This window comes from Trifolium pratense, linkage group LG4 (assembly GCF_020283565.1).
Source record: "Trifolium pratense cultivar HEN17-A07 linkage group LG4, ARS_RC_1.1, whole genome shotgun sequence".
Classification (NCBI taxonomy): Eukaryota; Viridiplantae; Streptophyta; class Magnoliopsida; order Fabales; family Fabaceae; genus Trifolium; species Trifolium pratense.
This window is the reverse complement of record NC_060062.1, coordinates 54525839-54728562: the sequence shown is the minus strand read 5'-3', so window position 1 is coordinate 54728562 and position 202724 is coordinate 54525839. Positions and strand designations below refer to the sequence as shown.

At 36.3% G+C, this 202724-nt stretch overlaps 14 protein-coding genes, 1 long non-coding RNA gene and 1 pseudogene across 19 annotated transcripts; 5 read left to right on the top strand and 11 right to left on the bottom strand.

The window, feature by feature from the left end:
• Positions 1-58055: 58055 nt before the first annotated feature.
• LOC123921885 (guanine nucleotide-binding protein subunit gamma 2-like) lies at positions 58056-59252 on the bottom strand. Its single transcript, XM_045974588.1, has 4 exons — positions 58852-59252; positions 58657-58709; positions 58497-58541; positions 58056-58333 (listed from the first exon to the last, which is right to left on the bottom strand). Exons 1-4 carry the CDS (start codon positions 59053-59055, stop codon positions 58246-58248), a joined length of 390 nt encoding a protein of 129 aa, XP_045830544.1. The 5' UTR covers positions 59056-59252; the 3' UTR covers positions 58056-58245.
• A 1769-nt stretch (positions 59253-61021) lies between these two features.
• LOC123923245 (ribosomal RNA small subunit methyltransferase H-like) lies at positions 61022-65091 on the top strand. Its single transcript, XM_045975929.1, has 5 exons — positions 61022-61500; positions 62611-62853; positions 63119-63187; positions 63497-63692; positions 64569-65091. The coding sequence occupies exons 1-5, from the start codon at positions 61132-61134 to the stop codon at positions 64979-64981; spliced, it is 1290 nt and encodes a 429-aa protein (XP_045831885.1). The 5' UTR covers positions 61022-61131; the 3' UTR covers positions 64982-65091.
• Positions 65092-68472: 3381 nt separating this feature from the next.
• On the top strand, positions 68473-79787 carry LOC123923081. Its single transcript, XM_045975719.1, has 8 exons — positions 68473-68557; positions 68701-68785; positions 69458-69688; positions 69836-69944; positions 78750-78795; positions 79064-79158; positions 79364-79422; positions 79515-79787. The coding sequence occupies exons 1-8, from the start codon at positions 68554-68556 to the stop codon at positions 79627-79629; spliced, it is 744 nt and encodes a 247-aa protein (XP_045831675.1). The 5' UTR covers positions 68473-68553; the 3' UTR covers positions 79630-79787.
• A 1777-nt stretch (positions 79788-81564) lies between these two features.
• On the bottom strand, positions 81565-86275 carry LOC123924140 (pre-mRNA-splicing factor cwc-21-like). Of its 5 annotated transcripts, none has more exons than XM_045976916.1 (4): positions 85994-86264; positions 84693-85281; positions 83365-83714; positions 81565-81979 (listed from the first exon to the last, which is right to left on the bottom strand). In XM_045976916.1, the coding sequence occupies exons 3-4, from the start codon at positions 83694-83696 to the stop codon at positions 81778-81780; spliced, it is 534 nt and encodes a 177-aa protein (XP_045832872.1). In that variant the 5' UTR covers positions 83697-83714; positions 84693-85281; positions 85994-86264; the 3' UTR covers positions 81565-81777. The 5 variants fall into 5 exon arrangements, with proteins under 5 accessions (XP_045832872.1, XP_045832876.1, XP_045832875.1 ...); XM_045976920.1 differs by having other exon boundaries at positions 84693-84972; positions 85994-86263; XM_045976919.1 differs by lacking the exon at positions 84693-85281 and having other exon boundaries at positions 85994-86261.
• Positions 86276-92784: 6509 nt separating this feature from the next.
• Positions 92785-99860, bottom strand: LOC123924735 (protein arginine N-methyltransferase 1.5-like). Its single transcript, XM_045977702.1, has 20 exons — positions 99845-99860; positions 99680-99739; positions 99426-99505; positions 99261-99336; positions 99073-99162; positions 98298-98370; positions 97848-97939; positions 97726-97761; positions 96852-96920; positions 96212-96280; positions 96060-96113; positions 95880-95954; positions 95452-95544; positions 95266-95369; positions 94906-94954; positions 94730-94816; positions 94459-94564; positions 93791-93878; positions 93324-93417; positions 92785-93223 (listed from the first exon to the last, which is right to left on the bottom strand). The coding sequence occupies exons 1-20, from the start codon at positions 99848-99850 to the stop codon at positions 93137-93139; spliced, it is 1488 nt and encodes a 495-aa protein (XP_045833658.1). The 5' UTR covers positions 99851-99860; the 3' UTR covers positions 92785-93136.
• A 1296-nt stretch (positions 99861-101156) lies between these two features.
• Positions 101157-102622, bottom strand: LOC123922942 (ISWI chromatin-remodeling complex ATPase CHR17-like). The gene is made up of 4 exons (XM_045975598.1): positions 102334-102622; positions 101762-101940; positions 101415-101633; positions 101157-101324 (listed from the first exon to the last, which is right to left on the bottom strand). Exons 1-4 carry the CDS (start codon positions 102620-102622, stop codon positions 101157-101159), a joined length of 855 nt encoding a protein of 284 aa, XP_045831554.1.
• Positions 102623-104636: 2014 nt separating this feature from the next.
• On the top strand, positions 104637-106903 carry LOC123921052. The gene is made up of 2 exons (XM_045973451.1): positions 104637-105083; positions 105207-106903. Exons 1-2 carry the CDS (start codon positions 104683-104685, stop codon positions 105889-105891), a joined length of 1086 nt encoding a protein of 361 aa, XP_045829407.1. The 5' UTR covers positions 104637-104682; the 3' UTR covers positions 105892-106903.
• A 4239-nt stretch (positions 106904-111142) lies between these two features.
• LOC123921053 lies at positions 111143-134870 on the bottom strand. The gene is made up of 4 exons (XM_045973453.1): positions 134742-134870; positions 134565-134666; positions 131501-131821; positions 111143-111419 (listed from the first exon to the last, which is right to left on the bottom strand). Exons 1-4 carry the CDS (start codon positions 134742-134744, stop codon positions 111351-111353), a joined length of 495 nt encoding a protein of 164 aa, XP_045829409.1. The 5' UTR covers positions 134745-134870; the 3' UTR covers positions 111143-111350.
• Positions 134871-134954: 84 nt separating this feature from the next.
• Positions 134955-139818, bottom strand: LOC123922941. The gene is made up of 6 exons (XM_045975597.1): positions 137717-139818; positions 137332-137643; positions 137138-137243; positions 136344-137046; positions 135847-136236; positions 134955-135151 (listed from the first exon to the last, which is right to left on the bottom strand). The coding sequence occupies exons 1-4, from the start codon at positions 139816-139818 to the stop codon at positions 136849-136851; spliced, it is 2718 nt and encodes a 905-aa protein (XP_045831553.1). The 3' UTR covers positions 134955-135151; positions 135847-136236; positions 136344-136848.
• A 33-nt stretch (positions 139819-139851) lies between these two features.
• Positions 139852-141739, bottom strand: LOC123921054. Its single transcript, XR_006813899.1, has 3 exons — positions 141661-141739; positions 141254-141343; positions 139852-139952 (listed from the first exon to the last, which is right to left on the bottom strand). It is a non-coding gene; the product is annotated as an uncharacterized LOC123921054 (long non-coding RNA).
• Positions 141740-142006: 267 nt separating this feature from the next.
• Positions 142007-144086, bottom strand: LOC123922940 (wall-associated receptor kinase 2-like). Its single transcript, XM_045975596.1, has 3 exons — positions 143213-144086; positions 142877-143041; positions 142007-142740 (listed from the first exon to the last, which is right to left on the bottom strand). Exons 1-3 carry the CDS (start codon positions 144084-144086, stop codon positions 142007-142009), a joined length of 1773 nt encoding a protein of 590 aa, XP_045831552.1.
• A 1252-nt stretch (positions 144087-145338) lies between these two features.
• LOC123921051 (wall-associated receptor kinase 5-like) lies at positions 145339-148377 on the bottom strand. The gene is made up of 3 exons (XM_045973450.1): positions 147207-148377; positions 146692-146859; positions 145339-146556 (listed from the first exon to the last, which is right to left on the bottom strand). Exons 1-3 carry the CDS (start codon positions 148102-148104, stop codon positions 146267-146269), a joined length of 1356 nt encoding a protein of 451 aa, XP_045829406.1. The 5' UTR covers positions 148105-148377; the 3' UTR covers positions 145339-146266.
• On the bottom strand, positions 145496-146229 carry LOC123922938 (putative wall-associated receptor kinase-like 16). The gene is made up of 2 exons (XM_045975595.1): positions 146225-146229; positions 145496-146126 (listed from the first exon to the last, which is right to left on the bottom strand). The coding sequence occupies exons 1-2, from the start codon at positions 146227-146229 to the stop codon at positions 145496-145498; spliced, it is 636 nt and encodes a 211-aa protein (XP_045831551.1).
• Positions 148378-150447: 2070 nt separating the features above from the next.
• On the top strand, positions 150448-156370 carry LOC123923953 (annotated as a pseudogene).
• Positions 156371-162571: 6201 nt separating this feature from the next.
• On the bottom strand, positions 162572-163366 carry LOC123923954 (pre-mRNA-splicing factor cwc-21-like). The gene is made up of 2 exons (XM_045976705.1): positions 163306-163366; positions 162572-163071 (listed from the first exon to the last, which is right to left on the bottom strand). Exon 2 carries the CDS (start codon positions 163051-163053, stop codon positions 162718-162720), a length of 336 nt encoding a protein of 111 aa, XP_045832661.1. The 5' UTR covers positions 163054-163071; positions 163306-163366; the 3' UTR covers positions 162572-162717.
• Positions 163367-163604: 238 nt separating this feature from the next.
• LOC123922937 (uncharacterized protein DDB_G0283697-like) lies at positions 163605-168055 on the top strand. The gene is made up of 4 exons (XM_045975594.1): positions 163605-163665; positions 163903-164252; positions 165608-167422; positions 167459-168055. Exons 2-4 carry the CDS (start codon positions 163921-163923, stop codon positions 167790-167792), a joined length of 2481 nt encoding a protein of 826 aa, XP_045831550.1. The 5' UTR covers positions 163605-163665; positions 163903-163920; the 3' UTR covers positions 167793-168055.
• Positions 168056-202724: the final 34669 nt, after the last annotated feature.

The window sequence follows — 202724 nt, the reverse complement described above, 5'->3', positions numbered from 1 at the left end:
CTAGTGTGGCCCTCATGCTTCGGCTGAGCAAGAGGCTTTGTAAGTGGATCAGCAGCATTGTCAAGTGTTGGTACTCTGCATATTTTCACATCTCCTCTATCAATTATTTCTCGAATAAGATGATAGCGCCTGAGTATGTGTTTGGACTTTTTGTGAGATCTAGGTTCCTTAGCTTGTGCAATTGCACCATTGTTGTCACAAAATAATTCAATGGGATTCACAATGCTAGGGAATATGCCAAGTTCAGTAATGAACTTCTTTATCCAAACAGCTTCCTTTGCTGCATTTGATGCAGCGATGTACTCAGCTTCGGTTGTAGAATCAGCAATTGTATCTTGCTTTGAACTCTTCCAGCTTACAGCGCCACCATTTATGCAAAACACATAGCCTGATTGCGACCTAAAGTCATCCCTATCTGTTTGGAAGCTAGCATCAGTGTAACCAATTACATTTAGCTCTTCTTGGCCTCCATATATTAGGAATGACTCTTTAGTCCTCCTTAAGTATTTAAGGATGTTCTTGACAGCCACCCAATGAGCCTCACCAGGATCAGACTGATAACGGCTTGTTGCGCTTAAGGCATATGAAACATCTGGTCGAGTACATATCATGGCATACATGATAGATCCTATAGCCGATGCATAAGGGATCTTACTCATGCGGTCCCTTTCTTCCTTAGATGAAGGAGACTGTGTCTTTGAAAGACATAGGCCATGTTGCATAGGAATGAATCCTTTCTTGGAATCATGCATATTAAAGCGTCTTAACACTTTATCTATATATGTACTCTGGCTGAGGCCAAGCAGTTTTTGTGATCTATCTCTATAGATTCTTATTCCTAATATATAGGCTGCTTCACCCAGATCTTTCATAGAAAAGCAATTCCCTAACCAAGTTTTAGTTTGTTGCAAGGTAGGGATGTCGTTTCCTATTAGTAATATGTCATCTACATATAATACTAGGAATGCGACTATGCTCCCACTAACCTTCTTGTAAACACAAGGCTCATCTTCATTTTGAATGAATCCGTACTGTTTTACAGTTTCATCAAAACGAAGATTCCAACTTCTGGAAGCTTGCTTCAATCCGTAGATTGATCGCTGTAATTTGCATATCTTTTTGGCTTCTCCTGGAATGCAAAAGCCTTCAGGTTGTGTCATATACACATCCTCAAGGAGACTCCCATTAAGGAAGGCAGTTTTTACATCCATCTGCCAGATTTCATAATCATAGTATGCAGCGATGGCAAGTAAGATCCGAATGGATTTGATCATCGCAACTGGTGAAAATGTTTCATCATAGTCTACCCCATGAATTTGTTTGAAACCTTTAGCAACCAATCGCGCTTTGTAGGTCTGTACCTTTCCATCCATGTCAGTCTTCTTCTTGAAGACCCACTTGCATCCTATGGGTTTAATCCCATCAGGAGCTTCCACCAAGTTCCAAACTTGATTTGTGTACATGGAATCCATTTCAGATTTCATGGCTTCAAGCCACTTCTCAGATTCAGGGCCAGTAATGGCCTCTTGGTAAGTCACAGGCTCATCTTGATCCATGAGTAATACATCACCTTGTTCCGATATGAGATATCCATATCTTTCAGGTTCTTGACGTATCCTGTTGGACCTACGTGGTTCTTGTGTTATATGAGCAGGATTCTCTGTCACAACATCATGTGCATCCCGCTCTTGTTCCTCCATTGGTGTGTCATTACTTTGTGGATCGTGAATTTCTTCAAGATCTACTTTCCTCCCACTGATTCCTTTGGAAACAAAGTCCTTTTCTAGGAATACTCCTGTTCGAGCGACAAACACTTTGCCCTCAGAAGGATTGTAGAAGTGATATCCTTTTGTCTCTTTTGGATATCCCACAAAGAAGCACTTGTCAGATTTAGGTTCAAGTTTAGTAGAAATTTGACGTTTTACATAAACTTCGCAACCCCAAATCTTTAAGTAAGACATATGTGGTTTCTTGCCACTCCACATCTCATATGGTGTCTTTTCAACCGTTTTAGAAGGAACACGGTTAAGTGTATCAGCTGCTGTTAATAGGGCGTGTCCCCAAAAGGAGTTTGGAAGATCAGCGTGACTCATCATAGACCGCACCATGTCCAACAATGTTCGGTTTCTTCTCTCAGACACACCATTCCATTGTTGTGTTCCAGGAGGAGTGAGTTGGGATAAGATCCCACACTCTTTTAGATGGTCATCAAACTCTAGGCTTAAATACTCACCTCCTCGATCTGATCGAAGGATTTTGATTTTCTTTCCTAGTTGGTTTTGTACTTCATTTTTAAATTCTTTGAACTTTTCAAAGGATTCGGATTTATGCTTCATTAGATACACATATCCATATCTACTGTAGTCATCAGTAAATGTGATGAAGTATTGAAAACCTCCTCTAGCATGTGTGTTCAATGGTCCACATACATCAGTATGTATGAGAGCCAAGAGATCACTTGCCCTTTCACCTTTACCAGTGAATGGGGTCTTTGTCATTTTTCCCAATAAGCAAGATCTGCATGTTTCAAAAGATTCATAATCAAATGAATCCAAGAGTCCATCTTTGTGGAGCTTGGAAATGCGTTTCTCATTTATATGGCCTAAACGACAGTGCCAAAGGTATGTAGGATTTAACTCATTAGGTTTAATCCTTTTTGTATCAATGTTATATATTGGCATTTCAAGATCAAGAATATATAATCCATTACTCATTTGAGCTGTGGCATAAAAGATATCATTTAAATAAATGGAGCAACAATTGTTCTTTATTATAAATGAAAAGCCAAGTTTATCCAAACAAGAAACAGAAATAATATTCCTGCTAATGGCAGGTACATAAAAACAATTCTCTAACTGTATTATTAAACCAGAAGGTAAAGTCAAATTAAAAACTCCTACAGCTAATGCGGCAACTCTTGCTCCATTTCCCACTCGTAGGTCGACTTCACCTTTAGCCAATCCTCTACTCCTTTGCAGCCCCTGCACATTAGTACAAATGTGAGAACCACATCCGGTATCTAATACCCATGTAGAAGAAGTAGATAAATTAATTTCAATAACAAAGATACCTGCTGAATTGGAGCTCTCTACTCCATTCTTTTTATCTTCCAGGTATTTTGGGCAGTTCCTCTTCCAATGTCCAGTCTTGTTACAGTGGAAGCACCTACCCTCCTTTGCAACTCCCCCAGTGGGCTTCAAGGCTTTAGGGGTAGGTTTGGGTTTGGCAACTTCCTTGCCCTTCCCTTTGACTCTCTTCCCTTTGTTGCCCTTCCCTTTGTTTCCATTGCCAATCATAAGAACATGGTTGGACTTCCCTTTTGTTTTCATGTTCTGCTCAGCTTGCCTCAACATGCCTAGTAGTTGTGGCAGAGTCTTCTCCATGTCCGACATAGTGAAGTTCAGAACAAACTGATTAAAACTCTCCGGCAACGATTGCAAGATCAGATCAGTTGCAAGCTCATTTCCAAGTGGAAATCCCAATTTTTCTAAGTTCCCCACGTACCCAATCATCTTGAGCACATGTGGACTTACTAGAGATCCCTCAGATAGCTTGGCTGAAAACAGGGCTTTGGAAACCTCAAACCTCTCAATCCTGGCTTGCTCTTGATAGAGCGTCTTCAAGTGTTCGATCATATCGAACGCATTCATGTCCTCATGTTGCTTCTGAAGCTCAGAGGTCATGGTAGCCAGCATCAGGCACTTTGCATCCATGGCATCATCAAGACGCTTCTGATAAGCATCCCTTTGTGCCTTAGGAGCATTGGCCGCAGGTTCATCCTCAGGGTTAGGTTGGGGTTCCTCAATAGCATACAGCTTTTTCTCGTGCATGAGGAATATCCTCAAGTTACGATGCCAATCAAGAAAATTTGTCCCAGACAATTTCTCTTTGTCAAGAATGCTTCGCAAAATGTTGTTTGAAGTATTGGTGTTTGACATGGTGATCTACAATTGTAAAAGTGAAAATATAAGTATTGAACAATTTTAATACACATTTAATTAGGCCTTTAATTAAACATGTGCTCTCACTATTTTACTCAAAACAAATGACCCTCGACATTTGATTCGGAAAATCCCGTTGGAAGATTTTCTAATGAGAATGAGATCCATATTTCACTTCGTTTTAAGTCAGCGTTGGGCTGATTACACAAAACTTAGTTATTTAGGTAGGAAACTCCTTTCCAATTGTACCTCATACAACTCTCATATCCTTTCTATTGGGTGAATAACGCTTATTCTAATCCATCACATGGAATAACCCAATACTTGCTTCTTGTAACGACCCAATTTTCATATTATTATTTTTATGTGTTAAAATATTTTATTAACGTGGAATTTTAATTAAGTTAATAACTTGAGTTATTTATCGAATACTTTAGTTATTAAGCGAGTAGAGTGAGTTAACGCGTTATTGGGCCAAGCCAATTGGGCTTGAGGCCCAATGGGCCTTGAGTGTGTGTGAGGGGGCGCCCATTAAGGGCAAGGAAGAGAGAGAGAAATTCATTTCTCATGGTTCTTGTGTTCTTGAGAGGAGAAGAGGAGAGCTTGGGAGCTAGAGCAAGGGGAGAGCTAGGGATTTGAGATCTTCGTCGTGTTTTCTTCGAATCCAGGTAAGAGAGTAGATTTCATATTCGTGGGTGACTCGAGGAAGGGGAGAATGTCGATTTCTCCTCACCCGAACTTCCTCCACCCCATTTTCGTTTTAGCTTAGAACGGATTTTCTTGATGGAAATCGTTCCTAAGGTTCTTAATATGTTTAACATGCTTTTAACATGATTAATGAACGGATTTAATGGTTAAAAACGAGTTTTATAACAGATTAAACTCAAGAACTTTGTGTTCTTGAGAGTTTTGATGAAAAAGTGTCAATCTTTACTTTTTCGATGTTTATGACGTAGATCTGAGAAATGAACTGTCCTTTTGTGTTTATCCATGTTTGTTGCACTTGAATATGAACTTATTTGGGGTTTATAACATGAAAAATGGTTTATGTGAGAGTCTTGAGAGTTTAGAGTTTGAAATGAGAAATGTAGAAAATTGTTATCTATGAGGTCTGAACCTTTATGTGCAATTTTGACCTCTTTTCGTTGTGAACTGGTTTTAGTGGCCAACATAAAAGTTGTAGCCCTGTTTGTTAGCTTTCCAACGAGTATATGTGCGTCTCCATTGGACTTTCGTAGCCCAAGTTATGATCGTTGCAATGAGAGGCTGTCCTGCAGAAATCAGAACCAGTTCATTCTGCAGAGAATTCGCCCCAGGCGAAATATATTTCGCCCCAGGCGACAATTAGTCAGTGAGCAACCAGTAGAATTTCGCCCCAGGCGAAATTTGTTTCGCCTCAGGCGAAAATGTTGCAGTTTTCACCAATTTTTCATCTGCTATCTTCCTTTGCATGTATTTTCAATCAGTGTCTTATTCTTACATGATTGTTGATGCTTGTTGATGCTTGTGGATGCTTGTTGATGCTTATAACGATTGTTAATCATATATGAAGTATAAATGAAGTATATTAAGGTGTTAATCAACTTAATAAAGAAGGATATTAGAATTATGTTATTCTAATAAAGAAGTATATCGAATTATGTTATTCGATAAAGAAGGATATTAAGGTATAGTGTTATCTTAATAAAGAAGTAATGTTGGATAGTGTTCCACATTAGTAAATGAAGAGCTTAATGCTAATTAAAATGATTGTGAGTGAATTCATGAAAAACATATACATGCATTCATGAATATATGTGATATTGGATATTCCAATAAAGAAGGATATCGAATTATATTTATCCGATAAAGAAGGATATTAGAGGTGAGATACTCTGATAAAGAAGATGGTACCACATGCATTAGAGGTGTCTAGAGGACATAGCATGAATGTGAAGCATTAGATTGCATTAGGGATTATGTGTGCATTTTATGATAAATAATGTTTGACACGTACTTGGTAAATGTTGATTGTTAATCCGTATGTGAGGAGTAGAGTCCGTCATGACTATAAAATGAACAACGCAGGGTCCGTCATGACCATAATCTGAACCGTGTATTTGTGGTGTTAGATTACATTAGGAACTTTATGTGTATTCCTATTTGTAATTGAGTTATGTGTATTTGTTGATGTTTTGGTATTGTCCGAGACGACGTGAAACTATATGTTTGGTGTATTTTGTGGGTGATTGATTATGTGATAAATGAAGTATATGCATGATATATGAATATGCATGAATGATGGTGAGGTATATGTATAATGTATGATTATGCATGTTTTTATGAAGAAGTGTTTAAGTACCATTTACTTACACTTATATTTTGAGTATGTTTCCTAACTCTCTTTTATGTGTTATGTGCTGGACCGTTGGGGGTCCAGATTTACAGGTTTTGTGGTATTCGATGTCGAGTCGTCGACGAAGCTCCGCTCTGATTGTGACACGGGAAAGGGTTTTATATTGTATATAAAGTCTATTGTCTAGGTTGTTTTGTATAATCAATAAATATATTATTTGATTTAAGATTTGTATAAACACTATTTTTACTAATTAATTACATTAGTATTATTTTGATAGAGGAGTGTAATACTCGAACCGATATTCAATAAATTAAATGTGATTTTCCGTTGCGTATTTTGAAAAAGATTTTACTAAAGGTAGAAATATATAAATAATGGGTTTGGGTGTTACAATTGGTATCAGAGCCCCGTTGTCTTCGGACTGTGTGGGTTATGTGTCGATCAGAGCAGGTCTGTGCAGTCAGACCAAGTGAGTATTGTGTGTCAGTCGTGTTTGTCTAACAATTTTGTGGTGTTTGTTTTGTGAAATCACTTTTGTTGTTCATTTAGGAACTATGAGTGATGTGAATTGGATTAAATTATTCGTTCTTTTTCTGAGTAATGGTGTGAGTGCTATACTCCTATGTTTATAATAGTTGTATATGCGTAGAGTTTAACCTTTTTGTAGTTTAAACTTGATGGATTGATGCTTATTGCTAAATTGTTGATGATCCGGCATGATGTAAAACTGCATGTGAAGATCCGGCATGATATAAAACTGCATGTGGTAATGATTTGAAATAATTTTAAAAACTAATATTATTTCTTGAAGATTTTGGTGAAAATATAGAGTTATTTTCTTTTGGGTAAGTGGAAATTAATTTTCAAAATGGTGAGAAGAGTAGGATATTAATGTGTCCTGGTATGTGTTTGTTATATGTTTGTTTATAACATGTGCTAGATGATTACTAGGCATTTGAATTGCTATGCGTTTTATGAGTAAAAACATGAAGATCTCATAATTCTATGTTGTAATTGTGATGCATGATTCTAATTTGTACTTTCAAGTATATAATGATGTTCTATGCTTGATGTTTTGGATTTTGTGGATTAGTGAGTCGAGAAAACGAGAGTTTAGTGAGCGTAAGTTCAAAACCGTAGCAGAGCACCCAGATTTTTGGATGTGCTCGCTAGGCGAAGAATGAACCTCGCTGAGTCTCGCTAAGTCTTGCTATATCCTGTGAATGTTTTTGACTTGTCTCGCCGGGAACTCGCTAGCTTTTGCTAAGCGAGGGAGCCAGACAAGAATTTTATTTTTGTTGATGTCGTGTCCTAAGTGGATTGGATGTGAGTTTCTTGTCTTCTTGTGTTTGTTAGGACTAGAATAAATGTGAGTATGAATTATTGCTATGCAATGTTCATTTTTCTTGTGTTGTTTTGATTTCCTAACTTTGAGAAGTGAGGGAAGTATAGGTCACTTGAATGCTTGCATGAATTTGTGTTAGTGTTTAGGTATCGTGGGTTAAGTTTTGTCCCCTGTATGCGACATGCGTATAAACGATGTCGATACTAGTTTCTTCTTAGGAAGAATATGTTTAGAGACGATAGAACCGTTAGGTGTGAGCACCGGAAGTTCTAGTGGAAGAGTGTAGGTGGGTTTGAGATAAGTGGGGGAGAAGGTTATATCCCTCCGAGATGTTTCGATCGTGAGAAGATGAGATGAGTAGAGATGTTCTTGAAGCGGAATATTCAGGAAGTGGTGACGTTGTTCGAAGTGGAATGGATGGGAGCAACAAGTTGTGAGAAACTACTAGAAGAGAAGTTGTCGGACCAAGTGTTTCATCGTGGGGCGTTAGTGAGATTGGTTAAGTGAGATGAAGAGAATTCGAGACGGATGGAGATCGTGTGTTGCACTAAAAGTTTGAAGGCATCATTTTTGTGGACCAAGGTTGAAGTACCTGTTTGATCGGAAGGAGTCGAATATGAGGAAGAGGAAGTGATTATGATTCTTGAGAGGTGATGATTTTGAAGTAAGTTGTCATCCAAGTGGATCGGATGTTGTAGCGGATTCTTGAGTAAGAAGTTTTACGTGAGTCGTGCATTTGGTAGTAGGTTGAATTGGTTGAACAATTTGGAGTTCTAAGTCTAGTGTGTGAAGTAATTTTCATAAGAGATGTGAAGATTAGTGAACCGTTGGTGTTCATTAATCGATGAAGGGAAGTAGGCTTTAAGGTAGACGAGAATGGAATTGAGAAATATCATAATAGGATTGGTATGTTTGTTGAATCGTTGGAAGTGAGGATTGTATGAGTAGTCGAGTTTATTCGAAGATGGAAGTAGGATAACAATTCGGAAGATTTTGTGAGAGGCTTGCCAAAGAAAGGGTAATTGGATTTGGATAATGACAGGGCAATTTGTGTCGAAGTTGAATGAGATCCTAGAAGTGGAGATGAAGCTAAAAGAGAGGTATTATTTTTGAATGATGAAGAATAAGAAAGTTAGCCGTTGGAGAACGTGTTGAGAGTGAGTGATAGGAGGTCATGTTGGAAGTGACTTGTGTTAGGTGAGAGTTTGCGAAAAGGATTACCGCACATATGAGTAGATGTTGTGTTTGAGCACATATAGTAAGGAGTTGAAGGTGATGCCTAAGGTAAGTGTCAGAGAGCATTTGGTAGTGCCCACAAGATAAGAGTGAGTAAGTATTTGCTAAGGAATTTGGATTCATGGAATGGAAGAGTCGGTAGAGACTAGTTTTGTTAGATGCATCGTGGATGTTGATGAGGTATGGTCACAATCGGTGACAATGAAGTAAAGGATTTTAAATTGTTTCATCATGGATGATGAAACGGTAGTAACTTGGTGCATAACTTAAAATGTATTTGGACGAGAATTTTGGAAATTTTCTAGAGATGTCATATTGGGATTAGACAAGGAGTCATGAGTAAGAATACTAAGACAAAGGTCGATTAGAATTTAATGGATGGGATTAGATCGTATGACGAGTATTTGGAGCTTTGTGGATTTAATTCGATGAGTGAATAAACGGAGAAGAGTGTGCTTGTTGCAATACAAGACGATGGGGAACATGGATAGGTGGAGTGTGAGAGAATTGAAGATGTTGTTGGAATCAACGAGATAGAGGTTATGATCGTTTGGAGAACCAATTTTAGGTGGTAGCCTAATTTTGAAGTAGCGAATTGCTAAGGGATTAAGGAGAAGTGGTATTGGAAAATGTTGCGTTAAGGAATGCAAATGTTGGTTGAGAGATTACTTGGGAACGGAATAGTCGTGTTGGGATTCGACTCAATGATTGGAGATATGTGAGAAAAGGAATTTGACGGTTAGAGACGGTAGTTTTTAGCATGTGTCAATGAAGTTTGAGAATGTTGGTCATCAAGTGATTGTTGGAATTGAACTATCAAGTGATAAGTTGGAATAAGATTCGAATATGAATAAGTGATGTAACACGGTTAAGTGATCCATGAGGGAATCAGAGACTTATAGGATTTGTGGAGTTATGGAGTTGTGGAAGTATCTTTCGGAGAGTTCGATTAGTTGTACCTGTTTTGGGGTAGAGTTATGTGTACCGTAGAATGTGAGTCTATAGATGTTTCGTGCGGAGTGGACGTTTTAGCGGTTTGATAAGAATGTTTTGTGCCGATATCATGATTGTTGAATATTTATCGACAAATTGAGGAACTGGCCGTCCTTGATCTCTTGTTGATAAATGGACAAAAATTGTGTTGGATGGGATAAACTAATTTTGTCAAACTTAGTAATGTATAGCGTTTTGAGCGTTTGGTAGGAGGGTCGGATACAGGAGTTATCCGGAGTTGTTTTAGTTGCGTAATTTTCGAGGGCGAAAATCTTTTAAGTGGGGGAGAGTTGTAACGACCCAATTTTCATATTATTATTTTTATGTGTTAAAATATTTTATTAACGTGGAATTTTAATTAAGTTAATAACTTGAGTTATTTATCGAATACTTTAGTTATTAAGCGAGTAGAGTGAGTTAACGCGTTATTGGGCCAAGCCAATTGGGCTTGAGGCCCAATGGGCCTTGAGTGTGTGTGAGGGGGCGCCCATTAAGGGCAAGGAAGAGAGAGAGAAATTCATTTCTCATGGTTCTTGTGTTCTTGAGAGGAGAAGAGGAGAGCTTGGGAGCTAGAGCAAGGGGAGAGCTAGGGATTCGAGATCTTCGTCGTGTTTTCTTCGAATCCAGGTAAGAGAGTAGATTTCATATTCGTGGGTGACTCGAGGAAGGGGAGAATGTCGATTTCTCCTCACCCGAACTTCCTCCACCCCATTTTCGTTTTAGCTTAGAACGGATTTTCTTGATGGAAATCGTTCCTAAGGTTCTTAATATGTTTAACATGCTTTTAACATGATTAATGAACGGATTTAATGGTTAAAAACGAGTTTTATAACAGATTAAACTCAAGAACTTTGTGTTCTTGAGAGTTTTGATGAAAAAGTGTCAATCTTTACTTTTTCGATGTTTATGACGTAGATCTGAGAAATGAACTGTCCTTTTGTGTTTATCCATGTTTGTTGCACTTGAATATGAACTTATTTGGGGTTTATAACATGAAAAATGGTTTATGTGAGAGTCTTGAGAGTTTAGAGTTTGAAATGAGAAATGTAGAAAATTGTTATCTATGAGGTCTGAAGCTTTACGTGCAATTTTGACCTCTTTTCGTTGTGAACTGGTTTTAGTGGCCAACATAAAAGTTGTAGCCCTGTTTGTTAGCTTTCCAACGAGTATATGTGCGTCTCCATTGGACTTTCGTAGCCCAAGTTATGATCGTTGCAATGAGAGGCTGTCCTGCAGAAATCAGAACCAGTTCATTCTGCAGAGAATTCGCCCCAGGCGAAATATATTTCGCCCCAGGCGACAATTAGTCAGTGAGCAACCAGTAGAATTTCGCCCCAGGCGAAATTTGTTTCGCCTCAGGCGAAAATGTTGCAGTTTTCACCAATTTTTCATCTGCTATCTTCCTTTGCATGTATTTTCAATCAGTGTCTTATTCTTACATGATTGTTGATGCTTGTTGATGCTTGTGGATGCTTGTTGATGCTTATAACGATTGTTAATCATATATGAAGTATAAATGAAGTATATTAAGGTGTTAATCAACTTAATAAAGAAGGATATTAGAATTATGTTATTCTAATAAAGAAGTATATCGAATTATGTTATTCGATAAAGAAGGATATTAAGGTATAGTGTTATCTTAATAAAGAAGTAATGTTGGATAGTGTTCCACATTAGTAAATGAAGAGCTTAATGCTAATTAAAATGATTGTGAGTGAATTCATGAAAAACATATACATGCATTCATGAATATATGTGATATTGGATATTCCAATAAAGAAGGATATCGGATTATATTTATCCGATAAAGAAGGATATTAGAGGTGAGATACTCTGATAAAGAAGATGGTACCACATGCATTAGAGGTGTCTAGAGGACATAGCATGAATGTGAAGCATTAGATTGCATTAGGGATTATGTGTGCATTTTATGATAAATAATGTTTGACACGTACTTGGTAAATGTTGATTGTTAATCCGTATGTGAGGAGTAGAGTCCGTCATGACTATAAAATGAACAACGCAGGGTCCGTCATGACCATAATCTGAACCGTGTATTTGTGGTGTTAGATTACATTAGGAACTTTATGTGTATTCCTATTTGTAATTGAGTTATGTGTATTTGTTGATGTTTTGGTATTGTCCGAGACGACGTGAAACTATATGTTTGGTGTATTTTGTGGGTGATTGATTATGTGATAAATGAAGTATATGCATGATATATGAATATGCATGAATGATGGTGAGGTATATGTATAATGTATGATTATGCATGTTTTTATGAAGAAGTGTTTAAGTACTATTTACTTACACTTATATTTTGAGTATGTTTCCTAACTCTCTTTTATGTGTTATGTGCTGGACCGTTGGGGGTCCAGATTTACAGGTTTTGTGGTATTCGATGTCGAGTCGTCGACGAAGCTCCGCTCTGATTGTGACACGGGAAAGGGTTTTATATTGTATATAAAGTCTATTGTCTAGGTTGTTTTGTATAATCAATAAATATATTATTTGATTTAAGATTTGTATAAACACTATTTTTACTAATTAATTACATTAGTATTATTTTGATAGAGGAGTGTAATACTCGAACCGATATTCAATAAATTAAATGTGATTTTCCGTTGCGTATTTTGAAAAAGATTTTACTAAAGGTAGAAATATATAAATAATGGGTTTGGGTGTTACACTTCTAAAGTCATATAATCTTATTATATTTTCTTTAGTTAAGTTAGACCCGTTAAATAGCGATCGGATAAATAAATTACCTCACCGCAACTTATCAATATTGACAATGCACTTCGCGTTGGCAAAACCTACATTGATCGATATTGATCTTGAAGGGCGCTATTCGTTGGAAAGCGATAAAACTTAATATTAATTCCTTTGAGGGCTTTTATAATTAATTTGATCTCACCTTACCACGGCTTACATACAATGACGTCACTCCATACATAACATGCATCAACATACATAATATAATAAAATGATATGGTTATGGCCCCTAGCGTGATTGTTCCCTCAAGCCAATGAGAGAACCTATGCTATATCTAAGAACGACCTATACTTCTCCAAGATAGATCTTCATTGTTGTCCTTCCTGTCCTATTTGCTAATCTTATATTACATCACTACAAGAAACTCGTGTTCATACGAGGGAGTGAGATGAGAAAAGAAATTACATCAAGAAAAATATAAGAGAGGCACGACACGCAGGCCGTATTTAAAATCCCAAATAAAACGAAAAGAAGAACTAAGGCCATAACCATTCATCATGCAACTTAAATAACAATAAACACACAATTTATTATTATTACATTAGTCCAATTAATAAAACACCATGATTGATCACCTTAAGCTAAATTTCGATGAACACTTCATCATTGAATCCTAATCGCACCAACACTTGATGCTTCAGATATAAACCCTAGCCGTACTCTGTTTTTATAACAACACAACCCTTGTATTGTTACAAAATTAATACAGTAATCATTCATCAAAACGTTTCAGGATTTTGTTCACCATAGACGATTGGATATATGATGCTTCACCAGTTATCGGTTCCGAAGCTCACGCTCACAATCATCCATGCTCACAACAATCACTTAAAACTTTCAATGAACAATATGTTCTGTTTATATAACAACACTGTTGGATATTTGAATTGGCTTAATTTTGCTAAAACAAATATACTAACAAGATGTTGGAAAACATGTTACAACATCATATTTATTCAAGGAAATCTCGCGCATTTATGAGAGCATCTGCTATATATGGAAATCCACTTAAAGAGCACGCTCAATGGAGATTTGATCTGATCAGGAGTTTTAAGGATAAGACAAACTTAATGAAATAGCTGGATGACTTATCCTATCATATAAAGTCCTTTAAACACTTTTGGAAAGTCTTGATATATCCTTAATGAAGATTGAAAAAGTATCAGATCATCCTTTATGATTCTTAAGGAGCGTCTGAGCATTTGTGAAGAAAGAGGAGCGTGCCTGATCATTATATATACGAAGACCAAGCTCAAGACTAAGTATCTCATTGAAAAATATTAGTTACACATATTGAGTCTTTGTTGAGTCTTTTATTGTTTGATTGTAATTCTTGCTTGTGGATTCTATAACACGAGTTAAGAAGTAAGTTTATTATTTTAAGGTGACTCCTAAGCTTTGAAGTACGGAGTTTACCGTGTGTGATTCACTTGAAGCTTTTAAGCAAAAGTGAAGTGCTGTCTTGGCAAGTTGTCGCCACATCTTTCCTAACATTGTATAATCGACACAGGTTGTGTTGTGTGAGTGGAAGTGAGATGGGATCTCATGTCTAGGAGTTCCTAGGCAGAAGTTGCATGAGTAGTGTCGAGGTTATAAGGCGTAAACCAGGGGTTTGCTGGAGGTCTTAGTTTAAGGCGTAAATCCTAGGGTTTGCTGGAGGTCTTAGTAACTAGAGCTATTATAGGATTTCCTTCCTGGATTGGTATCCCCCAGAGTAGGCAGTTGGCTGAACTTGGTTAACAATTACTTGTGTCATTTATTTATTTACTGTCAGTTTTTATATGTTATATAAGATGTGCCAACAATAGAAACAACATTAATCATAAAGTAGTTGTTAGGACATCTTAGGCAACATCATTCTAGTGATACCAGAATTTCAATTGGCATCAGAGCAGGCACCCTGTTCTGTTATTTTGGGTGAGCTCCAGGGAAAGTACTTTCTGGTACAATGGATAAAGAAGGAGGGTCAGTGTCTAAACCCCCTTTACTGACAGGTCCTGAGAACTATGATTATTGGAAATCTCGTATGGAGGCTTTCATAAAATCAATTGACAGCAGGACATGGAAGGCTGTGTTACGTGGATGGGAACCACCAATGGTTCTTGACAAAGATGGCAATAAAACTGATGTTAAGAAGGCTAAAAGATTTGATATGAAGGTGACAGCCATTGAGGAGGCTCATGATCTCTCAAGCCTAAATTTAGATGAACTCATAGGATCACTTCAGACCTATGAAATTGGTTTGAACAGAAGGAATGAAAAGAAAGATAAGAATCTAGCTTTTGCGTCAAAAAATGCTGCTGATGATTTACAAATTGAATCTGAAGGTGAAGAAAGCTTAGCTGAGTCTATGGCTATGCTTGGGAGACAGTTCAACAAGTTGATGAAGAAAGTGGATCAAAGGCACAAGCCAAATGGTCGATTCAACAACAACAAACAGTCCAGCTTTCAGAAAAAGACAAATGAAGATGAAAGAGGAATGAAATGCCATGAATGTGAAGGTTTTGGCCATATCAGACCTGAATGTCCAACCTTTCTAAAAAGGCAAAAGAAAAGTCTTGTGGTTTCATGGTCTGATACAGATTCAGAGGAGGAAGAATCTGCCAAATTTGTTAATGCTTTAACAGGAGTGTGTGTATCTGACTCAGAATCATGTGATGAGGGGGTAACTTATGAGGAACTAGCTGCTACTTACAAAGATCTTCATAAAAGAAGTATAGAAGTTTGCAAAGCATTGGAGAAACAAAAGAAGATCAATGGCAAACTGCAAGCTGAGAGAAATGACTTACTCATGAACATTAATAATCTCAACATTAAGGTTGAAGATCAGGGTAGTCAAATTCAACAGTTGGAAATGGAGAAGTCTAACCTCCTGTGTAAAGTTGCTGAACAAGGAGAAGAAGTGACCAAGTTAAATGCTGACTTGGATCAAGTCACAAAAGTGGCTAAAATGATGACCAAAGGCACTGATGCCTTTGAGGAAATGTTACAAAGACAAAACTACGGGAAACCTAAGCCCATTGGTTTTGAACATGAAAGAATAAAGCAACAGATGAAGTTCAACAATGCCACTATACATACTCCAATCAACAACACATTTGTGTCAGGAGGATTGTCGCAACATCTTATGGAACATCCTGTGCCCAGGTTCTATAACTGGACATGTCATCATTGTGGAAGGAAAGGACATATTAGGCCTTTCTGCTATAGGCTGCACGGATATCCAAGGAGAGTTCATCAAGAATTCTATACTCCTGTCTTTCCTAATGTTACAACAAGACAGGAATGGAGAGAAAAGAAGAAGACCACAGGTCTAATAGCTCATACATCCTTGAGAGCTTCTTCAAGAGAAACCTGGTACTTTGATAGTGGTTGTTCTAGACACATGACAGGTGTTGAACACTATCTTGAAGACTTGAAGTCATATGCTACCAGTTTTGTAACCTTTGGAGATGGAGCCAAAGGAGAGATCAAGGGAGTTGGTAAACTTGCAAACCATGGCTTACCAAAGCTAGATAATGTGCTGCTTGTAAAAGGGCTTAAAGCTAATCTAATCAGCATAAGCCAACTTTGTGATCAAGGCATGAAAGTTAACTTCACAAAAGCTGAATGCCTAGTTACAAACGAGCAAGGAGAGCTATTGATGAAAGGAGTAAGGTCAAGAGACAACTGCTATCTCTGGATCCCTAAAGAAGAAGATGTACCAACATGTCTTATTAGTAAAGAAGATGAGGTAAAGTTGTGGCACCAAAAACTTGGTCACCTGCACCTCAAGGGCATGAAAAAGGCAATAGCTAAAGAGGCAATCAGAGGTCTCCCAAAACTCAAAATTGAGGAAGGAAGTATATGTGGAGAATGTCAAATAGGGAAACTGACAAAGATGTCGCATCCAAAGTTGCAACATCTTACCACAACAAGGGTACTAGAATTGCTGCACATAGACCTGATGGGGCCAATGCAAGTGGAGAGCCTTGGAGGAAAAAGGTACGCGTTTGTCATGGTAGATGACTTTTCAAGGTTCACGTGGATTGAATTTCTAAAAGACAAATCTGAAAGTTTTGATGCATTCAAAGAACTTTGTCTTCAACTCCAAAGAGAAAAGAACTCTGCTATTGTTAGGATACGAAGTGATCATGGTAAAGAGTTTGAGAATGCAAGCTTTCTTGAATTCTGCATCTCTGAAGGAATCAAGCATGAATTCTCAGCTCCAATCACACCTCAACAAAATGGTGTTGTTGAGAGGAAAAACAGGACAATACAAGAGTCAGCCAGAGTGATGTTGCATGCAAAACATCTTCCATATCAATTCTGGGCTGAGGCTATGCATACTGCTTGTTATATTCACAATCGTGTCACACTCAGAACTGGAACTTCTACTACACTATATGAACTGTGGAAAGGCAGAAAACCAACTGTCAAACACTTTCATGTGTTTGGAAGTAAGTGCTATATCCTATCTGATAGAGAGCACAGAAGAAAAATGGATCCTAAAAGTGAAGAAGGGTTGTTTCTTGGATATTCAACAAACAGCAGGGCCTATAGAGTTTACAACCAGAGAACCAAGGTAATAGTAGAATCTATCAATGTTGTGATAGATGATTTGACATCTGCTAAAACTTCTGACACTGAAGATGATGTTGCAACAACTTTGCCAACATCTGAAGAAGCTGTAGCAGAAAAGGAATCAGATTCAGATGATGAATCAACCATTCCTACACCTCGTCCTGTGAGTAAAGTTCCTTCAATAAGAATACAGAAGAATCATCCCAAGGATCTCATCATAGGAAATCCTAATCAGGGAATTGCTACAAGAAGGACAAATGAAGTGGTTACTAATTCTTGTTTTGTCTCAAAAGTTGAGCCTAAAAATGTAAAAGAGGCTCTCACTGATGAGTTTTGGATAGAAGCCATGCAAGATGAATTAACTCAGTTTAGAAGAAGTGATGTGTGGGATCTTGTTCCTAGACCCAATGGTGTTAATGTCATAGGCACAAAATGGGTGTTCAAGAATAAGTCAGATGAAAATGGTGTTGTAACAAGAAACAAGGCAAGGTTAGTGGCTCAAGGGTACACTCAGGTTGAAGGACTTGATTTTGATGAAACATTTGCGCCAGTTGCAAGACTGGAATCTATTAGGCTACTTCTTGGTATAGCATGCATCTTCAAATTTAAGCTGTACCAAATGGATGTCAAGAGTGCCTTTCTTAATGGGTACCTACATGAAGAAGTTTATGTGGAGCAGCCTAAAGGTTTTGTAGATCCTGTTAATCCTGATCATGTGTACAAGCTGAAGAAGGCCCTTTATGGACTGAAACAGGCTCCAAGGGCCTGGTATGAAAGGCTGACAAATTTTCTTGTTAGTCAAGGATACAGAAAAGGAGGCCATGACAAAACCTTGTTTGTTAAAGAACAAGAAGAAAAGCTGATGATTGCCCAAATATATGTTGATGACATAGTATTTGGTGGAATGTCTGAAAAGATGGTGCAACATTTTGTACAACAAATGCAATCAGAGTTTGAAATGAGTTTGGTAGGTGAGCTGACATATTTCCTTGGTCTGCAAGTCAAACAAATGGAAGACACCATATTTGTTTCTCAAAGCAAGTATGCGAAGAATATGATCAAGAAGTTTGGAATGGACACTGCAGCACACAAGAGAACTCCAGCTGCTACACATCTGAAGCTAACCAAAGATGAGAATGGCATTGATGTTGACCAAAGCCTATACAGGAGCATGATTGGCAGTCTCTTGTATCTTACAGCTAGTAGACCAGACATCACCTTTGCTGTGGGTGTTTGTGCAAGATATCAAGCCAAGCCAAAGATGAGCCATCTTGTACAAGTCAAAAGGATTCTGAAGTATATAAAGGGCACCAGTGATTATGGGATTCTGTACTCCCAGACAAAGAATTCTACTTTGGTAGGGTATTGTGATGCAGATTGGGCTGGAAGTGCTGATGATAGGAAGAGTACCTCAGGAGGATGCTTCTTTTTGGGTGATAACTTGATCTCATGGTTCAGCAAGAAGCAGAATTGTGTGTCTCTATCCACTGCAGAGGCTGAATACATAGCTGCAGGTAGCAGTTGTTCACAGTTGATGTGGATGAAACAGATGCTGAAAGAATATAATGTCGACCAAGATGTCATGACATTATATTGTGACAACTTGAGTGCAATCAATATATCAAAGAATCCAGTTCAACACTCAAGAACCAAACACATAGACATCAGGCATCATTTCATCAGAGACCTTGTTGAAGAAAATTGTGTGGAACTCAAGCACATTGGTACAAGTGAACAGCTAGCTGACATTTTTACAAAGGCGCTTGATGCTAATCAGTTTGAATTTTTAAGGGGCAAACTGGGAATTTGCCTGCATGAAGAAGCATAGCAGTTACAGCAGTTGAGGCGTGCAAAAGGAAACTGTTTTCTTTCCCATCAATCAATGCACGCTAATTTAGGGAAATCATTACAAACTTCCCTTAAATGTGTCTGTACACGCCATCAATATACTTCCACTCAAATCCTAATTTTTTATCGTGAACCCTATTCTTCCACTTCCAACATCAACTTTCATCCATTCAACTTCCTAAACCTCAAAAATCGTCATCCAAACATGTCTGAATCTTCCCAAACTACAAAGTCCGGTCGTTCTACTCGATCAAAAGCAAAGATCGAACCCTCAAAAATCATCAAGGATGCTGTACCGGTTACAACTGTTCGTGCTTTCAAACCTAAAGTTCAATCAAGTGTTGCTGAGAAGAAAGGGAAGGAAAAATCAATTGAAAAGAAAACTTCAAAAGTAAGTGATGCTATCTCTCCATCTGGTAATAAATCTGAGAAAGGAACTTCTAAAAGGAATAGAAGGGATTATAAATCTAAGTTTGCTCTTTCTATGTCTGATTTGGTTTTTGAATCAAATGTTAACACATCTGAGAAAACAACTGAAGAACCTCAAAACCCTAAATCTGTGTCTGAAGTTGTTGAAACACTTATTTCAATTGCTGGTAACCCTAGTCAAGAAAATTTGGGATCTGATGCTGAAAAGAGAGATCTGAATGATATGCCTGTTGATACTGAGATGAAAGACACCCCTACAGAGGTTGACCCTGATATTGCTAACAAATCACCATCAATTGCTGAGATGATGGCTGAAAAATCAATCCCTGTTGTTACTGAAGAAGTTGCCATGCAAGATGTTGAGACATCTTTGAATGAGAATGAAGAAGTTGAAACTGCTGAGGAAGAACCTGTGAAGGAAGTTGCTGCTGAAAAAGATGTTGAGACAACTGTCACAACATCTGAGTCCACAGATGAAGAAACTGGAACTGCTGATGAGGGTACTTCTGATAATGAAGGGGACACTCAGTCTGAAGAGAGCAACCAGTCCTTACCCACAGAAGAACCAGAAATTGAAGCTGACAAATCTGTGGAAGTTGAGAAGGAAAAAGAAAAGGATGTAGTAGATGTTGATGATTATGTCACCACCAAGACTGCTGTAAAATCAACTGGTGGTATAACAAAAAGGTTGAGAAGCTGTACAGGGAAGGCTGTGGCCACTGCAAGCAAGGCTCCTGCACCAAGAGTAAAAACTAAAGGTGTTGGACCAGTTAAAGGTTGGAGCAAAGTTATCTCTCCTCCCAACAAAAAGAAGGAGACCCTGAAAAGGAAGAAGGAGTCATCTAGTGACTCAGACTATGATGCTGCTGAAGATGTTGCTAACATCTCATCTCCCAATCCTAAGAAGGCTACTGCAAAGAAGGCTCCTCAAGGTATTGAAGAAGCACCCTGTGATAACATCTCTTTTCATCGCGCTGCCTTTGCACTGAGTGAAGGTGTGAAAACACAAGAAGGGGGGGTTGAATTGTGTTTTAGCTAAGTTAAAACTTTTTCAAGTTCTTAACTCAACTAAGTTAGCAGCGGATAAATAACACAATTAATAATAAGATAGAGAGAGAGAAAGATCACACAAGCAATTTATACTGGTTCCTCTCACAAAACGAGAGTAGTCCAGTCCCCTTGCACTTCCAAGGGAGTTCACTATAATCACACAAGATTACACCTGCTCAAGCACACAAGCAAGAGACTTCTCAACAATGCTCAAGCACACAAGCTTAAGACTTCACACTTAAGCACACAAGCTTAAGTTTTCTCAAGTAATAGTAAAGTATATGAAAATATACAAATGCTCTTAGATGAACCTAAAGAGAACAAATACAAAATAGTACAGAGTATTTGACTAAAGTGCAAAAGCACTTAACAGCGGTTCAGAGCTTGTATATCACAAAGTTCAGAGGTTGTTCAGCGCACGTTCAATCCTTAATAATATATATATATTGTTGTAGCTGATTCTTCTAGTATATATACCACTAGAAAAGAGTCGTTGTAAAAAGAACCGTTGGGGTTGATAATCTTTTGTCTTCAAGCAGTCTGTCTTGATGCAGTTTGGTTGTATCCAAAACTAAGAAAGAGTTTCAGGTACTTTGACTACAGCAGAGAAGACTTTCCTTATTCAGCTAACAAGTCTGAAGACCCACGTTCTCAAAAGAGGACAGACAAAACAAGAGTAGCTGAACTGATCAGGCTTGAAAGGTCCTTTTCTTCATTGGTAGAAGAGTTGACTTGCAAAGAGAATCTTCACAGATCTCAAGAAGCTCTTCAGAGTTTGATGAAGCTTGTAGTCAGTCAAGAAGTTCTGAAGTCTTCATCCTCTGAATGTTGTAACTTCTGAAGTCTAACATCTTCTGAGCGCGTGAACTTCTGAACACACATCTTCTGAAGGTTTATTCAGAGCATTATATCTGCACACTTAAAATAAATTTTTAGTCCTTCCAATTGTTTATTAATACTTTGTTATCATCAAAACCTTTATAGATTTAGGGGCAAACATTTTTTAAATCAATTTTGTTCCAACAATCTCCCCCTTTTTGATGATGACAAACATAAGTATTAATTGACAATTGTTGTTAAATTAACTTATCATGTTTCTCTTAGGTTTATGAGGTTTGCAAGCTCCCCCTAAGATTGATACTCCTTAAAGCCAAAACTTTAGGTTATATCCATGATATTTTAATTTAGTATAAGATTAAGATAATCTGATCGCTTGTCGTTTCGCGATCAAAATAAATTTTAATTAAGAAAAGTAGTAACAAGGTAGTTAACCTTGGTCGTCTCACAAGGACCTCTAATTTAATAATTAGTAAAAATAAGAACAATGAATAACACAATTAAATATGAGGTTTTGGGTTTGTTTAGATCGAAAGAGTATTAAAAATTCAATTGATAAAAAGACGATCAATCCATTGGTTTTAGGAAAACTTCGTTATGATTCTATCCTCGGTTCACATAAAATATTGTTTATATATTCATGCCTTGGTTGGTTTATAAGACCGATTATACAAGCGATAAACAGTTTATACGAATTCATTCGATTAAGCAAAGAATGTGTTCAACTAACCATGAGTAGTGAACAAGCGTCACTTAGAACACGGTTTGTATCATGACAGATTTCGACCAACCCTTTTTTGCTAAGCGCCAAAAAACCTATATCAATTCCTATTCGAACTAGTCATACAAGCGATGAATCAATCCGAAAAGTCTCACAATATATAACTCAAAATAGAGATTAAGCATCACTATATTCGAGTTTCATAAATAAATAAAGAGCATGAATTGATAAGAGAAGACAATAAATAAATAAACTGAATTACTATTAAGAATTGAACCTCAAGAAGTCATGAACGATGTTCCCGTATACCAATGGATCAACCTAGGGTTGCTAGTTCTCCATGAGAATGTAGCAGCCTTTCTTTTCTATTTTTTTGTGTGAAATCAGAATTATCAAACCCTAGCTGTGTTTTTGCTTAAGTACTCATAGAAAATTGGGCTTAAAAAGCTACGGGTCGAAAAACATAAGTTTGACCCGAAATTACATTATTTTCATAAAGTCTGGAACATAAACGTAAATATTTGACTGCGTTGCGCTCCGAACTGGGTTCTGGCCTTAACATGAAAGTTGTAGCTCTTTCTCTTGTCTTTCCAACGCATATTCGCACACCTCAATCCGATACTCGTAGCTCAAGTTATGAGCTGCAGACTGAGAAGGATCAATATGTCATTAAATACGAAAATTGGTCAAATAAATTCATTAAGGCTCAATTGTGACCCAAAACTTAGAAACATAATAAAAACTCGATATTATTGTAGAAAGACTACTAATATGCTAAATTATAATACTAGAAAATATGTGCCAAAATGCACTGATCAAATTCCCCCACACTTATTCTTTTGCTCTCCTGAGCAAAACTCTAGAACAAAGCATGCTACAATCATCACAAGCAATCAACAAATTCTAGGATTCAAGCTTCCAACCGTGGACTGTATTTCAAAGATTGACATAACCCTTGTATATCAGCTGTCAACGATAACCCTGCGTGTGTGTGTACTGCCTATTACTTTTCAACCAGAGTCATGACATGATCCTTCTCGAAAATACACAGTCAGGATACTAAGCTAGCTTTTCCTTTCTTACAATTCAGAGTATGGGTCCGGATTTCAGCTTGGGGGAAAACTGCACTTTTCATGTTCTCACAGGCGATTTGTTTTAGCGCAGGGACACCACTTAAGTTCATTTTAGTTATGCTTTAGGTGCTACTCTACCTTTTCACCTGACGGGATCTCGTTTGTTGCGAGTCCAACCTGTTACTCCGAGTAGAGCACCCTACACAACATTTGTTCCTCCAGTTTTAGGCACAGGAACTCCACATATATCTTATTGTTCCTCCAATTTTAGGTACAGGAACTTATATTATTATCTTATAGAAAAGCCATGTAGTGTCCCATCATTTAATCTAGCCATGATCCTGCAATCAAGTAATCTATCTTTTCCCCCAAACTTAGTCTTAGTCATACTTCTGCATCAAATTCAGTACTCAAATAACTTAGGCTAATGACTGTGTATTTTAAAGATTTATCAAGCCACTACTAAGTTTGCAAGTTTTCAGCAGTTGTGCATTAAGGTGCAAAGATTATCATATCCAACATGAAAACAAGAATTTCAAAAAAAAAAAATTCACCAATCCTACAACTATACTACTCTAGCCCAAGAACATGTGACTACTCATAACAATTGCAAGCATGCCAGAACTGTTTTTATTCTATTTTTATTTTTTTATTAAATAACTAAATGTAAAATGTCCCCCCCCACACTTAAATCAGACATTGTTCGCAATGTAACAATAAGCATAAAGTGATAAAAGGAAGGAACACACCCGAGGGATCAAGGTGGAATTGTAGTTGTAGCTTCCATGTCTGGTGGTTTTGGTGGAGGCCTTTCCGTACTACGAATGCACGAGACAAGAAAAAACAAATAGCAAGTGAACTTGGATATCAACAAAAAATCTGGTGGCTTAGGAGGAATAGCCAGCACATATGGTAAACCTGCACTAACAAAAACATGAATATCAGAAAATCCACATTTAGCTTGTGAGTCAGATAAATTGGGTGGAAGAGATGCACAAATGATGAAGGATGGCTGCTTGTTGTGCGGCTTAATCAGAGGTTCCACCAACAATCTTTTTGCTATAGACAATGGTTGCTTCCGACTAAAATCCACACTTTTTGTGTTAACTTCAAGAGTTATTGAATTTGTTGGGATTTCTGCACAACTGGTTGCCGGAATCAAAATGTCTTCACCTAAAATAGCTGCATTGATCTCATGACAAATATTACAAACACCACATTCACAAGCAAAAATTTCAAAAGATTTATCTACTTCAAGAGAAGTATATAATTCATCCAAATCAAAATTTTGTGGTGTAATATTCTCTTTCATGCATTCACTTGAGTTTGTGTTATTTATTTTATGTTCATCAACAGAAACAAGTATTGTTTCAATGGGCTCACCTGGAGTTTCATCAACACTTGTATCACATTGCATTACCTCTAAGAGTGCAGCAGGTTGTACATCATCATGCAACATCTTCTTCTCTTGAATTAGATGGGCATTGGAGACTATTTGCTCAACTTGGATTGCTAAACTTTGAAGAGAGGATTGCATCCATTCATCCATTTGCTTATTATGTTCAGCCATCTGCTTTATCAATTCTTCCAAACTAGGTTGTGGCTCAACCACCAATGAATCAATTTGCTGAAACTGTGGATGTGACCAAATAGGCTGCTCAGCAGGATATGAATTTTGTTCTTGATAGTATTGTCCTTGAAAATTACCTACAAATTGCGTCTCACCACAAAAAGTATCTAAAAATATAGGACAATCATCACTTATATGAAAACTCGAAGAACAAATATTACACATCACAGTTGGAATATAATTTTGATAGCAAGATTGTTGTTTTCTTGCATCCAAGCAATTTATGATATAAGCCAACTGGTCCGATGAATCTCCCATTTTTTTATTGGTTTTTTTTTTTGTCTAAATAAAATGAAGAAAAAAATAAAAAACGAGTCAAATAAAATCTAAAAAAAAATTAAAAATAACACCTAAAATCTTTAAAAATCAAACAAATCTAAATATAATTTTTTGGGATTTTTTTAAATGTATGGAAAATTCAAAAAAAATAAAAAGTGGTCTAAACGAAGGAATTTCGCAATTTCAGCCTCAATTTTCGTATCAAAGATACGAAAGTTTTGTGCCTTGATTTTGTTCCGATTTGTGGACCAAATTTCGGATCAATCTGAGATATCAACCGAAAATAAATTATTTTTCAGCTTCACTGCAAAACTCAACGTCAGAACCTGAAGCACAACAAAAACTCACAAAACAAAAAGTGTTAGTAATGTTAGTTAGTTCTAAATTTTACTAATCCTAATCAGAGATCCCCGGCAACGGCGCCAATTTGATCGCTTGTCGTTTCGCGATCAAAATAAATTTTAATTAAGAAAAGTAGTAACAAGGTAGTTAACCTTGGTCGTCTCACAAGGACCTCTAATTTAATAATTAGTAAAAATAAGAACAATGAATAACACAATTAAATATGAGGTTTTGGGTTTGTTTAGATCGAAAGAGTATTAAAAATTCAATTGATAAAAAGACGATCAATCCATTGGTTTTAGGAAAACTTCGTTATGATTCTATCCTCGGTTCACATAAAATATTGTTTATATATTCATGCCTTGGTTGGTTTATAAGACCGATTATACAAGCGATAAACAGTTTATACGAATTCATTCGATTAAGCAAAGAATGTGTTCAACTAACCATGAGTAGTGAACAAGCGTCACTTAGAACACGGTTTGTATCATGACAGATTTCGACCAACCCTTTTTTGCTAAGCGCCAAAAAAACCTATATCAATTCCTATTCGAACTAGTCATACAAGCGATGAATCAATCCGAAAAGTCTCACAATATATAACTCAAAATAGAGATTAAGCATCACTATATTCGAGTTTCATAAATAAATAAAGAGCATGAATTGATAAGAGAAGACAATAAATAAATAAACTGAATTACTATTAAGAATTGAACCTCAAGAAGTCATGAACGATGTTCCCGTATACCAATGGATCAACCTAGGGTTGCTAGTTCTCCATGAGAATGTAGCAGCCTTTCTTTTCTATTTTTTTGTGTGAAATCAGAATTATCAAACCCTAGCTGTGTTTTTGCTTAAGTACTCATAGAAAATTGGGCTTAAAAAGCTACGGGTCGAAAAACATAAGTTTGACCCGAAATTACATTATTTTCATAAAGTCTGGAACATAAACGTAAATATTTGACTGCGTTGCGCTCCGAACTGGGTTCTAGCCTTAACATGAAAGTTGTAGCTCTTTCTATTGTCTTTCCAACGCATATTCGCACACCTCAATCCGATACTCGTAGCTCAAGTTATGAGCTGCAGACTGAGAAGGATCAATATGTCATTAAATACGAAAATTGGTCAAATAAATTCATTAAGGCTCAATTGTGACCCAAAACTTAGAAACATAATAAAAACTCGATATTATTGTAGAAAGACTACTAATATGCTAAATTATAATACTAGAAAATATGTGCCAAAATGCACTGATCACTTACTTATGAAGTTTATTTTAGTTTCAACTAACTTAGTCTCCACCTTGAAATACGTAAAACAACTTAAAAGTAACAACTTTTAACTTAACGGATAAAAGCGAGATAAAAGGCGTGGTTTCAGTTTTGAAACATATCACTTATCAATTAATGCGTAACTACTCCCCCTTTTGTCATTATCAAAAAGTAAAAAAAAATTTATATAACCAAGACAGTCAAAGAAGAAGAGTGATTGTTACAAAGGTGAATTTATTTCAAAGACAGAAAACAACGCGCTTAAAAGGTTATAAAAAAGGTGAACGAGTTAACATGCCTGCTTCACGGAAAAACAAGAATAAACGAGTAAAACAAGAGAGATTAGGAAAAATGAAAAGGTTTAGTTTACGCATTGCAGAGTTTCGGAGAAAGAAAGAAGACGAACAACGCGAAAAAGATGAGAAAGATAAAGAAGACAACAAGAAACCACAAGATGCTGAGATAATAATCATCTCATCAGATTCTGAAGCTGAAGAGAATGAAGATGATGCTGACTATGTTGAGTTCTTGGCTAGCTATGTTCCAGAAGAAGAACAAGAAGAAGAAGAAGAAGAGCAAAACCCAGATCCTATAGAGATTTCATCAGAGGATGCTGAGGAGAAATCTGAGATTTCTTCTGAGTATTATCCATCTGATTAGGATTAGGTTGTCTTTTTCTTTTTCTTTTTTTTTTACCAATGTACTCAACATGGTTAGATCAATAATAAAGATTTTCGATTTAAAAGCATCTTGTGTTCTTATGATCTTATTTATCAAAGAAAATTTGCACAACAAAAAAAAAAAATAAAATAAAATAACAAACCACATAACCAGAATAAGAAATTTTTGCAGACAAAGTAAAGACAACATAAACAAAACAGCTTGAAATAAAAACCAGACAAATAAAATTGTTCAGAAGGTAACAAGAAAAAACAAAACACAGCTTAAAACAAGTGCTTAGAGTCCTAGGGTTTATTAAGGAAAGCTAAGAGTTGGTCAAATTTGTCATTCAGCGATCCCACATTGGAAACTAAACCATCCACCTTGGTTTCCAATGTTTGGTGAGCAGCTCTTTGCCTTTCCAAACCTTCCTGCTGTTCCCTCAGGGCTTCTTGAAAGATCTGCAACTGATTAACCACCACAGGAGCTTGATCCTGAACCAAAGGCACTTTTTCTTCAACCAAAGGTGCCTTGCCTTTATCAGAGGGTTCACCTTCCTCTGGATAGTCAATCATCAGCACATCCTCTTGATTCTCAAAAGCAAGCACATCATCCTCTGAAAAGTCCTCGGGTTGCAACTCATTTGCCAACTGGGCAACTCTTGCAGCAGCTTCTTCTAACCTTTCAGACTCAGACCTCTGAGCTTCAAGACTCTGAAACAGCTTGGAGTCTATCCAGATGACTTTGAAAGCGTTCAGACGTTGTTCAGCAGCAGCAAGAGCTTCCAGCTTAGCACGTTCAGACTCAGCATGATTGAAAGTTGTAATCCTCTTCAACTCAGCCCTAGCCAGACTTTTCCTCATGAAGCTTATCACATCCAAGTCTCTTCTTCCAACCACAGCCTTAATTTCCTCAGCAGCACCATCCAAAGCATTGCAAATCCTTGCCTTAATGCTTGAAACTTCCAAATCCACATCAGAAGGACAAACTAGAAACCTGTCCTTTAGCAAAGATAATCTAACCAAGTCTTTATGCAATTGAGTGGATAGATTATTGAATGGGTTAGATGATGAGGGTGAAGGATTGGGAATGGTAGAGATATTGGTTGATTCATTAGCAGGATTGTCAATAATGACAACTTCTGCCTCTGAAGGCTTGGGGGCACAAGTATGAATACGCTCAGGAGAAGCATATTCAGCACTTGGTTGAGGTTCAGGAATTGTTTCAGGAATTGGATTATCTGTTGGTTCAGGGTTAGATGGTTCAGGATTTTGATGTTGTGGGGATGCAGGTTCAGATGACAGAATTGGAGATGGTTGTTTAGTGGGAGAAGCTTTGTCAGGGTTTGGAGTGTGTGATGTAGGTTCAGATGGTGATATGATAGGTGTTTCTATTTGTGGTTGAGGTTGAGGTGATTTAGGTTTTGGAGGTGATGAAGGTTTCTGGGTGAAGGTTTGGTTATTCAGAGGATCTGGACTAAGATGTTTTTCTAATTCTGATAGGGGATTATCAGAGGTTGGAGTTTCAGAGGCTGGTAAAACAGTTCTGAGAGGTTTGGTGTAACCTATTCCAATCTCTTTTGCATTAAAGACTGAAGGTGTGAAAACACAAGAAGGGGGGGGTTGAATTGTGTTTTAGTCAAGTTTAAAACTTTTTCAAGTTCTTAACTTAACTACAACGGCAGCGGATAAATAACACAATAAACACGATAAGAGAGAGAGAGAGATCACACAAGCAATTTATACTGGTTCCTCTCACAAAACGAGAGTAGTCCAGTCCCCTTGCACTTCCAAGGGATTTCACTATAATCACACAAGATTACACCTGCTCAAGCACACAAGCAAGAGACTTCTCAACAATGCTTAAGCACACAAGCTTAAGACTTCACACTTAAGCACACAAGCTTAAGTTTCCTCAAGTAATAGTAAAGTATATGAAAATATACAAATGCTCTTAGATGAACCTAAAGAGAACAAATACAAAATAGTACAGAGTATTTGACTAAAGTGCAAAAGCACTTAACAGCGGTTCAGAGCTTGTATATCACAAAGTTCAGAGTTTGTTCAGCGCACGTTCAATCCTTAATAATATGTATATGTTGTAGCTGATTCTTCTAGTATATATACCACTAGAAAAGAGTCGTTGCAAAAAGAACCGTTGGGGTTGATAATCTTTTGTCTTCAAGCAGTCTGTCTTGATGCAGTTTGGTTGTATCCAAAACTAAGAAAGAGTTTCAGGTACTTTGACTACAGCAGAGAAGACTTTCCTTATTCAGCTAACAAGTCTGAAGACCCACGTTCTCAAAAGAGGACAGACAAAACGAGAGTAGCTGAACTGATCAGGCTTGAAAGGTCCTTTTCTTCATTGGTAGAAGAGTTGACTTGCAAAGGGAATCTTCACAGATATCCAAAAGATCTTCAGAGGTTGATGAAGCTTTAGTCACTCAAGAAGTTCTGAAGACTTCATCATCTGAAGGTTGTATCTTCTGAAGTCCAACATCTTCTGAGCGCTTGTGAACTTCTGAATTCACATCCTCTGAGCTTCACTCAGAGCTTATATGATGCTTATATCTGCGCACTTAAAATAAATTTTTAGTCCTTCCAATTGTTAATTAATACTTTGTTATCATCAAAACCTTTATAGATTTAGGGGCAAACATTTTTAAATCAATTTTGTTCCAACAATCTCCCCCTTTTTGATGATGACAAACATCAGTATTAATTGACAATTGTTGTTAAATTAACTTATCATGTTTCTCTTAGGTTTATGAGGTTTGCAAGCTCCCCCTAAGATTGATACTCCATAAAGTCTGAACTTTATGTTTTATCCATGATATTTTAATTTAGTATAAGATTAAGATGGTTTGAAATAAAACAAATTTCATATCTTTCTTCAGAGTGAGAGGTTTGCAAGCTCTCCCCCTAAGTCTCATAAGGCTAAGTTAAAATTGCACTCTTAACTTATCCTTACTTATGAAATTTATTTTAGTTTCAACTAACTTAGTCTCCGCATTGAAATACGTAAAACAACTTAAAAGTAACAACTTTTAATTTAACGGATAAAAGCGAGATAAAAGGCGTGGTTTCAGTTTTGAAACATATCACTTATCAATTAATGCGTAACTACTCCCCCTTTTGTCATTATCAAAAAGTAAAAAAAATTTATATAACCAAGACAGTCAAAGAAGAAGAGTGGTTGTTACAAAGGTGAATTTATTTCAAAGACAGAAAACAACGCGCTTAAAAGGTTATAAAAAGGTGAACGAGTTAACATGCCTTCTTCAAGTAAAAACAAGAGAAAACGAGTAAATCAAGAGAGATTAGGAAGAATGAGAAGGTTTAGTTCACGCATTGCAGAGTTTAGGAGAAAGAAAGAAGACGAACAACGCGAAAAAGATGAAAAGAATAAAGAAGATAACAAGAAACCACAAGATGCTGAGATAATAATCATCTCATCAGATTCTGAAGCTGAAGAGAATGAAGATGATGCTGACTATGTTGAGTTCTTGGTTGGCTATGTTCCAGAAGAAGAACAAGAAGAAGAAGAAGAAGAGCAAAACCCAGATCCCATAGAAATATCATTAGATGATGCTGAGGAGAAATCAGAGATTTCTTCTGAGTTTTATCCATCTGATTAGGATTAGGTTGTCTTTTTCTTTTTCTTTGTACCAATGTACTCAACATGGTTAGATCAATAATAAAGATTTTCGTTTTAAAAGCATCTTGTGTTCTTATGATCTTATTTATCAAAGAAAATTTGCACAAACAAAAAAATAACAAACCACATAACCAAAATAAGAAATTTTTGCAGACAAAGTAAATACAACATAAACAAAACAGCTTGAAATAAAAACCAGACAAATAAAATTGTTTAGAAGGTAACAAGAAAAACAGAACACAGCTTAAAAGAAAATTGTTCAGAAGATAATAAAGAAACTTAAAACAAGTGCATAGAATCCTAGGGTTTCTTAAGGAAAGCTAAGAGTTGGTCAAATTTGTCATTCAGCGATCCCACATTGGAAACTAAACCATCCACCTTGGTTTCCAATGTTTGGTGAGCAGCTCTTTGCCTTTCCAAACCTTCCTGCTGTTCCCTCAGGGCTTCTTGAAAAATCTGCAACTGATTAACCACCACAGGAGCTTGATCTTGAACCAAAGGCACTTGTTCTTCAACCAAAGGTGCCTTGCCTTTATCAGAGGGTTCACTTTCCTCTGGATAATCAATCATCAGCACATCCTCTTGATTCTGAAGAGCAAGCACATCATCCTCTGAAATGTCCTCGGGTTGCAACTCATTTGCCAACTGGGCAACTCTTGCAGCAGCTTCTACTAACCTTTCAGACTCAGACCTCTGAGCTTCAAGACTCTGAAACAGCTTGGAGTCTATCCAGATGACTTTGAAAGCGTTCAGACGTTGTTCAGCAGCAGCAAGTGCATCCAGCTTAGCACGTTCAGACTTAGCATGATTGAAAGTTGTAATCCTCTTCAACTCAGCCCTAGCCAGACTTTTCCTCATGAAGCTTATCACATCCAAGTCTCTTCTTCCAACCACAGCCTTAATTTCCTCAGCAGCACCATCCAAAGCATTGCAAATCCTTGCCTTAATGCTTGAAACTTCCAAATCCACATCAGAAGGACAAACTAGAAACCTGTCCTTTAGCAAAGATAATCTAACCAAGTCTTTATGCAATTGAGTGGATAGATTATTGAATGGGTTAGATGATGAGGGTGAAGGATTGGGAATGGTAGAGATATTGGTTGATTCATTAGCAGGATTGTCAATAATGACAACTTCTGCCTCTGAAGGCTTGGGGGCACAAGTATGAATACGCTCAGGAGAAGCATATTCAGCACTTGGTTGAGGTTCAGGAATTGTTTCAGGAATTGGATTATCTGTTGGTTCAGGGTTAGATGGTTCAGGATTTTGATGTTGTGGGGATGCAGGTTCAGATGACAGAATTGGAGATGGTTGTTTAGTGGGAGAAGCTTTGTCAGGGTTTGGAGTGTGTGATGTAGGTTCAGATGGTGATATGATAGGTGTTTCTATTTGTGGTTGAGGTTGAGGTGATTTAGGTTTTGGAGGTGATGAAGGTTTCTGGGTGAAGGTTTGGTTATTCAGAGGATCTGGACTAAGATGTTTTTCTAATTCTGATAGGGGATTATCAGAGGTTGGAGTTTCAGAGGCTGGTAAAACAGTTCTGAGAGGTTTGGTGTAACCTATTCCAATCTCTTTTGCATTAAAGACTGAAGGTGTGAAAACACAAGAAGGGGGGGGTTGAATTGTGTTTTAGTCAAGTTTAAAACTTTTTCAAGTTCTTAACTTAACTACAACGGCAGCGGATAAATAACACAATAAACACGATAAGAGAGAGAGAGAGATCACACAAGCAATTTATACTGGTTCCTCTCACAAAACGAGAGTAGTCCAGTCCCCTTGCACTTCCAAGGGATTTCACTATAATCACACAAGATTACACCTGCTCAAGCACACAAGCAAGAGACTTCTCAACAATGCTTAAGCACACAAGCTTAAGACTTCACACTTAAGCACACAAGCTTAAGTTTCCTCAAGTAATAGTAAAGTATATGAAAATATACAAATGCTCTTAGATGAACCTAAAGAGAACAAATACAAAATAGTACAGAGTATTTGACTAAAGTGCAAAAGCACTTAACAGCGGTTCAGAGCTTGTATATCACAAAGTTCAGAGTTTGTTCAGCGCACGTTCAATCCTTAATAATATGTATATGTTGTAGCTGATTCTTCTAGTATATATACCACTAGAAAAGAGTCGTTGCAAAAAGAACCGTTGGGGTTGATAATCTTTTGTCTTCAAGCAGTCTGTCTTGATGCAGTTTGGTTGTATCCAAAACTAAGAAAGAGTTTCAGGTACTTTGACTACAGCAGAGAAGACTTTCCTTATTCAGCTAACAAGTCTGAAGACCCACGTTCTCAAAAGAGGACAGACAAAACGAGAGTAGCTGAACTGATCAGGCTTGAAAGGTCCTTTTCTTCATTGGTAGAAGAGTTGACTTGCAAAGGGAATCTTCACAGATATCCAAAAGATCTTCAGAGGTTGATGAAGCTTTAGTCACTCAAGAAGTTCTGAAGACTTCATCATCTGAAGGTTGTATCTTCTGAAGTCCAACATCTTCTGAGCGCTTGTGAACTTCTGAATTCACATCCTCTGAGCTTCACTCAGAGCTTATATGATGCTTATATCTGCGCACTTAAAATAAATTTTTAGTCCTTCCAATTGTTAATTAATACTTTGTTATCATCAAAACCTTTATAGATTTAGGGGCAAACATTTTTAAATCAATTTTGTTCCAACAATCTCCCCCTTTTTGATGATGACAAACATCAGTATTAATTGACAATTGTTGTTAAATTAACTTATCATGTTTCTCTTAGGTTTATGAGGTTTGCAAGCTCCCCCTAAGATTGATACTCCATAAAGTCTGAACTTTATGTTTTATCCATGATATTTTAATTTAGTATAAGATTAAGATGGTTTGAAATAAAACAAATTTCATATCTTTCTTCAGAGTGAGAGGTTTGCAAGCTCTCCCCCTAAGTCTCATAAGGCTAAGTTAAAATTGCACTCTTAACTTATCCTTACTTATGAAATTTATTTTAGTTTCAACTAACTTAGTCTCCGCATTGAAATACGTAAAACAACTTAAAAGTAACAACTTTTAATTTAACGGATAAAAGCGAGATAAAAGGCGTGGTTTCAGTTTTGAAACATATCACTTATCAATTAATGCGTAACTACTCCCCCTTTTGTCATTATCAAAAAGTAAAAAAAATTTATATAACCAAGACAGTCAAAGAAGAAGAGTGGTTGTTACAAAGGTGAATTTATTTCAAAGACAGAAAACAACGCGCTTAAAAGGTTATAAAAAGGTGAACGAGTTAACATGCCTTCTTCAAGTAAAAACAAGAGAAAACGAGTAAATCAAGAGAGATTAGGAAGAATGAGAAGGTTTAGTTCACGCATTGCAGAGTTTAGGAGAAAGAAAGAAGACGAACAACGCGAAAAAGATGAAAAGAATAAAGAAGATAACAAGAAACCACAAGATGCTGAGATAATAATCATCTCATCAGATTCTGAAGCTGAAGAGAATGAAGATGATGCTGACTATGTTGAGTTCTTGGTTGGCTATGTTCCAGAAGAAGAACAAGAAGAAGAAGAAGAAGAGCAAAACCCAGATCCCATAGAAATATCATTAGATGATGCTGAGGAGAAATCAGAGATTTCTTCTGAGTTTTATCCATCTGATTAGGATTAGGTTGTCTTTTTCTTTTTCTTTGTACCAATGTACTCAACATGGTTAGATCAATAATAAAGATTTTCGTTTTAAAAGCATCTTGTGTTCTTATGATCTTATTTATCAAAGAAAATTTGCACAAACAAAAAAATAACAAACCACATAACCAAAATAAGAAATTTTTGCAGACAAAGTAAATACAACATAAACAAAACAGCTTGAAATAAAAACCAGACAAATAAAATTGTTTAGAAGGTAACAAGAAAAACAGAACACAGCTTAAAAGAAAATTGTTCAGAAGATAATAAAGAAACTTAAAACAAGTGCATAGAATCCTAGGGTTTCTTAAGGAAAGCTAAGAGTTGGTCAAATTTGTCATTCAGCGATCCCACATTGGAAACTAAACCATCCACCTTGGTTTCCAATGTTTGGTGAGCAGCTCTTTGCCTTTCCAAACCTTCCTGCTGTTCCCTCAGGGCTTCTTGAAAAATCTGCAACTGATTAACCACCACAGGAGCTTGATCTTGAACCAAAGGCACTTGTTCTTCAACCAAAGGTGCCTTGCCTTTATCAGAGGGTTCACTTTCCTCTGGATAATCAATCATCAGCACATCCTCTTGATTCTGAAGAGCAAGCACATCATCCTCTGAAATGTCCTCGGGTTGCAACTCATTTGCCAACTGGGCAACTCTTGCAGCAGCTTCTACTAACCTTTCAGACTCAGACCTCTGAGCTTCAAGACTCTGAAACAGCTTGGAGTCTATCCAGATGACTTTGAAAGCGTTCAGACGTTGTTCAGCAGCAGCAAGTGCATCCAGCTTAGCACGTTCAGACTTAGCATGATTAAAAGTTGTAATCCTCTTCAACTCAGCCCTAGCCAGACTTTTCCTCATGAAGTTTATAACATCCAGATCTCTCTTACCAACTACAGCCTTAATCTCTTCAGCAGCATCATCCAAAGCAGTGCAAATCCTTGCCTTAATGCTTGACACTTCTAGGTCCACATCAGAAGGACAAACTAAAAACCTGTCCTTTAACAGAGATAATCTAACTAAGTCATCATGAAACTGAGTGGATAGATTACTAAAAGGGTTAGTTGATGAGGGTGAAGGATTGGGAATGGTAGAGAGGTTAGGTGTTTCAGTAGCAGGGTTGTCAATAATAACAACTTCTGCCTCTGAAGGCTTGGGGGCACAAGTATGAATACGCTCAGGAGAAGCGTGTTCAGCATTTGGGTTAGGATTTGGTTCAGGGGTTGATTCAGATGATGAGATGTCAGAGGTTGATTCAGGATAAATGTGTTCAGGGGATGGTTCAGGAGCAATTTGTTCAGGGGTTGGTTCAGGAGCAATTTGTTCAGGGGTTGGTTCAGGAGCAATTTGTTCAGGGGTTGGTTCAGGAGCAATTTGTTCAGGGGTTGGTTCAGGAGCAATTTGTTCAGGGGTTGGTATATCTGGTTGAGGTTCAGATGGTGGAATGTCAGATGGCTGTTTTTGTGATTGAGGTTGAGGTGATTTGTGGGTTTCATGAGAAAGAGGTTGATTATTGAGAGGGTCAGGGCTGAGGTGTTTTTCTAGTTCAGAAAGTGGGTTATCAGAAGGTGAGATGATTGTGGATTCAGGAAGTATGGTCCTAAGTGGTTTTGTATAACCTATTCCAATTTCAGCTTCATTAAAGATGAACTTAGTAGATGTACCTTTAGGATCAGGGACACGTTTCTGACGCAGCCTAGTATTGAGAGTTTCTTCGTCAGACTCAGTTTCGGATTCAGAGGATTCACTCTCTTCACTTTCTTCTTCATCATCAACAATGATAGGCTCCTTTGATGATGTTGCAGCAGCTTTTCCAGTCAAAGCTTCATGTTCCTCTTTGTTCTTTGCTCAGCAACAGCTTCTTCTACCTTAACCTTCTTCTGAGCCAGAAGATCTGGTTTATCTTGTTCAGCTTTCCTCTTAGGTTTCCTTTTTGGATTATACATGTTTACAGGAGCTGGAGGGACCATACTCCTATCAACAGTATATCCTTCTTTTCTCAGAACTTCCAGATAGTCTTGGATGATGTGCTCAGCATCCATTTCAGAAATTACTGGATATCCATCCACATACAGACGATCTTCAAGACTAGCTGTAAACTCTTGTGGAGGTGGAACCACTTTGGATGAGATGAGACGCATCTTGGTGAGAAAGCTGGCATTCAGAATCTCAGGAGTGAATTTCTTTTCAACAAGTTCTGGATGGAACTTCTTCAGATTCTCAACCACATGACCTTGATATAGAAGGTCTGAGAGTAATCTTGGATAGGCTATAGCTGTCTTCCTCTGAGATTTGCTTAAGAAGATTGCCTCACAAATCCTCTCAAAGAAGTATTCTCCCAGATTCACCTTCATTTCTTTCAGAAGAAAGTAGATCAGATGACGATGAGTCCAGGAAATTGTATCAGTACCACCAACTCTTGGACTGATAGCAGCTAGTATAATCTTGAATAGCACTCTGCAGACGTCAGTCAAACCCTTGACTTTACCCTTCAGTTTCAAATCTGTACACATCAGAGCCAGAAGATCATCTCTGTACCTTGTGTCCTTCTCAAAAACATCCAACTCTATCCCAGAGTTATCTAGACCAAGCAACGCATTAAAATGAATAGGTGAGAAAGCTAGGTTCATACCACAGATGTTAGACCTAATTTGTTTTCCAGTGAATTCCAATAAACCCATTTCTTTCCTAGATTTACCTTTTAAACTAGGATTTCTCTCAATAGCAGCAAGTTCTTCTTCCTTAGCTTCATGCTTGTCAAAGACCTTAGCTTTCATCCAGAATTTCTTCAAGAGATCTGGGTAAATAGGACCATTTAGCATGCTGAAGTACTTATCCCAACCTTGAGCGGAGAAGTAATGTTTCACATCAAACCCATTTGCCTTAATACTGTCAAAGTCGATCATCTTTTCAGAAAGAAATATGAGCTCAGATTCTGGAAACTCCATCTCGTTCCCAACGATTTGAAGATTTTTGAACATAAACGGTGGAATCTTTGTTGAAGAAGATGACGAAGGTCCGGCCATTGTTGGAGATTAGGGTAGGGTTTGGAAAACTAACGAGAGAGATGGAAAGTGTGTTGGAGGTTTAGAGAGAATATGAAAGTGTAGGTTGTGAAAGTGAATAGTGTGCAAGTGTATTGTGTAAGTTTATTTAAATGAGTACAGTTAACATGAAAATAGCAAATTTGGGAAGTTACGCTAATTGACAGAAAGTTGAATACCAAAAATCATCATTAACCACCCACTACCTGACACACGTAGACCACGTGCAGAAATTTACTCGGTAACTGCTATTTTAATGAACAACTGTTCAGCAGTGAATACTAAACGTTTCCCACTTAAATAGTTCAGAGCCTCTGAGATATTTAAAATTCTCTATCAGAGTTAGGTACTTCAGAGCTTGTGTTTCAGATGATCTGAATCATAAGTTCTGATATACATAACCTCTTACACTTTAAAAGCCCCAAAAAAAAATTTTCATTCAGAGATTGAAAACATGTTCAGATGTTTCTTTATAAAATCAAATCTTTCAACAGGTAAGGCTTTAGTAAATATGTCAGCCCATTGATTTTCAGTATCAACAAACTTAATATCTATAATGCCTCTCTGAACATAATCTCTGATAAAATGGTGTTTGATTTCAATATGTTTGGCTCTAGAGTGTAGGATAGGATTTTTAGATAAATGAATGGCTGCAGTATTGTCACAATATAAAGGAATATTGTTACTGCTTACCTGATAATCTTCTAACTGATATTTTAACCAGAGTAGTTGTGTACAACACTTAGCTGCTGAAATGTATTCTGCTTCTGCTGTAGACAGAGCTATAGTAGTTTGTCTCTTACTAGCCCAGGAGATAAGGTTTTCACCAACAAATTGACAATTGCCACTTGTGGATTTTCTTTCAATTTTATCTCCAGCATAGTCAGCATCACAGAATCCATTTAGCACATAATCATTGGATTTCTTATAGAGAAGTCCAAGATTAGTTGTTCCTTTCAGATACCTAAAGATTCTCTTTACAGCTGTAAGATGAGATTCTCTAGGATCTGACTGGAATCTTGCACATAAGCATACACTGAATAAAATATCTGGTCTAGAGGCTGTCAGATAGAGTAAGGAACCAATCATACCTCTGTAGACCTTTTGATCTACTTTTCCTTCATCATCTGACTTGCTCATGTTGGTAGTTGAATGCATAGGAGTGTTCATTATCTTGCAGTCATCTAGATTGAATTTCTTCAGAAGTTCCTTGGTATATTTTGATTGATGAACATAAGTTCCTTCCTTCTTCTGATTGATTTGAATTCCAAGAAAGAATTTCAATTCTCCCATCATGCTCATTTCAAATTCATCCTGCATTATCTTAGAAAAGTTCTTGCACAAGGAAGCATTAGTTGAACCAAAAATAATATCATCAACATAAATTTGAATGATTAAAATGTCTTCTTTGGTTGTTTTTCTAAAGAGTGTGCAGTCAACCTTTCCTTTTTCAAAACCCTTTTCAAGAAGGAAATTACTGAGTCTATCATACCAAGCTCTTGGAGCTTGTTTCAGACCATACAGTGATTTCTTCAATTTAAAAACATGTTCTGGGTTTGAGACATCTTCAAAACCAGGAGGTTGCTTAACATACACTTCTTCAGAAATAAAACCATTTAAGAAAGCACTTTTAACATCCATCTGATACAAAGTTATTCCATGATTAACAGCATAAGATAGAAGTAACCTGATTGCTTCAAGTCTAGCAATTGGTGCAAAGGTTTCAGTATAGTCAATCCCCTCTTGTTGACTATAACCTTGTGCAACCAATCTAGCCTTGTTTCTTACCACTTCACCTTGTTCATTCAGCTTGTTTCTGAATACCCATTTTGTTCCAATAATGTTCTTGTGTGAAGGCTTAGGCACTAGAGTCCACACATCATTCCTTTGAAATTGATTCAGCTCTTCTTGCATTGCTACAATCCAAGCATCATCTTTCAGAGCTTCATCAATCTTTGAAGGTTCCATCATTGAGATAAGACCAACTAAAGATTCCTCATTTCTCAGTTGAGATCTTGTCTTCCTTGGACTGTCCTTGTTGCCTAATATCAGTTCCTCTGGATGTGATGATTTGTATTTGAAAGTATTTCTTGGGGGCTCATCATCTTCAGACTCATCAACATCAGGTTCAGCAGTTGCTTCAGTTCTTTGTTGTTCAGAGTCTGTAGGAACTATTATGTTCAGAGGTTCTTCAGAGAATGGATGTTCTGAGTAGTTTGGAATATCTGAATATTGATCCTCTGATACCTGAAATCTAGACAAACCTTCCACAAGCTCTGACACTTGGTCAGGCTCTTTGTCATCAAATTTGACATGCATAGTTTCTTCCACAGTATGTGTTTCAGAAATATACAGTCTGTATGCTTTTGAGCGTTCAGAGTATCCTATAAAAATACCCTTATAACCTCTAGCATCAAATTTCTTTAGATGGACTTTGTTATTTAAGATGTAACACGTACATCCAAACTGATGAAAATAAGAAATATCAGGTTTTCTTCCTTTGAACAATTCATAAGCAGTTTTGTTCAACTTAGATCTGATATAGATTCTATTTTGAACATAACATGCTGTGTTTACAGCTTCTGCCCATAAAAACTTTGCTACATTTGTTTCATGCATCATGGTTCTGGCCATTTCTTGCAGAGTTCTATTCTTCCTTTCTACAACCCCATTTTGTTGAGGAGTTCTAGGAGAAGAGAATTCATGCAAAATGCCATATTTTTCACAAAAGTTTTCAAAAGGTTCATTTTCAAATTCTCCACCATGATCACTTCTAACTTTTAAAATAGTGTAGCCTTTTTCATTTTGAATTTGTTTGCAGAAGATGCTAAACTCATCATAAGCTTCATCTTTTGTTCTTAGGAATTTTACCCAAGTCCACCTACTGTAGTCATCAACAATCACTAATCCATACTTCTTTCCATTGATAGAGGCAGTGTGAACTGGCCCAAAAAGATCAATGTGAAGAAGTTCCAATGGTCTTGAGGTAGAGACAATGTTCTTAGGTTTAAAAGATGATTTTGTAATCTTTCCTTTTTGACATGAACCACAAAGTGTGTTTGAGTGATATTTGATTTTAGGTAATCCTCTGACAAGGTCAAGCTTACTAAGCTTAGAGATTAACCTCCAGTTAGCATGGCCTAACCTCTTATGCCAGATCCATTTTTCTTCACTCAAGGTCAAAAGACACATCATTTTTTGTTCATTCAAATCAGAAAGATTAATTTTATAAACATTGTTCTTTCTCAGACCTTTGAATATTATGGAGTTATCAGATTGTTTAGACACAGTACATGATTCCTTATTAAAGACAACTACATAACCATTGTCGCAAAATTGACTTATGCTCAATAGGTTATGTTTGAGTCCATCAACTAACCAAACATCATTAATAGATAGGGAAGAATTACCTACTGTACCTGTACCTATTATCTTTCCTTTTTGATTACCTCCAAAGCCAACAGATCCTCCTTCTTTCATAGTCAGCTTTGAAAATAGTTGTTTGTCACCAGTCATATGCCTTGAACATCCACTATCCAGATACCATGAGTGTTTCATGATACTTCTTTGAGTGGCAGGCTGTATGAGAAACAACTTTAATCATTGCGATAGAACTCTTCATCAAGGTTAATGATAAAGTCATCCCAGTATTCTTCCTCTTCATTTATCAAGTTCTGATTGTTAACTTGAGAATTTGTCAGCCATTGGTCTAGGACATAAGCCCTTCTTCCTTTGCATAAGACTTGTTTCCACACTCTAGGTAGGACATATCCTTTCCTAGTTGGTAAATCTGAATGGTACATAATTTCAGCTTTTGGTACCCATCTTCTGGGTCCACGCTTGTTAGTCCACAAATGCTTATTATGTTGTCTAGTGTTGGAGAAAGATCTTGGTTTGGAATAATACCCTTTTTGAAACTTTTTCTTTTGAAATCTGTTATTATTCCAGGATTTGGATTGTTTATGATTCCAGGGTTTGTATTTATCACCAATCCCATGTTCTGATTGATTATATCTACTGACTCTATAATCATAAATAATCTGAGTCCTGTACTCCTTCTGAGATTTAAAATTTTTTCTTTTAAAAACTTCTGATCTTTTAGATTGACTAGCTTCAGGTACTGAAGTTCCTTTGGATCCAGAATTTGAAGTCTCAGATGTTGAAGCTTTCAGAACTTCTGAACTGATGTTCTCAGGTTCTGAACAACTTCTATCTTCTGAACTTTTCTTTCCAGATCCTGAGGGACTTGGTTCCTCTGAGCTGTCAGCTTCTAAATCACTCAGATCATCATTGTCATTTTCAACCATACCAGGATTCTTTCCCTCTTCACTTGGTGGAACAACATAATAAACCCAAGATTTTCCAACCTTTTTGGCAAAGGTCTTTAGCTTTGAATATGTTCTACCATATTCATAGCCAAGTCCTTCTCCTCTATGTCTTAAAACATTATAAATTCTATTAGCAGCTTTGCTCTTCCCAAGGTTGAGATGCACAAACTGTTGAAGAGCTATTTCCTGCTCATCAATAGGTTTGTGACAAACAGCACAACCCTTTTCAAAGTCATTTACTCTATTCAGAGTTTCTTGATACAGACCTTGAAAATGTTCTGCTTGTTCAGTCAGAGTGTTAAGCTTTTCTTGTAAAACTTTTTGTTTACTTAACACTCTGAGATGTTTCTCAATGACCTTGTTAAGTGCAGTTATAAGTTGAGATTTAGAGCAGTCAGAAAATACCTCATCAGTTACTTCAGAATCTGATTCTGATTCTGATTCATCGTCTGAGTCTGCATCTGAGTCAGCTGAAGCCATCAGGGCTAGATTTGCCTCTTCTTCTTCCTCAACTTCTTCCTCAGATGATAGCTCTTCAAAAGTAGCCATCAGACTCTTTTTCAATTTGCTCTTGAATTGTTGCTTCTTTGAGCTGTATCTTTTGCTTTTGTCTTTAGCAGACATTTCTGGACAATCAGCAATAAAGTGTCCTGGCTTCTTACAGTTGAAGCAGTTCTTCTGATCATCCTTTTTGCTGACAAAATTTCTGGAGCTGTTACCTCTGAAATTTCTTTTGTTAAATCTGTTCCATTGCTGAAACTTGGTGAATAAAGCAAACTCATCCTCATTCATCTCATCCTCTTGACCATCAGCAGAAGATTCTTCTTCAATATCAAGAAGCTGAGTCTTAAGAGCCTTAGAAGTAGTCCTAGTTGACTGTAAAGCCACTGACTTGGACTTCTTCTTAGTTTCTGAGTCAGCATCCAGAACCATCTCATGGCTTCTGAGATTGCTTATCAGAGCTTCAAGACTCAGAGTCTTGAGATTTTGAGCTTCCTCTATTGCAGTGACCTTGGGTCTCCAAACAATAGGAAGACTTCTCAGAATCTTCTGAACATGGTCATAGGTGGAATAACTTCTCTTAAGAGCTTTAAGACCAGATACAAGGATTTGAAACCTTGTAAACATAGTCTCAATGTTTTCATCTTGTTGCATAGTGAATAGTTCATATTGCCTTATCAAAAGACTAGCTTTAGCCTCTTGAACCTTTTCATTACCATCATAGGTAGCACACATAGAATCAAAGATAGATTTAGCAGTAGACTTGTTCTCTATTCTGACATAATCCTCATGTCTAATAGCACCAACAACAATGTCCTTTACTCTATGATGCTTAGTGTAGGTCTTTAAGTTAGCTGGTGTGAGTAACTTTCTATGCTCAATGGACAATCTTCCATGTTCATTTAAGTTTTCAAAAGTTACTCCCAGCTCAACCAAATCCCACAACTCATGATCAATAGCATTAATATTGCTATACAATCTTTCCTTCCACCACTCAAATAATGATGCATCACCATTGAATATAGGGGCTTTTCTATTGCCACTATGTTCATGTGATTCATTACTTAAGTAGTCAAAACCAAAAGCATTTCTAGGACCACCACCAGCTCCACTGGCCTCACCGGCTTCACCGGTTGTTCTAGTACTACTATCGTCTCCTCCAGACATAGTGTTCTCACAAGATCTTTACTGTCTCACTGTTAAGTGAAAGTAACAAACCAGGCTCTGATACCAATTGAAGGTGTGAAAACACAAGAAGGGGGGGTTGAATTGTGTTTTAGTCAAGTTTAAAACTTTTTCAAGTTCTTAACTTAACTACAACGGCAGCGGATAAATAACACAATAAACACGATAAGAGAGAGAGAGAGATCACACAAGCAATTTATACTGGTTCCTCTCACAAAACGAGAGTAGTCCAGTCCCCTTGCACTTCCAAGGGATTTCACTATAATCACACAAGATTACACCTGCTCAAGCACACAAGCAAGAGACTTCTCAACAATGCTTAAGCACACAAGCTTAAGACTTCACACTTAAGCACACAAGCTTAAGTTTCCTCAAGTAATAGTAAAGTATATGAAAATATACAAATGCTCTTAGATGAACCTAAAGAGAACAAATACAAAATAGTACAGAGTATTTGACTAAAGTGCAAAAGCACTTAACAGCGGTTCAGAGCTTGTATATCACAAAGTTCAGAGTTTGTTCAGCGCACGTTCAATCCTTAATAATATGTATATGTTGTAGCTGATTCTTCTAGTATATATACCACTAGAAAAGAGTCGTTGCAAAAAGAACCGTTGGGGTTGATAATCTTTTGTCTTCAAGCAGTCTGTCTTGATGCAGTTTGGTTGTATCCAAAACTAAGAAAGAGTTTCAGGTACTTTGACTACAGCAGAGAAGACTTTCCTTATTCAGCTAACAAGTCTGAAGACCCACGTTCTCAAAAGAGGACAGACAAAACGAGAGTAGCTGAACTGATCAGGCTTGAAAGGTCCTTTTCTTCATTGGTAGAAGAGTTGACTTGCAAAGGGAATCTTCACAGATATCCAAAAGATCTTCAGAGGTTGATGAAGCTTTAGTCACTCAAGAAGTTCTGAAGACTTCATCATCTGAAGGTTGTATCTTCTGAAGTCCAACATCTTCTGAGCGCTTGTGAACTTCTGAATTCACATCCTCTGAGCTTCACTCAGAGCTTATATGATGCTTATATCTGCGCACTTAAAATAAATTTTTAGTCCTTCCAATTGTTAATTAATACTTTGTTATCATCAAAACCTTTATAGATTTAGGGGCAAACATTTTTAAATCAATTTTGTTCCAACAAAGACATACTTAGTAGACTTACCTTTACCTTTAGGAGTAGGAGCAGGTCTTTTCCTCAAACTTGCAGCCAGAGTCTCTTCATCAGATTCAGTCTCATCTTCTGACTCAGTCTCTTCAGATGAGCTGGATACTTCAACAACAACAGGCTCTTTTGAAGCTTCTTCAGTAGCCTTGTTAGCAGATTCTTCATGTTTTCTCTTAGTCCTTTGCTCAGCCGTAGATTGTTCAACTTTAACTTTCTTTTGAGCCAAAAGATCTGGCTTAGGTAGATCATCTTGAGCTACAGCCTTTCTCTTTTGCTTCCTAGAAGGGTTATACTGGTTTGCAGGAGCCTTTGGAACCATACTCCTATCAACAATAAAACCTTCTCCTCTGAGCACTTCTAAGTAGTCCTGAATTACATGCTCAGCATCAGCTTCAGAAATAACAGGGTAGCCTTCAATGTACAGACGATCTTCAAGCCTAACAGAGAATTCTTGAGGAGGAGCAACAGGCTTAGATGCAATCAAACGCATCTTGGATAGAAAACTAGCATTCAGAATCTCTGGATAAAACTTCTTCTGAACCAATTCTGGGTGGAACTTCTGCAGGTTCTGAACCACGTGACCTTGATATAGAAGGTCTGACAACAACCTGGGATAAACTATAGTAGTTTTCCTCTGAGTCTTACTTGCAAAAATTGCTTCACAAATCCGTTCAAAAAAGTAATCTCCAAGATTAACTCTCTTCCTTGTCAGAAGGAAATATAACAAATGACGATGCGTCCAGGAGATTGTATCAGTCCCTCCAACTCTTGGACTAATAGAAGCAAGGATTATCTTGAACATCACTCTGCACTCGTCAGTCAATCCTTTGACTTTCCCTTTCAGCTTAAAGTCAGTGCAGATGAGATGCAGAAGATCATCTCTATATCTGGTATCCTTTTCAAAAGCATCTAACTCTATCCCAGAGTTAGGTAGACCAAGGAGAGCATTGAAATGAATTGGTGAGAAAGCCATATTCATCCCACAGATGTTAGACCTAATCTGAACACCTGTAAATTCCAGCAGACCCATTTCCTTTCTAGTTTTACCCTTCAGACTAGGATCCCTTTCTATTGCAGCAAGCTCTTCCTTCTTAGCTTCATGCTTGTCAAACACTTTTGCTTTCATCCATAATTTCTTCAACAAATCTGGGTAGATAGGACCGTTAAGCATGTCGAAGTACTTATCCCAACCTTGTGATGTAAAGTACTGCTTAACTTCAAAACCATTGGCAGACAAACTATCAAAGTCCACAATCTTCTCAGACAGAAAGCAGAGTTCAGATTCAGGAAACTCCATCTCGTTCCCAACAATCTGAAGATTCTTGAACATAAACGGTGGAATCTTTGTTGAAGAAGATGACGAAGGTTCGGCCATTGTTGGAGATTAGGGTAGGGTTTGGAAAACTAACGAGAGAGAAAGAAAGTGTGTTGGAGGTTTAGAGAGAATATGAAAGTGTAGGTTGTGAAAGTGAATAGTGTGCAAGTGTATTGTGTAAGTTTATTTAAATGAGTACAGTTAACATGAAAATAGCAAATTTGGGAAGTTACGCTAATTGACAGAAAGTTGAATACTAAAAATCATCATTAACCACCCACTACCTGACACACGTAGACCACGTGCAGAAATTTACTCGGTAACTGCTATTTTAATGGACAACTGTTCAGCAGTGAATACTAAACGTTTCCCACTTAAATAGTTCAGAGCCTCTGAGATATTTAAAATTCTCTATCAGAGTTAGGTACTTCAGAGCTTGTGTTTCAGATGATCTGAATCATAAGTTCTGATATACATAACCTCTTACACTTTAAAAGCCCAAAAGAATTTTCATTCAGAAATTGAAAACATGTTCAGATGTTTCTTTATAAAATCAAATCTTTTAACAGGTAAGGCTTTAGTAAATATGTCAGCCCATTGATTTTCAGTATCAACAAACTTAATATCTATAATGCCTCTCTGAACATAATCTCTGATAAAATGGTGTTTAATTTCAATATGTTTGGCTCTAGAGTGTAGGATAGGATTTTTAGATAAATGAATGGCTGCAGTATTGTCACAATATAAAGGAATATTGTTACTGCTTACCTGATAATCTTCTAACTGATATTTTAACCAGAGTAGTTGTGTACAACACTTAGCTGCTGAAATGTATTCTGCTTCTGCTGTAGACAAAGCTATAGTAGTTTGTCTCTTACTAGCCCAGGAGATAAGGTTTTCACCAACAAATTGACAATTGCCACTTGTGGATTTTCTTTCAATTTTATCTCCAGCATAGTCAGCATCACAGAATCCATTTAGCACATAATCATTGGATTTCTTATAGAGAAGTCCAAGATTAGTTGTTCCTTTCAGATACCTGAAGATTCTCTTTACAGCTGTAAGATGAGATTCTCTAGGATCTGACTGGAATCTTGCACATAAGCATACACTGAATAAAATATCTGGTCTAGAGGCTGTCAGATAGAGTAAGGAACCAATCATACCTCTGTAGACCTTTTGATCTACTTTTCCTTCATCATCTGACTTGCTCATGTTGGTAGTTGAATGCATGGGAGTGTTCATTATCTTGCAGTCATCTAGATTGAATTTCTTCAGAAGTTCCTTGGTATATTTTGATTGATGAACATAAGTTCCTTCCTTCTTCTGATTGATTTGAATTCCAAGAAAGAATTTCAATTCTCCCATCATGCTCATTTCAAATTCATCCTGCATTATCTTAGAAAAGTTCTTGCACAAGGAAGCATTAGTTGAACCAAAAATAATATCATCAACATAAATTTGAATGATTAAAATGTCTTCTTTGGTTGTTTTTCTAAAGAGTGTGCAGTCAGCCTTTCCTTTTTCAAAACCCTTTTCAAGAAGGAAATTACTGAGACTATCATACCAAGCTCTTGGAGCTTGTTTCAGACCATACAGTGATTTCTTCAATTTAAAAACATGTTCTGGGTTTGAGACATCTTCAAAACCAGGAGGTTGCTTAACATACACTTCTTCAGAAATAAAACCATTTAAGAAAGCACTTTTAACATCCATCTGATACAAAGTTATTCCATGATTAACAGCATAAGATAGAAGTAACCTGATTGCTTCAAGTCTAGCAACTGGTGCAAAGGTTTCAGTATAGTCAATCCCCTCTTGTTGACTATAACCTTGTGCAACCAATCTAGCCTTGTTTCTTACCACTTCACCTTGTTCATTCAGATTGTTTCTGAATACCCATTTTGTTCCAATAATGTTCTTGTGTGAAGGTTTGGGCACTAGAGTCCACACATCATTTCTTTGAAATTGATTCAGCTCTTCTTGCATTGCTACAATCCAAGCATCATCTTTCAGAGCTTCATCAATCTTTGAAGGTTCCATCATTGAGATAAGACCAACTAATGATTCCTCATTTCTCAGTTGAGATCTTGTCTTCCTTGGACTATCCTTGTTGCCTAAGATCAGTTCCTCTGGATGTGATGATTTGTATTTAAAGGTATTTCTTGGGGGCTCATCATCTTCAGACTCATCAACATCAGGTTCAGCAGTTGCTTCAGTTCTTTGTTGTTCAGAGTCTGTAGGAACTATTATGTTCAGAGGTTCTTCAGAGAATGGATGTTCTGAGTAGTTTGGAATATCTGAATATTGATCCTCTGATACCTGAAATCTAGACAAACCTTCCACAAGCTCTGACACTTGGTCAGGCTCTTTGTCATCAAATTTGACATGCATAGTTTCTTCCACAGTATGTGTTTCAGAAATATACAGTCTGTATGCTTTTGAGCGTTCAGAGTATCCTATAAAAATACCCTTATAACCTCTAGCATCAAATTTCTTTAGATGGACTTTGTTATTTAAGATGTAACACGTACATCCAAACTGATGAAAATAAGAAATATCAGGTTTTCTTCCTTTGAACAATTCATAAGCAGTTTTGTTCAACTTAGATCTGATATAGATTCTATTTTGAACATAACATGCTGTGTTTACAGCTTCTGCCCATAAAAACTTTGCTACATTTGTTTCATGCATCATGGTTCTGGCCATTTCTTGCAGAGTTCTATTCTTCCTTTCTACAACCCCATTTTGTTGAGGAGTTCTAGGAGAAGAGAATTCATGCAAAATGCCATATTTTTCACAAAAGTTTTCAAAAGGTTCATTTTCAAATTCTCCACCATGATCACTTCTAACTTTTAAAATAGTGTAGCCTTTTTCATTTTGAATTTGTTTGCAGAAGATGTTAAACTCATCATAAGCTTCATCTTTTGTTCTTAGGAATTTTACCCAAGTCCATCTACTGTAATCATCAACAATTACTAATCCATACTTCTTTCCATTGATAGAGGCAGTGTGAACTGGCCCAAAAAGATCAATGTGAAGAAGTTCCAGTGGTCTTGAGGTAGAAACAATGTTCTTAGGTTTAAAAGATGATTTTGTAATCTTTCCTTTTTGACATGAACCACAAAGTGTGTTTGAGTGATATTTGATTTTTGGTAAACCTCTGACAAGGTCAAGCTTGCTAAGCTTAGAGATTAACCTCCAGTTAGCATGGCCTAACCTCTTATGCCAGATCCATTTTTCTTCACTCAATGTCAAAAGACACATCACTTTTTGTTCATTCAAATCAGAAAGATTAATTTTATAAACATTGTTCTTTCTCAGACCTTTGAATATAGTGGAGTTATCAGATTGTTTAGATACAGTACATGATTCCTTATTAAAGACAACTACATAACCATTGTCGCAAAATTGACTTATGCTCAATAGGTTATGTTTGAGTCCATCAACTAACCAAACATCATTAATAGATAGGGAAGAATTACCTACTGTACCTGTACCTATTATCTTTCCTTTTTGATTACCTCCAAAGCCAACAGATCCTCCTTCTTTCAGAGTCAGCTTGGAAAATAGTTGTTTGTCACCAGTCATATGCCTTGAACATCCACTATCCAAATACCATGAGTGTTTCATGATACTTCTTTGAGTGGCAGGCTGTATGAGAAACAACTTTAATCATTGCGATAGAACTCTTCATCAAGGTTAATGATAAAGTCATCCCAGTATTCTTCCTCTTCATTTATCAAGTTCTGATTGTTAACTTGAGAATTTGTCAGCCATTGGTCTAGGACATAAGCCCTTCTTCCTTTGCATAAGACTTGTTTCCACACTCTAGGTAGGACATATCCTTTCCTAGTTGGTAAATCTGAATGATACATTATTTCAGCTTTTGGTACCCATCTTCTGGGTCCACGCTTGTTAGTCCATACATGCTTACTATGTTGTCTAGTGTTAGAGAAAAATCTTGGTTTGGAATAATGACCTTTTTGAAACTTTCTCTTTTGAAATCTGTTATTATTCCAGGATTTGGATTGTTTATGATTCCAGGGTTTGTATTTATCACCAATCCCATGTTCTGATTGATTATATCTACTGACTCTAGAATCATAAATAATCTGAGTCCTGTACTCCATCTGAGATTTAGAATTTTTTCTTTTAAGAACTTCTGATCCTTTAGATTGACTAGCTTCAGGTACTGAAGTTCCTTTGGATCCAGAATTTGAAGTTTCAGATGTTGAAGCTTTCAGAACTTCTGAACTAATGTTCTCAGGTTCTGAACAACTTCTATCTTCTGAACTTTTCTTTCCAGATCCTGAGGGACTTGGTTCCTCTGAGCTGTCAGCTTCTAAATCACTCAGATCATCATTGTCATTTTCAACCATACCAGGATTCTTTCCCTCTTCACTTGGTGGAACAACATAATAAACCCAAGATTTTCCAACCTTTTTGGCAAAGGTCTTTAGCTTTGAATATGTTCTACCATATTCATAGCCAAGTCCTTCTCCTCTATGTCTTAAAACATTATAAATTCTATTAGCAGCTTTGCTCTTCCCAAGGTTGAGATGCACAAACTGTTGAAGAGCTATTTCCTGCTCATCAATAGGTTTGTGACAAACAGCACAACCCTTTTCAAAGTCATTTACTCTATTCAGAGTTTCTTGATACAGACCTTGAAAATGTTCTGCTTGTTCAGTCAGAGTGTTAAGCTTTTCTTGTAAAACTTTTTGTTTACTTAACACTCTGAGATGTTTCTCAATGACCTTGTTAAGTGCAGTTATAAGTTGAGATTTAGAGCAGTCAGAAAATACCTCATCAGTTACTTCAGAATCTGATTCTGATTCTGATTCATCGTCTGAGTCTGCATCTGAGTCAGCTGAAGCCATCAGGGCTAGATTTGCCTCTTCTTCTTCCTCAACTTCTTCCTCAGATGATAGCTCTTCAAAGGTAGCCATCAGACTCTTTCTCAATTTACTCTTGAATTGTTGCTTCTTTGAGCTGTATCTTTTGCTTTTGTCTTTAGCAGACATTTCTGGACAATCAGCAATAAAGTGTCCTGGCTTCTTACAGTTGAAGCAGTTCTTCTGATCATCCTTTTTGCTGACAAAATTTCTGGAGCTGTTACCTCTGAAATTTCTTTTGTTAAATCTGTTCCATTGCTGAAACTTGGTGAATAAAGCAAACTCATCCTCATTCATCTCATCCTCTTGACCATCAGCAGAAGATTCTTCTTCAATATCAAGAAGCTGAGTCTTAAGAGCCTTAGAAGTAGTCCTAGTTGACTGTAAAGCCACTGACTTGGACTTCTTCTTAGTTTCTGAGTCAGCATCCAGAACCATCTCATGGCTTCTGAGATTGCTTATCAGAGCTTCAAGACTCAGAGTCTTGAGATTTTGAGCTTCCTCTATTGCAGTGACCTTGGGTCTCCAAGCAATAGGAAGACTTCTCAGAATCTTCTGAACATGGTCATAGGTGGAATAACTTCTCTTAAGAGCTTTAAGACCAGATACAAGGATTTGAAACCTTGTAAACATAGTCTCAATGTTTTCATCTTGTTGCATAGTGAATAGTTCATATTGCCTTATCAAAAGACTAGCTTTAGCCTCTTGAACCTTTTCATTACCATCATAGGTAGCACACATAGAATCAAAGATAGATTTAGCAGTAGACTTGTTCTCTATTCTGACATAATCCTCATGTCTAATAGCACCAACAACAATGTCCTTTACTCTATGATGCTTAGTGTAGGTCTTTAAGTTAGCTGGTGTGAGTAACTTTCTATGCTCAATGGACAATCTTCCATGTTCATTTAAGTTTTCAAAAGTTACTCCCAGCTCAACCAAATCCCACAACTCATGATCAATAGCAGTAATATTGCTATACAATCTTTCCTTCCACCACTCAAATAATGATGCATCACCATTGAATATAGGGGCTTTTCTATTGCCACTATGTTCATGTGATTCATTACTTAAGTAGTCAAAACCAAAAGCATTTCTTGGACCACCACCAGCACCACTGGCCTCACCGGCTTCACCGGTTGTTCTAGTGCTACTATCGTCTCCTCCAGACATAGTGTTCTCACAAGATCTTTACTGTCTCACTGTTAAGTGAAAGTAACAGACCAGAGCTCTAGATACCAATTGAAGGTGTGAAAACACAAGAAGGGGGGGTTGAATTGTGTTTTAGCTAAGTTAAAACTTTTTCAAGTTCTTAACTCAACTAAGTTAGCAGCGGATAAATAACACAATTAATAATAAGATAGAGAGAGAGAAAGATCACACAAGCAATTTATACTGGTTCCTCTCACAAAACGAGAGTAGTCCAGTCCCCTTGCACTTCCAAGGGAGTTCACTATAATCACACAAGATTACACCTGCTCAAGCACACAAGCAAGAGACTTCTCAACAATGCTCAAGCACACAAGCTTAAGACTTCACACTTAAGCACACAAGCTTAAGTTTTCTCAAGTAATAGTAAAGTATATGAAAATATACAAATGCTCTTAGATGAACCTAAAGAGAACAAATACAAAATAGTACAGAGTATTTGACTAAAGTGCAAAAGCACTTAACAGCGGTTCAGAGCTTGTATATCACAAAGTTCAGAGGTTGTTCAGCGCACGTTCAATCCTTAATAATATATATATTGTTGTAGCTGATTCTTCTAGTATATATACCACTAGAAAAGAGTCGTTGTAAAAAGAACCGTTGGGGTTGATAATCTTTTGTCTTCAAGCAGTCTGTCTTGATGCAGTTTGGTTGTATCCAAAACTAAGAAAGAGTTTCAGGTACTTTGACTACAGCAGAGAAGACTTTCCTTATTCAGCTAACAAGTCTGAAGACCCACGTTCTCAAAAGAGGACAGACAAAACAAGAGTAGCTGAACTGATCAGGCTTGAAAGGTCCTTTTCTTCATTGGTAGAAGAGTTGACTTGCAAAGAGAATCTTCACAGATCTCAAGAAGCTCTTCAGAGCTTGATGAAGCTTGTAGTCAGTCAAGAAGTTCTGAAGTCTTCATCCTCTGAATGTTGTAACTTCTGAAGTCTAACATCTTCTGAGCGCGTGAACTTCTGAACACACATCTTCTGAAGGTTTATTCAGAGCATTATATCTGCACACTTAAAATAAATTTTTAGTCCTTCCAATTGTTTATTAATACTTTGTTATCATCAAAACCTTTATAGATTTAGGGGCAAACATTTTTTAAATCAATTTTGTTCCAACACTGAGGTGGGACTATATCTACCAAAGGAGATTGGCTGTTGAAAGGGAACTGACCAAAGATGCTCTCAAATGTCAAGACATTTTTTACTACATCAAGGAAGCTGGTCTGATGAAGACAGTTTGTGACTTCAGTCCCTGCTATGAGCTGCTGGTGAAAGAGTTTCTTGTGAACATCCCTGAAGAATGTGATAACCCACTGAGCAAGGACTACCATAAAGTTTTTGTCAGAGGTAAATGTATCAAATTTTCTCCTGTTGTCATAAATAACTACTTAGGTAGGTCTGTAGAACCTAAGGCTGAATTAGAGGTTGCCAATGATGTTGTAAGTGCTGAGATAACTGCTGGTAAGGTTAAGGTCTGGCCCACAAAGAAGCTGATACCCACTAGTAAATTGAATGTCAAGTATGCCATCCTCAATAGGATAGGGTCAACTAATTGGGTACCAACTAAGCATGCAACCAATGTTGCTACCAACCTGGGTAGATTTATATATGCTGTAGGAACCAAGTTTGACTATGACTATGGGACCTTTATTTTTGATCAAACCATTAAGCATATTAGATCAACTGCTGTGAAGATGCCAATAGCATTTCCATCTTTGCTATGTGGAATTATCTTGGCCCAATATCCAGACATCAAGGTTGTGACTGACACACCCAAGAAGAGGGAATCTGGTTTTACTTTTCACCACAAGCTGTTTGGTAATCATAATGTCACTGATCATGTTGGAACATCTGCTGCTGGAGCCGGTGTTATGACCAAAAAGGAGATTATTGCTGGTTTGAAAATTCAATGTCAGGACATTGATAAACAGCAGGCTGAGCTTGAGGAGAGGAAGAAAGTGTTCTTGCAGATGATTGAAGGCTTGGAAGCTGATGAGGTCCCTGTCAAAGCTAGTGCAAATGTGGCTGCTACAGGTGATCACAACAATGCAGATGAGGATGAAGGATATGAAACTGCTACAGATGAGGACGAAGCCTCTGATAGCAGTGATGATGAATGATTTTGTAATCTTTTTAATGTTTTACTGCACTTTGTTATTTGGTTTGTGGGTGTTTGTGCCCTGGATTTTAGCACCTTCTGAGTGCATGGTCTGTACTTTGTTTAAATTCTGCACTTTGGATACTTTACTTTCCTATTTTGGCACATTTTATGGCTAAAAAGGGGGAGTAGCATTTTGGTTTGTTTGTTTCTGCTACATATTGCTGTGTCTTTTGTTATGACATGTTTTAAGTAGCAGTAAGCAAGTATTCAGGGGGAGTAAAAAAAAATTTTACCCTGAGATGGTGCACAAGCTGATGAAGTCAGGGGGAGTTTGCTACTGAATGGATGCTGCCCTGATTGGACGAGCAGGTGCTAGAAGATGTGCTCCCATATGTCACAACACCTTTGATGACATATGACATATGATATGATTAATCATTTGCTCTGATACCACGTTCTATTTTTGCTCGAGGCTATTTGATGATATCTCCGCTGCTGCTGCCTCTGATGCATATATTTTTCACCTATGTGAAATTTTGTTTAAATGATGCTCTAACATTCCTTCTTTTGTGTGACCATGGTGATTTGAAGGATTGCGCTTTTTATATCTCTCAAAGGTAATGGCCTGAAATTGTTTTAGCCAAAAATTGTCAAAGGGGGAGATTGTTGGATATTTGAATTGACTTAATTTTGCTAAAACAAATATACTAACAAGATGTTGGAAAACATGTTACAACATCATATTTATTCAAGGAAATCTCGCGCATTTATGAGAGCATCTGCTATATATGGAAATCCACTTAAAGAGCACGCTCAATGGAGATTTGATCTGATCAGGAGTTTTAAGGATAAGACAAACTTAATGAAATAGCTGGATGACTTATCCTATCATATAAAGTCCTTTAAACACTTTTGGAAAGTCTTGATATATCCTTAATGAAGATTGAAAAAGTATCAGATCATCCTTTATGATTCTTAAGGAGCGTCTGAGCATTTGTGAAGAAAGAGGAGCGTGCCTGATCATTATATATACGAAGACCAAGCTCAAGACTAAGTATCTCATTGAAAAATATTAGTTACACATATTGAGTCTTTGTTGAGTCTTTTATTGTTTGATTGTAATTCTTGCTTGTGGATTCTATAACACGAGTTAAGAAGTAAGTTTATTATTTTAAGGTGACTCCTAAGCTTTGAAGTACGGAGTTTACCGTGTGTGATTCACTTGAAGCTTTTAAGCAAAAGTGAAGTGCTGTCTTGGCAAGTTGTCGCCACATCTTTCCTAACATTGTATAATCGACACAGGTTGTGTTGTGTGAGTGGAAGTGAGATGGGATCTCATGTCTAGGAGTTCCTAGGCAGAAGTTGCATGAGTAGTGTCGAGGTTATAAGGCGTAAACCAGGGGTTTGCTGGAGGTCTTAGTTTAAGGCGTAAATCCTAGGGTTTGCTGGAGGTCTTAGTAACTAGAGCTATTAGTGGATTTCCTTCCTGGATTGGTATCCCCCAGAGTAGGCAGTTGGCTGAACTGGGTTAACAATTACTTGTGTCATTTATTTATTTACTGTCAGTTTTTATATGTTATATAAGATGTGCCAACAATAGAAACAACATTAATCATAAAGTAGTTGTTGGGACATCTTAGGCAACATCATTCTAGTGATACCAGAATTTCAAACACAACACTTGTATTGTTATAAACCCTAATACAACCACCATTCATCAAAACGTTTCAGGACTGCTAGTTCTAGATGAACGATCGGATATATGATGCTTCACCATAAACGGTTCCGAAGCTCACGCTCACAATCATCCAAATTAAACGCCAATCACTCAAACATTCGAATGAATGACACGATCAATGTATCACATACACCGATGCGTCGTATCAGAAATATATATCACATATATATTTTTAAAAACCGATCAATCAAATTTTATTAATCCTTGTTATTCTTATTATTAATACCGATTCAAAACCATATTAATAAAACAGTAATAAAACAACAAACCGATTCATGGTTTCACAAGTGGCTCTGATACCACTGTGGGAAATCGATTCATAAACACTTTTATAAACGCAGCGGAATTTTAAAATTAAAATTTCCCATCAATGGATTCTTGTGAATGAGCATGATCAGGTCTAGAATATTACCTTTGAAGAACAAATTTGTGGCCGCCTTTCTTGATCACAAGCACCGCACTTGCAGCACCTCCACTTAGTCCACACGAACAGGAACCTTCGATCTCACAGTGCTAGCTGTTCTTGGATGAAGGCTGAGGGAATTTTGTGCGGTTTAGGGTTTAGAGAAATTCAGAATTTCTCTAAATTCGGTTAGGGTTTGTAAAAACGTAACTACTGAACTTCATAAGGCTCTATTTATAGAGTTTCTTATGAGGTCTTTAGTTTACACGAAATTGGGCTTCTTAAGCCTAATAACCGTTTGTCACTAACTGCACCCCCGCAATAAGTCTTACTTATTTTTCCCTTCTTAACTGTCCTTATGTGTGTGACCCTGTAGGTTCTTATGACGTTGGCAATAATATTAATCGTAATATTATAAACAGTGAGCGGTATCTAGCAACACATCACTGTTACCCAAGTCACAGGAATGTCACGTGATCTGACTAACCTTTCCGTGATAAATATCTTGTGCACAATTACCCTTTTGTCCTCATGTCTATATTGAACACAAGGCATAGTATGTCATCCTTGTCTAGTTCAATATTGGGCCCATAGACATATCTCCCGTTATGTAGGAGGGACAAATTCCATCTAGGTCACTCATGTCCCTCAGCATGATTCGTGGGATACCCATCAACCAACTTTATAATTATCCAGTTACGGATAACGTTTGAATGGCAACAAGGTATTACACTCCTGCATCTAGGGTACATAGTGGTTTCAGGTCGAAGGGTGGGATACACCTTTTATCACTATGAGAAAACTTATGACATTTCATAACACTCTATGTAGTATTCTCATGGTGGGTCAATCCGATATAAAGTTACCCTTAACATTTATATCTATGTGAAGACTTGATAACTCATTATCCATGATCAGTGAGATATGATCATCAGTCTACCAACATAATAGTCTTTATGCTTTAACGTTATCCCATTTCACAATAAAGCTTGACTATGGATATGTTTAAGAATAGTGTTCTTATATTTAATGGAATCTCACGATTAAGTCACACTTAACGTTCCATTCAATGAACTTACTACTCTAGGGACTCTATTATTATTTAACACATAAACATAATAAAGAAAAGCCTTTATTTAATAAGTAAATTATCCAATACAAGTATCATGCAATTATAAATAATTGGCCTCTAGGGCTTACACCAACACAAGTAAAATATCATTTGCACATAGGACTAAAAAGATAAACTTACCCTTACTAACTGTGAAGTATATGCATTGATCTATTTTTGTATGATTCGGTATTCGATCTAAGGACCGACTAATCTGAAGGATATAAATCATACCCTCCACTAGCCAAAACTTTTGCTATGCATGCATTGATCTACTGCTTAGTTCATCAAAACAAGAACTGAAAAATAAGAATGCAAAAATCTACCTCCCTTTGAAGTCATTGTCATCAATATCTATAACTCACAGGTAATATGGAGTGAATGAACTAATCCTCAGAACTATCGAGTTGAATGATCCACTAAAGAGGAACTTTGATACTTCTATTGCATTTTTTTTGACAATGTAAAACTTAGCATAGAAAGCTGTTACAAACTTTAATTACTTTATCATGTAGTAAATTATAATTTTGCTTTTCTTGCAGGAAAGTTTTAAATTATGAATGAATACATAGATCACCCAAAGAAAAAGAAAAACTATAAAACAAAATTTCTAAATCCATAGCTTATGATTTCGAGAGTTGTGAGCTCCTCCAAACCATCTATCCCAACCAGAACCAGCATCAACTGAACCTTGAATCCTGCAAGCATTTACATGTCATCAATTCATAATCTTTCTTTCTTATAAACTATCCGCTATAAGCTCAAATTTTGTCTAGTCCAAACAAAGTCGTAAAAAATACACAACATTGCATCCTTAAATTGTAATGTGAGCATGAAAAGTCAAGAGGATCTTAATTTTACCATGGAAGTAGAGGATCTGGATTGGATTCAACACTTGAAATGACACTGCAAATTGTTTAAAAGCACAATGAATGGACCATATTGAATGATATGAATAAAAGTAATGAAAATAATAGTAACAATCCATTTTAGAAAGTATTTGTTTTATTTTTGTGCTTACTCCTTGCAGATTGTGGAACATTCACCTATTGTTTCAAGTTTTTCCAACTCTTCCTGCATCATCATAGGTTCAAACTACTATTCAATATCAATTTCTTCTAAATTAATTATGCATATTATAAAAAAAATAAAATTAGATATACCAATTAGAAGCTATATATTTTAGTAAAATATAAAGAAGAAAAATGAGGTTGACCTGCAAAATATTGATTTGGTTATTGAGGTTAGATATGGAAGCTTGCAACCTATGTTTGCCATAGAAACCAGGAAAAGAAACAGTTCCAACTTGTGTAAATGGATGAAGAGGAACCTTTTCTTTATTTTCTATGATGAATTCATCTGATTCTCTTCCATTTTCTACATCTTCTGATGGTATTTCTATTGATTGCTGCCTATCCATGATGGATTGCACCACCCTGCCACTAATTAGTGATTATTGTTAAAAAAAGGTAGGTGATTCTACAATCAAACTCAAAACTCATCCTCCATAAAGCAATTGAGTCAATAATAATTATAAGATGGTCAAAAAAGGAGGGTGGAACATGAGACTTCAAGTGGGAGTGGACCAAATGATATTAAAATAACCAATTATATGAAAAAGAGGTAGAGATGAAGGGGACAAGGGGTGACATGATAATAGGGGTTTGGATTGTTGTGTGGAGGGATGGAAAAAAGGAAGGAAAAAAAAAAAAAAGTAACCGCGGATCCACGGATAAAATCTGCCACAGACATATGAAAAATAGTTTAATGAATATTCATAGATAAAAGTCTTTTAACATAAAATTTAGGCTTAATTAGTAAAATGGTCCCTTAAAGACATTTTTGGTTTCAGATTGGTCCCTTAAAGAAAAAAAGGTCCAGATATGTCCCTTAAAGAAAAAAAAGTCCGAATAAGTCCCTTAAAGACATCTCCGTTAATCAGTTTGGTCCCTAAAAAGAGGTCTAAATAGGACCAAACTGATTAACGGAGATGTCTTTAAGGGACCTATTCGGACTTTTTTTTCTTTAAGGGACCTATTTGGACCTTTTTTTCTTTAAGGGACCAATCTAAAACCAAAAGTGTCTTTAAGGGACTATTTTACTAATTAAGCCTAAAATTTAAAGGCCTAAAGCCTTGTTTGGCCCTTGAGCCAGCGCCCTAATTATATATGACACCGTATATATTTATCTTTATCTCTTTTATGCTTTTTTTTTTTTTATCTTGTACACTTTACATGACATAATATTTAACAACAAATACTCGATGTCGAAACATCGTTTCATAAAGAAAGTGTGGACCATGAAAAGATGAGTATGTGTTAATTTATTTTAATAAATTTCAACACTACGGATAATAAAATCAATGAAATTTTGTGATTGATTATATTTAGTAGACGACTAATAAAAATAAATGTTGAATCCCGTGAGCTTAATTCAGTTGGTAGAGACATTACATTTTATATGCAGGATCGAAGTTCGAATCCTGAATACTCCACTTATCCACTTTAAAAGTAAAATTTTCAGTTGCTATGATACCCTAAAACAAAATAAAAATAAGTGTTGCATTTCATTAACTATCAAATAAACATAGTAATTAACAGCAATTTCATTTTGCCAGCTATCGTTAGTTGGTTAAGTGGTGATTGACACTGAACTTTGTAAGGAAGACCACAGTTCGATCCCCCGTAACTGCGATCGGGAGAAGAACCACTTGATGTCAGAACTTACTCCGAACCATCTTAAATTAAACCGGTGGTGAAAGAAAAAAAAATTCATTTCACCAAAAAAATAGTATATAATCTATAATCTATAACAATATATAAAGGGGATAAGGGAGTTTGGGCTGGATTTTTTTTGATCCATTTTGCCCTTAACTTCCTTTATGATTTTTTAATTATTCCATAATTGTCCTTAACTTCCTCTTTTTTTTTTTATGGTTTTTTCATCTATATCTATTTTATACTATTCTATAACAATATATAAAGGGGATAAGGGAGCTTGGGCTGGATTTTTTTTGGTCCATTTTGCCCTTAACTTCCATTATGATTTTTTAATTATTCCATAATTGTCCTTAACTTCCTCTTTTTTTTTTTTATGGTTTTTTCATCTATATCTATTCTATACTATAATATATAAAAAGAATACATGAGTTTTGGGGTAGAATTTTCATAATACCAATATTATCCTTACTTTTTTTTAGTAGCAACAAAAATCTTTTATTAACAAACTCACCATAACATAAGGCGTATCTTTTTTTGATATATAAGTTAGACACAAGCAGGCGCGGACCCGCTAGTATTAATAATAAGTTAATAACAACAATTTGAAACATAATTGACCACAATATTTTACCAAAATGAGTTTTCCTTATTTATTTAAACTGTGGTTTATGCCTTGGGTGAATTTGTCTTTTTACACGATTCTTTCTCTACCAAATGAAACACATCGAGTTTAGTTTAGTTTAGTTTAGTTTAGGTCTGTAGCAACGAACAAAACAATGGCAACAGTTTCAAAGATATCGTCACTGTTATCATCATCCAAACCTAAACCTAAACTCATTTTTCATCATATCAATTCTTTTCTTCTCTCTGCTTCAAATCTCAGATCCCTTAGCACCACCACCACCGGCGGCGGAGGAGGTATGAAAACAACAAAGACGAAGAAAACAGAAGCAGCACTTGCAAAGGAAAAAAGACGAACTCGTTCCGATAAACAACTTGACGAAGATACAATAGTTGAACTTTACAACAATAATTCGCATCTTCATATTCCTGTTTTGCTTTCTGAAGTTTTGGATGTCTTCTCAAATTGTTCGTTAACTTCTTTTGTTGATTGTACTCTTGGTGCTGCTGGTCACTCCACCAATGTTAGTATCATCAATTTCTCAAATTATATATTTTGCTTAGAGATAAGTAGGAGATAGATATAGGGTCTGTTTGGCTAAACAGCTTATTATAGCATATGTGCTTATGGACCCGTTTGAATTGACTTACTGTTGAGCTTATCTGAAACAACTTACGAAAATAAATAATTTTTTATGTATTATTATAAGTTTTTCAAGATAGTTTATGAAAAAACAGCTTATAAAGACACAATTTTTGTTAGTAAAAACTTAAGAAGTAACATAAAAGTTTATTTATTTGCATAAGCTATTTTCATAAGCTTAAAAATAAGCCAAATCCAAACAGGCCCTATGTGTATAACTATAAGCTTACAGAAGCTATTTTTATAGCAAAAGATAAAATGAACTAATGAAGACAAATTGTTTTTGTATACCACGGGCTGTTTTCATTAGTTATAGTATTGGAGAACTTATAAAAATAAGCTGAAAAAAACTTACAAAAATTGTTTGTTTTCATTAGTTCTCTGAAACAGTCTCACAAAACTTATGTCGGTAGATGAGTTCAAATAAGTCAATCCAAGTAGGCCCTTAACCTTATCAAAGGAAATTTATGACTAGTTTACTCAAGTTTAATTAAGTACTATGCATTCACATTGTAAAACACAATTATACTATAGGAGAAATATTGTAACAAAGTGACACTATGGTGAAATCTGACCATAATGTTTTACATTGCATAATCCTTAAACTTGATTTACTTTGTATGATCAAGTGATTGAGCGTGAGTGGCTAATGAACTTGAGTTAAATTTGAATCGATCTGGAGTATCTGAGTTTGATTCTTGATTGAAACAATTATTGGCTAGAATTTGTTTACCTCTCGACCAAACTTCAAATTACTATTATATGACCCCTTTTCCCTAGAAACTGAAGGATTAAGACCACAGATTTTTTTTACTTTCTATATCCTTATAGCTTTAAAGATTTAAATTATTCCGCTGCTCTCTATTTCTCTTCGACCAAATACTATGTAAAAGTAAAACACTTCATTTTCATATCTGTTGATTTTTTTATTACTTGTGCTTATGTGCTGAACTCACCCTTCTCCTTGTTATTGAATGAATGAATGGAATAGGTGATTAGAGGTCATCCAGAGTTGAAGTATTTTGTTGGGATGGATGTGGACCCTGTGGCAAGTGACGTCGCTAAATCACGCATCAGTTCAGTTTTGGACGATAGGAAGTCTAGTGTGAAAGTATTTACAGTGTTAAGGAATTTTAGACACGTCAAGTCTGTGCTTAGAGGAACGGGCGAGGAACACTTAGAGCCATCGTCTGTTAATGGCATCTTGATGGACCTGGGAATGTCATCTATGCAGGTTCATTTCCAGCATTATATAGGATACATTGACCTGCGCTCTTGTGTTGTGTCGTATTCATGGTTTTAAATTGTAATCGTGTTTATTGCTTGAAGACATATTGAACTACTATGTTTTGTGTTTTGTAGAATGTAGTTCAATTCAAAACCATGATTATGTCTAATCTTGTGGTGCTGAGATTTGTGGTTGAGTGTTTTGAATCTTTCATTATGTCTTGATAAAGAGAAGTTTTCTTATTGTTTGTTCCTTGTATTTTTTGTTTTAGGTGGACGATCCTCAAAGAGGATTCAGTGTGCTTAATGATGGACCACTTGATATGCGCATGGATCCTCAGGTATAATTTACCGCATTTCAGAGTTCAATGTAATACTTATATTTATGCTCTTTGTAGGAAGAATAGATATGATTGTATTTTTTTTTTTAAGCGATATGATTGTAAATTGTTTACCTGTAGAATAGTAGTGGCAGTAAAAAATGTCGGCATCATGTGAATGTTGTTTAGTGTTGTATGGTGCCTTACTTTTGAGTGGTGGATTGTTCAAGTAAATAAATTACTTGCGGAATCATATTTTTTCCACCTGTTTACTGCAGAGTAATACATGATTTTTCTTTCCTATTAAACTGATGGACAGGCCTATGACAGGCAAGCCTCAAAGCAGAAGACATATTAAATTCTTGGCCAGATTCTGAAGTGGGCCGTATCCTAAGGGATTATGGGGAAGAAAGTAATTGGCGTACTCTGCAGAAGAAAATTGTCCAAGCCCGTTTACAAGGTGGATTACATTCCACCACTGATTTGCTGGATCTTATTCGGCGTGTGACTCCTGCTGCAATGAAAGGCAAGTCCGTCTTCAGTTTCCTATTGTAGCTCTGTTTTTTTTAAGGACTATAAGCATAATTTCTCATGCATATGCCATTTCTGATCTAACTGCATTTTTCAAATTTATAATATGGTATTCACATTCCAATCCTACTCAAGATCCCACAAATGTCTATTACATTTCATCCCAATAAAAGTTCTTACTTGGTACTATTGTCCCCAATTCTCAAAGACTGTAACTACCATAGTTGGGCTTGTGCTATGACTATGACTTTACAGATGAAGAACAAGTTTTATTTCATAGATGGTTCAAGCAAGAAATCTTTGGATGAAGTAGAAGTCACACTCATCTTTTCATGGAAGCGGTGCAATACGGTTGTTCGTTCTTGGTTGGATCATTCCATATTGACTAAAGTTGCAATAAGAGTTGAATGTACTGATGATGCATCAGAGGATTGACATGATGTTACAGATAGGTCTCTTCAAGGGGATATTGTCTGCATTTCTCAACTATATGTTGATCTTTCCTCTTTGAAACAAGGAAATATACCTTTTATTGCTTTTGAGAAATGTATTAGTTGGATTCTCATTCCAGATGAACGAGTATTTATGCAGGGTAAGGAGAAAGGATAGAAATAACAGAAAATACATACAATTAATGGACAATGACAACAAACATTCAGTAACTAATTACAGATCAAAATCAAGTAGATTTTATATCATCTAATACATTACACGATCTAACATGTTAATTTTCTCTTCAATATCATTGTTGACATACATATTGCTGTCATTTGAGGGATTCATAACTCAAGCTTTGTCTCAGACCGCAATTTTTTTCATGGATAGTTGTGATTCTTGTGATCATAAACAAGTTTTGATTACATTGCAACAGGTGGACGACAAGGTTGGATAAAAACAGCAACCCGTGTATTTCAAGCATTAAGAATCACTGTCAACGATGAACTGAAGACTCTTGAGGACTCCCTGTATTCTTGTTTTGACTGCCTTGCACCTGGGGGCAGACTTGCTGTCATATCTTTTCACAGTTTGGAGGACAGAATTGTGAAGCAGACATTTCTTAATATAATTAAAAGGAATGATGACATTCCCCAAGGGGAGAGCTGCAATAGTGATCTTAGGAAGATAATTGATGAAATCAAAGAAAAAGAAGCATGGATAAAACAAGTACTGCATGGATCAGATGGAATAATTCTCACAAAACGACCAATCACGCCGTCGGAAGAAGAAGAGAGCTTGAACCGCCGATGTAGAAGTGCAAAGCTCAGAGTTATTCAGAAGCTTTGAAGATAAAAGTTGAGATTGCTGTTTGGAGTAGAGCTCTTAGAAATCTATGTATTTATAAATTTGTTTGTACCTTCACTGTCCTATATATTCAAAATTTTCATTAGTAGGAATTTTTTTAAAGGCTTATAAATTACTTGCAAATTTTTAAAGAAGAAAAACAAATTACCTGTTTTTGACTCGTAAAATCTGGCTCAAGAAAACATTTTAGTAACTTTTTTTTTGAAAGGCTGAAGAAAACAATTTAATAACTTAACTACGAACATATATCAGTTAATGTATAAAATATATTAATTACCGTGTGTGTGTGTGTGTATATATATATATATATATATATATATATATATATATATATATCACTCAATTGGTAGCTATTATTGATATTATTGGAGGGTTCAAACCCCGAATTCCACTTCTCCACATTATAAGTGTGCGATGTAACACCCAAACCCGTTATTTAATTAACTCTGCCTTTATAAAATCTTTTTCGAAAATACGCAGCGGAAAAATTGAAAATCTAATTTATAAAGCGCTGGTTTGAATATCACAAACTTCATTCAAAGATAATACTAATACATTTATCTAGTAAAATATTCGAATGAACTAAAAACAAAACCTCGCATCGAACGATGCGTTATTAGTTATACAAAACGGATACTTTTCAAATGAAAGCTTAAGACCAACAGAGTATACTAAGAGGACTACATGCATATACATATAAAGACCCCTTTTTCCCGTGTCTCAATCAGAGCAGAGCTTCACCATTGCACTCGAACGATGCTAACACATAACCTGTCAACCTGGACCCCCAAAGGTCCAGCAATTACACATAGCAGAGAGTTAGAAAACATAAACATAAATATAAGTGTGAGTAGTATACTACACACTCCACACGCTATCATGCATTTCTAACTCACGCACATACATCGTCAAATACGACTACCAATTATTCATTCATTTACAAACACACCAATCATATAGTTTCACGTCTTCTCGGACACTACCAAAGTGTTCATTTATAGTCATGACGGACTCTACACTTGTTCATTTTATAGTCATGACGGACTCTACTCATATACCAAGACATGGCAACAATCACAGTATTAAACAATTAGTAAATACCAAAGCTTAACACATACGGAAAACACATTACACCCCAATCAGATAATGTCACATAACAATTATCAAATACATGTGCATTTACCCTAATGCATCTAATGCCAATTATCCAATGTCATGTCATCCCTAGACACGACTAATGCATGTGGTACCAATTTACATTGTTCAGATTTCAGTCATGACGGACTGTTCAGTTTTCAGTCATGTACGGACTGTTCAGATTATAGTCATGTACGGACTGTTCAGATTATAGTCATGTACGGACTCTACATCAGCAGTTTTACATCATGCAGGATAAGCGTCTCACCAACGGTGGACCAAACCAGTTTTACATCTTGTTGGATGCTGCTATTCACCCCATTTAAGATGAACCCAGTTTTACATCTTGTTGGATGCGTCGGAACTTACCGAACCACCTTATCTCCCTTGGATAAGCTCAATAACAGTTTTATATCATGTAGGATATGGTTATCATCAACCATCTCTCCCATAAAGAGGAGTCACACAGTTTTATATCATGTTTGGATATGGGCTCCAGATCTCGGATAACATAATCCCATCTTCGGCCACTTTTCATAAACATAGTCCATTTTCATCAATTATTGGAATTCACATGATTCCCATAACACAATTATTCATGAATGCATGATTACTTTTAAACACATCAAATACATGACGCTATCTAGCTCGAAGCTATTCATTCACTGATGCGGAAACACAATTCCAACATCTAACACATTAGGATAACACAATATCCTATCACTCCAATCATAATTATTCACATGATAATTATCTGCATAACCATTTTTATACACATAAAGTTTCATTTACACTTATGTCATGAAACACACATCATTTCCTTAACATTGCAAATTAATGCTAAAACATAAACATAGTCACTTGAACTACAAGTCATTGCATACGCGTGCGAATCATATAACGATTAACAATAAGCATTGACAACATCAACATGTATCAACAAACATGTAAGGATACCCTTAAACCATGTTACAAGTGCCTAATTGCACTTAAAACAATTATCAAAAAGTTGCTGTCACAGTGCTGTTCGCTAAGCGAATCCGTAGCGAACCCGTAGCGAATCCGTAGCGAACCCGTAGCGAATCCGTAGCGAACTACATCAGAGGGTTGCAGGTACATGGCGAACAGGTAGCGAACTTATTCGCTAAGCGAATCCGTAGCGAACCCGTAGCGAACTTATTCGCTAAGCGAATCCGTAGCGAACCCGTAGCGAACTTATTCGCTAAGCGAATCCGTAGCGAATCCGTAGCGAACTACACCAGAAATATCTGTTCTTGAGTTTTCTAAGGCGGTTTAACATTGAATCAACTCAAAAATTCATCTAGACATGTTATAAATTCTTATAAACAGCTCATTCAAGCATATATGGTACCAAGGAACATTAATCATCCCTTCCAAACATCCAAATACATCAAACAATCAAAATCATGCCAATTTCTTGCAAAATAAGCAAAGTTGCATAAACATGCAAATCATTGATCAAACATCTACATATTCCCATTTTCAACTCCCCAAAGTTGTTTACCTCATCTACCATGAGTTCACTACACATGTTAGGATCAAAAGAATCCATTTTCCATTAAGAAAATCACCCACAAAACCCACAAGAAAATAGAGTGGAAAAAGTTTGGGAATGGAGGAATCGACATCCTCCCCTCTTCCGAATCACTCACGAATATGTAATCTAACTCTCGTACCTTAGCTCGACGAATCCACAAGCTTGCTCTTCTCTTTCTCTCCCACGAGCTCTCCCTCTCCCTCATGAGCTCCTTGCCCTAGCTAAGCTCTTCAACTTCTCATGGATTGCAACTTATGAGACTATTCATTGGTTTGACTTGCTACTTATAGCTCTCTCTATTCTCATGGATCAAAGCCCACTTGGCTTAGGCCCAATGCCTATTCCACGCCCAAAGGCCCAAACAACATAACTTCTCGCTCATTAACTTACGTTCTCGTTAAATGATTATTCGCCGCTTAATAATTTAATTATAAATCACGCCCTCGCATAATAAAATAATTAAATAACGAATACTAAATTTTGGGTCGTTACATGCGAGTCTAGCCACACAGTAAAATGCATGTTTAGATTCATGATGAATTCAGTAGAATCAGACGCATTATAATTTACATTATAATTTTATGCAAAATCTCGGGGGTTCTTCGTAATTTCAACAAATTCACCAAGATTCCAAACATTCACGTAAGTAATATTTTTCAATGGGTTAGATTGTTAGAACAGGATCAAATTATTGTGGTGAATGTGAATAAATAACCATGTTTTTGTCTCCTTTGAAGGGAATAAATAATACTTTCAGTGACAGAGACAATGTCACAGTGGCATTTATTTCAACAACAGTTCCTTTCTTTGTCTTCATTTCTTCCAAACTCCCAACTTTACCAAAAATGGATTAATTTTGATGGGTAAGAAACAAATCTTTTCTTTTTCTCTTTTCATACACCAAAATTTCAAGATTTTTCTCATTTTGAGCTATGTGATTCTTTACTTTTGTTAAATTCTTGTTTCCTTACCATTAATCTCTGTTGCTGGTACTTTGTTTTTGCAGCAAAAGCAATCCCTTTGTGTAACAAATGGTATGGACATGGACAACACTTCTGGACCACACATTCCTTGCAAAATTTCAACCACCGGTTTGTTTCCTCAACTTGCTTACATTCTACAAATAATATTCTTAGCATTATTACATTTACATATCATTTTTCACATTTACTAATATGACTCCATCTACATGTAGTAGTTTCTTTTCATACATATATAGTAAATTCCCATTTTTTTTAGTATACAAGAAAAATAAATCGGAACAATTTTGTCACCGCGTGAACATTGTCACATCTAGTCCAATTCAATTCAGCTAGGGACTAAGTTTGTCTGGTTTAATTTTACAAGTAGTAAAAAAATGCTTTTATGTTTTTTCCAGGGACTAGATTGGATTTCACGTTTTTTCGAAGAATTACATTCGGTCTTCACTCTTTAATATATTAAAGCATGATTGTATTCACTTCAATTTTTTTTTGGATAGGCGAATATTAATAAGTTGGCGATCACGTTAATTTTCTGAGTTTGAACCCTTAACTTCTCTCCTAAAATTTCTTGAATGTCCTTTAGTTCATCAACCGAGCTACCTACTGTATTCACTTTTAATTATTATTATTACTAAGTTGTCACATTTCTTTCACTTTGTTTCCTGTTTTTAGATATTTGTATACATCATTATTTGTCCAATAGTGAGAACTTCTTGTAGCACTTTTTATGTGTACATTTTCTAAGAGTTGTTACTTTCGTTCATAAATTTGATTTTTCAGGAAAAAAATGGACATCAAGGTTAAAGCAATGACTTCTTCGGATTCAAATGTAAAGAAAGCAAATATGTTTGCTACCAAAAAGGAAAGAATTAAATTGCCAACATATGATGATGTTATTGGAGGCAAGAAATTCCACATCAGTGAATTTTTAAACCAGCCTAGTGGAATTGCAGCTGTTTTAAACACACAGGCCTTACAATCATTTCAATCTCTTGATGCTAACACATACAGGTTTTCCACATCTTCAATTCTTTTCTAGTGGCTTAAATTATTCTAAACTGTTATGAACTCTAGCAATTAAAACTATCATATTGCACTTATGCTGTGGAAGAAGTCTGAATCTGAAATGAAGTACCGATTACATGTTGTAATGTGTAGGTGCGAACTTCCTAAACTTCGACTTTTGAACTTTGAAGCTGCTCCTTTTATAGATCTGCGGGTTACCTCAACTGAAGAAGATTGCTTGGTTGAAATGATTTCTTGTAAGGTGTTCCCTTTATAGGATTTGACACCTTTATTTTTTCTTTTGGTAAAGTAATAGATGGAATACACACATACACACGCACGCACACTGTAACACCCAAACCCGTTATTTAATTAACTCTGCCTTTATAAAATCTTTTTCGAAAATACGCAGCGGAAAAATTGAAAATCTGGTTTATAAAGCGCTGGTTTGAATATCACAAACTCCATTCAAAGATAATACTAATACATTTATCTAGTAAAATATTCGAATGAACTAAAAACAAAACCTCGCATCGAACGATGCGTTATTAGTTATACAAAACGGATACTTTTCAAATGAAAGCTTAAGACCAACAGAGTATACTAAGAGGACTACATGCATATACATATAAAAACCCCTTTTTCCCGTGTCTCAATCAGAGCAGAGCTTCACCATTGCACTCGGACGAGGCTAACACATAACCTGTCGACCTGGACCCCCAAAGGTCCAGCAATTAACACAAAACAGAGAGTTAGAAAACATAAACATAAATATAAGTGTGAGTAGTATACTACACACTCCACACGCTATCATACATTTCTAACTCACGCACATACATCGTCAAATACGACTACCAATTAATCATTCATTTACAAACACACCAATCATATAGTTTCACGTCTTCTCGGACACTGCCAAAGTGTACATTTTATAGTCATGACGGACTCTACATTGTTCATTTTATAGTCATGACGGACTCTGCTCATATACCAAGACATGGCAACAATCACAGTATTAAACAATTAGTAAATACCAAAGCTTAACACATACGGAAAACACATTACAATCCAATCAGATAATGTCACATAACAATTATCAAATACATGTGCATTTACCCTAATGCATCTAATGCCAATTATCCAATGTCATGTCATCCCTAGACACGACTAATGCATGTGGTAAAAAGGTGTCACACCAACGGTGGACCAAGAACAGTTTTACATCATGCTGGATAAGCGTCTCACCAACGGTGGACCAAGAACAGTTTTATATCATGCTGGATATGTCGGAACTTACCGAACCATCTTATCTCCCTTGGATAAGCCAAATCAGTTTTACATCATGTTGGATGCTGCTATTCACCCCATTTAAGATGAACCCAGTTTTACATCTTGTTGGATGCGTCGGAACTTACCGAACCATCTTATCTCCCTTGGATAAGCCAAAACAGTTTTATATCCTGATGGATATGGTTATCATCAACCATCTCTCCCATAAAGAGGAGTCACACAGTTTTATATCATGTTTGGATATGGGCTCCAGATCTCGGATAACATAATCCCATCTTCGGCCACTTTTCATAAACATAATCTATTTTCATCAATTATTGGAATTCACATGATTCCCATAACACAATTATTCATGAATGCATGATTACTTTTAAACACATCAAATACATGACGCTATCTAGCTCGAAGCTATTCATTCACTGATGCGGAAACACAATTCCAACATCTAACACATTAGGATAACACAATATCCTATCACTCAAATCATAATTATTCACATGATAATTATCTGCATAACCATTTTTATACACATAAAGTTTCATTTACACTTATGTCATAAAACACACATCATTTCCTTAACATTGCAAATTAATGCTAAAACATAAACATAGTTGCTTGAACTACAAGTCGTTGCATTCGCGTGCGAATCATATAACGATTAACAATAAGCATTAACAACATCAACATGTATCAACAAACATGTAAGGATACCCTTAAACCATGTTACAAGTACCTAATTGCACTTAAAACAATTATCAAAAAGTTGCTGTCACAGTGCTGTTCGCTAAGCGAATCCGTAGCGAACACGTAGCGAACACGTAGCGAACACGTAGCGAACACGTAGCGAACACGTTCGCTGTAGCGAACAGGTAGCGAACTACATCAGAGGGTTACAGGTACATGGCGAACAGATAGCGAACCCGTAGCGAACACGTTCGCTGTAGCGAACAGGTAGCGAACCACACCAGAAAATATCTGTTCTTGAGTTTTCTAAGGCGGTTTAACATTGAATCAACTCAAAAATTCATCCAAACATGTTATAAATTCATATAAACAGCCATTCCAAACATATATGGTATCAAGGAACATTAATCATCTCTTCCAAACATCCAAATACCTCAAATAATCAAAATCATGCCAATTTCTTGGGTTTTAAGCAAGTTTAACAAAACATGCAAATCATTGATCAAACATCTACATATACCCATTTTCAACTTCCCAAAGTTGTTTACCTCATCTATCATGAGTTCACTACACATGTTAGGATCAAAAGAATCCAATTTCCATTAAGAAAATCACCCACAAAACCCACAAGAAAATAGAGTGGAAAGAGTTTGGGAATGGAAGAATCGACATCCTCCCCTCTTTCGAATCACTCACGAATATGTAATCTAACTCTCGTACCTTAGCTCGACGAATCCATAAGCTTGCTCTTCTCTTTCTCTCCCACGAGCTCTACCTCTCCCTCATGAGCTCCTTGCCCTAGCTAAGCTCTCAATCTTCCTTTCTCATGAAACATAATTATGAGACTATTCATGTGTTTGACTTGCTACTTATACTACTTTCCATGGTCATGAACCAAGCCCAAATGGCTTAGGCCCATTGCCTCTCACGCCCATTAAGCCCAAAACAAAGGTTCTCGCGTCTAATAACTTATGCTCGGCTAAATAATTATTCGCCGCATAATAATTTAATTATAAATCACGCCCTCGCGTAATAAAATAATTAATTAACGAATACTAAATTTTGGGTCGTTACAATTCTCCCCCACTTAAAATATTTTCGCCCTCGAAAATGGCTCGACTAAGAACAACCTCGGATGAACCCTCTCATCCGACTTTCTAATTCCAACTTACATTCTAACCAACGGGTTTCCTCATACTACTTTAACCAAAACATACAAAATACTTCATGCAAATTCGCCCATGATGGCGGCAAAGCAATCCTATACGTCACTTTTCCGAATCATTTTACTTCCTTCGGCATTCCGTTATACCATCTCCGGTCAAAATAACACTTCTTCCGGATTCACACCAACCATCATTCAAATTCCAAACAAACCAAGTCTGACAAAATCAGTTTATTCCAATCTACACAATGAAGTTTACTACCAACAATAGATCAAGGATAGCTAATCCCTCGATTTGTCGATAGATAGTCAACAATCGTGACAACGGTATAAATCATTCTTATCAAACTACTTAAAACTTCAACTTAACATCTTATGGTACTCGCAGCACCACTCCAAAACAAAACCACTTAACCCAAAATACTCCGAAAGACCCTTTCGTTGCATACTTCACAACTTTTCAAATTCCATAAGTTCTTAACTGCGTCGAATCTCACTCCAACCATTCATTCGGTAGCACAACCTCTACGCTCATTTGTTGTCCAACTTCTCAAAGTTCTTAACACATTCCAAAAATATATTATCTCCAACCGTCAAATTCTTCTCCTTCGCAACTCCCAAATCGTTGCGTCGAACCCCATCATAACTGTTTTATTTTCCAAATAATCCCTTATCCAATTTCTGACTTCCTTAACACGACCTTCCCGATATCATTTCCCGTCGAAATATTCTTATCCAAAATATTACCTTAAGTCACTCGTCGACTCACTATCATCCCACCGTTTACGACGAAAATATCCATAATCATTTATTTTCTTCCCACATGGTATTACTATACTACTCCAACATATACGATGTTCCCAACATCACTTAGTCTCCACCGACTTTTCCATTCCATAAATAATTTTCCAATTGCTACAAAACATCTCTGATACTTACTTCAAGCATCACTTCCAAATTCTCAACACACATTTTCCAAACACAACAATCACTTATGTGTGAGATAGTCCTTTCCGCAAATTCTTACTTGACATAAGTCACTTTCTTACGTCTCTCTAATACTCGTGCTTGACACGTTTCCAAAGGCTAACTTTCTTATTTCCAAACATCCAAAAATGATACTTCGCCCTCAGTTCCATCTCAACCTCCTAAGGTTTCATCCAGCTCCGACACTAATCGTCCGATCATTATCCAAATGAAATTATTTCTTTCTCGACAAGCTCTTACAAAATCCATCAAATTGTCACCCCACTTCCATATTGAAATAACTCTACTACTCATACCATTCTCTACTATGGTATCTCTTAATTCCATTCTCATCTACTATGAGTACTCACTTCTTTTCCTTGGTTATACAACACTAATGGTTCTCTAAATTTAACATCCATATTCTAAGCTTCTCAATCTTTCCAAGAAATGACTACTCAATTCCAACACACTCAACCGCTATAAATCCTTCCTAGGCTCTTCTCGATCGCTTAGTAATTCCATATTCAATCTCGGTGACTATCCAAAAGTTGATTTCCAAACAACCACGATCTCCGTCTTGTTGATTCCAACACAACTCTCATCAGATTCCTCTGAAAACTTTTCATCAACAAAGCTTCCATCTTTATCACTCTTCCTCCTCTTTGAGGATGAACCATCGAGTGAAAGACAACCAAACAATGGAACATTCTTCCTACGAGTTCCGCTAGAAACACCACCAGTCCCACTTATTGTAGTCGGGTTTTCAGTTCCCTAACCACACCTTCAATCCTTGACATCAATCTCCCACTTAACTTAACCCTCAAGGTATCCATCATTCGCATACTCGTCGTATGATCATCACTAGGTTTTCTTACCCTCGACGCGTACGTCTTCTCCGTTTCCCAGCAACGGTTTTCACTTAACATTCAATCTGCTCCATCGTTCCCCAATGGCCACATTCTCTCTACGGCTAAACAACTTCATTCCGACTCACTCCGAAATGATCATCTGATACTTCCTCCAAAGTATTCTCCAAATAAGAACTCCACATCGAACAACGCTACTCAATCTTAAACAATCCACTTCAAGAACATCTCTATTCGTCCTTACTCCTCGCGTTCGAAACATCTTGGAGAGACAAAATCTTCTCCCCCACTTATCTCAAACCCACCTTTAAACTTCCACTAGAACATCCGGTGTAAGCACCTAACCGTCCTATCGATTCCAAATCTATTCCTCCCAAGAGAAATCTAATACCGACAGCATTCACATGCATGTCGTATGCAAAGGGTAAACATAAGGTAAGATATCTAAGCATCTACTCAAAACCCCGGTGCAGTCCTCTTGACATACACACCACTGCAAAATACGTAAACACACTATTCCCGTCTATGCTAACGTAACAACCTACGTAACAACTAGCATACATAATTACTACCACATATCTATACATATATTTATAACTAAACTATATGTAAGACAATGAAACATCCATGTACACAAGACATCGAGTCAAGTACATGTATTACATTTCGTTTGTTCGCATACTTACAACATCTACTCAAACATGTATAAAACATAGCATGTTCTCAAACAAGTTCTCATCATGAGAATACATTCACATAGTTCAATTAAAGAACCACACTAAGTACTAGTAAACAATCTACCACATGTTATAAACAAACATATAACAACACACATTAGGATCTACTTACATCCTACTCCTTTCTCACTCTAGTTGAAAAATTCATTTTCACTTACTCAAAAGAAAATAATCTTATGTTTTCAACAAAATCTTCATCACATGCAGTTTTACATCATGCTGGATCGTCAACAATTAGCAATAAGCATCTACAAACCAAAAATTCAAACCACACAAATTTCTAAAACTTTAAGCATAGAAATACACAACCACTACTTGACTTGATAACTTATAACAATGATAAGTATCAATCGCATCAAGTACACACAACAAGAAAAGACAGACACAACTGGCACACACGCTCACTCGATCTGACTGCACAGAACGGCTCTGATTGACACGTAACCTCACAGTCCGAAGACGACCTGCTCTGATACCACTTTGTAACACCCAAACCCGTTATTTAATTAACTCTGCCTTTATAAAATCTTTTTCGAAAATACGCAGCGGAAAAATTGAAAATCTGGTTTATAAAGCGCTGGTTTGAATATCACAAACTCCATTCAAAGATAATACTAATACATTTATCTAGTAAAATATTCGAATGAACTAAAAACAAAACCTCGCATCGAACGATGCGTTATTAGTTATACAAAACGGATACTTTTCAAATGAAAGCTTAAGACCAACAGAGTATACTAAGAGGACTACATGCATATACATATAAAAACCCCTTTTTCCCGTGTCTCAATCAGAGCAGAGCTTCACCATTGCACTCGGACGAGGCTAACACATAACCTGTCGACCTGGACCCCCAAAGGTCCAGCAATTAACACAAAACAGAGAGTTAGAAAACATAAACATAAATATAAGTGTGAGTAGTATACTACACACTCCACACGCTATCATACATTTCTAACTCACGCACATACATCGTCAAATACGACTACCAATTAATCATTCATTTACAAACACACCAATCATATAGTTTCACGTCTTCTCGGACACTGCCAAAGTGTACATTTTATAGTCATGACGGACTCTACATTGTTCATTTTATAGTCATGACGGACTCTGCTCATATACCAAGACATGGCAACAATCACAGTATTAAACAATTAGTAAATACCAAAGCTTAACACATACGGAAAACACATTACAATCCAATCAGATAATGTCACATAACAATTATCAAATACATGTGCATTTACCCTAATGCATCTAATGCCAATTATCCAATGTCATGTCATCCCTAGACACGACTAATGCATGTGGTACCAAGGTGTCACACCAACGGTGGACCAAGAACAGTTTTACATCATGCTGGATAAGCGTCTCACCAACGGTGGACCAAGAACAGTTTTATATCATGCTGGATATGTCGGAACTTACCGAACCATCTTATCTCCCTTGGATAAGCCAAATCAGTTTTACATCATGTTGGATGCTGCTATTCACCCCATTTAAGATGAACCCAGTTTTACATCTTGTTGGATGCGTCGGAACTTACCGAACCATCTTATCTCCCTTGGATAAGCCAAAACAGTTTTATATCCTGTTGGATATGGTTATCATCAACCATCTCTCCCATAAAGAGGAGTCACACAGTTTTATATCATGTTTGGATATGGGCTCCAGATCTCGGATAACATAATCCCATCTTCGGCCACTTTTCATAAACATAATCTATTTTCATCAATTATTGGAATTCACATGATTCCCATAACACAATTATTCATGAATGCATGATTACTTTTAAACACATCAAATACATGACGCTATCTAGCTCGAAGCTATTCATTCACTGATGCGGAAACACAATTCCAACATCTAACACATTAGGATAACACAATATCCTATCACTCAAATCATAATTATTCACATGATAATTATCTGCATAACCATTTTTATACACATAAAGTTTCATTTACACTTATGTCATAAAACACACATCATTTCCTTAACATTGCAAATTAATGCTAAAACATAAACATAGTTGCTTGAACTACAAGTCGTTGCATTCGCGTGCGAATCATATAACGATTAACAATAAGCATTAACAACATCAACATGTATCAACAAACATGTAAGGATACCCTTAAACCATGTTACAAGTACCTAATTGCACTTAAAACAATTATCAAAAAGTTGCTGTCACAGTGCTGTTCGCTAAGCGAATCCGTAGCGAACACGTAGCGAACACGTAGCGAACACGTAGCGAACACGTAGCGAACACGTTCGCTGTAGCGAACAGGTAGCGAACTACATCAGAGGGTTACAGGTACATGGCGAACAGATAGCGAACCCGTAGCGAACACGTTCGCTGTAGCGAACAGGTAGCGAACCACACCAGAAAATATCTGTTCTTGAGTTTTCTAAGGCGGTTTAACATTGAATCAACTCAAAAATTCATCCAAACATGTTATAAATTCATATAAACAGCCATTCCAAACATATATGGTATCAAGGAACATTAATCATCTCTTCCAAACATCCAAATACCTCAAATAATCAAAATCATGCCAATTTCTTGGGTTTTAAGCAAGTTTAACAAAACATGCAAATCATTGATCAAACATCTACATATACCCATTTTCAACTTCCCAAAGTTGTTTACCTCATCTATCATGAGTTCACTACACATGTTAGGATCAAAAGAATCCAATTTCCATTAAGAAAATCACCCACAAAACCCACAAGAAAATAGAGTGGAAAGAGTTTGGGAATGGAAGAATCGACATCCTCCCCTCTTTCGAATCACTCACGAATATGTAATCTAACTCTCGTACCTTAGCTCGACGAATCCATAAGCTTGCTCTTCTCTTTCTCTCCCACGAGCTCTACCTCTCCCTCATGAGCTCCTTGCCCTAGCTAAGCTCTCAATCTTCCTTTCTCATGAAACATAATTATGAGACTATTCATGTGTTTGACTTGCTACTTATACTACTTTCCATGGTCATGAACCAAGCCCAAATGGCTTAGGCCCATTGCCTCTCACGCCCATTAAGCCCAAAACAAAGGTTCTCGCGTCTAATAACTTATGCTCGGCTAAATAATTATTCGCCGCATAATAATTTAATTATAAATCACGCCCTCGCGTAATAAAATAATTAATTAACGAATACTAAATTTTGGGTCGTTACACACACGCGCACGATAGGATATATTACAATCGCTGAAAATCAAAATCAAAATTATATGTGAGAATGTTTGATAGAAATGCTATTGTACCTTAGTTTTATTGAACATGCAAAATTTCAACATTCTTATTCATTTATCCCATTTGATTTTTGGATACTTTACTATGTTTTTCACAGTTTGAGGGTTCACAAGTTGTAGAAGAGCAAAACGACCACTTTTCAGGTATTTATATTGTGTCCGTAGTATTTTTTTTTAATAAACATGTTAATGGTGTGATATATCCACTACTTTTTGCGATGAATAATTTCTACCGGAGAACTTAGATGGCCACCTTTACTGGCATCTTCCCTCCCAATCACATTTCTTCATCTGCAAAGCTCGAACGCGAGACCTTGCTTAAGGGATCCGAGTCCACATCCACTGGGATCAATGTAATGTTGATATATTGTGTCCACAGCAATGTTTGTTGATAATTTCCACGGATTTGCAGCATTCATGAAAAACCACATGACATGGAATGATGATGATGATGATGATACTGAATCATTTTTGGAAGTTGATGTCAATTTGAATCTCACACTCGAGGTTACTCTTATACTCAAACTAAAAAAAATACTATAGTAATATAATACTGTCACATTCATACTTGATTCCTCCTTAAGTCTTTGCTATTTCAACTTCTTATCTGCATTTAAATAAAATGTTACCTTACCATATAACTAAGCTTCAGTATGATATTACAGTACTTTTCACTTTCCTTTTATCTAAAAAAAAATATTCTGTTTTGCAGATCTACACACGCCCATTTACTATGATGCCTATTTCAGCTGTTGAGGGTCCTGGAAACATGTGAGTTATTTAATTCATAATCTTACAACTAACTCAATGTAAGAACTTGTTTACTCAGATATTATAATATAGAATTGTTTGGCTATGTGCAGAATGATGCAAGCTTTGGTGGACAAGCTTGTACCATTGCTACTTCAGCAAATGTTACAAGATTATGATGAATGGGTTCAAAAGCAATTGTATTCTGTAAATCAGTCTTCTAGTTAGGGAATATTTGTTTTAGCTTATTTTTATAGCAGAGGCAACAGAAGAAGGGATAATCTTTTCATGTTTATGAAAAAGAGAGAAAAATGAATAGTAAGTATTTGGTTTCTAAGAAGTCTGTATTAAGACCATCCATGTAATGTAACATTACTCTTTTTCAATTTTTTTTATTTCTTTTTTGTGGTCACAATACATTTTATTCCTTTTTTTTTTTTTTTTGTATCAATGACGGCTTAAAGCCCCAAAAAGAGAGATTACAAGGGGATCAAACGAGGGGAACTATGTCCTATACCATCAGAGGCAATAATATGCCTAACCTGAATCGGACAAACATCAAAATAACCAACATTACAATCTAACTCACATCCTATATTAGCCATAGCATCTGCACACTGATTAGCTTCCCTGTAGGAATGAGAAATATGCACATTCTAATTCAAAGCCAACAATCTTCGAATATTCTTCACCAACGAGTAACCCATACCACTCCTTGTCGTACCTGTTCTGATTACATGAGAAACTGCTAAAGAATCAATGTTTAATTCAACCTCATGGAATCCTAACATCCTAGTATACTTCAGCCCTTCTAATACTCCTCACAATTCCGCCATGAAAGCACTACAGTTACCAACAAACTTGGCAAATCCACCACACCATTTACCCCGGCTATCTCTAATGACACCACTGCATCCCGCATTACTCCCAGTGTCATTCTTACAAGCTCCATCCGTATTTAACTTCACTCTCCCTTCTGCTGGAGGCTTCCAACCAATCATATATACGAACTTCTCGAGGTACCTTCACTATAATTCTACTAGCCATACTTGCTTGATATAATACTTTCAATATAATTCATCACATGGTATACCTGATTTGATGGTCTACTACAAATACGATGACAAGCCGTCGCCCAAAAATCCCCCCCCCCCCCATAAAATATCATTGATCCACAAATGACAATATACCCGTGGTATCCACACCGGGTGTTATAAACTAAAATTAGTATAAAAAAAAATCGAGATTTAGTCCATAATTTAGACAAAATACATTAACTTTATGTGATCAACTTGCCAATTCTCTTTGTGCATTCACACACTAGGAAAGAATATAATTTCACGCCATTGAATATTAGTACTTTACATTTGAAGAAGAGGAGTTTTTAACTTATGATCCCCAAACACGAGATATCTGGATCTGCAAACAAAAGTGCTCAAAATCGATCAACTTTTCCTTTTATACCTTCATAGTTTGTTACACGCAAATTAACTCTTACTTTCCCCGTCAGAAGAAACCTATATAGTTTGTCACACGCATATTAAGCAATACTTTTCTTGTCAGGAGATATATACCTTCATAGTTTGTTACACGCAAATTAAACAACACTTTGCTCGTCAGAAGAAACCTTCATAGTTTGTTACAAGTTTTTATCACTTTGTTACATGTCTTGATTGATTTAATGTTTATGTTTTTATAAACAGAGCATAACATGTGAATTAAAACGTAAAACTATAGAACTATAAAAGGAAAAGATACGGTCGATTTAGCACAATTTTATTCGCACTTTTTTTTTGTTGGCATATCATTTTCCACAATTGCACGGCATGCATAGCCTGGAGCCATATGCCTATAAATACATCACTGAGTTCTTAGTTAGGACTCACACATTACAAAGTTAATTACATCAAAGATCATTAAGTTAAGCTAGTTAATTATCAGCAATTAATCATATGTAGAATATGGCTATGATTGTGTTTAAAATTGAGAGTTGGACCTCACTCAACCCTACAAAATCGGCTTGTAAGGTGAGGATTGCCTCACTTATAAACAGATATTCAGGTCATCTACCATCACCAGTGACAGGACCAGAGTCACTGACATTTGATTTAAACGGTGGAGGACCGTATGTTAGTTCCTCAGATGGAAGAATTTTTAAATATGTTGATCCAAATGAAGGTTTCATTGAATATGCTTCAACTTCACCAAACAGGTAAATATATAAATCATTCATTATAGCTTAGCATGATCCAAAGCCTAATATGAGTTTTATAAAGTGCTAATATTTTGTGTTCAGGAACAAGACAATCTGTGATGGGATTGCAGACTTCTCAGCAGCTCAAGTAATTAAGCATAGATTTTTCTACAACAATGTTGCTAAGGAATCTTGCAGTGCCATTTCAGAATATGTTTTGCATCAGCAAAAGAAACATCTTTCCCTTCATTGTCAGGCTCCTCATCATTCCCTTCTGCATTTAATTCATTAGCTTCAGATGAAACTATGCCAAGAGCAGCTTTCAATGTTTCCATCTGCCTTTCCTTTCTAGCAGCAATTTGATGAGTCTGTGTATCAGAAACCCTGAAAATCCACAAAAAAAAAATTATTGTTCAGCTTTCAATGAGGATATGTATATTTCAGTTTTTTGTCATGAAAATAATTAATTCATTAATTCATAAACTGCCCCAAAAATGAATATGAACCACTTAATTCAAACCCATGGACAAAAACAATGTCATGCTGACCAACAATTCAGAGAGAATGGACAATTCAACAAGCAGTGTAAAGATCAAATCATCAGTCATACTCATACATGAACTAAAACAATCAGTAATCAGTTTCGCCAAATATTCAAGATTAAGACACAAGTTTCTATAATCATATGGAATAAGAAAGACTAGATAGCTGATATACACACAGAAGAAAGAGCGAGAAATTTAACTCAATTAGGATTGCAATTTGACTCATTTCTATCAGCTAATAATCATGTACAACCTATTCCATCAGTTTAGGTAATTTACATCTAAAGCAGATCCCTCATGTTTGGGCAGTCTAGGCTTTCCAGCGAAATTAAGAGTAGAAAAATTGTCCTTCCTTTTTTAGATCATAATTTCCTGAACATAGGTTATTATTTATCTTCTTTTTTTGGTTACATAGGTTATTATTTATCTGTAACTGTATTCTGACTACAAAACATTTTCTTCAAAATCTACATAAAGAAATCACAACCTAATAAGCCATCATCCAGGTTTAGCAAAAGATTATCATGTCAATGATAGGTCTGTGAAGTTTGTTTATAGGAGGAGGGGTAAAAAAGGGAATGAGGAGCTGGTGGGGACAGAGGGAATAACTAACAGCACACATGGCAGTCAAGAAGTGGAGGGAAGCATGGGAGTGAGTGAAAGAGAGGTGTTTAAAGGAGGAGGTCACGCATGATGCAAGAGGGATTGGATTGGAGTGGTAGCAGCGACTGGGAGTGAGAACCTTCCTCACACCAGTAGTGGTATTCTCATCTTGGGAATATTGTTTTCCTATTTCATGTAAATGTCATCACTGCAGGGAGTGATTATTCCATCCATTGTCTTAATATTATATAGCTATTGTAAGAAGTTGACACTTAATATTCAGATATTATATAACAGTAATTCTATCTTGAGCTTTCCATCCTTCTAGAGTCTATTATCATGTCAATAACAACAGCAACGGTGTATCTAGGATCCTGCTCTAGGGGGTGCATACTATTCAACATTAATTAATAATTATATATATATAATCTCCTACAACAACAATAACACCAATAAAAATAATTTCTCCATAATCAAAAACAAAAAGCTATGCACAACAAAAACCAATTAACAATTAATACACTTCAAAAATTTTGGTAAAGCAATGACAGAACCAACAAATTCATCAATTGGAATCATATGTCATACTCATACACAAATATCTAAAATCCAAAAACTCACTTGTCCAAATTAGAATCATTTTCGTCAGCTGCAGCCTCCAAGCTATTGCGAGCCTCCTCGAGTTTCTCAGCGATCTCAGCATCAGTATAACCCTGATCAATTAACTTGTCTTCAAGAATAACAAGTTTGAGCTGAATCTGACGCTTACGATCATGCTCAAGAATCTCTTTGTTAGCCTTTCTGGAAACACCAGCAGTACCCTGATCTCCTTCAAAGCCCTTCATATTCTCAGCAACCTTGGAAGTTCTCGGCTTGACGAAGAACTTGTTGCTCTGAATGTAGCCATTGGTACCAGACCCTCTTGGAGTTTGTAACCCTATTCCGTTATACATATTGTGACAAAGCAACAACTGCAATTGAAAACCCAAAAAATCATATAAGAAACCCTATTATCAACTTAAATTCACAGATCTTAAATAAATAAATATATATCTGATGCAATTAACAAATTGAACGGCAAAATGAAAAAAGATGAGAAACCCTAATTTAAATGACGGCAATTAACGGATAAAAAGCTGAGCGTAGAAGAAAAAGAAGAATATGTCTGAATCTGTGATCCGAGACAAGAAAACGAAGAGTAGTAATACCTGTTATCGATGTGGAAGAAGAATTATCGCGACTCAAAGAAATAGAGAAGCCACAATGTTGTTGATACTTTATTTATGATGATGATGATATTTGATTTGATATTTTATCATATACTTATGGCTTAATTAGTTAAATGGTCCCTTAGAGTGTGTTTGGATGAGGAATTCTAGAAATTCAAGGGATTTAAAATAACAGACAATTCAATTGATTCAATTAAATTCCCTTCATTTTCAAATTTTATTGTTTGGATAAAGCGATGAAATTGTTTGGATAAATTTTTATTAAGAATATTTAATTAAGTTTGCATCAACTCTTGCAAACCCTAAACCTAACCAAAACTTGCAAATTTACCTTGGACCAAATTTAGGAGAGACTTTGTTTTCTGATTTTTGTTAGTTAGGGGCATTTTAGGTTTTTTGATGTGGTGTCAAATTTTTAGATATGGGTATTTTAGGTTTTTTCAGGGCACATTGGCGTCTTATAAATATATAGATTGTATGTACAGAACTTATATACAAATTGATAATTATAATCTCATCCAAAACATACAATAAACATATGCCTGAAAGCAAAATGCAAAAACCATATGAAATTATGCATTTACAACACTGAAAATACAAATTGATCATTATAATTGCTTAAAATCAAAAACCGATGAAATCACAAAATGCAAAATCAACCCAGAGAAATTGACAACACACAAAAATGAGATAAATCGGAAAAGGGAGAGTAGAATTTACCAGAGATAGATCAAGTTTGGAGAGAGTAAAATCGAGTCAGAAAACAATCTTCAGAGAGAGGGAGAGAGAGATCGATTTGGAGTTAGAGAGATCGATGGAGATAAAGCGATGAAGTTGGAGTTGTTGAGAGAGAGCGATGAAGTGTCTGTTTGGTTTGGCGTTTTCAAGCCCCAAACGCAAGTTACCAACTGCAGAAGCTATTTGAACCAATTCTCACATGTTTGGATAACTTGCAAAATAAATTCTCTGGAAAGTGAATTCTGCCTCAAACGCGAGTCACCTTAAAGCCACAAATTGGAGCTTCGCGTCAAAGGAAAATCAATTCTAACTTAGTATTAAAGATGTATGTTTATATATGGGAATAAAAGAAGTAAACAAGGGAGAAGTGAGGAAAAAATTGTGAAGAAAGTAGAAACAGAGAAGGGAAAAGTGGTGGAAAAAATTCTGAAGAAGTAGAAGAAGAAAGAAGTAGCGGCTGGCTGACAGCAGTGGCGATTCCAGTAATATTAGAGAGCCTAGGCAAAATTTTGGAGGGAATTTTATCAACCAAATTTCTAGATACAATAATATTTAAAAGACAAAGTTGTTTCTGCAATTCAAAAACATATTTAAATTACATTAGTACTTCTCTTTTTATGCAAAAGAAAATATTCTTCACAATATACACTTGTAGTATGCCTATTGTAAGGCTTGGTCAATTATGAAATCAACATAATATAATGTAATTTCCCCTAATGAAAGAAATCCATAACAAACAACTGTGAGAAAGAAACTGATATCTGATCAACGAGACTACATTTCAAACTGAATACAAATATCACAAGACTATCTTATTCTTATTTAATATTGTGTATAAGATCAAACTGAGATCAAGAATACAAGGTTTGTCATCAGCTTATAAAAGAAAGAAAGTGCTTCATCAACAAAGGTGATTTTGATCCATCAAAGTGAACACAACACAAATGTCCACAATTAAACAAAGTTTTAGTTGCAGTTACGATGACAATAATATCACAAAGCAGAAAATCACCAAGTTAGTTTACAACAAGAGGCATCATGAAATCAAATAGTTTTTAGAACAAAAACCCTTCATTCTCACTATTTTAGAACAAAAACACTATTGCAGAACCAACCAAAACTACTTATTTATATAACCAAAACAGCTTATTTATATAATCACTTAACAATCAAAACAGCTTAATAAATTTAAAATTCAAAACAACACCAAATCATCAAACAAAGATTCTAGATTGAGAAGGTTAGGTTGTTAAAAATTAATTGCAGTATGTTAGTTTGCTTACCTGAAACGAGACGAAGAGAAAGAGTGAGTGCGGTGCGGTGTGGTGCGGCGCGGTGAGCTGAGCAGTGGTGCGGCTGCGGCGGAAGATTGAACGGCGTTACGGCGAGGTGAGGGAGAGAGATTGAGAGCAGTGAGAGAGGGATTGAGAGCGGCGGCCGGTGGCGGTGGGTGAGAGAGGAACAGCGATTTTGAGAGAGAGGGATCGAGAAAGCGAAAGCAAATTCTAACTCTTCCTTTTTCTGTTTTTGTTTTCATTTAAAAAAAAAAAATATATATATATATATATATATATATATATATATATATATATATATATATATATATATATATATATAAGAAGGGCAGCCCAGGCACGTGACAGGCATGCCCAGCGGTATACTCGCCACTGACTGACAGGAAAGAGAGAGATTAGGGTTGTAACAATTGGATATTCTTATTTTATGAGATGGGTATTGGGTTGTATAAGCCCATATTTTATTTTGGCTTAAATGCAGTTTTGCCCCCCCTGTTTTGATTAAATCGGAATTTTACCGCCCCTGTTTTAAAACGCGGACTTTTACCCCTGTTTTATAATTTGTTGGATTTTGCCCCCCCTAAAATTCTGCTTTCGAGTCACAACTTTAAAGTTTCGCACACAACTCAATTTTGATCAATAATTTACCAAAAGGATACCAAAATGACCGTAATCGAGTTATCTTTCCACATAATCAAACCCCACTGAATTTGGAGTTACAAAGAGAGATTAATTACCGTTTTAGTCAAGGTATGTCCCCCAAAATTCTGCAAAAAATCTGCTTTCGAGTCACAACTTCAAAGCTTCGCATACAACTCAATTTGGATCCATAATTCACCAAACGGCTACCGAAATGACCGTAATCGAGTTATCTTTCCACATAATCAAACCCCACTGAATTTGGAGTTACAAAGAGAGATTAATTACCGTTTTAGTGAAGGTATGTCCCCAAAATTCTGCAAAAAATCTGCTTTCGAGTCACAACTTCAAAGCTTCGCATACAACTCAATTTGGATCCATAATTCACCAAATGGCTACCGAAATGACCGTAATCGAGTTAGCTTTCCACAGAATCAAACCCCACTAAATTTGGAGTTACAGAGAGAGATTAATTACCGTTTTAGTGAGATTAATTACCAGTTTGGTGAATTATTGATCCAAATTGAGTTATGTGCGTAGCTTTGAACTTGAGGCTCAGAAGCAGATTTTGTGCAAAATTTTGGTGGGGGGCAAAATCCAACAAATTATAAAATAGGGGGGGTAAAATTCCGCATTTTAAAATAGGGGGGTAAAATTCCGCATTTTTCAAAATAGGGGGGTAAAACTGCATTTAAAATTCCGCATTTTTGAAGCAAAGTCAATATATTATTACTTTTCACAATTTTTGCTACTAATAATAATAATACTGTATTTTGCTTAAAAAAAAAATAATAATAATGTATAATAATAGTAAGGGTAAATAGAGTTTTATCCCCTGCAAAATCGGCAAGTTTTGCTTTACCCCCCTACAAAAGAATTTTTTTGGATTACACCCCTGCAATATCAAGATTCTATGCTTCATCCCCCTGGCTGCACAACTTGGCATGAAATCTTTATTTTTGGTGATGTGGCAAGCATAAGTGGCTTTTTATTATAATTTCTATTTATTTAATTATTGTTATGTTGCCAAATAAATAACTATCTCTTCTTCTTCATACATTTTCTTCTCAAACAACAATTTATTCCAAAACAAAAATTCACTTTTTCAACTGCTGCATCAATCTATTTAATTTAAAACAAACAAATCTGAAAAATCACAGATCTTCGAAATCTAAACCCAAAAAATCGATAGCCATGAACCAACAAATCCTAGAAGGGAAATCGAAACCGAAACTGAAACAGAACCCTCCATTGATTATGCAAAACTCAGCCTCTTGTGCCTCGTGTTTTAATGAAGGATTTGGAGACCAATTTAATTTTTGGGTACATGAATTTCTGAGTTTGTGTGGTGAGGATATATTTTGGATTGGAAAGAAAATGGATTTATGGTTAGTGGGGTTAGTGGTGTACGGTGGGAGGAAGAATGAATTAGGATGAGAATTTTTTTTCTTTTCTGGGTTATCAAAAGTAAGATTAGGGTATGATGATTTTTGAGAATATGAAGGAATTATGTTGTTGTTCTTGTTTGGATTGAAGAAGATGAAGGAATTATGAGTTTGAAGAAGATGATGAGGAATGATAAATATTTGTTTGGATTTGAGAAGATAAGTTTGATAAAGGATGATGAATGATAAATATTTTTTTTATAAGGATGATGATGAAGGGTAGTTTGAAGAAGATGATGATGAAGGATGAATATGAAAGAATTTTGTTTTTTTAAAAAAAAAATTCAAAAATAATTAAAGGCCAGGTAAGCATGCCATTTAATCACTTTAGTCTAGTCACATGCCACATATGCTTGCCACATCAGCAAAAATGAAGATTCCAAATCCAAGTGGCACTAAGGGGGCAAATTGAGAGAATCTTCATATTGCAGGGGGGTAATCCCAAAAATTTTTTTTACAGGGGGGTAAGACAAAACTCTCATATTTTGCAGGGGGGTAAAACCCTATTTACCCTAATAGTAATTACCTATCTGTGCCAAAAAAAAATTAATTCCTATCAATTTTTTTTTATAATTACTATATAGTTTCAAAATTTTCACATTTTTAGGTGTCATGATTTTATTAGAGACAGATTCATCTAGTTCGATACCTATATAGTTTTATTATAGAGACCGATTCATTCTACCAGTTTAATCCGGTTTGCCGTGCGGTTCGACCAGTGACTCAGTGGTTCGACCAATGAACCAGTGAACCAGTATCCTCTCTGGTTCGATGTCCGATCCGGTTTTTAAAACACTGATTCTAAGCGATTAATTTTTAGTTACATGGAAACTTACCTATTTACCCTTAAACTTCTTCTTCTTCACATCACTCAGATTCAAAGTCATATGGATCTGTCTTTCCCCTTTGAAAGCTTGAGGTCATCAAACAAGTATTTAGAAATGGAAAAATGGTGTGTCGGGTATAATTATTTCTCTTCTTCTTATGTTACCCTTCACTGATTTTCTACTGGTTTCTTTGTTGTGGTGCGGCTGCTACAGTACTTTATTCTAGGTTGATGAAGAAAAGCAAGCAGTTGGGCTCAACTTTGACCCGGTAGTGGCCCATTTTGCTCTTAGGTTTTTTATTTTATTTTTACACTGGTGTGCAAAGAAATGGTTTGGTTTTTTTATTAAAAAATCATAACTATAATACAATATGCATTTTAATAAAAAAACATATAAATAATTAAATTTAATATTACAAAAATTAAATTAAACATGATTTTAAATACACATGTGTAAGTTTGTGTAAAAAAAAATGCACATGTGTAAGTTCATTTTGTTAAATATGCATTCAAAATCAATTTTAGTTCAAACTATCCAAACAACATAAAAAGTTGAGAATCACTTTAAATTTCTGTATCCAAACATAAATCAATTATGTTCAACTCACTTTTAACCAAACTCAATTCTCTCAAACTCAATTCTGTCAAACTCAATTATCTTCGCCGTCAAACCAAACATACACAACAAGTATATGGGCTAATTGTTTTTGCCACACCCAGCCCAATTAAATTGTGTATATATATCTTTTTTTTTGTCTTATTTATTTATTTATTTATATGTTATTATATTTTTATTATTGTGGAGCTGTGACTATTAGTTTCTTTTGAAAAAATATTAAAGCCACAAACAAAACAAGTGTTGGTAAAACATGGCCCAGACTGCATTTAAAATGATTATTTATTTATTTTATTATGAAGACCCAAACTATTTTTTTATTGATTTGTTATTCATTTATTTTAAATACATTTAAAACTCATTTTGGTAATTACATATTCAAAAGCAATTTTAATTTAAACTATCCAAACAACATGAATTTGTGAGAATCACTTTTAGTAAATGTATCCAAACATAAATCATGTTTGGTTTAACTCACTTTTAATCAAACTCAATTTTGTCAAACTCAATTCTCTCAAACTCAATTCTTGTCACCGCCAAACCAAACACACACGAAGATTTTCGTGAGAGAGAGAGAGAGAGAGAGAGAGAACGCGTGTGAAGAATGACAAGGAATTTGCAAAATTTTCTTATTTTGGGTGGAATTGTAAATTCTCTGGAATTGGTCTTTTAAAATTACCCCTTAAAATTCTGTCAATTTAAAAATTCTCTCCTTTTTTTTATCCAAACGGTGGATTTTGACCCAAATCAATTTAATTACTCTGGGAAATTACTTTCCCACCCTAAATTGATTTATCCAAACGCACTGTTAAAGACATTTTAGGTTTCATAATGGTTCTTTAAAGAAAAAAAGGTTCGGATTGGTCCCTTAAAGACATCTCCGTTAGCCAAAAAGGTCCTTTCCGTTAAACTTAACCCCAAATGTATAAGGTGGACTAACACTGTAAATGGTCCACCATAGACCTCATTAACATTTTTAATTATAACCATTTGATCTTTTTCTTTAAATCTAGACCTTTAGATCTTGCAAATCTATGACATCTAATAATGAACCACCCACACTAGATTTGTTTTACTTTTCTTCATCTTCTTCCCCTTCTCCTTCATCTTCATCACTACCGTATTCATAGAAACCTAGAATTTTTTCTTCAAATTCATGAAAATCACCATCTTAAAAATCCAGAAAAAATCAATAAAATCGGAACTTAGAAATTTTCTTTCATTCATAATTATTCAAAAAACTTAGAAATTAAAACCTAAAATATTAAAACCCAAAAATTTGATTGAAACTATCATGCTTAGGAACCAACTACGGCTCTGCAGAACTCCTATTGCACGCCACTCATTTTTCAGAGAGAAGCCAATTCTTAGGAAGCAATTTAATGACTTCAGGAGGAAGAACAACATACCTATACTCATAAGTATCATCGAAATACTTCCCAGGGCATTGGATCTGACCCATCGTTCAAAACTATGGTTTGTGAATAGCTTGATTTTAATTTGATTTGTCAGAAATTGAGAAAGTGTTGGAAACACCGGGAACAAATAGCAAAAAACCCATAAATTGTTCATGTGAAGTTGAATAGTTATGGGTTTAAAATTTCCAGAAATTTTCTTCATTATCAGATTTTATTGGTTTTAATTTTCTGGGTATTGTTTGAGAAACGAAAATTTCTAGGTTTCAGATTTTTTTATTTTCTGAGATTTTTGTATGAGGATAATGATGAAGTGAAGAACAAAGGAAGGGGAGAAGATGAAGGAAGGAAAAAAATTGGATGTTGGTGGTACACCATTAGTAACAGTGGACTTGTCCAAAATTAACAGTTTTTTTTTAATTGACGGAAATGACCATTTTGATTAACGGAGATGTCTTTAAAGGACCTAGACAGAACTTTTTTTCTTTAAGGGACCAATATGAAACCAAAAATATCTTTAAGGGACCAAAATACTAATTAAGCCTATACTTATTTATGGTTCACGTTAAATAGTACACTATTTAACATTTTCCTATTGAAAACTATTGAAAAATATAAGTGTAATTTTTTTTTGACTAAATATAAGAGTAATTGACAAATAGTACAATTGACAAATTTTATCCTTAAAACATTAAATGAACAGTTGATTAGAAACGTTAAATCTGATGAAATTAAATATCTATAAAAAAAACGGAGGTAGTAAATTAGTAATGAACATATATTTGGTTCATCCTCATCTTCATCATGTCCATTGTTTTGTTCATCCTAAATTATAACAACGCTCAAATATAAAAATGACAAGGTGAGTTCTCTAACAAAATTCTTTCCATATGTATGTAGGAGCAAAAAATCGAATCCCCTAACAACCTACTTAACGGGCCATAAGAGATATTTTATAAGTTGTGAGAAATTTCAATTTTTTTGACAATAGAAATCTCAATTAAATACCACAAAATTTATTTATATTTTTTAAAAGTCAATATCACAAGATTTTTTTAATCAAAGTTTTTTTAAAAAATTTAAAATCTTAATTCAATACACCCTCCTAAATTTTATTTTCAAATAGAACATTTTTTTAATCAATCTGGTGTACCGTGTACTATTTTAAAAAGATTCTGCATGCTAACATGCAGCCTTTTAAGTATTTGTCAAAGAAGTTTAAAATTTGAAGTTTTATGTTATCATTTTTAACACTTGGTTAGCATATGCCTTTTACCACTTGATTATGGGTTGGTGGAATTCATAAATTTTAACCAATTAAAAAAGAATGGTTAATGTGTTCTTGTGGGATAGTGGAAGTAATAATAATAATAATAAAGGGATTATTTGGTTGTCATGCGAGAGGCTTACATGTCCCAAGGCTAATAGTGGTATGAGGTTCCTTAATTTTCCAGGTTTTAATTAGGCTATGGTGGCGAAACTAGGCTGTAATATTGTTCAAAATCCTAATACTTTGGTTGCAAAGCTAATTAAGGCAAGGTGGCGTATCAAAAGTGGTGATAACATCAGAGTTATGCAGGATCCATGAGACTACTATGCACATCATGACACATTCGCAACATTTCAAGGAACTTTGGAATGTGTAGTTTGGGTTCAAAACCTGGGACCATGAGCTACTTGCTTTACTTTCTTGCTATCTTGTATTTGGCATTAGAGCAACCAATAGTTTTTAAACAATCTACTGTGGTTTACCATGCTAAGAAGAAGACCCGAAAAACTGTAGAAATGAAGGCAAACAAGCTGATGTAACTCAATGCTCACAATATCTATCAGTTGATGTAACACACACAGACACAGATCACCTTAAAATAGTTAAAAAATTCAGGAGTAAAAGATCAAACTAAAAGAAAACTCACCAAACTTTCCTAGAAAAATCCATATTTATTTACAACTTTACACAGCGTACATAGAATGATCATCTCGACAATCTTATAACGCGGCATGATTTTATAAAATGTACTGACAATAAGAGAACTAACTCAGATGCTATGCTAGTTCTGAAAAGCAGATACATGATTTCCCAAATTGAATTGATACCGATACTAGTTCCAAAAATCAATTTATTGTCAGCTGTGAGGACTGAGGATGCTATGACTACCTGTTTGCAGACTGCAAATTATTGAGGTAAATTCAATTATGCCATACACAGTCTGCACGTGCATTACAGTTGTGAACTAGAGATGTAGAAGGAGATGTAACACCCCACTCATACCAAACCTGTTTTAGATTCCACAAAATATTGAAATGCATGAAATAGAGAATAGATGCAAGGGTGAACAGAAATATGATGGAAAACAACAAATGATCAAAAACCAACCTTTGTAGAATCACAACAGCGCCAGAAATGTACTTCTAGGGTAGAGCCACGATGCACACAAATAGGTTCCCTTAATGGAAAATACATTTCATCCCTGCAGAAAAGAACAACAAAGTATAGGAGGGTTAAAAACCGTGTTCATCCTCGCAAGTCACAAATCGTAATACAAGGTGAACATATAAAAAAAGTTTTGATCTTATGTTCTTGCGGTAGTAGATTTTGTTTCAAAATGTTGAGTTTACGAAGCAGGCCAGTAGAGGAGTGTGGACAGTTCTACGATAATATCATATGGTCTATAAAAACTGATGTCATGCTGAGAGCTGTGTGGCACTCTCTTACTGCATTTTAGAAAATATCTTATCCTCTGATCAACCACTTCTATTTTAAATTTTTAATACTATAATTATGAGTATTTTCTTATTCCAAAATAATAAACTAAATAACTGGGGGACACAAAGGTAATATACCAAGAGAACACGTCTGGCGTAGCTTTAGAGGGTTCAGTTCCAAGATGCACATCCTTGTAAAGAGTTGCATCAAAGTATCCAGCAAATCCTATAATCAAATCGCACGAGTGGATAGTATTAGTATAGAAATAATAAATATGGATCAAGGTATAAAAGAGCTGCACAAACAGATGACATCCAGAGCACAGTATAGAATTACTATGCAAGTCTGTAAAAAACACAATGGTATGTACCATCCATAAACAACATAGCAATTAGATTAAATTTCATTCCACGAAAATTCCAGCACTTAGACTAAATTTCATCACTTAAAATTCCAACACTAGATTCTACATTTGAAAGTCGTAAACTAATCAACAAAAATGAAAAACTCATGATTTACTTTCAAGGGAGGTTCCCGGGTTTGAAATCATAAACTTGTCATCAGAACTAAATCACTTTGGATTTTGGGTGGATGGGTTTTCGGATTCAACCCAAACTACGAGAAAAATCAAACAACACGCTTTGGGTTGAGTTGGGTTGTCGGGTCGACCTACACCCATGAACATCCCTCACTAGTGTTGCCAATATGGACCAGTTCCCCATTCCACCCAATAAGAGTAGATTTATGGATAAATCAGTTGCATGACGACTTATTGAGTCAATAAGAGTAGATTAACCCTGCATACCATGTACCATTGTTGACTCAGGGACATCAGGCATCACAAATTGCAATTTCCTATACCGCCGGTTGCTTTCTTTGATAGAGCGTTTTGGATGAGTAAAGGTAAACAGCTAAACAAAGCAAATATAACCAAACAAAATCAGTAAAAAATACATAAACTGGTTATTTTAAGAAAACTAGTAAGCAAAGTATAAATCTCAAATAACATAAAGATTAGATCAGCGGATAGATTGAAGTTAAAGCAAGATCAATAAAACGAATGAGAAGCTACTAACAGGTTGACATGGTGCAAGGCGAGCAACATTGTGCATCTTTGTTACAAAAGCAGTTTCAAAGGTTAAAATCTGTTCTTTTGCCTTAACCTAAAATATAACCCCAAGCAATTAAATTAAATGAAGCATATTATTTATATGCAAAAAATAACTTTGACAGGAGAATACAGGAAATATACTGCACTATATAACTTCGAAGATTTCACTGGCTGGAGGAAACTTGTATACCTGAAAAAGGCAATAAATCCATCAATGTTACATGAATATTGATTATCCAAACTTCATTAACCATTTAATGGCAGTTTAGTATAATACAAAATAGTCCAAGGGTTATCTTGAATATTATTCAAAATGGTTCATCCAGTACCTCTAAATTGGGTTATTTACAAAATGAGTGACAACAATAAAAGCGCATCATGGTTGAATCATAAGGACCTAACATACCTTGGTGTAGAATGAAGAAACACGAAAGAAAACAAATTAAGAAATCCTTTTAACACAGACAAATCAATAACATGGAGTGAAAGGAATTTACATACGAAGATGGTATTGAAATTCCATCTTTTTTTAGAATCCTCTGGGTTCCGTCAAGGATTTCAGAAGCCAGCTCGTTGTCACCAAAACAACCTAGTAATTCACCAACCTAAATTCAAGACAACTGCAATCAAACACTATTTATTTAAAGAATAAAATTTAAGCAAGTGATCGTGACTGTACAAACATACCAATATGTCAGCTTTCTCCGGGGCATTCCAGTGTCCCGCATCAGTTTGGATTACGGTAACAATATCATTCCAACCCATTGATTCACGCTGTTTCTGTTCCAACAGAACGAATGTTATGCCTATGATTATACCAAAGATTCTCCTAAATACAATGAGGACTGAAAAAGGACAGAAAATTGATTTATATACGTAATGAAGTAACATTAAAGACGAAAGGGACTCAAGAAAATGCAAGAACATGACGAACAAAGTAAGGTTCATAATTGTGCATTTCCCCAGAGATTGACCTCTGATTTTTCTCCTAATATTTTCTCTCATTTTTCTCGGGACAATTTCGTAAACATGCAACATCCTTCATTATTGTATCATATAACATCAGGAATCAATCACCTTAAGCATAACAAGTATGAGCAATATTTAAAACTAACATAAAGGGAAGCGAGTGCATTTAGATTCCTGTCCATAGCGTAAACTTTCAGCTTCCTCCCAGTTTCATTAGCAGCCTACATATGAAGGTGATATATAAAAGTCACTCCAAAGACTTGTGATGATATTATTATTACCTAAATCCATATTTGCCACATTCTAAGACAATAAATATTAAACACCTGTAGTGATGTCCGCACAAGAGCCCCACGACCTGCACCAACAACAACCAATACCTAACAAAAAGAAAAACAAAACATTAGGTATGTTACACAACATCCAGAGCGGATCACAAAATATGTGTAAAACACAAAAATCAATGAACAAATCTTACTGTGGTAATCACAGATGCCTCTTCATCTGGAACCCTATCCAACAAAGCTTGACAAATTGCTCTTTTGTACTAGAATAAGAAAAGCTACTGATTAGATACAAGTTCATTTTGAACTAAGGGGAACCAAATGAATTTTAAGCAGGAGATTCAAAGTTCAAATCCTAGGAACTAACATAATCAACGACTTGCTAACATTTTAGTTTAAAACAAACAAGTTCACGCCAACAAAACCAAAGCTGTTATATGTCGCATCCTTCAGAACAAGAAACAAAAAAAGCAACAATTATCATGATAGGTACTAATGTCACGCATTTTTATTTTTTACCAAGTAAGAACATGTTTCTATCATTCATGAGTTTATCACAAATCTAACACACAAAACACTCATAAATTTAAAAAACCTTTTGCAATTACCACTATGAAATACAATGCATGTAGATCACAACTCAATACATCTGTGCGGTAAAAGAAATCAGACAAAAGCAACTCAAAAATATGACAGCAGATTAATCAACGATCAAGCCATAACCATTTCATAAATCAGATTTACTGTGTTGTCCAGGGGATGGCAATAGTGAACAAATATACATTATTTGCACAAAGTTGAGAGTGTCTTGCATATGTTGGCAAATTGGCATACCTCCATGTATTTCTTCTCATCTTTCTCTTGCTCGCTATAGACCATAGACTGCGAAATTTCCTTAAAAGGCTGACGATGAATTATAAAATTTCAAATTAATAAATTAAAAGGTGTTTATGACATGTAGCAAGGCAATATAGTGCAATCACAAAAAAGAAGCATAAAGAATACAGGAGCAAAGAATTTTTTTAATTGTGATCTTAGAATATCAAAAGACTGCAATACATCTTTTTTTTTGGTCAAGTAGCATAATGGCTAGAAATTCACCCCTTGAGGTGAACAAGTGGGAAATCCCGGGTTCGAACTTCAGCCCCTGCATATATAATGCCATGTCCCTATCAACTGAGCTATGCTCACGAAGACAACGACTGCAACATATTTTATTCTAGCATAACCAACAGGAAAATAAACTACACATTCTCATTTTATGTATGGATTACTAAACTGAATGACTGAATCCACTTAGCACATGGACAGGAGCATAATATACGTGCTGCTGGATAAGAATAAAATAATATGCGATAAGTTTAAATCAAATCTCAACCATTGAGAATCTTACTCTCGGTAAGTAAGAAATTTTCGCAACATCAATATCAAAACTGTTATATTCCAAAGTTAATCCTTAGGAATTAGCTTCTCTCATTTGTTTTCAAATTCAAAATGAAAATTAACACTGCGAACATATTTGAAACTAATTCTTAAACTTGAAAAGTTAATGCCTAAACAACCTACAATAAGTGGCCGACTTGTTGCTATGTTTCTTCCACAAAATCATAAAATAATTTCACCAATTATGAATAAATGGAAACATATTTTCCTCTCTGGAAATCTACCAAAAAAAAAGGCATTGCTCAGTGGCACAAATGATACATACCTGTAAGATTGGATGTAAAACATCCCTGAAAGCAACCTGGCACAGAACACTGAAAGCGTCAAGAAAAAGATACTAGTACCCAATGCGGTGATTTTCTATTTGATACACGGAAAGATAAACACCTGTGAACGTTCTTGCTCAGAGAGAGGGTCCATTTGTTGGTATATAGATCTAACTTGATCAATATAAGGTAGTAGACGATGTATCCGTGAATCTAACATGTAAAAAAGTAGCTCATTACAACAATGTGTCAAAAAATGGCTCATTAAAACAATATGTAAAAAACATTACCTATCATGTTATTAATTTTAAATTGTAGTTACAAAAGTAGAGTGATATGACAAAATAGTTTATTTTTATTCTTTATCAATATATAACTAATTTGCAGTAAGAGTGCATTGCATGCATATCTTTTAAATTCATAAAATAAATCATAACAAAGCATATTTTGGCATTACTAAGTTGGAGAGACTGACAATGATTTTAACGGTGAATTGTCTTCTAAAATCATTGGTAACCCTTTTACATGATTTTGGCATCAACACTTTTAAAGAAAAATCAATAAAACATACCTTCAGCAGAATTAGTTTCTAAATGAGATTCTTCATCTTTGCTGCAATTAAGTTGATTTTCGGATATAATGATCTGGATACATGTTTCAGAAAATTTTGTACACTTAATGCCGTTTGGTTCAAACAATGAGGAGAAAGGAGGAAACTTTTAAAGGAGGAGAGGGGAAGATAGGGGAGAGTTTTAATGAGATAGACGAAAATTGATTGAGCCATTCAGGAGAGACGATGAATTCTTTATTTAAGGCAATAGTACTAATTAAAATGTAATTAATTTTGGAATTTGGTTGAAGTAGTTAGAGAACAGAGTGTCGATTTTAATGATAAAATGGTATTATTTGCCGAAACACTCATATTTTATAGTTAGTGAAATAGTTAAGTGGAGTCGAAGTCAAAAGATAAGAGTATATTAGTGGAAAAATATAACAAATGTTTTATTGATAATCTAAAATGGCAGTTATTTTGAGACACTTTTTATGAAGAGATAGAACTTATTGGTATAACATCACCAATACATAATGTGTGTTTAGGCAACTATGCATTAGGCTATAAATTTTATAGTTTTGAGAAAAATTAAAAATTGACACATTATGTAATGTTGAGAAAGATTAATATTGGGCCATGAATTTATATTTTTGAGAAAGATTAAAAAGATAAAGCGTAAAAAACATATTTTAGGCGAGAATGAAGCAGTTGTATAGTCCCACAAACTTTTACATGATCAACCTCAATAAAAACATTTACAAGAGATATGTGATTCAAGGAATTAGGATGTTACCTGGGTATAATGATTCAAGAAGTAAGTAATTAACTTTTGTATACCCTCTGAGAGATGCTTCGGATTATCCCCATCTCTAGTAAGAAATGACTGGTGAAAATTCAAATAAAACAATTGTTTACTAGAGAACAATATGTAGCCCCATACATGTTAGATGAATCCTTAAATAAATCACTAGAGGTCCTTACATCTGTGTGTATTATAAAGGCAGCAACAGGCTCCCCATACCAATGATTTAGTGAGTTGTCTGAAGGCATGGTATTCCTATAATAATAAGGTTCACGAGTTAGTTGAGCATCACAGGTCAAAAGGAACAAACTGAAAGATCAGGGTAAAATTTCTGAAGTACTCACAAATTATCAAGTGTAACCAACAATTTACTATTGTGATCAGATAGCAGTCGAAACGAATTCCATATTTTCCAATAATCATCCTGAAAATCAGGATTAGAGAAATGGTCAAGGACAAAAGAATATGATTATATATGTTATCATCATAATAATGTTGAGTTACAACCATTTGTTTGTGACCTGACAAATTACTTCACTAATCATTAAAATAACAAGTTAACGAACCAATGTCCACCTCAGTTTGCATTTTTACTCACCTGAGTTTGAAGGGTTTTAGAGTCATCATCTGGCTTTCCCAATGGAATCCTAAGCCACAGCTTTATGATGAAGTTACAGATACAAAAAGAAGTATAAGAACGGTGAAATGGCATTTATATAGGATAAACAAGTATTATGAAGTTCAAGTATTATGATAGTGGCACCTGCATCTCCTTTAGGTGTTCCCACTAGTACAGAAAACACTTTTTACATCTGGCCAAAACCCCATTTTACATCTGGCCCCGGTCAGAGGTAGACGTACAAGAAGTAGTAAGTTTACGCTTTTTACATCTGACATTCGCCAGATGTAAAAGTGTCCCCTTTTACCTCTGTTCTCGTGTTTCAGCTGACCAATTTTTTTTTTTTTTATAATTAAATTAGACCTTTTACATCTGACCAAGTCACCAGATGTGAAATAGTAACTTTATTTAATTTTTTTTTCTTCAAAATCCTGCGTTTTTTTTTTTATATTTTTAAATCCTATTTTGTAATTAAAAAAAACCAAAATAGCATTACAATTCAACCAAAATACAATTACATTCAACCAAGTCATTACAATTCAACATTCAACCAAAATACAATTACATTCAACCAAGTCATTACAATTCAAATAAAATACAAAGTCTTACAATTCAAGCAAAATACCAACAATCCAAAATGTTATAACATTCAAGCAAAATACAAGTCATTACAATTCAAAACATCCTAATTAATGTGAATCCATTGTAACTAGCTAGCTCCTAAACCTCATCATCGGAAACATCATAATCTACCTCGGGATTGTACAGGTCAAGAAAACAAGTAGCCCAGCTGTTTCGCAATTCATACATCTCCTCCTCGGTTAATGACGTGGGATCATCGAACACCTACAATACATATACATGATCAAGAATGAAGCATATGAGAAGTGAGAAGGCTAGGATTAAAATGATGCCATTATAATTCCAAATACAAAACACAGCTAGGAAACTACAACAGCTAATGCAGCTAGGAAACAGGGAAGGAAGTGTTCCAAGAAGACAATTGTGAGAAATGTCAAGAATTTCTAATTGTGGAAGGAGGTCCTACACAGCTAGGAAACTACACAGCTAATGCAGAATGCAGAAGTACTAATCAGGCAAATAGGCAAATACTTATATATGCAGAATGGGTCGTAGACACTAACGTTCGGCCCGACTAATGCAGAATGCAGGAAACTGCAGAAAACATTGTAATGAGGTGATGAAAGAATGAATAGCAAGTGAAGTAAATCAAAACTAAAGGATTAAATAAGAGCTTACTCAAAAAGATGTGGTGCTATAGGGCTGGTTCTCTACTTTGAAAGAAAACAAGCAAAATGTATGACTAATGTATAGATCGGATTTGTATAAAAAATAGACCAATAATTTTTAATTGATTTGAACTGTCATGATAGGTCCATAAATTGTTAAATATTAATAAATAAACTTGCTGTAGTTAATAAACCGGACATTCAATCTAACAGTTTAGATTTGCAACATGTATGTAATCATGATGATGGAATATATGATGCATTGGCAACAAACTTACCGAGCTTACATAGTGATCCATCGTTAATTGCTTCCGCTTCTTCAGAGATGGACTCTCTGCCTGTCTTGGCAAGGGGCGCTTTGATGGGGTCGAACTCTGAAAGGTTTGTAGAACTTCAACTTAAAAACAGTATATTTCAATATGATTCAAGAAATTCATTAGGTAAAAAAAGGGATTCAAAAGAACCTTAGTGGCAAGTTTCTTTTCTTTACGAGCTTGTCTCTCCCTTTCATCATATTCTTGATTTTCCTTCTCTACCAGCCGAATGAGGGTGTCACATCTCCTTGTTAGTTCCTGAGTTGTGCGTGACTTTACAAACCAATCAAAACGAAACAAGGGTGACATTCGAAATGCCGCCTTCAATTCATCCCAATTCCCATATCCAAGTTTGTGAGTCATGCATATCTGAAAATTTTGTGCCACAATAAAATAATATTAAGAATTTTCTGTTAAAAACCAGACAACATAATGAATTGGGGATAAATGAATTCAATAAGAATAGACTAAAAATGAAAATTAAATAAAATCCACACCATGAATCGATCACATTCTTCATTGTATAATTTCCCTTTGTTTTGTCCATATTGTATCTTCAACTCTAGCCAAGGATTCTTGTAGCGGTCCAACTTCTTCCCAATAGCTTTCATGATCTCATCTTTCCGAGCTATTCTTGACTCACCTCTTTCAATGTTTTTTATAATTCTGTCATAATCTACATCAATCAAGCAAAATACATAAATCAGAAGACCCATATTTTTTAAGATATGTGAATTTCAAGTTTTGGTTGGTAAATCAACACACATAAAAAAGGAAATATGTAGATGCATTGTAGCTGTCTCAATAAACACTACACAGTCCATCTCAACATATCAGAGTTGTTGGCCAATCAATCAAGCAAACTAAAGCTACTAGGATTGGGCAAGGATTTTGGATAATTTGCATAGTCTTCACATTTCATAACCACAATAGTACACCAAGAAGCGAGTAAACTGACTTTATCACACACAAAAACTTCCTTCAAAATACATATCTATACTCATCTGGATTCTACAAATTAGTTTTACTACTGCAAAATATTCACATTTTCATGTTCATGGCAACTTACCATTCAACTCCTTGTATCGCTCTCTGAAAACTTCTGCATATCTTTCTACTTCTTCTTCTGTCTTTCCTTCCATCTCAGAAGCAATACTTTTTATCTTATGAATTTCTAGTTTTTTATTTCCACAAAGAACACATGGACATCGAAAATGTTCATTACTTTTAGGAGGAAGATTTTTTTCATCATTATTTTCGGGAGATGGAAGATTGATTTCAGCAAATCGAATAAATTCAATCACTCCCCGTTCAAACTCGGCACTTAATCTACTAGCTTTCATCCAACTACGATCCATACGTATGTTGTGAAATTAAGTTAAAACATGGTAACACCAACTAAAGTATTGGTTTCGTACCCGATGGGAAACCAATCACTTAAATGAATCAATTGCAGATGAAAAAAAACATAAATCAATTGCAGTAGAAACAATTCTAAGAGCTAAAACCAAGTAACAAACCACAAACCATGTAAAATCACGAAAGAAATCACAAAGAAATCAAGTAACAAACCAAGTAATAAACCACGAAAAAATCAGAACAAAGGGAGATTTTGCAACCAACAAACTGAGACAACAGAGAACAGAAAACACAAATTAGACCTTCTTCTATGCGTGAAAACAAATTCCTCACCACACACTTCCACCATAATCATACCCATCTCCCATCAAAACCACATAACCACGTAACAATTAAAAAGGAAAATATTTAAAAAGGATTAAAAAAGAAAGAAGAGTACCTGAATCGATGTGAGAGAGAAAAACAAGCTTCGATTCGTGAGAGTAGAGGCCGGAGAAAGAAAGAGAAGCTTTGATTTGGAGTTAGGGTTCGTGAGAGGGGACGGCGCTGGTGGTGAGTTGAGAGAGAGGACGACGCTGGTTCTTGCGAAGGTGAGGACGGCTCTGGGTTGCTGCGTTTTGGGATGCGAATTGAAGGTGAGGACGGCGCTGGGTTCGTGTACGTGAAGGTGAGAGGGGTTTTGGTTCTTCGTACGTGAAGGTGATAGGTGGGTGTTGCTGGGTTTATTTCTTTTGATAATTGGGAGAGAGATATATCAGATACATTATATTACCTTGTTCCAAAAAAATTTTTTTTTTTTTATTTAATCTGACTTTTTACATCTGTGGTTAAATATGGTCAGATACATACATATTTTAGATAATTTTCACCATAATTACAAGATTGCCACCGCGTTTAGTTATGCTTCTGGTACATTGAAGTCAGATGTAAAAAGTCTTGTCTATTTATTTTTTACATCTGTGGATATTAAAGCCAGATGAAAAGGCTACTCCATATAGCCTTTTACATCTGACATATGCTCGTCTGATGTGTAATATGTCATATTTGTACTAGTGTCCTGTAGAAACTGGTTGGCGCATCTAGCATAATTTGTCCAGGTATCTCCTTTTGGAGTCGGAAGAATGCAAGCCTTGAGCACATTAAAAAAAATTAGAAAAATCAATTTGGTAACAAACAAGAAGCAACTTTACATAATATCGTGTAATCCAATTTGGTAACAAACATGAAGCGATTTTACATATACACCACAAGTCTTTGATTGAACCAAACTCTAATACCAACTTGAGAATAAAGTTTTTGGTGCTGAATAGCTTAAAAGATATATTTCAGCTTAATATTATTTATAATCAAAACTGTATAAGGAGAATTCCTTAACTAAGGCGATAAATCTATCAATAGACTAAACCAATCATATATCAATCCTAATAAAATCAGAATTATATACTATGAAAATACCTAATATTTACAAAGAACGGCATATCTTAATAATACAAAATTAAATAGTGCATATCTCAAGTCTCAACAAAACCAAACATAATCTTTGAAATTTATCCAATGCAGTCACCGATTTACTTACTTCTAAGTTGAAGATATCATCCTTCATGTATCTCTCGATGCATAATTTGTGTATCACTTCAGCGAAGCAGGTTAGGGTTACCTACACATCCACTCTCAATTTCAATCATAAATGTATTCATTGAAATGATTGATTTATTCCACTAGATCATCCAATCTTATATTGATTTTAATAACTAGCTTATTGTTATTGATCATTCATATTTCTTTGTTATAAATTTCAAATAACTTATAATTGATACTGTACAAGTCCTTTTTATCAGTTTAAGGATACTGCATTGACATTATGCAACATATGCTGAAGAATAATTGCTTAGATATGTTAAGAATAATGGTGATTAGTTAGTAGTTTCTATTAGTTAGTTAGAGTTTATATGAGTTTGTTATAGTTTGTTATTAGGTGGTTAGTTAGTTAGTTAGTTAACCCCTAAATTGCTCTATATAAGAGCCATCATTGTACTATTTTCATCATCTTTTATCAAATATGAATCCTTATGATTTTTACTATCTTGAAGACTTTCTAAAGTTTTCTCCATTTTCTCCAAACCATGGAAATCTTAACATGGTATCATCGCCTCGGTTTCGATCATCGAGAATCCGTCCCGCTTCCGCCATTGTACCGATACCGGAGAATCCCTCCATTGCTTACCACAAAGAAATTTACACTGTACTTTTTGATCCACCTTCATTTCTAATGGTTCACTCCATTTATTGTCACTTGTGGAAGAAATCGAAGATGGAGAAGAAATTCTTGCCACTTCCACCACTTCGAAAATCACCACAAGAATCTTCAATTCATGTTCAAGAACTTTTGAGTGATTCAATTCCAGAGGCAGAGGGGGAGATTTCATCACCATCTACCTCTGTTCTTGTTTCATCTACCAGGTTTGGTAATTTTCATTCGGAAATTGTTCTGATCAAATCGATTGAGTTTGTGAAACCAGAGATCAAAGACTGCACTGTCAAGATCGGGAAAATAACATGTACTCTCGTTGATTCAAGCTGCAGCATCGAATCCGCGTTTTCCGCTTCAGAAGAAAATGAGAAATTGAAGAATCTGGATCTGTTGAATCAAGAGGCGAAGGTAGAAGAAAAATTGCAGAAATTCAAGCCACAAACATCGAATCATAAGTTGTTATCTGAAATTTCTTTTTCTGCAATTGATCGTTTCGTCGACGTCTTCATCGAACAAGATCTGGTTTCGCCAAGATTGGAATCAATTGAACACAGTCTTGCCATCATTGTAGAGGTATTGGAATCTCGCAATTCAATTTTTCCCGTTTCTGCTGCAAATCACTTTGAGCATCTCGATCTCTATGGTATTCTCGACACTGTTTTTGATCCCGGCGGTGTGGTTACGCCTCTCTCTGTAAAGCTACTTTATGGTGCGATGATATTCGTCTCACCGTCAACCTTTGGTTTGCTCATCGTGTTCGTTGTTGAATTTTCCGTTGAATTCATCGTCCTTGTTTTCGATCCCGGCGGGAATCGTCACCGATCACAGTTAAAGTCTCTAACTACTATCCTCACTTCAGAAGAAAAGCACACACAGGTCAGTGATTCAGAATCTCCATCGTCCTTCATTGACTCTGAACTCAAACTGGCTTCTGAACTCAAGTTTGCTTCACAACTCAATCTGGCCTCTGGTATACCTTCTGATACAACTTCAAACTTTTGCATCTATCATCCGTAATTGGATTTTATTGTAGTCTTGAGTTTGAAATTTCATCCATGTTTTGGAATTTTTTTGGGAGCAGCTCTAAGAATTGAAATAGTTGATGATATTTGTTGAAGTTGATTAATCAGTTTTGGTTCTGTTTGGCGCTTGGTTTTTTTTTTTTCAAACTCATACCAAGGATTCTCTTGCTATGAGTTTAAGGGAGGCTATTACAATATAGAAGTTAGTTCTACAACATTGTTCAAGTTTTGTTCTGAAGGTTTATAGAGTTGAAGCGTTATCAGGTTCTGAATGTTTTTGGTCAATCAAATGGTTGTTGAAGGTTTGGCTTTTGTATCACTGTTATTGATACTTTTGGTTGCATACAAGTGGCAGCACCAATTGTAGAGTAAAATTTGTTTGAATTTACTACTTTCCAATGTGGATTTTAGCTTACTGGTGTTGGATTGTTAGATGTGTTTGAGAGGAATTCAATTTGGAGCAGCAGATTTTAGTGATTGGCAATTTAATTTGAAGCCTCAAACTCTCTGTTTCATTGCTTGAGGACATTAGAGATATTATTGGAATGAAGGGCTCTTGGTTAGAGTTTGTTGATTATTTTGTAATGATCTCAAGCTTGTTCTAGAGGCAAATTCATATTATGATGGAATGCCCCTACTACTTCTTTGGTTTATTTTGTTGGCTAAGAATTGTGCACAAGCTGCCATGAATTGCTACTGTTGCAGTTTATTTTGTGAGGTTACTGAGATATGCCAAAACCTTGTTACTGCTATTAAGGTTTAGGAGAATGATGAAGCTTGGATTCTTTTCATGTTTGAGCCCTGGATCGCATGGTTGGATTCCTATTGGACGTGGGTCTCATGTTTGATGCAATAGAATTTTAGTTTGTATTTTCATTGTGATTCAAACTCAAATTGGAAAATTTTCCAATGTTGAGTTTGAGGGAGGATGTTAAGAATAATGGTGATTAGTTAGTAGTTTCTATTAGTTAGTTAGAGTTTATATGAGTTTGTTATAGTTTGTTATTAGGTGGTTAGTTAGTTAGTTAGTTAACCCCTAAATTGCTCTATATAAGAGCCATCATTGTACTATTTTCATCATCTTTTATCAAATATGAATCCTTATGATTTTTACTATCTTGAAGACTTTCTAAAGTTTTCTCCATTTTCTCCAAACCATGGAAATCTTAACAAGATATCTATAGCTCAATTCGCTTATATCTTATTTTTTGTTCCGTTTTAGTCTCATTTAGTACCATGAAATCATCAATTTAGTAATTAAACTATCACATTGACTTCAATTTAGTACATAAACTATGTCAATATATAATAACTTAATAAGTAGTCCCTAGAGTATATAAAATCCATCAATTTAGTCTCTGCTATTAAGATGTGAGGGACTAAGTTGCTGGTTTTTTTATATACTTAAGGGATTGAATCGACGAATTTCATATAGTTTAAGGACTACTTATTATATTTAGATATTTTAGGGACTAATTTGGAGAGAGTGTGACAATATAGGGACTAAATTGATGGTTTATTCAATTTTAATTGAAGAAATGGAAGAAAAACGGGACAAAAAATAGTTATGGACCAAAGTCAAACCACAAAATAAATTAAGGAGCCAAATGTGCAATTTAGCCAAAAATATTTCATGATTGGACTTCTTTACTACATTAATCTTAGTCCGGTTAGTCAAGATATTTATAATAAATGACTGGAATCTCATGTTCAAGATTTTTGAAGGCTTTATGACATGGAAATATTTCAATGATACATCATAATATTTATTGTAACGACCCAAATTTATTATTCACTATTTAAGTGTTTAATTATTTGGTGACGTAGTTTTTAAGTAAGATAGTAACTTTAAGTTATTTATCGAGAGTTTTAGTTAACGCGCGAGTTGGGCCAAGCTATTGGGCTTGAGGCCCAATGGGCCTTGTCTCATGAGGGGGGGGGGGGGGGGGGCGCTATATGAAGCCCGTTGAGAGAGAAAGAGTTCATTTTTCATGTTCTTGTGAAAGAGGAGAGCTAGGGCAAGAGCTTGGAGGAGAGATTCGAGGAGCAATCTTCGTGAGTTCGTCGATCTAAGGTAAGAGAGTAGATTTCATATTCGTGGGTGACTCGAGGAAGGGGAGAATGTCGATTTCTCCTCACCCGAACTTCCTCCACCCCATTTTCGTTTTAGCTTAGAACGGATTTTCTTGATGGAAATCGTTCCTAAGGTTCTTAATATGCTTAACATGCTTTTAACATGATTAATGAACGAAAACTATGGTAAAAACGAGTTGTATGAAAGATTAAACTCAAGAACTTAGTGTTCTTGAGAGTTTTGATGAAAAAGTGTTTAATCTCTACTTTTTCGATGTTTATGATGTAGATCGGTGAAATGAACTGTCCTTTTGTGTTTAGATATGCTTGTTATACTTGAATATGAACTTATTTAGGGTTTATAACATGAAAAATGGGATTTTTGGGTGGATTTATGCTCAAACCCGAAAACAGAGCTCCTGTGGCTGGCATGCTGGCTGGGCCAGCCTTGCAGCGAGGCCTAGCTTTCTCTGGCTGAAGCCAGTAAGCCTCGGGTTCCTGCTAGTTTTTCTGGCTTTCACTGGCTGAAGCCAGTAAGCCCCGGGTTCCTGCTAGCTTTTTCTGGCTTTCTCTGGCTGAAGCCACCATGACAGACTAGAACTTATTTTGTTGATGTTTTAAAGTGCAATTAGGCACTTGTAACATGGATTTAAGGTATCCTAACATGCAATTAGGTGTTTATAACCATGATTAATTGTATTGTGATGATAGTTGTTGATTATATTTGTGGAATATGATTGTGTTGATGATGTTTGTTTAAATGTCAAAAGAAGTATATTAAGGTGTTAATCAACTTAATAAAGAAGGATATCGAATTATGTTATTCGATAAAGATGTATATTAAGGTATAGTGTTATCTTAATAAAGACAGAATGTTGGATAGTGTTCCACATTTATAAATGACGAGCTTAATGCTAATTAAAATGATTGTGAGTGAATTCATGAAAAACATATACATGCATTCATGAATTGTTGTTGTATATTGGCTTGTCCAATAAAGACGGATATCGAACTATATTTGTTCGATAAAGACGAATATTAGAGGTGAGATACTCTAATAAAGACGATGGTACCACATGCATTAGAGGTGTCTAGAGGACATAGCATGAATGTGAAGCATTAGATTGCATTAGGGATTATGTGTGCATTTTATGATAAATGATGTTTGACACATACTTGGTAATTGTTGATTGTTAATCCGTATGTGAGGAGCAGAGTCCGTCATGACTATAAAATGAACAACGCAGGGTCCGTCATGACCATAATCTGAACAATGTATTTGTGGTGTTAGATTACATTAGGAACTTTATGTATATTCCTATTTGTAACTGAGTTATGTGATATTTGTGGATGTTTTGGTATTGTCCGAGACGACGTGAAACTATATGTTTGGTGTATTTTGTGGATGATTGATTATGTGACAAATGAAGTATATGCATGATATATGAATATGCATGAATGATGGTGATGTATATGTATAATGTATGATTATGCATGTTTTTATGAAGAAGTGTTTAAGTACCATTTACTTACACTTGTATATATTTGAGTATGTTGTCTAACTCTCTTTTATGTGTTATGTGCTGGACCGTTGGGGGTCCAGATTGACAGGTTTTTGTGGTATTCGATGTTGAGTCGTCGGTGAAGCTCTGCTCTGATTGTGACACGGGAAAGGGTTGTATTTAGACTATAGGGTCTTTATGACTTTCGATATTTAATTGTAAAACTATACATTTTGATAAATGATTATTTTGTATAAACATTGTTTTTACTAATTAATTACATTAGTATTATTTTGATTGAAGAGTGTAATGCTCGAACCATGACTTTTATAATAACAAACTTTGATTTTCCGCCGCGTATTATAAAGAAGGATTTTACTAAAGGTAGAAATATATAAATAATGGGTTTGGGTGTTACATTTATCACACAAGGTATTGACCATTCTTCTAAAGTCATTGTTTGGCCATAGAATTTAAAGAATGATATTCTTATTAGAAAATTTCTTCTTTGCTAAATTACCGTTATTTATTTTGCTTTCTCTTCCTTTGATTATTCCATCACATGACTTGAATACCAAGGTGATATCAAACTTTTGTATACAATAGTACACTTACACTTCACTTTACTTACCATTGTTGGACTGAAAACCTCCCTCAAAATTGATGTGCTTGAAAACAACTATTCCTTACAATAATAGAACACTTCCATCTCTACTTAAACAACAACTAAGATAAAAACACATAACACATTAATTATATAAACACATTACATTACAATTACAAAATGATTTGGATTATTCATATGAAATGAAATATGCATGAAAAAACTTCTAAAACAACGAAATGGAACTGCATTTTGTCACATCCCAATCATCTTCCATCATCCAAGTCAATCAATACCTGAACTTTTAAGCTATCGATTCCCCTCTACATTTAAGATCATTGTTTCCAATTCCATAGCCACTTCCTTCATGCTTGGTCTTTCCTCCCCTCTTAGTCTCAAACACTTTGCTGCAAGATCAGTTACCTCCTTGATCTCTTGTTTGTTTTCTTCATTCAACATACCATCTTCAATAATTTCAAACACATTATCCTTTTTGAAGCAGGGCAGAAAATATGTAGCAAGATTTCTTCTCTCTTCTGGCCTACCAAAACTAAAAGGTCTCTCCCCTGTCAGCAGCTCCACAACAACTACCCCAAAGCTATAAACATCACTTTTTTCGGTCAATTGGTTTGTTAGCATATACTCTACTACAAAAAAATGCGCCTTTTAGCGGCGGTTTTTCACCTATTTCGTGGGGGTTTCCAACCTCCGCAATATGTTTTCTCGAAAACCGCTGGTATCATGTTCAATCTGCGGAGGTTATTGTGAGGGGGTTTTAAACCCCCACAGTTTAGTTTCTTTAATTTCTGGGAATTCTTAACCTCCAGAAAATCTATGTTGGATGAATTTAAAATATTTATTTTCTGGGAGTTTTTAACCTCCGTAAAACCAATACTGGATTTTGTTTTTATATTTAATTTTTTATACTTTCATGAACGTTTATTTTTAGTTTTTAATATATATATTGTAAGCATATAATAAGTTATTTCACTTTCTACCAAAAAAAAAAAATTTATTTCACTCATATTCCAAATAAATATATAATATATAACCATAATGACATAAACTTGGTTCAAAACAACATAAATATATAAATATTGTCTAATATCAAATGTAACTTAACAATTCATAATAGCATAAAATTCATCCTCACAAAATATAGAATTAATATCACTCTTGACCACCCTTCCAAATCAAAAACACATGTTAAAATAACCCAACAAAATGTTGTTTGATAAAACTATAATATGTAATAATCCTAATTATAATCTTGCATCAGATATTGCTTCCACCACTTGATCCTCTTGCATTAAACGGTGAATCAGGCTCACTTGCAACGTCAGGCTGAAAATAAAAATAACAATTTAATTAGTTAAAATATTTGACAAAGCTTCCACAAACAAACACAGTTACAACAAACCAAAATGAAATTCAATTTTGCATCTGCCATTTTTTCTAGGATTATAAACAACAGAACAACACACCAAAAGAACACTACAAAAAGCTCCCTAGCCACTTACATGCAAAAAGAAGATAACTAGGCACATTTGCATGTTACACACCAGAATAATATATACAACTAGACACACTTACATGCAGATGAACTCATGAACCCAAAGCTATTCAACTATCTTAAATATGGTGACATATATATAACTAGACACACTTACATGAACCCAAAGCTACAACTAATTTAAATATAGTCACATTATCCATAACATAATGAGGCTTGTCTATGGCAACCCAAAGCTACAACTAATTTTGAAATTCTGGCACACTAGTAACACGATGTTGAACACGATGCTCCAACACTGTATGTTTGATCCGATGATCCAACACTGTGTTCAACACTGAACTAGACGAACAATAAGGAAATATAAAATGCACGAAACAGAATAACACAGTTATTTGTTAACCCAGTTCAGCATAACAGCCTACTCTGGGAGATACCAATCCAGGAGTGAATCCACTATGATAGTATTAGTTCAAAGCCCTCAATAAACGCCCCGTTTATGACTTCTCACCTAATCACCACCCGTGCTATATTCTACCTAAGTCACACCTAGGTATGAGAACCTCCGCTCAACTCCTCTTAATCACAGCCACTGTGATCGTACACGTTACAGTTTACAGATGAAGACACACTTCTTAAAACATCCACCAATTCCGTACTTCAAAGCTTAGGAATGGTTCATACACACTATCTCCTTGCTTAGAAGCTCTGGAGATATTACAACACAGTAACACACAGTCCTTAATCTTGCATCAATGTAATACAAGAAGAGGAACACAATTAACAACACTAAAACCCTAAACACACGCTTTGTAAAACTCAATTACGGCTTCAGTGAGTTGCACAAGGGTTCAGTCTTCCTTTATATAGCACGAGCTAGGTCTTGAATTGGGCTTCAAAAACGCAGCAGGTCCAGAAGTTACTTCAAGGAATATTCTTGTATCAAATGTTTTGTTTCCTAAAAAAGTTGATTTGTTTAGAAACAAAACTAGGTCATGGCCGCCTTCTAGAACATCAGGAAAGGCGCTACTTAGTGCACAATACTTCAGGTCAAGGCAACCTTGTAGAAGAAAAATATATTTTCCACAAATATATTTTCACCAAATATTTATTCCTTCCATAAGTATATTTATTGTCCATAAATATATTTATTGTCCATAAATATATTTTCAGTAGCAATCTCCTTGAATATATTTTCAATAATAATCTCCTTGAACCATAAAGATTTATTTGAAATAAATCTTTTATATTTTCTACAACAATCTTCACAAAATATATTTTAGAATCAAATCTTTTATCTCTTAATATTGAGGAACAAATAACACATAAATCGCTTACTGAAGATTCTGGAAACACCTGTGTGTTGGCACACAAATTAAAAGGCGTGGATTAATTCTTCAATCAAATCTTTCAAAGATCTTACGCAAAAATATATCATTCGCGAAAACAGAGCGCACTGGATGTGGTATCCAATGTTGAAGCATTAATGTTGTATCCAATGTTGAAGCATTCTATCCAACATCTTGCTTGAATATTTGTTTTAGCAAAATGAGGCCAACATAAAACACCAACAATCTCCCCCTTTGGCAATTTTTGGCTAAAACAACTTAAGATCATTTCAACCAATCTAGAGAGATACATCACCTACCTTTCTTCAAATCAACATAAGCACACAGTCATGAAGTAAAGTAGAACATCTTCAAATGCAGTTTTCAATAGAACTTCTCAGATGAAAATAGCAAATAAGAATAGCTGTATCGCACAAGAATAACAGAGGCATGCAACAGCGGAATAGTGAACACAACTCGCCTCACAGGAAAACGCCAATGGAGTGAAAAATATTCTCATAAAAAGAATCACCGGGGAAAAATAAATTCCTCTCAGGAATCAAGATGTTCATTTTCAACAGAGCATCAGGTAACGTGATTCAGCATCGATTACCACAACACATAATACTACTCTTCACAGATTCAGCAGACAATCAGCAGTACATCAGGCAGACTTACTAACTCTCCCCCTTTTTAGTCACAAAATATGCCAAACAGAAGCTTCATGCACGAAGAGTATCACAGAAATCCATAGTGCAGAGTATCAGAGCATAACAGATCCATATATTAGTATCTAGCAACCCGTAGTCTTGTAATAGCAGAAGCATTTCTTCACATACAGAAATGTAGCAGCATTGCTATACGTAACATATACTACACTCCACAACAGGAAGGGCAAATGTCTCAACATTAAGCACCACATCATAAAACATCAGATAACTACTCCCCTTCAAGACATGCATAACAGAGTATCAAAACATCACACACCACTTGTAACACCCCGTTTTTCAAAGCATAAAAAGGGGTATTATTATTTTTTTTTAAAACAACACGCTTAAATAAAATGGCGCGCGTGAACGCCCGCAGCTATCTCGGCAATTCGTCATTCAATAGAAAAATAAATATAACATCAACACATTATATTACAGGGCTTCCTCGAAGCAAAGTGTGTACCTGAATAATTTACATACGGCGGATACATTAAGTTCATCAACCAAAAGACACGAGTTATGAACCGAATATATCACAAGGCCAAAAGGCACTAAGCATGTCTGAGTATAATGTATAAGACATACAGTCATCCAAAATACAAACTAGGCCCTAAGCCTACCAAAATGTAGCCTAACAAGCGCTACTCCCTACACTCCGGGATAGTCCACGAAGTCCTCGCCGTCCACACGGCCTACGGTCTCAGATGGCGCTCCATCGTCTAGGGGTGGGAGGAGCCCGCGATATGGCATGCAAAATAAGGGTCACCAACTGGAAACAAGTAATAAAATACCGAATACACATACCAGAATAGAAAGCGGTAAACACTTATCACATCCTCACACCAAGAAGAATAAATAAAGTGCACACATAATCCTAATGCAATGAACGCGACAACCACCACTGGTTTCGTAACCCTCTAACACAACAAATGCGACAACCGCCACTGGTTAATCACATGCATAACTCCCGGAATCTAACCACACTCAGACAAAGTACCAAACACCGGGTGAAGTCACTCAGACAAATCACCGACACTATCAACTGAGGTACAACCACTACAGATCGAATACCGACTTTAACAACTACGGTACAATCACTACAGATCGAATACCGACTAGAACAACTGCGGTACAATCACTACAGATCGAATACCGACTAGAACAACTGCGGTACAATCACTACAGATCGAATACCGACTAGAACAACTGCGGTACAATCACTACAGATCGAATACCGACTAGAACAACTGCGGTACAATCACTACAGATCGAATACCGACTAGAACAACTGCGGTACAATCACTACAGATCGAATACCGACTTACCGGTATAGTCACTCAGACAAATACCAAGCTCCGCTCACCAAGAATCCCGTAGGATTAAGTACTCCACTCACACAACCACACCTCGTGGTCCACTCCTTCAACCACTTATTGAACCCCATAAAATCCCTCAACCATTTGGGTGGACCCACTCTCGCAATCACACCCCGTGGTCCACTCCCGCAACCACCTCTTACCATGGACGCATGAGCATACGATACCCTTACCTATACCAATGCAACCACAATACATATATTATCACAATCATATGTAATCTCCCAACAAGCATGTCAACACATATATTTCATCAAATACTATGTCAGACAAGTAACCTCATGTATTCATCACGAACTCATATCGAGAATACATAATACAAACATGCCAAGCACTCACAAATAGTGCACAAACAAACACACAAAGCATTCACAACAACAGGCATACAACTATGCTATCGACGGAATTTAATACGGAAGTAAGAAGGTGCCCTTACCTCGGCAAGCTTCCAATTTCAAACAACTTCGAACAATTCTACACTTTCGCGCGCCCTAAAATAAGCAGCGTACAATCCATAAGTTTCTCCCAAAATATTTTAACGAAACTAAACCTATCCACAAAGGTCTAGAGGTGTCTAAGGCACTTCCTAACACTCTCGGATAATGATTCCAAGTTCTCCCCATAGTGATTAAAAATTCCCGAAGTTAAATGCACTATTTCTTGCTACGCGAAAATAATTTCGTTTCAAAACAAACTATGAAACACATTTAGTTCCAACCCAAAGTAATCAATTCCACACACTAAAACCATTTGAAAGCAACCCATGAACTCTTCAAAAAATTTCACAAAAATAAAAGTTTACTCGCATCACAAGTTACAAGTTTTTCCTTTCAAATAAAAACCCTATAACCATTCTTTTAAAACCTATGATCACTCACTATTATCATGATCATTTTCTTATCATTGTGGACTTAGAAAATTTTGAAACTCTTGATCCTTTAACAAGGGGGTGCCACGGCCAATCAACAAAAACAAGGCCAACACTCACAATTTTTCCATTACAAAATCCTAGTGATAATCTACTAGTTCTTAAAGTCATTTAATTGATCAATCAAACCATTTTAAGCATCAAAACAAAAGTTTCTAAAAATATGTTCATAAAATCCTCAAGAACACACTCAAAATTATTTTTCCTTGTTTCACAAAATTAAAGCCATAATCTAACATCCATTTCTCTACTAAGCTCATAAACAACACCAAAAAGAAAAGCACAAAACAATTTTTCAAAGTTATGATCATTTCAAATAAGTTTTTCAAACCCTAACAAAATATTTTATGAAAATCTTAATCACCATGGAAATCACAACATGCCAAGCTTAAACAAGCTTAAATACTACTCCTAAACACTTCCCTAGAACCACAAACAACCAAAACTAATTTCTAGAAAACTAATTCTCAAGAACATAACCCAAAAATTCCTAGAATCATGAGTTTTTGTTGGATATGCCTTGAAATCTCAGTTACAAGAAGTCAGAAAAATCTTTGTTGAATCTTTTTTCATCTTTGGTGTTTTGAAGATTTTTTTGGGAAAAAAATATATTTTCTTGGAAGATATTCTGACTTGGATTTGTTTTATTTTAAAACAGATTTGTTACTAATTTTTTGGCATATATTTTTCTATAAATAGGGAGTGCTTTATTCATAGAAAAATTGAGAGAGAGAGAGAAAGAGAGTAGAGATGTAGAGACAAGGATTAGGGTTTGCCACCACACAAGGGCTAGAGTCTTAGAGAGAAAAAAAGGTTTTTTCTCTTGGTACAACTCTAGGGTGGGCGAACTATCTTTGTGGTACACCTTGGGAAACACTTATCAAATTGAGTCTCTTGGCCACGGGAAGAGATTCGGGTTTTGGGTAGAATTAGGATTAATTCTTGTAACCCAATTGGGAATTTCTTTGTAGCGTTACTCTTTGATATAGTGGAACGGAGGGGCTGCTCTCTCCCCCAGACTAGGTCATTATTGGACCGAACTGGGTAAACAAATATCGTGTTCTTTCTTCTCCTTTATCTTTTTTATCGGTTATTATTATTATTGCTTATTCCACTTAATTATTGGTTGCCGTTCTATTGCTCCACACATCAAGTTCTTTTATTGGTGTGATTTTATAGACGAATTCACAACAATTGGCGCCCACCGTGGGGCAATCGGAACAATTTGAAGTGAGCACCATGGTTTCTAAGTGGGATATCGAGGGACTTTCCGAAAGCAATTTGGAATTGTGGAAAGTGAAGATGGAAGCAATTTTAATGTTCGGGATGATGGATAAAACATGGAGTGTTGTTATCTGGTGCCTCGAAGATAAAAGGTTAATGGAGATCGCGAAGAAGGTCGGCCTGGAGAGGCGGTGGTAATAATACTCAACATCAGCCTGGAGAGGCGGTGCTAAGAATACTCGGGTTACTTCTGAAACAACAACTTTATTATTATGTAGAGGTGCTAGTGGAAGTTGAGAACCGGTGGAGTATTTGGGTCATGGACTTTTTGATGCTCCTATCACATGTGTTCAAAGAATGAATACTTTGAGACTCTAGAGCTAGTTGAAGGTGGAGTCGTTCATCTTGAAAACGTAAAGCTTGAAGGTTCAAGGTATGGGTTCAGTTTGTCTTACGAAGTTTGACAATCGTGAGTTTCTTTACACGATGTGAGGTATGTTTCTGAACTTAGATGCAAAGATAGTTGGTATGCATCTTTAACTAGTGGTGACTCTCATAATGTGGTTGAGTTGTGGGACTTCGGGTGGACCTGTTAGTGACATGAGTTTAGTTGGACTAGTGAACAAGGTTTACTATGTGTTGAACTGAACTGGAATTGTTGGAGACTAACAATAGCTTGAAGTATGTTTCAGAGGAGTTGAATAGGTCTTGCGTGTTACAAGGTGGAGATCATGGTGGGTATACTTTGGTGGAAACTCAGTTTGAGGTGGAGTCTTCCAATAGTGGTAGACAATCAACATTAGCTCTTGGCTATCTAATCGGAGATAGGGAGGAGAGTGGTATTGTTGAACCAAAGGGGATGACCATGGAGACCTTGTGGATTATGTTTCAATTGTGGCTGAAGAAGTGCAAGACCTTGAGAGGATCTTCAGGGAGAGAATTGAAAGCAACATGTGATCAGACTTGGTAACTTGTGAGACTGCTGGAGGTAGTTGGATACAAGGAGAGTTTGATGTTGCAGCTTGTGGAACCGCCTAAAATTCCAAGGTTGGTTTGGAGCCAAGCAAAACTTCGAGAGTACGGAAGGCATTCCGGGGTCGAAGAATGGTGAAGGCTTGTAGGGCTATCGCAAAAAATCCATGGATAGTCGGAGGCAAGCGATTCTTCAGGAGGACGGAAAAGGCACAATCCGGGGGCTGAAGAGGGATGGTGGAGCTTGTTGAGCTATCTAAAATTCCGATGATAGTTGGGAGCAAGCGTTTCTTCAGGGAGGTACGGACTTGACCAGTTCGGAGTCTGAAGAGGGTGCGGTGAATCTTGTGGGGCTACCTAAAATCCTATGGTAGTGGGATGCAAGATCTTCATAAGAGCGGAAGGCATTCCGAGGATGAAGAGGGAGGTACAATCCGGTGATCTTGAATAGAAGATTCAAGATGGAGAGAGCAGCACGGTGGTTGATGGGATCACCATCGATTTAAAGGCAAGGTGGAGAATTGTTGGATATGCCTTGAAATCTCAGTTACAAGAAGTCAGAAAAATCTTTGTTGAATCTTTTTTCATCTTTGGTGTTTTGAAGATTTTTTTGGGAAAAAAATATATTTTCTTGGAAGATATTCTGACTTGGATTTGTTTTATTTTAAAACAGATTTGTTACTAATTTTTTGGCATATATTTTTCTATAAATAGGGAGTGCTTTATTCATAGAAAAATTGAGAGAGAGAGAGAAAGAGAGTAGAGATGTAGAGACAAGGATTAGGGTTTGCCACCACACAAGGGCTAGAGTCTTAGAGAGAAAAAAAGGTTTTTTCTCTTGGTACAACTCTAGGGTGGGCGAACTATCTTTGTGGTACACCTTGGGAAACACTTATCAAATTGAGTCTCTTGGCCACGGGAAGAGATTCGGGTTTTGGGTAGAATTAGGATTAATTCTTGTAACCCAATTGGGAATTTCTTTGTAGCGTTACTCTTTGATATAGTGGAACGGAGGGGCTGCTCTCTCCCCCAGACTAGGTCATTATTGGACCGAACTGGGTAAACAAATATCGTGTTCTTTCTTCTCCTTTATCTTTTTTATCGGTTATTATTATTATTGCTTATTCCACTTAATTATTGGTTGCCGTTCTATTGCTCCACACATCAAGTTCTTTTATTGGTGTGATTTTATAGACGAATTCACAACAGTTTTAACCAAGCAAAAGAAAGGAGAAGACTAGTTACCTTAAGTGAAGTGATTCCCTTAGCAAGTCTAGGTTCCAAAGAGCTTGAAAAGGAAGGATTTGATGATGAAATGAAAATTTGGTGAAGATATGAAAATGGGGGATGGCTTCACGGTTTGGAGAGGAAGAGAAATGGAAAAATTCAGATTTTTCTAAGTCCCCAAAGAAGCTAAACCTCCTTACTATACATTGGTCTTGGTCATTCCTAGCCATTGGATCAAAAGTGCAACTAAAGCCATGAAAAACCCTCACCATTGGATCAAGCAAATCCCATCCACTTTAGATATTCTCATATGGTTCTAAAAGTCTTCGCCTCACAGACGAGTCACGCTTCGGTTACGGACCAAACTTGCACAGACAGAAAATCTAAAACCTAAAAGTCCTCCGTAAACGATTTCCAAAACTTATCGCCGAATCTTTTTCCGCGACTGTAATTTTCTTCCACACTCTTGAAAATTATTCTCAGGACATATCCTAACTCGCGCAGATATATAAAACTTCCATCTAAAATTCTACGGAATTCAGAAGCCATAAAATTTTACAACAGCGGGTAAAATTCCTACTCGTTTTTCCAAAAACAAGAATAATCCAAAACTCGTCGTTCTGACTTCACAGAGACCTTCTCATTCCTGAAAGAGGATTACAAGCCAAAAGTCTGTGCCTTTCAAGCGCACGAGCACAAAACAGACTCCATTTCAGCAAAAATCCCATTATTGCGACGATACTCACAAAAACACTTAACCAAAAACCCTAAATTTCTTAGCCATTACTTATTTTCCTCACACAAAAGGTACTGTGGAGTTTCGGGTCTTACATTACTACCCTCCAAAAAGAAGTTTCGTCCTCGAAACTAAAGATACGAGTAACAACTCAGCTAGTTATTACCATCACCAGCACAACAAAATCCCTCAGGATTAGGTATAGTCACGCGGATGCTAACACCGGGTGAAGCCACACAGATGCTCTCACCAACAACCCGGCACAAACGTGCACCAACCACAACTCTCAACGAGTTCACCACTCAAAATTAGCCACACAACCAGGTTCACAACCCCAAGTTCCTCAAATGTCCTAGAGTTCACACAAAAATTTTCCAAAGTCACCTCTTTCGCCTCCGCGACACAGCCTATTCCACTAGGTTCACGCGAAGCAGTGACTGGCTACCCTCCAAAAAGAAACACCGAACTCTCTGTGCACCACCAAAGCTAGCAAAAACTAGTCAATTCCAGTCAACACGACTCCGTCTACTATCAACAAGAGATTAAGGATGATCAGTTCCTCAATTTGTCAATAAATAGTCGACAATCATGATGGTGGTTTAGACCATCTTTACCCAACTTAAATGATGCTTCGTTCCACTTGTGCTCAATGTCCTCCGTGGTACAAGGGTTCCACAATTCCTTCGAGGTTTTCCTTAATGCTTTCCTCGATCTCTTACGATTTCGACCTTGTCTTCGTAAGACACAACGCTCAAAACACGGCACTCAAACTCTCATGCTTCCACTCATGAGACATCCATTGAGTATAATCCAACAGTAGTACAGTGCCACCACGGCAGTTACCACCAAACCGTTACATTCCGAAAGAAGTTGTCTTCTCTATAGAAGAACTTCACACTTGACTGATATCCATAAGTTCGCAACTCAATGAATACGTCGAACCGTATGCTCACCTTCGAATCTCTTTCCAAACACGACTTAAATAATACCATCCCAACCTCCTGGTTGGTGATTACAACTCCCCATTTGTCTTGGCACTTGCCAAACTATACCATCTACTCCTCTTGGACTCCCTTATACAATCTCAATTTCCCAAAAATTGGTTTCTTACACGTCCACATTACTTCCCAAAAATAAACCTTAGGGTACTCCTTACATTACTATTGTTCAACCATCCATGGTGACAATATCCGAATTCCTTTACAAGAATGACGTCCACTCGTCCACACTCAACATCTTCGAGTGACCACATCCAACGCTACTTCCAAGAATCCCTTGTAGTTCTGATTTGTTCCACCATCTTTCTTTCTCACCATTAGGACTGATGCTCCTCACGGGGACACACTTGGCGTAATAAATCCTTTTTTCAATTCCACAGAAACTTCCACATCCATCCGACAAGTGTTAAAAGCAGTCACATCACGTTTGGTTGAAGTCACACACTAACTCATTCGGGGGTCACTCCCACGAAAGACTCACTGCTACTAACAACGATTCGCGAAACCAACGCGACTCTAACTCTAGACTGACTGACCTCAGACTGTTAACTCATGTACACACTTTCCCTTTGAAGATCTAATGCCGAGCTCTGATACCAAAATGTAACACCCCATTTTTCAAAGCATAAAAAGGGGTATTATTATTTTTTTTTAAAACAACACGCTTAAATAAAATGGCGCGCGTGAACGCCCGCAGCTATCTCGGCAATTCGTCATTCAATAGAAAAATAAATATAACATCAACACATTATATTACAGGGCTTCCTCGAAGCAAAGTGTGTACCTGAATAATTTACATACGGCGGATACATTAAGTTCATCAACCAAAAGACACGAGTTATGAACCGAATATATCACAAGGCCAAAAGGCACTAAGCATGTCTGAGTATAATGTATAAGACATACAGTCATCCAAAATACAAACTAGGCCCTAAGCCTACCAAAATGTAGCCTAACAAGCGCTACTCCCTACACTCCGGGATAGTCCACGAAGTCCTCGCCGTCCACACGGCCTACGGTCTCAGATGGCGCTCCATCGTCTAGGGGTGGGAGGAGCCCGCGATATGGCATGCAAAATAAGGGTCACCAACTGGAAACAAGTAATAAAATACCGAATACACATACCAGAATAGAAAGCGGTAAACACTTATCACATCCTCACACCAAGAAGAATAAATAAAGTGCACACATAATCCTAATGCAATGAACGCGACAACCACCACTGGTTTCGTAACCCTCTAACACAACAAATGCGACAACCGCCACTGGTTAATCACATGCATAACTCCCGGAATCTAACCACACTCAGACAAAGTACCAAACACCGGGTGAAGTCACTCAGACAAATCACCGACACTATCAACTGAGGTACAACCACTACAGATCGAATACCGACTTTAACAACTACGGTACAATCACTACAGATCGAATACCGACTAGAACAACTGCGGTACAATCACTACAGATCGAATACCGACTAGAACAACTGCGGTACAATCACTACAGATCGAATACCGACTAGAACAACTGCGGTACAATCACTACAGATCGAATACCGACTAGAACAACTGCGGTACAATCACTACAGATCGAATACCGACTAGAACAACTGCGGTACAATCACTACAGATCGAATACCGACTTACCGGTATAGTCACTCAGACAAATACCAAGCTCCGCTCACCAAGAATCCCGTAGGATTAAGTACTCCACTCACACAACCACACCTCGTGGTCCACTCCCGCAACCACTTATTGAACCCCATAAAATCCCTCAACCATTTGGGTGGACCCACTCTCGCAATCACACCCCGTGGTCCACTCCCGCAACCACCTCTTACCATGGACGCATGAGCATACGATACCCTTACCTATACCAATGCAACCACAATACATATATTATCACAATCATATGTAATCTCCCAACAAGCATGTCAACACATATATTTCATCAAATACTATGTCAGACAAGTAACCTCATGTATTCATCACGAACTCATATCGAGAATACATAATACAAACATGCCAAGCACTCACAAATAGTGCACAAACAAACACACAAAGCATTCACAACAACAAGCATACAACTATGCTATCGACGGAATTTAATACGGAAGTAAGAAGGTGCCCTTACCTCGGCAAGCTTCCAATTTCAAACAACTTCGAACAATTCTACACTTTCGCGCGCCCTAAAATAAGCAGCGTACAATCCATAAGTTTCTCCCAAAATATTTTAACGAAACTAAACCTATCCACAAAGGTCTAGAGGTGTCTAAGGCACTTCCTAACACTCTCGGATAATGATTCCAAGTTCTCCCCATAGTGATTAAAAATTCCCGAAGTTAAATGCACTATTTCTTGCTACGCGAAAATAATTTCGTTTCAAAACAAACTATGAAACACATTTAGTTCCAACCCAAAGTAATCAATTCCACACACTAAAACCATTTGAAAGCAACCCATGAACTCTTCAAAAAATTTCACAAAAATAAAAGTTTACTCGCATCACAAGTTACAAGTTTTTCCTTTCAAATAAAAACCCTATAACCATTCTTTTAAAACCTATGATCACTCACTATTATCATGATCATTTTCTTATCATTGTGGACTTAGAAAATTTTGAAACTCTTGATCCTTTAACAAGGGGGTGCCACGGCCAATCAACAAAAACAAGGCCAACACTCACAATTTTTCCATTACAAAATCCTAGTGATAATCTACTAGTTCTTAAAGTCATTTAATTGATCAATCAAACCATTTTAAGCATCAAAACAAAAGTTTCTAAAAATATGTTCATAAAATCCTCAAGAACACACTCAAAATTATTTTTCCTTGTTTCACAAAATTAAAGCCATAATCTAACATCCATTTCTCTACTAAGCTCATAAACAACACCAAAAAGAAAAGCACAAAACAATTTTTCAAAGTTATGATTATTTCAAATAAGTTTTTCAAACCCTAACAAAATATTTTATGAAAATCTTAATCACCATGGAAATCACAACATGCCAAGCTTAAACAAGCTTAAATACTACTCCTAAACACTTCCCTAGAACCACAAACAACCAAAACTAATTTCTAGAAAACTAATTCTCAAGAACATAACCCAAAAATTCCTAGAATCATGAGTTTTAACCAAGCAAAAGAAAGGAGAAGACTAGTTACCTTAAGTGAAGTGATTCCCTTAGCAAGTCTAGGTTCCAAAGAGCTTGAAAAGGAAGGATTTGATGATGAAATGAAAATTTGGTGAAGATATGAAAATGGGGGATGGCTTCACGGTTTGGAGAGGAAGAGAAATGGAAAAATTCAGATTTTTCTAAGTCCCCAAAGAAGCTAAACCTCCTTACTATACATTGGTCTTGGTCATTCCTAGCCATTGGATCAAAAGTGCAACTAAAGCCATGAAAAACCCTCACCATTGGATCAAGCAAATCCCATCCACTTTAGATATTCTCATATGGTTCTAAAAGTCTTCGCCTCACAGACGAGTCACGCTTCGGTTACGGACCAAACTTGCACAGACAGAAAATCTAAAACCTAAAAGTCCTCCGTAAACGATTTCCAAAACTTATCGCCGAATCTTTTTCCGCGACTGTAATTTTCTTCCACACTCTTGAAAATTATTCTCAGGACATATCCTAACTCGCGCAGATATATAAAGCTTCCATCTAAAATTCTACGGAATTCAGAAGCCATAAAATTTTACAACAGCGGGTAAAATTCCTACTCGTTTTTCCAAAAACAAGAATAATCCAAAACTCGTCGTTCTGACTTCACAGAGACCTTCTCATTCCTAAAAGAGGATTACAAGCCAAAAGTCTGTGCCTTTCCAGCGCACGAGCACAAAACAGACTCCATTTCAGCAAAAATCCCATTATTGCGACGATACTCACAAAAACACTTAACCAAAAACCCTAAATTTCTTAGCCATTACTTATTTTCCTCACACAAAAGGTACTGTGGAGTTTCGGGTCTTACACCACTCATGCAGAGCACATTCAGAACATATGCAGAGCACATACATCAGATACTATACATCACATACTGCTATCGTGCCTACAACAGATGTTAGAGCATCTGTCAGCACATCATGCTCACTAAATAATACTACTCCCCCTCAATATCAGAGATGAGCAAAAATTTAATCAAACATTTTTACTCCCCCTCAAAATCAAGGATGAACAAAAATTTAATCAGGCATTTTTACTCCCCCTAAAAAAAGTGCATATCAGAACAAAGTATCCGAGTACCACATGCATATCAAAACTTACTCCCCCTTAATTCTTGCAGAGCAACCATAAGTACTACGACACATATCAGATGTTGCAACATCAGATAGCACATCAACATACTGCACACTACTAACTACCAACTACTCCCCCTTTTTTAGACAAAATAGGGTCTTCATAGAAATAGCAGAAAAACCAGAGACATAATGCAGAATATCACAGTCCAGATGCACACAAGGTGCTTAAATTTAGATCATAGCCTACACATGGAAAATAAATCCAAAAGAAACATTACACAGAGGCACTGTCTTGGGGAATCATTTCCCTCATCTTCAACCTCAGAGTCTTCTTCCTCATTATCACCACCTGCATCAACACTCAGATTCTCATCAACACCTGCATCAGTTGCTTCTAATGCAGCTTCTTCAAGCTTCAGAGCATGAATCATTCGCTCAAATTACAGCTTTCTTTTCATCCAGCTAACTAGAGGTTGTAAGTTGTAAAGCATATCTACTACCTCCATCACAACAAACACATAGTCAACATTCACAAAATAGACATTTCCCCTTGTTTGCACAATATGACAAGGGCATAAGAAAACATTGTTCCAATCTCCCATGAACAGTCTTTGGCTGAGGTTCATCCAAGAAGTCAACCTCATCAAGATCAATCATCTCTTGTTCTTCATATACTGTCTTTTCAGACTCAGTATCTTTATCATCAAGAGAGACAACTTTCTCTATACTTTCCTCTGTTTTAGAGTCTTCAATAACATCAGCAGGAATATCATTGTTTTCTTTGTCCTGCAATTCATCTTCAGTAGCAGCCTCAAAATCACAGCTATCACCAAAAAAACTCAGTGATAGTGGCAGCATTTGGATTAGGCTGGACAGAGGATGTTCCAACATCCTGTGCAACATCAAGGGTAGTAATGTTCTCCTTGATAGAAAAAGTAACAAGCTCAAAAACAGAATCAGAGATGGACTTATTAGATGGAGCCACATGATCATTCACAACTACAAATGGTTGTACAGTAGCATCAACAGTATTATCAGAGTTTGACATGGTGATCTGATTGAAATAAAATAGTTTTTTATTGAATTGAACTTCAAACAGAGCACAATCAGTGGGACAATAGGTGAAAGAGAGTTGATTGCATGTTATGACACAGTTATGGCAATTTTGATATGATTGCCCGGAATTAGCGTGCATCACTGGTAGGAGCGAAGTGAAAAATGTGGTTGCACGCTCAAAACTCCTTAACTGCTACAATTCCTTATGCAGGCAAATTCTTAATTTGCCCCTTAGCCTTTCAAACTCAACAACATCCAATGCTTTACTGAATATGTCAGCCACCTGTTCTTCAATAGCAACATGATCAAGCTTCACAATATTTTCTTCAGCTAAATCCCTGATAAATGGGACTTTGTTGACACGGGCAGGTTCTGATTTAGGATTAGTAGATTCATTGTTAGAACCTGAAACTTCATCAAATACAATATCATATGACTGTTGAATGGATGATTCAACATCTGCTGTTTTAGTTGATGGTGCATCATCAACTACCACATTGATTGATTCCATGGTAACTTTAGTTCTAGAGTTATAAACTCTGTAAGCTCTGTTGTTTGTGGAGTATCCAAGAAAAATTCCTTCCGATGCACATAAATAAAAGGATTTTGCATTCTCAAATTCTTTGTCATGATCACTTCTTATTCTTACAATAACAACCTCTTTTTCTCTTTGAAGTTGTAAGCATAAGTTTCTAAAAGTTTCAAAGCTGTCTGATTTTTCTCTAAGGAAATCTATCCAAGTGAATCTAGAAAAATCATCTTCCAAAGCAAAAACATACCTTTTACCACCAAGACTTTCAGTCTGCATAGGTCCCATAAGATCTATGTGTAATAGTTCAAGTGCTCTAGATGTAACCGGATGTTGGAGCCTCAGATGTGCCACCATGGTTTGCTTGCTTATTTGGCACTCACCACATATAGTTCCTTCCTCAATCTTGAGCTTAGGATTACCCCTGATTGCTTCTTCTTCTATGGCCTTCTTCAAACCTCTCAGATGTAAGTGACCAATTTCTTGATGCCACGACTTCACTTTATCCTCTTTGCTTAAGAGACAAGTGGACAAGTGGTTTTCTTCTTCAGAGACCCATAAGTAGCAGTTGTCCTTTGACATCACACCCTTCATCAAGAGTCTTCCTTCTTCATTTGTAACAAGACATTCTGTCTTTGTGAAGTTTACTTTCATGCCTTGATCACACAACTGGCTAATGCTGATTAGATTAGTTGTAAGGCCTTTCACCAATAGAACATTATCTAGATTTGGCAATCCATTGTTGATTAGATTCCCAATTCCTTTTATCTCTCCCTTAGCTCTATCACCAAAGGTTACATAACTTGTGGCATAGGATTTTAAGTTGGCAAGATATCCTTCCACTCCAGTCATGTGTCTTGAACATCCACTGTCAAAGTACCAATCTTGTCTAGATGATGCTCGTAGTGATGTGTGAGCTATCAGACATACATCATTCTCCTTTTCTTTCCACTCTTTCTTAGTCTTCACATTTTCTGGCTTTGGTGCAGGTGACCGGAAATTCTTTGGGTAACCATACAATTTATAGCAATAAGGCCTTATGTGCCCTTTCCTACCACAATAGTGACATCTCCAGTTCCTTCTCCTAGATTTAGGTCTTGACCAATTATTCCGATGTGGAGGAGGATGTTGAGGCATCGATCCAGTCTGTGCAGGAGGCTTAGGTTTGGGTTTTAACCAAGTGTCGGTTCCCTGGTGTGTGGGAGGATGTGGTGGTAAAAAACCAGCACTGACAGGAAAAGTCTTCTCGATGGGAGTACTGATTGTAGCTTTGTTGTATCCCATTTGTTGATCAACAATCTCATAGTCAAAGCCAATTGGTTTCTTTCCTGCACTTTGTTTCAATAGCATTGCTTGGAATTTTTCTTCTCCTGATCCATAAACTCTGACTTGTCTTCTAGCATGCTCCAAGTCGACATTTAGTTTTTCAATCTCTTTGTTGAGAGCATCAATTTTTGCAAGATGGTCATTCTTCTCAGCCTGTAGTTGACAATTCACCTTCTTTTGTTTTTCCAATGCTTTGCAGAATTCATTGCTCCTGATGAATAAATCCTTATAGGTAGCCAGTAGTTCTTCATAGGATGTTTCATCACATGATTCAGCATCAGACTCACACACACCTGTCAGCGCATTGACATGTTTTGCTGATCCACTTTCAGTTTCCTCCTCTGAGTCATCCTCATCTGACCAAGTGATAGCAAGACTTTTCTTTTGTCTCTTCAGAAAGGTAGGACATTCAGCTTTGATGTGTCCATATCCTTCACATTCATGACACTGGACCCCTTCTGACTGACTGGTTTTCTCATCACTTCTAGCCCTTCTTTGATCATTGGTCTGTTTGTTGATGTCGAGCTTGATGCTTGGCACATTGAACTTAGACTTTTTGTCCATTCTTTTCAGGATTCTGTTGAATTGTCTTCCTAGCAAGACCATTGCTTCTGACAAACTTTCATCACTCTCCAGATCTGATTCTTCATCTTCTCCAGTGTTGGAGGCAAAAGCTAAACTTTTATTTTTCTTTTCTTTTCTTTGATTCATGCCTAGCTCATAGGTTTGAAGTGAACCTATTAGCTCATCCACTTGAATGTTGGCCAGATCCTGAGATTCTTCTATTGCTGTCACTTTCATGTCAAACCTCTTAGGTAGAGATCTGAGAATTTTGCTCACAAGCTTCTCATCTGATATGGGTTCTCCTAAGGCATCAAATGAGTTTGCAAATTCTAAAATATTCATGTGAAAATCATGAATGGTCTCTTCTTCCTTCATACTTAGATTTTCAAAGTTTGTGCGAAGCATCTGAAGTTTAGACAACTTTACCTTGTTGGTTCCTTCATGTGCTTTCCTAAGTATTTCCCACGCATGTTTGGCCACAGTACATCTTTGACAAGTCTGAACATGTTGATGTCCACACCATTGAAGATGGCATTTAAAGCTTTTGAGTTTCCCAGAGCTAAGTCATCCTCGTCTTTAGAATAGTCTTTTGTAGGCTTGATTTCATCGGTTTTCTTTCCATCCTTATCTTTGACAACTGGGGTTCCCAGCCATTTTCTACAGCTTTCCATGTTCTGCTATCAATAGATTTAAGAAAAGCCATCATCCTAGCTTTCCAGTAGTCATAGTTCTCAGGCCCAGTCAGCAATGGTGGTTTAGAAATCGTTCCTCCTTCCTTGTCCATCTCACCAGAAATTTCCTTCCCTGGAGCTCACCCTGAATTTCGAGCAGGGTGCCTGCTCTGATGCCAATTGAAATTCTGGCACACTAGTAACACGATGTTGAACACGATGCTCCAACACTGTATGTTTGATCCGATGATCCAACACTGTGTTCAACACTAAACTAGACGAACAATAAGGAAATATAAAATGCACGAAACAGAATAACACAGTTATTTGTTAACCCAGTTCAGCATAACAGCCTACTCTGGGAGATACCAATCCAGGAGTGAATCCACTATGATAGTATTAGTTCAAAGCCCTCAATAAACGCCCCGTTTATGACTTCTCACCTAATCACCACCCGTGCTATATTCTACCTAAGTCACACCTAGGTATGAGAACCTCCGCTCAACTCCTCTTAATCACAGCCACTGTGATCGTACACGTTACAGTTTACAGATGAAGACACACTTCTTAAAACATCCACCAATTCCGTACTTCAAAGCTTAGGAATGGTTCATACACACTATCTCCTTGCTTAGAAGCTCTGGAGATATTACAACACAGTAACACACAGTCCTTAATCTTGCATCAATGTAATACAAGAAGAGGAACACAATTAACAACACTAAAACCCTAAACACACGCTTTGTAAAACTCAATTACGGCTTCAGTGAGTTGCACAAGGGTTCAGTCTTCCTTTATATAGCACGAGCTAGGTCTTGAATTGGGCTTCAAAAACGCAGCAGGTCCAGAAGTTACTTCAAGGAATATTCTTGTATCAAATGTTTTGTTTCCTAAAAAAGTTGATTTGTTTAGAAACAAAACTAGGTCATGGCCGCCTTCTAGAACATCAGGAAAGGCGCTACTTAGTGCACAATACTTCAGGTCAAGGCAACCTTGTAGAAGAAAAATATATTTTCCACAAATATATTTTCACCAAATATTTATTCCTTCCATAAGTATATTTATTGTCCATAAATATATTTTCAGTAGCAATCTCCTTGAATATATTTTCAATAATAATCTCCTTGAACCATAAAGATTTATTTGAAATAAATCTTTTATATTTTCTACAACAATCTTCACAAAATATATTTTAGAATCAAATCTTTTATCTCTTAATATTGAGGAACAAATAACACATAAATCGCTTACTGAAGATTCTGGAAACACCTGTGTGTTGGCACACAAATTAAAAGGCGTGGATTAATTCTTCAATCAAATCTTTCAAAGATCTTACGCAAAAATATATCATTCGCGAAAACAGAGCGCACTGGATGTGGTATCCAATGTTGAAGCATTAATGTTGTATCCAATGTTGAAGCATTCTATCCAACATCTTGCTTGAATATTTGTTTTAGCAAAATGAGGCCAACATAAAACACCAACAAATTTAAATATAGTCACATATATATACCTAATATAGTCACATATATATAACTAGACACACTTACATGAACCCAAAGCTATAACTAGACATTCTTCAGCTCACTGGATTCAGTGACCCTGTTTATGCTGAAGCAATAACCCAATTTAGACCTGTCTTAATGTGACTGGGAAACTGTCATTTGTTTCCTTCTTGGAAACCAGAGACATGTGATTCATCCGAAAATGATTGAATCACAGTTAGAGTACTACTCATTACTCACTGTAACTTTTGGAGTTTTTTTGCTTAGGCTATAAATAATCAGTTGTGTTGTGTCCATACAGGATGGCTCTGTTTTGTCTCAGGTCAAGCCACACAACCTGCTAAAATAATCACAGGATGGCTCTGTTTTGTCTCAAGAAATTTTTCCCATTCATAAAACACACAAACACCACCATGTCTTGAAGCTACAAACCATTAGACGGACCTATGTTTAATTGCATGCACAATATCACAAAGCTTAGCTAGGAACAAAGATATAAGCTAATAAAAGAACTTACATTTGATGAACCCAAAATGTTAGCCACTTCCTGAGGAATGCTTCCTTCTTTCATCATAAGATAAGCTTTACATGCACTTTCCAACTTTGTGTACTCTCCTTGCCAGTAATTAGACGATGATGTAGACGGAACAGTCGAAGAATTACTTAAATGTGAAAGTCGGACTACGTTGCTTGTAAATGTATTTGTAGGAGTTGCTGCCATACCCAAACATCGCATTCTTCCAGGATGCTCAGGCCCAAGCACTCTACCGACAACATCATTAGGAGAAATTACAGATTCATCAACACTGCTTTGAGTCAAACCCACTTCAATTTGTTCCTATTAGCATATATGTAACACCCAAACCCGTTAATTAATTAACTCTGCCTTTATAAAATCTTTTTATAAAATACGCAGCGGAAAATTGAAAATATGATTATAAAGCGCTGGTTTGAAAACTACAAGCTTCATTCAAAGATAATACTAATACAATTAATTAGTAAAATGTTTGAATAAACAACACAAATCTTCGCATCGACACGATGCGTCATTAGGCATACAAAACGGATACATTTTCAAAATGAAACTAAACCAAACAGAGTGTTCTCAAAGGACTCTATATAGATATAAAACCCCTTTTTCCCGTGTCTCAATCAGAGCAGAGCTTCACCATTTCACTCGGACGAGGCTAACACATAACCTGTCAACCTGGACCCCCAAAGGTCCAGCAAATAACACAAAGCAGAGAGTTAAAAAACATAAACATAAATATAAGTGTGAGTAGTATACTACACACTTCACACGCTATCATACATTTCTAACTCACGCACATACATCGTCAAATACGACTACCAATTAATCATTCATTTACAAACACACCAATCATATAGTTTCACGTCTTCTCGGACACTACCAAAGTGTTCATTTTATAGTCATGACGGACTCTACACTTGTTCATTTTATAGTCATGACGGACTCTACACTTGTTCATTTTATAGTCATGACGGACTCTGCTCACATACCAAGACATGGCAACAATCACAGTATTAAACAATTAGTAAATACCAAAGCTTAACACATACGGAAAACACATTACAATCCAATCAGATAATGTCACATAACAATTATCAAGTATATGCACATTTACCCTAATGCAATCTAATGCCATTTACTCATGTCATGTCCCCTAGACACAACTAATGCATGTGGTACCATTTCCACGTTGTTCAGATTTCAGTCATGACGGACTGTTCAGATTATAGTCATGTACGGACTGTTCAGATTATAGTCATGCACGGACTCTACATCAGTTTTACATCATGCAGGATGCTGTCAGTTTTACATCATGCAGGATGTTCGTCACCCCATTTAAGATGAACTAACAATTTTACATCATGTTGGATGCTGGCCAACTTGGACCATCTCATTCAGTTTTACATCGTTGCTGGATGGTGTCAGTTTTAGATCATGCAGGATCATCATCAATACAGTTTTAAATCATGTCGGATCTCGGTTATCATCAACCATCTCACTCATAAAGAGGAGTCACACAGTTTTATATCATGTTTGGATATGGGCTCTAGATTTCGGATAACATAATCCCATCTTCGGCCACTTTTGGAAAACATAGTCCATTTACTCTATTGGAATACACATGATTCCAATATCACAATTTATTCATAAATGCATGATTACTTATAAACACATCAAATACATGACGCTCTCTAGCTCGAAGCTAATTATTCATTGATACGAAAACACAATTCCAACATCTATCACATTAGGATAACACAATATCCTATTACTCAATTTATAATTATTCACATGATAATTATCTGCATACTCATTTTTATACACACAAGGTTTCATTTACACTTATGTCATAAAACATACATCATTCTCTTATCATTGCAAATTAATGCTAAAACATATACATACTTACTTTAAGCTACAACTTATTGCATACACGTTTATCAATCATATAACGATTAACAATAAGCATTAACAGTATCAACATGTATCAACAATCATGTAAGGATACCCTTAAACCATGTTACAAGTGCCTAATTACACTTATAAACATCAACAAAATTGCTGTCACAGAGGCCTTCGCAGAGCGAAGGCTCAGCGAGACATGGCGAACCTCACCAGGAAGTCACCTGCTCATGGCGAGCATTGGCGAGCTTCAGCGAACATGTTCGCTATAGCGAACTCCTGGTCGCTTAGCGAACTACACCAGAAAAGAATATCTGTTCTTGAGTTTTCTAAGGCGGTTTAACATGGAATCCACTCAAAAATCCATCTAGACATGTTATAAATTCTTATAAACAGCTAATTCAAGCATATATGGTATCTATGAACATTAATTAACACTCACAAACACCCACATACATCACACTTACAAATTCATACCAATTTCTTGCATTTTAAGCAAGTTTAACAAAACATGCAAATCATTGATCAAACATCTACATATACCCACTTTCAACTCCCCAAAGTTGTTTACCTCATCTACCATGAGTTCACTACACATGTTAGGATCAAAAGAATCCATTTTCCATTAAGAAAGTCACCCACAAAACCCACAAGAAAATAGAGTGGAAAGAGTTTGGGAGTGGAGGAATCGACATCCTCCCCTCTTTCGAATCACTCACGAATATGTAATCTAACTCTTATACCTTAGTTCGACGATTCCTCGAGCTTGCTCTTCTCTTTCTCTCCCACGGGCTCTCCCTCTCCCTCATGAGCTCCTTGCCCTAGCTAAGCTCTTGAACTTCTCATGGATTTGTAACTTATGAGACTATTCACCCAAACTTATGCTACTTATAGCTCCCCCAATGTTTACTAACTCTTGGCCCAATAGACTAAGCCCAATTGCTTCTCACACGCCCAAAAGCCCAAACAACATAACTTCTCGCTCACTAACTTATGTTTGCGTTACTTAAATATTCGTCGCTTAGTAAAATAACTAAATGACAAATATTAAATTTTGGGTCGTTACAATATACAAGATCACCAAGTCAAAGAATAATATAGTTAAAATACATGCATCCAAAACAATAATTATTCAATTTAAACTTACCACTGTACTCTTTGCTGCATCATTTACTACTGACCCATCCTTTTTTTTATGGGTTTCAATATACAATTTTCCACGGCTAGGCTTCTCTCCAGTTTCCAAAAACTAAAACAGAAAATATGTCAAAATTGGTAGTAAATTATATTTGGTAAAAATATGAAGTTAATTTAGTAAAACTACCATCTCATGTCTTTTTCTTGAAAGAGGTTTAGAACCACCAGTATGAGGGATCACTTGTTTGCTTCGATTTTCTTTATTTTTTCTACAACGCTCCTATTAAAAACAAATACAAGTTAAATAATTAATCATATGATTAACAACAAGCATAATGTATGTTTGATTAAAGTCGCGATATGATCAAAATAATCAAGTTTTACCTGCGTTTATGGTTTCAAACGGTAGTTAACAAAATGAGCCCATTGAATTGGGTCTATACCTTTAGGAACATTACTTATGATTTCATCTCGGGATTTTGATGGATCATAGAAGGTAACCCACAAATTTTGTCTATGTGTAGCCCACTTCTTTGAAATGCTAAGCTTGCAATATCTCTTTGCAAGAGCTTCAGTAGTCATAAATTTAAATCGAGGCTTCAAAATAAATAAAACAAATTCAGATTCTAGGCATTTAAATAATTATTTTAAAATAATGTAAATGAAAAGATATAAATGTATATTATTAATACCTCCAAGATGTCTCCAAAGCATTCATCAAAGAACTTAGGTGGCATGCCTGTATGTTTTCCAGACCACCTTTCAAAATTAATTGGAAAGAAATTGGAGTTAATTGCTAATGTTCCCATATATCCCACAAGCAAGCCTTGTGCTTCACCGTATGCAGCACCTTGCTCATCAAAGTGAACAATTACCCGTTCCCCAGTAGGTAAGTCATTCACTTGCCAATACTTAAGTCTTAACTTTTTCGTAGCTCCTTGTGTGTGTAGCAATAAAATAATTTAATTTTTAAGAATATCATTAAGCTTAAAACAAATGGAAAATGCATCATTTACAACTTTCTATTTCCATCCAATGAGTGCACATTTTTCAAACTATCAAAGAGTCAAAAAATAATTTTTTATACATGCAAAAATAAAGTAAGAATTAGCAGGCAGTATATCTATTGACTCTGCACTCAATGAGATCAAATGTCATTTGACTAAACATAATATAACAACAGTAATGGTAAAAGTTTTTCCCCCTTGTTGAAAAATAACATAAATATCTAAATCAATTTTTTGAAATTAAAAAAATATAACAAATGAATAAAATATAATATATGTACGTACCTATTGCTTCAACCGTCCACCATTCTGCAGATTCGCGCCCAACATATTGCCTAGGTGTTGGACCTTGAGGTGCAGCTTGATGCAGAGCTACCAGTGTTGGTCCTGGATGTGTAGCTTGATGCGGAGCTACTGGGGTTGATCCTTGAGGTGGAGCTACCGGTGTTGGACCTTGATGTGCAGCTTGATGCAGAGGTGTTAGTCCTTGAGGTGGAGCTACCGGTGTTGAACCTTGATGTGCAGCTTGATGCGGAGCTACTGGTGTTGGTCCTTGAGGTGGAGCTACCGGTGTTGGACCTTGATGTGCAGCTTGATGCGGAGCTTCTGGTGTTGGACCTTGAGTTTGAGGGGTTGATCTTAATGGATTTGGGAAACGCTTTCTCTTTCCCATGACTGCATATTCATGAAAATGAGAAAACATATGAGGTAATACAAAATGAATAAAATTAACAACTTTAAAACAAAATAACCACAACTTTAACTATATCAAAACTGTTTACCTTTAACTAAATAACAAAATAAAATATACTAATCTACTCAGACATGTGCACATTTGTTTCAAAGTCACCAACCATATGGTTGGTAGCCAATTCTACATACTCTTCATCAATGTTATTAAAATTCTCAAGTTCTTGCTCTTGATATGGGACATTTTCATAAACTTCCTCTTCTAATTCTTCCCCCATTTCATACAAATCTCTTGGCTTTAAATGCACAGCAACATTCCATCCTTTATTAACCGCATCATCTACATAATACACCATTTGTGCTTGAGATGCCAAAATGTAGGGATCATGTTCTTCACGATCCCCATTATGAATCAATCTATCAAAATTTACACAGTTAAAATTCCAACAATCCTTTTTAAACCCTCTGTCTCGTGTAGTATCAGCCCACTTGCATTTGAACAGAATAACCTTGAAATGACCATAGTAGTTAATCTCAAAGATATCTTCCAACTTCCCATAGTAAGGCAACTCTGCTTGTCTAACGTTCCTATCAACACTACTTGAAACACAAGATGTGTTGGATGTTAAAAAAAACACCACTATTTTGTGTTTTCAATCCTTCCTCTCGAGCTAAAGTTCGAAATTTGAACCCATTAATGTTGTAAGCAGTAAATCTCCTTGCTTTGTCCAAAGGACCACGCGCTAAAAATTGTAGATCAGCCGACATTGTAGTGACTATTTCTGGTTTCAAAATCTAGATTATGGCAATTGTATTAGTCAATAAATAAGATAGGAGCTCGTCAAATGATCACAAGTAAACATGAAAATAGATTTTAATCACTTACCAATCTTTGAAACCAACCAACAAACTCTTTATTTACTCTTTTTTCAATCTCTGTAGCTGAAGGTCTTCTTGACCTTGAACTTCGCTTTATGAATTCTCTAAATTCACTACATTAGTTTTGTATATTGCAATTAATACATGTGACTTGTATATTTAAAATAGTCCAATAAAAAAAAGTTCATTCTTACTACTCACTCAACAAATGGTGTGACTGCTGCACAATTTAATAGAACATATCGATGGACTTGTAGTTTTTGCATTTGAGTTAATGTGAACATTGAGGAAGCTCCTACTGGTTTACCAAGTCGAGGGAAGATGGAGGATGCAGAGGAAGACTCGTCCTCATTTAAGTCATCACAAACACGTCTAGGTCTATTGAATCGTGTCTCGATATCTTCAATGTACCGCGAACAAAAAGTGAGAGACTCTTCTGCTAAGTAACCCTCGGCTATAGAACCTTCTGGCTGAGCCTTGTTACGTACAAATGATTTAAAATGACCTAATTCCCTGTAATAAATCAGTGTATACATGATCAATACATATCACCAGATAATTTAAATTGTCAATGTAATTATTTTACCTCTCTATGGGATACATGTATCGATAATGCACCGGACCTCCAAGTTTCGCCTCCTCTGTTAGATGGACTGTTAAATGAACCATAACTGTGAAGAATGATGGCGGGAATAACATTTCCAAGTGACAAAGTGTAATAACAACGCGATCTTGTAGTTTTTCAAGGTCGGAAAGATTCAAACTTTTCCCACAAAGAACTCTAAAAAATGAACAAAACTCCACCAACACTTTTGTAACATGGTTTGGCAATAAATTGCGAATGGCTAAAGGTAGAAGTTGTTCCATTATAACATGACAGTCATGACTTTTCAAACCAAATATCTTTTGTTGTACCTCATCAACACATCTAGAAATGTTACTTGAGTAACCATCTGGAACTCTAACATTTTTTAATGTGTTGAGAAACAACCTTTTAGTATCACGTGTTAGTGAAAACACAGCAAGGCGATATCTCCCCTTTTCATCAGGCCAAAGATCATGTCTTATATCCATATCTATCAAATCTTTTCGAGCATTGAGATTGTCTTTTGATTTAGACTTATCATGGAGCAAAGTATACAAGACATTGTCACATACATTCTTTTCAATATGCATAAAATCTAGATTATGACGCAACAAATTATACTCCCAATATGGTAATTCAAAGAATATACTTCTTTTATTCCATTTCTTAGGTTCTTGTTTCTTTCTCTTACCCCTAACATCCAATGTTTCTCTTCTCACAAATGTAGCACCATCATCTTCCAATTGGCTTAAAATGTCAGATCCAGATCTTTTTAATGGTGGATTTCGTTCCTCTATGCTTCCGTCAAAGCGAACACGGTTCAATCTAAATCTACGATTTCTGCTCAAAAAACGCCGGTGACCCATAAAACACCACTTTTTACTCTTATGGAGACGACGAGGCTCTGTATCTATATTACAAGTTGGGCAAGCAAAACCTGTATGCGTGTTCCAACCAGACAAATTAGCTAGACCGGGAAAGTCACTAATTGTCCATATAAGAGCCGCCCGCATTCTAAATCTTTCATTCATCGATGCATCAAATGTTTCCACACCATCATTCCATAGCTCCTTTAATTCATTCACAAGGGGTTGTAAGTAAACATCAATATGATTTCCGGGTGCCTTCTCTCCGGGAATGATCATTGATAAGATGAATGAAGTGTGTTTCATACACATCCAAGGAGGGATATTATATGGAATCAAGAACACTGGCCATATGCTATACCTCGAACTCATGGTCCCAAAAGGGTTAAAACCATCACTAGCAAGGCCCAAACGAACATTTCGATGATCAGAGGCAAATTCAGGATGCTTCAAATTAAATGTCTTCCATGCCTCACCATCCCTTGGATGCCTTATTAGCCCATCCTTGTTAGTGTCTGAAGCATGCCATTTCATATGTTCTGCGGTCTTAGAGCACATAAACAATCTTTGCAATCTTGGTTTTAGTGGAAAGTAACGTAGTACCTTTGCAGCTTGCTTCTTCTTCTTCATGGGATTCCACCGAGATGTTCCACAATACTTGCATGCTTGCAATTCTTTTTCGTCGTCTCTCAAATATAACATGCAGTCATTTGGACATGCATCTATCTTGGTATAATCAAGACCAAGCTTTTTGATGGTTTTCTTTGCCTCGTAAAGTGAATGAGGTAACTTTGCTTGTTCAAATGCATCTCTCAACAAATCTAATATCATAGTCATTGCTTTGTCACTTAATCCACACAAGACCTTTATATGATATAATTTGATTAAGAATTCAAGTTTTGTGTACTTGCTTCCTTCTTGCAATATTTGACTCCCATCATTGAGAAACTCACGAAAACCACTACCATTATCGCTTGTCCCTTCCCCTGTGTCTATCGGGTCTGATTCATCTAAATTAGCTGCATCTTGCCTATAGTTACCAAACGCATCATTGACCATTGTTTCAATCAGATTTTCTGAATGAGATGCTTCTTGCACAAAGTCTTCATTTCTAGAAGACTCTGGAACTCTTTTCTCACCATGAAGAGTCCATATGACATAGTTTTTAGGGAAAGGTTTGTAAAGTAAATGATCCCTAACTACACTCCTAGTTTGCGGTGTCAAAAACTTGTACATTGGGCATGGACAATATATTGTATTTCAAACAACCGCATTCTTAAATGCAAAATCTAAGAATTTATCTAAACCAATTTCGTATTCAGGTGAAGTATGCAGCTTAGAAATCCAAGACTTATCAATATTCATGATACCTGAACAAGTTTGCAATGATAATTCATAAAATTAGAAATCCAAGACTAAATAATTATTTTTCAAAACTATAGTTACTTATGTAAAACTGTACATATGCCTTATATATGAGTTTAAATAAGATTAGTGATGGAATTTTATTTAAAAACCCATTAATGTTGTCATGAGTTTGATCATGTGAATGGTGTTTGCTTAAAATATGTTTATTTGTTGATTTTGATATCTTGTATGTTCTGTTTTAAAACGATGACACTAAAATAGAAGATTCTTTGTAGGTTAAACTCACATGATAAGAGTTAAAGTCTCTATTAGAGAGAATTGAGATTTTATCTTTTTTGAATTTTGTAACTGTATTTCTTGTTAATAAAGAATCTATTTACACTGACTGAGGGATTATCCTACACCCCTGTAAGGTTGTAACTAACTGACTGAGCAGTGTTTAACTGCTCCTATCATTAGCAAAAGGATATGCAACATCTAAGGATAGTTGTGGTGCCTCTATTGAGGTTTATGAGGGTGAGCAAGTGTTGCAGACAACAATCTGCTTGGTTCTTTTATTCTAAGATGAGAGATTCCTAAGAAAGGCTAAGGTAATGAATGAATTAGATGACTGCATCTACAAGCTGACGAATGCTCTAAAGAATGAGGATGTTAAATCAAACCTATCATCTCAAAAAGTTAAAAAGATCAATCTTGCAATTACAAAGGCTACAAACTTGCTTGATAAGAACAAGCACCATAATGAACTATATGTTCTAGAAAATCATTTGAAGGGGCTTGAAAGTATGTTGGAAGACATTGAAATCAAGAATGGCTAGTTTTCTTGTAACCTGGTTTTATCCAAAAAGGACAAGATACTCAATTAGTGGCCTAAATTTGACACAATATATGATATAAGGATTCTCTATGCCAAAACATAGGTTGATTGAGCTTTGACCTTTGGGAATTAGAAGGGTTCAAAGGGTTTTTTTTTTTAGAAGCTAAAGATTTATTAATAAAGCCCACAAGCACAAGAAGTGCTACATGGGTTAGAAACATACAATGGAACAACTAAGTCCATGAGGCACTACAGAAAAAACTAAAACCAACAGGGCAGTAAGTGAGAGCTGCAACAACCAGTCCTAAACTATAGCAGAAAAATATAAAAAACAGTTACAGCAAGAAAAACACAGAAAGGGAAAAAAGAGTGATTTTTTTTTTCCTCATAGTTACCTAATAATTTAAGGAAAACCAACCATTAAGAACTTTGATCAAACAGTTGACATGCACTCAATAAAACTAAAAAATAAGTGACAATGATTACCTCAAATGATTCTTTCTTGTTGTTACTCCCTTCCTCTAACAATCAACTTTCAATCAACCAACACTATATGCACTTATTCGTCTAACCAGTCTACAAAAAGAACACAAAAAACATTTCAAATCTTTTCAATGACAAATCAATTCATACGAAGAAGGAAAGCCTAAGTTGATAAATCATTAAAACCCTAAGTAGAGAAATTATAGAAATCCTAATGAAATTTATTGAAACCAAATAGAAATCATAAATTGAAAAGGAATTGAGGTTAACAAAATCAAACAACAGTGTTGCGTTTCCTTTTCTAACGAAATCGAACAACAGTGTTGAATTTCCTTTTCTAACGAAATTGAACCTGGAAGAGTACTGTGAGCAGGGAGTGAAAACAATTGAACCTGGAACTGATTACTAACCATGAAGCGGCGCCGACCGAAAGACTTTTGATGAGCGGTTGTTCTTCTGCGTGTTACTAACAACAATGTTCTCTTTTTTTTTTGTTTTTCTTTTTGTGGTTTAGAAAAATATAATGAAAAAAAAACTTGGGAAAAGAAATGAAAATAAAAAAGTGGGAAAATAAAAATAAAAAATAAAAAAGCGCCAGAGGGAAAATGTATAGAGCGGGGAGTGAAAAGAATTGGAATTAATTGGAAGTATACTGCGGGGGTTCTGGAAAACCTCCAGTAACAAATTGCCAGTAAAAGGTAAATTTGCGTGTGTGTCACTTTTGTAGTATTCTGCGGGGGTTTGGAGAAACCCCCACTAAAAACCCGCCGCAAACAGGCGAATTTTTTGTAAGTAGCCAATAGTTCCTTTCACCATTGTGGCTATTTCAGATTGGTCAAGTGGTACTAATTTTGAAGCTCCAAAATCAGATACTTTGGCAGTGTTGGTTCCATCTAAGAGAATGTTAGCACTCTTGACATCTCTGTGGATAATGGGTATTGAAGCAGCTGAATGTAGATATGACAAAGCTCCAGCTACCTCTGTTGCTATCTTAAGACGAATCTTCCAAGTTGGATTATTCAATTTATCTTTGTGTATAAAATCAGAAAGAGTACCATTGCTGACGAATTCGTAAACCAACAAAGGAACTTCTGTTTCTAGACAACACCCCAAGAGTTTAACCACATTCCTGTGATTTATTTGGGAGACAACATCCACCTCATTAATGAATTGCTCAATTTGGCTTTCATCTATTGTTTTCGACATTTTGATAGCAACAATTCTATTATCTTCTAGTTCCCCTTTGAAAACTGTACCAAAACTTCCTCTACCTATGATTAAGCTCTCATCATAGTTGTTAGTGGCTTTCGTTAGCTCACTTTCTTTGAAAATATTAGCTATTTTAGATGACGAGTCTTTTCTTTGGAGAAGTTTCTGTTCCAAAATAGAACCTCCATTCTTCCTAAAGAATTTCCCTTTCAATTTGGTATGTTTCCTCTTTTGGTATAAGGAGTAAATTATCCACACATTAACAAGAAAAAGTATTGCTCCTGCAACCAAAATATATTGAACCCAATTTTTGGAATGTTCCCCAAACTAATATCAGTAACATATATTTAATGAACACATTAGATTTGGAAAAAAAAAATGTACATAGAATAAAATTAGGTGTGTTTTGCTGCTTACCAATAACATATAAATATGCTTTTCTATCAGGTAGTTTGCACCCTCCTTCCTTTGTTCCATCACCGGTTTGCCCCAAAGGACAGAAACAAGTGTAATTCCCAGCAGTGTTGATGCAATTTGCGCTATTTTTGCATCCATGTAAATTTTTTGCACATTCGTCAATGTCTGAAACACAATAAAAGTATAAAATGTGTTTCGTACTTGACATTTTAAAATGAGGCGCTTAATTAGATGAAGGAAATTCAATAAAACATTGAAATTACGAAGCTTAATCAATTAATTAAAGTACAAAAACAAAACAAATAAAATATTATACAATTATGCTCTGTTTGTTACCTGTGCAGCCTCCAGGAAGGTATGGATTTCCTTCAAAACCTTCCAAACACTTGCATCTGTAACCTTCATAATCTGGATCATTATCGACACATTCACTATTTTCCCTGCAGGCATAGCTATCTGTAGTTTTTGCTATTTGACATGATTCATTTGTAACGGCCCAGTTAACAACCATGGGAAAAGTTTGATTAGTTAGATTATTTATATGGTCTACAGAAAAATTATAGGATCCTTGTTTTGCAATAAAGGAATAGCTACAATCTTCCTGGGTGGTTGTTTCTGTTGGGAATTTAAATGTTTGTATAGTGATATTTTTCATAAGTGGAGGAATATCCACTTGGCAACACCCTAAACCTGTGCATTTTCCAGTGTTATTCCCAATTACCATTTTATGGTCATAATTATGACATCTTGTTAAGCACCCTATTGAATAAGTTGCATTCTTGAAATTACTGTTGAGAATTCCATAACCGTCGCAACTAACGGTTATGAATTTGTTTTCCGTGCTTGAAATTGTGAAAGAAGAAACGTTGAGAAGAGGTTCATTCGCTTCTTCAGTATTATTACTACTACTACTGTTAGTACAGACGCGTGAGACGAAAAATTTCATTACCATTTGACTTTGGGGATTTATGTCTAGGACTGGGATCATTTTACCATAGGTTAATTTTGATTTTATGCATTTGAGCTCAAATTTAGAATCCATGTAACAGGGTGTATTATCTTGTGTTGTTGAATGTCCCATGCCAAATGGATATGGAACTAGTATATCTCCACAAGTGTTATTGCAGCCTGGTAGGGCTTGTTGGGGTTCATCAGATGCAACTGCTTCTACCAACAGGAAGAATGCAACAAGCATTATTAATGGATACATTGCCTTAAGTTTCGTTGCCCTGAATTGAATCACAAATTAAGTGATAGAAAAATAATTGGCCTTTTAGAAATCTCACAATTTGAGTAATATATTGTGGCATAAGAATTGAATCACAAATTTTTCTATTGAGTTTTGGTGTGTATATATACTATCATATTTTAATTTGTTTTTCTATTGAGTTATCACTTTTTGTCCCTGATCTATAATGGACCACTTATTTAGGTGGTCCATGTTAACATTTGCCCGAAACTAATTATTCCAACGATAGGCAAGAAGTGTCCTTTTTCTTTTTTTGGTTCAATGACAACATTGTGTCCTTTTTCCTATAAAATAATTAGGGTAAAATGTACTACAATATTGTCTTTTGATTTGATGGGGTGGAATACACAAGTGAATGTTGGTATAACTCAAGGCGAAACATAAAAGACATTGATTGAATTTTTAATTTGTGGTGGATCAATTTGACTCTTGCGGTGAATAATTTGAATTTAATCGATTTGGCTCTTTAGAGCAAAGCTGTGTTATATCTCTCGGCCAATGTGCAATTTTTTCATGAAGTGTCTCTTCACTTGAAGTATCTTATGTCATCGAGGGGTTAATTTTAGGGAGTTACTTTGGTCATTCTACTGGTTACTCAAACACTGTCCGCGACTTAGGTAGAGGACGTCTTTTTTTCCCAAAACGCCCTATTTTTACACATCCGTTGCTTAAGTCGCGGATGTGCAAAAATAGGATGCACGAGTAACCGGTAGGGTTATAGGTAGAGAAGTCTTTCGGAGGGCATCCGAAGTGGAACTACCCAGTTGTAGAATGCTTACGCTGCGAAGATGTGTCTGTAAATTTGGGAGGGAAGAATGACCAAACAAGTGCCATTGGTTTTGTTTCAGATTTTAGGACATGGAAATATTTCAATGATACATCACAATATTTATCACTCAAGGTATTGACCATTCTTCTAAAGTCATTATTATTGTATGATCATTCTTTGGCCATAGAATTTAAAGAATGATATTCTTATTAGAAAATTTCTTCTTTGCTAAATTACAGTTATATATTTTGCTTTCTTTTCCTTTGATTATTCTATCACATGACTTGATTACCAAGGTGATATCAAACTTTTGTATAAAATAGAGCACTTACACTTGACTTTACTTACCACTGTAGGACTGAAAACCTCCCTTAAAATTGATGTGCTTGAAAACAACTATTCCTTACAATAATAGTACACTTCCATCTCTACTTAAACAACATCTAAGATACAAACCCAGAACACATTAATTATATAAGCACATTACATTACAATTACAAAATGATTTGGATTATTCATATGAAATGAAATATGCATGCAAAAAACTTCTAAAACAACGAAATGGAACTGCATTTTGTTCAATCATCTTCCATTATCCAAGTCAATCAATATCTTCATAGTGCTGATTCCCCTCTACATTTAAGATCATTGTTTCCAATTCCATAGCCACTTCCTTCATGCTTGGTCTTTCCTTCCCTCTTAGTCTCAAACACTTTGCCGCAAGATCAGTTACCTCCTTTATCTCTTGTTTGTTTTCTTCATTCAACATACCATCTTCAATAATTTCAAACACGTTATCCTTTTTGAAGCAGGACAGAAAATATGTAGCAAGATTTCTTCTCTCTTCTGGCCTACCAAAACTAAAAGGTCTCTCCCCTGTTAGCAGCTCCATAAGAACTACCCCAAAGCTATATACATCACTTTTTTCCGTCAATTGGCTCGTGAGCATATACTCTGGGTCTAAGTAACCAATAGTTCCTTTCACCATTGTGGCTATTTCAGATTGGTCAAGTGGTACTAATTTTGAAGCTCCAAAATCAGCTACTTTGGCAGTGTTGTCTTCATCTAAGAGAATGTTAGCACTCTTGATATCTCTGTGGATAATTGGTATTGAAGCAGCTGAATGTAGATATGACAAAGCTCCAGCTACCTCTGTTGCTATCTTAAGACGAATTTTCCAAGTTGGATTATTCTCTAAATTTGTGTGTATAAAATCAGAAAGAGTACCATTGCTGACGAATTCATAAACCAACAAAGGAACTTCTGTTTCTAGACAACACCCCAAGAGTTTAACCACATTCCTGTGATTTATTTGGGATACAACATCCACCTCATTAATGAATTGCTCAATTTGGCTTTCATCTATTGTTTTCTACTTTTTGATAGCAACAATTCTATTATCTTCTAGTTCCCCTTTGAAAACTTTACCAAAACTTCCTCTACCTATGACTAAGTTCTCATCATAGTTCTTAGTCGCTTTCCTTAGTTCACTTTCTTTGAAAACATTAGCTATTATAGACGAGTCTTTTCTTTGGAGAAGTTTCTGTTCTAAAATAGAACCTCCATTCTTCCTAAAGAATTTCGCTTTCAATTTGGTATATTTCCTCTTTTGGTATACAAAGAAGGAAATTATTCCCACAATAACAGGAAAAAGTATTGTTCCTGCATCCAAGATATATTGAACCCAATTTTTGGAATGTTCCCCAAACTAATATCAGTAACATATATTTAATGAACACACTAGATTTGAAAAAGAAAATGTACATAGAATAAAATTAGGTGTGTTTTGCTGCTTACCAATAATAACATATATATATGTTTTTCTATCAGGTAGTTTGCACCCTCCTTCCTTTGTTCCATCACCGGTTTGCCCCACAGGACAGAAACAAGTGTAATTCCCAGCAGTGTTGATGCAATTTGCGCTATTTTTGCATCCATGTAAATTTTTTGCACATTCGTCAATGTCTGAAACACAATAGAAGTATAAAACCATGTTTGTTAGTATCCTACAATTCATCCCATTCTTAGCTCAGATTCAATACAAAACTGATTTCAATTTATACAAAACTGCTTCATCTAACATGGTTCCTATATATTTTGAATAATGATACACTATGATGAATCACTATCTAAAATCGTAGTGAGTGTGACCAACCACATTTAAAATGTGTTTCGTACTCGACATTTTAAGATGAGGCGCTTAATTAGATCAAGGAAATTCAATAAAACATTGAAATTATGAAGCTTAATCAAATAATTGAAGTACAAAAAAGAAAAGAAAAAATAGTATACAATTATGCTCTGTTTGTTACCTGTGCAGCCTCCAGGAAGGTATGGATTTCCTTCAAAACCTTCCAAACACTTGCATCTGTAACCTTCATAATCTGGATCATTATCGACACATTCACTATTTTCCCTGCAGGCATAGCTATCTGTAGTTTTTGCTATTAGGCATGATTCACTTGAAATAGCCCAATTAACAACCAAGGGGAAAGATTGATTGGGTAGATTATGAATATGGTCTACAGAAAAATTATAGGATCCTTGTTTTGCAATAAAGGAATAACTACAATCTTCTTGATCCTGAGATAATGTAGAAGTTGGGAATCTAAATGTTTTAAGAGTAATATTTTTCATAAGTGGAGGAATATCCACTTGGCAACACCCTAAACCTGTGCATTTTCCAGTGTTATTCCCAATTAGTACCATTTTAGGATCACAATCATAACATCTTGTTAAGCACCCTGTTGAATAAGTTGCACCATTGAAATAACTGTTGAGATATCCATAACTGTCGTGACCAACGGTTATGAATTTGTTTTCCGTGCTTGAAATTGTGAAAGAGGGATCTCCGAGAAAAGGTTTATTGGGTTTTTCAGTATTATTACTACTACTATCAGTACAGAGATGCGAGACAAAAAATTTCATTTCCATTTGACCTTGAGGATTTATGTTTAGGACTTGTATATTCTCACCGCGGATTAATGTTGAGTTTACACAAGTTAGTTCAAACTTTGAATCCATGTAACATGTTGTATGGTCTAGTGTTGTTGAATTTCCTATGCCAAATGGATATGGAATTTGTATATCTCCACAAGTGTAATTGTATCCTGGTAGGACTTGTTGGGGTTCATCAGATACAACTGCTTCTACCAACATGGATAATGCAGTAAGCATTATTACTGGAAAATGCATTGCCTTCAGTTTCATTGCCTTGAATTGAATCACAAATTAAGTGATAGAAAAATAATTGGCCTTTTAGAAATCTCCCAATTTGAGTAATATATTGTGGCATAAGAATTGAATCACAAATTTTTCTATTGAGTTTTGGTGTGTATATATACTATCATATTTTAATTTGTTTTTCTATTGAGTTATCAATTAGGTCATCGTTAAGTCGTAAAAAATTAGAGTTATGAGTTTTTATTTCTTTAGAGTATTGTTAACGGTTACTAAAATATTTGATAACTTTTTGTCCCTAATCTATAATGGACCACTTATTTAGGTGGTTCATGTTAACATTTGCCCAAAACTAATTATTCCAACAATAGGTAAGAAGTGTCCTTTTTCTTTTTTTGGTTCAATGGCAACATTTTGTCCTTTTTCCTATAAGATAATTAGGGTAAAATGTACTACAATATTGTCTTTTGATTTGATGGGATGGAATACACAAGTGAATGTTGGTATAACTCAAGGCAAAACATAAAAGACATTGATTGAATTTTTAATTTGTGGTGGATCAATTTGACTCTTGCGGTGAATAATTTGAATTTAATTGATTTGGCTCTTTAGAGCAAAGCTGTGTTATATCTCTCGGTCAATGTGCAATTTTTTCATGAAGTGTCTCTTCACTTGAAGTATCTTGTGTCGTCGAGGGGTTCATTTTAGGGAGTTACTTTTGTCGTCCTACTGGTTACTCAAACACTGTCCGCGACTTAGGTAGCGGACGACTTTTTTTTTCTTTCCCAAAACGCCCTATTTTTACACATCTGCTGCTTAAGTTGCGGATGTGCAAAAATAGGGTGTGCGAGTAACCAGTAGGGTGGCAAAAGTAGCTCTCTTCATTTTATGAGGTGGAGACCAGTTTGGGCCAGTTTGGTTCGGGACCAAACCCTCAATCTGGTCCAACTCGCGGGTGGTGAATTGTGGTCCAATTTAAGCGGTTTATTTTATTTTTATTTTGATTGGATTTGATTTCAATTTTTTGGGTTGGCCGGGCCAGGGAAAACGGGTTGTCAAGACCTAAAAATTCAAAATATTTCACAAATCCAAAAATTAAAAATTCGATAATTCAGGAAAGGTGAAGAGAAGAAAATAGTATATCTAAATGCGACACTTAAAATTATGTAGATCTAACTTAAAAGTTACAAAACATAATAAAAACACATAACTCAAACACAAATATGAATTTGTGACCACCGCCACAAATTAATCATATAACTCTGCTAGTCTGCTTTCATGTAAAACATAGGACTCGAACAAATGCATAATTTATATATATATATATATTAAGAAATCTTAATATGTGTCTTTATGACATATATTAATATACCCATATATTATGGATCAAAGTTATATATTGATAAACGTAAAAGCTAAATAGTGACAAATATTTTAGAACGAAAGGACTAATAATCTAAAATTCGTTGAGACAAGTAAAATTTTTGACAATTATTTTAGAACAAAAGGACTAATAATCTAAAATTCGTTGAGATAAGTAAAATTTAACAAATGATTGTTACCATGACAAGTGCTAACATACCACCCAAATAGGTGGTCCACCATATACCGGTGTAAGAAAATTATGAAAAAATCTTATAACTGATAACAATAGGCTAATGTTATGGTCGACCACCTTCACAAGTAGTTCACCATAGACAAGTGATTTACCGAATATGAATTTTACAAAATTTATATCATATAGATCATTCATAAAAAAATTTAGAAAAATTAAAAATAACTTGATATGTTATCGATACCCATCAAGATTTACGGTATTTAATAAACCGTTAATCTTAATGTGTCTCAATAAGATATCAAATGATTTTCAATTTTTCTATGAATGGTCTAATATGATATAAACTTTCAATCCAACCATAAATTTTATAAAATCCATATTCATTATAATGTTATTCATGACTGGTCCACTATGAACCGCCTAAGTGGTCATTGGAATTTAGCGTCAACAATACTCTTAAAAAAATTAATATTTATGATCGTTGTAATTTATTTTACAAATATATTTTGAAATTGAGTTTAATTTTTGTGCACCGTCGGTGTAAATTTTTTTTATACATACATTCAATGACGTGTTGCCACATCATTTAATGAATGTGACACATCATGTATTTTTAATGACCATACATGATGTGTCGGTATATTATTGGACGCATGTGCAAAATAACTTTACACCGACGGTGCATATAAATTAAATTCTTTGAAAATTTTTTTTTTTTTTTTTGGTGTACTCAGTTAATTCTTTGAAATTTTGTATCGACGTGGTAGCCACGTCAACATAATAATCCGATACGAAACCCAACGAGATATTTTGTGGCGAGCTGTCACTACCAATGGATAATCATTGATTACTCAGTCGCTTTCAGTTCGTTTTCGTACACACAACCTCCATTTTCGAACCCTCCAGAATAGAATCTCTCAACTATATATAAATAAATAAATAAATTCCTCTCAATTTCGATTTCGTCTTCAATCAACACACTTCAAAATCCTAAAAGCGCGTACGTGAAGATTGGAGCTCCGATATTAGAACATCGATCGCCGATTCCGTTCCAGAGTCGAAAGTTCGTTGTTGTTCTGTCATAATTCAATTTCCATTTCTTCATTTTTACTCTTTCTGTTTTGGATTGTGAAATTGTTTTGAGTGCGATTATTGTGTTTTCTGTGACTTTCATAGCTTCTTTGGATTTCATTCTGTTGTTAGGTAACGTAGCTTTGGTTTGATTTTTATGATAAGTTTGAATATTCTGATTGTGATGTTGTTGTTTGTGAATTTTGTGCAATTTTGGAATTTTTTGCTTGTTTGTTGTGGCTTTTTTTGTTTGATTCTTGTGTTTGCTTCATTTTATGTTATGTTTATATTTGTTTTTGTGGTATATAACACAATTCATTGCTATGTGTGTTCCAAGGCCTTAGGTTGTAAGCCTTGAAAATTTGATTAGGAATTGTTAAGCATTTGATTATGAGAAAGATTAAGGAAAACTATGACAATTGGTAGCTTTCTGGAATGTTTGAAAAATAGGACCGATTGGTTCAACTGGTTAAAGTTTAACCCCCCGGTTGAATCATATAGACTTAGGTTTAAATTGCAGTTGGGTTGCGATTTTCCATGTTGCGCGGTTGATGTATATCCACAGTGCTGATTTAGTAGACATTGAAAACCTTGATGTCTTGTAGTCGCTGACGGTTTTTCCGTGACTCAAAATTTGACACCTGGTTTGGTTGAATATCACAGGCCTCTAGTGGCTGATTATAATTTATGACACATAATAGTTTGTGTTTTAAAGTAATTAATTACTTGTTTGTACGCAATTGTTCCAGATATATAGATGAATGACCTTAGGGAAATAATATTGATTGATATGTGAGAGCGAAACGTTAGAAAATTCGAGGGAGATGAATGATTATATACTGTATCAGTTTAGGGTATAGGTAGAGAAGTCTTTCGGAGGGGCATCTGAAGTGGAACTACCCAGTTGTAGAATGCTTACGCTGGGAAGATACGAGTCTGTAAATTTGGGAGAGAAGAATGACCAAACAAGTGCCGGCAATTTTGTTTCAGATTTTGATCCATCTCCAACCGCAGGAAGCAAAGAAATCGCTCCTTTTAATGCCTTGCCATTATGTATTTCTGCAGTTGCATCAAACAGAATCTTAACAACATAGACAACTATGTCTTTTGTCAATGCTTGTTTCGTCTAGCTTGGACTGTCAGAGTTTGGAGCCAATTTCGATGTTGTTGGAACCTCGTACGGGTGGGATATCCTTTTTGCATAATTCACAGAAACTGTCTATTTGTTTCTTTTTCGGACATCAAGAAGAATGACTTTGTTGCTAGTTTGGCTCACATACAATCACTCTCTTGTATTAGCACCGGTTTTTCCTTCCTACTTCCAACCGTCTTTTTGTCCAAGTTGGAAGACAACCCTGCTGCAAACCTTCTGTGAGATAAGGATTATCTTAACTTAGTCCTTGGAGTAGTGTGAATGTTCAATTTGGTAATTAACATAGTTCACTTTCAAGTTTCAAGTGATGTAGTTATTAATAAGAAAAGTGTTAAAAGTTTACCCCTAGGGAATCTATCATTGTGCAGATGATATGGAGTGATTATATATTTAGTTTTGGTAAGTTTCGGTTTCTGGAAGAATCAATGCTGAACTACATTTTAAGGTAGGTTCGTCCTTTGTGGATAATAAAATCAAACACAAATACTATATTTTATTGTCTGAGATGCATTTTATTGAGTGTTTTATTGCTTTCAAAATAGGTTGAAGTTTCTTTTGGTTGCCTCCACTGTAGTTGGATTTGATTCTGGGAGTTCTTCAAGGAATCAAGTGTCCGTACAATGCTAATTGTATTTACTGCCGAAGGCTGTGAAGAACCCCAGTGCTACCTTGTAATATGTGGAATTCTTGTATATAAACTTGTATTGTTGTGTTCCTCTCTTGGGGTAGTGGTGTTTGGAGCTTCATAAAACTATTTGTGTTGCTGATTACAATTGATCTGCTGCAGTATACAAGAAATCAACACTGCGTTTGGTGTTTACCTGGCTTGATGGGGTGACTAAATATGCCTTTAGAAGTTTTAGGATTATTTCTAAATTTGTTCCTACATGCAGGTCCTTAAGCTTACTTCCTACTTCTAGATATAGTTGATAATCTTATTTGAGGATAGCTTGTATCATGGGTGAGGTGGCAGTGTTGCACTCCGAACCTCTGCACTTCGAATGCAATGACACGAAACATATGATAGAAGAAGACGCTTATCCTCCAAAATCAAATCCGGAATCCTTTCCTGGAGAAGAATCAAGTCAGTCTATAAACAAAAATGATTTGCAAGATAAAGGATATATGGAATATGGGTAATTACTTGTTTATATGCTCTTTTCTGGTTTTCAAATTGTTGCATTTCTTGTTCTTTTTTTTATAAAGTTAGGCTCTATTTGCAGATGCCAACATTACCGTAGAAGATGCCGAATCAGGGCCCCCTGTTGCAATGAGATTTTTGATTGCCGCCATTGTCACAATGAGGCGAAAGTGAGTAAATGCCTAATCTTTTTTGTTTTTCCTTTCTGATAATAATATGTTGCATATATTTAATCTATGATTGTTGCTTAAATGATATGGTTCCATCTTATTTCATATTTAAAAGCCAATCCTTTCCCCAACTGTCACTGTCATTCTTTGGTTTCGTGCAGCATTGACGATGTTATATGAACACCAGTCACCAGTGTTGTCAATCGTGGGTTGTGTAAAATAGTGGTTCATTTAAATTCCGCTACACAACAGTGCTGTAGACCACTATATCCACTATTTGACAACATATTCTACTAGATAGCATATTCTACTATATAACCGCTATTTAACAAAACTAGTGTCCACCAAATTATTCATAGTGAACATTTAATTTTCATTGTCTTCTATTTGTCTTGGCCTTATTATTATGGAAGTCCTCCGTTTTTCATTGCGGTGTGATCTATCACTTTCTGTTTGAGTTTCACTTTCACTTTAGATGTATTTTTGTTGCTTCTGTTTCTCTTAAACGGCCCTTGATGGTCCATGCAAACCAGTCTCATTGCTTATGTTTTATGACTTCAGAGTGACCATGATGATCAATTGTTGCATTGCAATATTCTTATTTTTGGGGAACTTACTTTTATTTTATTACCATGCTTTTCTGCAGAATGATATCAACGTAGATTATAAGCATAGACATGACATGCCTCGACACCAAGTCAAAAAGGTATTCTTATTTACTTGGACGTCCTTAATTGAAATATCCACAAGTTTTTGAACCTTTTCTTGTTATTTCTCGCTCAAGGTGCTCCTTAATGCTAATAAAATAATTTTGATATATTCAGGTGATATGTTCACTTTGTGGGACTGAACAAGAGGTGAGTTAGAGTTTCTTCAATATTTTTATTATTTTATTTTTGTGATACTAATATAGAATTTATAAAGGAGGATGTAAATATTAGTTTGAAAAACGTTGAATCTTTATTATCTGTAACTAAGAAAGAAAATCTCTCTGCATAGATTATATACATGTAAGCACATGCATAAAGAAAATCTTTGTTTGTTCAATGAATCAATGAGTCTGAAATTTTAACATACACTTTGCTTTGAACGTCTGAAGCTAAGTTATTTTCATGTGCTGATTTTTACCACTTAATTTCAGGTTCAGCAAAACTGTATTAATTGTGGTGTTTGCATGGGCAAGTACTTCTGTGAGACATGCAAGCTCTATGACGATGATGTGAGTATTAATCCTCTGAACAAGGTTCCTTTTTATTTGGATGTAGTGTTGAATATATTTACTTATTCTGTATTTTAAATGATTGCTTGTAAGTATAGACCAGTGAGTAACTAAATTTTTGGAATAGTACACTATCTTATATTCCTTTTATATGATGCAGATATCTACGCAATAGTACCATTGTAATGGCTGTGGAATTTGCAGGTATGAATTGATAATCTGGAACATAACAAATTGCATCATTATGAGGCATAGTAACATGTTTCAATTGAGGCTCGCTTTTTTTTCATTTGTCTCTTATTATAAAAACTGAACTAGCACTTAGCTTTACCCTGATTTTAGGGATTTTTTGGAAAAATGAAAGTGCAATACCATATTTGTTCTTAAAACATATTTTTAGCTATTTGCATATAACTTTGATCGCGTTGTTATAATGTACATCTTGAAGCTGTAATGTCGTTTTCTTTTTATTGCCTTGCCTGTGTCAAAACTCAAAGTCATTGATTTTGATATATTTTTGCACAGAACTGGTGGACACGAGAATTTCTTCCATTGTAATAAGTGTGGTAAGTGATATCACTTTTTTCCTATGCTTAGTAAACTAAGTAGCAATTTCATAATTATAAAATGTGCTGCTTGTTTGACATTCATGATTGATTTGCATAGGTTGTTGCTACTCAACTCTGCTGAAAAACAGTCACTCCTGTGTGGAAGGAGCAATGCATCATGATTGCCCCGTTTGTTTTGAGGTAACACTACAACTTTCATGGTCTAGTACCAATTTAGATAAACTTCTGAATAAGTATTTACAAGAAAAGACATTAAAGAATTGTGTAATAGTTATGTAATTGTAAGTATTTAAATTGCTGGAGGCTGATTCATGTGTGCCAAAATTGATGATTGCAGTATTTGTTTGAATCAAGAAATGATGTCATTGTTATGCCATGCGGACATACAATCCATAAAAGCTGTCTGAATGAAATGAGAGAACATTTTCCGTTCTCGTTACAAGGTGATGCTAAAGACTGGCTCTACTACCTTGAGCCAAATTCTGTTTCAACTTGGAATGATCTGAAGAAAGTCTTTCTAGAGAGATACTTTCCCGCTTCTAGAGCAGCATCAATCAGAAAAGAAATTTGCGGCATTAGGCAGGGAAACGAATCATTGGCAGAGTACTGGGAAAGATTTAAGCATCTAGTTTCCAGTTGTCCCCAACACCAGATCACCGAGCAATTACTCATCCAATATTTCTATGAGGGGTTGCTACCAATGGATCGAAACATTTTGGATGCTGCAAGTGGTGGAGCACTTGTTGATAAAACTCCAGCTGCTGCAAGGGCCTTGATCGAGAACATGTCACTTAACTCGCAACAGTTTACAACTAGAAATAATTCTGCAAGTGTGAATGAGATTCAGTCTTCCTCTTCCTCCATCAAGGCGCTCGAAACCAAGTTTGATGCTAGAATTGATGAACTCACTACCTTGGTGAAAAAGTTGGCAGTTAGCAAAGCTCAACCAACAAAAGTATGTGGTATTTGTACTTCTTCTGAGCACCCGACTGATACATGCCCCATTCTACAAGATGAAACAATAACTGAGCTTCCTCAAGCATATGCAGCAGCAGCAGCCCTTTACAATCAAAACAGGTACAACAATCCTGACCTCTCCACCAACAAATATCACCCTAGTTTGAGGAATCATCCAAACCTCCGATATGGGAATCAGTCACAAGCTGCAGCCCCTGCTGCCCCACCAGCCACTTCTTCACTGGAAGACCTTGTCAAGCAACTGGTTGCAAATAGCACACAACATCAACAACGAACAGATGCTAGCATTCAGAACCTGACAACGCAGATGGGACAAATGGCCAATGCAATAGGCCAACTACAAGCTCAAGGCTCCGGTAACCTTCCTGCACAATCAGTTCCGAACCCAAATGGGAATGTGAGTGCAATTACTTTGCGATCTGGGAGAGTGACCTAACCAGCTCCAGCTCCAGAGAAAAAGAAGAAAGCCGTTGCAGCATCATCTGCTCCTGAACCTACTGAACCTTCTGTGACCGCTGAGACTGAAAAAGCATATGTGCCACCAATCCCTTTTCCTCAAAGGGTGCAGAAAAATAAAAAGAACAAGGCTGAGGAAGACAAAGAGATTCTTGATGTATTCAGCAAAGTAGCAGTCAATATTCCTCTCCTTGATGTGATCAAGCAGATTCCGAAATATGCAAAATTCTTGAAGGATTTGTGCACAAACAAGAGGAAAGTAAAGGGAAATGAGAGAGTTAATCTAGGCCGAAATGTTTCAGCCCTTATTGAGTCTAATGCTGCACTCAAACCTGAGCCTGAAAAAGCTAATGTTTCAGCCCTCAATCAGGCCATGCCACAGAAATGCAAGGATCCAGGAACTTTTTCTATTCCGTGTACCATTGGGGATAGAAAATTCGAAAATTGCATGTTAGATTTAGGAGCTTCTATTAATGTCATGCCTACTTCTATTTTTAACAATCTTGATCTTGGTCCTTTGCAGCATACAGGTCTTACTATTCAGCTGGCAAAAGGAGCAATGCTCGCCCTGTTGGAGTGGTGGAAGATGTGCTAGTTCAAGTTAATGACTTGATTTTCCCTGCAGATTTTTACATCCTTGACATGGCTGGAGAAACAGAGTCAAGCAGATCGCCGATCATCTTGGGCAGACCATTCATGAAGACGGCAAAGACAAAAATCGACGTTGATGATGGGACCATGTCCATGGAATTTGGTGACATTGTTGCGAAGTTTAATATTTTCGATGCTATGAAATACCCTTTGGAAGAGCACTCTGTTTTTCAATTAGAACTACTTTCTGAAATTGTTGATGAATTTCATTCTGATTTGTGTTCAGCTGATGATCACTCATGTGATGTTTGTACCGATACTAACCTTTGTGTTGGTTGTGCTGAGTTTAATTTGCAGGGCGAAGGTGAAGTTGTCAATGAGGCTGCCAATGAAGTTGTTTACGCTGTTGAAAATCTTGACATCCCGGCTGTTCCAACAAAACCATCCATAGAACAACCACCGTCCTTGGAGCTTAAACCACTTCCTGAAAATTTGAAATATGCTTACTTAGAGGAAAATGAAAAGCTACCTGTGATTATTTCTTCTAACCTTGATTGTGAACAGGAAGAAAAGCTTTTGTAGGTTTTGAGGCAGCATAAGAAGGCAATCGGATGGACCTTAGCTGACATACCAGGCATTAGCCCCACAATGTGCATGCATCGGATTCACCTTGAGGAGGGAGCTAAGGTGGTGCGACAACCCCAAAGGAGACTCAACCCTTTGATTCTTGATGTTGTGAAAAAGGAGGTAACTAAATTGTTACAAGCAGGTATCATTTATCCGATCTCTGACAGTAATTGGGTAAGTCCAGTACAGGTTGTGCCTAAGAAATCTGGACTCACTGTGGTGAAAAATGAAAAAAATGAACTTGTACCCACTAGAGTCCAGAACAGCTGGAGAGTTTGTATCGATTACAGGAGGTTGAACCAGGCAACTAGACAAGATCACTTTCCCTTACCATTCATTGATCAGATGCTTGAACGGTTGGCAGGTAAATCACATTATTGCTTTCTTGATGGTTTTTCAAGTTACTTTCAGATTCATATTGCACCTGAAGATCAAGAAAAGACCACCTTTACGTGCCCCTTCGGCACATTTGCTTACAGGAGGATGCCTTTTGGTCTTTGCAATGCACCTGGCACATTCCAACGATGCATGATTAGTATTTTTTCTGATTTTATTGAAAACTGCATGGAAGTGTTCATGGATGATTTCACTGTTTATGGTGCTTCTTTTGATGCATGTTTAACTAGTCTGAACTTGGTTTTGTCAAGATGCATTGAAACTAACCTTGTCTTGAATTTCGAAAAATGTCACTTTATGGTTCAACAGGGAATTGTCTTGGGTCACATAATTTCAGAAAAAGGAATTTCAGTTGACCCTGCAAAAATTGATGTGATTTCTACACTACCTTACCCATCTTGCATTCGCGAGATTCGTTCTTTTCTTGGTCATGCAGGTTTTTACAGGCGTTTCATAAAGAATTTCAGCAAGATTGCCCTCCCGCTGTCAAACCTGCTTAAAAATGATGTGACTTTCGAGTTTGATGATGCATGCAAAAAGGCGTTTGATTTCTTGAAGAGAGCACTGACTTCTGCTCCCATCATTCAGCCCCCTGACTGGAACATCCCTTTTGAAATCATGTGTGATGCATCTAACTATGCAGTGGGAGCAGTTCTTGCACAAAGGGTGGAAAAAGCCGCCCATGTTATTTATTATGCTTCTAGGACTTTAGATTCTACACAAGCTAATTACACCACCACTGAAAAGGAACTTTTAGCTATTGTTTTTGCACTTGATAAATTCAGATCATATTTGCTAGGTTCTAAGGTTATTGTTTTTACTGACCATGCAGCTTTAAAGTACTTGTTAAAGAAGCCTGAAGCAAAACCGAGGCTGATTCGGTGGATGTTGTTGCTTCAAGAATTCAATGTGGAAATTAAGGATAAAAGTGGAGCCGAGAATTTAGTAGCTGACCACTTGAGCAGGATTGAACGTGATGGAGATATCTTCCCCATTCAGGATGAATTTCCTGATGAGCAGCTGTTACTTTTACATGGTTTGCTGATATTGTTAATTATCTTGTTGCTGGTGTTTTTCCTGCAGGTGCATCTAGGACACAAATTCACAAACTCAAGAGTGATGCAAAATATTATGTTTGGGATGATCCATATCTTTGGAAATTTGGTAGTGATCAGGTGATTAGGAGGTGTGTTCCCGACTGTGAGATTGAATCTATTTTGCATCTTTCTCATGCTTCTCCGGTAGGGGGACACTTTGGCCCTCAAAGGACTGCTAGAAAAGTCCTAGACGCAGGTTTCTATTGGCCCACAATTTTCAAGGATGCTTATGAGACTTACCGCACTTGTAAGGAGTGCCAAATAGCAGGCACAACTATCACTCGAAAGACTGAAATGCCTCAGCAACCTATGCTTTTCTGTGAGGTATTTGATGTATGGGGCATTGACTTTATGGGCCCTTTTCCTGTATCATTTGGTTTTCTCTACATTTTACTTGCTGTTGATTATGTTTCAAAGTGGGTGGAGGCCATCCCCACTAGGACTAATGATTCTCGAGTTGTTGCAGATTTTGTCAGGTCCAATATTTTTTGCAGGTTTGGAATACCCCGAGCTATCATCAGTGACCAAGGCACGCATTTCTGTAACCGCACCATGGAAGCTTTGCTCCGGAAGTATGGAGTTGTGCACAGAGTCTCTACTGCATATCATCCCCAAACTAATGGGCAAGCTGAAATCTCAAACCGGGAGATTAAGCAAATAGGAAGGACTGGAGCCGCCGTCTAGAAGACGCACTTTGGGCTCAGAGAACAGCTTTCAAGACTCCAATTGGGATGTCCCCCTATCGACTTGTGTTTGGTAAGGCATGTCACCTTCCTGTAGAAATCGAACACCGTGCTTATTGGGCGGTGAAGAGCTGTAATATGGAAATGCAAAAAGCAGGTATGGAACGAAAACTTCAATTACAGCAGCTTGAAGAGCTTAGGCTGGAAGCCTACGAAAGCTCTAAAATTTATAAGGAGAAAACAAAATACTTTCATGATAAAATGATTTCTAGGAAGGAATTTTCTGTGGGCCAACGGGTTTTATTGTTTAACTCCCGCCTAAAAGTAATGGCTGGGAAACTTCGATCCCGGTGGATTGGCCCTTTTGTTGTTACTAATGTTTTCCCTCATGGTGCAGTAGAAATAAAAAGTACAGGTACTAACAAGGTGTTTAAAGTAAACGGACAGCGACTGAAGCTGTTCCATGAAAGCTCGGTGCCTGAAGAAGAGGGACATGTTGAAGAGCTCTCCTTGGAGAAGCCGTTCTACCCAGCAGCTACACCGTAGCCCCTCGGGTGTGTTCCTTCCTTTACTCTCACTTTGTGTTATTATTACATTGCGGACACTGTCTGGTTTAAGTGTGGGGGAGGGACATTTTACATTTTTGTGTTAAAAAAAAATATAATAAAATAAAAAAATAATAAAATAAATTGTCATGAGTAGTCACATGTTCTAAGGCTAGGGCAGATAACTGTAGGGTCAGTGAAATTTTTGGAGTTTTTTGTTTTGATACTTGACATGATAGTCTTTGCAACTTAATGCACAACTGCTTGAACACTGTCAAACTTAGTAATGTCTAGATAAACCTCTGAAATATTTATTCTTTAGACTAAGTTCTCTAATTTGAATATAATGGAGGGTATGATTAGAACTAAGTGTGGGGGAAAGGCTAGAGTAACAGATGGACCGATCATTGCTATTAATTGAGAAAAAGGGAAACTGCTTAAGAGCTAAAACTAATGAATATAATAAGTTCCTATGCCTGAAACTGGAGGAACAAGTTCCTGTGCCCGAAACTGGAGGAACAAGTGCTGTGTAGGATGCTCTACTCTGAGTAACAGGTTGAACTTATTACAAGTAAGATCCCGTCAGGTGAAAAGGTGGAGTAGTACCTAAAGCTTAAAAACAATAAATAATAATAAACAATAATAAAGCTTGAAAGTAGTTGCCCCTGAGTTGATGTTGAAAAGCTTTGGATCTCTTGAAAAGAAATAGCCCCCCCCCTAGTCTGAAATTCTGGTTAAATCTGAAATTATAGGAAAAGAATGACAGCTTAGCATCTAGAATGGCAGTTTCAGAGAGGGATCTTGACATTACTTTGGTTGACAGTGGGAGACAGTACACACACACGCAAGATTATTATTGAAAGTTGATAGATAAGAATTGTGCCAATCTTTGAATTTTGACCCAAGGTTTGAAGCTTGAAACCTGGAATATGTTGACTGCTTGTGATTTGTTTTTAAGTTTTTCATTTGAGTTTTGCTCGGAGTGCAAAAGTTCAAGTGTGGGGGAATTTAATCAGTGCATTTTAATGCACATTCTTCTACTATTGTACTAGTGTATTCCTATGGTTTAATTTACTATTTTCACTATTTTAAGGTGTTTTTATATTTAAGTTTATTTCTAACTCTATTTTATTTTCGCACTTAATTTATGAATAAATAGCACTTTGACACCCTTCCGGTCCGCAGGTCATAACTGGAGTTAAAAATATCGGATTGAGACGCGGGAAGATGCGTTGGAAAGCTGAGACCAAGAGCTACGACTTTCATGTTGAGGCCAAAACCCAGTTCGGAGCGCAAGTGTGTCAAATAATTGCGTTTATGTTCCAGACGTATTTAATTTCAGCACAACTTTATATTTTTCGGCCCAATTGTTTTAAGGCCCGTTCCATGTATTATTTAAACCGAAAAAAGGCAGCTAGGGTTATTCATTCACTGTTCACGGAAATTAGAAAACCCTAGAGCAGCCACCACTTACATGGAGAACTAAATCTTTCTTTCAATTCGTTGGTGCAAGGAACTCGTTTTAAATTCTTGAGGTCTGTTTTAATAGCAAATTCTGTTTTATATTTATGTTCTGTTATGCAATTTTCATGTTCTTTATTTCAGTATGAACTTGAATTATAATGATGCTTAATCACTTTAATTCGATTCGCACCGTGTTATTCAATTAGTTTATCGCTTGCATAGATTACATTGAATAGGAATTGACATAAACTTTGAGCGCTTAGCAAAAAGTGTTGATTGAATTCAGTATGGATATTATTTTGTCATTAGTAGCGCTTGTTTACTATTGCCTATGATTAGTTGAACGCATTTGACGCTTGTTTGAATGGAATTCGTATAAAATTGGTAACGCTTGTTTAATTCGGTTTTATAAATCAACCAGAACATAAGCATATAACGAATTTATTCTTTGTGAACCATATGATAGAATCAAGAACGAGTTACCTAAGCCAATGAATTGATCGTTTTAAATCAATTAAATTTCACATTTTTCTTACGTTCTGTTAACAAACCAAACCCCCCCCATAATTTACAGTTTTTGAATTGTTTCTAATATAGATAAGCCGATTGTGAGTCTTCGGAGACGACCAAGGTTAACTGCCTTGTATTACTTTTTATTTAAATTATTATTTGACCACGAAACGACCGTGATCACATACTATTCAACTTTAATTAATAATTATAATCATATATATAATCTCCTACAACAACAATAACACCAATAAAAATAATTTCTCCATAATCAAAAACAAAAAGCTATGCACAACAAAAACCAATTAACAATTAATACACTTCAAAAATTTTGGTAAAGCAATGACAGAACCAACAAATTCATCAATTGGAATCATATGTCATACTCATACACAAATATCTAAAATCCAAAAACTCACTTGTCCAAATTAGAATCATTTTCGTCAGCTGCAGCCTCCAAGCTATTGCGAGCCTCCTCGAGTTTCTCAGCGATCTCAGCATCAGTATAACCCTGATCAATTAACATGTCTTCAAGAATAACAAGTTTGAGCTGAATCTGACGCTTACGATCATGCTCAAGAATCTCTTTGTTAGCCTTTCTGGAAACACCAGCAGTACCCTGATCTCCTTCAAAGCCCTTCATATTCTCAGCAACCTTGGAAGTTCTCGACTTGACGAAGAACTTGTTGCTCTGAATGTAGCCATTGGTACCAGACCCTCTTGGAGTTTGTAACCCTATTCCGTTATACATATTGTGACAAAGCAACAACTGCAATTGAAAACCCAAAAAATTATATAAGAAACCCTAATATCAACTTAAATTCACAGATCTTAAATAAATAAATATATATCTGATGCAATTAACAAATTGAACGGCAAAATGAAAAAAGATGAGAAACCCTAATTTAAACGACGGCAATTAACGGATAAAAAGCTGAGCGTAGAAGAAAAAGAATATGTCTGAATCTGTGATCCGAGACAAGAAAACGAAGAGTAGTAATACCTGTTATCGATGTGGAAGAAGAATTATCGCGACTCAAAGAAATAGAGAAGCCACAATGTTGTTGATACTTTATTTATGATGATGATGATATTTGATTTGATATTTTATCATATACTTATGGCTTAATTAGTTAAATGGTCCCTTAGAGTGTGTTTGGATGAGGATTTTATCATATACTTAGGTTATTTTGTCGATTTTAGCATCCAAACGCACTGTAAGGGACCATTTAACTAATTAAGCCATAAGTATATGATAAAATATCAAATCAAATATCATCATCATCATAAATAAAGTATCAACAACATTGTGGCTTCTCTATTTCTTTGAGTCGCGATAATTCTTCTTCCACATCGATAACAGGTATTACTACTCTTCGTTTTCTTGTCTCGGATCACAGATTCAGACATATTCTTCTTTTTCTTCTACGCTCAGCTTTTTATCCGTTAATTGCCGCCGTTTAAATTAGAGTTTCTCATCTTTTTTCATTTTGCCGTTCAATTTGTTAATTGCATCAGATATATATTTATTTATTTAAGATCTGTGAATTTAAGTTGATATTAGGGTTTCTTATATGATTTTTTGGGTTTTCAATTGCAGTTGTTGCTTTGTCACAATATGTATAACGGAATAGGGTTACAAACTCCAAGAGGGTCTGGTACCAATGGCTACATTCAGAGCAACAAGTTCTTCGTCAAGCCGAGAACTTCCAAGGTTGCTGAGAATATGAAGGGCTTTGAAGGAGATCAGGGTACTGCTGGTGTTTCCAGAAAGGCTAACAAAGAGATTCTTGAGCATGATCGTAAGCGTCAGATTCAGCTCAAACTTGTTATTCTTGAAGACAAGTTAATTGATCAGGGTTATACTGATGCTGAGATCGCTGAGAAACTCGAGGAGGCTCGCAATAGCTTGGAGGCTGCAGCTGACGAAAATGATTCTAATTTGGACAAGTGAGTTTTTGGATTTTAGATATTTGTGTATGAGTATGACATATGATTCCAATTGATGAATTTGTTGGTTCTGTCATTGCTTTACCAAAATTTTTGAAGTGTATTAATTGTTAATTGGTTTTTGTTGTGCATAGCTTTTTGTTTTTGATTATGGAGAAATTATTTTTATTGGTGTTATTGTTGTTGTAGGAGATTATATATATGATTATAATTATTAATTAAAGTTGAATAGTATGCACCCCCTAGAGCAGGATCCTAGGTACACCACAGCTGTTGTTATTGACATGATAATAGACTCTAGAAGGATGGAAAGCTCAAGATAGAATTACTGTTATATAATATCTGAATATTAAGTGTCAACTTCTTACAATAGCTATATAATATTAAGACAATGGATGGAGTAATCACTCCCTGCAGTGATGACAATTACATGAAATAGGAAAACAATATTCCCAAGATGAGAATACCACTACTGGTGTGAGGAAGGTTCTCACTCCCAGTCCCTGCTACCACTCCAATCCAATCCCCCTTGCATCATGCGTGACCTCCTCCTTTAAACACCTCTCTTTCACTCACTCCCATGCTTCCCTCCACTTCTTGACTGCCATGTGTGCTGTTAGTTATTCCCTCTGTCCCCACCAGCTCCTCATTCCCTTTTTTACCCCTCCTCCTATAAACAAACTTCACAGACCTATCATTGACATGATAATCTTTTGCTAAACCTGGATGATGGCTTATTAGGTTGTGATTTCTTTATGTAGATTTTGAAGAAAAGGTTTTGTAGTCAGAATACAGTTACAGATAAATAATAACCTATGTTCAGGAAATTATGAGCTAAAAAAGGAAGGACAATTTTTCTACTCTTAATTTTGCTGGAAAGCCTAGACTGCCCAAACATGAGGGATCTGCTTTAGATGTAAATTACCTAAACTGATGGAATAGGTTGTACATGATTATTAGCTGATAGAAATGAGTCAAATTGCAATCCTAATTGAGTTAAATTTCTCGCTCTTTCTTCTGTGTGTATATCAGCTATCTAGTCTTTCTTATTCCATATGATTATAGAAACTTGTGTCTTAATCTTGAATATTTGGCAAAACTGATTACTGATTGTTTTAGTTCATGTATGAGTATGACTGATGATTTGATCTTTACACTGCTTGTTGAATTGTCCATTCTCTCTGAATTGTTGGTCAGCATGACATTGTTTTTGTCCATGGGTTTGAATTAAGTGGTTCATATTCATTTTTGGGGCAGTTTATGAATTAATGAATTAATTATTTTCATGACAAAAAACTGAAATATACATATCCTCATTGAAAGCTGAACAATAATTTTTTTTTGTGGATTTTCAGGGTTTCTGATACACAGACTCATCAAATTGCTGCTAGAAAGGATAGGCAGATGGAAACATTGAAAGCTGCTCTTGGCATAGTTTCATCTGAAGCTAATGAATTAAATGCAGAAGGGAATGATGAGGGGCCTGACAATGAAGGGAAAGATGTTTCTTTTGCTGATGCAAAACATATTCTGAAACCTGAACATTCCTTTTTGGACAGAGATTTCAGTCGGAAGAAACAACTGGAGGTAATTCAAAAAGAAGAAACTACTAAGAAAAAGGGTGTTAAAGACACAAAGCACCACAAGAAGGGTGGGACTCTCAAGAAAAAGTACAAGGATGATTCATCCGATTCAGATAGCAGTACGGATGATGAGAAGACAGGTAGAAGGAAGCACAGTAGGGTTGATACTGACAGTAGTGATCGATCTGATTCTGATAGTGATGCTAAGAGGAAGGTCAAGGCCAAAAAGAAGCAAAAGACATCTAAGCACCACAAGAAAGGCAGGGTGGAGGACAGTGATGATACTAATTTTAGTTCTGATACTGATCATCATGAAGTCTTATCTAGGCATAAGACTAAAGAAGTGGAGGGACATATGAAGATAAGCAAACGTTATGATTCCGAAGAGGAATCTGATGTTTATAGTGAGGAAGAGAAACATGGTAGACTTGAGAAGAAGAAAACGAGAAGGTATGGTTCTATTAATGAGGACTCTGGTAGAGTCGGTGTTAAGCATGCTTCAGGACAAGACAAACGTGTTAAAAGGCGATCATACTCTTCCTCTGATGAGAGTCGCAGTGATAGTGATTCGGGCAGCAGTGATAGTGATCGCAGGTATGAAAGAACTAGAAAAAGTGGGGTTGTAGCAAAGAGAGGTCCACCAAAGGAGCAAATAAATGTCAGAGGTAATGCTGCAGAAAAAGAGAAAAATAGTGCTAATGTTGATGGATTGGATTCTTTAAGAAAATCTTATAGGAGAGATTATAAAGAGGGTTCAAATTCTAGAAGTCAGGCAATGGCAAAGGGTGACAAGATTGATGAAGACAGAGATAGGGAGACTGTCAAATTGGCTAAGCATGGTGGAGAGGATAGGAAGTTTGGTAAAACAGAGTCTGAGTCAAAATCTCGAATTTATCAAAATGAAAATCAAGAAAGAGATGATTATTCTAAGTCAGCTAGGCTCGGAGGGAATGATAATGAAACTGAGCGGAGAGGCAGAAATTATAACAGGGATGTTGAATCACAATCTGTTGGACGAATTGATCGGAATAGGGAGGATTATGACACAAGAACAAAAGGAAGAAATGATAATGATTATAAAAAGGATCAAGATGACCATGGAGAAAAAAAACATGGAAGGAATGAATATGACCGCACAGGAAGAAAGCAGTTAAGGGATGAGGATGGTTCAAAAGATCGAGTGCTTAAAAGGGATGGGGAAGACCATCCTGAGAAAAAGAGCTTAAGAGATGAGGATGGTCGTGGAGAGAGAAAACATGGAAAGGATGAAGATTATCCTACAGGAAGAAAGCACTTGAGGGATGAGGATGATCATGGAGAAAGAAAGATTAGAAGGATTGAGGATGAACGTACAGGAAGAAAGACCTTGAGGGATGAAGTAGATTATGGAGAAAGAAAGACCTCAAGGGATGAGGATGGTCGTGGAGAGAAAAGGAGCTCTAGAGATGGGGAGGATCATAGAGAAACAAAGATCAGAAGGATTGAGGATGATCGCACGGGAAGAAACACCTTGAGGAATGAAGATGATTATGAAGAAAGAAAGCACTTAAGGGATGAGGGTCGTCATAGAGAAGCACAAAGCAAAAGGGATAGGGATGGCAGTGGAGAAATAAAGAAGTCAAGGGATGAGGATGATCGCAAAGAAAGAAAGAACTCGAGGGATGAGGATGATCGCAGAGAAAGAAAGAACTCGAGGGATGAGGATGATCGCAGAGAAAGAAAGAACTCAAGGGATGAGGATGATCGCAAAGAAAGAAAGAACTCAAGGGATGAGGATGATCGCAAAGAAAGAAAGAGCTCAAGGGATGAGGATGTTCGTGGGGAAAGAAAGCACAGAGGGGATGATGATTATCCTGGAGAAAGAAAGCGCAGAAGGGATGATGATGATCATGGAGAAAGAAGGCATTATCGAAGGGATGATGATGATCGTGGAGAAAGAAGGCACAGAAGGGAGTAGGAAGATGGATAGCCATGAGGGTTACTCCGAGAAAACCAAATACTATGTTTCTAGTTCAAGGGAGAGGCATGGAAACCGAATACTGCAGTCCATGGATTCAGAATGCTTCTTTACTACTTTATTAGCCTTTGAATGTGGACCTGAGTATTATTTGTTGTCTTACGTTTCTGTTGCTTAAAGCATGTAATTTTTTTAGTGTGTTTGAACTATTTATTATTCATGTTTTGCCCAGATTTCAAGTTGAGTTCCATCCAACTAGTCAATTTTGTTGGTGTTTTTCCTGTTAAGAGTTAATTGAATTTTCAAGAGTGGAATACTGAACGTGCTATTTTCATGAATGATAGTAGACATTTTGCTTAATGAAATGTTGTCAGTCAGGTAAGGCCACCATAGTAGGATGGTGGTTAAATGTTCATAAATTCCATAATGATAAATAAATGTGTTCAACTCAAGCAATCAGGTTTTTGTATTTAGTCATTGTTGTTGGGTAGCTATTCTACAGGAATGCTAATGGACTGTGACAGTGAATCAAAACAATGGGTTGAACCTTTGTCTTATGCAGAAGATGAAAACAAGCCTAATATGATTGTCTACTTAGGTTCAAAAATAGAATAATGAAAACTGTTGGTTAAAAGAAATGTTAAATAAAATTTCTTCTTTAAGTTAATTTTAGGTTTCTTCTTTAAATTATAAACATTAGATAATTTGGTGTCTTAAATTTTTTTTGTTTCATTTTGATTACTTAAGTTGTGATTTTATTTTTTTTGTTTTCACCACCCGTTTAATCTGGTTCGGGGGTCAGTTCTGACATCAAGTGGTTCCAATCCCCTTCCGATCGCAACTTAAAAGATCAAAGTTACTAATATTCATAACTTAAACGATCAAAATGTAACAAAAAAAATGTCAAGTTGTATAATATTTATAATTTAAGGGATACTAAGATGAAAGGAAAAAAAAAAATAATAGTATTTATAACTTAAGGGATACTAAGATGAAAGAAAAAAATTGAGTACAAAGTAAAACTTAAAATTAACTTAAACAACTTTTTTAGAGAATTATTAATATTGTTTAAAATCACAGTATGATTAATATAACTAAAACAATTTTTTTTAGAATGATTAATATAAGAAATAATTAAGTTCATAGTTTTTACTCTTTGTTCTTTAATATAAGAGAAATTTTACTTTTTAGATAGATCGAGTAACTAATGTATTTGGACTATAATGTTCAAACAATGATGATATGATATTGGCAAAATTATCATCTTGAATTCCTCTTGAAAATCTTCCAGCAAGTAGCATAAATAGATCTGATGAATTTGCTCTTGGTCATTTCAGCCACACTCTCTGAATTCTGTTTGCCAGATATTCACTAACAACTACAAATGATCCATCTCTGCTTACTGCCACACCAAATGGCACTGCAAGATTCCTTAGCAACATTGTTGTAGAAAAATCTACTAATTATAGGGAATTACCAATATAACTCTGTCCGCTGCTTAAGTAACAGATTATACGTAGAAGAATGTTTTTTTATAACATCCGTTACTTAAATAGCGGACGTTATAAAAATGAGATTTTTGAGAAAAAAAAATGTAACGACCCGATTTTTAGTAAATCGATATTTTATATATTTGCATATATTTTGGGTTAGTGTTAAATATTTATTTACGCGACGTATAATTATTTATCGCGAACATAAGTTTGTGAGCGAAACCTTTGCCGTGTTAGTGGGCTTGCTTGGGCGTGAGAGCTTAATGGGCCTAAGCCATTGGGCTTGGTTCATGACCAATAGAGAGTGGTATAAGTAACCAAGTCAAACCAATGAATAGTATCACAATTCATTTTTTCATGAGAAGTTAGAAGTTGTAAGCTTAGAAGCAAGAACAAGCTAAGCTAGGGTTTTGGCTAGAAGAACACGAGCAAGGAGAAGAGATTTAGAGGTCAAGAATCATCATTCAATCCAAGGTGAGAGTGGTTAAGCATAAGCTTGGGTGATCCAAGAGAGGGAAGGTGTCTAGCCTCCATTCCCAAACTCTCTCACCCAATTTCTTTGGGTTTTGGGTGAAATTTCTTTATCATAAACATGTCATTTTCATCTTAGTATGCTTAATGAACATCTAGGAGGGAATATGTATATGTTTGATGATGGTTTTGCATGTTTATGCAACTTTGCTTATTTTGCAAGAAATTGACATGATTTTGATTGTTTGATGTATTTGGACGTTTGGAAGGGATGATTAATGTTCCTTGATATCATATATGCTTGGAATTGTTGTTTAAGAGAATTTATAACATGTTTGAATGAATTTTTGGTTGGATTCAATGTTAAACCGCCTTATTGAAACTCAAGAACAGATATTTTTCTGGTGTAGTTCGCTAAGCGACCAGGAGTTCGCTGTAGCGAACATGTTCGCTGAAGCTCGCCAAGGCTCGCCATGAGCAGGTGACTTCCTGGTAAGGTTCGCCATGTCTCGCTAAGCCCTCGCTTAGCGAAGGCCTCTGCGACAGCAATTGTTGTTGATGTTTATAAGTGAATCTAGGCACTTGTAACATGGTTTTGTTTTGGTTTTGAATTATTATATGTTTAATAATTGTGTTGTGTGATGGCATTTATATAAAATGTCAAAGAAGTATATGTATTTTTGTATATCGGGTTGTCCGATAAAGAAGAATATCAGTTTGTCTGATAAAGAAGTTTAATGGATTATGTTATCCATGTAAGGAGCAGTAGCTTCGTGCTAAGTGATTAACATATGTTTGGTAAATGCATGACATTCATAAATTCATGCATTATTTAGGGATATCAGACTTGTCTGATAAAGAAGGATATTGGACTTGTCCAATAAAGAAGAATATCAATGGTAAGTTCCTTGATAAAGAAGATGGTACCACATGCATTAGTCGTGTCTAGGTTGGCATGACATTGAATGTTTGGCATTAGTCGCATTTGAGTAAATGTGCAATTATGTGTTATGTGTTATGTGAGTTCTTTGTGTTGTCCGAAATGACGTGAAACTATCTGGTTGTGTATTTGTGAGTATGTGTTATCTGATGTATTACTTATTGAGGCATGTGTGTGAGTTAGTAATATGTGATAGGTTGAATATAGGTGCGTTTCTATATTCGTATGTATGTGATTATGTTTACTAACTCTCTACCTAATTGTTATGTGCTGGACCTTTGGGGGTTCAGGTATTTAGGTCGAGGTCTCGACGAGCTTTAGCTGCAGATCGTTTTGGTGTGGAGCACTTTTGGTGAGGAGCTAGTGTAGGCTACCTTTGTATAGTTCGTTAAGTTTAGTTTGGCTGTGATGTATATTAGTGCTCTGGTATTTTGTAACATCGAGTCGGGGATCGTTTGTATTCCGTCGTATATCGATGCGAACATCTTAACTTATGTTTTATGCTAATGAATTATCTTTTGAACTATTTTGTTCATTGCTTTGAAAATCCTTTATTTAATGTTTTCCGCTGCGACGTTTCGTGTCATGTGCACGATCGTTTTGAAAATGTTTTTCCGTAGCGCTACGGCTACTTATCTTTAAAAAGTAGTTTTTAAGATCACGTTTTTAAGGGTAGTTAGTTCGGGGTGTTACAATAGTGGTATCAGAGCAGGTCGGTTCATGTGAGCCATTAGGATTTTCTTTCTCTTGTATGAGCATGTGTTGGGTACACTGTTAATACATTCTAACGTCGAGTTGTGATTCGTTCAGGAATCATGGCTGCTGCTAGGACCAACGCTCAGATTGCACAAGCTTTGACTGCTTTGACTACATTGGTGGTAAGGGATAATGACCCGGGAAGGGATAGTGAGAAAAGATTGGAAAGGTTTATGTCGCATAAACCAACTCTGTTTACCGGAGGCTATAACCCGGAGGGGGCTATCAAGTGGTTAGATGAGGTTGAGATCATCTTTGAAGCAATGGGTTGTTCTGAGGAGAACAAGACTACTTTGGGAACTTATGCCCTTAGAGAGGAGGCAATCGTTTGGTGGAGGAATGTGAGACTCAGGATAGGAGTGGACGGTGTTGCCATCGTTTGGGAAACTTTCAAAAGGGAATTTTTAAGGAAGTGCTTTCCGACTGATGTGAAGAACAAGAAAGTGATCGAGTTCATGGAGCTCAAGCAAGGAAATTTATCGGTCGCAGAGTATTCTGCTAAGTTTGAAGCTTTGTGTGTGTTTAGTCCACACTACAACACGGTGGAAGCCGAAGAGGATAAGTGTGTCAAGTTCGAGAGTGGACTTCGTCCGGATATCAAGCTTTTGATTGGATTTTCTGAAATCAGGGATTTTCCGACCCTTATGACCAAGGCAAGGATTTGTGATGAAGATAGCAAAGCCAAGACCAACTACTATAAGGTTCTAAATGATAGGAAAGGAAAAGGTTTGGATCGCGGTAAGCCGTATGAGAACAAGGGCAATGGAAGTGGAAAGAAGAAGCAAGGAAGTGGAAGTTGTTACAAATGTGGAGAGCGGGGTCATATGTCATATGATTGCCCGAGGAGAAGCGACAAGTGTTTCAGTTGTGGACAGTTTGGGCACAAGGCCGATGCTTGTCGGGTGAAAGTGTTTTGTTTCAATTGTGGCGAGGAAGGTCACAAGAGTCCGGTATGCAAGAAACCGAAGATGCCGCGTTGAGGGTTCGTTCTCTGTTTTATCTCTTAGGTAATTTCGAGGGCGAAATTTGTAACACCCAAACCCGTTATTTAATTAACTCTGCCTTTATAAAATCTTTTTCGAAAATACGCAGCGGAAAAATTGAAAATATGATTATAAAGCGCTGGTTTGAATATCACAAACTTCATTCAAAGATAATACTAATACATTTATCTAGTAAAATATTCGAATGAACTAAAAACAAAACCTCGCATCGAACGATGCGTTATTAGTTATACAAAACGGATACTTTTCAAATGAAAGCTTAAGACCAACAGAGTATACTAAGAGGACTACATGCATATACATATAAAAACCCCTTTTTCCCGTGTCTCAATCAGAGCAGAGCTTCACCATTGCACTCGGACGAGGCTAACACATAACCTGTCAACCTGGACCCCCAAAGGTCCAGCAATTAACACAAAGCAGAGAGTTAGAAAACATAAACATAAATATAAGTGTGAGTAGTATACTACACACTTCACACGCTATCATACATTTCTAACTCACGCACATACATCGTCAAATACGACTACCAATTAATCATTCATTTACAAACACACCAATCATATAGTTTCACGTCTTCTCGGACACTACCAAAGTGTTCATTTTATAGTCATGACGGACTCTACACTTGTTCATTTTATAGTCATGACGGACTCTACACTTGTTCCAAGTCATGGCAACAATCACAGTATTAAACAATTAGTAAATACCAAAGCTTAACACATACGGAAAACACATTACAATCCAATCAGATATTGTCACATAACAATTATCAAATACATGTGCATTTACCCTAATGCATCTAATGCCAATTATCCAATGTCATGTCATCCCTAGACACGACTAATGCATGTGGTACCAATTTACACGTTGTTCAGATTTCAGTCATGACGGACTGTTCAGATTATAGTCATGCACGGACTCTACATCAGTTTTACATCATGCAGGATAAGCATCTCACCAATGGTGGACCAAACCAGTTTTACATCATGTTGGATGCTGCTATTCACCCCATTTAAGATGAACCCAGTTTTACATCTTGTTGGATGCTGCTATTCACCCCATTTAAGATGAACCCAGTTTTACATCTTGTTGGATGCTGCTATTCACCCCATTTAAGATGAACCCAGTTTTACATCTTGTTGGATGCTGCTATTCACCCCATTTAAGATGAACCCAGTTTTACATCTTGTTGGATGCGTCGGAACTTACCGAACCACCTTATCTCCCTTGGATAAGCGTCAATAACAGTTTTATATCATGTAGGATATGGTTATCATCAACCATCTCTCCGATAAAGAGGAGTCACACAGTTTTATATCATGTTTGGATATGGGTTCCAGATCTCGGATAACATGATCCCATCTTCGACCACTTTTCATAAACATAAACCATTTTCATCAATTATTGGAATTCACATGATTCCCGTAACACAATTATTCATGAATGCATGATTACTTTTAAACACATCAAATACATGACGCTATCTAGCTCGAAGCTATTCATTCACTGATGCGGAAACACAATTCCAACATCTAACACACTAGGATAACACAATATCCTATCACTCCAATCATAATTATTCACATGATAATTATCTGCATAACCATTTTTATACACATAAAGTTTCATTTACACTTATGTCATAAAACACACATCATTTCCCTAACATTGCAAATTAATGCTAAAACATCACGTTGCTCACTTTAAGCTACAACTTATTGCATACACGTTTATCAATCATATAACGATTAATGTAACACCCCGAACTAACTACCCTTAAAAACGTGATCTTAAAAACTCTTTTTAAAGATAAGTAGCCGGAGCGCTACGGGAAAACATTTTCAAAACGATCGTGCACCTGACACGAAACGTCGCAGCGGAAAACATTAAAATAAAGGATTTTCAAAGCAATGAACAAAATAGTTCAAAAGATAATTCATCTACATAAAACATAAGTTAAGATGTTCACATCGATATACGACGGAATACAAACGATCCCCGACTCGATGTTACAACATACCAGAGCACTAATATACATCACAACCAAACTAAACTTAACAAAGCTATACAAAGGTAGCCTACACTAGCTCCTCACCAAAAGTGCTCCACACCAAAACGATCTGCAGCTAAAACTCGATCGAAACCTCGACCTGAATACCTGAACCCCCAAAGGTCCAGCACATAACAATTAGGTAGAGAGTTAGTAAACATAATCACATACATACGAATATAGAAACGCACCTATATTCAACCTATCATGTAATACTAACTCACACACATACCTCAATAAGTAATACACCAGATAACACATACTCACAAATACACAACCAGATAGTTTCACGTCGTTTCGGACAACACAAAGAACTCACATAACACATAACACATAATTGCACATTTACTCAAATGCGACTAATGCCAAACATTCAATGTCATGCCAACCTAGACACGACTAATGCATGTGGTACCATCTTCTTTATCAAGGAACTTACCATTGATATCCTTCTTTATTGGACAAGTCCAATATCCTTCTTTATCAGACGAGTCTGATATCCCTAAATAATGCATGAGTTTATGAATGCCATGCATTTACCAAACATATGATAATCACTTAGCACGAAGCTACTGCTCACTACATGGATAACATAATCCATTAAACTTCTTTATCAGACAAACTGATATTCTTCTTTATCGGACAACCCGATATACAAAAATACATACACTTCTTTGACATTTTATATAAATGCCATCACACAACACAATTATTAAACATATAATAATTCAAAACCAAAACAAAACCATGTTACAAGTGCCTAGATACACTTATAAACATTAACAAACATTGCTGTCGCAGAGGCCTTCGCTAAGCGAGGGCTTAGCGAGACATGGAGAACCTCATCAGGAAGTCACCTGCTCATGGCGAGCATTGGCGAGCTTCAGCGAACTCCTGGTCGCTTAGCGAACTACACCAGAAAAATATCTGTTCTTGAGTTTTCCAAAGGCGGTTTAACACTCAAATCCATCCAAAATACATTATAACATGTTATAAATGCATAACAAATGATCAATCATGTATATACCATACATATATACATGTATTAACATTCACAAACACCAAAACACATCACACATACAAAATCATGCCAATTTCTTGCAAAATAAGCAAAGTTGCATAAACATGCAAAACCATCATCAAACATATACATATTCCCTCCTAGATGTTCATTAAGCATACTAAGATGAAAAAAACATGTTTATGATAAAGAAATTTCACCCAAACCCCAAAGAAATTGGATGAGAGAGTTCAGGAATGGAGGCTAGACACCTCCCCTCTCTTGGATCACCCAAGCTTATGCTTAACCACTCTCACCTTAGATTGAATGATGATTCTTGGCCTCTAAATCTCTTCTCCTTGCTCGTGTTCTTCTTCTTGCTCTCCTAGGGTTTGCTCTTGCTTCTAAGCTCACAAACTCTAACTTCTCATGAAAACAAGTTGTGATACTATTCCTTGGTTTGACTTGCTACTTATACCACTCTCTATTGGACCTTGAACCAAGCCCAATGGCTTAGGCCCATTAAGCTCTCACACACGCCCAAAGCCCACTAACACGACAAAGGTTTCGCTCACAAACTTATGTTCGCGATAAATAATTATAGGTCGCGTAAATAAATATTTAACACTAACCCAAAATATATGCAAATATATAAAATATCGATTTACTAAAAATCGGGTCGTTACAACTCTACCCCCCTTAAAAGAATTTCGCCCTCGAAATTATCTAAGAGATAAAACAGAGAACGAACCCTCAACGCGGCATCTTCGGTTTCTTGCATACCGGACTCTTGTGACCTTCCTCGCCACAATTGAAACAAAACACTTTCACCCGACAAGCATCGGCCTTGTGCCCAAACTGTCCACAATTGAAACACTTGTCGCTTTTCCTCGGGCAATCATATGACATATGACCCCGCTCTCCACATTTGTAACAACTTCCACTTCCTTGCTTCTTCTTTCCACTTCCATTACCCTTGTTCTCATACGGCTTACCACGATCCAAACCTTTTCCTTTCCTATCATTCAGAACCTTATAGTAGTTGGTCTTGGCTTTGTTATCTTCATCACAAATCCTTGCCTTGGTCATAAGGGTCGGAAAATCCCTGATTTCAGAAAATCCAATCAAAAGCTTGATATCCGGATGAAGTCCACTCTCGAACTTGACACACTTATCCTCTTCGGCTTCCACCGTGTTGTAGTGTGGACTAAACACACACAAAGCTTCAAACTTAGCCGAACTCGGCGACCGATAAATTTCCTTGCTTGAGCTCCATGAACTCGATCACTTTCTTATTCTTCACATCAGCCGGAAAGTACTTCCTTAAAAATTCCCTTCTGAAAGTTTCCCAAACGATAGCAACACCGTCCACTCCTATCCTGAGTCTCACATTCCTCCACCAAACGATTGCCTCCTCTCTAAGGGCATAAGTTCCCAAAGTAGTCTTGTTCTCCTCAGAACAACCCATTGCTTCAAAGATGATCTCAACCTCATCTAACCACTTGATAGCTCCCTCCGGGTTATAGCCTCCGGTAAACAGAGTTGGTTTATGCGACATAAACCTTTCCAGTCTTTTCTCACTATCCCTTCCCGGGTCATTATTCCTTACCACCAATGTAGTCAAAGCAGTCAAAGCTTGTGCAATCTGAGCGTTGGTCCTAGCAGCAGCCATGATTCCTGAACGAATCACAACTCGACGTTAGAATGTATTAACAGTGTACCCAACACATGCTTCATAAAAGAGAAAGAAAATCCTAATGGCTCACATGAACCGACCTGCTCTGATACCAACTATTGTAACACCCCGAACTAACTACCCTTAAAAACGTGATCTTAAAAACTCTTTTTAAAGATAAGTAGCCGGAGCGCTACGGGAAAACATTTTCAAAACGATCGTGCACTTGACACGAAACGTCGCAGCGGAAAACATTAAAATAAAGGATTTTCAAAGCAATGAACAAAATAGTTCAAAAGATAATTCATCTACATAAAACATAAGTTAAGATGTTCACATCGATATACGACGGAATACAAACGATCCCCGACTCGATGTTACAACATACCAGAGCACTAATATACATCACAACCAAACTAAACTTAACAAAGCTATACAAAGGTAGCCTACACTAGCTCCTCACCAAAAGTGCTCCACACCAAAACGATCTGCAGCTAAAACTCGATCGAAACCTCGACCTGAATACCTGAACCCCCAAAGGTCCAGCACATAACAATTAGGTAGAGAGTTAGTAAACATAATCACATACATACGAATATAGAAACGCACCTATATTCAACCTATCATGTAATACTAACTCACACACATACCTCAATAAGTAATACACCAGATAACACATACTCACAAATACACAACCAGATAGTTTCACGTCGTTTCGGACAACACAAAGAACTCACATAACACATAACACATAATTGCACATTTACTCAAATGCGACTAATGCCAAACATTCAATGTCATGCCAACCTAGACACGACTAATGCATGTGGTACCATCTTCTTTATCAAGGAACTTACCATTGATATCCTTCTTTATTGGACAAGTCCAATATCCTTCTTTATCAGACGAGTCTGATATCCCTAAATAATGCATGAGTTTATGAATGCCATGCATTTACCAAACATATGATAATCACTTAGCACGAAGCTACTGCTCACTACATGGATAACATAATCCATTAAACTTCTTTATCAGACAAACTGATATTCTTCTTTATCGGACAACCCGATATACAAAAATACATATACTTCTTTGACATTTTATATAAATGCCATCACACAACACAATTATTAAACATATAATAATTCAAAACCAAAACAAAACCATGTTACAAGTGCCTAGATACACTTATAAACATTAACAAACATTGCTGTCGCAGAGGCCTTCGCTAAGCGAGGGCTTAGCGAGACATGGCGAACCTCATCAGGAAGTCACCTGCTCATGGCGAGCATTGGCGAGCTTCAGCGAACATGTTCGCTACAGCGAACTCCTGGTCGCTTAGCGAACTACACCAGAAAAATATCTGTTCTTGAGTTTTCCAAAGGCGGTTTAACACTCAAATCCATCCAAAATACATTATAACATGTTATAAATGCATAACAAGTGATCAATCATGTATATACCATACATATATACATGTATTAACATTCACAAACACCAAAACACATCACACATACAAAATCATGCCAATTTCTTGCAAAATAAGCAAAGTTGCATAAACATGCAAAACCATCATCAAACATATACATATTCCCTCCTAGATGTTCATTAAGCATACTAAGATGAAAAAAACATGTTTATGATAAAGAAATTTCACCCGAACCCCAAAGAAATTGGATGAGAGAGTTCAGGAATGGAGGCTAGACACCTCCCCTCTCTTGGATCACCCAAGCTTATGCTTAACCACTCTCACCTTAGATTGAATGATGATTCTTGGCCTCTAAATCTCTTCTCCTTGCTCGTGTTCTTCTTCTTGCTCTCCTAGGGTTTGCTCTTGCTTCTAAGCTCACAAACTCTAACTTCTCATGAAAACAAGTTGTGATACTATTCCTTGGTTTGACTTGCTACTTATACCACTCTCTATTGGACCTTGAACCAAGCCCAATGGCTTAGGCCCATTAAGCTCTCACACACGCCCAAAGCCCACTAACACGACAAAGGTTTCGCTCACAAACTTATGTTCGCGATAAATAATTATAGGTCGCGTAAATAAATATTTAACACTAACCCAAAATATATGCAAATATATAAAATATCGATTTACTAAAAATCGGGTCGTTACAATTAACAATAAGCATTAACAGTATCAACATGTATCAACAATCATGTAAGGATACCCTTAAACCATGTTACAAGTGCCTAATTACACTTACAAACATCAACAAAAATTGCTGTCACAGAGGCCTTCGCTAAGCGAAGCCTCAACGAGACATGGCGAACCACGATCCAGGAAGTCACCTGCTCCTGGCGAGCATTGGCGAGCTTCAACGAACTATTCGCTGAGCGAAGGCTTAGCGAGCCTACGCGAACATCACCAGGGAATCACCTGCTCATGGCGAGCCTTGGCGAGCTTCAGCGAACATGTTCGCTACAGCGAACTCCTGGTCACTTAGCGAACTATACCAGAAAAATATCTGTTCTTGAGTTTCTCTAAGGCGGTTTAACATTGAATCCACTCAAAAATCCATCTAGACATGTTATAAATTCTTATAAACAGCTATTTCAAGCATATATGGTATCAAGGAACATTAATCATCCCTTCCAAACATCCAAATACCTCAAACAATCAAAATCATGCCAATTTCTTGGGTTTTAAGCAACTTTAACAAAACATGCAATTCATTGATCAAACATCTACATATACCCACTTTCAACTCCCCAAAGTTGTTTACCTCATCTACCATGAGTTCACTACACACGTTAGGATCAAAAGAATCCATTTTCCATTAAGAAAATCACCCACAAAACCCATGTAACACCCAAACCCATTATTTATATATTTCTACCTTTAGTAAAATCCTTCTTTATAATACGCGGCGGAAAATCAAAGTTTGTTATTATAAAAGTCATGGTTCGAGCATTACACTCTTCAATCAAAATAATACTAATGTAATTAATTAGTAAAAACAATGTTTATACAAAATAATCATTTATCAAAATGTATAGTTTTACAATTAAATATCGAAAGTCATAAAGACCCTATAGTCTAAATACAACCCTTTCCCGTGTCACAATCAGAGCAGAGCTTCACCGACGACTCGACATCGAATACCACAAAAACCTGTCAATCTGGACCCCCAACGGTCCAGCACATAACACATAAAAGAGAGTTAGACAACATACTCAAATATATACAAGTGTAAGTAAATGGTACTTAAACACTTCTTCATAAAAATATGCATAATCATACATTATACATATACATCACCATCATTCATGCATATTCATATATCATGCATATACTTCATTTGTCACATAATCAGTCATCCACAAAATACACCAAACATATAGTTTCACGTCGTCTCGGACAATACCAAAACATCCACAAATATCACATAACTCAGTTACAAATAGGAATATACATAAAGTTCCTAATGTAATCTAACACCACAAATACATTGTTCAGATTATGGTCATGACGGACCCTGCGTTGTTCATTTTATAGTCATGACGGACTCTGCTCCTCACATACGGATTAACAATCAACAATTATCAAGTATGTGTCAAACATCATTTATCATAAAATGCACACATAATCCCTAATGCAATCTAATGCTTCACATTCATGCTATGTCCTCTAGACACCTCTAATGCATGTGGTACCATCGTCTTTATCAGAGTATTTCACCTCCGATATCCGTCTTTATCAAACAAATATAGTTCGATATCCTTCTTTATTGGACAAGCCAATATCCCTAAATATTCATGATGCATGCACTCAAACTCATGAATATATTCATCAACAATTTTGGCATATAGCCCGTCAACAATAACGTGGAACACTATCCAACGTCCGTCTTTATTAAGATAATCAATACCTTAATATCCGTCTTTATTAGAATAACATAATTCTAATATCCTTCTTTATTAAGTTGATTAACACCTTAATATACTTCTTTTGACATTTAAACAAACATCATCAACACAATCATATTCCACAAATATAATCAACAACTATCATCACAATACAATTAATCATGGTTATAAACACCTAATTGCATGTTAGAATACTCTAATCACATGTTACAAACCTTTAATTGCACTTAGAAACATCAACAAGTTCTAGTCTGTCATGGTGGCTTCAGCCAGAGAAAGCCAGAGAAACTAGCAGGAACCAGAGGCTTACTGGCTTCAGCCAGAGAAAGCCAGAGAAACTAGCAGGAACCAGAGGCTTACTGGCTTCAGCCAGAGAAAGCCAGGCCTCGCTGCAAGGCTGGCCCAGCCAGCATGCCAGCCACAGGAGCTCTGATTTCGGGTTTGAGCATAAATCCACCCAAAAATCCCATTTTTGATGTTCCAAATCCCAAATAAGTTTGTTTTCAAGCATATAACATGTATATAAACATAAAAGGTCAGTTCATTTCACCGATCTACAACAAAACACATCAAAAAGTAGTGATTCTACACTTTTACTCAAAAACTCATAAATATCAATGTTCTTGCTCAAACATCAACAAATTCTCATTTTTATCCAATAAATTCGTTCATACATCATGATAAAAGCATGTTAAACATGTTATGAACCTTAGAATCGATTTCCATTAAGAAAATCCATTCACACTAAAACGAAAATGGGGTGGAGGAAGTTCGGGTGAGGAGAAATCGACATTCTCCCCTTCCTCGAGTCACCCACGAATATGAAATCTACTCTCTTACCTGGATTCGAAGAAAACACGACGAAGATCTCGAATCTCTAGCTTTCCCCTTGCCCTAGCTCCTCAAGCTCTCTCCTCCTCTCTACACTTCATGAACAAAAGAGAAAATAATGATATTTCTCTCCCATCCTTGGCCATATGGGCGCCCCCCACCATGAAGCAAGGCCCATTGGGCCGCAAGCCCAATTGGCTTGGCCCAATAACGCGTTAACTCGCTCTACTCGCTTAATAACTAAAGTACTCGATAAATAACCCTAGTTATTAACTTAATTAAAATGCTACGTTAAATAAAATATTTTAACACATAAAAATAATAATATGAAAATTGGGTCGTTACAACTCTCCCCCACTTAGAAGATTTTCGCCCTCGAAAATTACGCGACTAAAACAACTCCGAATAACTCCTGTATCCGACCCTCCAACGAAACGCTCGAAACACTACACATTACTAAGTTTGACAAAATTAGTTTATCCCATCCAACACAATTTTTGTCCATTTATCAACAAGAGATCAAGGACGGCCAGTTCCTCAATTTGTCGATAGACAGTCAACAATCATGATATCGACATAAACCATTCCTATCAAACTGCTAAAACGTCCACTCCGCACGAAACATCCACAGACTCACATTCTACGACCTCACAACGTTACCCCCAAAACAGGTACAAACAATCAAACTCTCCGAAAGATACTTCCGTGGAATACTTCCACAACTCCATAATTCTCATTTTTTTTTTTTACTAAAATTCTACCAATTGCTCTCCGACACTTACCTTAGGCATCGCCTTCAACTCCTCACTCTATGTGCTCAACACAACATCTACTCACATGTTCGGTAATCCTTTTCGCAAACTCTCACCTAACACAAGTCACTTTCCAACATGACCTCCCATTACTCATTCTCTGCACGTTCTTCAATGGCTAACTTTCTTATTTCCAATCATTCTAAGACGTTACTACTCACTTAGCTTCATCTCAACCTCCAAGACTCTACGTTCTCATTCAACATGTGACACCAATTGTCCGGTTATTATCCAAATCCAATTACTCTTTCTTCGACAAGCCTCTCACAAAATCTTTCGAATCGTTATCCTACTTCCATCTTCGAATAAACTCGATTATTCATACAATCCTTACTTCCAACGATTCAACAAGCATACCAATCATATTATGATATTTCTCAATTCCAATCTCATCTACTTTAAAACCTATTTCCTTTCCTCGATTAGTTAACACCAACGGTCCACTAATTTTAACATCTATTTCCCAAGTTCTCCAATCTTCTCAAGAATCTTAATCACTTCCCTTTCTACATATTCGACTCCTACTAATCGAATAGGTACTTCAACTTTGGTTCACAAAACACGCCTTCATACTTTTAGTGCAACACACGATCTCCAACCGTTCCGAATACTCTTCATCTCACTTAACCAATCTCACTAACGCCTCACGGTGAAACACTTGGTCCGACAACTCCTCTTCTAATAGTTTCTCACAACTTGTTGCTCCCATTCGTTCCACTTCGAACAACATCACCAACTCCCGAATATTCCGCTTCAAGAACATCTCTACTCATCCAATCTTCTCACGTTCGAAACATCTCGGAGGGATATAACCTTCTCCCCCACTTATCTCAAACTCACTCGTACTCTTCCACTAGAACTTCTGGTGCTCACACCTAACGGTTCTATCGTCTCTAAACATATTCTTCCTAAGAAGAAACTAGTATCGACATCGTTTACACGCATGTCGCATACAAGGGACAAAACCTAACCCACGATACCTAAACACCTACACAAAATCATGCAAGCATCCAAGTAACCTATACTTCCCTCACTTCTCAAAGTTAGGAAATCAAAACAACACAAGAAAAATGAACATTGCATAGCAATAATTCATATTCACATTTATTCTAGTCCTAACAAACACAAGAAGACAAGAATCTCACATGTTATCAACTTAGGACAAGACATCAACCAAATAAAATTCTTGTCTAGCTCCCTCGCTTAGCAAAAGCTAGCGAGCTCCTGGCGAGACAAGTCAAAAACATTCACAGGATTTAGTAAGACTTAGCGAGACTCAGCGAGGTTCATTCTTCGCCTAGCGAGCACATCCAAAAATCTGGGTGCTCTGCTACGGTTTTGAACTTACGCTCACTAAACTCTCGTTTTCTCGACTCACTAATCCACAAAATCCAAAACATCAAGCATATAACATCATTATAGACTTGAAAGCACATTTAGAATCATGAATCAACAATCACGACATAGAATTATGAGATCTTCATGTTTTTACTCATAAAACGCATAGCAATTCAAATGCCTAGTAATCATCTAGCACATGTTATAAACAAACATGTAACAAACACATACCAGGACACATTAATATCCTACTCTTCTCACCATTTTAAAAATTTAATTTTCACTTACCCAAAAGAAAATAACTTTATATTTTCACCAAAATCTTCAAGAAATAATATTAGTTTTTAAAATTATTTCAAATCATTACCACATGCAGTTTTATATCATGCCGGATCATCACATGCAGTTTATATCATGCCGGATTATCAACAATTTGCAATTAAGCATCAATCAACCAAGTTTAAACTACACAAAGGTTAAACTCTAAGCATATACAACTATTATAAACATAGAAACATAGCACTCATACAATTACTCAACAAAAGAATGGATCAACTAATCCAATTCACACCACTCATAGTTCCTAAATGAACAATATAAGTGATTTCACAAAACAAACACAACAAAATTGTTAGACCAACACGACTGACACACAATACTCACTTGGTCTGACTGCACAGACCTGCTCTGATCGACACATAACCCACACAGTCCGAAGACAACGGGGCTCTGATACCAATTGTAACACCCAAACCCATTATTTATATATTTCTACCTTTAGTAAAATCCTTCTTTATAATACGCGGCGGAAAATCAAAGTTTGTTATTATAAAAGTCATGGTTCGAGCATTACACTCTTCAATCAAAATAATACTAATGTAATTAATTAGTAAAAACAATGTTTATACAAAATAATCATTTATCAAAATGTATAGTTTTACAATTAAATATCGAAAGTCATAAAGACCCTATAGTCTAAATACAACCCTTTCCCGTGTCACAATCAGAGCAGAGCTTCACCGACGACTCGACATCGAATACCACAAAAACCTGTCAATCTGGACCCCCAACGGTCCAGCACATAACACATAAAAGAGAGTTAGACAACATACTCAAATATATACAAGTGTAAGTAAATGGTACTTAAACACTTCTTCATAAAAATATGCATAATCATACATTATACATATACATCACCATCATTCATGCATATTCATATATCATGCATATACTTCATTTGTCACATAATCAGTCATCCACAAAATACACCAAACATATAGTTTCACGTCGTCTCGGACAATACCAAAACATCCACAAATATCACATAACTCAGTTACAAATAGGAATATACATAAAGTTCCTAATGTAATCTAACACCACAAATACATTGTTCAGATTATGGTCATGACGGACCCTGCGTTGTTCATTTTATAGTCATGACGGACTCTGCTCCTCACATACGGATTAACAATCAACAATTATCAAGTATGTGTCAAACATCATTTATCATAAAATGCACACATAATCCCTAATGCAATCTAATGCTTCACATTCATGCTATGTCCTCTAGACACCTCTAATGCATGTGGTACCATCGTCTTTATCAGAGTATTTCACCTCCGATATCCGTCTTTATCAAACAAATATAGTTCGATATCCTTCTTTATTGGACAAGCCAATATCCCTAAATATTCATGATGCATGCACTCAAACTCATGAATATATTCATCAACAATTTTGGCATATAGCCCGTCAACAATAACGTGGAACACTATCCAACGTCCGTCTTTATTAAGATAATCAATACCTTAATATCCGTCTTTATTAGAATAACATAATTCTAATATCCTTCTTTATTAAGTTGATTAACACCTTAATATACTTCTTTTGACATTTAAACAAACATCATCAACACAATCATATTCCACAAATATAATCAACAACTATCATCACAATACAATTAATCATGGTTATAAACACCTAATTGCATGTTAGAATACTCTAATCACATGTTACAAACCTTTAATTGCACTTAGAAACATCAACAAGTTCTAGTCTGTCATGGTGGCTTCAGCCAGAGAAAGCCAGAGAAACTAGCAGGAACCAGAGGCTTACTGGCTTCAGCCAGAGAAAGCCAGAGAAACTAGCAGGAACCAGAGGCTTACTGGCTTCAGCCAGAGAAAGCCAGGCCTCGCTGCAAGGCTGGCCCAGCCAGCATGCCAGCCACAGGAGCTCTGATTTCGGGTTTGAGCATAAATCCACCCAAAAATCCCATTTTTGATGTTCCAAATCCCAAATAAGTTTGTTTTCAAGCATATAACATGTATATAAACATAAAAGGTCAGTTCATTTCACCGATCTACAACAAAACACATCAAAAAGTAGTGATTCTACACTTTTACTCAAAAACTCATAAATATCAATGTTCTTGCTCAAACATCAACAAATTCTCATTTTTATCCAATAAATTCGTTCATACATCATGATAAAAGCATGTTAAACATGTTATGAACCTTAGAATCGATTTCCATTAAGAAAATCCATTCACACTAAAACGAAAATGGGGTGGAGGAAGTTCGGGTGAGGAGAAATCGACATTCTCCCCTTCCTCGAGTCACCCACGAATATGAAATCTACTCTCTTACCTGGATTCGAAGAAAACACGACGAAGATCTCGAATCTCTAGCTTTCCCCTTGCCCTAGCTCCTCAAGCTCTCTCCTCCTCTCTACACTTCATGAACAAAAGAGAAAATAATGATATTTCTCTCCCATCCTTGGCCATATGGGCGCCCCCCACCATGAAGCAAGGCCCATTGGGCCGCAAGCCCAATTGGCTTGGCCCAATAACGCGTTAACTCGCTCTACTCGCTTAATAACTAAAGTACTCGATAAATAACCCTAGTTATTAACTTAATTAAAATGCTACGTTAAATAAAATATTTTAACACATAAAAATAATAATATGAAAATTGGGTCGTTACAACCCACAAGAAAATAGAGTGGAGAGAGTTTGGGAATGGAGGAATCGACATCCTCCCCTCTTTCGAATCACTCACGAATATGTAATCTAACTCTCGTACCTTAGCTCGACGAATCCACAAGCTTGCTCTTCTCTTTCTCTCCCACGAGCTCCTCTCTCTCCCTCATGAGCTCCTCCTCTTGCTCTTTCTCAAGAATTGCAACTTATGAGACTATTCATCCAAACTTATGCTACTTATACTACTTTCTATTGTCATGAACCAAGCCCAATTGGCTTAGGCCCAAATGGCCTCTCACGCCCATCAAGCCCAAAACAAAGGTTCTCGCGTCTAATAACTTACGCTCGGCTAAAATAAATAATCTCCGATTACGAGAAAATTCTTTTGAAAGTCAAACAATAAAATAAAACATATAGAATATATTTTACGAAAAACGGGTCGTTACAACTCTACCCCCCTTAAAAGATTTTCGCCCTCGAAAATTACCCGACTCAACACAACTCCGGATAAACTCCCTCATCCGACTTTCTAATTCCCAACTTGCATTCTAACCAACGGGTTTTCTAGTCATAATACCTTAACCGATACGGTCTCTTACACAAACTCCGATTGAAATTCACACTTCTTCCGGATTCGTACCAACAAAACATACAAACTCCAAACCAAACCAAGTTCGACAAAATCAGTCAATCCCAATCGACACAATCTCGTCTACTCATCAACAATAGATCAAGGACAGCTAATCCCTTGATTTGTCGATAGATAGTCAACAATCGTGATGATGGCATAAACTATTCTCATCAAACTACTTAAAATTTCAACTTAACCTCTTACGGTACTCGCAGCACCACTCCAAAACAAAATCACTTAACTCAAAATACTCCGAAAGACCCTTCCGTTGCATACTTCACAACTTTTCAAATTCCATAAGTTCTTAACTGCGTCGAATCTCACTCCAACCATTCATTCGGTAGCACAACTTCTACACTCATCTGTTGTCCAACTTCTCAAAGTTCTTAACACATTCCAAAAATATATTATCTCCAACCGTCAAATTCTTTTCCTTCGCAACTCCCAAATCGTTGCGTCGAACCCCATCATAACTGTTTTATTTTCCAAACAATCTCTTATCCAAATTTCTAGGTTCCTTAACACGACATTTCCAATGTCACTTTTCCGTCGAGGTACTTTTATCCAAAATATTACCTTAAGTCACTCGTCGACTAACTATCATTTCATCGTCCATGATGAAAATATCCAAAATATTTTATTTCCTTACCACATAATATTACTATACTACTCCAACATATACGATGTTCCCAACATCACTTAGTCTCCACCGACTTTTTCCATTCCATAAATAATTTTCCAATTGCTACAAAACATCTCTGATACTTACTTCAAGCATCACTTCCAAATTCTCAACACACATTTTCCAAACACAACAATCACTTATGTGTGAGACAGTCCTTTCCGCAATTCTTACTTGACATAAGTCACTTTCTTACGTCTCTCTAATACTCGTGCTTGACACGTTTCCAAAGGCTAACTTTCTTATCCCTAAACATCCAAAGGTAACACTTCGCACTTAGCTTCTCAAATCCTTCCAAGAAATGACCACTCGGTTCAAACATACTCAACCTTTATAAATCCTTCCTAGGCTCTTCTTGATCACCTAGTAATTCCATATTTAAATCTCAGCTACTATCAAAAGTTGATTTCCAAACAACCATGATCTCCGTCTTGTTGATTCCAACACAACTCTCATCAGATTCCTCTGAAAACTTTTCATCAACAAAGCTTCCATCTTTATCACTCTTCCTCCTCTTTGAGGATGAACCATCAAGTGGAAGACAACTAAACAATGGAACATTCTTGCTACGAGTTCCGCTAGAAACACCACCAGTCCCACTTATTGTAATCGGGTTTTCAGTTCCCTAACCACACCTTCAATCCTTGACATCAATCTCCCACTTAACTTAACCCTCAAGGTATCCACCATTCGCATACTCGTCGTATGATCATCACTAGGTTTTCTTACCCTCGACGCACACGTCTTCTCCGTTTCCCAGCAACGGTGTTCACTTAACATTCAATCTGCTCCATCGTTCCCCAATGGCCACATTCTCCCTACGGCTAAACAACTTCATTCCGACTCACTCCGAAATGATCATCTGATACTTCCTCCAAAGTATTCTCCAAATAAGAACTCCACTTCGAACAATGCTACTCAATCTTAAACAATCCACTTCAAGAACATCTCTATTCGTCCTTACTTCTCGCGTTCGAAACATCTTGGAGAGACAAAATCTTCTCCCCCACTTATCTCAAACCCACCTTTACACTTCCACTAGAACATCCGGTGTAAGCACCTAACCATCCTATCGATTCCAAATATATTCTCCCAAAAAAGAATCTAGTACCGACAACATTCACATGTGTGTCGCATACAAGGGTAAACGTAAGGCATTAAACCTAGACATCTACACAAATATCCTGTACAGTCCTCTTGACATACACACCACTACAAAATACATAAACACACTATTCCCATCTATGCTAATGTAACAACCTACGTAACAACTAGCATACATAATTACTACCACATGTCTATACATATATTTATAACTAAACTATATGTAAGACAATGAAACATCCATGTACACAAGACATCGAGTCAAGTACATGCATTACATTTCATATCACTCACAGATATGAATCCCACAAAATCAATTCAAACATGTATATATATATACATATAGAATATAGCATGCTTTCAACAACTTCTCAACACGAGAATACATTCACACTTAAGTAAACACTCAAGCTATAAACATAATAATACACAACAAAAACAGACAGACACAACTGGCACACATGCTCACTCGATCTGAATGCACAGACCGGCTCTGATTGACACCTAACCTCACAGTCCGAAGACGACCTGCTCTGATACCACTTTGTAACACCCAAACCCGTTATTTAATTAACTCTGCCTTTATAAAATCTTTTTCGAAAATACGCAGCGGAAAAATTGAAAATATGATTATAAAGCGCTGGTTTGAATATCACAAACTTCATTCAAAGATAATACTAATACATTTATCTAGTAAAATATTCGAATGAACTAAAAACAAAACCTCGCATCGAACGATGCGTTATTAGTTATACAAAACGGATACTTTTCAAATGAAAGCTTAAGACCAACAGAGTATACTAAGAGGACTACATGCATATACATATAAAAACCCCTTTTTCCCGTGTCTCAATCAGAGCAGAGCTTCACCATTGCACTCGGACGAGGCTAACACATAACCTATCAACCTGGACCCCCAAAGGTCCAGCAATTAACACAAAGCAGAGAGTTAGAAAACATAAACATAAATATAAGTGTGAGTAGTATACTACACACTTCACACGCTATCATACATTTCTAACTCACGCACATACATCGTCAAATACGACTACCAATTAATCATTCATTTACAAACACACCAATCATATAGTTTCACGTCTTCTCGGACACTACCAAAGTGTTCATTTTATAGTCATGACGGACTCTACACTTGTTCATTTTATAGTCATGACGGACTCTACACTTGTTCCAAGTCATGGCAACAATCACAGTATTAAACAATTAGTAAATACCAAAGCTTAACACATACGGAAAACACATTACAATCCAATCAGATATTGCCAATTATCCAATGTCATGTCATCCCTAGACACGACTAATGCATGTGGTACCAATTTACACGTTGTTCAGATTTCAGTCATGACGGACTGTTCAGATTATAGTCATGCACGGACTCTACATCAGTTTTACATCATGTTGGATGCGTCGGAACTTACCGAACCACCTTATCTCCCTTGGATAAGCGTCAATAACAGTTTTATATCATGTAGGATATGGTTATCATCAACCATCTCTCCCATAAAGAGGAGTCACACAGTTTTATATCATGTTTGGATATGGGTTCCAGATCTCGGATAACATGATCCCATCTTCGACCACTTTTCATAAACATAAACCATTTTCATCAATTATTGGAATTCACATGATTCCCATAACACAATTATTCATGAATGCATGATTACTTTTAAACACATCAAATACATGACGCTATCTAGCTCGAAGCTATTCATTCACTGATGCGGAAACACAATTCCAACATCTAACACACTAGGATAACACAATATCCTATCACTCCAATCATAATTATTCACATGATAATTATCTGCATAACCATTTTTATACACATAAAGTTTCATTTACACTTATGTCATAAAACACACATCATTTCCCTAACATTGCAAATTAATGCTAAAACATCACGTTGCTCACTTTAAGCTACAACTTATTGCATACACGTTTATCAATCATATAACGATTAATGTAACACCCCGAACTAACTACCCTTAAAAACGTGATCTTAAAAACTCTTTTTAAAGATAAGTAGCCGGAGCGCTACGGGAAAACATTTTCAAAACGATCGTGCACCTGACACGAAACGTCGCAGCGGAAAACATTAAAATAAAGGATTTTCAAAGCAATGAACAAAATAGTTCAAAAGATAATTCATCTACATAAAACATAAGTTAAGATGTTCACATCGATATACGACGGAATACAAACGATCCCCGACTCGATGTTACAACATACCAGAGCACTAATATACATCACAACCAAACTAAACTTAACAAAGCTATACAAAGGTAGCCTACACTAGCTCCTCACCAAAAGTGCTCCACACCAAAACGATCTGCAGCTAAAACTCGATCGAAACCTCGACCTGAATACCTGAACCCCCAAAGGTCCAGCACATAACAATTAGGTAGAGAGTTAGTAAACATAATCACATACATACGAATATAGAAACGCACCTATATTCAACCTATCATGTAATACTAACTCACACACATACCTCAATAAGTAATACACCAGATAACACATACTCACAAATACACAACCAGATAGTTTCACGTCGTTTCGGACAACACAAAGAACTCACATAACACATAACACATAATTGCACAGATATAAGCATCATATAAGCTCTGAGTGAAGTTCAGAGGATGTGAATTCAGAAGTTCACAAGCGCTCAGAAGATGTTGGACTTCAAAAGTTACAACATTCAGAGGATGAAGTCTTCAGAACTTCTTGACTGACTACTAAGCTTCATCAAAGTCTGAAGATCTCTTTGAAAGCTGTGAAGATTCTCTTTGTTAGTCAACTCTTCTACCAATGAAGAAAAGGACCCTTCAAGCCTGATCAGTTCAGCTACCCTCAGTTTGTCTGTTCTCTTTTGAGAACGTGGGTCTTCAGTTTTGTTAGCTGAATAAGGAAAGTCCACTCTGCAGTAGTCAAAGTAACTGAAACTCTTTCTTAGTTTTGGATACAACCAAACTGCATCAAGACAGACTGCCTGAAGACAAAAGATTATCAACTCCAACGGTTCTTTTCGCAACGACTCTTTTCTAGTGGTATATATATACTAGAAGAATCAGCTACAATATATATAACATTATTAAGGATTGGACGTACGCTGAACAAACTCTGAACTTTGTGATATACAAGCTCTGAACCGCTGTTAAGTGTTTTTGCACTTTAGTCTAATACTCTGTACTCTTTGTATTGGCTCTCATTAGGTTCTATTAAGAGCATTTGTATATTGTTATATACTTTACTATTTCTTGAGAAACTTAAGCTTGTGTGCTTAAGTGTGAAGTCTTAAGCTTGTGTGCTTGAGCATAGTTGAGAAGTCTCTTGCTTGTGTGCTTGAGCAGGTGTAATCTTGTGTGATTATAGTGAACTCCCTTGGAAGTGCAAGGGGACTGGACTACTCTCGTTTTGTGAGAGGAACCAGTATAAATTGCTTGTGTGATTTCTCTCTCTCTATCTTGCTTTTATTTGTGTTATTTATCCGCTGCTAACGTAGTTGAGTTAAGAACTTGAAAAAGTTTTAACTTGGCTAAAACACAATTCAACCCCCCCCTTCTTGTGTTTTCACACCTTCAATTGGTATCAGAGCTCTGGTCTGTTACTTTCACTTAACAGTGAGACAGTAAAGATCTTGTGAGAACACTATGTCTGGAGGAGACGATAGTAGCACTAGAACCGGTGAGGCCAGTGGTGCTGGTGGTGGTCCTAGAAATACTTTTGGTTATGACTACTTAAGTAATGAATCACATGAACATAGTGGCAATAGAAAAGCCCCTATATTCAATGGTGATGCATCATTATTTGAGTGGTGGAAGGAAAGACTGTATAGCAATATTACTGCTATTGATCATGAGTTGTGGGATTTGGTTGAGCTGGGAGTAACTTTTGAAAACTTAAATGAACATGGAAGGTTGTCCATTGAGCATAGAAAGTTACTCACACCAGCTAACTTAAAAACCTACACTAAGCATCATAGAGTAAAGGACATTGTTGTTGGTGCTATTAGACATGAAGACTATGTCAGAATAGAGGACAAGTCTACTGCTAAATCTATCTTTGATTCTATGTGTGCTACCTATGATGGTAATGAAAAGGTTCAAGAGGCTAAAGCTAGTCTTTTGATAAGGCAATATGAACTATTCACTATGCAACAAGATGAAAACATTGAGACTATGTTTACAAGGTTTCAAATCCTTGTATCTGGTCTTAAAGCTCTCAAGAGAAGTTATTCCACCTATGACCATGTTCAGAAGATTCTGAGAAGTCTTCCTATTGCTTGGAGACCTAAGGTCACTGCAATAGAGGAAGCTCAAAATCTCAAGACTCTGAGTCTTGAAGCTCTGATAAGCAATCTCAGAAGCCATGAGATGGTTCTGGATGCTGACTCAGAAACTAAGAAGAAGTCCAAGTCAGTGGCTTTACAGTCAACTAAGACTACTTCTAAGGCTCTTAAGACTCAGCTTCTTGATATTGAAGAAGAATCTTCTGCTGATGGTCAAGAGGATGAGATGAATGAGGATGAGTTTGCTTTATTCACCAAGTTTCAGCAATGGAACAGATTTAACAAAAGAAATTTCAGAGGTAACAGCTCCAGAAATTTTGTCAGCAAAAAGGATGATCAGAAGAACTGCTTCAATTGTAAGAAGCCAGGACACTTTATTGCTGATTGTCCAGAAATGTCTGCTAAAGACAAAAACAAAAGATACAGCTCAAAGAAGCAACAATTCAAGAGCAAATTGAAAAAGAGTCTGATGGCTACCTTTGAAGAGCTATCATCTGAGGAAGAAGTTGAGGAAGAAGAAGAGGCAAATCTAGCCCTGATGGCTTCAGCTGACTCAGATGTAGACTCAGACGATGAATCAGAATCAGATTCAGAAGTAACTGATGAGGTATTTTCTGATTGCTCTAAATCTCAACTTATAACTGCACTTAACAAGGTCATTGAGAAACATCTCAGAGTGTAAAGTAAACAAAAAGTTTTACAAGAAAAGCTTAACACTCTGACTGAGCAAGCAGAACATTTTCAAGGTCTATATCAAGAAACTCTGAATAGAGTAGATGACTTTGAAAAGGGTTGTGCTGTTTGTCACAAACCTATTGATGAGCAGGAAATAGCTCTTCAACAGTTTGTGCATCTCAACCTTGGGAAGAGCAAAGCTGCTAATAGAATTTATAATGTTTTAAGACATAGAGGAGAAGGACTTGGCTATGAATATGGTAGAACATATTCAAAGCTGAAGACCTTTGCCAAAAAGGTTGGAAAATCTTGGGTTTATTATGTTGTTCCACCAAGTGAAGAGGGAAAGAATCCTGGTATTTGTGAAAATGACAAAGATGATCTGAGTGATTTAGAAGCTGACAGCTCAGAGGAACCTAGTTCCTCAGAATCTGGAAAGAAAAGTTCAGAAGATAGAAGTTGTTCAGAATCTGAGAACATTAGTTCAGAAGTTCTGAAAACTTCAACATCTGAGACTTCAAATTCTGGATTCAAAGGAACTTCAGTACCTGAAGCTAGTCAACCTAAAACATCAGAAGTTTTTAAAAAGAAAAATTCTAACTCCAAATCTCAGATGAAGTACAAGACTCAGATTATTTATGATTCTAGAGTCAGTAGATATAATCAATCAAAACATGGGATTGATAATAGATACAAACCCTGGAATCATAAACAATCCAAATCTTGGAACAATAACAAATTTCAAACAAAGAAAAGATTTCAAAAAGGTTATTATTCCAAACCAAGATCTTTCTCTAACACTAGACAACATAGTAAGCATGTGTGGACTAACAAGCGTGGACCCAGAAGATGGGTACCAAAAGCTGAAATAATGTATCATTCAGATTTACCAACTAGGAAAGGATATGTCTTACCTAAAGTATGGAAACAAATCCTATGCAAAGGAAGAAGGGCTTATGTCCTAGACACATGGTTGACAAGTTCTCAAGTTAACAATCAGAACTTGGAAATTGAAGAGGAAGAATACTGGGATGACTTTATCATTAATCTTGATAAAGAGTTCTATCGCAATGATTAAAGTTGTTTCTCATACAGCCTGCCACTCAAAGAAGTATCATGAATCATTCATGGTATTTGGATAGTGGATGTTCAAGGCATATGACTGGTGACAAACAACTGTTTTCTAAGCTGACTATGAAAGAAGGAGGATCTGTTGGCTTTGGAGGTAATCAAAAAGGAAAGATAATAGGTACAGGTACAGTAGGTAATTCTTCCTTATCTATTAATGATGTTTGGTTAGTTGATGGACTCAAACATAACCTATTGAGCATAAGTCAATTTTGCGACAATGGTTATGTAGTTGTCTTTAATAAGGAATCATGTACTGTGTCTAAACAATCTGATAACACCATGATATTCAAAGGTCTGAGAAAGAACAATGTTTATAAAATTAATCTTTCTGATTTGAATGAACAAAAAGTGATGTGTCTTTTGACCTTGAGTGAAGAAAAATGGATCTGGCATAAGAGGTTAGGCCATGCTAACTGGAGGTTAATCTCTAAGCTTAGTAAGCTTGACCTTGTCAGAGGTTTACCTAAAATTAAATATCACTCAAACACACTTTGTGGTTCATGTCAAAAAGGAAAGATTACAAAATCATCTTTTAAACCTAAGAACATTGTCTCTACCTCAAGACCATTGGAACTTCTTCACATTGATCTTTTTGGGCCAGTTCACACTGCCTCTATCAATGGAAAGAAGTATGGATTAGTGATTGTTGATGACTACAGTAGATGGACTTGGGTAAAATTCCTAAGAACAAAAGATGAAGCTTATGATGAGTTTAGCATCTTCTGCAAGCAAATTCAAAATGAAAAAGGCTACACTATTTTAAAAGTTAGAAGTGATCATGGTGGAGAATTTGAAAATGAACCTTTTGAAAACTTTTGTGAGAAATATGGCATTTTGCATGAATTCTCTTCTCCTAGAACTCCTCAACAAAATGGGGTTGTAGAAAGGAAGAATAGAACTCTGCAAGAAATGGCCAGAACCATGATGCATGAAACAAATGTAGCAAAGTTTTTATGGGCAGAAGCTGTAAACACAGCATGTTATGTTCAAAATAGAATCTATATCAGATCTAAGTTGAACAAAACTGCTTATGAATTGTTCAAAGGAAGAAAACCTGATATTTCTTATTTTCATCAGTTTGGATGTACTTGTTACATCTTAAATAACAAAGTCCATCTAAAGAAATTTGATGCTAGAGGTTATAAGGGTATTTTTATAGGATACTCTGAACGCTCAAAAGCATACAGACTGTATATTTCTGAAACACATACTGTGGAAGAAACTATGCATGTCAAATTTGATGACAAAGAGCCTGACCAAGTGTCAGAGCTTGTGGAAGGTTTGTCTAGATTTCAGGTATCAGAGGATCAATATTCAGATATTCCAAACTACTCAGAACATCCATTCTCTGAAGAACCTCTGAATACAATAGTTCCTACAGACTCTGAACAACAAAGAACTGAAGCAACTGCTGAACCTGATGTTGATGAGTCTGAAGATGATGAGCCCCCAAGAAATACTTTCAAATACAAATCATCACATCCAGAGGAACTGATATTAGGCAACAAGGATAGTCCAAGGAAGACAAGATCTCAACTAAGAAATGAGGAATCATTGGTTGGTCTTATCTCAATGATGGAACCTTCAAAGATTGATGAAGCTCTGAAAGATGATGCTTGGATTGTAGCAATGCAAGAAGAGCTGAATCAATTTCAAAGGAATGATGTGTGGACTCTTGTGCCTAAGCCTTCACACAAGAACATTATTGGAACAAAATGGGTATTCAGAAACAAGCTGAATGAACAAGGTGAAGTGGTAAGAAACAAGGCTAGATTGGTTGCACAAGGTTATAGTCAACAAGAGGGGATTGACTATACTGAAACCTTTGCACCAGTTGCTAGACTTGAAGCAATCAGGTTACTTCTATCTTATGCTGTTAATCATGGAATAACTTTGTATCAGATGGATGTTAAAAGTGCCTTCTTAAATGGTTTTATTTCTGAAGAAGTGTATGTTAAGCAACCTCCTGGTTTTGAAGATGTCTCAAACCCAGAACATGTTTTTAAATTGAAGAAATCACTGTATGGTCTGAAACAAGCTCCAAGAGCTTGGTATGATAGACTCAGTAATTTCCTTCTTGAAAAAGGTTTTGAAAAAGGAAAGGTTGACTGCACACTCTTTAGAAAAACAACCAAAGAAGACATTTTAATCATTCAAATTTATGTTGATGATATTATTTTTGGTTCAACTAATGCTTCCTTGTGCAAGAATTTTTCTAAGATAATGAAGGATGAATTTGAAATGAGCATGATGGGAGAATTGAAATTCTTTCTTGGAATTCAAATCAATCAGAAGAAGGAAGGAACTTATGTTCATCAATCAAAATATACCAAGGAACTTCTGAAGAAGTTCAATCTAGATGAATGCAAGATAATGAACACTCCTATGCACTCAACTACCAACATGAGCAAGTCAGATGATGAAGGAAAAGTAGATCAAAAGGTCTACAGAGGTATGATTGGTTCCTTACTCTATCTGACAGCCTCTAGACCAGATATTTTATTCAGTGTATGCTTATGTGCAAGATTCCAGTCAGATCCTAGAGAATCTCATCTTACAGCTGTAAAGAGAATCTTTAGGTATCTGAAAGGAACAACTAATCTTGGACTTCTCTATAAGAAATCCAATGATTATGTGCTAAATGGATTCTGTGATGCTGACTATGCTGGAGATAAAATTGAAAGAAAATCCACAAGTGGCAATTGTCAATTTGTTGGTGAAAACCTTATCTCCTGGGCTAGTAAGAGACAAACTACTATAGCTTTGTCTACAGCAGAAGCAGAATACATTTCAGCAGCTAAGTGTTGTACACAACTACTCTGGTTAAAATATCAGTTAGAAGATTATCAGGTAAGCAGTAACAATATTCCTTTATATTGTGATAATACTGCAGCCATTCATTTATCTAAAAATCCTATCCTACACTCTAGAGCCAAACATATTGAAATTAAACACCATTTTATCAGAGATTATGTTCAGAGAGGCATTATAGATATTAAGTTTATTGATACTGAAAATCAATGGGCTGACATATTTACTAAAGCCTTACCTGTTGAAAGATTTGATTTTATAAAGAAACATCTGAACATGTTTTCAATCTCTGAATGAAAATTTTTTTTGGTTTTTAAAGTGTAAGAGGTTATGTATATCAGAACTTATGATTCAGATCATCTGAAACACAAGCTCTGAAGTACCTAACTCTGATAGAGAATTTTAAATATCTCAGAGGCTCTGAACTATTTAAGTGGGAAACGTTCAGTATTCACTGCTGAACAGTTGTCCATTAAAATAGCAGTTACCGAGTAAATTTCTGCACGTGGTCTACGTGTGTCAGGTAGTGGGTGGTTAATGATGATTTTTGGTATTCAACTTTCTGTCAATTAGCGTAACTTCCCAAATTTGCTATTTTTGTGTTAACTGTACTCATTTAAATAAACTTACACAATACACTTGCACACTATTCACTTTCACAACCTACACTTTCATATTCTCTCTAAACCTCCAACACACTTTCTTTCTCTCTCGTTAGTTTTCCAAACCCTACCCTAATCTCCAACAATGGCCGGACCCTCGTCATCTTCTTCAACAAAGATTCCACCGTTTATGTTCAAGAATCTTCAGATTGTTGGGAACGAGATGGAGTTTCCTGAAACTGAACTCTGCTTTCTGTCTGAGAAGATTGTGGACTTTGATAGTCTTTCTGCAAATGGTTTTGAAGTTAAGCAATACTTTACATCACAAAGATGGGATAAGTACTTCGACATGCTTAACGGTCCTATCTACCCAGACTTGCTTAAGAAATTTTGGATGAAAGCAAGAGTGTTTGATAAACATGAAGCAAAGAAGGAAGAGATTGCTGCTATTGAGAGGAATCCTAGTCTGAAGGGTAAAACTAGGAAGGAAATGGGCTTGCTGGAATTTACAGGTGTTCAGATTAGGTCTAACATCTGTGGGATGAATATGGCTTTCTCACCAATTCATTTCAATGCTCTCCTTGGTCTACCTAACTCTGGGATAGAGTTAGATGCTTTTGAAAAGGATACCAGATATAGAGATGATCTTCTGCATCTCATCTGCACCGACTTCAAGCTGAAAGGGAAAGTCAAAGGATTGACTGACGAGTGCAGAGTTTTGTTCAAGATAATCCTTGCTTCTATCAGTCCAAGAGTTGGAGGGACTGATACAATCTCCTGGACGCATCGTCATTTGTTATATTTCCTTCTGACAAGGAAGAGAGTTAATCTTGGAGATTACTTCTTTGAACGGATTTGTGAAGCAATTTTTGCAAGTAAGTCTCAGAGGAAAACTACTATAGTTTATCCCAGGTTGTTGTCAGATCTTCTATATCAAGGTCACGTGATTCAGAACCTGCAGAAGTTCCACCCAGAACTAGTTCAGAAGAAGTTTTATCCAGAGATTCTGAATGCTAGTTTTCTATCCAAGATGCGTTTGATTGCATCTAAGCCTGTTGCTCCTCCTAAAGAATTGTCTGTTAGGCTTGAAAATCGTCTGTACGTTGAAGGCTACCCTGTTATTTCTGAAGCTGATGCTGAGCATGTAATTCAGGACTACTTAGAAGTGCTCAGACAAGAAGGTTTTGTTGTTGATAGGAGTATGGTTCCAAAGGCTCCTGCAAACCAGTATAACCCTTCTAGGAAGCAAAAGCGAAAGGCTGAAGCTCAAGATGATCTACCTAAGCCAGATCTTTTGGCTCAAAAGAAAGTTAAAGTTGAACAATCTATGGCTGAGCAAAGGACTAAGAGAAAACATGAAGAATCTGCTGCCAAGGCTACTGAAGAAGCTTCAAAAGAGCCTGCTGTTGTTGAGGTAGACAGTTCATCTGAAGAATCTGAGTCAGAAGATGAGACTGAATCTGATGAAGAGACTCTGGCTGCACGTTTGAGAAAAAGACCTGCTCCTACTCCTAAAGATAAAGGTAAGTCTACTAAGTTCATCTTTAATGAAAATGAGATTGGAATAGGTTACACCAAACCTCTCAGAACTATTTTACCAACCTCTGATATTCCAACCTCTGACAACCCATTGTCTGAACTAGAGAAACATCTTAGTCCAGATCCTCTGAATAACCAAACCTTCACCCAGAAACCTTCATCACCACCTAAACCTAAATCACCTCAACCTCAACCACAATAAGAAACACCTATCACATCACCATCTGAACCTAAATCACTTATTCCTAACCCTGAACAAGCTTCAACCACAAAACAACCATCTCCAATTAAACCAGCTGAATCATCATCACAACCTAAATCTCCTGAACAACCTAACCCTGAACCAACAGCTGAACATAAAACTCCTGAACCATCTCCTGAACACATTTACCCTGAATCAACTTCTGACATCTCATCATCTGAACCAACCCCTGAACCCCATCCTAACCCAAGTGTTGAACATGCTTCTCCTGAGCGTATTCACACTTGTGCTCCCAAGCCTTCAGAGGCAGAAGTTGTCATTATTGACAATCCTGCTAATGAATTAACCAATCTCTCTACCATTCCCAATCCTTCACCCTCATCATCCAACCCTTTTTGTAATCTATCCACTCAGTTTCATGATGACTTGGTTAGATTATCTTTGCTAAAGGACAGGTTTCTAGTTTGTCCTTCTGATGTGGATTTGGAAGTTTCAAGCATTAAGGCAAGGATTTGCAATGCTTTGGATAATGCTGCTGAAGAAATTAAGGCTGTTGTTGGTAAGAGGGATCTGGATGTGATAAGCTTCATGAGGGACAGTTTTGCTAGGGCTGAGTTAAAGAGGTTAACGCCGTTCAATCATGAAGAACATGAGCGTGCTAAGCTTGCCGCTATATCTGGTGCTGTGAGGCGTCTGTCTGCATTCAAGGATTGCTGGGTTGATTCTACTATTTTGCAACGTCTTGAGGATCAACGGATTGAGAATGAACGACTGGAAGAAGCTGCTGCTAGAGTTGCCGAGTTGGCAAATGAGCTACATAATGAGGATGCCACAGAAGAGGATGTACTGAATGTGCTGAACCAGGATGATGTCCTGATGATTGATTACCCAGAGGAAGGTGAACCCTCTGATAAAGGCAAGGCACCTTTGGTTGAAGAACAAGCGCCTTTGGTTCAAGATCAAGCTCCTGTTGTGGCTGATCAGTTGCAGATCTTTCAAGAAGCTCTGAGGGAGCAGCAAGAAGGTTTGGAAAGGCAAAGGACAGCTCACCTCAACTTGGAATCCAAAGTGGATGGTCTGGTTTCCAACGTGGGATCTCTGAATGACAAATTCGACCAGCTCTTAGCCTTTCTTAAGAAACCCTAGGATTCTATGCACTTGTTTTAAGCTTTCTTTTTATGGTCTTGTTTATCTTCTGAACACTTTTTCTGGTTTATCTATTTCAAGTTGTTTTGTTTATGTTTTGCTTGATTTTTTTTACGTGAGATTTATATTTTCTTGATAAATAAGAACATGGGAACACAAGATGTTTTTTAAAAAAAAAAAAAAACGAACATTTTTATTAATGCTTTAACCATGTTGAGTACATTGGTAAAAAGAAAAAGAAAAAGACAACCTAATCCTAATCAGATGGATAAAACTCTGAAGAAATCTCTGATTTCTCCTCAGCATCATCTGATGAAATCTCTATAGGATCTGGGTTTTGCTCTTCTTCTTCTTCTTCCTGTTCTTCTTCTGGAACATAGCTAGCCAAAAACTCAACATAGTCAGCATCATCTTCATTCTCTTCAGCTTCCGAGTCTGATGAGATGATTATTATCTCTGCATCTTGTGGTTTCTTGTTATCTTCTTTATTTCTCTCCTCGTCTTCGCGTTTTTCGTCTTCTTTCTTTCTCTTAAACTCTGCGATGCGTAAACTAAATCTTTTCATTATTCCCAATCTCTCTTGCTTCACTTGTTTATTCTTGTTTTTACGTGAAGCAGGCATGTTAACTCGTTCACCTTTTTATAAACCTTTGAGCGCGTTGGTTTTCGTTTTTGAAATTAATTCACCTTTGTAACAACCACTCTTCTTCTTTGACTGTCTTGGTTATATAAATTTTTTTTACTTTTTGATAATGACAAAAGGGGGAGTAGTTACGCATTAATTGATAAGTGATAAGTTCAAAACTGAAACCACACGTTTATCTCGCTTTTATCCGTTAAGTTAAAAGTTGTTACTTTTAAGTTGTATTACGTA

Excerpts from the sequence above, each read along its gene's own strand:
- LOC123921051 (XM_045973450.1), bottom strand. The coding sequence starts at position 148,104 with ATGAAACTGAAGGCAATGCATTTTCCAGTAATAATGCTTACTGCATTA. Across the intron at positions 146,860-147,206 it reads CCTTCCTGGAGGCTGCACAG|ACATTGACGAATGTGCAAAA; the intron begins GTAACAAACAGA and ends ATTGTGTTTCAG. Across the intron at positions 146,557-146,691 it reads ATATATATATGTTATTATTG|GAACAATACTTTTTCCTGTT; the intron begins GTAAGCAGCAAA and ends TCTTGGATGCAG.
- LOC123924140 (XM_045976916.1), bottom strand. The coding sequence starts at position 83,696 with ATGTATAACGGAATAGGGTTACAAACTCCAAGAGGGTCTGGTACCAAT. Across the intron at positions 81,980-83,364 it reads AATGATTCTAATTTGGACAA|GGTTTCTGATACACAGACTC; the intron begins GTGAGTTTTTGG and ends GTGGATTTTCAG.
- LOC123923954 (XM_045976705.1), bottom strand. The coding sequence starts at position 163,053 with ATGTATAACGGAATAGGGTTACAAACTCCAAGAGGGTCTGGTACCAAT.
- LOC123922941 (XM_045975597.1), bottom strand. The coding sequence starts at position 139,818 with ATGTACAAGTTTTTGACACCGCAAACTAGGAGTGTAGTTAGGGATCAT. Across the intron at positions 137,644-137,716 it reads TACATGTATCCCATAGAGAG|GGAATTAGGTCATTTTAAAT; the intron begins GTAAAATAATTA and ends GATTTATTACAG. Across the intron at positions 137,244-137,331 it reads GCAGTCACACCATTTGTTGA|TGAATTTAGAGAATTCATAA; the intron begins GTGAGTAGTAAG and ends AAACTAATGTAG.
- LOC123921052 (XM_045973451.1), top strand. The coding sequence starts at position 104,683 with ATGAATCCTTATGATTTTTACTATCTTGAAGACTTTCTAAAGTTTTCT. Across the intron at positions 105,084-105,206 it reads GTTCTTGTTTCATCTACCAG|CATCGAATCCGCGTTTTCCG; the intron begins GTTTGGTAATTT and ends TTCAAGCTGCAG.
- LOC123921885 (XM_045974588.1), bottom strand. The coding sequence starts at position 59,055 with ATGGATAGGCAGCAATCAATAGAAATACCATCAGAAGATGTAGAAAAT. Across the intron at positions 58,710-58,851 it reads ACCAAATCAATATTTTGCAG|GAAGAGTTGGAAAAACTTGA; the intron begins GTCAACCTCATT and ends ATGATGATGCAG. Across the intron at positions 58,542-58,656 it reads TGTTCCACAATCTGCAAGGA|TGTCATTTCAAGTGTTGAAT; the intron begins GTAAGCACAAAA and ends AACAATTTGCAG.
- LOC123922937 (XM_045975594.1), top strand. The coding sequence starts at position 163,921 with ATGTATAACGGAATAGGGTTACAAACTCCAAGAGGGTCTGGTACCAAT. Across the intron at positions 164,253-165,607 it reads AATGATTCTAATTTGGACAA|GGTTTCTGATACACAGACTC; the intron begins GTGAGTTTTTGG and ends GTGGATTTTCAG. Across the intron at positions 167,423-167,458 it reads AGAGAAGCACAAAGCAAAAG|GGATGAGGATGATCGCAAAG; the intron begins GGATAGGGATGG and ends AAAGAAGTCAAG.
- LOC123923245 (XM_045975929.1), top strand. The coding sequence starts at position 61,132 with ATGGCAACAGTTTCAAAGATATCGTCACTGTTATCATCATCCAAACCT. Across the intron at positions 61,501-62,610 it reads CTGCTGGTCACTCCACCAAT|GTGATTAGAGGTCATCCAGA; the intron begins GTTAGTATCATC and ends TGAATGGAATAG. Across the intron at positions 62,854-63,118 it reads TGGGAATGTCATCTATGCAG|GTGGACGATCCTCAAAGAGG; the intron begins GTTCATTTCCAG and ends TTTTTGTTTTAG.
- LOC123921053 (XM_045973453.1), bottom strand. Across the intron at positions 131,822-134,564 it reads ATGCAGCAAAGAGTACAGTG|GAACAAATTGAAGTGGGTTT; the intron begins GTAAGTTTAAAT and ends ATATGCTAATAG. Across the intron at positions 111,420-131,500 it reads ACATTTTGGGTTCATCAAAT|CCTGACGTTGCAAGTGAGCC; the intron begins GTAAGTTCTTTT and ends TTTTATTTTCAG.
- LOC123922940 (XM_045975596.1), bottom strand. The coding sequence starts at position 144,086 with ATGTATCCATTAATAATGCTTGTTGCATTCTTCCTGTTGGTAGAAGCA. Across the intron at positions 143,042-143,212 it reads CCTTCCTGGAGGCTGCACAG|ACATTGACGAATGTGCAAAA; the intron begins GTAACAAACAGA and ends ATTGTGTTTCAG. Across the intron at positions 142,741-142,876 it reads AGCATATTTATATGTTATTG|GAGCAATACTTTTTCTTGTT; the intron begins GTAAGCAGCAAA and ends TTTTGGTTGCAG.
- LOC123924735 (XM_045977702.1), bottom strand. Across the intron at positions 99,337-99,425 it reads TTGGTTACACTTGATAATTT|GAATACCATGCCTTCAGACA; the intron begins GTGAGTACTTCA and ends TTATTATTATAG. Across the intron at positions 96,114-96,211 it reads AGGCATCTGTGATTACCACA|GTATTGGTTGTTGTTGGTGC; the intron begins GTAAGATTTGTT and ends TCTTTTTGTTAG.
- LOC123922942 (XM_045975598.1), bottom strand. The coding sequence starts at position 102,622 with ATGGATCGTAGTTGGATGAAAGCTAGTAGATTAAGTGCCGAGTTTGAA. Across the intron at positions 101,941-102,333 it reads GCGATACAAGGAGTTGAATG|ATTATGACAGAATTATAAAA; the intron begins GTAAGTTGCCAT and ends TGATTGATGTAG. Across the intron at positions 101,634-101,761 it reads AAGAATGTGATCGATTCATG|ATATGCATGACTCACAAACT; the intron begins GTGTGGATTTTA and ends CAAAATTTTCAG.
- LOC123923081 (XM_045975719.1), top strand. Across the intron at positions 68,786-69,457 it reads TTGCAAAATTTCAACCACCG|GAAAAAAATGGACATCAAGG; the intron begins GTTTGTTTCCTC and ends TTGATTTTTCAG. Across the intron at positions 69,689-69,835 it reads CTTGATGCTAACACATACAG|GTGCGAACTTCCTAAACTTC; the intron begins GTTTTCCACATC and ends TGTAATGTGTAG.